Consider the following 235,893-nt stretch of genomic DNA (forward strand, 5'->3'; position numbering starts at 1 on the left):
TTTGCTCGGGGGCGTATTGATCAGGGAGGAGAGGATTTTTTTTGTCTGATGAGAGGACTCGGGGCTGTGATGTCCAGATCTGCAGATAAAAGACACTATAGCATGTGGTGTTTACACTCTCTGTATCTTGTTCCATCAGCTCGTACTGATCTGATACGACATTGAGGACACATGCTCCCTGGTATACAGTGTTTACTGTCAGTCTCCGTCTGTGGCTCTTTCTGATAGGACTCGTTTTTAGAGCTAATTATTCTATTTTCTACTACTTTGGTGTTAACGTGTTTGGTTTTGTTAATTCATAAAGTGAATTTTGCCCTGGTGAATGTTAAATGGTTAAAATATTTTCAAGTAAATATTTTGACATCAGACGCACCTTATTCCTGGTGGAGGAAATAGACGTATAAAAAGAAGAATCCCAAACAAACTCGGTAGAAATGTTTTACAAAAGAAACACTGAGGACAAATCATCATTTAAGTGCTTTTGAAGGCCTGCAGGACATTTCAATGCAACTGGAATGTTTTTAAAAAAAAAAAGTTCAAGACCAGTTTAGACAGGGCCATTAGTTATGAGTATTTGGAAATGGTAAAAACTCGACCTTTTTGAAAACCAGCAGACTGAGAATAAAGGGATGTTAAAGGCGTATTTTGAATTTTAAAAGTTTTGGGGCTCACAAATTGGAGAGATGTGACTTTCACTCACTTGTGGGTCAGTTCCCACCAAGCGCTAACAAGCAGTGACATCATTGGTCGTTGTGAATCCTCCAGTTCAGATTCTGTCCGTCACCATCTTTGATAGTTCGGAGCGGTTTGGAGCAGGAAGTGACCATATTTGGACAAGCTGGGGGAGGAGCTAGCGGTGGATCTGGAACTCATGCGATACTACGTCCCGCCCACCGATAGCTGTAACCTGACTGCACCACAGGCCTGTCAATCAAACAGACACGCCCCCAAAAACAGGTGTTCCTGAATCTTCTTTTCTAATGAATGAGGGATTATTTTCAGATGGACCTCCAGAAAACTAAGAAGTTGAATTAACAAAATCTGAGAGAAATAAACCTTTTGTGTTCTTAAAAGAAGTCTTAAATCTTTTACTTTAATTCATGAAAAATGAAAAAAAAAAAAAAAAATGGTGTTGCGTTTATATATTTATGTTGTGCGTACATGTGTTAAAAATCATGTAAGAATCTATTAAAATGTAGGAATTTATACACTAGCTAAAGGAAAATTATTAAATAATGTTAATAAAAATCTATGTTTTTAGCTTTTGCATTGGTTAAATTTAAATGAATCACTTGACTTTCTCTTATTTTGAATTTTGGATAAATGAATGAAAGGATGGGACTCAAACAGCAGCTGAGAAAACCAAATAATTTTTTTTTAAAAGTCTTCAATTCGATGACAACTGCTCAATCTTCAACTGCTGATGAAGATCACGTGACATGTTGAAAATCCAGAGCAGCTGCTCAACAAACCTGAAGATGAAATATGAAAAGTTGACAGTACAAACTGATCAATTATTATCATTTTTTTTCAACACAATCCACTCGTGAATACTTTGATATTGGATCGATAGCGAACGGCAGCCGGCAGCAACGCGGGCTTCATACAAACATGGCAGAGATGCGCATTTACCACTGCGACTGTAAAAGCCTTTCCTTGTACCTGGTCCAAAAGAGCTTTTACTCACCCACTCGTTCTCCTGTTACGACACCCCTCCCCCCCCCCCCCTCTCTCTCACCAATGATGGGCATGAATATGAAACTGATTGATTATTGTTTAAGGGTGCGACAGCCGCTCTCAGACTCTTGCTGTCCACCCGTGTTTAACCTCCCACATGTGCTCCTCCTTCACATATCGGATCAGACAGGAGATCTAATGGTACCGATGGACTCCTCACTAATGCCAACATGCTGACACCGACAGCTGTTTTTAAAAATTTTATTTTATAGCAGATACTTTCGTAGTTTAAAAAAAAAAAAAAAAAAAAAAAAAACTTTTATGCATGTTAATATTTTCAAATTACAAATTTACCCAAAGTACTCTTGAGGCGGTTTACTTACTAAAACACAGCACTGGGAACTTGAGATGTGGAAAGTAGTCGTAAAAACAAAAAATGTCAACCTCAGTGAGGTAATGGATGCTGACAAAACGGCCACCAATGCTAACAACCAGCTAACAACGCTAACAGACAGCTAATTTTGCTGAAAAAAAACTAAACAGCAAAACTCAAGGCAAGGCAAGTTTATTTGTAGAGCACATTTCAACAAAGTGCTTCACATAAAACCACTAAAAGCATCAAAACACAAGGCAAAAGAATAGGACATTTCAAAACAATTAAGAACAAGTGATTAAAACATTAAGCAAGCTAAAAAAAAAAAATAGGATAAAAGTTACACTGCAGTTCAAAACATCCTCAAATCTGGTTCAGTGAAAAGCAGAAAACAGAAAAGTCTTCAGTCTGGATTTAAAGGAGCTGAAGGTTTCTGGGAGTTTGTTCCAGAGATGTGGAGCACAAACAACAGCGGAGAGGAACAAGGTCCTCGATGCTTTTCCTGGGGTTTGTTTACATTAAAACACAGAACGTCACCAATCGTATCCTTCAATCTCAGCTTTTATTGATTTATTGATTTATTTAATTGATTTTTTTTAAAAATTTTTTGTGAGGCTGTTTTCCAAGCTGCTGGCGGGCTGATAGAGAGAGAGGACGCATAGCTGAGATATGGTGGGTAAAACGTGGTTAAGTCTATAGAACGGGATGAAATAGAGACTGTGTGTGTGTGTGTGTGTGTGTGTGTGTGTGTGTGTGTGTGTGTGTGTGTGTGTGTGTGTGTGTGTGTGTGTGTGTGTGTGTGTGTGTGTGTGAGACCTAATCAGTGTATTTATCTTTGACGTGACGGGGGAGATTGATTCAAAAGCCAAGTGTTGCAATTAACCCTTTCTGTGACTATCAATCACCATGATGCATAAAACCAGTAATCTAATTAAATACCCAGAGAAAAATGAGACCATTATTATCTCTCTAATGTCCACTAGTTTCACATGATGTGAGGTTGAAAAGCGCCGTATGGCTCGTATAGGAAATTAGATTGTCTTTTAAATTATTGGTGGTGGATTGTAGTTACGGAGACGGACAGACAGCAATTAGCGTGATGTTGTAAACTGGAGCCACATTTTAAATAGGCAAAAAAATCGTCTGAAAATCAGAAGACAAAAGGCTGAAATACAAGTTTTTCTCCCCCGAAACATAAAAGGTTGGAAGAATAGCAGACGCAGTCTGCTGTGATTTATTGTTTTTGAATAAAACTTTTCATATTGTGTGTCGTGTTCGTCTTTTGTTTCGAACAACACAAAATTCAATGGATGTTCTCCTCTAACTTTCAATTTATAGACTTGATGAGGACCTCGATGATGTGTGCGGTGCGGCGGATGTAAATTAGCTTGATTAGTTATTGTTTTATCGCCACGTAAAGTGTTTCCCATCTGAACGGAGGACAGCTGGTTTCTTTCTTCCCGTACTTCGCTCGCATTGGGATGCAAGACAGCCGTCGTTATTGTTGTAAATTCTGGAGGGGAACAAGATGAATATTACAATAGTGCACAAAGTAGTGATGATAGCGTGAGCAAAAGTTCTTCAACAAATGAAAAAAGCTCAATAGATGTGTTTTGGGGTAAATCGGCATGTCAGCAGGGCTTAAGTCTGGATTTCACCACGACGCAGCCGCCGGTGTTCAGAGTGGTTTGGAGCAGGAAGTGACCATATTTGGACGAGCTGGGGGAGGAGCCAGCGGTGGATCTGACCGATCTGATCGGAAACCTGACGATACTACGTCCCGCCCACCGATAGCTGTAACCTGACTGCACCACAGGCCTGTCAATCAAACAGACGGTTATTCCTGTCTTCTTCAAGAGAAAACATCCTTGTTGAGATTTGTTTTACATTATACACAGAGGATTCATAAACTTTTAGAGTGAAACACGATAATCACGCTGGAGAAGTTCAAGCGCCTAGACTCGTAACATTTAAAATGAAATCACTTCACATGCTGAAGGCGTAGCAAAACCGGGACAATTCCAGGAAGCGGCTGTGAGAACATAAATACGCTCTGATGAATAATGTACATGTGATGCTCGTAGAAACCTGCTTACATGATCTCATTTGCATGTGTTTGTTCTGTATGATATGTTGCATGCTCCCAGGTAATGCTTCCCATTGCTGCTGAGCTTTCAGACCCGTTCCCCGTGAATAAGCGTCTTGTCCCCTCGACTATCTGCTGAGCTAAAACCAAGAAACAAAATGGGCGTAAAAGGAAGAGTCATTAAATCAGAGAGAATCCTGATGACAGCAGCAAAAAATGGCTTTTCAGTTTATGGCCAGTGATTGTGGTCGGGACACTATGACCTTGCTCGTGTGCAGAGTGACTAAAAGGAATGGGGGTGGGGCGCAGTATCGGTCCCATGGGGGGGAACCGGCTCCGCTCATGTAAAGATCATATCTGTGATGGACATCCCAGGGTCCCTGCAGCAGGTTAATGTTGGCAGCTATAGGATTAGAGGCGTGTCAGTGATGGTATGCAGTTTACAATTTTTAGCTTCTCAAACGTGACGATTTGACGCTTTTTCTCTGTTTTCAAGAGAGTTGTGTCGATTCAAAAAAACGATTGAAACTGACAACTGTAATGCAATGTAATAAAGTTAGGTAAGCATGTAATACACCTGTGAGTCCACTGACAACTGTAATGTCACATGTAATAAAAGTAAGATGCCTTAGGTAAGCTTAACATGTAATACACCTGTGAGTCCACATATGTTACATTATGTAAGTGACATGTCGTAGCTTCCAGCTCTGAAAAATGAGGCTGAAGCAAAAGTGCCTTAAGATGCAATACCACCGAGTGCCACTAGAGGCAAAAAGCCTCCGGCTCCATAGACTCCCATTCAACTTCTGTCATCAAATCCTAAGTGAATAAAATGTGTCCATCAGTTATCTCGGTGTTGTTAGCTAAAGTCACTCCTTCTTATTAGTTTTCTGGAGGTCCATCTGAAAATAATCCCTCATTCATTAGAAAAGAAGATTCAAGAAGACCTGTTTTTGGGGGCGTGTCTGTTTGATTGACAGGCCTGTGGTGCAGTCAGGTTACAGCTATCGGTGGGCGGGACGTAGTATCGTCAGGTTTCCAATCAGATTCACCAGCTGGCTCCTCGATTGAGTTTGCTACTGGTTTTACTGGCTTACTGATTGATGACCTTTGAGTCACGATGATAAGGTGCTTGTTTGTCAAAGCTTACCCAATGAGCCAAATGCACATTACGTGGAGCTTTGTGGGAGTTAACAACCCTGTAAATGTTCCAGGAATGAAAAAAAAAAACAACAACATAAAACAAACAAACACACCCAGAGAACCTGTAGTCCTTCGCTTTTCTTGCCAATCATTACATCCTGTCGAGAGTTCATACTGTTGGGAAAAACACAGCTATATTTGCGAAAGGCGTGTGGCCCCTCTCGTCCAACATTTTCACAGCCATTAAACTCATCGCTGACCTCCCCAAGTGTCAACAATCATCAGCTTTCCACCAATCACCGCAACACACAGACATACACCCCCCCCCCCACACACACACACACACACACACACCCGTTCTGGCTTTCTGAGGTGTCTGGTGACTCCGGCCCACTGTTAACATTGCTCCTCCCTTCATCGTGGAGGGAGAGAGAGGGAGGGAGAGAGAGAGGCTGCAGCCCACCACGACCAGGTCCCCAGGGGCCCCTTCGCCTGCCTGCCTGCCCGCCCCTCCTGCTGCTCAGTACAGCTGTGGCTCAGCACCAGACCCCGACCAGCTGGGATCTCATAACCCTGCGGAGAGAGAGCCGAGGGAAGAGTGTCCGCCACTCTTTTGTTTACTCTTCATCAGGTGAACCAACCAGACACTGACTCCCAACTGCAGCTTGGCAAAAAAAAACCACCAACCCCTCTTCCCCCCGCGGTGGTGCTGAGGAGAGACGCTCTTGTTTTGAGATGGCACCGCAGGCCCCGGCGCTTGTCCTGTCCACGGCGCTCGCCCTGCTCAGCCTGGCGCCGGCGCCCGCCTCGGGAGGATGCCCGTCGGCGTGCCGGTGCTCCTTCGCCATGCTGCAGTGCCTGGAGCCCAACGGCATCGCCGGCATCCCGCCGCTGGCGATGCAGGAGAGCGAGAACGTCACGGAGATGTGAGTACGACGTGACACCTGCTCCGGTCCGACGGTGTTGACGCTCTGCCAAGACCGATGCTCTGTGTTGGTGTTCGCCGTTTTTCTGGGTTTTTTAATGGAGCGTTTGGAACAGCTTTCAGATCTGGTGTGAATTTTCAGCTCAGGGAAATGCTTGTTCGGGTTTTCATGAAGTTTAGAGGGGCATGTTCATCTGGTCCCAGAGGGTAAATAGCTCTACAGTCATTGGAAAAGTTGTCCAGATGTACGATGCGGAGTAATAGAAGTCATGCTTCCCTCCATGCCCGTAAGCTTCCTTTAAGTTGGATTTACAGATATGCTTCAGTTTACTTGTCATAGTTTGTCTCTTTGAACTCACCGTGATCTCTGGTCTGTTTTATCACGTCGAGGGTAAAGTGTCGTCCGGTTGTTTTAACCGTGAAATAATGTTTGACGTCCAAAGTACTGGAGAGAGAATTGCAAGTAGTCTGCAAGGCTGTCGTTTGCTTCGGCGCAGAGATTTTAGCATAAATCGAGATGCTGTTAGATGTAAAGCGAAGCTACTGCGACCTGAGATGCATTAAGATGGCGCTAATTTAGACACTATTGGGAATCAATACTGGATTTGATACTGACAATAACTGGCATGTGAGTCAAAGCGTGGCCTCGGGGTTTTCAAAGGATCTCCAGTTTTCAGAGTACACCGTTTTCATGTTGGGGTTTTGCTGTTTCTTTGGAGAACTCTTTACTTTTACAAAGAGTTTAACACCCAAGAACACTTAATACAGACTGTGCGGCTGTGTCATTATCAGATTTAAGTCTTGAAATTTCACAGAAAATACAAAATTATCGTCAAATTGCATAAACTCAGTGACTTTAAACTTGGCTTTTTAGTGGCAAAGATGAAGCACTTTGAGCATCTGCCTCCTCCCACTTTTATAAACCACCAAGTTTTATATTTTTTGGTGTCATCGTTAAGAAGAAAAAAAAAACCCACATGCTGTAATCTGAAATGAACGTGGACGGAGGAAGTATTTTTCAATTTGTGTGACTGAAATGTGAATTCCACTCCTGATGAGCGATGCGCTGACCTGCCTGCCGAGGTTGGTCCGACCCAACTCGTGTTCCTCTACCGCGGTGGGCTCGGCGCTCGGACTAGAAGATGGCTGCTGATTCTGCTGGAGTTCTTTACAGCACGTCATACTTCTGCTGATGGACAGGCGGTCCCTGAGGGAATGTTTTTTTCGAATAAAACCCGTGCAGCTCAGATGAAGAGAGACTTGTCTGCTGCTGATGACTGTGATTTAACGTTGGCTTTTTAAAACTTTCCTCGGGGGGGAAATAAAATATAAGTAGAAAGTGACCACCTGTGATTTAAAAAAAGAGCTGCTGCATTATTATGCAACCCACCATCAACTCCAACACGGAAAAGTAAATGTCAGTCTCTGCACCGCCACGCTGTTCTCTCTTTGTTCCTGTCCCTGGATATGAGCAATTAGCACTTGTTAAGGAGGGAATCACGTTTGTGAAGCGCTGTTTTTTTGGTGGAGCAAGTCATTTTACTGCCACTTTTCTACCTCTATTCACCTCCACTCATGCTTCTCCTCCTTCCTCTCTTACCTCAGAGATATGTCCTTGTGTCCGCAGCTCGACACGTGTCGTACAGCTCGGGGTGAGGCTTGACATTCTCTCTCTGGAACGTCCAATCGATAAGCGAGGGGGCTCCTGTTTACCGCGCCGGCAAACAACAACACTTCGCCGTGTTGGCAGCGCAGCCGATGCATGGAAGCAAACAAGGGGCCATTAACTGTGGGACAGGTGGAGGGGTAGGAGGGGGGCCCCGAAATTCATCATAAGCTGAGTTATGAATTCAATTTTGTGAATTGCCAGTCAATGCCCCCACCCCGGGAACAATAGATGATATACAACCCACTTGACTCAATCCAATAAGCGAGGGTGATGGGTGATCCTGGGCCCACCTGTCCACCTAATCACATTATTGCTGTGTGGGAATAAAAAAACAAAAAACAAACAGGGTTTGTGTGCTGCAGCTGACTAAAAGGGAGCTGCGAAGTTGAAACAATGCCACATTCTGAAAGTGGCTGTCATTTAATCACTGCAGGTATGTTTAATTTAACAGAGTTTCTACACATTGAGATTCAAACAATCTACTTATCATACACAGCGGATGGTGGGGGCGGGGGGAGGGGGCACTTTTAGCTCTAGTACATTTATTGCACAGCTGAAGTATGATATGTGGTTACAGATTAAACTACAAAGCCAATATGCAAGTAGGTGCAACTTTACAATGCTGCTTACATAATGCATTTATTATAATATCACCATCTTCCGCTTCTTTCTTTCTTTCCTTCCTAAATTTTTATATTCATAACCTGGACTATTGAGGCAGGTATCCTTATTGTTTTTCAATCTTTAAGCGATAAACAACAACGTAAACTTCTCTCAGGCCATAAATGGTCACGTGATCTACTGGAAAACACTTCAGCTCATCCCTGTCCAGTCAGCTGTTGTCTCAATGAAAGTTAATTAATGAATACTTTCAGAACCACGAAGATGTGTAAATAAGGATTGACGTTTTATTTCTACATCAGCGGGTGAAAACTCATCTGCCAGTTAACTGTAGTTGAAGCAAAAAGTTGAACATTTAATGTGAAAGACCCACTACAGTAGAGCAACAGGCTGATTGAGGAAACTTGTTTTAATTGCCTTGAAGATGAACTTTAAATGTTTAATCTCATGTAATAAGGAAATTAATGTAGTGAAGGAATAAACTATGGAGTCAAATTTCAGTTTATTGGTGATAAACTGTTGTACAGTGGCCCCGGCCTGGAGGATACGCTTTATCAGTTGTCTAATTCTCCTCTCCTCCACGCAGGTTTTCTTTATTGTTACCTCTTTGATATTTGAGCTTTTTTTTCGTTTGACACAAGGAGACTATTTTCTGAATTATCTGCAAATTTTCTCGGTGTTAAATCTGACTTTAAGACATGTCAGTCACGGTCCAATATGCAAATGAATATGCAGTTGATTTATGTTTATAGTATGTTACGCCGTAAGTTTGATGTCTTGAAACCTGATAAAGAGGCACATTTAGACAGCTGCAGAAAGATACATAAAGAGGTAAAAGCACGAACTGCAGGAGAAAGAAGGTGAAAAGACTTCATTCTCCTCACGGGAGTGAAAGCTGGGAGGAAAAAAACTCAGACGGAGCCGGAGGTGGGCGAACATCTGCCTCGACCTGTTGGAATGAGGGGAGAGGAGGAGAGAAAAGAACAGCATAGACGATGAGCTGTCGGTGGGGCCGGTAACTGCAGACCGGAGACATCCACCAAAATAAAAGCACAAAACTATGCAAGCGAAGGGGAACTGCATCGTTTAGACAGTTTCCCTGTTTCTGCTGATCACTTCTGATCATTTTCGAGAGTCCAACAACATTATCAAAGGACAAACTAGTCGTGCATTCGAATTTCAAAATAAAAGCTTGAAAATAGTTTGAGTTTTCTACAACTCGTCCTTTTTTTTTTTTTTTTTTTTTTAAACTTTTCCATTGTGGTTGCTTCAAGGCACTCCTGAAAATAACATACATTTTAAAAAAATTAAAAAAAATTATAATGGTTATTTGGTTCACCCCCCCCCTTCCCCTCAAGGATGCTATGATATATTGTAGAGGGGGGTGTGGGTGGATGAAGAGGTGCACATAAACAAAAGTCCTTCAATATTTGGATCTTTTCAGAAAAAGCCCATTACAGAAGTGTCCTCCTGAGCGGAAAGGACAACATTCGTACATAACACAGGAGAGGGTTGAGTGAGAGGTGGAGGAGGGCAGAGAATGAGGTGGACAGATCCTTGGAAGGTCCGACCGAGCCTCCTATTGAAGCGTCTCCTGAAAAGAACCGGCCGTCCTTGCGTTGAGTAACACATTGATCTGCAGCGCACTAGTTATTCTGAGGTTCGGCAGGAAAATTGGAAAATTACTCATTCCCATCAGCCCTCGTCTTTTTTCCACGAGCAGCAGATTAAGTTCTGGGTCCCTGGACATCTCGTCTGGGTTCGTTTATCTGCTGCTGGACGTCAGACGCGAGTCAGTAGTCGTTGAATTTTAACCCCCTTTTCTTTTCTTTTTTTACTCACATCATTGTGATTTTTGATTTTTCCATTCAAGCCCACGGCTGCAAGTAATTTTTGTTTTGTTTTGTTTGCATTGTCCCCCCAACTCTGAATAATGAAGCCTTTTAAAAAAGCGGGTTAATGGTTCAAGTAATTAGCGGCTTGCTGTTGACTGTTAAGGTTAGCAGGTGACTCTGACTCAATTCAGGCTCTTCTGTTGCTGTCAGTGTTTAGTGTGAATTGTTGATACGCCCGACTCATTCTGCTCAACTCTGTCTGGAAAAAAAAATGGACAACCTTGTGTCTTTTGTCCTCCTCATCGGTGTCGTCTCGTCTTGGGCAAAAATAACCCTTTTTTTTAAGTGATAAACACAAAACTCCTCTATTTGATTCATTTGTGCATCCTCAATCAAGGAATTTCATTTGTCTTTGGTGTCTTTTCTTTGAACTGTGGGATGACATCTATAAAACAAAAGGCTGAAGGTCACAGCAGAACGCATGTTTACCTTAATCTAACTCTGTTTCTCTGTCTACTAGTTATATAGAAAACCAAGCAGGCCTGGAGAACATAACAGAAATCGACCTCGCCTACTACAGAGAGCTGAAGAACCTGTAAGTAACGCTCATCTCACTCACTGTAACACGGCATCTCATCGGCACAAAAAAACGACGCTAAAATAACCACTCGAACGATGTTTTTGCATTAAGTTACTGCTTCCTTAAAGTGTTGCAACCACAGACCGTATATAAAAGTGAACGTAGCTTAAGTCCCGATGCGGAAGTGCCTTAAACTGCAATACCACCGAGTGCCACTAAAGGTTGGCTCCAAAGAAACGCCGGTTTCCATAGACTCCCATTCAACTTTGATCGGCCAATAAAATTTCTCCACGTTTTCTGTATGTCATTCGCTACATTCACTCTTCCAGTTTAGTTTTCTGGAAGTCCATCTGAAAATAATACCGTCAGATCGAGTCAGTTCCACCGCTCGCCCAAATATGGTCACTTCCTGCTCCAAAACGCTCCAAACTAGCAAAGATGGCGCCGGACAAATTCCGAACTCGAGGCTTCATAACGGCCGTTCACAAACGTCACTGCTGCTTGCCGCTTGGCTGTAACCTTCGTCGGCGTGGCAACAGTAAACGTGATTTGAACGTGGTTGGAAACGGGAAGCGAATGACGCTCTCCTGCGACCACAGTCTGTTGCTCGGGATCACATAGAAAGTTTTATTGTCCGGTTTCACAAATGTTTCCTTGTTAGAAAACGAAGGGTTTCTCATAACTGAAACACGAGATGGCTTTTAATTTGAAACAAAACCCAGTTAGTTCAACAGGGCAAACGGCAGCGGATCAAAACGAGGCTTTGAAAGTGACGTCGTGACCCAATCGACGCCCTTTAAATATTTTTCATGACATTTCAGTCGACACCAAACGGCGCTTTGCTTTGAGCTTTCTTCTGCTTTCTCACCCTCTCCAGGACGGTCACGTTGTGTAAGCTGAGGTTCATCTCTGCCAACGCCTTTCAACACAACGTCAGGCTCCAGTATGTGTAAGTGTCCTTGTCCATACGAAAGGATTGTCTCCCTGCGTGTTGTGTTTTGACACGCGTGTGGGTCAACCTATTTGTCGCTGTCAGTCACAATCAACCCTCAGATCTGCTCAGTTTGTGAGCTCGTTTAAAGATAATGAAACCTCAAATTATTGTTATTGGATGAAGCTCTTCTGGGCTACATATGATGTATGTAGGTTTACACGGTTAGTACGCTTCAGTATTGGTTCCAGTTTCTCTTCTATGAGCATTTAAAAACTAAACTATCAATAATTAGCAGAAAATGTACAATCATAGTAATCAATATTGGAGATATTATGTAGTTACCGCCATAAAATCCGGTAATTCTGTCTTGGCATACGCTGCAGCAGAGAAACATACAACTTTTTAAGCAGTCCTCTCGAAAACAAATTTTTCTGTGACATCACATCAGCTCTTCAGTCTTTATATCTCCTGACAATAAATAACCAAACCGTCAAATGTGTCCTTGCATCAGCAGCTGATCATTATCGACACCATCTTGTCTTCATCGTTTTACTGAGCGTGTGCAACATGTCCAATGTTGTTTCTCTAAAAGAGGTTTGGAGACGGGAGGGGGTGGGGGGGCGAAGGGGAGGGTGAAGGGGGGTGACGGTAGCAGGGTGAGCTGAAGAAATCGGAGAAGACGTCCACCAGTCACCTTTTACTCGCTCACTTTGGCGGATTATCGACAACTGATGCATAATAAATACACTCCACTAAGGGTCCATTATCACTTAATCAATATTTCACTGTGGAGGGAGGAGGGAGACGGGGGAGAGGGAGTCGGGAGGGAGGAGGGGAGGAGGGAGGGAGGAGGGGAGTCGGGGTGGAGCTCAGGGGGCTTCTGTGTGACAGATGTATTTTTTAGATTAATTTTTATTTATTTATTTTTTATACACTTTATTAATCCCCGAGGGGAAATGTCTTCGCTACAGCAGGGGGGCTCTCAGGGGGGGCTCTCAGGGGGGAGCTGCTGCAGCAGGCTGCCACTAGTGCGGCGCCAGGTAACCTGACCTGAGGTGCATGTTTTTGGATGATGGGAGGAAGCCGGAGAACCCGGAGAGAACCCACGCAAGTACAGGGAGAACATGCAAACTCACACAGAAAGGCCCAGGACCGGATTTGAACCCCGAACCTTTTTTTGCTGTGAGGTGACGATGCTAACCACTGCACCACCGTGACGCCCTAATTGGGTCTGAATATATTCACACTAAGCAACGAGCAGGGAGGCGACGTCAGCTCGTACCTCCTCCTCCTCCTTCTCCTCCTCCTGCTCTCACCTTAACATCAGCTCGTACCTCCTCCTCCTCCTCCTCCTCTCACCTTGACATCAGCTCGTACCGCCTCCTCCTCCTCCTGCTCTCACCTTAACATCAGATCGTACCTCCTTCTCCTCCTCCTGCTCTCACCTTAACATCAGCCTGTACCTCCTCCTCTTGCTCTCACTTTAACATCAGCTCGTACCTCCTCCTCCTCCTGCTCTCATTTTAGCATCAGCTCATACCTCCTCCTCCTCCTCCTGCTCTCATTTTAACATCAGCTCGTACTTCCTCCTCCTCCTGCTCTCACTTTAACATCAGCTCGTACCTCCTCCTCCTCCTGCTCTCATTTTAACATCAGCTCGTACCTCCTCCTCCTCCTCCTCCTGCTCTCATTTTAACATCAGCTCGTACTTCCTCCTCCTCCTGCTCTCACTTTAACATCAGCTCGTACCTCCTCCTCCTCCTGCTCTCATTTTAACATCAGCTCGTACCTCCTCCTCCTCCTCCTGCTCTCAGCTTCACACATGTGCCTCTTATATTTTGGAAAAATTTGCCGCTGTACCCGGCTCCCCCTCCTCCTCCCCTCCTCCTCCTCCTCCTCCTCCTCCTTGTGGACCCGAGGAGGAATCGAGCCGGTAATGGATAAGCCCCAATGGCTAACCCATCTGACATGAACTTTTGGGACCAAGGAAAACAAATAATTGAACCTTGGCCTGTCGGAGTGATTCCGTATTGGTTTCCATGTGCTGCGCTCCCCAGTGTGGCTTCATGTCATCTTCTGAGGGAGGTTTACTTACAGCCCAAGTCTGAGGTCCACTGCAGATCCGCCGTGATGATATTTAAGAGGCCTGAGAGGATTGACTAAAGGATATGTAGCGTTCTATCACCGTATTATTATTGCCCGCCTGACATGCACAATAATAGAAGTTCAGCAGGATTGGCTTTAACTTCTTTGAGATTTTTCACAAAGTAACCGAGACAAAAATGTTAAACAGTTACTGTGTTTACCATCTTAATTTAATAAGGTAGTCTTTCCACAATTTTGCTGTTTTTTTTGTTGTTGTTTTTTTTTTTTTTTTTTGGGGGGGGGGGTGTCACAATCGTAAATGTTCGATTTTTCTTTTTTTTCAGTGGCTTTGCTTAAAAAAAATTGCAACGTAATTTGTGAAGTTTTAAGTGATAAAAAGTAAAACTTAATCTCTTCCTGTTATAATAAGCACGCTGCAGAGAACATGAATATTTTAGTCTAAATGTTGTTTTCTTTTTTAATAATTTTTTTAGGCTCAAAGTTACAAACAGATCATAAAAGTGATTGCGATTTCCTGGCGGCGCTGATAGCAGCATGCTAACATATGACGTGACGTCCGATAGTTGAACAGACTTGACGTAGAGAAATCAGGATCACCAAACTCTGAGGGATTGATCCTCTGAGGACTGTAAATGTTAATGTTCACATTTCATGACAGTCCATGTGGTAGTTTTTGAGATATTTTGTAGTTTTTGAACTGCTGGACTGAAAAACAAACACAGCCAGAGCCAATTCAACTAGTGTGACTAAAAAACCATTAAAAAAAAAACTATTTGGTTTCCCAGTTTTCATGATAGAAAAGCGACTTTTTTTAAATTTATTTATTTTTTATAAATAGATAACTTTTTTTCCCCCCCAGCTTCTCTTCTTTGGAGTATTTGAATCTGTGAACTTTAGCTGAGCAGCTGTGTACTTCCCACCAAGAACTGTTTGTGACTCTGGACTAACCACCTAATGCACCGAACACCAAGCAAGCTCTGAGGTGTGCCCGGGGTTGTTTGCGAATGTGGCTCCCGGGTCGGTGTGAAATACTTGCCACGGTAATTGATCAGAACCCATTTGGATGCATTAACGTTTTCCACTGAGTGTAATTCAAAGCAGGTACACATTGTTCTGGAAGTGAGCAATCAAATCGCAGCATGACTCATCCGCAGAACAGTACTCAATTACAACGATGAAAAAAAATACCGTGTTCGCTTGAATTTTTTTCCTTTTATTTTAGGCCGATTCGTTTTTTTTTTGTTTTTCGGAAACGTCCGTCACCTTCTCAAAGCAGCGTCTGAGCACGTTGCAAGACTGGAAAACACATTTTAAAGCCACTTCAAAGGCACTCTCACCTTATTGTGTACATATGGTGGTAAATCAACAAGTTTCTGCAGATTTGTTTTGATCTGTTGTGATACTTCTTTCTTGTTATAATATGAAGAAATTGCCATTTGTTCCACTGGAAATATGCAATGCAGGCAAAACAGAGGTACCACATGTAAAAATCTTTCACAAAGTGGGTATCAAATAGTTGAATCTTCTGTATATCAATGGAGAATATAGCAATGAGGGGGAAGCAAAATAAATGTTGATAATGTCTCGTGTCTTCTCACTTTGTTTCACAGGAACCTGGCGTCGAACTCTCTAGAACACATCAGCTGGAGGGTGTTTCATTTTCTACCTCTGCTCAACCTGTGAGTCCCTTTAGATCCAGAATGAGGATACGCTCTGTTATTCCAATGATTTTAAATTATTGTGAGGTCGAGGTGGCTTTAAAGGAGAAACTGATCTTATGAGCCACATAAAAAAAGGAAGAATAGGATCATTTTCAATAGTATAAGTTAGCTAAGTGACCGTCACTTAGCGAACTGGAGATCTGTCGATGTCCATTAGTGCCGACTTTATATAAAAGTGTTCGTAGCTTACGGCTCCAAAAAATGAGGCCGATGCAGAAGTGTCTTCAGCTGCAATACCAGCGAGTGCCACTAGAGGTCGGCTCCAAAAAGCCTCCGGCTCCATAGACTCCCATTCAACTTCTCTCATCAAATCCAAAGTGAATAAAATGTGTCCATCAGTTATCTCGGTGTTGTTAGCTAAAGTCACTCCTTCTTCTTAGTTTTCTGGAGGTCCATCTGAAAATAATCCCTCATTCATTAGAAAAGAAGATTCAAGAAGACCTGTTTTTGGGGGCGTGTCTGTTTGATTGACAGGCCTGTGGTGCAGTCAGGTTACAGCTATCGGTGGGCGGGACGTAGTATCGTCAGGTTTCCGATCAGATCGGTCAGATCCACCGCTGGCTCCTCCCCCAGCTCGTCCAAATATGGTCACTTCCTGCTCCAATCCGCTCCAAACTAGCGAGAGGGCGAAGGACAAAATCTGAACTGGAGATATTAAAAAAAAAACTATTCGTTAGCTTCTCTTTGGAAATGGTATTAATAATATTTACTGGTTAGAGCTCTTGTCTCTCGACTCAAAAAGAGTTAAAAACTGAATTTAACACCCACAGGATGCTGATGATGTTCCTCCTTTTTCCTTCTTTCCAGGGTTTTACGGGACAACCCTCTGGTTTGCTCGTGTGACCTCCACTGGCTGCAGCAGTGGGAGAGTCACGACCGCGGCGACCTGGACGGCCAAATGTTGTTCTGTTTGTCCAATGATGAGGAATTACCCCTCAACTCTCTGGTGATAGATAACTGCCGTGAGTTTGGTTTTTACACATTTTTACTTTGTGGTACTTCACTTGTAGATTTACTGTAGAGAAAGATGTATGTGCAGAGTTGTAACACGTGTGTGTGTATATACATATACTGTATATATGAGCATTTAAGGTAAAAACTACAATCCTCTTGTGCACATTCACTGCAAATGTCCAGCAGTTAAAAGACATTTGAAATGAATATATTCAGATTAGCAAATGTCATTTTTGTTTATTATTTTTCTGAACAAATATATTCCCATGAACATCACACACACACACACACACACACACACACACACACACACACACACACACACACACACACACACACACACACACACACATTTACATGTTTGTGCAGATATTAGTAAGATAACATAGATTAACTTTTTTTTTTTTAAAACAACATCAACAACAACAAGGAAAAGGACAAAGAAAGGAAGGTAGAAAGGGTGGTGGATGTCTGACTCAGTTTCTTATCGTATCACCTTTCCTTCACTTGCATGTTAAGTCTGGAGAGACTGGTTTAAGATTTGTAAAAGCCTTTGACGTAGTTGAAATAGTCTATAAAGGCTCACAAAAATTTATAAAACTTGTCTTCTTTTTTTTTTTTTCCAGAGAGAATTTAATTTTCTCTAGTTTCAAGTGTTTCATTACACCATTCATTAAGATAAAATAAGATTTTATTAATCCCGCAGTGGGAAATTGAGTCGTCACAGCAGCATAGGAATACCGTTAGGAAAAAAAAAGGTAAACACACAATAAGAAAAAAATGACAAAACACGGAGTTAAAAAAATAAGAGATAAAAAGATATATTATTTTTTAGAAAAGTATTTAAAAAAAACAACGTATAAATACACATACACAAACTATATACAGAAAAATAAATATTATACTATGATATTATTATATATATTATATTAGATTTGAATGTGCTGGTGCAGTTTTCTGTTTCTAGTTGAGACCAACCTTGCCGAATAATATCATATTATGTTCCAGGTTATTTTCACCAGTCTTAGAAATCTATAATTCCAAGAAATCTATCGACCTTTCCTGAATTATTTTTTTAATATAATCTGGAAAATATTGCCAATTTTTTGATATCTTAAAAACAAATCCAGAGGTGATCCTTAAATGTTTGAATGTAAAGTGCATGACATTTTTTTTTTACCTTCATCATGTTGTGTATTCAATATTTTTAAGATGACACCCCTTCAACTGGGTTTGGGCTTGAAAAATAATAACCATCTGTTATCCAAGCATATGAAAGCCTGCAACAAGCAGGTGCAGGGAAATGCGGGGAAGAAATTGGTCCAACATTGTTGCTTTAATCACATACAGCAGGAACATCTTGTTGCCAGGAAACATATGAGAGAGTTTGGCTCTGTGCTGTTTTTCTCATCTGCTAAAGAAAAAAAAAAATACACGACAAAAAAGGTTTGGTCCCATGCTTTAGCTCGACCATCACAACAACAACAACAACAACAACAACAACCACCTGTGCTCAGTGCCGTGTCTTCTGCTGCTCTCAGGTCTGCCGGAGGTGACCATCGTGGCCTCCGAATACAAGATTCAAGAAGGAGGCAACCTCACGTTGGAGTGTCACGTGACAGGAAGTCCGACTCCCGACGTGAGGTGGCGAACCAATGAACTCGCCTCTCACTCCTTCACCCAGGTAGCCAAGAATTTTCTGTTTGTCTTCAGTATCAATCAAACTTTTTTTTATATAGACAGGCCAATAGTAAGACAGGCAGTTATAGACCAGAGAATTAACATTATTTACTGTGTGCTTTGCAAAGGTTTTAGGCAGTAAAAGTAGTCTTTGATATTTGATCATTTAATTTCATGCAAACTGCAGCAAAGAGAAAACATTTTTTAATTGATGTCTCTTGTGACGGGTTGCCTGTAAAGCAGCATCAGTCCTCTGAGGTATATTTCATGTAATCCCAGACGGACTCTGTGGGGCCCTCGACCATCTGTTGCACCACCCCTTGTTTATCTTCATGCCTCTTGCTGTACGCTTTGGGTCGTCTTCATGTCGCAGAATGAATTTCAGATGACGGATAGAAATCTAAACATCGAAAGAGACAAAACCTTTTTCCATTTTCTGTCACCCTCGAGTGTAATACGGCGATTGTACAAGTTACCAATTAAACAAAGTATGGAATTAAAATATTTTCATATTGTGCGGCAATTTGCTCTCAAAATATAAAACTTTTTGTTTCCACGGCAACACACCGGGTCTGACTAACACTCCAGGAAGTAGTCCGACCCTTAGCAACCACCTAGCAACAGAGAGGATTTCTAGTCTCCAACTGAATAAATACAGAACATAGAAACACTAAACTGATCAGCTAGCTCAGTCTGGTCAGAACAAAGATATCTGATGAACAAAGATATCTGATGATCAAAGATATCCATGGACTCATGTGTTTTTAACATTTTAGCACCGTGTCATATGTTAAAACCAAACTCGTCCAGCTAGCCGCCGCTAGGATTTTCGCTCGGAGCGACCGAAAAGGACCGAAAAAAGACCCGATTTCACCAAACGAGTCACAATTACTAGACCTATAACAAGTAAAAACTACATTATATTACATATTATATGAAATTCAATTCCAATTATATATTCCCATTGAGAAGGTGGAGTGATATTACCAGTGATGTCATGCTGATTTGTTACAAATGTACAGTTGACAATCAGATCTCTGGGTCGCAACTACTTGTTGTATAATGGATCACATTTCATCCCTCTAACCTGTATTATCTACATTATTGTGTGTGTGTGTGTGTGTGTGTGTGTGTGTGTGTGTGTGTGTGTGTGTGTGTGTGTGTGTGTGTGTGTGTGTGTGTGTGTGTGTGTGTGTGTGTGTGTGTGTGTGTTTAGGAGAGAATCTGGGGCTCCACACTAGAGCTGGTCCTTCACCTCACCAACGTTTCCTCCAAGGACAACCTGCACAATCTGACTTGCGAGGCCGAGAACCAAGCTGGGCCCAGGGAGGGGATGGTGCAATTGGACATTGAGTGTAAGTGCCTGCAAAATATATATAATATATATATATATATAAATAAAAAAAATTAAATAAAAAAACGCACTCCTGAAAGCTCACAGGCTCAATACGAGTCGCCGGGCTTAATGGAGGTCAGGGCGAGAGCACACTGGGGCCACTTTCTAGTGCAGGCAAGGTGGACAGCCAGAGTAAAGAAAAATGCACTGCACTGATTTCTTCTAAATGCCCCTTCTACAAATACGAGCATGTACCCACCATGCTTCTAATGGAGCTCTCTGTCATCTGCCACTCTCGCGGGCGACCGGTGAGAAGTGTTAAAATAATACGAGCGAAGTGCTGCAGGTATGCCTCGCCATTTAATGCAGGGATACAATAGGGAGGACAAAGGAAAGGGGGCGTCGGGGACTCGCCTCACCTCGCTCTGAAAAGACCTCCACCTCACTCACGTACGGCCGTACTTTTTCTGAATTGCAGCTGCAGCTTGACCCGGGAGGTTCCCTGTTGTTTTTGCTCCTTTTCGGATGCATTAGCTCACGTGGAAGTTGGAAGAAACACGGAGGAGTGACGGCACCCGGCGGTCCCACTGAAGAGACGAGGAGTCAGATGCATTAGCGATACATTACTGGGGAAAAAATAAATAAATACTACCCCAAACAATATCGTATATCACCAAGTCAGTGACACTCATTACAAGAATAAAGCCTCCCCCCTCACTCCCCTTCTCCCATCAAAAATAAAAGAGCGGGGGCGCCAATCAGCTGAGGCCAAATGTACGAGCATCAAGGGACAGATAATGAACAAGAGGAAAAATGGGGGCTGATAACTCGTGCTAAGATCTGATTTGAGCCCCGTGCTAATGGACTTCTCCCTCCTACTCCGGAAAACCGCTTCATCCGCAGTGATTGGCGTTCTGTAAATGCGTTAGTGCAGCTAATTTATCAGCCCCCCTCCCCCGGTGGACGGACACTCGTTAACCGCCAGGCCTTTAATTACTCTTAATTACCTCCCAGAACAGTCGGTGTTTACAGCTGAGTGGCTCTCCGCACCATCGATTCACGGCACTCACGCTTCTTCCCTTTCATAACAGAGCGTTTCTAAATCAGGTTTTTTTTTTTTTTTTTGTTTTTTTTTGTCTTTTAAAAAAAAAAAAAACATCAAATGTGAAAAGGTGCGATCAAAGCAGGAGTTTTTATTTTAATCGATATCCCGTCAGCACAAAAAGTTTCTGTTTGTGCATGCAAAGCTTCCATCTCTGCCTGGACTGCAGCCAGGAGTCATTTAGTGTATTTGTCACCTTTTCAAAATGCTCATTGTCTAATTCTGCGAGCTGGCAGGCTCATTAAACATAATTCTAGCCTTCCTTTTAACCCATGCGGAGAAATAGCTCGTGTAAGATTAGCCGAGGTCGCTAATGGATGATTAGTTAAATACGATAAATTGCGCTAATTTTCTCTCGGTGTATAGGACCTCGGCGAGTCCCGGAGTAACGAGCTAAATGCCTCGGTATCCCCTGAGCGCAGCACTTTCTGGGGGCTGGGTCACTGGGTTAAGAGCAGCAGAGAGTCGGCCGGTGCTCCATGAAAAGGGGTCTCGTGTTCGAGCTGAACGAGGCCATTTCCTGTAACTTTCCAGCTTCCAAGTAGCGTTTGTGGTCAGTGGCACGACTACGACCAGGATTCATTATTCAGAGCAGGTCAGCGCAGGTTCAGCGGTGCAGATGGAGAAACATCGATTCATGGAAACTCAGTGGGGAGGGGGTGGGAGGTGTAACGGGGGGGCTTTATGTTCTGTACCATCGAGGTGCACATTCAGCAAGAAATCACACATCTACAAAGTTACTATTTGACTTATTGGTAATTACGAGTTAAAAAGTTGATTGTTTACAGTCAGGTTACAGCTATCGGTTTGACTGACAGGCCTGTCAATCAAACAGACACGCCCGCAAAAACACAACATTTTGTAATTAATGACAGATTATTATTATTATTATATTCAGATAGACCGCCAGAAAACTAATAAGAAGGAGGGACTTTAGCTAACAGTGACTTTGAATTTCATGACAGAAGTTGAATGGGAGTCTATGGAGCCGGAGGTTTTTCGGAGCCGACCTCTAGTAATGAAATTAATCATTATTTTTTTCTACAAGGACTTTAAAAAAGAGAAGTCCTTTAAGTCTTTGTTTTCTCAGAGGTTAAAACTCAGGTAAATACAACAGACCAGGACCAGACTATCAGCATTTGTTGGCGAGGAAAGAAAGTCACTCCTTTACTTTCCCACTCTCCTGATCTCTCCGACAGTTGCCGTCAAAATCCTCTTCCTGAAGGACGCCGTGCCGCAGCACAACTGGTGCTTCCCCTTCGCCGTGGACGGCAACCCCGAACCGACCTTCACCTGGCTGTACAACGGCATCAATCTCAAGCAGAACAGATACGCATACATGCAGATGATCCAGGACTCGGACGACGGCTCGGTCAAACACGGCTGTTTGTTCCTCAACAAGCCGACCCACCTGAACAACGGCAACTACAGTCTGATTGTGCAGAACAAGCTGGGACGGGACGAAGCCACGGCCGTCGGGATGTTTATGGACAACCCCTTCGACCCGCTCGATCCCGAGGGCATCATCCCAGGTGAGTTCCTGCAACTGATTTGGAGCTGAAGGATGTTTTTTTTCCGAGCAGAGGAGGCCATTAGAGAGGCTGAGAGACCAATTTGTGTTGCATCTTTAATAACTCCGACGCTCCGAGGATTGAAGTGGGTAATGAAACGTTTACGAAGTACAAAGTAGAGACAGCAGGCTTCTCAAAAATATTTTTTTTTTCATCATGTTTAGAGTACACATAAAACGAGGTGCAATCAAAACATTCCTTCTGCACATGAATGGAGCAGCAGGAAGCAACAACCTTCATGAGGAAATATTCAGAGTGTCGTCTTGTCATCAACACACGTTAACGAGACCGCTGGTAGCGTTAACATTTGTGATTTCACCACGGACGAGTGACTGGAGCAGAGAAACATCAGATTTTGGAGGGAAAAAAACACTTACAGCCAAGTGTTCCTGAGCCCATGCAGTGATTTCCACTACAGTATCGTGGCTGTTTTTAATGCAGTGCCACCTGAGGCACTGGAAGCTCTGGAAATGGTCAACAGAGACCCTTGAAATGCTTCATAAAGTCTACGGCAATGAAGCGACAAGCCGGGCGACGTGTTCTGAGTGATGTTCATGTTTCAAGAGGGGGCGGAGCTTCACTGTCCGAGACTGAAGAAGAAGGCGCGTCAGGTCAGGAGACACCAGCTGGGTTTTCTTTGGTTGTGTCACCGTGAATTCGTCCCCCAGAGTCAGACCGTCAACACCGAGTTCTACCGGGACCTTCTGAGGCGTCTGAGGGGAAAACATTCGCTGCGAACCACCTGAACTGTGGCGCCATGGCAACAGGGCTCTTTAAAAATTTAATCACCGCATTGGCTCAGGAACACTTGGCTGTCAGCGGGCGTGTTGAAGATTTTCTGTCCCCCAAAAATTTGACCCAAAAAATCAGATGTTTCTCTTCTCCGGTTTCAAGTTTCACAGTTGAAATCACAAATGTTCACGTTACCAGCGGTCACGTTAACGCGTGGAACTCGGTGACGATGTTGATCAAGAGACGCAACCTTGAATATTCACTTTCATGTGCAACAGGAAAAGCGTCCATAACGCCTCCGCGCTGCATCGGGAATCACCAGGTTTCACCTGTGGCGTCAGGATTTCCTCATAGATTTCTAATCATATTAACGTGCACATCATCTTCGTTTTTTGTTGTTGTTGTTGTTGTTGTTTTTTCATTGCCCACAACCGAGCACAATGAAAGTGCTTTAAATAAAAAGTTTCCTTGGTTACACAGCTGCAGTTGCAGGTGATTTTATCTGGAAATACATACATCAACATCATTATTATAATATATCATTAATATATCAGCAGCTGAGTTGAATTCCCAAAACCAAAAACATTATTTTTTAAAAAGCAATTATATATAGATATACTGTACTAGATATACACAAATTACATTTAAAAAAAACTACCTGAAAATTATAATTATTAAATTACATATAAAACAACAAACAAGGAAATGATCTGAACTCCAATAGAAGTCGAAAATACATTTTAGAAAATAGTGCAGATAAAACAGCTACAGGCTGCCGAAGGTGTCGTTGGCCTTGAATATTAAAGGACGCGTGTACGAGTGAAGTGTAATACATATCGGACGCTAAGTGGCACTTATGTCACATTGTGTATTCAGATTGTTCAAGTCCTCATCAGACAGTGGTCACTGCTAAACGATGAAGAGGGAAGTAGGTTGTGTGTGGACGGTTGTAATAAGTGGTCCTGAATGTGTTTTCTGTTCTCACCCAACACGCCAGTCGCTGTGGATCCAAGTAAGTCTCACGATTGATTTTTTTTTTTGTGTTTGTTTTGAGTCTCTTAAAAAAAGCTCTGCATGTCACTGCTGCACTCACTGGGCTTGATGTGAGATTTTTTTCTTTAACAAAAATTCCTCCCCTTCCCTCTCAGGTCCTACAAACAAATCACACTTGGACGTCACGGAGAACCCGGAGAGTCGAGTGTTTGTGGTACGTGTGTGTGTGTGTGTGTGTGTGTGTGTGTGTGTGTGTGTGTGTGTGTGTGTGTGTGTGTGTGTGTGTGTGTGTGTGTGTGTGTGTGTGTGTGTGTGTGTGTGTGTGTGTGTGTGTGTGTCGTCCCGATTACAAAAAGTAAAGACCGTCTACAGTGTTAAATCTGTTGGTCCGCAGGTGTCGGTGGCCGTCGGTCTCGCCGTGTTCGCCTGCACTTTTCTGCTCATCATGATTCTGGTTATTAACAAGTGCGGCCAGAATTCCAAGTTCGGTATTCACCGTAAGTTATTATTTATTTGTATTTTACTGCATGTGTGACACAGCAGCTGTTTATGATTATGTATTTACTTGGTCCGAGTTAGAAAAGAGGCCTGACACTACGTGTAGCGGTTTGGAGCAGGAAGTGACCATATTTGGACAAGCTGGGGGAGGAGCCAGCGGTGGATCTGACTGATCTGATTGGAAACCTTTACTGTGTCAATTCATCTTGCATTGACCAAAAAAAAAAAAAAACTATACCAATCGAATTTTATAATATATAACTTTCAGCTTCAAAGGGGAAGTCGACATTTATTTCATACATTTAAAGTCTCTTTACAGGTCGGTTGGGTGAAAAAGCTACAGGTTTTCAAAATAAAAGCAATCTGGTGGGTTGGAGTTAAAGAGCAGCAGACCTCATCGCAACAGCGACTGCTAACATAACACACCTGAATCCTCGATCGTGGCGGTCCAATTGCATTGTGGGTAATGTAGGCAGCAGATATTGAGGAGGAAGACGAGTGCGTTATCTCTCGTGCCGATGCCTTGACTTTCATCCTTTCGGTTTCTGCATCGGTCTGTGACGTCCTGCTTATTTCTGGATTGATGAAAGCGAATCGAACACTAAAAATACATACGTGAACCGTAATAAGCCGTTCTGTCAGTCTCGGGGAAGTTAATGCACAGGAGAGACGGACTAATGTGGGATTTCCACTGAGCTGTAACTTAGCGAACGGCCAGCCGCTGTGTCGGCCGGGATAAAGTGCCTTAATTACTGCAGGAGAGCGGCGGCGGCGGCGGCCTCCCCCGGCCACCGCCACGTGGTGAAGGCCATTAAAGAAGATGGATGGATGAAGGAACAGCTAGATGTGATATACAGTAGCTCCACCCTGACCTCCCCTCCTCCCCCACCACCACCACCACCCCCAACACATACACACATCTACCCTTCTCACTCTCAAAGTGCCTAAGTGGGCCTGATTGCCTAAGTGGACCCTGCTCCCCTCCTTCCCTTCCCTCCATCGCTGCTCTTTGTTGTTTCATTTTCCGCCGTGTTGGACTCTGGGGGTTCTTGCGGTTTGCCTTGCTGAGTGGGGTTTTACAATTTGGGCCCCACTTGTTTGGCTTTTAATACGCACTGTAGTCAGGGGTGGCTAAACCATTCAGACTTCCTGTACGGTCGTTTCTCTCCCTTTCAATGTGGCCTGATTGCCGTGTGGCTGATGATGGTGGTTATTAGAGCTCGTCATCGTCCATCGCCATGGCACCAACAAACAACCAAGTTGGTCGGGGCGCGACGTCGATTCCTCGTTTGGGGAGAAATGAGCTCTGAATTGTTTCTTCTTGATGGCCCTGCAATCATAGATGGTCGAGACTGAGTTCGTGTTACATGTCTCTTGAGTTTTGCTTGTGTTTGCCGCCCCCCCCCTCCCCGCCCCCCGGGCTCATTAGGCTCATCGGTTTTGGGCACGGAGGATGATCTGGCCGTATCGCTGCGTTTCATGAACTTCGGTACGAGCCCGCCTTCCTCCGACGAAGACTCCGGTCTGTCCAGCTTCGTGGAGAATCCGCAGTACTTCTGCGGCATCATCAAGGACAAGGACATGTGTGAGTGTTTGTTACTGGAAAACACTTTCCGTAAAGTTTTATTAGAGTTTTATTGTCATATATCCATTATTCTTCTGCTTTCCTATACAAGTAAAGAATAGATATATAAAGATCTAAATATAAAAACAGAGTGCCTTTAATGTGATATGAGTTGGATTTTTAATTTGCTTCATATTTCATTTAAATTGTCCTGGTTGTTTTTTTTAAATTAAAAACAAGTTTTCAGAAACGACATCCAAGTAGACATAAATGCGGAGCGAACTTTCGCCGTCTCCCAGGTATGTTTTCACCCAGATTTTTTTGTGTTTTTTTTTCAAGGCATTTCTCTGCTTCCACTGATCTCAGGTGTGCAGCACATTAAGCGGCAGGACATCGTGTTGAAGTGGGAGCTGGGCGAGGGAGCGTTTGGCAAAGTCTACCTGGCGGAGTGCTCTAACCTCAGCCCCGACAGCAACAAGATGCTGGTTGCCATCAAGGTGAGTAGCTCTCTCTCTCTCTCTCTCTCTCTCTCTCTCTCTCTCTCACACACACACACACACACACACACGCGTGCCGTTTTAAAAGCAATTTACACCCCGTTAATGCGGTTATATCTTCTCGAAACATCGGCAGCAACAGGGAAAATGTCAGCTTGTTAGTGTGAGGTCTAGGTGGACGAGGAGAGAGTGCTGAAAAAGATTAAGTGACAAACTTGCTGCAGATGTAAAAATAACGGGGTTGAAAAAGTTTATCAGCGACAGCAGTGAGGAAAAAGTTACGATAGGCTTTTAAATTTCAGTTTGTTCTGCCTTTTCAATGCATTTTTGTACTTAAACACACCAGCAGTGCTTTAAACCCGCGGTGCAAAACACCTGCTTATGTCATAGCTGCTGTTGTTGTGACTGTGAAATAGCAGATAAATTATGAATAAATGAAATTAAAAAGGAGGCATCACACAACCCCCCCACAAAATGACCCATCTCAGTATCAGAATTTGATCCGTGCAATCTTATAACATTTGGGAAATCGAGAGGAGCGGCGTAATCGAAGGTTAGTGTTGGGCTGAACCGGGCGTTAGCTCTGTGCTGGTCTGTAGCGCACAAAAACTCAATATGCTGCGAAAATCAGAGCGATGATTAGATCTGGGGGTGAACTCGTTTGGTTTGAACGTAACTGAGGTTCATTCGTGTGTAACAATCCCCAAACTGTAGCTTAAAGTTGTAAAATATAACAGTTACATGAAAGTAGCTCCCAGTTACTCTTTTTTTAATTTATTTTTTATAAACAACAGACTGTATATAAAAGTGTTCGTGGCTTCCTAGTCTGAAATGTGAGGAAGTTCCTTAAATTGCAATACCACCGAGGACCACTAGAGGTCGGCTCTAAATAGTCTCATAAAATTCTCAGTCAATAAAATGTCTCCAGCAGTTATCTCGGTGTCGTCAGGTTTCCAATCAGATCAATCAGACCTAATGCTGGCTCCTCCCCCAGCTCGTCCAAATATGGTCACTTCCTGCTACGAACTAGGAAAGACGGTGACGGACAGAATCTGAACTGGAGGCTTCATGAAGTTCACAAACCAACGATGACATCACTGATGGTTGATGACATCACTGATGGTTGCCACCAGGTATAAACTGAAAACATTTAGTTGAAGTTTAAGAGTTTAAGACACGTGTCCGTGTGTAAGTAAAACATCCATCAGTCTCAATGTCTTAATAGATAAAAAAGGAATGAAAGAAGCACCGCACCAACAGGAGTAAAATTAGCCGCACTCACGCTTAAAAGGTCCGTTCACTAAAATTACACCCTGCGGTCTGAGAGTGAGTCATCGCTGTTAACGGACCGTCAGGTGGTTTAATACACGGTTCATGTAAAACCACAGCGAGCACAGAAAAAAAGAAACGGGATGTATCAGCCCATTAATCAGAGGTCTGCTTTTACGACGCATCGCCACTCATCTGAGACTAAGTATGGCAAAGGATTCTGGGTACTGTGAAAAATAATAAGGTCATTCAAAACTTACAAACCATGCTGGTGCTTTTTATTCTGCTCATTTGAAGATTTTTATTTTTATTTTTCAAATCCGATAACATGTTAATTTCTTAAAAAAGATTTACTAAAGTTACATCGTTTTCTCCCTCTGCTCAGAAAACCTGTTTTTAGTATATATGGCATAAATATTTATAAGATACGTGTTTGTTTTTTTTAAAGCTATATATTGGATTTTAGAAGCCTCTTTAAATTTTATTCTCAAGTTCAGGTATTTTACTAAAGTATTTTCTGCAAAATTTACTTCAAGTATCAAAAGTAAGAGTACACACTTTATACAGTAAACGCTCCCCGTCAGTGTGTTAATATGCATTTTACTGCTGTAGTTATTTAACTTAATGTTCTGTTGGTTAGTTTAATTTTTTTTTTAAAGTCCTTAAGCTCAGAAAAACAAGTAATTTTCCAGAAAGTCCAAGTGGGTTTTTAAAATAGTTAATTTAGCATAAAATGTAAGGGAAGGTTTTAGGAAGTTTATCAGAAAAATGTAAATCACATTCGGAGATTTGTGTTTTTTTCACTGGACTGAAAGAGTCCAGAGAGAAATTTACCTCTGAGATTTAATGCAGTAGAAGTTTAAAGTTGCATAAAATAAAGTACAAATACCTCAAATTTGTTATTAAGTACAATACTTGGAGCAAATGTACGTTCTGTCAATTCACGTTTAATTCACTTTGTCTAATTAGTTCTTAACAATGTAAATATATATAATGTTTATATTGGAATCTTTTTACAGAATATTTATATGATGTTTTCTAAATGTTCTTATATTTATTTTCATTTTTTTTAAACTGACGTCTGCTGTTTTAGCCAATAACTTCTTGACCTATTTAAGACATCCTGAAAGATGACCCGACACGTTAAGGCTCTGTAGTCGAGGCCACGATTTCTATTCGAGCTCTTATCACGTCAAAATGTGTCTAAATTCTACTATAAAAGGTACAAACTTGATGTCGTTGAGTTAAAATGTAAACGTTCGGATCCTCGTACGCTCACAGACTCTGAAGGACGCCAACGAGTCGACGCGGCAGGACTTCCAGAGGGAGGCGGAGCTTCTGACGGTGCTGCAGCACCAGCACATCGTGCGGTTCTACGGCGTGTGCACGGACGGCGAGCCGCTGGCCATGGTGTTCGAGTACATGAGGCACGGAGACCTCAACCGCTTTCTACGGTACGTACGAGGAGAACCGCCTCCATCCTGACAGCAGCTCACAAACGACAAAATACTGAAATTATTAACTTCGATCAATGTGAGCGAAATAAGTGAAATAGATTCATTATGCCGCCATAAAACGGAACATTTATGCCCTCAAATATTCATTAAAAATTGAACAAATAAATGATCTTTCAGTTCTGTAGTTTGTAAACAACAGAAACGTAAAGTGAGATTCAGATGCTGTTAACATAAACATATCTCGTGCACACTAATTAATTAATGCGTGGCCGTAAATAAGATCTTTTTATGGTAACTCTTTCAATGTAAAGCGTCTAGGAACTAATTAATAAATGGTTTACGACACTAAAATGTAGTTTTAATCACATCTGAAATTAATTTAGTCTCCATTAACAGTTACAGACATCATTTCTATTATCATACTTGTTCTGTGCCACAATGTGATTTATGATCGTTTTATCCCTCATCTCTTATCTGTTCAAATGAAATACCGCTTTTACAAACGCGTTTCACTTGAGGACAATTAGAACTCCTGCAGCTCGTCAAAAGCTTTTTTTCCTCATTAAACCTGTGGACGGCGCCGCAGAGGTCGCGGAGGTCACCGAGACCGCGTCGGCCAATCAGAGCTCAGTCATCACCTGGAAAACCAATCGGAGCAGACGCGGTCGGTGCTGCCTGCCAGGTGTCCTCCTCAGGAGACAGACTGGGAATGAAAACACACACACACAGACACACACACACACACACACACACACACACACACACACTGAAATATATGTTCACCGACGGATGGAAATCACATTTCCAGCAGACAGGACGGACATCTCCCACAATGCAGCTGCTTTCCCACCCTGCCACCTGCCTTTTAAACTAATAGTGATTGTATAGACAACTTCCTTTGTGAGGAGGGGACAAAGTGGAGAGGAGACATATTAGGATGGATGGAGACACATCAGCTGGGCTGGTGCTCATTTGGGCCGGAGTTGGATGTGAGAGTGGGTGTTTATGATCCACAACAACAACTTACAGTCAATGTGCTCTGCAGCTCTGAATTGCATTATTGCAAATCAATTGTAGACGTATTACGAGCCTTATGTTTTCTATTAACCGGCATTGTTAAATGGCTTTATTGTGGCTCTCAGGAGCTCGTATGTATACATGAGAAAATCTGCAGATTGCACGCTGAGGTCACCGTCCTTCAGGTCAGCCAAGGTTGGTTCCATAGTTACCGACGCGCCGAAGGGAGCCAATCCCGGTGTTCGATTCATCCGAGCAGCCAATAGAAGCAGAGAAGAGCAGCAGAGGAACAGCAGGTTCTGCTCTTTACAAGTGGAAATACGGGATTTTATACAATCCGGTTTAAGATTCAAAGCGGTAGTGGGGTTCAACTCCGAAAGCAGAAAACAGAATCAGTTATCTGATTTCAATCCCGAACAATTATTTCTATGAATGAGGAAAATATTGAGTTAAAATAATATAACTGTTTGTCATTAAAAGTACTTAATACAAGCAACAAAACGAAAAGAAAGTACAAAAAGTTTTGTTTTTCACTTATTTTTTTTAAAGATTCAAATGTTATTTTTTTTAACCTTATCTAGATTTGTATATCTAAATATAAGCTTACATATAGAGATGTGTGTCAATGAGACCTTTAACAAATTCAACTAAAACAAAACATACCAGCAGATTTTATTTGGAAACAAAATTGTATTATCAACTCCAGGTGATGCTTGACAATATCTTTTAATTTATTTGAATAATAATAAGAATTTCTTGACATTTTTTCAGTTGTGGTGCAAAATAACTAAACATTTTGCTCAAATATTGCACTTCAGTTCAGTTTATAAATACTTGTATTGTGCATTTTCATGTATTTTCATTTGATGCTCTATTTCTTTTACCTTTATTAAGAGCTGTAATTACTTGTAAACACATTTCCCCTCTGAACACTCCAGATGTTTCATTTAAATAACTCTTAGAGGCCAAAATCTGTAACATCCAAAACCTTTACCAAAAAACAAAGATAAAAGTCTCAAAAACAATGAATCGACATTTGAATGAATGAACACAGAACTTTGTTTTCCCTTCGATCCAAACTCATTAATCATGTCACGACCCCTCAGCTGCATCATGTGACCCTTCGAGGGGGCACTCGACCCCTAGATTGGGAACCGCCGGACTAAACTGTGTAGTTAAAAAAAAAAAAAAACAGCAGCTACGACGATAAGAAGCTTTACGTGGAGGTTTTAACACCGAACCACGTTCTCTTTCAACGTGTTTCCAGAAGTGTCCATTAAAGCCGAGATGTTCAAGTCCCCATTTTGTCTCCTGCAGAGCTCACGGCCCCGACGCTCGGATCCTGGAGGAGTCCAAGATGCCCCTGCTGGGTCAGCTCACTCTGCCGCAGATGCTGCACATCGCCGCCCAGATCGCCTCGGGCATGGTCTACCTGGCGTCGCTGCACTTCGTCCACCGCGACCTGGCCACCCGCAACTGCCTGGTGGGGGAGGCTCTGGTGGTGAAAATCGGCGACTTCGGGATGTCCCGCGACATCTACAGCACGGACTACTATCGGGTGAGCGGCCGGAAACCACGAGATCTTAAAAGAAGTGCATTTGTCTTCATGGCCTTTCCAGAAACAAAGCCTCGGTTTCCTCCACAGACTCGACGCTGAACTCTTTGCCGTAAAATCGTTTTGTTCTCATTGAATCACGTTAATTGCTCTAAAATGACCTTTCAAGACCGTAATTCACAGCTCCAAACGATCTCCTGAGGAGCCCTCGGGGACGTTAAGAATTTGAGCGCAAAGAACTAATTTGATCCAAAGACCACTTCGAAAAAAATTAATCTTTCATGTTCAGTCAGCATCAGCTGATCATATGAAGAAAACAATGTCAAGGCTGTAAGAAACGGAGCACTTTGACTTTCTTCTTTTTGATATTCAAAGGTTTTCTGGCTTATTAGATGCCATTGCATTTAAATTTTCAATTAAAATCAATGTTTTGAATTTGTATCCTGTAGTTTAAGGACTCGTATCAAGTAGTTTCTCGTATCTGTGTGGAGAAATGGTTCCGCTTCGGGGTGGTGGGGAAACAATGAAAGATTCCTGTGTTCCCTGACAGAGTTTTTCATGAACTCTACTCATTGAGGCTGTTGGGAACTTCCCAAATTTATCAAAAAGTATTAAACAAAGAGACTACCTGGTCCGTTTCCGAGAAAGTTCAGAATGAAAATCTTCATCGACAAACTGAGATTTCCAAATATGAATGTTTTGGAGTTGAGGTCTGAACATACGTTTCTCTGTCTTCAGGTGGGTGGACGTACGATGCTGCCGATCCGCTGGATGCCCCCGGAGAGCATCATGTACAGGAAGTTCACGACTGAGAGCGACATCTGGAGCTTCGGCGTGGTCCTCTGGGAGATCTTCACCTACGGCAAACAGCCCTGGTACCAGCTGTCCAACAGCGAGGTGGGTTGGGACGGACGCGGGGAGAAGTTCAGGCTTGTTTGCTTGTGCAACACACCCGTTAGTCCACTAGAGGGCACCGTGTCAGGGTCATGTTTTGCTTTGAACAGACGTAAGTAAGATGCATTTGCAGGCACCAAAAACCACGTGGTTAGGTTTTCTTAACGGTCATGGTTTGGCCTAAAATAAGTCATTTTGAATAACTAAGGTTATGTACGTTATGAGAGTTACTTAACGTACGTTACGCAAGTTAACGACTTTATTCCTGTTTTGTGGACCAGGATGCATTTTAGTGAAACGTTTTTTTTTGAAAAAACTTTTATTATTTGCATTAAACTTCATGGATCCGCCTAGTTTTATGCCAAAAACTGTAATACACCCGTTAGTCCACAAGAGGGCACCATGTCAGGGTCACGTTTTGCCTCACCGAAGCATGAAAAGTACACGCATGTATTAAGAAGGAGGTCATGTGATAAAGTACAAAGATTTGACGTGTGGATGGATGGAACAGAAACAGGACTTTCACCTGGGCAACTCTGCAGAAGCAAAAGTTAACATAATTCCTTTTGTGTAACGTAAGTAAAGTACATAACATCGTTAACTTAAGTACAATGTACGTATTGTTGCTTAATTCAAATGATTCATTTTAGCCCAAAACACTAAAGTTTTTGGTGCCGAAACCTGAAGCATCTTATCTTTCACGCTTGGTCGAGGTGAAACGTGACACGGCGTCCTCTAGTGGCCTGACGGGTGTATTACACACACTTTATTGGGTTGAGTAGAGAGCGACATCTATCAAGTTAATTGTTAAATTCGCTCACTTACAGATCTTTAATTCAAATATGTTAAATTAACTTGAATAAACTATTTTTTTTATTAGCTTTGTGTAAATAGCAGCCTAAGATGTTTCGGTGCTTCCACATCATTTAAACCTGCAGAACAGCATTTTCTCCGCAGTCTCAGATACTTTACTCCGCACTCTTAAGCTGATCAATAAGTTCCTAGTAATTAAGGGCGGTCCCGTCTAGCCTTTTCAGCTCCAGCACCAAGACGTGGGACTCCATGGTGACCACAGCGGTGCTATTACAGGCCGTAATACTCTCTCCTTTCAAGAGAAGGGTGGATCGCTTTCCCTTTGCACTCGATCCTAATCTCATCAGCTCTCATTTTTACCCCCGAGCCAATGAGCTGTAACCTCGTTAACCGAATCTGTCTCGGTCAATGAGGGACAGGTGAAATTATCATGTTGCCTAAATACTCAGGGACGGAGGTAAATCTTTCCAAAACAGTGAGATGGCACGCCGCGGTGGCTGAGCGTTCAGCTTCGGGGGGGGGGGATTTATTTTTATTTTTTTTGGGGGTGTGAAGTGGATCCGCGGTGACCCGGACCCGCTTCTGTTGGCCGGATCGGGCCGAGGTTAACGACGGGGAAGAGATGGAGTCAGTGAAGCGTTCAGATGGAGAGCTCAGTGAAATCCTCTCAGTGCTCCTCGACAGTGATTTATTCACTGAAGCAGCGAGAGCGTGTGAACCGAATCAGTCACCGGCGCCATTAGTGTCGGAGCCGGAGGTTATTCATATTTTGGCTGCTGTCGTTTGTCCCTGAGGTCGTCCCTAATGGACACCGAGCTGTAAAAGAAAAGATTGTCCTTGATGCGGCAGATATCAGTGATTCAAAAAGTCTGTGAATGGACTTTTGCATATTTTGCCGGCTTTATAAGTTCAGTTAAAAAAAAAAAAAAAAAAAAAAAAAATTAAATGTCTCTCACATTTAATGACATCTCAGATAGTTTTGATCTTTTTTTTTTTTACTGCAGTGCTGAACAACAGCTCCATTATGTTTCTGAAAACGTATTACTACTTACAAGTTCAAATTACTATCAATGTCAACAAAAAGAAAATACTATTAATTGAAATAATCATTATTTTGATAATAATAAGTTAAATTTTTCTAACATTGTTGCAAACTACTAAAGACACGAGCACAGGAAATACAATTAAATTAAGATTAATAAAAAAGACAATAAAATGGAATTATTAAATAAATAGTGATGACAACTTCATTTTTCAGCTGTAAAAATCTCCTGCTCACAGTTTTCAAACCCCCCCCCCCCCCCAAAAAAAAATACTATTTTATCTATTCTCACTGAAGCACTGAAGACAAGACTAAAAGCTTCTCGTTTCAACAGGCCATCGAATGCATCACGCAGGGACGGGAGCTGGAGAGGCCGCGCACCTGTCCCAAGGAGGTGTACCTGCTGATGCAGGGCTGCTGGCAGAGGGAGCCCCAGCAGAGGATGGTCATCAAGGACATCCACAGCCGTCTGCTGGCCCTCGTCAAGAACCCGCCGGTCTACCTGGACATCCTGGGCTGAGAGGGGCCCGAGAGCCAATCAGGGAGCGGCGAGCGGAGGCCGAGGGGAGGAGGGGGGCAGAGGTTGGACTTTTGATTTGAGACTTTTGGTTTAAAGTCCGTTTTTGTTTTTTTGTTTTTCTCGTATCCATTAAAAAAATCCAGTAAACAAGTAATTTCCCAGTTCTACGACTTGCTGCTCGACGGCCGGTGCAAACAATCCGCAGCCACATTTTTCCGCTTCAATTTTTTTGATCCCCTCGTTTCCAGCTTCGACCTCGACTCCCCTCGTTTAACGCCGCCGCTCTCTGGAAACCCGTCAAATGTTTACCAAAGTGTTTTTAATGTTCATCTGAGGTGGGATGGGGCCTGACGGAGGGATCGTGCATGGATAAGTGTTCAGGTGACCGTATTATGGGGCTTTTACGTTGCTGGTTGGTGAGCTGGATGACTTATTTTCTACGACTCTGCAGCCAATTAGAAAATAAATCGACAGATTAGAAGATTTTACAGATTTGAGGGAAGTCATTTGTAAAGTAACGTTTTTGATATGTGGGCTTATTTAAAGGCTTTCAGTAACTGTACATAAGATCATCTCAAGGAAAGCTTGTTTGTTTCTCAGTGTACCATATGAATATTTTTCAAAAAGAAGAACAAAAACGTCGACTAGCAGCGGTGAAAGTGTTTCCTTTATATCAACTGTTTACATGAATGAATAAAAACCCCGTTTTCCACCTCGCATCGACAGGTGTCACGGCGAGATTGGATCACAAGGTTCAAGATGCAGAAAGCAGAACTCGCAGCTTTAAAGCAGCTTTTTACTGATTTAAAACACAAGCTGATGATTATGAATCCTCCAGTTCAGATTCTGTCCGTCACCATCTTTGCTAGTTCGGAGCGGTTTGTAGCAGGAAGTGACCATATTTGGACGAGCTGGGGGAGGAGCCAGCAGTATATCTGACCGATCTGATCGGAAACCTGACGATACTACGTCCCGCCCACCGATAGCTGTAACCTGACTGCACCGCAGGCCTGTCAATCAAACAGACACGCCCCCAAAAACAGGTCTTCTTGAATCTTCTTTTCTAATGAATGAGGGATTATTTTCAGATGGACCTCCAGAAAACTAAGAAGAAGGAGTGACTTTAGCTAACAACACCGAGATAACTGATGGACACATTTTATTCACTTTGGATTTGATGAGAGAAGTTGAATGGGAGTCTATGGAGCCGGAGGCTTTTTGGAGCCGACCTCTAGTGGCACTCGCTGGTATTGCAGCTGAAGACACTTCATTTTTCAGACCCAGTCTAAGCGGGAAGTGAGATCTGATGTCAAGTGGTCACATATGTGGAGACGCATGAAAAAATGTCAGGTGGAAACAGCTTCAGCGAGATTCGGTTCGACCTGCGACGCACTCGGTAAAGTGTTTGTATAAATTGTGCGATGTTGAACTGTAATGACCTTTGAAATCAAAGCACTGCAGTGAAATGTGGTAAGAGGGTGTGTGTGTGTGTGTGTGTGTGTGTGTGTGTGTGTGTGTGTGTGTGTGTGTGTGGGGGGGGGGGTAACAGATGGATTCAAACTCCAGGCGGAGGCGGACAGATGGCTGAAAGTGAAACTGGAGGTGAGGCCGCCACCATGATGGAGATAAAAAAGAAGTTTAAATTCAGAGGAGTCCTACAAACGGCTTCGAGTGTAAAATACCGAATGTACATACTCTGTATCAAAAAGTATATCTTCATGTATTGTTTACTCCAGCACTTTGTATATTGTCTGCCCTTACAAATAAACAAACTTGATTTAAAACAACAACAACATCCCTCCGCATCGGTCCATCCGCCGGTAACGGAGGGAACGACGGACATCTTTAACGAGGCCGTTTTTCTCCGTTCACGAACTAATCGGCGACCTGCGACGTCTCGCCGGGAAGCTCAGCAGACGCTTATTGAAAAGGAATAATTAAGTTTTCATATTGCCTCACTGCCGGACAAACACCCTCCAAAATAAAGGCCTGCCTCCCCCCACCACCACCACCTCCCTCCCTCCCCCGCTCCATCACTCTGCATGCAGAGCGTCTCTCTGGGGAGTGGTAATGGGTTGTGAGTAATGCTATCATCCCCTTTTCTCCTGGCTCTTTCTTCCCCCCTTCATCTCCTCCGGTGTACCGGGGATGGGAGGCGGGGGAGGGGGACCACGCGGGCGACTTGTGTCTGGCGCTCATTGTTTCTTCTAGTGTCTTACAAGCAGATTGGGGCCAGATAGGATTAGTAGCACCGTGTCGTGTTTGTCCCCCCTTTAAGGGCTCCATTTGTGTGTTTTTTTTAATAAGCACTCGAGGCCCCTCCCCGGTTGGATATGAAATATGTCTTATAATAAGAGCTGGGGAAATGAGGCCAGGTTTTTTGTTTTTTGTTTTTAAATGGAAGAGCTTTGCAGCGTGAAACTTTTTCCTTTTCAGTCCTCCACCTCGTCACATAATGCACGGCGTATTGATTTCTCCTGGTAATTATTCCTTCTATTCACTTTGGGGGTCCGCGTGTAGCTGATAATAATAATAATAATCCACTCTGTGCTTTACGGAGTCAAACAGAAGCAGGAAATAAAAACTCTCCACAACCTGACGAAGAAACGAGAAGTTTATATCAGAGCTAAAATCGTGACTCAATCTGCATCTTCATATTTCTCATAATTCTTACAAACTGCTCAATAATGTCACATTAGAGTCTTAAACTTTCCTGCAGTCCTGTGCCTTTTTGTTTCAACTCAAGATATTAACCTAAATTTCCTTTTAAAAGATCAGGTTTGAGGGGGGGAATACTGGACAAAATGTATTGTTTTCTTGTTTGTTTGTTTGTTTTTGCACATTTTTCCCCTGAAGTGGCCCAACAGCTGTTTTTTTTCTGTAGCTAAAACTTCACACACTGAAGCAACACTTATAAAATGAAGGCAGACAGGGAGCAATACACACTTGTCGTCCTGCGCTGCCCTCTGCTGGTCACTCGCGCAACTGCAAAGATTCTGACCGGTGCTAAACAGACATGAGACATCATGTAGGACATCATGTAGGACAACATCCAGGAAGGTAAAACACGTGACATTTTGGCCTCTTTAATGTTGTATTTTTCTCCTCACCTTGTATTGTTTTGTGTTTTTTTCTCTCACACTTTTTGTTTTTTTGATTAGTTGTGCACCACAACTCCCAAGACAAATTTCTTGGATGTGAAAACTGGTTTGAAAGTAAATCATTTATTTTTTTTGGAGGCACTTAAAAGTTCAGAGATTTGTATAATCCGGCAGCAACGTGGTGACCCGACACCGTACTAAAGCGCTTCATGTCGTTTTTTTTCTTAAATTTTGTCAGTGGATGTGAGTTACTTGCCAACTGTCAACATCCGACAGCGTCTTTGCTCCTTTTATGTACTCACGTCGCTTCGGTTTAGCAATTTGGTCATAAAGAACTAAACGTAACTTTTTATTTAATGGCAAAAAAAGAAAACATGTTATCTTGAAGTTTAGAAAATACAATACAGAAAAGAACATTTTGAAGGATGAGATTGATGAGTTCGGATGAGGATGGAGTGCTGCAGGGCTCTATTCAGCTTTCTTTAAGAAACACGATTATATATATATATATATATATATAATATGTCATAGTTATTTATTTTATTTTTTTTGTAATTATCCTTAAAGCTATTTATTTATCTTTTAAAATGAGGATTATTTAAGGCACTGTCGCCCTGAGCCTCCACCCTCCGGGTCGGTAGGTGGCGCTGTGCGCACCTCGAGTTGGTTTACCAATAAAGTCAGAAACGAAGAAGACGAAGAAGAAGAAGCATCGACGGAGACATCATGGCGGACGTGTTGGACCTTCATGAAGCGGGAGGCGAGGACTTTCCTATGGATGAGGATGGTGACGGTAACCATTACATTTCTCTCGGAAGCGGCAGGTGCTGCTCGAGCCCGGCGTCCGCGTTAATGTGTAAATGTTGAGGCCTCGTATCTCGACGCGACGCGGCCGAGAAACGCAGCAGGAGGTCGGACTGCGTGGTCGCAGGCCCGAGGGATGCTAACAAGCTAAGCTAACGGCGTCCTGTTCGTTCATTCAATCAATCGACCGGTGGACGTTAGCCGGACGTTGGCCGGACGTTGGCCGGACCACGGCTGTCGTTCACACGCAGACTTCCAGCGGGAAGGACGTTTCTTCACGAGTGTGTTTAAGATCACACCGACTGAACGTTGAAGGCGTGCTATTAGCCGCTAGCACGCTAATAGCTAAAAAGCTAATTGTGTTGTTTTTTTTAACCGGCAAAACTACCGAGGAGCGCATGCGCAACATCTGTTTACTCCAGCTTCGTGTTCATGTGGATGCGAAGTTTAACTGAGTCCGGCGGCTCTAAACAATGAGTTTAGTTCAATAATAATAAATAAATACATAATAAAAGTTGACTAAAATATTAGACGGTTGAACCTGCGGACTTCCGGCCGCATGAAGAGCCTCTGACCGGCTGATGTTTGTCTCCTCAGAGAGCATCCACAAGCTGAAGGAGAAGGCCAAGAAGAGGAAGGGACGAGGCTTCGGATCAGGTGAGCGTCCACAGCGGTCATATTTATTCATACAGTCTTTGTCAGGCTACTCAGGAGTGTTTTTATATATATATATATATGTGTATGTGTATGTGTATATATATGTGTATGTTTGTGGTGTGTTTCCAGAGGAAGGAGCTCGGTCCAGAATCAAAGAGAACTACGACACTGTGGAACAAGACGGGGACGAGCCGGGCCCTCAGAGATGTAAGTGCTGCGGTGCATATTTCATCATTTAATTAAATGCAAGCCAATAATACAGCTTTAAACTTCCTGTTCATTAAAGTTGTTAAAGTCAGAGATATTTTTAGGAGGTCTTGCATGCAGAGCAACCTACACATTTTCAGTGATGGTCCGCATGACCATTTGGTTGCAAATAAAAAAATCGTTAGTTGCAAGATGGAAAAACATTTCGATCCAAGTTGTGACTGTATTTTATTTTCGTATGTAATAGCATGTTTGTGGTGTTCTACTTCTTCGTTGTCCTCCTGCAGCCGTGGAGGGTTGGATCCTGTTCGTGACAGGCGTCCACGAGGAGGCCACCGAGGAGGACATCCACGACAAGTTCTCCGAGTTTGGAGAAATCAAGAACCTGCACCTCAACCTGGACCGTAGAACCGGTTACCTCAAGGTGAGACCGAGAACCGCCGGCCGGTAGCGAGTTTGTGAGTTTCACTGTGTCCCTTTAATTTTACATCACATTTCATTTAGCTGACGCTTTTATCCAAAGCGACTTACAATAAGTTCATTTCAACCATGAGGGTTCAAAACCAGAACAACAAGAATCAAGAAAATACAATTTTCTTCCAGAAAGTCAAACTACAAAGTTCTATCAGTAAGTTCTATTTTAAGGTACTAAAGTTCTACTGTGAAGGAGGAAGAGGAGGAGGAGGAAGAGGAGGTGTGTTTTTAGTTTGTGGTGGAAGATGTTCAGTGTTTCTGCTGTCCTGATGTCTTCAAGCTCATTCTGGAGAGCTTCTGTGTTATTGGTACAATAAAAGAAATGTAATCCGTTCTATTTTTATTTTGTTTACTGTGTTGTGAGTTAGAAAAGCCTTTAACGGTAAATAATATTGCAGCATCAACATTGCAAGTACACGTGAGCAGTGTAGTAGATTCCCTTCAAAACACGGCGTGCAGTAAAAGCTTTTTCTGACAAATTATAAAGAAATCTGATAAATACTTTTGACTGGTTTGATTTATATTTTGGTTGGTCAACAGTCTGATGTAAGTTATAGTGTATCTGTTATTCTGTGATTTAAGAAGCAAAAAAAAAGTATTTTCTAATACGTAGTTAGATGCACAAACAGGCACTGATGTTCTGCAGCAGTTTACGCAACACTCAGCAGCGTTACATATTAATAACGGCACCACAAAGTCAGCCATGTATGATGCGTTCAAGGCCCAGAATAGAATCAGAACCGTCCATATCTACAAGTCATTTTTAGCCTGAATAAAGACAGACTTGGTTTTATGGGCACAAATCTTACTGAAGTCCGTTTCTTTCTTCTTCTTTTTTTTTTACCTGTGATGTTGGTAAAATTTCAGAAGATACTGACATGCCAAGAAAAACAGAATAAAAGTTATCAAACTGTTTGGTTGTCTGTACATCTGCCGTATGTTTTACACATGTTGGTCCATCGTGGATTTTCTGCTGCAGAAACGCCTTCCCTTCTTTCAGCCACAAGGTGGCAGCATTGTTTTAGTTCTGAAGTGAGAACGACGCAGCGTTGACCTGAAACTCTTCAGTCTGTGTGGAAAACCAACATGACTCATGCAGATAACTGGGTTTTTTTCTTTTACGCTTCAGAGACATGAAAGGTTCAAGTGTTTGTGCCTTCAGACGGGTCATCACACCAGTCAGACAGAGTAATATACGTTTTCTGGGCTCGGCTGGAGGCATTTTTTGTTTTGTTTTGTTTGTTTGTTTGTAAAGACCCTCCTGATGCCTGTCCACAGGGCTACGCGCTGGTGGAGTATGAGACGTACAAAGAGGCCCAGGCAGCCATGGAGGGGCTCAACGGTCAGGACATGATGGGCCAGCCTATCAGCGTGGACTGGGGCTTCGTCAGAGGGCCTCCCAAGAACAAGAGGAGGTGAGGCTGGTCCAAGTTTGTCATATTTTTCAGATATTTATTGGCAACTCAGCCCTTTTATGTTTTGTCATCTTAATGGTTAAAAGCTATAGAAATTGTGGCGCTAAAACTACGTGTTCTGGATTTACGTGATTTTTCGACGTCGTCGAACGCACCACTTTGACATGTGTTTTGCCTGCAGGGCCGGCGGACGGAGACGCAGCAGGAGTCCCGACAGGAGGCGCCGTTGAACGGAGGAGGAGGCTGGCAGTTCATCGACTTCTCATCCTCTCATAAGGAGCTAATTTCTCTTAATTTGTACGATATTTTTCAGCAACACCTTGTACGCCATATACTTGTGTATTTTTTCAAATGTAGAGAACACCAGAAGAATAAATTGGCTCAGCAGCATGTGGCTGCTACAGAAGTATATTTTGGATCTGTTAACAAAAACTGTTTTGTTTTTTTTAAGCTTTCAACACCAACTTGTAATACATGTTTAATGGTTTTTCATGATTCCTTAAAAATATTGTTTCAGTTTGCTCCGTGCATTTGTTTTTTATTCTGCTGTTGTCTTTTTTTGTTTTACATCACTTGTGGGGGGTGGGGGGGAATAAAACTTTTTAAAAGAGTAAAACCTGTGCCCTGTTTGTGTTTTATTTAGCATTGTTAATGACGTGGGGTTTACGTCATCTTGGATGACCTCACCCTGGCATTGGTGACGCCCCGGCTATTTTGTCAACTCCAAAGCACCTGTCACTCCGGGGCCTCTGTGACGCGCTCATAGGCTGCTCGGACAAAACCTCTGGCCCCTCGTTCCTCCGCGGCCAATCGGGGGGGGTGGCCGTTTGCTACTCCGTCGCTCTCATTGGGTGGTTTACTCTGCTGGGGAACGTCAGTCAAAGTCACCGCGCGTGCTCATTGGCTCGCGTAAACGTCGATTCCGTAAACTCCCCTCTCTGATTGGTCAGGTGTTCCTGGAAGGGGAGAGGGAGTGGGGGAGGGGGCGGGTCCCAAAACCCCCTTCGGTTGACGTTGTTGTTGTAAGTGGTGGAGAATTTAGTTTGTCGGTGTCGGTCCGGTTCGGGGCTTCACGCTCAACTTCTGCGCGTGAAGATGCTAAAAAGTTAAAAACCGTTGGCGTTGGAAACGGACGCGCCGTTCAGGAGTCGGTACTCGCCGGGAAACTAAATGGGGGCGATGAGAAGAACATCTGCGAGGCCGCTGAAGGTAAGCGGTACCGGGGGGAGGGGAGGGGGGGGGGGGAGGGGAGGGGGGGGGGACTCCGTTTAGCTAACGTTAGCTTACTGATTAGCCAGGCTTGAAGTAGCCACTTGCTAACCCACAAAAAAAAAACCCGTTCCGGTTCCGTCTCCGGAACAAAATACACGACCCTTCTCGGTGGGGAGCGTTCATGCAACCGGGCTCCAAACGGGACCATTAGATTTTCCTACTACGTGCGAGATAAAGTTGTGTGTAAAAACCGTGCCTGCCCCCCCCCCCCCCTCCCCCCCCCCCCCCCCCCCACCACCACCACCACCACCTCGCATGCGTTTGAACGCCTCATACGCGTTTATGTAAGCGTGTGTATTGTTCGTTGATATTCTGCTTCGTATCTGCTTCGGAGTCCACAACACGTCTCTGAGGGACGATCAGCTGCTCGTGTCCGCCTCGGACAGAGACCGAGTCGGTGTTAGCTTCACGAGCTGTCAGCTACATAACACCACTTCTTTTTATTTTCCTCCATCACTTCATGCATTTTTTTATTATTATTATTTTTTTTTGGGGGGGGGGGGGGGCAGATGAGCAGTCACGATCCAGATTACACAAAGCCCGGTTGTTGTTTTCTTTTAAAAAAAACAAAAACAATTCATTTCAGGTGCGTGTGTGATGTAACGTTTCCTTAAAGTGTTTACACGCACTCACGTGTTCTTAACTCGGCGTGTAATCACCACGTTTCGTTAAAGCGGACGTGGATGAATCAAGTCGGGTCCGTTCACTTGTTCTGGTGGTACAGATGCATGTTGAAACCAGGACTCTGGATATTTTCAGTCATTTCCAACATCAACCACGATGAGGGAAGAAAAAAAAAAAGGATTGCGTTACGGCTTCTCCTTGAATTATTAATTATTGTGGACTCTTTTGTTGTTTGCTGGGACACCAGGACAGACAGTCAACGTAGGAAACCAAAAACAAGTAATAATAAACTTTATTTGCAATACAAAGAAATGCAGCTCAAGGTGCTTCACAGCACGACACATTACAGGCAGTGTTTGATGTAAAGGAACATTTAGAAATATAGAAAAGACATGAGATGCATAAGAAACATAAAAAAAGTAAGGACACAGGTAGAAGTTTTATGTTGTTAAAGGACCTGAAGTTTTATGTTGTTAAAGGACCTGCTGGAAGATCGTCTTATAAGGTTGATGGAAGTTCATATTTGGAGCTCTTTAATGGAGCTGTTAACAACTCGGATATCTGACCCGTAAAAATAAATGTTGCAGAGTAGAAAGAAAGTCGAATATTTCCCTTCAGAAAAACAGAGAAGTGGAAATATTAAGTCGAATCAAACGGAAATACTCCTGTAAAGTACTTCGAAACGTGTATTTAAGTACAGCACTTGGATTAGTAGTGTTACTTGGTTTGTCTGTTCTCAGCGAGCCGTGATAATGATTGTGTTAACGCTGCCTGTCAGTTGTGGGATTTGACTTTCACTGTGGCGAGAAGCTGAGTTTCATACAGACGCTGTGGAGGCTGTGATGCTAAAGCCGGGTGTAGCATCCTTCCCTCTGCAGCTCAGACCCACCCCCACCTCCCCCTCCCCGCCCACCCAAAAAATATCATGACATAATTTCAACGTAACAAAAACAGTAATTCTACATTTTTTTATAGATGATCAGTCTGGTCAGAGCCGACCGCAATATTGTACTGCTTTTGTTTGTTTAGTTAATGCAATTGGATTTTTTTTCTTTTCAACCATTTGAATGTTGCTGATCCAAATGTAAATTTGTGGCCTGTAATTTTCCGACGGTATTCAAATGTGCGGCTGGAAGCAGTTCGCTGTAGCCTCAGTTCATAGTGACTCGATTCTTTCCCTCCCCAAAAGGATGAATAAAGAATATTTCTATCTGAATAGTCAGTTTAAGTTTGTAGTTTCACCACAGACTGAATCTTAAAAGTGTTCGTAGCTTCCGGGTTTAAAAAAACGGTTCCGATGCAAAAGTGTCTTCAGCTGCAATACCAGCGAGTGCCACTAGAGGTCGGCTCCAAAAAGCCTCCGGCTCCATAGACTCCCATTCAACTTCTCTCATCAAATCCAAAGTGAATAAAATGTGTCCATCAGTTATCTCGGTGTTGTTAGCTAAAGTCACTCCTTCTTCTTAGTTTTCTGGAGGTCCATCTGAAAATAATCCCTCATTCATTAGAAAAGAAGATTCAAGAAGACCTGTTTTTGGGGGCGTGTCTGTTAGTTTTACTTTGCTTGTCTCTCTGGTGGGGAACACGTTTGGTCTCTCAAAGTTTCTGTCTCGTCGTTACTATAAATGTCCTTTAACATGTCCAGTTGTTTTTTTTTTTTTTTTTTTTTTTGTGCCGGACATCTGCGTCTGTTGAGAGTGTCTTCGGTGAATATCGCGTTTCACGAGATAACTGTGCTGCTTCAGGGTATGAAAATTTAAATTCCTCTCGTGCTGGGTTCCCCCAAAACAGCTGCTCTCTAGCTCTGTGTGTGTGTGTGTGTGTGTGTGTGTGTGTGTGTGTGTGTGTGTGTGTGTGTGTGTGTGTGTGTGTGTGTGTGTGTGTGTGTGTGATCCAGTGTCGGTTACAGAGCCCGGCCCATTTGGCCGAAGAAGCTATTCCCATCAGGATCCTCTGAAACATGGAGAGATTAATAAGTAAGTAGCTGAGTGCTTCTTCAGGTTAGTGGGACAAACGCAAGCGTGTTCGTTCCACTCAATTTTGCAGCCGATAAGACGCGAGCTGATCCTCCTGACCGGTTCCTCTCGGCGGGAGGGGGGGCGGGGGTTATTATCAAGACATATCATAAATGCAACACGGACACACGTCTGTGTCTTCATCCGTCACGGCTCGTAAAAGACAGGAACAGATGTGGAACGAGAGAGGAAACGAGCCGACGCCGCCACAGCGAGACGGTGATCAATAGGTGGCTTGTCTCCGAGAAGGTCTCCGCGTTCTCGTAAAACTCTCCGCGAGCCCCCCCCCCCCCCACCTTCCCCCCCACCTTCCCCCCGACCCCCTCTGCAACGAGCTGGTTGCCTGCCAGTCTTGTGACACAGCAATCAGCCGGTTGTTTTTGTGACGTCCACCTTCGGGTGCCAGCGAGACTCCAGCAGGTCGTACAGGCCGGATCACGGTCGCGTATAAATACAGTCACGTTGTCCGATCCGAAGCGTCTGCAGGGGAGCGTTAATACGAGGGGAAGATGGAGCCGTACGGATACCGGCTGAGCAGCTATGATCATCCAACGCAGAGCGCGAGAGAAGCCGCGGTAATGAGATCTCGTGGTATCGGTTACTTTCTGCATTTTCACCGTTTCATCCCTCCGCACACGCACAGATAATAATTCTACTTACCAGCAGCAGGAACCTGCGTTTTATCTGCTGTACATTATAATAACAAATCCAGGTAGTTAAAAAAAGCATGAAAGGACACGTCAACATCCTCACAGCCCGACTTAGGATGTTTGTTTTATAGTATGTTGTCATAAATCTAAAGAGTTTTTTTTTTCCGATTATGTCGGTAATAATTTTTTGATCAATGCACCTGCAGCAAAGGTGGCCGATTTGGTTCTATGAAAAAAATGTCTTGCTGTAAATCACAGCAGCATTAAAGAGACATAAAAATCACGTCGGCTACAACTTGAATAAATCTGACATAAATTCATTTTATTTTTTGGTTCAAATATCTGCAGTAACGTTACATCGTACATCGAGCGATAGCTTCCGAGTGAGGCGTTTAGGGCACGTCTGTAAATTGTACCGCCGAAGGATACAACTTGCATGTGAGACGTTTAGGGGACGTCTGTTAACCGCAGCTGCGTTACACTCTCCCCCTCTAACACGCATGAAAACTCTTATTGTGGAATCTTAAAAGAGATTTAATAAGATGATGATGATGATGATGATACCCAAACTAATATCACCATCTTCTCTGATAAAGTTTCTTCAGATTTGATGGTCGAGACTCCAGAAAACATCAGGGGGGAGTTTTTAATTGGATGTGTGGGCAGTCGTTAAATCAGCCAGCATTTGGTAAAAGTTTTACTTCAGAGCGTCGTAGCGGGTGAATAATGAGATTTTGGGAATCTGGGGGGGGGGGGGGGGGAGCCTGGAGCTTCCTGTTGAGACCGGTGGCCGTCGGTCACCGCCGCCCCGTTGATCCGGCGCAGCAGGAGTAATCCCACACGGCCCCTAACGAGGAGCCTGTCGCCCGCGGTGACGTCACACCAGCTTCAGCGCTCGTTGAGCCGCCGGCTGCAGATCTGGCCGAAGCTCGGTCGGCTTCACATTCAGGCTGACTTAGCAGCACTCGATCTCCAACGCTTAAAAAAAAAACCATGTAAGTCTCGTAACGTGGCACTCGCCAAAAGCCATACATGTGTTCTTTTTTTCTTTTCTTTTTTATATATTCCAGCAGTTTTTTTTTTTTTAAAGCAGTCTTCTTGCAGTGGAAGCAATAATTCTCAAACCTCAAGATCAAGTTGGCGTCTTCAGAAAATGTCCCAGATTCCTCGAGGGGTTGATATGCAAATTAAAAGCAGTAGTCATTTCCTCTTTGCCTTTTTAAATGTGAGTTATGTAATAATCAACGCATTGTTTATATACCAAACAAAACGGGCTATTTTGGCATCATGGCCGACCTGCCTGTGACATTAAGAGTCACGTGTGTTTGGGAGAATATACGGAGACACGGAGGGATTTAGATTTAACTGTTTAGCACAAAACTGACAAAAAAATACAACAAAGATTCATTTTATTTTCTTGTGTTTATGATCAAAAGTGTTCAGCGATCAAAACTGTTTGAAAAAATGGGATGTAATTTGTTTTAAGCGAGTTTTTTTTGTGCTAAAATAGAGGGAATTAGGAAAAAGTGCAAGTGGATAAAAATTGTATTTGATTTTTTTCCTTAAGCCAAACATGATAAAGATGGATATGTAATCAACTCCTGTGATAATGATCATGATGCACATCAAAGAAATAAAACAGTGCTGCAGCTTTCCAGCACAGACACTCTGAGACTTTCAAAATAAGAGCGTTAGATGCTGTTTAATTCATCTTAATTCAACACACAGACCTTCTGTCACACAAACAGAGAGACGTCTCTGACGACTGGACGTGTTTAAAACTTTAACATAGTGATGTCATCACTTCCTTTGATAATAAGCATTTCATTGGGCAGTTTTAATTCCTGCAGAAACTATACAAATTTATATACTTTTCTTGTTTTAAGCTTTTTATTTTTGGGACTGTGAAACAATATTTTCATCTCTGTATGTCTAAAGTTGACTTTATTAGAAAAAGCACAGCTTCTGCTGACGACCTTGTTTTTTTTAGTTTTTATGGAAAAATCGAGGGAATAAAAAAAACAAAAACAATTGCAAGCTCCTGTAAATATTGCAGAAATTGCTTCGATTCGTATTAATTATCGCCACCGCAAAACTTCCTGGAAGCATCGCTGCAGTTTTTGGTCATTCGTGGCCCCACGTGGAGAATCCTGCAGTCTTTAGCTTAATCTTCTTAATTATATCTGTTCAGTCGTGACGTCGCTGAGTTTCACCCTTTTGTGACCTGTAATAATAATAATAATAATAATAATAATAATAAGCTGGACGTTTCTTTTGCATTGCATTTCTTCACAAAGGCAAAAAAAAAAAAAAAAATCAATAACATCGTCTGAACGACACCGTCGACCCTTCACGTCTTGTTGTGGGTTTTTTCTAAGTGAAACAGTGATGCATTGATGGCAGATTAGCCCCCCCCCCCCCCCCCTCGCCTCGGGGATCAAATAGCCTCATTACATTTTCTGCTGTTTCAGTCACACTGAGCACAATGTGCTGAGGTCTCTGTGGGGAATGTAGGAATGCCACTTACGTTCCCCTGAAGCCCCCCCGCCCCCCACCACCGCTTCATGTGGTGGTTAATTAGCACTCCTTGACTGGTGGTTGCCCCCCCGTCCCCCCCAGCACCAGCCTAGAGGCTCTGAGGCCCGGTAACAAATAAATGTACAACTTTCCAGCTCTCGATCTGAAACTGCAGGATGATTTATGACATCAACTCTCTCCTGTTATAATATGTATTTATGTTATTTAACATATTTGTAGGGCGTTACTCGTTATTTTTGTAGTTGATTAAATGAATTGTTTGGTCAGGATTTTTTTTTTTCTCTTAAAACGTTGAGTTTGTAGTTTCGTGTTTTAAAGGGACGGTGCTGTCGGCCCCACGATGACATCATCACTTTGATAACACGGTTTCAGCTGCTCGGACTCGGCTGTCATCAACTGGTGAACCAGTGAAGGAGACTACAGATGTTACATCGCTCCATCAACATCTGCACCTGTTTCACCTCCTTGTGACCACTGAAGGTTTCTGATTTCAGCCGTTGGACCTGAAACTGGAGCAAAGAAACTTCAGATTTTAGCATCGTTAGCTGTTTGTTAGCTATTTAATAACTGACGATTTCCTGTTTTTTAGCCAAATTAGTTGTTTTTTAGCTTCATTAGCTGGTTCTTAGCGTTGCTAGCTGGTTCTTAGCTTGAGTTTAGCTGTTTTTTTTAGTGAAACTAGATATTTGTTAGCCGGCCATCAGACTGTCAACACCGAGTTCTACCGGGACGTTTTGAGGCGTCTTGAGGTGAAAACACCTGAACTGTGGCGCCATGGCAACAGGGTCCCCAACAACACCAATCGTAGCTCCTCACAACTCTGGACTTCACCGGTCTCGTCCCCCTCGACTTCCTCCCGTTCCTTTTAAAAATGCCGTCCTGAGTTCAGACGTGGCCTCTTTCACACGGAAAATACTTCTCTTTTCTGTTAACGAACATAACGAGGAGGGAGGGGCGGAGGGGGTGGAGGAGGGGGGCGGGGGAGTCATGGATCTGTCAGACAGCAGATGACATCACCGACACACGAGCGTCTCTGATGGAGCCGTCGGGCGTTCCCTGAGTCGCTGATGTCGGCCGTCAGCTGCTGGTGAACTCAGAGTTTCTATGTTTAAACTGTGATTACGGCTGAAGTATTTTTAGACTGCATGAAACGGGAGGTCGCTCTGATTCAGCTGGTCGTTAGACGTACGGATCGACGTCCAGAGACCTGAAACAGCCCTCGACGTCTTTCCTTCCTTTCGTCGCTCCTGTTTTCCAGGGTTTTCTTTTTCCTCTGAAACTATTTTTAGACCAAAATGAACTTCAGAGATTCAGTTCGGATCCGTCGTCTCTCTGTGTAACAAACAATGAAGCAGCGGGTCGAACCGTCCGTGAGCAGTATGGGGGAGGGGGGGGGGTTGGAGGGAGGGAAGTCAGACTTGGCAAATTTTTGTTTGATGACTGGACAGCTTTAGGACGAGACCGGCTCCAGCGGCCTCGGAGAGGGCAGGCATGGTGTGGAATCTCTGACATCAGCTGTGTGTGTGTGTGTGTGTGTGTGTGGGGGGGGGGGCTGGTGGTGTTGTCTTACCGTTACGCACACACACACACACACACACACACACAGCTGGTGGTTTAAGCCTTCATCAGGGCTGAAAATGTATTTTAATTTTCCTCGCAGGGGAGGCTGATCTCGCCCTTTTCCTTTTTTCTTTTTTTTGTTTGCTTCGTAGATTCCTGACTTGTTTGCAGACTTGACACTTCTTGCCGTGTGGGCCGAGTGGTGAGAAATAATGAATGCCCTTATTTGGGAGGAAGATAACTGCAGCTACATCGGTGGGTGGGGTGGGGAGGAAGGGGGGGGGTGTTCAATGTTCCCACTTAGAGACGAAAAGCTTCCTCTGGATTCTTTCTTCAACTAATGGACCCGAAACGGTCCGGCGGTTCCTGTAACTCACGTCGGCACCGGCTCGCTGGACGTTCTGTGTTTCAGTGGGGCGTTATTGATTTCTCTCCAATGAACCAGCTTACTAGTATATTTCCTTTTTCGACCCGGGAAATGATCACGCTCCAATTTGCCGTATTGATTCATGAGACGTGAACCCATAGCGACAGAAAGAAAACAAAAGGAGAACAGCGTCATAAATATTCCTGTTGTTTGCTCTTTTTCTTTTCTTTTATTATTTACTTGTAAATCTATGTTGTTGTTTTTTCCCCTCCTTTAAAAGTGCTTCATAAATGAGGTAGATGGAGAGCAGAATGGGACGCGGCCTTTTGTCTGCAGCGGCCGAACATTAGCTGGAGGGCGGGTCTCTGCAATGCAAAGCTTCATCGTATGCCGTGGTGTTACGCAATCCCCCTCGGAAAGTGATGTGCCTTACGCTATCCCCGCGATGCGTTCACTTGCCCCCCGGAAGAGAAAACCGATGGTGCAGAAAATGACACAAATTTTGTGAGATGTCTTCTGCTTCTTTTTTTTCTTTCTTCTCTCTTTGAGCCGTATAGTTATGTATTATTCTGAGAAACCTCCTGAACGGAGGAGCTATACGCTGAGAGGATCGCTCTCCGCTCTGCGGTTTTTCTTCCTCTGCAGGGTCCGCTGATAAGCCCTTTCTTTTTTTTTTTAACCTGTTTGCGTGTTTTGTCGGGGCAGCGAAGCAGCTCTTCCTGCAGCTGAGATTTACGCCGCCGGGTTCCAGAAGCAGCGACGGCCCGTTGATATGAGAGTATAAGTTGTGGAAGGACCGGTTAAAGGTCCGGGGGGGGGGGTTAAACTCTGATCAGCCTGCTTCTCCCAGCTGCAGCGCTGCTGTTATGTAATGAGGCCGACCGGCCCTCCGTCAGTAACCAGATTACTGCACTCCCACGGATGAAGACGGGCAGAAAAAGAAACCACACCTTTGTTGTTGTTCCTCTGGTTTATTCAGCGGTCAGGTGTTCGCTGCGATCGATCGTTCGCTCTGAACTCCTTCCTCTATTTCTGGAGCAGTTAAAAACAGACACTGACTCACCGAGAGGAGGAATTAACAAGGAAGCGACTGCTCTGCTTCGGGCTTTTCTGCAGTTGTTTTGGGGGATTTTTTTCCTTTTTTTTTTTGGGGGGGGACGATATGCTGCAAATTAGATTTATAACTGAGACATGAACAGAGCTGATGGAGAACTACGTCTGACAGTATCCCTCCAAAATCCTTATTAGTGTCAGTGGGGCAATCAAGATATTCGAGACTTTAATGAGCTTTTCCAATTTTATTTCTTTATATACAATCTTAAAGACTTTAACTTTTCCATGCTCTATGAAGTTATGGGGTCGGGGGTGGGGGCATATCTATTAGACTAGATATCATCTTCAAAGGCTGCATTACAGTAAAAATGATCCAATTCCTTGAACTTACTTGCGCTGTTCGGTACCGAACTTCAATATTTTAATGAATCTGTTCAGTTCTAACAAGTACCAAAAAAAAAAAAAATCTGTAAATTGTAGCGTCCACTGACAATCTGCATGTGAGGCGTTTAGGGACCTTTGGTAAATTGTAAGCAATCTAGCTGACAGCTTCCGTGTGAGGCTTTCGGAGGTCATCTGTAAATCGGTAAAAAAACAACCTGGGTTACACTCTCCCCCTCTAAACAAAAGATTTGTACCGTGATGTCATTTTCTTGCTAAAACAGATTCTATAATTAGTATTAAAAAAGGAACGAGTGCTGGTATCAAACATTCTGGATTTTCAGTCTAAAATATGGTAATCTGTGGTTTTTATTCTTCTCATCCAGCCTTGTATCAACTATCATTTCTGCACCAGCATTTCAAGCTATTTACCGTCCCACATTTACATGAGCTGTCTGATTTATCGCTCCAGTTCGAGCTGCTTTTTTTCTTCTTCTGCTTACCTTTGTGGCCTTTTTATCTCATTACTCACCCACTTCTTGCGAGGCCGAGAGGGTGCGTTTGCATCCCCTGAGATCACAGGGGAAGCTTTATGCGATCGGACTGAAATAGAAGTGACACATTTACCGACGTGGTCATCCATCATGTGTTAACCGTTAAAGAGGAAGTCGCCCTCATTTCGATAAAGTTTCATCGCAGGGTCTCGGGTGAGGTCACTGTCAGGTGTGTCATACTCCTTTTATTCTCTGACCTCGGCTCCTTTTACCTCCTTAAATGTGAAGGAAAGCTCGCGTTGCACACCATGAATGAAACCTCGGTGACCGGAGACGGTGCGTGACCCCGTTTCCCTCTTTTAACGGGAGACCTACTGATGGTGCTCTGATCAACAGACATGTGGAGAAGCAGGTTGTTGAGAAAAGGCCCGGCCCGTCATCTAAATCACTCCACGATAATTGGCAGGTGTTTCAGTGCCAAGATGACATCATTGTTTGTCTGCACTTCAAAGTAAATCCAAGTTGTCTACATGTGCTGTTCCCGTAAATAAAGTTGCAATTTTTTGGCAGACAAACAAATTCAATAAATCATCTTTGGTTCCCATCGTTTACTTTATTACATCTTTATTTGGCATTTTTATAAGTCACTTCTGCTCCTGTCACGTTGAGCGAAGATATTTTTATAAGTTGTGGTTTGCAAACAAAGAGTTTCCAGAGAACCCGATGAACCCATTGCAAATTAATAGCAAGGAGGGCAGCCAGCTGATTTTGTTTGTTGTTGTCAACAGACTGGATATAAAAGTGTTCGTACCTTCCGGGTCTGAAAAATGAAGTGTCTTGAAAGCTGCAATACCAGCGAGTGCCACTAGAGGTCGGCTCCAAAAAGCCTCCGGCTCCATAGACTCCCATTCAACTTCTCTCATCAAATCCAAAGTGAATAAAATGTGTCCATCAGTTATCTCGGTGTTGTTAGCTAAAGTCACTCCTTCTTATTAGTTTTCTGGAGGTCCATCTGAAAATAATCCCTCATTCATTAGAAAAGAAGATTCAAGAAGACCTGTTTTTGGGGGCGTGTCTGTTTGATTGACAGGCCTGTGGTGCAGTCAGGTTACAGCTATCGGTGGGCGGGACGTAGTATCGTCAGGTTTCCAATCAGATCGGTCAGATCCACCGCTGGCTCCTCCCCCAGCTTGTCCAAATATGGTCACTTCCTGCTCCGAACCGCTCCGAACTAGCAAAGATGGTGACGGACAGAATCTGAACTGGAGGCTTCATAACGTTCACAAACCGTCATCACTGGTTGCACTTGGTCCTGCCACAGTAAGAAGCCACGCCCAAAAAAAATGGATGTATGAATATGCTAACTGTTGAACTCGCGAACGAATTTCAGAAAAAGCTCTTAATTCACCCAGAGTTCACGGTAATGAAATCCTCGTTACGCCGGTGAAGACCAGTCCAAGTGAAACTAACGCTCCTCCAACGTCTCCTCATCGGTCAGCTGTGTCTGTAGGTAACAACCGTGAATGTGAAAGCACGGGTTCCATAACAGCAGCATTATAACAAAAAAAAATTTTTTTAAACGTTTTCCTCCATAAATAAGCCGAGGAGGATCAGAACAAACTTGTGTCCCCAGTCGCAGCAGTGAAGCGACCCTCCCGGCCCAGCGAGGGCTGACGCAGTGGGCAGCGCTGACCTCTCCGTCTCCCTGCCTTGATCCGGGCCGTTCTCCCGGCCCTCGGCTCAGCACCCACGTGTTGTCAGCAGCTCCCGTTACGTAAGCCCCCCCTGCCAGACAAAAGCTCAGCCATCCCAGATACAAATCACCGAGCGGCCCACGTTGGCAGCAGCCCTGTTAACGGTGGCCAGTAAACCACACTGGGGCTTTCTTCTCCCTTTTTTTTTTTGTTGGCTCACAGAATTTTTAATTTGGCCACCAAATATAAATGTCAGATTTTAAAATCCTTTATGAAGATGTTCATGTTTTTTTATTCTTCTGTTTGACAGCCTTGACCTTAAGAGGTGGACATTCGCCTCACTGTAATTTCCTGGTAACCATTAATAATAATAATAATAATAATAATAATAAACTTAGCTCAAAGTGCTTTACAGGAGAAGACAAAAGCAAAAACATAAAATACGATAATGCAGTTATTAAAACAAGCTTGGGATAAAACAGTTAACAAGGTAAAAATACTTTTATATTCTTGAGCTGTTAATTAAACTGTCAACAGAAGTTGCTGATCTAATTTGCAAAGAAATGTAAGGTAGATTATTAGACTTATTTTGTTATTCAGAAAGTTTAGTGTTCAAATTGGAGATGTGAGGAAAGAGCAGGAGAATTAAAGGCCCAGCCGGCCGGGAGTCAAACCGACGACCCACTGTGGACGCCGTTGACGCCCCATGTGGTGTCCACATATTTTTTACCAAAATAGATGTAGTCTTTGGGTCCAAAAAGGTGCAATACCACTGAGGGCCACTAGGGGCTGGCTCCAATAGACTCCCATTCAAAAAGCCTGGTTCTATAATCAATCAGGTATCAGGCCTCAAAGAGAGCTATGTTTGGGGTATCAGTGGGTGGGGCTTAATCAGTCACATCCACCCTTGACTCCTCCCCAACTCATCCAAATATGGTCACTTCCTGTTCCAACCACCCCCTCCCCCCCACCCGACCAAAATGCCAAACTGGAGGCTTCAAAACGGCAGCTCACAAAGCGGTTGGAAAAGATACACTTTCTACATCTCGTACAATACACAAACAAAACGTGCTTTTAACTGAGACGAACACAAAGAAAATAACAAAGAGTTGCTGCGACTGCAATCAACCAGATAAATACCATCATAAAAATAGAATATAAAATATGAAACCACCTCAGTTTATCTTTTAATAATGAGCATTTTCCCTGTTGTTGCTTGTGATAAACATTCGTTCCTGTTGTGGCTTTAATGACAGCAGGTTCTGACTCATCCTCTGTTCTTTAAGTCCATCTTATGTCTTTTTGTTTTGTTATATAGCGCCATTAAAAAAAACAAATTAAAAAAAAAAACTGATTACAATACAGGAAGCAGCTATATAATCAAGACCGATCGCAGCACCCTCCCTTCGTAATGGCTGACTCACTGCTCATCTTTATTTCTAATATGCATAAAAATAATCTGATCCGGTAAATAATGAGAGATGTTTTCCGATATGATGGTGTAACACCAGAAGGTCTTCTGGGACACAAGTCTGGGACTGTACGGACTCCTTCCTTCAAAAAATAGATGAAAAAATAAATAAAAAGAGCGTTTGAAGGCGGGCCCTGTGACATCACATCAGAGCGGGCTCACGGGAGCGGCTGATGTTTCGGCCCGGAGTGACAACAGCCGGGCTTTTGTTGGTGTCTCGGTACACGCTGTCCTCAGATCGGCACTTTCAACGCCCCTTTCTGCAATTTGTTTTCCTGCCATCAGTTCCAGAATGAATGTTTGTAGTCTGCAGAGTTTCTGAGGATAATCGAACCGATAAATTACTTTAACGTGATGCTGTATCGTGGGTGGGGTGGGGGGCTAGGGGGGCAGGGCGGGCATGGGTTGCTTACTTCACAGAATACGTTTTTTTAAATGTTTAAATTTATATCAGATATCAATAATCCCCCACATCTGTCCACCGGAGGCCTCCGTTCACATTTGAGAATCTCGAACCAGAAAAATGCTTCATTTATGGAAACAGCTGCTGATGAATTGTTTTGTAATGAACTAATGAACCGAGTGGACGGATCCTCACCGCGTTCGTGTTTTCTGTTTACCGACGCTGACGAGAAAATAACGGCTGCTCTTGATAACTTTGAACTATAAAACTTCAGGCTCAGAGGGGAACAAACTGCAGTGCAGCTTCTTCTTTTTTTTACTGTTTATTATTTTTTTGGAGGGTGGGGGGGTCTGATAACAAGCTGGACTTCCTGGACTGGTTTGTGTTACGTTTTCTTTCTTCCTGGTACCTATAGCAACACGCTCCCTCCAGCACCGCCCCTGCTGTTGGTTTTTTTTTTTTTTTTCTTTCATGCAGTGTTATGGTCGGTCAGAATCCAGTCCGATCTGCAGTTCTGTGTCAGTCTGAATGGGACGCGAGTCGGTTTTTGTTCCACTGGTGTGTGTGTGTGTGTGTGTGTGTGTGTGTGTGTGTGTGTGTGTGTGTGTGTGTGTGTGTGTGTGTGTGTGTGTGCGATCAGTAGACCTGAACGTCACAGAGCTGACGAGCTGCAGAGAGCGTTCACCGAGTTTGCTGCAGAAACACTGACGGACAAAATGTGTGAAGGAGTCTGTTCCTTCGCTGCGTGCCGACACGGCTTTAAAAAAAAAGAATAAAGATAAAGAAACCGAGGGAGGCAGAGAGAGAGAGAGAGAGAGAGAGGTGTAAGAAGAGTAAACTCGTGACTCATCAGGCGCAGTGGAAAAGGGTTCACTGAGTCAGAGCTGAGGCAGGAACATCGGGTGGTGGATGAGCCATGGGACGGATGGGAATAGATGACTGTAGGTAGATACAAAAATCACAAGATAAAATAAAACATATCGGTCCAAACTGGATGAAGCTGTTTCTAAACTTCAAGGTAGCATAATGGCTGCGTGGTTTTTTTTTGTCATTAAAAAAGTAGTTTTCATGATTCATTTGCTGATTCTGTTTGTTTGGGATGTGCAAAGTCAGCGAAAATTATTACACGTGAACTAGACTGTTTAAATCCAAACAGCAGATGGAAGCAGAGGTTTAAATAGAATGAAATAAAAGATTTCATTAGTTTATTGATCAGTAAAGTTTATTATTTACCAGGTGTTTGAGAGTGATTCTAATCCGGCTCTAACGAGAACTGAAACAGTCAGTCGGTAAATCGAGAAGAAAATTAATGTGCAACTGTTTAAACAAAAAAAACAAAAAATCTATTAATTGTTTAAAGAATTTTTCAAGCAAACGCAACAAAACACGTTCGTGCTCCTCCGGCGTCAGATTTACTCAGATCGAACAAAAACAAACAAAATATTGGACGTGTATAAAAAAAATATGATGGATGAAGGAAAAACAGCCGATTAGTCTAAAATAAAAAATACTCATGAGCTGCAGCCCTTTTTTTGGAAAGTGGTGCGAACGTGCTGCAGAATAATGTTCCCCGAAAAGTAAAAGCTTTTTTTTTTTTTTTTTTTTTTTTGGTCCTTTCAGCCGACCGCTGTGATTCAGGCCTTTTGTCTGCTTCGGCATCGATCGCCCTCTGCATCCTTTGTGTCAACCGCCCGTTGATGCTGACTCTCTTTCTTCCAGTCTTGATAATGTTTCTGTATTGATTTCACCCCCTCCCCCCCTTCCTCCCCCTCCCCTCATCTCCTCCTCCCTCCCCCCTCCCTGTGGACTCCTCAGGTTCAGCTTCTGAAATCCGACGAGTAAAACTGTCTGAATTGATTTCAAAAGGAGCCGTTTCATCAGCTCGCGTCACTCAAACACATCTTTAAAAAAAATATGCACATCTGAGTCTAAAGTCATTATTAGTTGTTATGAAATGAACAATAACAGCTAATTATTAACATTTAATGTCTCCATGCTGATAAGCGTTGATTTCAGGCTCTTATAAGGTGTGTTTCCGAACGGTTCAAACGGATTAGACCTGGTTAATCGAAGGTGTGTTTGGGCGTAACGTTGTCCACAATAATAATCTTTCTTATTATTAGATTATATAATAGGTCCTGCTATAATTATATTATAATCTTTTTGCATGTTTGCATGCACATGCGTCGTTGCAGCCATGTGCATATTCCTGTATTATTAATGCACCTTTGTAATGACTGTGAAACGCTGCACCACCAACTTAACACCAGCTTTTGTTCATTAAAGTAGCGACGCACCAACAAAACATTTCACTTCTCTGTCTGACATCGTGGTTTTAGTTTTATATGGTTTCTGTGCAGACGTTTATTAATCCCTGAACATTTCTGTGCATTCACACATCAGGTCGGATCGCTGGTCCAGATATTTTTTAAATGATCACGAGTCACGACTTTAGTCGACGGACCCCTGACAGCTTCTCTGAATTCATAACAGCTGATTTCAGAGCAAACAGTTTGTGTCACAGCTTGTTACGGGTGGAACAAGTTCCCGGGCAGCCGGGCCGCCATTGAGGCGTTCATTTATTAAAACAGGCTTTGAGTGAGGTCATTAATTCAACAATTCTCTTCATCTCCTGTCAGCATCTTTTTTTAAATGCAGACTTTTAAACCTGTGATGAGTTTCTACCTGCAGCTTCATGCTTCCTGTCCGTGCTCTTCTGTGCAGGTGTGGCTGGTCGAGTAGCTGCAGGTCGCCGCACCTCCTCCCGTCCCTCGCTGTCCTGTCGGGGAGCGCCGTCGCCGTCTTTCTTTTATCTTTTTTGTTTTTCTTCATTTTTTTTTTTTTTATGCTCGGACACAACCCGCCAACTTGTGAATTCATGATCACATGACCGTGGATATGGACGCAGTCCTGTCCGACTTTGTCCGTTCCACTGGAGCCGAACCGGGATTGGCCAGAGATCTGCTGGAGGGTGAGTTGTTTCTTTCTCTGTCAAACTTTGAAGAGAAAACTTTGTCCAATCAGGTTTACCTTTAATGATCTTTGATCCTCATGCAGCTCAGCTTAAAAGAAAAAAAAAAAAAGAGGAGTGGATGTGTTGGTTGTACAAAGTTGACTGCTGCTGATGTTCCAGGCGGCGGTTCTCTTGCCAGCGCTTCGGGCTTGTTGCTGTTAATTAAACACTTAACAGAAGGAAGGTATAGCGAGAGTCAACAGCGCTCCTGTTGCCTAGCAGCAGCAGCACGAGTTGCAGATAAAGAATATGGGTTAAAAATGCAACGCGATGCAGCAGCGAGCAGAAACGTGCTCCAATCCTGATATATCCCTGAGTGGAGGAATGCGCCGGCGGTCTTTGCATAAGATAAGAGCGACTCCGTTGTGTTGACTCACGGTAAATATTTAAACTCGTGAAAGGACGTGTCGTTTGTGCTCGACACAGATCGAAGGTTGTCACGCCGGACCGGTTTCTGAGGTTGTTTTTGTCCGTGTAGGCAAGAACTGGGATTTCACCGCCGCCCTCAGTGACTTTGAGCAGCTGCGACAGGTGCATGCTGGGAACCTGACGTACTCCTTCGCAGAAGACAAGACGTATCTGCCTGCCGATAAGGAGATGGCCCGGGTAGGACGGCCATTACTCCACCGCCAGGACGAGGTGGTGCAAGGTGAGGAGGGTTAATTTTACGTTGCGGGACAGACGCTCGTTGATATTCGAGTTTATGGGCAAGAAATAAATAGAAGCAGCACTTTTAAAGCACTTTAGTTCGACAGCACCACAAGCTGCAGACATTAAAATGACCGCAGAGTAGAAATAACACTTTATTTTCTGTTGCACCTTTCATACAAAGAAGTGCAGCTCAAAGTGCTTTTACAGCAAGAAAATGACGAGCAGTGTTTTGCATATGAAGGAGCATTTAGAAACGTAGACACAAATAGAGAAAAAGAAATAAAGCAACATGGATGTTAAAGGTGGACTCTTTAAAACCTTTAACTTTATCACCTTTATAAACTAATGCAGTTTACTTTTGGCCTAATAAATAAAAGTGTAATTCCATTTGTAGATTTACACCATTTTTAAATGCTACGCTCATTAATTGGTCCGAGATTATTCAGTAATCTGCTAACTAGTCCCCCCCCCCCACCACCACCACCTTCCCTCCCCCTCCTCCACCCCACCTCACCCGTCACGGTGATTCAGCGGCCACGGAGAAGCGTCTGTCGAGGGGCATCTCTCACGCCAGCTCCACCATCGTGTCTCTGGCCCGCTCTCACGTCTCCAGCACCGGCAGCAGTGAGCCGCTTCTGGACACGCCCCTCTGCACTTTCCAACTACCGGACCTCACCGTGTACCGGGACGACTTCCGTGGCTTCATCGAGAGGGACCTCATCGAGCAGTCGATGATGGTGGCCCTGGAGCATGCTGGTTAGTAAAACTGACACGCCATTCCAGCTTTTACATTCAGGGTTTTTACAGGTTTACAGATGTTCCCTGAACGCCTCACATGCAGACTGTCAATAGATGCTATAATTTACAGATGTTCCCTGAACGCCTCATGCAGGATATCAGTTGACACTACAATTTTGAGATGTTCCCTAAACACCTCACATGCAAACTACCAGTGGACGCTGCAATTTACAGACATTCCCTAAACACCTCACATGCAGAGTATCAGTAGACGCTACAATTTACAGATGTTCCCTAAACACCTCACGTGTTATCAGTCGATGCTACAATTTACAGATGTTCCCTAAACGCCTCACATGTAGAGTATCAGTCGATGCTACAATTTACAGATGTTCCCTAAACGCCTCACATGTAGAGTATCAGTCGACGCTACAATTTACAGATGTTCCCTAAACAAGTATTTTTAGGTTTATATGTCAAACATTTTGCTGATTTGTATGATTCTAAAACAAAATAACCTATTAAATAAAATAAAATGTGAAATAATACAGTCATAAGACATCCTTTGAAATTCTAGGGTTGATACATTTCTAATTATCCATCTGGGTTGTTCTGGATCAACATCTCTCCGTATTTGTAGTTCAAACACTTCATTTTTCCTTCTTGGCCTGCAGGTCGACTGAACTGGTGGACGAAAGTGGTTTCAAACTGTCAGAGTCTGTTGCCGCTGGCAACCAGCGGAGACGGAAACTGCCTGTTACACGCCGCCTCACTCGGTGAGTATCACCGGCCTTTCAAAGCGGGACCCCGAACGCAGCAGCAGGTTCACACTCCATTAGCGTTCATTAAGAGCGCTTTATTGTTCGCTCGAGGACTAATTGGCTTTTACAACGTCGCGGCACCACATTCACTTTTAGCCTTTATGGCCCACTCAGGAGTCCCAGTCCGGAAAATTAATAGTGCCGGAACTAATGTGCAGGCGTCGTTCCAGACCGCGTCGTAGATGACGGGGAGATATTCAGAGGATTTACCTGCTCTCTTCCTAAGATATTCAGATTTAACACCAAAAAAATGTCAAATTTGACAGTTTATTTGAATTTGTGTCTTTTTAAACACCGTAAAAATACAAAGAAGCATATATCCATTTTTTTGCTTGATTTTTTCTTTTCTAACGCAGGTATGTGGGGTTTCCACGACCGAGACCTGATGCTGCGTAAGTCTCTGTATGCGCTGATGGACCACGGGCTGGAGAGGGAGGCACTGAAACGCCGGTGGAGGTGGCAGCAGACGCAGCAGAACAAAGAGGTGCGTTCCAGCTTCTTAGCACTTATTCTGATTGCCGTGTTCGGACGGTGTGATCGACACGCGGGAAAAAATAGAATAAAAATCAGGGCCTTTACATGCTTTCTATACCCAATAAAACATGTGAAACGTACACAGCTTTGTATTTATTACCATCAAACCAGCCGATACTCAGTTTTTGTCCCTTTGTGCAGCCTTAGAAACAAACTGATGACCGCATCCAGACAGTCCTTTTAAGAGTTTTTAAAGTTTTATTATTACCCCAAGGTTTGACTTTATTATCTGTAAGCGCTGGTGTCTCCACCACAGCCTCAGTCTGGAAACCCTCTTCGGATTAAGGTTTAGCCTTTAACTAGCACTTTGAACTACCGCGCCTTTAAAATGCATATTGCTTTATTTTATATTTGAACTCTATTTGTGTTGAATTTTCTGCATTTTATTTATTTTCTATATTTCTAAATGTTCCTTTATATGTGAAACACTGCATGTAATTTTTGCTCAAAAGCACTTAGAGCTGCATTTCTTGTTTAAAAGGTGCTATATAACTAAAGTTTATTTTTATTATCGTCATTATTATTATATAATATATAAATTGTATATTATTAAAACCTTTTAAACAAGAAATGCAGCTCTAATTGCTTTATTACATTATTATTATTAAATTACCTGCAGTGTTTCACATTAAAAAAAAATATAAAGGAACATTGGAAAATTTGGAAAATGAATGAGATGCATAAGAACAGATAAAATGCATAAAATCAAACTTATTATTATTATTATTATTATTCTTTAGCCACGCTGAAGGGCAGACCAAGTCCAATGCCGCTGAAGTATTTCCAGCAGCGGTCGTCGGGTTCAGACCGTTGGATGGTGGTCAAGGCTGATTCCTTAAAGGCTGCTCTAATAGTTTCAAAATAACCCCGAGGCTCACGTCCATTAGGACGCAACGACTGGAAACCATCTCCGGTGGAGCATGACCAGACCTAGATACTCACACTGTGAATAATAGCAGCTTCCAGACCGAGTTTTATGCTCTGTACTTTACTACAAAAGGCAAAAACAAACATCTTTAGCCCCTTTTTTTTTCTTTTTTTTTACAGTGTCAGCATTAAAACACAGAGTACGGTGCAGCCAGCATGCAAGCATGCATCACACGAATGGCTCAGACATGAACCGCTGGTGGTGCTGGATTCTGAGAAATACATATTAACAGCCTCCCTTCCTTCTGACCATATATGGAACAGGATGTTGATGAGAGTTTTGTTTTGCTACTGCATGAACAACACGGGGTTTTGTAAAGGCTGGAGTATGTAACCTTGTGGAGAGACGCCATAACGTCAGTGCATGCTTTTGTGACATTTGACACTCCCTGTCTAAATGGCAAGTGTGTGTGTGTGTGTGTGTGTGTGTGTGTGTGTGTGTGTGTGTGTGTGTGTGTGTGTGTGTGTGTGTGTGTGTGTGTGTGTGTGTGTGTGTGTGTGTGTGTGTGTGTGTGTGTGTGTGTGTGTGTGTGTCCTTCCTCTCTCCTCAGTCCGGGCTGGTGTACACAGAGGAGGAGTGGCAGAAAGAGTGGAATGAACTGTTGAAGCTGGCCTCCAGCGAGCCCAGAATCCACTACAGCACCAACGGCACCAACGGGTAAGGGCCGGGCCCGGACAATGCTGCGACTGTCGACCCGCCGCGCTGAGTCACCGCCACGTTGTTGTTGTTTTTTTTTAATTTCATGAACAAACAAGCTCGCTGACGGTCAGAAGTGAGGCTGTTCACTCAGTCTGCTCATTCACTGCGACGATCGACTGAATGTGAAGCCATAAAAACATACAATTTAAAATCTTTTAAACACAGATTCCTCTTAATAATAACTTTTTACAATCCACATTTTTTTTTAATTTTTTTTTTATTAATCATAAGGAATCCTGTAACAAAACTTTCTGCTGATTTTTATATGAAGATAAATAAATAGATGAACCTATTACTGCTCTGTAAATGTCTGTGTGTCTGGTGAGACGTTCCCGCGTACTGAGCGTGCTCTATGGGCAGCAGAGGCCGGCTAACTTCCTGTTTAGCCCCACGCTACCTTAAGAGGGGATAAAATAGTTCAATTGGGCGGTTTTCTCGAGACTTTAAAAATTTTGAAAAGTGAGTCATTTTGCAGTCGTTGGCGAAACTCACATTTTCAAATATTCGAATAGTTGAATACGTTTTAAAATTCTGAAATTCAAATAGTATGTTTTTTTTTAGATGGCCATCCCTACCAGCCAATCACAGGCGGAGGAGGGCGGGTCTTCACGAGGAAGGGAAAAAACTAAACTAGTTATTTCTATGATGTAAACGCGTGCGGACAGTGTTGTTGTAGTTTCTCTCCCCGCCAGAAGTGGGCGACACCGCGCATTTCTTTTTTATTTTCTTCTTCTTTTTTTAACGTTGCTGCTCCTCTTGTTGTCGTCCTCAGGGCCGAGTCCTCAGACGAACCCGTTTACGAGAGTCTAGAGGAGTTCCACGTCTTCGTCCTGGCTCACGTCCTCAGGAGGCCCATCGTGGTGGTGGCCGACACCATGCTGAGGGACTCAGGAGGAGAGGGTAAACACCCCCCCGCCCACATATACACACACACACACACACACACACACACACACACACACACACACACACACACACACACACACACACACCCAGGGGCCGCGCCTGTGCTGTTTCATCGTATTTTCCATAATTTCATCATCCCTCTGATAGACGACAGTTTTATTACAACACGCAGGATTGAAAGCATGAAAATATGAGGAATGATTTGGAAAAGTTTAAAAAAAAAAGGTTGTGATGTAAGTTTATTGATGACTTCGTCTGTGTTGGCGCTCACGAAGTAAACGCCACCCATCTGGTGTCTGAAGGAGGTTAAAACAAACGGGGGGCAATGACTGCCAAGTACTGGGTGACCCATTTTTTTTGTTTGTTTTTGTTGTTGCATGAAACAAATGTGCAGCGATATAAATCCTCCTCTCTCCCCTCCCCTCCTCCCCCCACCCCCACAGCCTTTGCTCCCATCCCGTTCGGAGGCATCTACCTACCGCTGGAAGTGCCAGCTGCCAAGTGCCATCGCTCTCCTCTGGTCCTGGCGTACGACCAGGCGCACTTCTCCGCCCTGGTCTCCATGGAGCAGAAGGACAATGCCAAAGAGCAAGGTGATGCTCCGCCGCCTCTCGTCGTCATGGAAACATTGATTTTTTTTTTGTTTTGGGGGTGATGTGAAGTCTCTTAAAGCAAATAAACCAGAGTTCATCAATCATGTGCTGGAAATAAGTTTTATGATGAGCACTGGGAGCTACTTTTCCCCTTCACAGCCTTTTTAAAAAAAAATTATTTAGGATCCTGCCGAACTTTTATACCTTTATGACACCGACCAAATTGCTTCCTAACTATCTATTGAAAAAGATAGTTTAAACTCAAATAATATCTTCATAAAAGTTATAGTTACACATTTTAAGATAAAGATATATTATACATATATTCCTCATCTCAGTCTAAATACTTGTGCTCACACTACAGTTTGTCCACAAGTCTAAAAGAAATATCAGATTAAAATACCCAGAAACACTTTTCAGAGCTTTAAATGTAAAAAATAAAGTGACAGAAGTCTCTCTGTTTTATTCGGACATGTTTGTCTTATTTGTTTGTTTCTACTGTCTTTCCGTGTCGGCCAGCAGTCGTGATCCCTCTCACCGACTCGGAGCACAAAATGCTGCCTCTGCACTTCGCCGTGGACCCCGGGAAGGACTGGGAGTGGGGGAAGGACGACACGGACAACGTCATGCTGGCGAGGTACAAAAAAACAACAACAACACCAGTGAAACATTCAGGTGCTTTTATTTTTTTGTTTTTTACCAACCGATTTCCAGCTTGCGTGGAGCAGACAGATGTCCTCCGCTGCACCGAAGTGTCGACACGCAGGGATTTACCTCTGACTTCAGATTAGTGACACTCACTGCCAGCCACAATGAGATTAGCTCTAAATACCTTCCATGAATGAAGCTGCAGCTCCCAAAATAGCGGCGCGGTAAAAATAACCTTCCCGCCCTTCTTGTTTTACGTCACCGGATGACACGGGATGTCTCCTTTGGATGAATCGCAGCCGACGTCACCGTCAATGTTATTTCTGAAAAGGTCGGCGAGTTAAAAGGACACAAGGATGCGTGACGGGAAGATGCTATTTATTCTCCCGAGTCATCGTTATCTGACTTCTTTTATAACAGTAATGTTCAATATGCTGCCGCCTTCGTTTTACCTCCGTTATCAGTGGAGTCCAGCTGATCCCACCGTCACATACTCAAACAACAACTACAGTAATGAGGTTTCCTTTGGCAGGGAGTCTCTCCTCACGCTGACCTTTGACCTTCTCTCTCTCTCTCTCCTCCCTCCCTCAGTGTGGCTCTCTCGTTGGAGGCGAAGCTCCAGATGCTGCACAGCTACATGACGGTGGCCTGGCTGCCGCTGCCCTGTGAGGTAAAGAGTTTTCTTTTTTGCAACGACAGGAAAGACGGTGCGACAAAGCAGCTCCTGTGTGCCGGCAGGTTTTTATGGTGAACGGTGGCGCTACGGCAGCCCGCGGTGGTCAGATACAGTTTTAGTGGAACCGTTGTGTTCTCGAATGCTGCAGGATGCCAACTCGCCGTTGACGGTCATTAGTGCCGGAAGCGTTGTCGACTCCGAACGCAGCATCCTGTGTTTTACTGCTTCTTGAAGGTGTTTGTAGAAATGATGCTGAGTCATTTTTGTTTTTCTGCATCGGCGGGCAAAAAAACCAAATCAGACTTTCAGCACATTAAAACTACAACTGAAGTTCATTTTAGCTGTTTATTTTGTATATTTAGGGGTCCAAGCACCAATTGGATTATTATTATTATTATTATTATTATTATTATTATTATGTCCAAAGAAACAGTTGGGGAGCAAAGATGCAAGATACTACGTCCCGCCCACCGATAGCTGTAACCTGACTGCACCACAGGCCTGTCAATCAAACAGACACGCCCCCAAAAACAGGTCTTCTTGAATCTTCTTTTCTAATGAATGAGGGATTATTTTCAGATGGACCTCCAGAAAACTAAGAAGAAGGAGTGACTTTAGCTAACAACACCGAGATAACTGATGGACACATTTTATTCACTTTGGATTTGATGAGAGAAGTTGAATGGGAGTCTATGGAGCCGGAGGCTTTTTGGAGCCGACCTCTAGTGGCACTCACTGGTATTGCAGCTGAATAAACGTCCACTTTTCTATACACTCAAATGCTGTAGATCCACATGTTTCTTTCATACAACTGTATTTCCTGTTATAAGCCCCGCCCATGTCCGTCTTCAATTTTTTTGCAAAATCCACTTTTTCAAACTATTTCCAGGTTTTTTTTCATTCAGTGACAAAAAGAGTCAAAGAACTCTCATGATGCCGCTGGTCCATAGTTTAGTTTTTCTTTTTAGTAATATTTTGGTCTGATGTGAAGTTGTTAGTGTTTTCTTTACCAGCTTGTTGTTTGTGCTTTGTTTCCTTACAGCAGGCCCCGCTGGCCCAGCCGGAGTCTCCCACAGCGTCGGCAGGAGAGGACGCCCGAACGCCTCCTGACTCGGGGGAGTCGGACAAGGAGTCGGTCAGCAGCAGCTCCAACGGCAACGGAGACACCACCACGGGATCGACGGTCAACGGGAACGGGTCTTTGGCCAAGAACAGCTGCTCTTCGTCGTCCAGCTCGTCCAGCAGCGGGTCGGCGGGGAAGGACAAAACCAAGAAGGAGAAGGACAAAGAGAAAGACAAGAAGAGGGCGGACTCGGTGGCCAACAAGCTCGGCAGCTTCGGCAAGAGCCTGGGCAGCAAGCTGAAGAAGAACGTAGGCGGGTTGATGACGGGGAAGAACGCCGGAGTCGGAGGCGCCAAGCAGGAGGGCGGGGAGAAGAAGAAGGGCTCGTTTAGGGGGAGGAAGGGCAGCAAGGACAGCTCGCCTTCGGCCCACGCCTCGGAGGACTCCGGGAAGGGCTCGCCCTCCTCAGGCAGCGAGCGCCTCAACGGCACCGGGAGCAGCATGAGCAGCAGCGGCGGCAGCAGCACCGAGAGCGAGACCTACAAGTACAGCGCCGACGTCAAGGTGAGCCTCGGCATCCTGCGCGCCGCCATGCAGGGCGAGAGGAAGTTCATCTTCGCCAGCCTCCTCACCACCAGCAACCGCCAGCCCTTCCAGGAGGAGATGATCCAGCGCTACCTCGCCGACGCCGAGGAGCGCTTCCGGGCCGAGCAGGACCAACAGCGGCGCGACGCCGAGAGGAAAGGCGTCACCAACGGCGTCCAGCCGGCCAAGAAGGAGGCGGCCGGCGGCGCCGAGCTGAGCTACCGGCCGTACGAAGCCAAAGAGGAGCCGACGGAGAACTCGCCTCCGTCCTTCAACCAGCTGAAGCCGTCTCCTCTGAGTCCCTCCATGTACTCCGGCGTGGTGCCCATCCCCCGGCCCTCCTTCATCGACCATCCTCCCGCCGCGCCGTCCCCGACTCAGCATCTCCACATGCACGGCTACATGGACACCCGGCGCCAGCTGGCCGGCGGCTCCCCGGCGACCTCGTACCCCGGCCTGCCGTCGTACGCGACCCTCCCCCGGCACTGTCCGGCGGCGCAGGGCTCCCCCCACCCCCAGTACAATAACTCCCAGGGCCCCTACTCCCTAAGCCCCTCCCGCCTCACGCCCTCGTACCCGCCCGAGTTCGACCCGCCGGACTACCCCGGGGCCGAGCCCGCCGGCGGGACCTACGCCAACGACTTCCGGGACACGAGCTCCAACCTGGACTCTCGGAGCGGGCAGCCCCCGGTCAGACACTACTCGCTGGGCAGCGCCGGCGGCCTGGCCGGCCTGCAGTCCAGCCGCTGTCGGACGCCCAGCTGCACCTACTACGGACACCCCGAGACGGGCCACTACTGCTCCTACTGTTACCGGGAGGAGCTGAAGAAGAGGGAGACGGAACCGGCCATCCACCGGTTCTGAACAGGACCCGGCTGTGGCTTGAATCTGATGAGTGGCCTTTTTCAGTTACAAAAAAAACCAACAAAAAACGTACCGGAGCAGATCAGCCTCTGAGTGGACTGTTTTTGTTTTTTTTAGCCGTGTCATTTCCTGTTGACAGTGACGAGAGTAAACAGGCTGCTGGGGGGGGGGGGGGGTCACACGTCAGACCGTAGAATAACCTAACTGCACTTCTGTTACATTTTTGCTGTGGCTCTTATGCAGGCGTTGGTGAGTGTGTGTGTGTGTGTGTGTGTGTGTGTGTGTGTGTGTGTGTGTGTGTGTGTGTGTGTGTGTGTGTGTGTGTGTGTGTGTGTGTGTGTGTGTGTGTGTGTGTGTGTGTGTGTGTGTGTGTGTGTGTGTGTGTGTGTGTGTGTGTGTGTGTGTGTGTGTGTGTGTGTGTGTGTGTGTGTGTGTGTGTGTGTGTGTGTGTGTGTGTGTGTGTGTGTGTGTGTGTATGAGTGTGAACTACAGGCTCTCCTGCTCGCTACTGTCTCCTCCTGGTGGAGAGAATGTAATATGGCGGGCACCATAACGTGACACTCATGGACAGACACATGCAGCATAACCAAGTCAGACTTTCACACTACGACACACACACACACACACACACACACACACACACACACACACACACACACACACACACACACACACACACACACACACACACACACACACCCAGCGATGCAAGCACAAACAGACGTTCGTGGTCAGCGATACTGTTTCCGATTGGTTCTTTACGGGACGTCTGAGCGTCACATCTCGTCCGTGTTATACACATATTTACACCACCGTTACTGGCTGCTTGCGTCCTACGTACCTCGGGAAACGGCACAATTAATCCTCGTCGAATCGCTTTTTTGTTTTTGTTAATCGTCAGTCACCATTTTGCAAACTGAAAGTGCGGTGCAACGGTAACGACGAAGCGCTCTGTGGGCTGCTGTGGTGCTAACGTTACAGAATGCAAAACACGCGTCCGCGTCCACAGCTGCTCAGCACCGTTCAAAAAACAAACAAACAAAAACACAAACACAAATGAACATATTCTGTCCAGTTCTTCGATATCTGCAAATATGGAGCGGCTGACGTTACTGACCAGGTGTGTTGTTTTGTTTTTTAGAACAACAACAACAACAACAACGACGACAAAGCTGTTCCCGGAGCCTCATTCATAACGTTTCTCTTTCTTCGTTTTGGTCTTCCTGTTTCCGTAGCAACGGTTGTTGTTAGTTACACACTACGATAGTCCAGCGCCGTGTTCCAGATGTCGTACTCGTCGACTAACACTCAAACATGCACAAGTACCAGGATGATGCACTCAAATAATAGAAGTGTGAAACGCCGGACGCTTTCCACCCGCTGAACGGTCGCCATCTTGGCTACGTAGAGGAAGGGGGCGGGGCCACGCCTTTCAAATTAAAGCGTCTGAGGAAGCTGCGGCACGAAAGTGTTTATTTTTTTCACTGCTGCTGCTGGACAGAAGAATCAGTGTTCGTTTATTGAGACAGAAAACACGTTGACTTGTGGGTAAAATAATTAAAGCTGCAGATATTTTGGAGGGTGATGCGTTCAAATGCTGCAGGTTATTTCCGGTCAGTGAAGAACAGCAGTGTGTGATTTGAAACAACACTACTTCCTGCACTACACAAATAAAGAGTCCTCGCATGTAAGAGGAGTATTTATTAGTGTACTAATTGAAGTGTCTGTTTTGGAAAACAATATTAGACGATAACTCAATTTTGCGTATTTTCCATTTGTACACTTGCTTGTGTCGTACTTGAATTTCAACAGCGTAGTTTAGAAATAACCGTAACATTTGAACGCATCACCTGCCAACATATTCTCCAGCTTTAATTTAGTTATTTATGTGGACGTGTTTTTTCGTGCCCTTTATTCCGTTCAGTGTGTTAAACAGAACAAAAACACTTTGCTTTCTGGGTAAAATAATTCAAAGCTGCAGATATTTTTGGGGCGGGCGATGCGTTCAGGTGCTGCGGGTCATTTCCGGCCGGCGCAGAACACTAACAAGTACTAACTACGTGAGTGAGAGTCCTGACGTGTATTTGTCGGCGTACTGAAGTAGGTCATCTGGACTCGGTGGATCGTGAGCGTCGATGGATTCGTCACCAAACCGAGCGGCTCGAAAGTGACGGTTTGCAAATTCTGCTGAAATGTTTATAAACGAGTGTGAAAGTCAACAGTTTTTTTTTTTGTTGTTTTTTTTGTTTGTTTGTTTTTTTTGTTTGTTTTTTTAAATGACGAACCCTTTCGTCGTCTTTCTGGAAAATGTAAAAAAAAAAAAATGCACGTTTCACACACTCGGAGCTGAATCCTCGTTGTCCTGGTTACCGGGGACGTCTCAGTACTTTACTGGTTTTGGGTCCTTCACTGCAAATCCAGACATTTCTACTGAAGGCGGGTTTTTTTTATTTTTTATTATTATTTAATTTAATTTTTTTTTTCTTCATTTCTGGTATTCGTTCCGCCAAAAAAAAAAAAAAAATCCAGTCGCTTTTTGCACAAATTCAAGCACTTTCCTGAAGTCGGTGGATGCAGGACGTTTTACTGTTTTTGAAGCACGTCCCTCGATCGTCTCTGCAGACACTGCCACCTCTGTTTCTGGAGAAAATCGGTGGGGGGAGGAGGGAGGAGGGAGGAGGGCGCAAGCCAGACGGTTCCTCTCGATTTAAAAAGCATTCAGTTACTGTAGAACTGCAGCATTTTTTTGGTGCCAGTGTTTCATACAGTCTGTATCTCAGTGTCCTAGTTGCCTTTTTCAGCATTTGTCCTCGTACGATGTGAACGACCGACATCGAGTATGCACTGCTTGCTTTACTGCCCCGCAGGAGATCCCCGAAATAATAACCAATAATTGTTTATTTCTTTTGAAGTCATGGTAAAGCTTTTGAGATGATGCCGTTAAAATGAGTTCATGTTCTGTTTGAGTCCCTTATTTTAAAACTTAATGCTGTTTTAAGTTCAACTGATGACTACTAAATCACTTAAAGGTGTGATTGTCTCCCCTATAATAAGCCATGGTGAGGAATTTATTTGACTCTAGTTGCTCCTTTCTCGTTAATTCTATATTTTTTGTTTTGGCATTAAAGTCTATTAGAAAAGGAAAAAAAAAAGAAGCACAATTTAGTATGCAATTCACTGCCTTGCCCACTTGAGGGCGCCCTTGTTCTGTTTTTCGTGCCCTCTGTCCTGTAAACCCAAAATCACAACCAAAATGTTTTCATTATCGCTGATTTAACACTATGAAACGTGAAATATTTCCAATATTTCCAACTATTGCCGGTCGAGGAAGGCGGGAATCTCTTTGCTGCTCATTTAAAGTGACACTAGAGTTTAAACGACATTAAGAAAACACTTAAGTCTCGCTAGTTCCCAAAAAACAAACTAAACATTTGCTGTGTTTCCGTGTGCTGACGCGTGTTCATGCACCCGGATTTGAACTCCGACCCGTCGAAGGTCGGCTTCGTGCGAGAAAGGTTGATGCCTGTTTTTAAAATAATGTGTATGTGTGCAAAACTCTTCCCCTTCCCCTCCCCCCTCTCTTCCCCTCCAAAGTAATAATTAGCTCACAGACCATCTCTTTTATTTTTATTTTGCAATGATGCCTCAGAAACATGTAAAAAAAAAAAAAAAAAAAATCAGACTTTACAGGCTACGAACACTTTTTTTGTATTTAAGAAGAAAAAAAAACAATGAGAGGTTGTATAAATATGTTCCGAGTTATTTTTGTAAGCCCAAAGTTTTACAGTGTTTTTAAAAGGGTAAGAATGTATATTGTTGGATACTCAACCAGGTGTGGATGATGAGCTTGTCTGGAGAATTGGGGGGGGGGGGGGGGGGGGGGTTGACAGGAAGTGTCGCTTTGGCTGTCGAAGGGCGAAACCCCCACGTGGGCCTTTTGATACTTGAGGCTCTCTCATTTGCAAACTAATTTCCTCAATGCTGACCTAATAATTTGAGAATATATATTTATAGTGAGATTTTTTTAATAGGTTTCCTTGTGGAATGTTTAGTTGAGATGATTCTAGGATGTTCTTTCTCACGCGGCTAATTGTCTCGCAGTCTGGCTTTTATTTGTTTGTTGCTTTTTCTTTTTTTTCTTTGTACATTTTGTTTACTTTGTATTTTCTACAGCCACCGATCTGTGCTGTGCTAAAAAAAAACAACAACAAACAAACAAACAAACACACGACAGAAACGTTCTCGTTGACCAGAAGAAGAAATGGCTCAGAATGATTTATTTTTTTTGCGACACAACCGACCCGATATATATTTTTATATCTTGTACAACGCTGTCATTTCTGTGCGAACAGAAAACTCATCATCAGAAACATTAACATGGAATATTTCGAGTTGCATGAGACTGGAACTGTTGCACGTAAATGGAAAAAACACTTTACCAAATTTGTGCATTATTTTGGTTCTGTCTTTATTTTTTATGCTTTTAATGTTTTTGTTTTGTTTTCTGGAGAGGAGAGCCCTAAGGCTGTGTGACAGTGCAATCTGGATAGAAAGAACATCAGATTTTATGTTAGGTTATTATTATTATTATCATTTTTGTTTTTGTTTTTTGCACCGTTTGAATAAATTCTCATTGTATTTCAAGAACGTTTCCTTTCTCTATTTGTCATCAACAAACTTTTTGTTATCTGCAGCCATAAAATCAGGTTTAAGGAATACCTTACTATATTTTTTTTTTTTTTAACAAAAAGGCTTTTACACATTTTATTATGAGCACATAAATAATATCCGAGCGCTGTCTGCAATAGTAGAAATAGCTTTGAATTATGGTCAGTCGACAGAAAACTTTTTCAAGTAAAAACTAGTTTAAAGTGACATTTTTCACACTTTCCTGCCATTTTATGGACTAAACACAAAATATCTGACATAATACGATCATTAGAATAATCATCAGTGGCGATCCCTCTTAAAATGTGCATTTTTTTTGTAGTTTGCTCCTTAAACTGGACTCATTTTATGCATTCATGTGGAGGTTGTTCCTGTAACTGGACAGAAAACATCTGTCATGCAGGAGTGTCCTAAAAATAAATCCCTCTTAACTCCGTGTAAAGCGAGAGAGAAAGAGAATTTCCTTTAATTATTATTAAAGCGGCACCACGGAGACATAAAAAAACATGGAAACATCTAACTGGAAGGGAAATAAACTGGATGAATAAAGAGGAAGAGAGATGGATTATGTTCTTCGTACTTCTTTTTTTTTTGTGTCGCTCTGTATTACATTAACCTTGTTGCATTATACATCGTTGAATAACTGCAGCTCGGATGATGCAAGGTTCCTGTGTCTGCGACTGTTTTATGTATCAGAGAAATCGGAGACCCTTATGTAATATTGAACAGTTTCCCAGGTGGTCAAAAATCCAGACCTTTCTCTTTTATAGTTCACTAGGACAGCGTCTCCCCACCTGCTCGGCAGGGCAAACTACCACTCGGGACTGTTCAAACATTTTCCCTGATCTCGCTGGGAAGGAATTTTCCTTCTGAATCAACCTCCTGTGTTTGTCTGAAGAAAAAAAAAAAAAAGTTACCGCTGGTTTTTTTCTTTTCCACAAGTTTGGATGAGAGAGGCGAGGCGTCTGTCGCCGCACGGATCTGCTGAAGGATCAGAGAAAGGTAGAAGCTGGAGGTGGTCGACCGGCGGGATCGATTTCTTCTTCCTTTGTGTTTTTGCAGGTTTGAGACACCAGCCGGTCGAGAGTTGACGGGTTTTTATAGCTGTCGTCTCTCTGGCTCAGCTTCAGGAGCACTCGTTCATTTTATGAACTGATGTGTGCATCACAGAAGCTGCTGCGTTCCTCGCACGTCATTTAAGCCCCAAACAAGTCATGTGAGAAACAACCACTGAGTTTAAGTTTACTCTACTCTGTATGTCAAGCACTTTAAAAGAAACTAAATTGGCACATGTACAAAAGAAGGACAGATACAGAACAAATTTACGCTCATCTACATGACCTTATCTAAATTTGTATTCCTGTATGTTTATTTCAAAGGTATAGTTAACAATTTGCATATTTATTCATGCATCTTGTCTATTTTTTTTTCATCTTACAGTCAGGCACCATGTAGATCCATTGTTACACACAGCATCTGTCTTAAACTCATTTAAAATTTAAGTTTAAAATCGGAATTAAAAACAGCAGCGGCGGGACTAATTTAAACAGATTGTGTGTGCGGGACGTCTGATGAATTTAAACAATGTGATGCACTAAAGATAACAGCATTACAAAGTAAATGAAATCAGCTTTACAACAGACAGATCAGCAACAATCCATTCATATAATAATATTATAACATAACTAGTACTTTTCCTGTCTTTTTGTAGTCTTGATGCATGTTGCAGATAGTACATCTGTGTTTTTACTTCTTTAAATGCAGTATTCTTACTTGTAATGGAGTATAATGTTTTTTTTTTTTACTATTCAACTGTATTGAGTGGTGGTGAGTTCAAGGGACCTGAGTAAAATCAGGGAAAACTGAATTCCAGCTTTGGGCTTCAAACTGTTGTCGGTGTGGGCGGTCCCAGAGGTACTGTCTCTTTAAGAGCCCCGCCCCCCCTCCCCCCATGCCACACACACACACACACACACACACACACACACACACACCGCTGCACTTTTCCACCAGTGTGTGTTTCACTATGGCAGAAGGGATAAACAAACAGACGGCGACGGGCAGCGGAGCGGCGGTTAACGGCGTCTCTCCGGTTTAGTGAGTGACTGAAAAACACCGGAGGGAGCGAGGAGGGTTCCCCTGAAAACGGAGTGGACACACACACACACACACACACACACACACACACACACACACACACACACACACACACACACACACACACACACACACACACACACACAGATGCCTGTCAGCGCCATGAAAGCAGTTCGGGTCGTTCCGTGAACACCTCAGCTGGATCAGCCGGTGACACCGAGACGAACCGAGACGAACCGTTACTCGGTTATTTATTTATTTGTATTTATTTTTTTGTGTGGTTTTAACGGTTTTCCGAGGACACCTCTAACCCCTCGCGCGGCCGGTCGGGTAAAACGACACCGTTATTAATTATTTCGTCTTCTACATTTTCGGGTTTTTTTGTTGTTGTTTTTTTTTTGTTTTTTTTTAAGTCGAGTTGGAAGAAGAAGAAAAAACCCGTAAAGATGTTGACGGGATCTAAAACCACGTTCAAAGTGAGACAGATGCTCCCCGACATCAAGGTAAGAACTGACGCTAACCAGCACCGCTGACACTGTTTCACACTACAAACCCGGTCTCACCCATTTTAATCATTTATTATTATTATTTTAATCTTCTCATAAACACCTGGTTTTTTTGAGGGGAAACGTGGTTCTGCATAGTTTTGCTTTTTCTGTCTTTTTATTATTATTTTTTAAATAATATCTTCATGTGTTTGTGGTTTTGCCACTCTGATAAGAAAGAGCACGTAGTTGAATGATGGTTTGAGATAATAATCAACTTTATTTGTCAAGCAGCTTTCCGACAAAGAAATGCGGCTCGAAGTGCTTCAAGGAACATTTAAACAATAGATAGAAAACAAGACCAGATGCTGTGAGATGTTTGTTTCATCTTTTCTCGGCGCTGGAACTCATCAGAACTTCTTAGAGGTTTTGATTTAAGAAAAAAATAAACACAGGAAGCAGTCATGATCGCAGGAAACAGGGCCATCGTTCACCGGGCCATCGTTCACCGGACCATCGTTCACCGGGCCGGGCCATCGTTCACCGGGCCATCGTTCACCGGGTCATCGTTCACCGGGCCATCGTTCACCGGGCCATCGTTCACCGGACCATCGTTCACCGGGCCGGGCCATCGTTCACCGGGTCATCGTTCACCGGGCCATCGTTCACCGGGCCATCGTTCACCGGGCCATCGTTCACCGGGTCATCGTTCACCGGGTCATCGTTCACCGGGCCATCGTTCACCGGGTCATCGTTCACCGGGTCATCGTTCACCGGGCCATCGTTCACCGGGTCATCGTTCACCGGGTCATCGTTCACCGGGCCATCGTTCACCGGGCCATCGTTCACCGGACCATCGTTCACCGGGTCATCGTTTAATGGGCCACAGGACCATCGTTCACCGGGTCATCGTTTAATGGGCCACAGGGCCATCGTTCACCGGGTCATCGTTCACCGGGCCATCGTTCACCGGGCCGGGCCATCGTTCACCGGGCTATCGTTCACCGGGCCATCGTTCACCGGGTCATCGTTCACCGGGCCATCGTTCACCGGGTCATCGTTCACCGGGTCATCGTTCACCGGGTCATCGTTCACCGGACCATCGTTCACCGGGCCATCGTTCACCGGGTCATCGTTCACCGGACCATCGTTCACCGGGTTATCGTTCACCGGGCTGCCGGGCCGGGCCATCGTTCACCGGGCCATCGTTCACCGGGTTATCGTTCACCGGGCTGCCGGGCCGGGCCATCGTTCACCGGGCCATCGTTCACCGGCCGGGCCATCGTTCACCGGGCCATCGTTCACCAGGCCGGGCCATCGTTCACCGGGCCATCGTTCACCGGGCCAGGCCATCGTTCACCGGGCCATCGTTCACCGTGCCATCGTTCACCGGGCCAGGCCATCGTTCACCGGGCTGCCGGGCCGGGCCGTCGTTCACCGGGCCATCGTTCACCGGGCCGGGATATTAAAACATCAGCCAGGTCGTCTCCATCTGCAGCGCCACCAAGAGGAACCTTTAGTGTACAGCTGCCGTTTCCTTCAGTGTGGGTTAAACAGGGAAGCTGCATAATTACAGGAGATGTCCAATCTCTGGTTCCGGCCTGATTAAAGGTCAGTGAGTCAGAGTTTCATTTTGGGATTAAATGATGCTCTTTTTTTAGTCCGTCCCGTCGCTACAACGAAGTTCCTCGACACGCCGAAGCTTAAATCCTCCTGCTGCTGCGTTTCAGATGATCGATGAGGAGGCTCGGCCTTTAATCGGCCCCCCGGGAGGACTGAGGGCTGGAAGGACTCGGGACGGGGCGATGTCCTGAATATGTCCAGAACCAGAACCGACTCTCCGTCTTTGTGTTGCCTGACTTTTTCTTTTTTTTCTCTGTCTGGTTGTTTTCAGCAGCCGCAGGGGAAAATGGTAACAGATGCTTCTTTGCTTCACCCTCGGGGGCGAGGCTTACAATGTGTAGATTGGGGGGGGGGTGCTGCTGCTGCTGTGCTACTGCACAACATCTGGCATCTGGCTGTCGCCATGGAGACAACGGTTGGATGGGTCCAGGACTTTCTTTTGAATTTGATTTCCTCAGATTCAGATTCTCATGTGAAGGCTGTGAGCTTGAGATATGATGGAGTCGTAGTGGGACGGGTGGAGGAGACCAGGGGGGAGGAGGCCAGGGGGGATGATATGAGATAGGGTGGAGGAGACGAGGTCAGGTGGAGGAGACGAGGGGGAAGGAGACGAGGTCAGGTGGAGGAGACGAGGGGGAGGAGACGAGGCCGCCCACTCACTCCTCTGGTTCCCCTCCACCAGCATGTGTTGAGACTGAATCCAGTCCAGCGCTCATTTCTGACCAGATGGTTTTGCAGTTTTTAGTTTTTTTCTCCAATTGATTCTTCTTCTTCTTCTTCTTCTTCTTCTTCTTCTTCTTCTTCTTCTTCTTCTTCTTCTTCTTCTTCTTCTTCTTCTATCTTCAATCTTCAATCTTCAGTTTCTCAAATCTGAAATCTTCAAGTTGCTTTTGTTTGCACGCCCAAAAAACAAATCCAAAGAGAGATAGTTTATAATCACACGAGGTCACGAAGCAGCAAATCCTCACATTACAGAAGCTTTGAAACGTTCTGGATTTCTGCCCCCCCCCCCCCCCCCCCCCCGGCCCAGTTCACTATATCTGCATCTCCCGGCCTTTGAAGCATGAAAGGAGCGAGCAGCACAAAGCTGAACAGAAGCAGAAATGCCAGCGGAGGTTTCGTCTGAGCGCCATTCAGACGGGGCTGAAGATCCGAGGCCGATATCACCCGACCCGCCCCCCGCCCCCCAGGACCGGGACGTACCCGTCCACCACACCCGCCCCCCCGGGAGCGGGACGTCCCCGTCCACCACCCGGACAACAAAAGGCTCTCTTCTTAACACCGGGGCAGATTTATGGTCTCTGCCGGGAGGCTGCATCGACATGGCGTTCGCTGATAATTAAACCAGCAGCGCGTGGGGGGGGTGGGGGTGTGTGTGGGGGGGTGGGGGGTTAGTGTGTGCTTTTGGTCATTTCACTGTAACATGGTTTTGTAGCGTCTCTTTCACACTCGGCGAACATACCGGTTCCTTCTTTCCAACACGGGTACGACGGTAAAATAAAAGCTGTTTTTCCACAACGCTCCGCTTCGTAGCCGCGACGGCGACCGTTGAGGTTTCGAAGTGTCTAATTAGTGGACTGATGTAATTCCTCCATTTTATTACTCATTTTATTACTCATTTTATTACTCATTTTGTTTCCGTGTAAATACAGTGATTGAGGCTAAAGTCCTTCTATGGAAAACAAACAGTTTCATTTGGCTTCATTTGACCTTTGAACCCTCCTGCTATAAACATGACGTGAGGTTTCACGATGAAACGTCACAACAGGCTGCAGCAGAGAAATTAGGTTAAAAGATGGATATTCGTGGCGATGCAGCACATTTCACATTAAATATTAACCAGAAGAATTCCCAATTCATGAAACATTGATTTATTACTTTATTCTCTATTTCACAACCGGTTACTGTGATTCCTGTTCGTTCTCTTGTTTTTCTTTGCGCAGTATTTTGGTTCACTTCCACCGCTGATCACTACTGAAGGCAGGTTTTTGTTCTTTTTTGTTTTGCCTTGTTTTCTCTCTCGGTGTATAAATATATTTAAATGTCGGGTCTCATGTTTCATGTGAGGAAATGAAACGCACAACACGAACGAAGCGTCGGCAGCGAAACGCTAGAAGCTGATGTGGATCTTCAGAGCGCCGAGCTCAGCATTATTCAGGAGGAGCAGCTTCCACTGAACACTCGGATCGGTTCGTGTTAAGAAGAGATGCAAACATTTACATTTGGGTTTTTTGGGATGTGGCAAAGATATCAGTTATTCAGTAACTCTGAACATCATGTTCTGGGGTCTCGTCTCTGCAGATGTTTGAGGTGGCAGCGTTTAGAGAGGTAGAAACAAGATCTTATCACACCATAAAGGGTTTAATTTAGTCTAAGGGGTTTAATTTAGTCTAAAGGGTTTAATTTAGTCTAAAGGGTTTTAATTTAGTCTAAAGAGTTTTAATTTAGTCTAAAGGGGTTTTAATTTAGTCTAAGGGGTTTAATTTAGTCTAAAGGGGTTTTAATTTAGTCTAAGGGGTTTTAATTTAGTCTAAGGGGTTTTAATTTAGTCTAAAGGGGTTTAATTTAGTCTAAAGGGTTTTAATTTAGTCTAAAGAGTTTTAATTTAGTCTAAAGGGGTTTTAATTTAGTCTAAAGGGTTTTAATTTAGTCTAAAGGGGTTTAATTTAGTCTGGAGGGTTTTAATTTAGTCTAAAGGGGTTTTAATTTAGTCTAAGGGGTTTTAATTTAGTCTAAAGGGGTTTAATTTAGTCTGGAGGGGTTTTAATTTAGTCTAAAGGGTTTAATTTAGTCTAAGGGGTTTAATTTAGTCTAAAGGGGTTTAATTTAGTCTAAAGGGTTTTAATTTAGTCTAAAGGGTTTAATTTAGTCTAAGGGGTTTAATTTACTCTAAAGGGTTTTAATTTAGTCTAAAGAGTTTTAATTTAGTCTAAAGGGTTTTATTTAGTCTAAAGGGGTAGTGGTATAGTGGTATAGTGATAGTGGTTTAGTGAGATAGTGGTATAGTGAGATAGTGATATAATGATATAGTGAGATAGTGGTATAGTGAGATAGTGATATGATATAGTGGTATAGTGATAGTGGTTTAGTGAGATAGTGGTTTAGTGATAAAGTGGTATAGTGAGATAGTGATATAATGAGATAGTGGTATAGTGGGTTAGTGAGATAGTGAGATAGTGGGTTAGTGATATAGTGAGATAGTGGTATAATGATATAGTGAGATAGTGGTATAATGATATAATGAGATAGTGGTATAGTGAGATAGTGATATGATATAGTGGTATAGTGGTATAGTGAGATAGTGGGTTAGTGAGATAGTGGTATAGTGATATAGTGATAGTGGTTTAGTGATATTGTGAGATAGTGGGTTAGTGAGATAGTGATATAATGATATAGTGAGATAGTGGTATAACGATATAATGAGATAGTGGTATAGTGATATAGTGATATGATACAGTGGTATAGTGGTATAGTGATAGTGGTTTAGTGAGATAGTGGTTTAGTGATATAGTGATATGATACAGTGGTATAGTGGTATAGTGATAGTGGTTTAGTGAGATAGTGGTTTAGTGATATAGTGGTATAGTGAGATAGTGGGTTAGTGAGATAGTGGGTTAGTGATATAGTGAGATAGTGGGTTAGTGAGATAGTGAGATAGTGATATAATGATATAGTGAGATAGTGGTATAATGATATAGTGAGATAGTGGTATAGTGATATAGTGATATGATATAGTGGTATAGTGATAGTGATTTAGTGATATAGTGGTATAGTGAGATAGTGGGTTAGTGATATTGTGAGATAGTGGGTTAGTGAGATAGTGAGATAGTGAGATAGTGGGTTAGTGAGATAGTGAGATAGTGGGTTAGTGAGATAGTGAGATAGTGGTGGGGACTCAGCAGCCACACAATGAAATCAGAAGTGAACAGTCAGCAGAAACACGGCCCTGGAAATGTGGTTTCTGAGTGCTGTGTGACTCAGAGACTCGAGGCTCCGCCCACTCCGGTCCGCTGGGTCTTTAAGTTTGTGCCTCGACGTGATCTGATGCTCCTTTTCCTCATCTTACTTCTGAAGTGAAGGTGAACTTCCTGCAATTCACATTTTAGTTTTTGCTTTATGGTCTGTTATTTTCAGTTGTTTGCCAGTTGAAGCGAGAGCCTGCAGCTCAGACGCACATTTATGACTTATGAAATGAATAACTAAACTAGATTTGAGTCTCTTTTGTCGGACTTGAGAGGAATTCAGCTGCGGCTTGTCTGAGAGACAGCACGGCAGCACCGACCATGTTAAAGCCAGATGGAGAAAAAAAAGAAGAAATTAAACAATGCTCTGGCTGAAACTCAGACTTGTAAAATATTTTAGTGTCCTGCCTCATAATCCAAAAAAAACTTGTTTTTCTCAGTGGGTTTGCGAACAGAAATCTTTCTGCCTCTTAATTTGGTCTCTAAAAGTGCTGAAACTGTGATCTTGTTTTGGAATAAACACAGCAGAAAAAAAAAATCCCTCCAGGCTTATTTCAGACTTTATTGTTTTTATAATCATTTTTAAAGCAACAGCTTTTTTTCCTTGGTTTTTATTTCGTTTTTAAAGACTTTAAAAAGTCACATATCTAGATATTTCCCAGATATCTCACTGCTGGAACAACCAGACTATGAAGAAGTGTGATTTTACAACCTTTTCAGGGAGCAAAGCTTCTCTTTGTTAAATGTTTTTTTTAAAGAGCTCCGGCTTCTCTAACGTGGCGTTCTCTCAGACATCGTTAACTTAAAGGCCTTTTCTTTTCTTTTTTCTCTGTTTCTCCACTATTTTAAAGCTGGTTTTCCACCTGTGTAATCACACCGCTGCAGACCTCGGCATATTATGGGATTTCAAGCCGATAAATGTAAATGGACTTCACAGAGGGGGGGGGGGGATTCAGTAGTAGAGTTAAGTGGAAGCATATGTGCTGGAGAGCCCTGTTGTAGAAAACCTCTGCAGCGTTGAATCATGACTGAAGTTTGATTATCAGACAGAAAGTAAAGAAGGAGGAGGAAACCCAAACGGAGACGTGGAAACCAAGAATCCCAGAAGAACCGGCGCGATCGTTTTTCTCGGCGTTTGTTTCTCGGTCTTTTGTAAACGAGTCAAGAGTTTGATGAGAGAAGAAGGCGTGGCCGTAATCTGAATATAACGAAGCTGTTTAGTTGGCATGTGGACGGCCGGCGTTACACAGGACACGGTTACTCTTTACTCACTACAACACAACTTTACATTCTCAAACACAAAGTTATTTCTCATTTGCTTTCTAAAGGGAATTAGATGAAGAGATGGATTCAGGTCAGGAGCTGCTAACTGACCACAAAAGATCAGAAATCAGGGTTTCTGTCCAAAAGTAAAATCACTAAATACACAAGATATAACACGGTGGTGTTTTGATATTTGATAACTTTCTGCTGACGATGAACGAGTGACGATGTCTGCTGTGTTTCTGTTGAAGGAGAGGATGCTGAGTCAGACCGGGGTGAACGCACGGAGTCGAGACGTGTTCGGGCTGCGCTGTCTGCCAGGTGAGATTATCAGGTCGTGTGTGTGTGTGTGTGTGTGTGTGTGTGTGTGTGTGTGTGTGTGTGTGTGTGTGTGTGTGTGTGTGTGTGTAAAGATGTCTGAATACATAAAAGATATCGTAGTTGTTAACAAATCAACACATTTTCTTGCTTTAAGCAGTGATTCAAGCTGATATAACAAAAACAAGTTGGAACTGAACATCGTGAATAACAAACTCTCAATTCAGATCAGATTTATTTGGCCTGATAACTCTGAAAAAGAACCTGCAGCGTATTTCCTCCTCCATCATATCGTAACGACGTCGTCGTACCCGGAGAGAAGACGTCCCTCACTTCTGGTTCCTGCAGTTTCTAACAGCCTCCAAAGTTTGGGTTCGGGAGGCTTCTCTTGCTTTCAGGATTTGGCCTTAAACTTAATATTTTTATTAAGTTAGAGGTCTCTGAATGAGTCTCTGTGTGCCGATTTCACACTTAAGATTCAATTTGAACCAAAATCCAAAGCAGACGACGGTGCTGTGCGTCGTCAGGTGTTGTTATTCATCGTGTACCTTCTTGATTACACTTTATTTAATAAAAAATTTTAAAAAAAAAGACTATTGTAGTAAAAAAAAAAGCTGAGATTCTGCAGGATGAAGCATCACCGGCACTTTGATTAAGCTGCGACTCCGTTTGTTTATATATCAGCTGTTTTTACAAGATTAGGATCCTCCAGGTGTGAATCCTCTTCTACATGCTGGCATCACACAATTCAGCCCGACGGCACACAAGAGGGGAAGAGTGGCAGCAGACAGGAGATAACACTCACTACACAGCAGATTAAATGTGTGTGTGTGTGTGTGTGTGTGTGTGTGTGTGTGTGTGTGTGTGTGTGTGTGTGTGTGTGTGTGTGTGTGTGTGTGTGTGTGTGTGTGTGTGTGTGTGTGTGTGTGAGGATGCTTCCTGTACCGTTTGAAGGTTTTTCATTTTTTAATCTTCTTCGTGATGAATCTGGAGTTTTATTGAGATGCAGTTAGTAGGAGACTGTTCTTCCACTGACTTTACACACACACACACACACACACACACACACACACACACACACACACACACACACACACACACACACACTTCCTTCCTTATGTTCCTTCAGTTAGTCGGTCCTAATTTGTTTTCCAGCAGTGTGTTTTCATCAAATACTTTCCAGACTCTGCAAGTGGCCCACAACAGTCACACACACACACACACACACACACACACACACACACACACACACACACACACACACACACACACACACACACACACACACACACACACACACACACACACACAGACTTCTATTCTTAGCGGTCCACATTTCTCTGTAAAGTGTTTACGGCACATTGTTCCCTCCCTGCTGGCGTTGAGCGTCCTCCTCATCTCACTGTTCTCTGAACCTTCATTCCAGCCAGATTAGAAACACAGCTGGTCACAAGAAGCCGTCTTACATTAAGACAGATGTGCACCAGCAGCACCGTCCTGTTCACGATCCTCCTTCTCTTCTTCTTCTCTTTTTTGTTTTGCTTTCTCCCGTGTGCTGAAATGATTGTAAATGTCTCGCGTCTTTCACGAGCGGCTTCAGATTTCAGTCGGAGAGAATCGTTCGCTCTCCGCGGAGGACGTGTTGAGACAATTTGTGAGAACAAGTTCACTTTCAGACACAAAGGAGGCGAGTCGGTGTGAAAGGGCTCACGTTGCACCTGCAAACTCTCTCTTCTCCACCCCCTCCCTCCCTCCGCCCTCCCTCCCTCCCTCCTCCGCCCCATCCAGGTAGACACTCTGCAGGAGGACGGCTCATTGATCAGTGATGCTGTCAAAAAAAGTGCCTGAAACGTTTGCGGTCTGAAACGCCGACGAGCGTTCTGGGTCAAAGAATCAGAAATATGCGTGCAGCAGTCGTCCCGTCCCGTCAGTAGTTAACGGGAGCGCCGGCGCTCTCACGTGACACCGGGGGACACAGGACCTCAGAAACCGAGCCGGGCCGCGGGAGGGCGAACGGGTCAGGACGGCTCCAGCAGCCATAGGGTGGATCATGTCCCGTTTCAATGCTTGCGAGTGGGAGGGGGGGGGGGGGGGGAGTTATACTGTCCAGTCACACACAATGCCAAGAGGCCAGGACCCCCTTCAGAGCCACTTCACAGTCCCCCTTTCTCTCCACGGTCTAATGTTACCGAGGGATTTACGGCCTGTCAATCAGCCTCATGCCTCGCTGAGTGATGGACAAGAGACCGCCGCCTCCATATTTGTAGACTTGGGTTTCCATCTTGACACCGAAAACGGTTTTAAATTCTCTCGTTACTTCGGGTGGATGTTTTAAAGGTCCCACGTTTGACACTTTGCTGGTGTTTTTTTATTTGCAGTCTCAATACCAAACGGCCTCCGTTTAGTTTTACACCTCTGTTGTTGTTAAAATGAATATTATATCACATGGAGGTCTGAGAGGTCTTTGTGGGGAAGACTCCCGACATTGAGGACTTTATTTATTTATTTTTTTCTCCCTCTCGCTCATGGGGATATTTTCTTCTCGGTCAGTACAATGCTTCTGTTTCCATAGATTGAAACTATTCCTGGTGCTTCCTCTTCCTCCCTGCGAGCCGAGGAGGGCAGGAACCTTTTGGCTCCGCACGCGTCTGCAGCTGAAAACGAGGAACAAATGTGGATGAAAACAAATAAAAAGTGGAGGCTGAGAGCGTTCGGCTCGGATGTCCGTCAGCCGTGTTTTCTCAGGCCGAGCCTTCGTATCTCCATGTGGAGGAAAAGTCCTGCGTATGTTGATCCCGGTTCTGCCGGGCGGTCGGGTTCCTGAGATCTTATTGTTCAAAGATAACGCTGCTTTTTTTCCCCTTTTGCTCCTCCGCTGGTCAAAAACTCCAACCGAGCGTTTTATTTGTTGAGCTGCTGTCAGATGCTGATTTAGCTGCAATCTGAGGAAACAGAAAATGCAGAATAATATTTGTCTGCTTCATGACACGTTTACTCGGGATGGGGCATGAATTTTAAATAGTCAAATAGTCATTATGATATAAATAAATCCATTAGGGCGTGCGACTATCGTTCTTCCGTATTTATTTTACCGGCGCCTGGTTGTAATGTGTTCCTCCTTTCAGAAGGTGGCGGTAAAGAGCTGTCTGACAGCCGCCATTGAACAACATAAGGAGAAGAAGAACGCGTTGCTTTCAGGCTTTGCAGGTTCAGGGCGAATATCGGATTAATAATCTAATAGTTACCAATTTCAAATAGTCCTTTTGCTTAATATGCCCATCACCAACCTGTAATGTGTCTTTTCGTTAGTTTGAAGTGGCTGACTCAGCAAATACCCCCAAACCTCTAATAACGACAGTCTAATTTGTTATTTTCATGAGTTAGAGGAGCTGCAGGTGCAGTACTACTGTTTTCCAGCGTAGCTGCAGGGAGAACATAAAAGACTTTACTGGATTACAGACCATAAACACCTTCGTCCATCCGGCTGACCCACGCTGCGATGAATCACCTGCTTTCACAACGTGTTTAAACCTCCAGACGGAGAGTGCGAACAGGACGGCGGGCTCTTCCTTCCTCCTGTCGGCTCTGCAGGAATGTTTTTTTGGGCTCGGCTGCACCCGGGGCGACGCTAACGACGAGGCACGCTAAACCACAGCTCCTCTTTAACAGACGCCTAACAAAGGCTCCCTTGTGTTGCCGAGTGTCCTAAATCTCTGTCGCCGCCTCGTGTGCTCAGGTTTAATCCATTCAAGTCCGGCCTTGTTTTTTTTTTAAATTATTATTTATTTTTTTTAACGTGTGGTTTTTAAATGCGTGAGTATATTCATTAAAACCTGCTCGAAGGTTTTAAACTCCTCCGGTGAAATCAGAGAAATGATCTGCTTCTCCCTCACGGAGTAAACATGTGGAGAAATGGCCCGTTTCCTGTTTGTGCGTCGTTACATCCCCCAAAACATCCATTGAGCTGAGGGCGAGCAGCTGAGAAAGACTGCTGTCATCTTTAATTTAAGGGCCGTGCTCGTTCCTTCCACATGTTCACTGGAGGAATTCTGCCGTTTCCTCACTGTTTATTTTTATTTCTTTTCTTTTTTTTTTCTTTTTTTTACCAGAGGAACCAGAAAGTCTTTTTTTTTGTTTGTTTGTTTTTTTTTGTGCCCTTTATTTTTATTTTTATTTTTAAACATTTGCCTCGTCATGTGTCCGCCCAAACACTCCCGTTGTCGCGGACAAAAAAAGACCATTTTCCACCACGTCCAACCCAAATCCTGGACTCTGTTGCCATGGAAACCCACAGTCTAGCTGGCAGAGGCTTTTGTATTCCAGCGGGAGACTGTTATAAATGTGCTGCCTCACTGCTCTCTGTGTGTGTGTGTGTGTGTGTGTGTGTGTGTGTGTGTGTGTGTGTGTGTGTGTGTGTGTGTGTGTGTGTGTGTGTGTGTGTGTGAAATAGTTGTTCCCTTTTTTTTCTCTGAGAGTGTTTGTGCACATCTGTGTTTGTGTGTTAAGAGATTATTTTGGGGGAAAGTTTTGTTTTTGGAAGCCTTGTGCTGGAATTTCAGAAGCTTCTTCAACTCTCCCTCCAACCAAAGATGAAGATCCATCACGGCTTCACAAATAACGTACATGTTTCATCAGATATCACCAACGTTGAAGGAATGCTTCATTTTCTCTGAAGTTATTTCTGAAAATGCAGAAATAAAGAGATTTAATCTACATTAGATCATGTGAATTATCACCTCCTGCCCGTTACTGAATGAACAGCGCTATTAGCTCGGCTCTCATTGGTCTTTGATTATAATATAGATGACAGGTTATTAAATGATTCCCAAATAATCCAAAGGGATTAGATTTCTAAATCTTTGCTCCTGAGCAAACAGCTGGATTGATTATGAATCCTCAATTTAGAACAGATTTGAATCTACTCGTCAGTTCAATGTTCATATTTTCTAATTTATTATTATTTATGTATTTTTCCCAATAACTTTTATTTATGTGTATTATCTACACTGTGTACTTTTAAGTTATTTTACTTTATATTTTTCCCTTTTCACCCTTGTTAAAATGGGAACATCATGTCAACTTTAATTTGGTCATTTATTTAGTATTTAGTTAAAAAAACAAATCTGTCTGATGTAACTCGGGACAAACGGAGTCGCCTCCATCTTTAAAGTTTCTTTGTTGACTCGCAACAATTCGAGGACATGCGTTGTTGTTTGAGGATGTTGTCACGCCCACGTGCAGCCGCCTGCTCTCTGTCATGCTGCTGTTGGTCTGTCTCTGCACTTCCTGTTATGTGTCCTCTCCAGAAACACACACACACACACACACACACACACACACACACACACACACACACACACACACACACACACACACACACACACTCACACTCACACTCACACACACTCACTCTGTCAGTCACTGCTTACTCAAGTCACTCTCAGTGGTCTGAAGCTTGTTTAAAACGGTGTATCACCCACGGAAACTTGTGTAATCTGTTGTCCCCCCCCCCCCCTGTCCTCTCCAGGTGAGTGTGTCCTCCAGAGAGCTGTGATGGTGAGGAAGAAGCTCACCGCCAGGGAAGGGAGAGGTTGGCTGTCCGGGACCCTCTTCTGCACCCACTTCAGAGTGGCCTTCGTGCCCCAGGACAGTCCCAAACTGGACGTGAGTCTCTTTTCTCTCTCTCTCTCTCTCTCTCTCTCTCTCTCTCTCTCTCTCTCTCTCTCTCTCTCTCTCTCTCTCTCTCTCTCTCTCTCACACACATTTTTTTTTTTACAAACATAAATAATGCAAAATAAATTGGGAATATTTATTGAATGACCTTGGTGATGCAGGACAACGCCGACCCGGTGCTTCTAGGAGATCACGACGTGGCTTTGGCGTCGATAGAGAAGGTTGTCGTTGGTAAGTGAAACCTCGCGCTCACCTTTTTACTCAGAGATCAGCATAAGTATTTTTAAATTAATGCCATGAATTAACCGATGTCATTTTTCTTCATACTAATGATGCCACAGCTGGTACAGTGATCTGATCCCTAGTAACCCAAACTTCACACTAAGTTCTGGTTTTAACATTAAATTGGATTCAAAAGGGGCTTTAAAAGTGAATATATGAACGCAAACATGCTGCATGTACAAAATAAGAAGTTTAAAATCTTCTTTTTTTACAATGTGCAGGTTAATTAACACCAAAATACTTCTGCTAGTCTGTGCTTTGTCTGTTTAATATTTAATTCTGTTGCAGTGGGCCCGAACAGGACCAAGCTGGTGACCCCGAACTCATCGCTGAAGTTCACCCCAGAGGAGCTGGTGCTTTACTGTCGGGACATGCGAGTCATCTGCTTCCTGTTCGACCGCCTCACCCCGGACGCGCAGGTCATAGAGGTGCGTCCCATCGTTTCATTGGCTGCTCTGACTCTGCGGTGCCTCGGCGCTGAAAGCAGACGATCATGTTCACTGTGGTTTTCCCGTCTCAGATGACCTACACCATCGCCAAGACCTACCAGCCTCCCAAGCCGGGCTCCGTCCTCTCCTTCCAGAACGCTGCTCTCGGGAGCGTCGGTGAGTCGGTGAACGTGTTCGACCGTCTTCTGACTTCCTGTCAGTCGGGTCCGAAGCTCTGTGGCTCTCTGAGGACGCACGAGGACAGTTTATTAAAGCTCGTGTTTTACATTTATATGTATATATAACGTCATTAATTGGCACACCCTCAAGTATTATTGCGATGATGCAACAAGTTGCCAACTATATAGAATATGTTTTCATATTATGGAGCAATTCACTCTCAAAATATAAAACCTTTTTGTTAGCATGATCTCTGTTTCCATGGCAACACACGGGGTATGACTAACAACTGGAAAACAATCCGTCACGTCAGTAGTCTCATACGTATGTCATGTTTACCACTCCAGGAAGTAGTCCGACCCTTAGCAACCACCCTAGCAACAGAGAGGATTTCTAGTCTCCAACTGAATAAATACAGAACATAGAAACACTAAACTGATCAGCTAGCTCAGTCTGGTTGGAACAAAGATATCTGGTGAACAAAGATATCTGATGAACAAAGATATCTGATGAACAAAGATATCTGATGAACAAAGATATCTGATGAAGAAAGATATCTGATGAACAAAGATATCTGATGAACTAAGATATCTGATGAACTAAGATATCTGATGAACAAAGATATCTGATGAACAAAGATATCTGATGAACAAAGATATCTGAAGAACAAAGATATCTGATGAAGAAAGATATCTGTGATGTCATGATGATTTGACCACGTTTCAAATGTACAGTTGACCAATCAGATCTCTGAGTTCATACTTGTTGTATAATCAGTAATCTAAAGTGTTCATCACAATCTGTCCATCATCCTGTTTTGTTTTTTTCATGCATATTTTAACTAATGAATATTCATGAACATCACAGCTCAGTTAAAGTGAGAAAAAAAAAACGAGTCTGAAACACGGATGTGTTAGTCATGTGCTGCACTTCAAAGTTTCCTCCTCTCATCTCCAGAGACAAAATGTACCCAGAACCGTGATCACAGTTTGTCATCTTTGCCACAACTTCAGCTCAAAGTCGGTCCTTTATCTTTGTTCCTGTCTATTTTGTCGTAGCATCCGAATGTGATGCAGCAACTCTTAAAACACGATGACTTCTGTGCAGGATGTTAATGTCAAACAAAGCTCACATCCTCTCTGATTGGCCAGATTAGAAACATCCTCTTCTGTGATGATGCAATAAAAATAACTGTCTTTGAAACTGTAAGTGAGAAAATCTCTGCCGTCTGTGACGTCGCCCACTTTTTTCATTGACTGCCGTTCTGAGGTCTCGAGTCGCCATCTTGTTTTAGTTTTTTCGAGCCAGAAGTAACCATATTTGGAAAAGAGGGTGGAGCTAGTGAAGGGTGAATCTGACCTCAAGACACTATGTCCCGCCCACTTTGACCTGATCGCACACCAGGCATGTCAATCAAACCAGACACGCCCCCAAACATACCTCACTTTGAGGACTAATATTAAAAACAAATTATTGACTTTGTATTTCATGACAGTTGATGCTTTTTCGAATGGGAGTCTATTGGAGTCAGAATTTTTTTGGGCGCCAGCCCCTAGTGGCCATCAGTGGTGTTGCACTTTAAGGCTCTTATGCATTGGCTTCACTTTTCAGACCCGGAGACGACGTCCACTTTTATACACAGTCAATGTTTCAAACAGACGCTCACAAAAGGTTTCATCTTCACAGTGATTGAAAGGCTCAGTTTGGGAAAGATGAAACTTCCTAAATTAAATGTATAATTGAACTATCAGAGTAGCAATCCGTTTTTGTATTTTTATGGCAACTCTTCAGCTATAAAAGCAAATAAACCACAATTCACATCACTGACAAAACAATGATGCCCCGTTTACAGTTATTCCCTCTCCATTCACGCAACCATATAGAGAAACATGAGCCTGTGTGTACGATACGTTATGTTAAAGCTATGCCAGGCCGACCAGGCTGCAGATGATTGTCAGCTCTTGGATAAATAATGCAAGGCCCCCCTCCTCCCCCCCCGAAACAAGTCGTTAGGTGACCTCCGGTTCAACTCTGCCCCGGGGGTCAAGTGTGTCCGGTGTGCGGTCAGTGCTGTCTGCTCTGAGTATCCGACAATTTCACAGCGAAAAAAATCAATAGAATAACACGTCACAGTCAGTCAGTTATTCTCTCTCTGGCTGCATCTATAGAATATCATTAAATGAGGTTGCAGTGTTTATTACAAGCCTTTTAAATTCAGTGTCACATCTTTAAATGGTTTGTTTTGTCCAGTCAGCCATCCAGATCTTAAATATATGGAGTTAGCAATAATATCAAAGAGAGACAACATCAGAAAAGCTGGAAACAGAATTTTTCAAATTTTTATAATCATCTTTGCTGCAAAATGATCTCAACAGTTCAATCATTCCTCCACAGTAGCTGCTTTAAATACCACAGCTGAATGCATTCTGTAATGATCCAAACTTTCATTTGAAGTGCTTGAATCACTTTCCACCTCCAGAGATGAAGCAGTTTCTAAGCAACCGTCGCCGAGACGCCCACATGAACTGGTTCGAGTCGGCCTCGGACTGGGAGCAGGAGCTGGAGAGGTGCGGAGCCGCGAGCTGGAGGGTGAGCTCCGTCAACGACCGCTTCGAAATGTCCACCAGGTAAACTCAGCAGGTTGCGTTGGATCGGTTCCTCCTCGCCCGCAGCGTCCATAATCAATGAAATGTTGCTGTGCCATATTAAATCAGCAGAAACACACATTTCAGGAGTTCTTGAATACATTTCCTCGCGAGTCTTTGACAAAAAGAATGTTATTCGAGAAGCAAATCCAAGGATGAAATCATATAAAAGACCCAGAGAATCGCACTCTGAAAGCTCCATGGATGTGTTGTGTATGTTCTTATTATGAAATGATTAACTATTTGTACTCAGGTCAATAAAACCTTCTTCTCTGGTTCCTTTCAGCCTGTCGAGGTTCATCGTGGTTCCACAGAAGGTTTTAGACACCGAGCTGAAAAAAAGTTTCGCCCACTTCAACGAAGGTCGAATCCCTGTGAGTGTTCTCGGTGCTTTCATTTAAATCACCAGCGTTCATATTCAGACTGATTCATCTATTCAAAGGGAAACTCAGAGCCTCGATTTACTGCGTTCGTAATCTCTGATGGCGTTTGCTTTAAAGCGCCGCTGCTTCAGAATAAACTACATTTATGTGTAAATATTTCAGAAAACACTCTTTTCTTCCTTCGTGTTTACTTTCGAAACAATTGTAAAAAAGAAAAAGAAAAGGCCTCCTTCTTCCCTGATTGTACATTATGTAGCACGACAGAAGGACCTCTCAGCTACAGCCATGTATTATATGTGCGTTCTCCCTGCTTATTAACATTCCTCTGACGCAGATCAGAAGATGAACACAGACCACAGCCAGCTTCTTCTTTTCCAGCGTGGAACGTGTTATTAAAGAGGATGAAACTGTGTTTGGTGTGTTGCAGCGCTGGTGTTGGCGACATCCCCGAGGCAGCGATCTGCTGCGGATGGCCAGCTTCCAGAACAACATCTACCACGAGAAGGACGACATCAGGTGTGTGTGTGTGTGTGTGTGTGTGTGTGTGTGTGTGTGTGTGTGTGTGTGTGTGTGTGTGTGTGTGTGTGTGTGTGTGTGTGTGTGTGTGTGTGTGCGTGTGTACACATTAGCATTTGACCACCCATACTTCAGTCTGGGCTGCAGGGTGTCACGGTCGCTCTCTCACGCGGCAAATCACGGCTTCCAGTTAACTAATAACAGGTTGGTTGTTCAGATTTAAAGCTTTTCATGTGTAAACAAATCTCTAAATCGAGAGTCTGTTTCTGGGAACTCGGCGTCCCTTTAACAGAAAATAGACTTGATGTGCACATAGTTTATTAAATCAGTTACATTTCAGGATCATATTTTTCAAACTATTTACCTTTTCTTTTAGCTGAGCTACAAAGGTAACTATTTTTACCGCCGACCTCCTCTCTGAGTCTGAGTCACCTTTTGGCTTCAGTCGATTTTCCTCCTCCTGCAGAGAACACACACATCGGAGTGTTTTGAAGTTGTCTGAACACAGGAAGCAAATCAGACCAGCAGCAGCCCACAGGATTAAAACTGCAGCTTCTTACAGAAACAGAATCATGCAGCAATAATCAGCTTTTACCTTTTTTATATTGAATGAGAAACTTCGATCATCACCATCGACGGGTCGTTTGCTGCTCTGTCTTTTATTTTCCTCCCATGTAAAACATTTGATCTTCACTGTGGGGAAATATTAGTCTGCTATAACTGTTCTCAGAGAAGTGACCATATTTGGACGATCTGGGGGCGGAGCCAGCGGTGGAAACCTGACAATACTACGTCCCGCCCACCGATAGCTGTAACCTGACTGCACCACAGGCCTGTCAATCAAACAGACACGCCCCCCAAAACCAGGTCTTCTTGAATCTTCTTTTCTAATGAATGAGGGATTATTTTCAGATGGACCTCCAGAAAACTAATAAGAAGGAGTGACTTTAGCTAACAACACCGAGATAACTGATGGACACATTTTATTCACTTTGGATTTGATGAGAGAAGTTGAATGGGAGTCTATGGAGCCTCAAGGCACTTTGAGTTTATATACCTGGAAGCTCCGAACACTTTTTATCCGCAGTCTGTGATCCGTCCACGTTTATCAGCGTGCTAACAGCAGCATGCGGTGCTCTGCAGGAACCTGGAGATGGTCCTGTTCGGCTGCCAGTCCTCTCTGTGTGTGGTGGTGGAGCTGGGCGAGGAGCTGCCCTCGCCGGCCGACATCCAGCTGGCTCACAGCCGCCTGCGCGCCCTTTGTTTAGGAGGTGAGAGAAGACACGAACACACATCCACACCTCCGCAAATATGTATTCACACAGCACGCACAAAAAAAACAAGAGCACGCAGAGGGTTGTGACGAAAGGAGCGTCCACATCTGAGGGTTAAAGTTACAGCATGTGTTGACATCATGTTTCCTCACATCATAAATGTGCCGCTGATCCAAACGGGCTTCGTGAGACTCTTTATCGAGGTTTTTTGTCGTGTGAGCGCAGGCAGCACATTCCTCGGCTGAGACGACAAAACCTGCGGTCGTCCGCGGCTGAAACGCTGACCTATCTCACACGCACACACACGCACACACACACACACACACACGCACACACGCACACACACGCACACGCACACCCACACACACACACGCGCGCGCACACACAAACAAACACAAACAATGTGTAGAGGTCACTGGTTATCGCGGTTCACACAGTCATCAGCTGTGTTTTGTCTCCTGTGAGAGTTTCACAGCTCGTCTCATAAAAAACACTCGTGTTTGGTTTGTTGAGTTTGTGGTTTTTACTCATTTCAGATTTATATGGATGATTCATTTGTTTCGTGTTTTTTCTTTTGACATTAAAATGGTTTGTAAATGTGGAACTTTGCTCCGTTTTATTGTTTGCTTTGCAGATATCTCCACATCTGTGTCAGTGCCTGATGACAAATGGTTGTCCACCCTGGAAGGGACCCACTGGCTCGACTACACCAGGTAACATGACGTCCTGTCGGACGTCCTGTCGGAGCGTCACGTTCTTCCTACTCGTGACTTCTGTTATTTCTAAACTTGTGTCTGCTCAGCAATTCAAAGAACTGCGATCAGTGTCCTTAAAAAAACTGTGTGTGTGTGTGTGTGTGTGTGTGTGTGTGTGTGTGTGTGTGTGTGTGTGTGTGTGTGTGTGTGTGCAGGTCGTGCCTGAGGAAAGCCTGTGAGGTCGCCTGCCTGCTCCGCGGCGGTCACCTGACCGTGGCGCTGCAAGGTGAGTCACGTGACGCCCGACCCCGGCTCGTATTATTGGATCCATCCATTATTCACAGCGCCTCCGTCTCATTAATGCCACATTAGGGCTTTTACCTTGAAGGAGTCGGACCGACGACACCGCCACACTCCACCGAGCCTACAAGCACAATAGAGCCTCCGTCCTAACACGCTTTTAAAGGACACGATTACAATATCTCAGTAGGTCAGAGGTCAGCTGTTGGTTTGTTCTACGTCAGATGTGTTATTCTATGATGACGTGGTGTCAGCGTGTTGTTGTGCGATTCTCTTCTTAAAAACGAGAGCTTCACCTCCGCCCACCTGCGCGCTCGCGGGAGGAAAGTGCCGAGTGGTTGTTTTTGTCGCGGACTCTTGAGGTGTCAGCTGATCACCAGCTGGCCGTGAGTCGGATCAGGTGACGGATGTGTAAACCCAAACACGCTCGCGAGGGTGACCTCGGCGTCTGTCTGGGATCTCCTGTTTGTCTCGAGTCTTTCACGTCACCTCCAGAGGTCTCTGAAGCTTCGTTAGCCTCCAGCGAGCCGCGTCTCTAAAAGTGATTAAAGTGACTCGTTTCCCAGACAGTCGGCCGCTGTTGATTTCTGATTATCTGGTTTAGCGACACGCCGTCACTCAAACTGCTCGTTTGAGGTTTCACTTCGCTGCTGCTGTTTGACTTTCTCCGGCAAACTTCTCTGACGTCATCGGTTTTGGCTCAAAGACGCCGCTGCAGATCTGAGACCGACTCCATCAGCAGAAAAACGACCCGCTGCAGAAAAGAGTCGCAGCACGAAGACTTTCGAGGTTTCTCTCTGCTGTTCTCTCATTGGCGGTTTCTTCCTCTCTGTTTTGTATTCAGAGGAATAAGAGAGAAATTAAATGTTGGTTGTTCATAAAAGATTTGTGTTTCCCTCCAGTGCTCTAAAACTCACAAGTCTGGGGTGTGGTAATGAAAATGAAGTGACTCGTCATATATTATAAGAGATGTCAAACTCTCAGTCAGATTTAACACTCGCTGCAAACAGGCAGCATGAATTTATGAATATTATTCATGAGTTGAAAGAACTACAGAGTTGGTTCACTGAACATCTGATGTGGTGTGAACATTCAAACAGTCAAACTTTATTTGTTCCAGTTCAGGATTAACAAAAGGAGCGATGGATGAAAGAAAGAAAGAAGACAAAATAAATACATTAAATCAAAAGTCAGCATTAACAAGTCGCTGAATGAGGAAGTAAATAAGTAAACATCAGGGTCTGACGTCAGAATACAGACACGTAGGAAACATAAAGCACACGTGGAATATTAAACAAATAAAATGAAACAACAGGTGGAATTAAAGGTTCATTGTTTGTTTGGAGGGAAAAGAGGCCGTGCAGGCTAAAAGGGGCGGAGTCATATAGCGCCCACGTGTCAGGTGAGGTTCTTTTAGTGTATGAATTATGAAACTAAATGCCGGCAGTAACGAGCTCTTTATTTGTGTTTCGCCGCCACAGAGGTGGAGGACCGGGACCTGAGCTGCGTGGTGTCCAGCCTGGTGCAGGTGATGTGTGACCCCCACTGCCGGACCCAGCCGGGCTTCCAGGGCCTGGTGCAGAAGGAGTGGGTGATGGCCGGCCACCGCTTCTGCAGCCGCGTCAACTACCACCGCGACAACGACAAGGAGGAGGTGAGAGGTCAAAGGTCATGAGTTTGACACCGGAGCGGCAGGCTGGTGTCTGATGGCCGGCGACGGTGTCCTCCTCCTCCTCCTCCTCCTCCTCCTCCGACACTTCACTGAATACCGAACCGACAACAAAATGTCACTGCAGCATGTTGCAGTTTAAAGTGTCAATCAGGACTTATTTCATTTCATGTTTTATTTATTCCGCTCATTATAATGCAACAAAATTCTCCAGAAAAATATTAACAAAACAAAAAAAAGCGATTCACAATCTTCTTCACACATCCGGTGACTGAAAACGGTTGCTCCATCCATTTTCCACCGCTCCTCCGGGGTCGGGTCGCCATGGCAGCAGGTTAAATCAAAGTCAGCCCAGATGTCTCTCTCTCCTCCAACGTTTCCCGACTCCTCCCGGGGGATCCCGAGGCCCTCCCAGATCAGACCAATGTTTCACCCCTCCAGCATGTTGTGGGTCTGCTCTCCGGTCTCCCACCAGCTGGACGTGTCCACAAAAAACCCTCCAAAGGAAGACAGCCGGGAGGAATCCTGATCAGATGAAGACATGAGGCAGCAGCATCTCCGAGCTCCCTCCAGGAATCTCATTTCAGCCGCTCGTATCCTCCATCTCAGATGAAGGTCAGAACGAAGGTCGACCGGTCGATCGAAGGTTCTGCTTCCTGGCCCCGCCCCCTTTTCACAGAAACGCCTCACAAATCCACCTTTAAAATCAACTTGTCAGCAGTTGACCTCATAACCGCCTGAAACCGATGATCCAACAATCACACGCAGGTCGTGCAGTGATTGGTCGAATGTTTGGAGGAGACATGAAGGACGATTTGTTTTAACTTCTATCTCAAACTTTTCTTTATTTGTACCAAAGAAGTCGATGCTGTTATTCACATTTTAATGTTTCAGCTCCTTCGCTGTGATACGACCGTCTTCATTCTTTCTCCTCCACCTCTCCCTCCACCTCCACCTGTCCTCCACCTCTCCCTCCACCTGTCCCTCCACCTGTCCTCCACCTCTCCCTCCACCTGTCCTCCACCTCTCCCTCCACCTGTCCTCCACCTCTCCCTCCACCTCCACCTCCACCTGTCCTCCACCTCTCCCTCCACCTCCACCTCCACCTGTCCTCCACCTCTCCCTCCCTCCAGGCTCCGATCTTCCTGCTCTTCCTGGACTGCGTCTGGCAGCTGTGGTCTCAGTATCCGTCTCGCTTCCAGCTGACGGAGGACTTCCTGTTGGCGCTCCACGACAGCATCCACCTGCCGCTCTTCTCCAGCTTCCTGGCGAACTGCCAGCGAGAGCGATGCAAACGCTCGCAGGTACCGAACACGAGGAACAGCTGAGAGGAACCTTCATCACACTCTACAGTCACTAACTGTTCACCTGTTTCTGGATCCGTGCATGAAAACAAGACTTCAGAACAGAAGTTTCTGACCCGGTTTCTTCCTCCACCCAGAACCTCGGCCAGTCCTACACCCCCGTCAACGGCTGGAGAGACACGCTGCATCCCGACTCTTCCTCGGATCCCTCCGACCCCCCTCTGCCCGCCGTGTGGGACTGGGCCCTGCAGTACAGCAAACCCAAACAGGACCGCTTCACCCAGCCCGTCCCCCCGACCCCCCCGCTGCAACCGCTGCTCAACGGCAACCTCAACACCAACCCGGACACACACCGGGTAGGTGGTGCGGCTTCCTTCACGTGGTGCAACACGCCCTCTGGTGGCCAACACGGGACGTCTCGTCAGCTGATACCTGAAAGTCTCAGTAGAGCTGAAAAACAATGGTGCGTTCAGGGCAGCTGGGACGTGGGAAAGTTCTGATTTGGGAACGTCTGACTTCCCAGTTGAGAGTGTTTATATGACAACAACAAAGGCAACATCTGGGAAATGTCACCGTCGTTGTCTCTCAGTTTAGTAATTAGTATTGTTTATTAAAATGACCTAAATTATCCACAAGGTGACTTATATTTGAGTTGAACGTTTGTATTTCTACTTTTCACCACAAACGTGTCGACCGACTTCTCTGAGCTCTCAAAAACGTTCCCAGTTCAACAGACGTTCTGGTGTTTTTTTTTTTCCCAGTCTGAGCTGTGAACTTTCCCACTTTCACAGCTGCTCATGAACGCACCAAAAAGCTGGTGTTTGCAGCTTCTGGCTGGTCAGTTAATTATAATTATATCATCAAGCGACAGAGATGATCAGAGACAGATATCAGATTGGATTCTAGAATGCAGCTGATTTTTCACACATATATCTATATATATCTATATATAAGTATATAGATATATATAGATATATAGGTACAGATTAACAGTTTAATGAGCGTCAGCATCAGTTTGTTGCTAGTAAATTGTCTGATCTCAGTAAACTGTCATCCTTCAGTGCACAGCGCCCCCTCGTGGTCATAAAACACATTGAATTCACTCTGACCTCTTTGCATCCCGTTGACCATCAGCTGACGTGTTTCTCCTCTTTGGTAGATGAGTGCAAATCAGAGACATAAACAAGTGAAGTCAATATGTTTGAACAAAAACCTGCAGAACCACCATCAAGTTATTCTGAGTTATTCTGCTCCTCCTGAAAGTGTTTTTGTCCGACTGGATCTTCACCTTTGTGCCCCCTCAGCTGACCGACACCATCCCCGGCTCCGTGTTCCTGCTCTCTCGCGGCACCTTCTCCTGTCCGGCCAACCTGCTGCCGTGGCGCAGCGGCAGCGGCAGCTCGGGCGTCTACAAGAAGAGCCACCGGAGGGCGCCGTCCTCCGAGAACGTGCCGGGCCTGGAGAGGCTGCTGAAGGCCTGGGCGCTGAGCGAGTTCCCCCAGAGCCTCACCTCCACCTCTGGACCTCAAGGACCGCTGGACCCCTACGAGCCCTTACTGCCCCTCCTGATGGGGCCCTGCATGGGCCTGTGGAGGGAGTGCTACCTGCGGGGGGCGCTGCACGCTCAGGTATGTGGAGCTTCCTGTACGATTAGTTAGAGCTTGTTATGAATTTCAGGATATCTTCTTTCACTTGAAGCAGTTTTTTTTTCTAACTTAAATATCCACAAATGTAAAAGGAAAGTTTTCACTTAAATCTGAGAGCCATTTAAAGGGGAAATGAGTTTACATTTAAAGTAACGGAAAATACTCTACGTTAAGGGTGCATGAATTATGATGAATTCATGCATTAATACCTCATAAATCATCAGCAAGTAGCACGAGTTCAAAGTCTAAAGAACAACAGGTGAATTGAAGCATTAACTGAGGTGATTACATCATCGTTGATTATGATTTATCCAACGTGATCGATGTTTGGGCCAGTTTTTGCGCCGGCTCATTTTCATGCAGGTTACTATGGTTACGATGAATAGGACACAAACATAATAACTCAGACATCATAGTAGTTAAAAAAAAAACATGTCTTCTAACGCTTCGTTAGTGATGACGTCATGATGTGATCTCTGTTGCAGACTTTGGTGCAGAGGTCCAAAATGGAGTCATGTTTAATAAATCCTAATCAATGATGATGTAATCGCCTCAGTTAGTGATGTAATTCACGTGTTCATTGAGACTTTGAACTCGTGTGACTCCCCGATGAATCCTTAATGATTAATTCACCCTGACAATAACTTGGGTATGATTGACTGAAGCAGACGTACGAATATGAAGTATTAAAATCGAGAAGCGTCGGAGGTCTCGTCTGAATATTTCCGGCGTCTAAATGTCACCTTCATGAATGTTTTGTGAAACTCGATAGTTTCCGTCCCGTCGCGGCTGCAGCTTCGGCAGACGACCTCTGTGATGTGCAGATTCACAAGTCGATCGATAACGTCCCGATACGGACGCGGTGCAGCTTCCGTGATGTCCGTCCCACAGCGTTACCATGGAGACGTTAAGAGTAGATGGGGGCCGTGTGGGCGGGCGCAGTCGTCTATTTTCAGGAAGCTGTAGAGGAAATCAGATCTAACCGTTTATAGATCTCCTCTTCGTGTTTCACCTTCTTCTCCTCTGATGTGATCTGTTCGTTCAGAACGTCAGTTATTAAAACCTTTAGGATAAAAAAGTAAATCTGAGTTGACACCGAGACCTTTAATATGTCCGTCCTCAGGCCTTCTCCCACCCGTTCTCCGCCAACCACCCCCACCCGGTGGAGCGGCTCGCCCGCGAGGTGCTGCAGCTCCGGGACAAGCTGGCGCAGGCGTCCACCGCCGGCGAGAGTTCCACGCCACCCGCCGTGACGGCGGAGCCGCGGCGGCCCGACGCCAACCTGAACCAGAACACCAACAACGGCGGCACCTTCCTCTTCCCGGCGGCGCCGAGGTCTCAGGGGACGGCGGCGCCCAAAGCGGCCCCGCCTCCTACCTCCACCAACCAGCACACCTCCCGGGCCCCGCCCCCTGGCTCCGCCCCACCGTCCAGGCCCGCCCACAAGGACGCCGGCGGCAGCAACAAGCACACCTTCCTGTTCGGGCACTCGTCGGCGAGCGAGGCTCGACCCGAGCAGCGCTACTACCCTCCGCCCAACAACGCCAAGCTGCCCAAGAGCAACGGGCCCTCGCTGCCTTCCTGAGGCTCCGCCCCCCCCTCCTCCTTACTGTTCCCATCAGCCCCCACGACCAGGTACCGCATCGCCCGCCACGGCGAGACACGTACGTATCCTTCGGCGGTGTCACGACCCGAGGACGTAACCACGTGACATGAAACGATCGGCGCAAGAGATGCCGACTCGGCATCTTATCGTCTGTACTGTATTTAAAACACAATGTGACAACCGCTTTTGTATATTTGTTTAAATCCTCCAGTTTAATTATCTAACAGCAAAGAAAAAAAAGACACAAAAGGGCTGAAGATGCTGGACAATGACAGCACACCTCGTCGTCCTTCCAGGAAGAGAGGACGCTTTGTATTCTTAGCTTCTTCTCCACAGACACCGGACCGGGTGGAGATAACGCTGTCGGGAGGCGCCGGTACCGACCTCTGACCTGTGTGACGAGCTTTTTATATTTTATCTTTATTTTCTCCTGCCGACGTCCAAAAACACATCTTACATCATCGTTGAGCATCTTTTCTTGTTCGTGGTGATCCGCTGCGACCGCCGACTCCAGCGAGGAATTTAGGACACGGATCTATTTGTGGCGCCGCTCTGCTCTCGTATCTCGAGCGCTCGTAATCACGCAGCAGCTCCAGGCCTCCGGAGGCCGACGGCGTTCCCACCGTTTTATCAGATCAGTGAGATTCTTCTGACCAAAGTATTATCTGAAAGTGTTTCCGCCGTGTTTAAAGCTTCCTTCCACCCGTTGTGTTTTCATTAATATGCAGCCAGCGTTCAGGTGGAGGACTCGGACGTGTTCACAAGTATTCTGCTCTGCACCTTTAAATCCAAACGGGTTGTCGTCGGCACGCCGTTGGATGAATCCACCAGAAAAGGTTTCCTCTTTTCTTTTTTTTTTCGGTGTGTCAGACGTCGACCTTCTCTCATGTCAAAAAGGTACCTCACTTGATAGCACTATGAATTATTAAACTCTTGTAAATATTCATATCAGCTACCGTTTCAGAGCTTTTCCAGGTGTGATGCCAACGTCCGCTCGTCTTCCGTGGAATAAACAATCACGTCTCGTGGAAAAATAATAACCGACCCCGAGCTCACACCTGCCGCTCCGCATCCTCGTAGGCTTCTTTTTTTGGTACGAATGTCACTTACAATTTTGCCAGATGTACATATATTGTGTTTTTTTTTTTGTATTAGCATGTTTTGATCCTGATAAATAAATAAAACTAAAAAAAATGTCTTTCACATCTCACAAACTTTATTTTTTAAACAAAATAAATATTTACAATATGATCTGGAACACTTGGACGTCGCACCGTTACAGCAGAAGTCAACTTTGAGAAGCTGCATGTCGGGATAAAACCATGTTTTAGGATCGTTTGCAAAAAAAAACGCTCGACGCTTTCACATTAAAATGTGCAAAGTAAGAAGAGGAAATGTGGAATATATCAAATGTCTGCTGCGGTCGGCGCGTCTGAAAACCGGCATGCTGCTCGCAAAAAATACCAACGAGGAGTTTCACTTGAAGGACGGGCGATCTGTCGATGGAGATGCACGTCGGCGTCACGCGTTCTCACGTCTCACCTGGTTACCGCGGACGACAGAGCGATGGAGAGGGAAGTCGTGGAGTCAGCAGGTCGTCGTCGTCGTGGCAGCGGCGGTGCTTCAAAACTGAAGAAAAACCAGACGATTTAAAAGTCCGGCGTCGGAGGACGAAGGAGCCGTTTTCCTTTCAGCTCCACCGGCTGCCGTGCTCCTGCAGGAGGCCGTACGGCCCGCAGAAGTACCCGGAGGACGAGGGGCCCAGACCCCCCAGCTGCCGGACGGACTTGCACATGGGGCAGGGGTAGTCGGAGAGGCCTTCGATGTCCTCGAAGGCCAGGTTGACGATCTGGTCGCAGCACAGGTCGCAGTAGAGGTGGCCGCAGGAGAGGCGCTTCAGACGCACCTCGTAGGAGATGCAGCACTGGCAGTGAGGCACGTCGGGGCCCAGAGACAGGGAGCCCGTCAGGGAGCTGCTCTCCAGGCTGCCCGCCGGGCTGCAGCTCAGCTTGGCGGGAGACCTGAGGAGGAGGAGGAGGAGGAGAGGCAGGGTGTGAAGGAGGTCTGAAGGGATGGAAACGACGCAGAGCTGACCGACCGACTCCCCTCGTCAGATGATTGAAGGGCGATCGTGGTTCAGTGGTCACAAAAAAACAAAAACAAATATTCAGCAGCTTCTTGAATGTTTCTCTATTTAAAACTAAATTGACCAGAAATCTACAAGCAAACCACATTTTATCCAAAAACACAGAGCTGTGAATCTGAATCATTTTGTTCTTAAACCTTCTTTAGCTGCAGAAATCGACGTGATTTTTAAAAACATCCTGATGCGTTAAGGAGGCGCATTTGTTTGTTTTCTGACATTTTACAGACGAAATCTGCCGGAAAAAAAGCTGCAGCGTGAAAGAAATCTGTTTTTTCTGCTGCTGTGATTCTTTCCAGCGAAAAAACTGGTGAAAGAGGACCTGAAGAGATCCCAGGATGTGAATATTGTGCAGTGATTTAAAGAGTGTGTGTGTGTGTGTGTGTGTGTGTGTGTGTGTGTGTGTGTGTGTGTGTGTGTGTGTGTGTGTGTGTGTGTGTGTGTGTGTGTGTGTGTTGGCTGCAGTGGAAACCTGTTGACGCAGATCACGGAGCCTCGTTCTGATCAGATGTGGCTGCATGTGAATGTTAAAGAGCTGCAGGTTCACCAACGTGATTAAAATCAGACATTTCTGGATGGAGACGCAATAAAAAATAAATTAAAAAAAAAATCATTTCTAAGTTGTGTAACGTAAAAGATGGAGAACAGCAAAATGCAATGAGTCAGGAAATCTGTTGTCATAACAACAGGGAAGTGAAGGACGAGTGTTTAAAAGGCGTCTCTGCTGTGATTTGACAGTAGTCCTCAAATCATGGTTATGGCGCGTGACCACACAATAAAGGATTCCACTGATTTCTAATTCTACCAAACAGGGAGGACAAACACGCGCGTCATTAACATATCTCAGTGGTTGTAAAGCAGGACACCTTTCAGAGATTTTATTCTGAGGATTTGGGTCGGTACCGAAAAAACAAGCACAGCCAGGTGGATGAACGCGCGCGAGCTCACCTGGACGGCGACGAGTCTTTGAAGCAGTCGAAGCTGAGAGCCGCGAGGATCCTCCAGAGCAGGTCCATGCCGGTTCCTCTCATCGTAACATCCACAGCTCCGCGACCTGCTTTCTGGAGCGCGTCATCATGTGGAAAAATCGCGACAGCACACGAGCTCTGCCTCCACCCCCCCCCCCCCCCCCACCCCCCCCCCACAAATATTACATCCAAATCTCCCACGATGCGGTTTTTAAATTTTTAATTTTATTTTACATAGACGACAGCATCATCATCATAATCATCATCATCATCCTCCTCCGCAGGAATGTGAATGGAGGTAAACAAAGCGCCTCTGAGTGTCCTGCGGTTCCCCTCTTCCTCCTCCCCCTCCTCTTCCTCCCCCTCCTCCTCCTCCTCAGCAGTGGAAATAGGACGCACAGAGGCGCAGCTGAGGTGTTTGATTTGCATCAATCAGAGAGAAACACGGCGGACCAATGAGGTCCAAGTGGAGCAGCAGACCGAGTTGGCCTCAAAAGACTGCAAGTTTATTGATAATGATAAAAAATAAATAAATTAAAAAAGCATACTATCCCTTTAATTGTATTATTGCTATATCATTGAAATATGCAGTTAAAATAAAATGATTCTGCTTGTGTCATCCGTTTTCATTAAAAAGTTAAGAACAATCTGTATTACAATTAGAATATATTAGAAAATATAAATACATATTTTGTTTGAATATAGTTTCATACCGTAAGGTTGGATTCAACCCTCCGTTTCAACGACAGGAAAGGAGATGTTTTTACATTTTGAGATCATAAAAGAATATTTTTATTTATATTTCTTTTTAAAATATGTGCAACTTTTAGCACACTGTGGAAAGAAAGCAAACTCCTAAAAAGTACATAGCATCTCTCAACAATACAATACTTAACCAATTCTAAAACGGCTTAAACCATGATAAGAACAAAATTAACAAAAGGCACGAGAAAAATATAAGGAATAGACCGACATTCAGAAATACACTTATTTGCTTTCTCACCCAGTTTTAAATTAAAAGCTCAATACAGCTTGTGTTTGCACTGATCCGATCTGAGATGGGTTTTTAATGAGCAGGAGTTGTGTTTGAAGGATTTAATGTAGGTGCTCAATGAACGTTTCCTGTGACAGTTACCTGATCTGACCACCAGATGGCGACAAGTATTCACCCTAAAATTCAAAACCAAAATTCATGAAGAGCCTCGAACATGATGATCATCCATCATTTCAGGAAAACTAGACTGAATTTAAATGCTTCATGAATCTTAATGAGAAATGCAGAAACAAAACACAGTTGCAGTTTGTTAGTCTTTTTTGTTGTTGTTGGTGTTTTACATTGTTTTTTTGTTGAGTGATTGAAAGTTGCTTTGTTGACAGTTAGAATCAATGATTCACCAGAAAAAGTCAGATTCATGTTAAGAAAATGAAACAAATATGAAAAGAAAATGTTTGGTGCTGAACTTTGAACTTTAACCTGAACCAGCTGATATTTCTGGTTTCAGCAGAAACAAACTGACTTCACGAACAGATTCAAAGATTTCTTTCTCCCTTTGTGTTGAACAATGTATTTAAAAAAAAACACATTTCAGATAAATTAAACTTCCCTTTTTTTCTTTCTTTCTTTCTTTCTTTCTTTCTTTCTTTCTTTCTTTCTTTCTTTCTTTCTTTCTTTCTTTCTTTCTTTCTTTCTTTCTTTCTATTTTTGGGGTGTTAGTATTCCGTGCCACTAGGGGGCAGTAACGTGTCACACCACACGGTCAGGTAATAAATGAACACAGGTGTGTGTGACCGGAAGTTGTGATGTTTGTACAGCAAAACGGTTTAATAAATACTAACACCAGGAAGTTACACATGAAATATCGGTTTTATTGTAAATATTTCACATCTGAGGAAACTAAAATGTACAACTGCAGCAGGAAAAGAAGCACACAGGACAAACTACAGTTGGCTATGAAGAAGGTTTTTATTCTCCACGGGACTTCCGGTTTTTGGCCAATTAGTCACAACAAACATCAAACATGCAGATTAAAGCTGTCAGCTCAGAAGATATTTGGACAGATTTGCGTTTTCGACCTGAAGAAGATGTGAAATACGTTTCTGAGGAATAAGTGTGAATTCTTTTGACAATCCATCCAGTCGGTGTTTCATCAAATGTGAACAGTTGTTTGGGGGAATGTGATGAAGATAATTTCTCTTTCTAAGGTTCCCGCTGCTTCGTCGCTCTCCGCTATCAGATGGAGGCGCTGATAGCAGCTCTTCACTCAGCTGATCAATAGATGAACCCGACAGACAGCAGCTGGAAGGACTCATCTGATGGAGCTGCTGCCGACGACAATCACACGACAATCACACGACAGCTGCAGCGTCAGAGGGAATCTGATTGGAGGTCAGAAGTACTGAAGACACACACACACACACACACACACACACACACACACACACACACACACACACACACACACACACACACACACACACACACACACACACACACACACACACACAGTAGATGGCTGTGAATGAGCTCATCTGATTTTAGACCAATCAGAGGACAGAAGTAAGCTTTTTTTTTAGGACATATTAATTACGGTTTCTCATTTAATTCATTTTCATGTCCATATTTCTTTCACTCTGCTTTAACTCTCATGTGACTAAAACCACATGACCATGAACTCATCATGGTTACATACAGGAGGTCTACATGTAAACGTCTCTCACCCCCCCCCCATCATATTTACATTAAAGCTACTTTAATATAATAATATTTTATCTTTGACCAACACAATCGTATCACTTCATCGTTGGTACCACGTGAAGGTTTTTGCCAAATTTAAAGAAATTCCCTCAAACTGTTTTTGTGATGTCGCGTTCACGACAACGGGACAGACGGGTGTGAGGGTGGGGGCTTGAGGTTGCTGTGACCTTGAACTTTGACCTTCGGCTACCAAACTTTAATCGGTTCATCCTGGAGGCCGAGTGAACGACTGTGTCACATTTAAAGGAAATTATATCCAGGCGTTCCTGAGATATCATGTTCACGTGTATGTGTAAAACCGTGACCTTGACCTTTGACCTTTGCACCCCAATATTAAATCAGTTCATCCTTGGTATCAAGTGAATGTTTTTGGCAAGTTTGAAGAAATTCCCACAAGGTGTTATTGAAATATTTAATTCACAAGAAGCTGTTGAATTGTGAAAATGTGTATGTTGACCACAGACTGGATATAAAAGTGGACGTAGCTTCTTAGTTCCTGAAGCTGCAATACCATCGAGTGCCACTAGAGGTCGGCTCCAAAAAGCCTCCGGCTCCATAGACTCCCATTCAACTTCTCTCATCAAATCCAAAGTGAATAAAATGTGTCCATCAGTTATCTCAGTGTTGTTAGCTAAAGTCACTCCTTCTTATTAGTTTTCTGGAGGTCCATCTGAAAATAATCCCTCATTCAAGCTGTTATTGTTTAATTTTGTCAAAGTAGTTCTCAGAGGAGAAAAATGTTTTCTTGTTCATCCAGCTGCAGAAAGAACATGCTGAGCCATGGTTAACCGGATCAAATGATTTAATGTTAATGATTTAATCTTCCTCTATCACTGCAGTATCATATGTATCCCATCCAAACATTAATAGGATTTCAGCTGATCTCCACCAGGGGCATCCTTGTCATCTCTGGTTTTTTTTTTCTCTCCTATCGCGGCCAATTACAGGCACGAGCTCGAACACGTGCAAAGGAGAGGCTCGTCTTGCACACTTCATTGCACCAACCGTTTGGGGCATATGGACCAAAAAAAAAAAAAAAGACAAGTCCAACCGGAGACGCACCGAGCAGGAGAAGGTGCAGGGCGCGCGCTCCCACCTGTGTTGATTGCTTCCTGTATAAAAGTGAGACTCTTTTAAATATTCATCAGTGGTGGAGTCAGAGAAAAGGAATCACCTTCAGAGCTTCTAATTACCCCCCCCCCCCCCCCCTGTTTGTGAGAGGAATGGTGTCTGCTGGAGGAGGAGGAGGAGGAGGAGGAGGGGGCGGTGTCTCCATGCAAGGAGGATGCTGTGTAGTAAGACACGGGGGAGGGGGAAAAGGGGGGGGGAAGGAGGAGGAGAGTGCAGCGCTGTGCTACTACGTCAGTGTACATCACAGGAGCGCACAGGACCTTTCTGCTCCCAGTCCTCGGGGTGACTCCCTGCACGAACCGAACCCCGGTCACCCTCAAAAAAACAACCCACCTTCCTCCTATCAAAGGTAAGAAAATAATCCTTTTCATTAGACGTTTCTTTAAATCCTTTTTATACCATTAAAATCCTCTAATTTACGCATCTGCTGCCGCTTTCCGAGCGCGCATCCACGAGCAGGAGCACGTTCAGGGATGTTTCGGAGTGTTTTTTAATACGCAAATTTGACGTTTATTGATCAGAAAGAGGAGTTTAAAGGCCTCTACTGCGCAGCACGATGACCCCTAAATCTGCTCTCAAAAGGGGGAGCCGATGGCACGAGGCGAAATATGCAAAGAAATAAAATATATTTAATAAGAAACAGAACTACGAGACACGATTTGAAGGCTTCTGACTGCTGTGTTTTTTTTTTTTTTTAGAAATGCGCCCTCCGTGCTGGTTCTTGTTCTTGTTCTTGCGGGGAGGTCTCGTGCGTTAAGAGCCATTATCATCATCATCATCATCATGTCTCCATCCATCCCAGCTCAGGGACAGAAGGGCAGGAGGTTACATGAAGGGATTTAATGTTTTTAAAACATCACAAACCTCCAGCTTCAAACCATCGATGCGTAATTACCGCTGTTTTGTTTGGCACCGATGCCCTTGTCTCTCTCCCTTCCGCCTTCTCTCACCACCACACGGTCATAAATCAGCCTCAGTTTTCCCCTCAGATAGAATATATATAAAAAAAGTTTCCCTGCTTGTGTGTTGTTATATTTAATCTATGAGGTCTGTGCAGGCCGAAAGGTGCCGCTGTATCCGGGGTGTCCTGTCTTGCGTCGTGCGCCAGAATGACCTTGTAGAGCCCCATCGGGGAGAATGTGACGGAGAGAAGAGTGATGAGCAGGGTTTTTTTTATCCTGCTGTGGTTTTTGCTTTGTGGTGGTCTTTCTGTAAAAGCTGCTGAGACGCATCTCTGGATGCTGATTGGTTGTGAAGGTGCAACATGGAGCCTCGTGGCTGTTTGGAAAACAGATTTGTGGATGTTTCTCTTCTTTTTTTTCTTCTTTTTTTGAACAACTTTGCATGTGTTGCTGTCTCCTCGTGGCAGCCATCACTGCAGCTTCGGAGCTATTTCTGCATGCAGCCTACAGGAGGGGTTTCAGTGAGGGGAGCAGCTCTAACCTGCAGCTTTACTGAACATATCATTTATATAGTGTGTGTGTGTGTGTGTGTGTGTGTGTGTGTGTGTGTGTGTGTGTGTGTGTGTGTGTGTGTGTGTGTGTGTGTGTGTGTGTGTGTGTGTGTGTGTGTGTTTTTGCTTCTGTTGTTACTGGAGCTTAAATTTGAAACCCAGAGAGCAGCAGTGCATTTATGAGGAAACCTTTTGTCTGTGTTTGCGTGTCTGGTTGTTGTTCATGCAGCTCTGTTCACCTGCAGCTTGTGTGTGTTTCCTCTGAAGCACCTGCAGGAGAACACGCCCACACCGACTTCTGGCCTCACACACCTGCTAACTGCTATAATTACGGGTGAGAAATATTCAGCACATTCCCAGTTGAACTGTTGTTAAACACCACATGATGTGTTCCCCAACGACTCCGGCGAGTTTAAAACCATAATCGGCTTCAATTTATAGACAGAAAATGTTTTCTGTGTCATATCTGATAATACTCAGTTGAGTAAAACAAACTAACTGCGGACGTGTTTTACTATTTTCTGCCACAAAACGATTGATTAAGAGAATAATTGGCGGTTTGAAAGATGAAATAATCCCTGGTTCCTTTATGATGATGATGTCACTGATTGTCTACAGATTTGTTTACTCATTTGTTAAGACGGTCTCTGAACACATCACTCAGGACAAACAGAGTGTCTTCTGCAGGTGATGCCGACGCTCCCTCTTTAAAGGGCCGCTCCTTCTTTAAAGGGCCGCTCCCTCTTTAAAGTGCCGCTCCTTCTTTAAAGGGCCGCTCCCTCTTTAAAGGGCCGCTCCTTCTTTAAAGGGCTGCTCCTTCTTTAAAGGGCCGCTCCCTCTTTAAAGGGCCGCTCCTTCTTTAAAGGGCCGCTCCTTGTTTAAAGGGCCGCTCCTTCTTTAAAGGGCCGCTCCCTCTTTAAAGTGCCGCTCCCTCTTTAAAGGGCCGCTCCTTCTTTAAAGTGCCGCTCCCTCTTTAAAGTGCCGCTCCTTCTTTAAAGGGCCGCTCCCTCTTTAAAGGGCCGCTCCTTCTTTAAAGGGCCGCTCCTTCTTTAAAGTGCCGCTCCCTCTTTAAAGTGCCGCTCCCTCTTTAAAGGGCCGCTCCTTCTTTAAAGGGCCGCTCCTTCTTTAAGGGCCGTTTGCTTTCCCTGCTGCTCAGGAGTAGCTGAGGGAGTTGCTGTTTGCTGTTCTCATTTTCTGCCTGCTGCCCCCGCTGATTGGGCCACGCTCCGGTCCGTCCTCTGAGATTAAACCCCCCCTAACCCCGTCACAAGTTACAACTCGCCTCTCTCCGGAGCTGGGAGCAAATGGAGCCGGGTGTATTCGCATAACGGATGTCAGATTCAACAATTAGCAGAGCTGCTCCACCGTTCAGACGCTGAAGAGCTTCGTTGGTGCCGCCTCGTTTTTTTGTGTGTTTTTTTTCCAGATCGGTCGGTTTTCAGCTCCAGATTTTGCTGCTGAAATGTTCTGCTGAAGATTTACTGTGAAGCTGACGGAGACCAATCGATGGCCTTCTCCCTCGTCTGCAGATGTGTGTGTGTGTGTGTGTGTGTGTGTGTGTGTGTGTGTGTGTGTGTGTGTGTGTGTGTGTGTGTGTGTGTGTGTGTTTTTGGGTGTCGAAGCAATGATAAGTATCAAGCACATAACTCTCCATTAACAAGTGAGAGCTTTTGTTTCTTATCTGCAGGAGAGCTGTTCGTCCAGAAGCTGCTGCTTTCAGGAGAAAATACCAATGAAATGTTCCTTTTTATATTTGTGACATGTGATATTTAAATAGTACTACAGCTGTCAAACAAACCACAGACCAAAGAACATTTCATGGAGCTTATATTTAACTATAATTTCTAAGGAACTTTAGATTTTTGGGGAATTATTTCCTTTGCTTTCTTACAAATTTAAAGCCGAAAGCTGTCAAGTATGTCGAGGGCAGTTCTGTATGAAAACAACAGTCTTCATTTGAATTATGTAATTTAACAGTATTTCTGCAACAATTAAAAAAAAATTGAGTGCAGATTTATACATTTAACATATTAGATATGAAATCTAGTTAAATTGGACCATAAAAATGCAGCGAATGTTGAGACGACTGATCTCACATTTGTGTGTTAAGTTAGAAAACAGTCGGCTTAAAACTGAGAAGAGCGTGCTGAAACCTCCTTAAAACCACCGTCTGTCACGTTTATGTTTCTCTTCCAGTGTGAATGAAGCAGGTAAAATGTGAATTAGTGAACAGAGCCAATCAGCTCCTCACTTTAAGCCACAGGAACTTCCTCGTGGTACCGATCGACCCGTCAAACTCTGTAGAAGGTGTTGCAACCTAAAGATATTTGGACGTTATGAAGTTCACCTAAACATTATGAGTTGTGACAGAAATATGTATTTTTATTTCTGTACATTGTTTAACATTTTCTCTTTAGTTGAATCTTGTTTTCGTTTGAAGAGACAAAATGTGTATTCTCGTTCAGAGCGACAGCGTTTCATCAGTCGGCGTGCAGCTCTGATGCAATCATTGAGACAGTTGTTTGGAGCAGGAAGTGACCATATTTGGATGAGCTGGGGGAGGAGCCAGCGGTGGATCTGACCTATCTGATTGGAAACCTGACGATACTACGTCCCGCCCACCGATAGCTGTAACCTGTCAATCAAACAGACACGCCCCCAAAACCAGGTCTTCTTGAATCTTCTTTTCTAATGAATGAGGGATTATTTTCAGATGGACCTCCAGAAAACTAATAAGAAGGAGTGACTTTAGCTAACAACACCGAGATAACTGATGGACACATTTTATTCACTTTGGATTTGATGAGAGAAGTTGAATGGGAGTCTATGGAGCCGGAGGCTTTTTGGAGCCGACCTCTAGTGGCACTCGCTGGTATTGCAGCTGAAGACCTCATTTTTCAGACCCGGAAGCTACGAACACTTTTATATCCAGTTTGTGGGTGCAACATAAATTATTTCAATAGATAATAAATAAATATTTGAAGCTGTCATATAGCATCTCCTCTCTTCTCCCCTTTAAAGCCTGTTTAGTTGACTGAACTCTGTAATGAGACAAAACACTGCAGCTACAACGCAAACAGCTTCGATGCAGCAGCGGACGCTCGTAGTGGCGACGATCGAATTCACATGAACGTGAAAGAACATTTGAGCCGTCGTGGAGTGGGAGAGAAGAGCTGCAGCAGAGTGTCTGCAGAGTGAGTTGGGCCTCCAGCAGCTCTATAATCTCCTCCTGTAATCCCTGCAGCACATTTCGGGGGTGTTCGCAAGAATTCGGCTCGACACGATTCACCGTAGTTACACAGAGCGTGACGGGTCATCACATCGGACCTCTTTGTTTTTGGTCCTGAGTGAAACATCTCAACATCTTACAGGACGGATTGGCAAATATTCACGTTCCTCTGAGGAGAAATCTGCAGACCCAAGTTCAAACATCTGTGCCAATAATGGCCTTCCTGTTTAGTGCTAATTAGCACATGCTAACATGCAGATGCGTCACCATAAGATGGTGAACATTATGCATGTTAATGTTCTCATTAACTCTTAATACCCTCTTCATTTTCTTCCTTTTAAAACGGATGAAATGACCTGAAGTCTTAATTGTTTGTTTTCTAGCTGACTTGTTTACCTGAGCTTATTGTGGCAGTGACTCCTAATTTTCCATGTTTTTAACTCATGAATTTTGTCAGCTTCATGTTTGTAGTTTGCAGCTCTGTTGTGGAGGCTTCACACACTGGTGGTGAATGCTAATGAGCCCAAATGATAAGATGACACTGATGTGACACACAGTGTTTTTCTGCTGTTTTTTTTGGCGCTGCAGGTTTTGAGCAGCTGCCCTCAGTCTGACTCCTCTTCAGTCCATTTTGCACCGAGCGGAGCCAAAATGGATGCAGAGCGCTGACGTCACGGGGTTTGACATGGTGTTGCTAGCCGCCTCGGTGCCAACGGGGTGACGGTGCATCGCTGAGCAGTGATGTGATTCATGTTAGCGCTGCAGACTCTCACCCACAGGGGACTCGTGCATGTACAGCCAAAGCGTCGGGGGGGGGTGGGCGGAGCCTACGACCCAGTAGGCTACTAACAACCAATCATCACGCCCTGCTGTTGTCTCTTCAGCCCGGAGGCCACACGGGAACGCGGTGCAGCTTGACTGAGTGTCACTTCCTGTGCGGTCGGTGCAGATGAGAGTCGGTACGGCGGAGAGGAGAGTTTTATGGCACCGATACATCACCGCTGAGGGCCGAGCCGACGCCGGCGCCTCCGTCCTCGTGGCCGCGAAACAAGACATGAATAATGGAGGATTTATTCACACGGTCTCAGCAGGAGTTCCCAGAATGATCCGACCAGAGAATCTGATGATGGATGAAATTCAGAGCAGCCAGGAGAAGTGTGTGTGTGTGTGTGTGTGTGTGTGTGTGTGTGTGTGTGTGTGTGTGTGTGTGTGTGTGTGTGTGTGTGTGTGTGTGTGTGTGTGTCCACCTCTCCCTGCTTCAGGCTGGAGGGCATTTCAATGACTTTACCACCGAAGGTACCAGCAGCAAACAAACAGGGAGTCCATGTTGTTTTGATTAGCTTCAGAGGATGATATTGATTCAACCTTTGACCCCTCAGACTCACAGGGTGATTATTAGAAATGAGCCAATAGAAATCACTTTAAAAACAGAAGAGTATTTATTTAGTGGGTGCGTAGTTGTGACTCAAATGTACGTTACGAATCCTCCACTTCAGATTCTGTCCGTCACCATCTTTGCTAGTTCGGAGCAGGAAGTGACCATATTTGGACGAGCTGGGGGAGGAGCCAGCGGTGGATCTGACCGATCTGATTGGAAACCTGACGATACTACGTCCCGCCCACCGATAGCTGTAACCTGACTGCACCACAGGCCTGTCAATCAAACAGACACGCCCCCCAAAACAGGTCTTCTTGATGCACATGACAGTAATACCAGACTTCATCATGAGGTTTTAGAACTTTGAATATCTGCACAAATTTGGTGCCAATCCAATTTTGTTTGTATAAATGAACAGTTTAGAGCTCTTGTTTCCTGCGTCGTCCTCCAGGTCATGTTACATCCATGTAGACGATCAGCTGACTCGTCTGTCGTCTCTCTTCTCTGGCGAGCCGACATGAACCGAACATACGTCTGAATCTGAACTCCTCCGGTGGCCTGAGCCCGTGGTGGCGCGCTTTAGTTTGTTGACTGAGTCTTTGTGGGGAGGAAACGTTCACACAGGACAGGCGGGTGGGCCGAGCCGACCCGACCCACAATGCAACGCTCCTGATGCGCCCAGGAGAGCAGAAAGACTCTGTGTGTAACCGAGACGTCGGTGAGCAACTGAGAACGAACACAGACAGAGTTTATCGACGTCTGTTCATCTCAGAGAGCTGCAGGGAATAATTCGATGAATACACCAGTATAACCTCGTTTTAAAGAAAAAACACGTGACAGCACTGCTGTTAAGCAATTATGATGCCAGAGTCCCACTGATGCTGCTCAAGAGCTCCAGTCGGACTTTAAATCGACTTCGGAAAGGTCTTTTTTTCTGACTGCAACTTTTTCTGTTCTCCATCAGCGCTGCAGTTTTTGGTGTTGCTAAGAAACTATGAGATTTGTGCCAAAATGGCAGATTAAAAATGAGTCTGACAGAAACAACATTACACACCCACTCAGTCCATGAAAATCACGGATGGAGAATTTAAACAGTAATTCGAAGACGGATGTGTGTCTGAAAAATTGAAAATACCCTCAAATATACTGAATATTCCCCAAATCTTAAGATTTTTTGATCAAAATGTTTATTTCTATACATACATGTATATCTGCATGTGAGCTTGATCAGGATGCCGCTGAGCCTCCGGGACGATCTTTCAGAGGAGAAAAATTCAGCGCACACGTCACAGCGAGAAATCGGAGATGTCAGGAGAAATGAATTCTGCGCCGCATGACATTACCAGCCATCTGCAGCTCGGAGGAATCACCACCGGTCCACACACACACACACACACACACACACACACACACACACACACACACACACACACACACACACACACACACACACACACACACACACACACACACACACACACACACACACACACACACACACACACACACACACACACACACACACTGCCTGTCATCACTCCCGCCCATCTCTGCGACGCCTGCTCGCTGCAGCGTCTGTGCCGTCAAATGAGCATCAACATGTAACTCGGTGTGTAAATAGGAGCGGACGAGAGAAGCCGGGTGATAATTCATATTTTTGGCTTCACGAACAGTCTGCAAAAGGAAAATGTACTTTTGATATAATGCTGTAACAGCTGACCACAGTTCATTAATTTATTATTTTTATTTAGTTTACACTCTACTTGCCTTTAGGTAGTTTATGAAATTGTTTATTCCGTTAAACAAAAGGAATATTTGTTCATTTCTTCATAAAACATGAGTAGAGTAAGAGCTAACGAGATCTGTTGATATTTTTTTAAGTGCTGGGCAGTGATTGGACGACTGAATGTCCAGACTCGGTTTTATTGGAGCTTGTTTGTTTCGTCTAGAAACCTGAATTCACTCCGGCCTGTCCATCTAACCAGTTGAGTGCAATACCACTGAGGGTTAGGGTTAGTTATTCAGACGATGTGTGGAGATGATCGTCGGTTTCCTCCGAGCCCGTAAAACCCGCTCGTCTCGTTTCTCTGCCAGAAAACTGCCCGCTTGCTGAACGGCTCTCATGTTACCACAAAATTAAAAGCTCCTGTCGGTGAGTGCCAAGACCCGACGGAGGAGAGGAAACCTATTAAGAGCCTGGTTTAGGCAGACTATCGACAGATGAATTCTAAAGAGTGCCAGTGTGCTCCTCTGCTTCATATTAAAACACCTCCAATTGAACCACAATCACAAATAAGATGAAACGGTTACGACAATCACATCTTTATAGGCTTTATTTTAAAAAGCTCCCCACGGACCTGAAACGTCCAGTTTCACAACGACAACGTATACGACAACGTATATACCTAAACTTTTTATTTTGGGGAACAGAAAATAAGCTTTGTGTCGATTGTGTTGTCGAGGGCGAGAAAGTCGCGGTCGTCAAGTTGGAGAAACCTGTTGTGGTGTGCAGCGAATGTTTTCCCCTCAGACGTCCTTCAACATGACAGCTAGCTGCTAACAAAGCAAAAAAAAAAGAAGCTTTTATCGCTAAAAACCAGCTGTTTTTTAAACAAGATTAACAAAGTGTCTTCAGTGGATTGTAGTTTTTTTGTTTGGACTACACAACATGGACGAATCATTCCCTTATCGTGTTTTTACGGAGACTGTGTTGGCAAACAGCTGCTGGTGCAACGGTCGTGTCCGTGGATTGATGTTTTCTGGCTGCACGGCCAACATACAGTAAGTCCAACATCAGCCCTCCTTCCAGCTTCGTTTTGGTCTCCACCAGCTGCAGGAGGAACATTTCTTTTCAAATTTGGATGAGTTCATCCTTCTTAGAAGAAAATAAATTGAAACTGTTGACAGAGCGAACGAGATGTTTTAGTGTTTTCTGAGACGATATCTTCGTCCCGGTCGATCCGTTAAAAACAGTTTGATTAGTCGGCGCGGCGTCGACTGCAGCGACGCGTCGGCCATTCGGCTCCTTCAGTCTTTTGTTAGCGAGCTTTCAGTCCTCCTCATTGTATGTTGTACGTATACGAGGTCGTGGTCTGCGTCCCTCTGCCGTTTCCTCTGCTCACTGGAAGCAAATGGGATTACGTAATTAAAGTCTTTCATCAGCGGCTGACGAACGCCCCCCCCCCCCCCCCCACCTCGCTCGACTGTTAATTTATCGTCTATTTACACTTCATTAAAGATGCCAGAACAGTTTGGAAAACGCTTTTTGTTTTCACAATATCTCATCACATGACTCCAAGCAGCGGTAAACGCCAGCTGCATACAAAAGACGCGTAACACAGAAACTGTGTACTTGTTGGAAATCAGTTGCCAGAGTGATGTTTTTTCTTTTTTTCTGTGCTCTGGGAGCCACAGCTGCACGGTGAGCCGACATATTCACACGAGGAGAGTGTTTGTTATTCATAGGCAGAGAGACTCGCTCTCCTCTCCGTATCTCCGGCTGGTGAAAGGCTAATCGGGACGTGACGGGCCGCTTCGCCGCGTTCACATCGGCCCCGAGAGCCCTCACCGGTACAAAGGTCGTAACCATGGCGACCAATCGAGGGTCAATCAGCCTCAGAGAGAAATAGAAAATTGATCGCGGTGCAGAGATAGATGGAGCAGATCGCTTTATAACGGCTCAGAGACAGAAAATAGAGACGGCGGGCCGACTGACACGGGACTGAATGAAAAGCCTGGAGTTGACTCCTCGCAGCACAAACCTCTCGGGAAATCAATAGTTCGCGTTTTGTCCGTCGGCGCAGCCTCCGCTGAGCTCTGACCTCCGACGGAGGTGTTAGATGTTATGAAATGAGCTCGGTTCACTTCAGGGAGACGTGATGGGATGCAGACAAACTGTGATGCTTTAATATGCACGTCGACATCATTTCTGAATATTTTTTATATCTGAACGGAACGACATTATATGGAAACCAGTATTATACAACAAGTAGCTCCGCCCACAGAGATCTGATTGGTCGACTACATCACACCCTGCTCATCGCTAGAAATATAACTCCGCCTCCTTCATAAGAATATATAATTAGCGCAGTTTTGCCGGCAGCTCACAGTGTTGACAGATGACAACAAAGATCAATAATGATAATACATCTCTTTTTAAGCACAGTGACGCATGTTGATTGATTATTTCGGCCGGCGGCCGGCGTTTCCGGAGAGTTAATTCTCCCCCTGAAAGGATTTCTGTGGAGTCTCAACGAGGATGAATCAGGTGTTCGACACGTCTGAAACCCGTCGCTGCACTCTTTCCCTTCTCGTGTCGTTTCCTTGTTTCCTTTTTGTCCTGCACAGATTGTATCTTTGGATGCTGCAGGTTTTACTGCAACACAACACAGACGGCGATAAACGTCCGATTGGATTCTTTATCGCTCGCTGCTCTCGTGGCAGTTTGTTTTTCAGCTGTGAAATCCAATTTCCCCGCAGCAGGACGGAGCCGAGTGGCGTTAGGGAGCGCCGCCGTCACGGCCGACGTGGCCGACGTGGCCTTTAATGTATTCTTAATGGAGTCAATCACTTCCAATGCTGCTTTCAAGACACAGATTAGAGGAGGCCAAGTTTGACTCTTAAAGGTGGGAAATGGTGTTTCCAATGATAGCGGCTCGATGCAGAAGTGTCTTCAGCTGCAGTACCAGCGAGTGCCACTAGAGGTCGGCTCCAAAAAGCCTCCGGCTCCATAGACTCCCATTCAACTTCTCTCATCAAATCCAAAGTGAATAAAATGTGTCCATCAGTTATCTCGGTGTTGTTAGCTAAAGTCACTCCTTCTTCTTAGTTTTCTGGAGGTCCATCTGAAAATAATCCCTCATTCATTAGAAAAGAAGATTCAAGAAGACCTGTTTTTGGGGGCGTGTCTGTTTGATTGACAGGCCTGTGGTGCAGTCAGGTTACAGCTATCGGTGGGCGGGACGTAGTATCGTCAGGTTTCCGATCAGATCGGTCAGATCCACCACTGGCTCCTCCCCCAGCTCATCCAAATATGGTCACTTCCTGAGTCTCCGGACTGCAGCTTCGTGAGTCGCTCGCTGATTTCTCACAAACGCACAACGAGTGAAAACTGAAGTGAGCATTTCACAGGAGGAGATCTCGACACACCAAATGTCTTTCACAGCGTTCGCTCACGACATCCTTCGGAGTGAGAAAACGTTTTAACGGGAGATCTGCAGCGTTTTAAAGACGAAACACAAAATGAAGGCTGATCGATCGATGGAATAAACTATAAGAGATCTTTACTGATCCAAAGATTAACTCCGTTATTCAGCTAAAAAAACGAAAACAATTTGTTCACAGAAGCTGGTTTGAAGTGAGAAATTGTCTCCGAAGGCCGAAGCAGTGAAATCGATTCCACCTCGTCGCTGCAGTTCGTCCTCGAGTGTTTGTGCGTTTGACCCCCAACACGTCGCTCACTGATGCTGTGACCTGTAATCTGGACTAATAATCTATAAACATGAAGAGAAAACGTCTCTACCGACAGCTTTATGACGAGAGGAAGGAACTTCTGTACGTGTGCCACATTTGAAATGTCTTCCTGTCCTTCGGCCCATTAGTTTGATCCGACTGCTCCTAAATTTAGACATTAATAATGTTTAATAATCTTTGATGATTTCCGGACTTTTCTTTTAACATGACAGTGAAGTGAACATCCAACGTCAAGAGTTAAATAATGTGATTATTGTGTTTTATTATGTTGTTTTGATCATTTTAACCTGTAAAGTGTCTTTGAGTACTTGTGCTAACACGGTAATGTAGGGTGCTGAACATGGCTAACATCGTAGCATCAGCCCCTTAGCGTTATTAGCATGTAGCTAAGAGTCCTACAGAAAAACACCCAAAGCTTTTATCATAACTTCTTTATTTTTTAATGTATAAATCTGAGTATTTATGTATTTAAATTGTTTAAATAATCTGAAATCTAATCCCTGAAAAAAAATCTGAAAAAATTAGATCAACCTCTTGAGAGAAAGTCGATTTCTCACAACGGATCCTTTAATGCCAAAATATTCCACGTGACCAGCTGATGGGGATATTTTATGGTATTTTTTGTATTCATCGTGTGCAGAGAATGAAACAGGATCTCACTGATGAACGTTTCTTGCCGTCTTCTCGGGTTTTACTTTCACCGAGCCCGTTCTTAGAAACTCAGGCGTCCCGGCAGACCTTCGGGTCGTATGATGTTGGCTCGGCACTAATCTTGTCGGCTCGACATCCCCGAGGCCGCACAGGAAGCTTTCAAAGATTCCCTCCCTCCTGCTGCCTCCCTCCTCCCCTCTTCTTCCTCCTGCCCTCCTCTTCCTCCCCTCCTCCTCCTCCTCCTCCTCCTCTAGTTACATCTGCCGCTCTTCCTCCCATAGCACTTTTACAAATAGGTTAAATATGTTTTAATGAGCAGCCATAATAAGTCTGGAGTAAGTTACGACCGCCCTCCTTTGTGCCGCTATTAATCACATGGCTCATTGATTTATTGACTGTCGAGGCTGATCACCTCCTGTAATACCGAGCAATGTGTCCTTTTACATTTGATCTCAACAGCACACGAGGTTTGCTTTTAGGAACACGTTAAAGTGGACCTGTGTCGCAGCAGGCTCAGGTTGTATGTTAGCGCTGCTCTGCTGTATATGCCACACTGTGATTTGCGTTGGACGTCGAGATATCTGCTGTTCGCTCCACGCAGGCCGCTGAGCTCCTGGACTCAGATGTCAGCTCCTTAAAGCCGTCATGTCCTCTTTGTTTTTTTGTTTTTTTTCAGCCGGCAGTGCCGAGTCAGATAAATGTGTCAACGCCATGTGATCACTATTAACTACCTTTAATCTGGACTGTTTAAAAATGTGCTTACGATGGCTGTTTCTTCCTGACATGCATGGTGACTCACTAAGACGTCGTCTCTTCCACAGGACGTGTGAGCGCGCTCAGAGTCGTGCAGCGGAGCGGGGAGCTGTCCGCGGTGCTGAAGTTAGCAGCTCACAGAACATCCCCCCCCCCCGGGGCACACTCATGTGCTTGGGCCGCTCCTGATACCTCCCACTCCTCGCAGCAGCTGACCACCACCTCTACACATCCACGATGGAGGACGACGGGCGCTACAGGGACGGCCGCTCGGACTTCATCCGCGGCGCCAAGGACATCGCCAAGGTCGCCAAGAAGCAGGTCGGCAAGAAGGTGGGGCGCGGTGTGGACAAGATGACTGACGAGTACACCAAGCGCTCCTACAAGCGCTTCGAGGAGGACGACGACGACGAAGACTACGGCGGCGCGCCGGGCAACGACGGTGGATATTACCGCAACGACAGCCGGGCCAACGACGACGAGGGCCACAGCGACTCCACCGAAGGACACGACGAGGACGACGAGATCTACGAGGGCGAGTACCAGGGCATCCCGAGGGGCGAGTCGGGCAAGGCGGCCGGCGTGGAAGGCGAGGACGCCGTGGACGGCTTGGCGGCCGCCCAGGCGCGGCAGTTCAGGGACCGCTCGGCGTACGAGGCCGAGCGGAGGAAAGACCAGGAGGAGCTGGCGGAGCAGTACGAAGCCATCCTGCAGGAGTGCGGCCACGGGAAGTTCCAGTGGACGCTCTACTTCATCCTGGGCCTGGCGCTGATGGCGGACGGCGTGGAGATCTTCGTGGTCGGCTTCGTGCTGCCCAGTGCAGAGAAGGACATGTGTCTATCGGAGCCCAACAAAGGCATGCTGGGTAAGACGTCCAAATATCACTCTTCTTGTTCCCCCAAAAAATAAGCTGCTGAAAACACACAGGAGGACGGATCTTCTGGTGTTTCTGTCCATTCAGCAGCTTTTGTTTCAGCTCGTCTTCTCTCTGTTTATCGCCACCACTTCACATTTTATCACTTCACCTTTTTGCATCTCTCTCCCGTGTAATTGCTTCTCAACACCTTGTCAGCGGTGGAACTACAGCTATTTAAGATTCAACTGGCCGTGCAGCAGCCTTTTAAATCGAAGCCTCAGCCAATCAAAACAGCTCGTTCTCCGCTTCACTTGAGCTGTTTCCTGGCTGGACTGTGTGTGTGTGTGTGTGTGTGTGTGTGTGTGTGTGTGTGTGTGTGTGTGTGTGTGTGTGTGTGTGTGTGTGTGTGTGTGTGTGTGTGTGTGTGTGTGTGTGTGCGCGCGTGTGTGTGTATAAAAAAGCAGGCGAAGAACCGGCGATCGTTTTCCACTCCCGAGGCTAACGGGGTCCAATCAGAGTCCAGCGCCTGCCTCGCCATCTGTCATTGGCTGCCCAGCCAGGACACCGCGAACGGGGCCGGAGGTCTCCTGAGGAAAAGTGCTGTTTAGTTCACGCACAGATATAAAGTGTGTATTTCATCGGAGGTGTGAGGAGACACGACTTCAAATCCAGCCTGAACTTCCCGATATCAAATGTCCAGTTACATAATTCAACGTCGATGATTTCGACGATCTCTGCTGAGATAATTATCCACTCAGAGGGTCGTGACCATTTTTCGCATATTTACTTCGATTTGAGGTCAAAGCTGAAATGTTGTTTAACCCTCAAAGATTTTTTTTTTACCCCTAATTTTTAGCATCTTAGCATTTCAAGCTACTGGTTTCCCGTCTTGCATCTTTTTTCCAGTTTTGTTTAAGTCTCCCAGCTCGTTGTTTTGTTCAGCCACGGCAGCCAGCTGTTTCTTCGGAGTAAAAACCTCCGAGCGACTCGCTCAGTGGCCGCCACGCCGTTAGCAACAAGCCGGCGAACACACCGGAGCGTTGAGCAGCTGAAGAGCCAGACGTTTCCCTCAGGGAGCCGAGCCGAGAGGTAATAGAGACGTAAATATTGAACGTACATTCAGCCGGGACAGAAACAGGAAAAGATCATGTTGCTGTAAATCCACAGATAGTTGCTCAGCAGTTTTCACGATCAAAGCAATTATTGTAACGAAGATGAGCATTTTTTTTTTCACAGTTTTACAAAAAGAGGAAATGAACAAAGAACGATGCACAAAAGTAATAAAGGAAGAAAATAAAAGAGACCGAAGGTTGTAAGAAAAAGAAAAATAGACCAAAAAAATATACAAAAAGGAGAATTATGATGAGAAATTGCCATCAGAAGGTAAAAAGCACAGAAGGACGACAAATCATTTTCCAGAATAAACATTTAAAATAAATCTGAACTTCCATAAAAAGAGTGGAGATAAAAAAAAGAAGCAGAAAGTAGTAGTACTCGATTAAAGCCCCTCCACCCCCCTCCGCCCCTCCGGCTGGTTTATGTGTTATGTTGGGGGGGCGGAGCCAGTAGGGAGACCCGTCAGGCCTCCGTTGCCACCCCCCTCCCCCCTTTGTTACACAACATGCCTGACTCATGCTAGAGCGCCTCATACCTCTCCGCATCCCATCATGCCTCAGTGTCCTCCCCTCCCTACACCCCCCCTCCCCTCTCATCACGCTCCATCTGAGCACCTCCTTTAAACTCATGCTCTCTTGGTTTTCACATCATCATGGATCCTGTGGTTATGTCGGGTTTTTAAACAAAATAAGAGAATTAAAAACCAGCGTGAGTCTTTCACACGAGAGTCTGCTGCAGCGGGTTTTTTCTTTTTTTGAGGAGACGATGTGATGCTCAGAGCGGTCGTCACTGGTTTGTCCTTGTTGTGACGCTGCAGAGGTTGCAGCTGCAGCACGCTGTTTGTCGTCATGGAAAGAAGAAGAAGAAGAAGAGTTGTTCCATTCAGCTGTCTTTGTGACTGTGTTCATTAAATGCTCCTAAATGTTCCTGAATGTTCCTGAATGCTCCTGAATGCTCCTGAATGTTCCTGAATGTTCCTGAATGCTCCTGAATGCTCCTGAATGTTCCTAAATGTTCCTGAATGTTCCTGAATGCTCCTGAATGCTGCTGAATGTTCCTAAATGTTCCTGAATGTTCCTGAATGCTCCTGAATGCTCCTGAATGTTCCTGAATGTTCCTGAATGCTCCTGAATGCTGCTGAATGCTCCTGAATGCTCCTGAATGCTCCTGAATGTTCCTGAATGTTCCTGAATGCTGCTGAATGCTCCTGAATGCTCCTGAATGTTCCTGAATGCTCCTGAATGCTGCTGAATGCTCCTGAATGCTCCTGAATGCTCCTGAATGCTCATGAATGCTCCTGAATGCTCCTGAATGCTCCTGAATGTTCCTGAATGTTCCTGAATGCTCCTGAATGTTCCTTGAATGTTCCTGAATGTTCCTGAATGCTCCTGAATGCTCCTGAATGCTGCTGAATGCTGCTGAATGCTCCTGAATGTTCCTGAATGTTCCTGAATGCTCCTGAATGCTCCTGAATGCTCCTGAATGTTCTTGAATGTTCCTGAATGCTCCTGAATGTTCCTTGAATGTTCCTGAATGTTCCTGAATGCTCCTGAATGCTCCTGAATGCTGCTGAATGCTGCTGAATGCTCCTGAATGTTCCTGAATGTTCCTGAATGCTCCTGAATGCTCCTGAATGCTCCTGAATGTTCCTGAATGTTCCTGAATGCTCCTGAATGCTGCTGAATGCTGCTGAATGCTCCTGAATGCTCCTGAATGCTGCTGAATGCTGCTGAATGCTCCTGAATGTTCCTGAATGTTCCTGAATTCCTGAATGTTCCTGAATGTTCCTGAATGTTCCTGAATGCTCCTGAATGTTCCTGAATGTTCCTGAATGCTCCTGAATGCTCCTGAATGCTGCAGCCTGCTGGATGTAATTAGCAACACATTTTGATGCACATTATTTTAAATGGAAATTAAATTCAGCCTGCAAATTAATATTCAACTAACGTTGGAGAATAAATATGCGAGCGAGCAGGTGACAGATTCATGTTTTTATTCTGTCGTCTGGCAGAAATGTTTAAACATGATGGAGCTGTTATTCATGTAGATGTGGAGGAAAAAATCAGCACGTTTTACGTTCTTGTAAATGTCAAGAACACCTCGAGGGAATTTCTTCAAACTTGGCAAAACAGCTGATTTGATATCAAGGACGAACTGATTTGATTATGTGGGTGGGGGTGGGGGGGTCAAAGGTCAAGGCCACTGCGACCTCAATTCGACACATTCACGTGAACGCGACATCTCAGGAACGCCCGGGAATTTCTTAAAATCCGACACAGTTGTTCACTCGGTTTCAAGGATGTTTGGTGGTTTAAAGGTCAAAGTTCAAGGTCACCGCGACCCCATGTCCCTCTCGTCCGTCTGTCCTGTTTTCGTGAGCGCGATATCTCAAGAACGCTTTGAGGGAATTTCTTTAAACTTGACAAAAACATTCACTTGGTACCAACTGAGAAGTGATAACATTTTGGTGGGCAAAGGTCAAAGGTGAAGGTCATTGTCCCATCACATTGTCCTATGCTCATGCGATGCTTCAGGAACGTCTGAAGGGATTTTGTTCAAATTTGTTGCAAATTTAACTCACTCGTGCTTTCTAGTATTTTCTAGTATTTCATTTGCAAGTTATCGGTGGTTTGCTGCTACTTATAATCCAAAGTAAACTCAACAATAAAGCCCGTCAGTAGAGGACGGTGCTGGAGTATCTATGTACAGATCCTGCATCCAATAAGCACCTTTATAACGGATGCTTTGAAATACCTTAAAAACACACAACCTTTTTTAGAAGTCAGTGCTTCCACAAGGTGCCGAAAATAAAGCTGCATGTAACCAACCAACCGGATTATTTCATGAGTTATTTCCCTCCTTTTTTGGGGGGGGGTGAGGGGGGGATCCTGTATTCACATCGCAGTACTAAGTGATTCTGCTGCGGTTGAAAAGCGTTTATGTCCTCGTCATCTCTCAGCGGTCAGCAGTGAGCAGCGTGATGGCGCCCGGCGGAGTCAGCTGATGAGAAGCTGCAGCTCCACTGGCGGCGCGTTCAGAAAGGCCTGCGCGCTCTGGCAGAAAGGGGAAAACCAGCTATTAATAGTGGCCCTCCTCACACACACACACACACACACACACACACACACACACACACACACACACACACACACACACACACACACACACACACACACACACACACACACACACACACACACAGAAACACAGCCCTGCAGTGACACACACTTTTTTCCCCCATGTTCGTGCACACTCAGTTTCCCCTGGAGCCTTTGGGAGCTCTGCCACAGTGCCGACTGGCCACCCCCCCCCCTCTCGCCTCCCCCCTCGCCTCCCCTCTCTCTCTCTTTATTTTTGCCCTCTCTCCATCTCTCCCCCCCCCCCCACTTCCTCTCCAGTGTACCGAGGTGCTCAGCTGTCTGGAGACTCCTGCCTCTCCTCTTTCTCGTCCTTTCGCACCTCGTCCCGCTCGTCTCTGTCACATGACTTATTAAAGTATAGCATGGAAAATAAAGGTTATTTGAGATGTTACTGCCCAGTGTAGAAAGTCAGTGGAAATAAATATGTAACAAATCCCCAAGGGAATTAAAAAACAACCAAAAAAAACAACCAAAAAACAGCCAGTAAAATAATTTAACAGAACAAAATGTATTATTTAAGACTCGCTGTGTTAAATAGATATAACATGAAGAACTGGTTGGCCTGAACACTAGCTGTAAACACAACTCGACATATCATCACTTTTTTGTTTTTGTTTTTTAAGAGTCCTTTTGGCAAATAATTGTTCATTTAAACATCCAGCATCTGGAAGATCATTTGGAGTCGTGGTTTTGGCCACCAGGTCGATATTAACGCTCTCGTAGCTCCACTTTTGTTCTCCACCTGCTGCTGAGTAACATATCTGCTTCCTTAGCAGCCAAACGTTGCGTAATGTTCACCAGTTCGCTGCTGCTATCTCCTGCTGAGGTCCAGATCAACGAGATGAGAGCAGAGAGGGAAATATTCAGGGCTGCACTCCATTCAAGATTCTGCTCATAAACGTTTCTGTCCGTCTCTCTGTCCGTCCGTCCGTCCGTCCATCCGTCCACCTTGATGCTGCTGCATTGCGGTTGCTGAGCCCATTTATCATCCTCATCCTCATCCATCATCATCATCATCATCATCATCCTCCGCTTGTAGTCGCTGCTCTGAGCCGTGTTGTCAGGAGAGGAGGCTCACAGCTGGGGCTCTACACACACACACACACACACACACACACACACACACACACACACACACACACACACACACACACACACACACACACACACACACACACACACACACACACACACACACACTATGAGTCACGTTTCCATCCCTTCAGGTGACATTGCACCGACTGAATGTACATTTCCACAGCCACTACTTGCACAAACCTAAATCTAACAAAGTCTTAGGATTTATATTCTGGAGGCTTCTTCCTCATAAAGAAAACTTTGTGCATCGTCAGGGCATGAATCTGCTTACAAAGACACACACACACACACACACACACACACACACACACACACACACACACACACACACACACACACACTATGGACATGTGCCAACATAAACACAGAAATTCTTTCTGCAATCGATCAAACGTGGGAGTGAAAGTCACCTTCTTCCCCAATTCAGCACTTCAGTGTTTACATGGAAATACACAGAGGACAGAACACACACACACACACACACACACACACACACACACACACACACACACACACACACACACACACACACACACACACACACACACACACACACACACACACACACACACACACACACACACACAAACCTTTCTCTCCTACCTCAGCATCACGAGTCCAACATCTTCATCTTCATCTTCTTCACTGATCCATCAGATCCCTTTAAAGCCCACCAGGCTGCTTCTTCTTCTTCTTCAATGTTTTCCTAATTGACCCCTCAGCAGCTCGTCTGTCGGCCTCGTTCACGCCACAAAACCAACAAACAGTATTAGATGTTGTGCTGTGATCCCACTTGTTGTTGTTGTTGTTGTTGTTGTTATTATTGCTGCTCGTGCTTTGAGGTGAGGAGCAGCTGTCATACCTGTTACATCTCACTCCAACGCCACCGTCTCAGGCCTTAAAAATAAAAGAGACGATACAATCGTTAAGTGGAATTATCTGCCTCATATTTTCCTTCTTAATCTGGCTCCACTCTGGAGGTTGATCGGGATGATTTTAGATCCATTTCTTCCCTCCGGACAGTCGAGGAGTTCCTCATTAGAGGTCGAGCTGAGCCGATTATGATCCCGCAGAGTGACGAGTTCACGGACAAACTCTTCACTTTCCCTGATGAGTCTTCTTGGTTTGGACTTTAAATCTTGTCGTGTTTTTCAAGACTGTTATTGAACTGCAGGTGTTTGAACTTTGCTTTATTCTGAACACTTTAAAGGACTTCTTATTAATATTTGTGTCAAAGATAAAGCTGCAAAGTTCCTATTAGACCCTTAAAACCTTTTTTGTTTTTAAACACAAAACAACACATCTCCACAAAACACAACAAATGCAGTAATACAATTAATAAACAGAAACCGTAACATCACGCACACACAAATATACAATAATACAACATAATAGATCAAATTAAATGCTGCAGCTTATAGCAAACAACTGAAAACAAATATGAACATGGTTTCATAGGGGTCATAAATATGTATAACTCAGGGTCCCAAGTCTTTGATATTTTCCATTTATTTAAACTTGAGTTCTTTGTTTACCTTTCATAATTCATTTTTCCTGAATGTTTAAGATATATAAACTTTTCCAAGTAACACAACCTTGTTCAATAATAGACGACAAAATGACCTCAACGTGTTTCAGATGTGTTTGAACGTTCTGGAACAAGCGGACCGTTTCGTTGAAATTGTTCTGCCGTGTGTTTTTCAGTTTCGCCTCTTCGGCTTGAGATTTTATCACTTCAATTGATCAAAAAATCGAGGATATCGACTCGCTTGTGTTCACTGATTATTGACTTTAAACGTACAGAAAATAGTGATGATGAGGTTGAACTACAGATGTCACCAGCAGGCTCCGCCTCCTCCCTCCTGATTCATTCAGTGTGATCCCACCAATAAGTTCTGTCACTGGAAGCTCGGCAGGCGTGAAGACTGCTGACAGGACGTGTGTGTGTGTGTGTGTGTGTGTGTGTGTGTGTGTGTGTGTGTGTGTGTGTGTGTGTGTGTGTGTGTGTGTGTGTGTGTGTGTGTGTGTGTGTGTCTCCAATGAGTCATGTACACACTTAGACTGACACGGCCGCATTGACTGAGATGCTGTTTGTTTCCGTTATCGACCTGTCTCCTCCCGGCCGAGACGTCCTGACGGATAAAACCTGTTTTTTTTTTCCTGAGATATTCACCGTGTTACTGTTTCGGCATAATACATAATAATGTTGTCGGTACAAAAAAAACCACAATGCAGAAGTTGTAAGATGTTCTGTGCACAAAGTATGAAGTTATAAAGCTATAAGTATATCGTATAAATCTGGTGCACTTTAATTATGCTCACTTCCTGAATCTCCTCATTTCTGAGATCGTCACCGGACCTCCAGACCTCAGATTGATATTCATCTTCTGATCTAACTCGAACTTTTTCTCTCAATCAGAAGTTGTAAGATGATTGATTCCAGTCGTTCTTTTGATTATCGTCTTCATAAAGTAGTTCAGTCCTGCTGTTTATTATTATTACCGTATCGTGTGTATGTTTTTAAAGATTTTTAAAGATCATTTTTCTTCATTTTTGTTTATTTTCTTAATGCTATTCTTTCCAGATCAGAGAAAATCATAAGTTTTACTTTTGAGATGGAGTTGTTATTGTTTGAGTGAGTTTTATTCTCTCTTAAATTGTGATTTTTGTAGATTTAAGAACTTTTGTTTGGTAATTGTGATTCATATCTAATGAGATAATTATGTGCCTGCTGTCAGGGACCTCTTCAAACACCTGTTGGTTTACATCCCTTTTCATTTCTTTGTCGCTTTCTCTACTAAAATACAATTTAAACGGTTTTACGGTTTCTGTTTAATGCGCTTTTAATTATGTTTTAATTTTTTTGGCTGAAATCTAAATTGTTCCTGTTGTTGTGATTTCTCTCTGTGAGGTTCAGGTGATTAAATCTCTCGCTCCGTGTTGTGCTTCATGCAAACTGCTCATTTATGGATCATTGGGAATCTAATGAGTGGAAGTGAAGGCTCGAAGTAATATCACTGTTTACTGATGAATAATAACTCATTACCATGTTCGCTGTTTCTTTTCTCCTCATCCTCCCTCCTCCTCCCTCCTCCTCCGTCCTCCTCCGTCCTCCTCCATCCTCTGACCTCCTCCTCCGTCCTCCTTCCTCCTCCTCCCCCGTCCTCCTCCGTCCTCCTCCCTTCTCCTCCATCCTCCTCCCTTCTCTTCCATCCTCCGTCCTCCTCCTCCGTCCTCCTCCCTCCTTCGTCCTCTTCCCTCCTCCCTCCTCCTCCGTCCTCCGTCCTCCTCCTCCGTCCTCCTCCCTCCTTCGTCCTCTTCCCTCCTCCCTCCTCCTCCGTCCTCCTCCCTCCTCCTCCGTCCTCCTCCCTCCTCCTCCGTCCTCCGCAGGTCTCATCGTGTACCTGGGGATGATGGTCGGCGCCTTCGTGTGGGGCGGCCTGGCCGACCGGATCGGTCGACGGCAGACGCTCCTCATCTCCCTCTCCATCAACAGCGTGTTCGCCTTCTTCTCGTCCTTCGTCCAGGGCTACGTCTCCTTCCTCTTCTGCCGCCTGGCATCCGGTGTCGGGTGAGGAGACCGATGAGTCGCGGAAGTGAGACGACCGCTGTGGACTTTAATAGGAAACAAACCTCATCCTGAGATGTCGCTGCATTTATTGCAGTCAACAACTTCCAAACAATAGATCCAAATGAGTTCTTAACAACTGAAGCTGGGAGTACAGACATGTAGCTATGGCAACGAGACAACTCGCTTGTGGAGAAAGGGTGATTGTGCTTTACTGCAGGGCAAAGATGGTTCTTCTTCAGCACCACGGACAGCGACTGCTGCTGGTAGTGGTGGCTGAAATGACAAATGTATTACCGTTAATCTAACTTCCTGCCTCGTGCTCACGCTGCCACAACTCTAATTTCTCCATCTATCGAACATCTGAAACAGCGTTACCTGATGAAGAAGTGTCTTAAGCTGCAATACCAGCGAGTGCCACTAGAGGTCGGCTCCAAAAAGCCTCCGGCTCCATAGACTCCCATTCAACTTCTGTCATCAAATCCAAAGTGAATAAAATGTGTCCATCAGTTATCTCGGTGTTGTTAGCTAAAGTCACTCCTTCTTCTTAGTTTTCTGGAGGTCCATCTGAAAATAATCCCTCATTCATTAGAAAAGAAGATTCAAGAAGACCTGTTTTAGATCAAATGAGTAAATGTTATTTTAGCTTCAGCCACACTGGAAATATTTCTATGACATCATGCTGTTGAGGTTTTGACGGTGACGCAGAGGAAAAAAAAAAAAAAACATTCCCCCAACACAAAGTGCACTGAAGACACAGCGCTCCTCTTCAGCTGGATTTATCTCTAAATTTAGATAAAACCTCCGGGGAATACTTGTTTCATTTGACTGGTGGATCGGATATACAAAATTATATAAATACTGTAGGATACAACCAAGTATGTTACTGTAACCACATGATATAAATGGTTAAAAAAACAAAAACAACTGCAGACTGTAGGTTTCTATTATTCTTCCCCAGCGCTTGCTTCTCCTTCATGTGGATTCCTCCTCTTGTTCCTCCTTTAATTCTCCTCCTCTGCCCCCCCCCCTCTCTCTCTCTCTCTGTGACTCGGCAGCATCGGCGGCTCCATCCCGATCGTCTTCTCCTACTACTCTGAGTTCTTGGCCCAGGAGAAGCGAGGGGAGCATCTGAGCTGGCTCTGCATGTTCTGGATGATCGGCGGCATCTACGCCTCCGCCATGGCCTGGGCCATCATCCCGCACTACGGTGAGGACAACATCCCTGTCGGTTAACGAGACGACTTCATCAGTGGTGTTTGAGCCGGGTGTAATTAGATCAGTGATTTCATTGACTCGGTCGTTCTCAGGCGATGCAGCTGCACACACGACACAAATCCCCGCATTACAAACAGGCACCGAGCTCCACGGCATCAGCAGAGGAAGCTGCTCGCAGGCAGAATTAACGTCTGTCCGCGGCCTCCGTGCTCACGTGTTCCTCTTCCTGTGCAGGCTGGAGCTTCCAGATGGGTTCGGCCTACCAGTTCCACAGCTGGCGCGTCTTCGTGTTGGTGTGTGCCTTCCCGGCCGTGGCGGCCATCTCCGCCCTCACCACCATGCCCGAGAGCCCCCGCTTCTTCCTGGAGGTCGGCCCCGTCGCCTCGCACCACACTCGCTGTATCGTCTGCATTAATTCTGACTCTGAATGCATAAACGGCCCCTGAAGTGCACGACACGCTGCTGCAGACAAAGTGCTGCTCGCACACTTTTCCAGGAGATTTTGAATGACTAAATAAATACGTGCGTATTGTGCGTTCACCCTGGAGCAGGCTGAGCATCACCACACTGTAACGTACTGGACATAAAGATGCTTTGAAGTGCTTTTAAAGGTGATTGACATTTAAAATGCCTGTTTATGTGCTGATGAGGCACTTTCAGCTCCTGTAAACAGCAGGACTTTGATTTGGATGCTGGTTTATGCAAACAGAGGTTCTTTTCTTTAGTTGTCGTTCACTCACTTCTTCCTGCAGGAACTTTGATGTTTCAAGACACACACACGCACACGCACACACACACACACACACACACACACACACACACACACACACACACACACACACACACACACACACACACACACACACACACACACACACACACGCACAGCCACAAACACACACTTTTCACTGACATCAGCAGATATCACTCAAACATGGGAGTAAATAAAGATCAAACATTCTTGATCTTGTGGTAATATTTCCTTTTACTCGCTGTTGAATTTAAAAGTTCAAAAGCTTTAATATCGGAGGAAACCCTTTTTCTAAATATCCGTCAGATCGTTTTTACCCTGATTTCTGGTTTTCATCACGACGTCTTACGGAGCTGCTGCAGAAACTCTCCACAAGCTCGCTAACGTACGACGTTGTATTTGTGACTTTTCCTCCTCCAGAACGGGAAACACGACGAGGCGTGGATGATCCTGAAGCAGGTCCACGACACCAACATGAGGGCCAAAGGTTACCCAGAGAGGGTCTTCTCCGTGAGTCATGAAGGATTTATAAATGATGCATATATAAGCAGAATATTTACCATCAGAGGGTCGATCCAGTGCAGCAGGTTTACAGCTCTGTGCTGCATAATTCTGCATGTTAATAAGTTTCAACAGATGTGCTTTAAACTTCTGTGATCTCTTAATGCCTCGAGCTGCTCAGCGCACATTAACACTTAAATGAAACAAGCACATATTTCATAAACTCTTCTTATCATTGACTCAAATCAATTATAATAAAGGGCATGTTTGAAATATTATTGGAATAAATGTGAGACATTTAGAAAATAAAATGATAAAAACACTCAAATGTTTGCAGATTAAATGAAAACTGTACATTTAATTTTTTAACAACATCTAATTTGGATGTCGATGAATATTTGAGAAACTTTCTGTCCAACGTGTTTTGAAGAAGAATCGGCAACTTTGCAGTTTTCTGCTCCTCACAGGTGACCACCATCAAAACGGTGAAGCAGATGGACGACATGGTGACCATCAGCGAGAACGCCTCCTGGCACGCCAAGTGGAGGCTGAAGCTCACGTCCATCTTCCATCAGGTGACCGAGCCCTTTTTAAAAAAAAAAATGTACTCATTTTTTTTTTTAGCAAAATGACCTGTTTAGATAAATAAAGAGAAACAAGGCAAAACATCTGGGAAAATTACGACAAAAAACAAATCTACTAATAAATGAGAATACAAGTGAGAATTTGTGAGATGATGAGCAGGAAATGTGTGATATAACCAGGAACCTGTCTTTCTTTATATTTTCTTCATATTAATGAGAGCCAGATGAAATGTGAACCTCCTCTTTCGGTCTTTAAACTTTACGAGATCTTCTTATTTTCTATTTTCTATATTTTCTATTTCTATTATTATATTATTCTATTCTATTTTATTATTTTATTCTATTGTTTCTATTATTGTCTTATTGCTTCTGTATGTATGCTGCTGTAGCGAAAAAATGTCCCCTCGGGGATTAATAAAGTAAATACCTACCTACCTACCTACCTACCTATTTAACTCTGCAAGTGAGGGAACCGTACGGTGGCCCTGAGGGTCAAACGCAAAACAAATTTCACAGAACACGCAAACATTTCATCAACGCAAAAACATTTAACAAAACGCTACGACATTTCACAAAAAACAAAAACCATTTCCCAGCGTGAGCCCGGAGAGTCGCTGCGATCGCGGCTGATGATGATGTGACACTTCAACTATCTAAAACAGGAAGTGTGAAATAAAGCGACCAATTCAACTCTTCTGTGTGACGTGCTCTGGTTTTATCGGCCTGCCAGATACTGTGAGGAAACTCAAACCTTTAAACCGTCACAGATTTCCTCATAATCAACATAGTCTGTGTTATTGTATTCAGCTGCAGATAAAATGTTGTTTATAGCAGTAATTTATTTCAGAGAGGAAAACAACCTGCAGTCACAACTGAGATGAGGTTTTCCTTCAGCCACGGCTCTGTTTTTGTTGTTGTTATTGTTGTTGTCTCTGTGGACGGTGTGTATTTGGTGCCAGTGTGTGTTTGTGGTTTGTTTACTCGGCGCCTTGAAGCGGATTCTGGGACTTGGTGTTTACGTCCTGCACTTAATGAAAAGAAACTTGAGCTCCGAGACGTCTGCTTGCTGCCGTGTTGACTTTTTATGAGTGTATCTGATATTTATTGTTTTTTCTCCGTGTGTTTCCACTGTGTGTTTGTGTGTTTGTGTGTTTACGTGTGTGTTCCTGCAGGTGTGGAGTAACTTCCTGACCATTTTCTCCCCCGAGTACCGCCGCACCACCTACATGATGATGGCCGTGTGGTTCTCCATGTCCTTCAGGTACCATCAGCTTCCAGAAAGACGCTTTAATGCAGGAATTCACTTGGCTGCTAGTCGAAAAGATCTGTCGGTGATCAGAGTTCAGACTGACGCCCAGAATTTACTAAAACAAAATAACATAAAGGTTAAAACTAATGATGTCATGTCTTCTTGCATCAGTGCTGCTTGTCCCCAAACTTTTTTATATCTGTGACTAAATAAACAGCAGAGATGCAGCAGCAGAGAGTGAGAAAGCGTCGGTGCAGACGGGCTAAGAGAATGTTTTTACATTCATTGTATTTACTTCATTTATCAAACGTGCACAACGACGTCCTGAAGATGACAACATGTTTAATATTCTGTGAGAAGAACGATGATCAGAGACCGACTGCACCGGAAGATGAAATCACGTCCGTCTTCAAAAGAAGCGTCATCTTTAATCTGCAGGTCTCCTCCTCTTCCTCCCTCTCCTCCTCCTCCTCCTCCTCCTCCTCCTCCTCTAGCTACTACGGTCTGACCGTGTGGTTCCCCGACATGATCAAGTACCTGCAGAAGCAGGAGTACTCGTCGCGCACCAGGACGTTCCTGAAGGAGAAGGTGGAACACGTCACCTTCAACTTCACGCTGGAGAACCAAGTCCACAAGCAGGGCGAGTACTTCAACGACAAGTGAGTCCAGACCTCCTTCACAGGACATGAAGTTTATTCATTAATACTTTGTGCTGGACGAGCTACAAATCAGATGGAAATATGAATGTTTTATTCTGATCGCTGCTCTGATTGGACGAAAGCCCCGCAGGCTCCTTCATGTTCAACCAGCCGCTCTGTGATGTTTCCTTTGACTTTGGCTTTTCAACCTGAAACTCTGCATCTGATCCGAGATGTTAAAACTCGCAGTAATATGCTCATAGAATATCTAAGTTCAACGCTTGTGATACGACTCGTCTCTCTTTGCACCCCCTCCCCCCTCCCCCGCCCGCCTGCAGGTTCATGAACCTGAGGATGAGGTCCATGGTGTTCGAGGACTCGCTGTTTGAGGAGTGTTACTTTGAAGACATCACCTCCAGCAACACCTTCTTCAAGAACTGCACCTTCATCGCCACGCTCTTCTATAACACGGGTAGGCATCACACACACACACACACACACACACACACACACACACACACACACACACACACACACACACACACACACACACACACACACACACACACACACACACACACACACACACACACACACACACACACACACACACACACACACACACACACACACACACACACACACACACACACACACACACACACACACCTGAATGCTGTTAATAATAAGATGGGAAACTGTCGCATTAAATATGTGTTGCGCGAATCCATCGACGAAATAGAAGAGGAGACATGTGCCTCCGTACAGCCCTCATCTTCGCCTTGCAGGCACCTGCAGGGAGAGGTCATGCAGTTTGGAAAGTTTGTTACATTTTCAGGAAAGAAAGAGTTTATTTAAATGTATTTTCAAAAACGTACATCATTTTAAAAGCCGAGCAATCCCTGAAAAAAAAAAAAAGATAATAAAATCCACTCTGATGACAGAAATGCGGTTGTGTTGCGATGGCGTCTGTGTGCCCTTCTTCTCTCCTTTCTATTTATAGTAGCTCCAAAGATCTCCTTGTGAATACCTTCTTTCTAAGCAGAGCTGGTGGCACACTTTCACCCTTTTTGTGTTTGCCGTGTAGAAGTGAATCTAACGAGGCCGTTCATCACATCGTTCTCGTAAAAACAGGCTTTTATAATGTGCACAGTCTCTTAACAACAGCTCTGTTTGTAGAAAATACCTCGATTAATTCCTTTTTTTTGCTCCTCCGCTGACTGACCGGCTGACTGGCACTTCACCAAATGCAGTGTTTCAGAGCTGCAGAGTCTCCTAGCAACCCCCCGGTGACTCATCCATTATGTTAAAATTACAGAGCCGTCCCTCATCTCCAACTATCACGCTGTTTCATCCACTGAAACGATGTCACATGACTTCTAATGAGGTCTGCAGCATATGTTGTACATTTCAGCAGCTGTGTCCACACACACGAAGACAATAGACGCGCCGGCAGCAGAAACCGTCTCCGTCTTTGTTGTCTGTCTGCGGTCGCTGACGGCTGCTATCAGCGCTCGCCAGGAGCTGCTCGTCGCAGCGGGAATTAGAAACTTGTTTTTCTTATTAAGGCTTAACGTTGCTGCGAGGAACTTAACGCAGAGTGATAGTTTCCATAGTGCACCTTATTTTTTTATACGCTGCTGCATGATGGGAATAAAACGCAGTAATTGGTAGGATGATTATACGGATGTTTACTGCAGTAAAGTCTTCACTAATTACACTGAGATTCCTATTTCATTAAATAACTTGTAGATTCGCCCTACTACCACATTTCCCCCAAAAAAGTTTGGCCTCTGTGTAAAATATGTATAAAAACAGAATGCAATGATTTGCAAATCACACAAACTCATTTAATTAAAATGCTCATTTTGAGTTTGATGCCAGCAACACTTCTCCAAAAAAGTGATGCCAGCATCTTTTTTCTTCCCTCATGGCAATAGCTTTACTGATCAGTCCCTTTCTGTCCCCCCTCCCTTCCCCCCTCCTATCCCTCCCCCCCTGTCAGATCTCTTCAAGTACAGGCTGGTCAACTGCAAGCTCATCAACAGCACCTTCCTGCACAACAAAGAGGGCTGCCTGCTCAGCGACATCAGCGACGACAACAATGCCTACATGGTCTACTTCGTCAGCTTCCTGGGCACGTTGGCCGTGTTGCCAGGCAACATTGTCTCCGCGCTGCTCATGGACAAGATCGGACGGTTGAGGATGCTAGGTAGAGCGGGCCACATTACTTAGAATATGAAACTCTCCCTCGTTTCCTCGTAAACCACCGGGAGCATCTTCAAGGCACTTTTTCCAGTAGATTTAATAGAAAGCAGGATGAGTTCCAGATTTCCTGCTGAGACTTGAGGATTAATAAAATGGTAATCTCTTTAGGAGAACCTTAAAAAATAAACATCAAGGATCGTCGAGGAAAGCCCTCGTAAAACGTGCAGCTCAAGGTGTGAAATGAAATCTGCAGGATTCAGAGAGGTTGAACAATGTCTTCCACGACTTCATACTTGCAGGGCGAGAAAAACGAGAGCTTCAATTTCAATTCATTAGAAATGTATATGTTCTTTAAGGGTTTCACATTGTTTCATGTGCCCAAGTATTTCTATTATTTGAATAAATGCTCCATTAAAGAGTGAAAATTATGATAATGAAATGTTGTAGACAATAAAATGATCCAGTTTGCATAATTTTGATTTAATTGTTCGTCTGGTGTAATATTTATTGGCTTCCCGTTGAATTAAGTGTGATTTCCTGTCTCTCTCTTTGCCTCTGCAGCGGGCTCCAGCGTGATCTCCTGCATCAGCTGTTTCTTCCTGTCTTTCGGCAACAGCGAGTCGGCCATGATCGCTCTGCTCTGCCTGTTCGGGGGGATCAGCATCGCCTCCTGGAACGCCCTGGACGTGCTGACCGTGGAGCTCTACCCCTCCGACAAGAGGTGGGTCACTCAGGCGAGCCCTGAAATCTCCCTGACGCCGCCGAGGCAGAGTGAGCGCCGCCGGACGACACGTTGAATGATGTCACAGAGAGCTGCTCCGCCGCGATTGGTCGGCTCGCGGCGGTGGATGACATTGTGGGGTGAAATTGCTCTCGGTGCCTGTGATGTAAAGCAGACAGCTTCCCTTGTTGCCGCCTCATGGCTTTAACAGGATCTTAATTCTTATTATAGTAAAGATTTTTTTTCATCTTAATTCAAAACTTATATCAAATCAAATTAGACTGCTTATGTGGAAGATCATTAAACAATCTTACCAAAGCAGGAAAATGTATTTTTTGTGTTTTCAGTTAGAGGAGAGCTTTGCAGAATTTAGTTTTAGTATATTTAGCACCATCTTGTGGTTATATAGAGTCCCTGCAGACTGCAAACAGGGCAAGAAAATGGTTGTACCAGGGTGCAAAGGAAAGCTGAATATACTATTCTATTATTTTATGCATAAACATTTTCCATGTTTCAAATACAGAATGCAAAAAGGAAAAAAACGAAAGAGAAACCATGAACAACAACAAAATAGAAAAAGATAAATGAGGTCATCAGTAAATAAAGGCAAATTCGCCCAATTAGTAAAATAATAGTAATAGAAGTAAAACATCGTACATGGTAAATCCAGGAATTATGAAACATCTGTCTAATTGGCTTAAATCAAAATGTTTTCCTCGTATCGAATAGTTCATCTGTTCTAAAAGATGGAAGTGTTTCACAATATTGAGTCAAACACTGGGACAGTTTTCTGAAGCCAGTTTTTTGTAAATGCTTTTTTTTTTTTTTTACTCGCTGCAGTTAAAATCTGTAAGAGACATTTATCTTACAAAAGAAACATATTTGCTGCACACGGTTTTGCATTCTGGCAAATCTGCAGCTGAAAAAAAAAAAAAAAGGAATAACACTCATTTGTTTTCCATAAAGTCAGACAGACGTTTGTCACAAACCTAACTTGCTTTTGAAAATATGCAAATCTTGCTGCAACGTGTCCAAATATTAATCTCAACTGTTTACCAGAAACCTCGTATTTTCTAAAACGAAGGGATGTGAATGTCGAACTGATACTAAGAAGATCAGGTGATTGTTTTTACGTCCTTCCAGAACGTCTCCACCGGTTTTGTTGCATTATTATTGTTATTATTATCGTTGTTATTCCGATGGTCAAAGTGACTGTGCTCTCCGTCTCCTCTGCAGAACCACGGCGTTCGGCTTCCTGAACGCTCTCTGTAAGCTGGCGGCCGTGTTGGGTATCAGCATCTTCACGTCGTTCGTAGGTATCACCAAGGCCGTGCCCATCATGTTCGCCTCGGGGGCTCTGGCGGTCGGCAGCTTCCTCGCCCTCAAACTACCGGAGACGCGGGGTCAGGTGCTGCAATAGTGCGGCGCTGAGGGCTTTTTTGGAGGGGGGGGAGGGGGGGCAGGAAGGTGGGGAGGTAAGGGGGGGAGGGGGAGGGGAGTCAGGCGGAAGAGTTTCAGCTGCACTGTGAACGGACAGCTCAAGAGCCCTCCAGATCCTGCCCTCGCCACACACACACACACACACACACACACACACACACACACACACACACACACACACACACACACACACACACACACACACACACACACACACACACATCCAGATGATTGAGACAAATTATTGATGATCCCTCAGAATTGGAGCAGATTGAAAGACACGAGACATATTTCATCACACACACACACACACACACACACACACACACACACACACACACACACACACACACACACACACACCCGTGTGGGGTCGGAGGTCAGGGGACGGGGGGGCTCTTGATAACGAGCCATGCAAAACAGACTCATAGAAATATGACCACTATCCATTGTTGCAGAGTTCTCCGTAGTCACCTCCATCCTTCCTCAGAAAAACTTCTTTTCCATTGTCGGACTCAAAAATGCAACATTTTCTGCCTCGATTTGAAGCATTTTTGACTTTGCTGGGGGGTCAAACCAAGACGCTCCTCTTCTTCTTGGCTCCCTCTGTCCTCTCATCCTTTTGTCTCCTATGTGTTGGTGTACAGACTTTACTGCCATTTTATAGATTATAGCACATTCCAGGTTTTCTTTGTTTCGTTAGCGTTGCGATAAGGAGCTCGATCCTTCTCCTCCCTTTACGATATCGTTTTGTTTAAAAAACAAAAACAAATCGGAGCAGCGGACACGTGTGCCGTCGTTTCATCGCACTGATGAAGCTGTTTTTTGTTGTTGTTGTTGTTGTTCAAATGTAAAGCACAACCACACGTCGGCGTGAACGTCCCCGAACATTTTCTCCATGAAAATGTGTGGAAGCTCACAGTCGATCATCGGTCTTCAATCACGCTGTAAATCCCTTTGTGAGAAAAAAAAATGCCTTTTTTTTTAATTTCATTTAATTTTTTTTAGTACTTCTCCTCGCAGTATGTTTGTCTCTCGCGTTTCGGAGGGTGTTATGCATGTCACAACGTACGTATGTAACTTTACGAACAGTACAACATGTAAACAGCAGGGTTTTTGGGACATCTTACATTTCTTCCTCATCGACGAGTTTTCCGAGACCGAGAAAAGACGACGTTTAATCTGCCGTCTTGTGACGTTGATGAGCCGCACACACACACACACACACACACACACACACACACACACACACACACACACACACACACACACACACACACACACACACACACACACACACACACACACACACACACACCAAACACACACACACACACACACACACACACACACACACACACGCACCAAACACACACACACACACACACACACCAAACACACACACACGCACCAAACACACACACACACACACACACACACACACACACACACACACACACACACACACACACACACACACACACCACAGGAAGGTCTCTGATTTCAAACTCTCACAACATGTCGGAGGAAAAGAAAATAATCTTAAAAGTCTTAAAAACATTTCTAAATGGTTTCAGACTCGACTTGTGTTCGGTGCGCGAGCTAAAACCTAAATACGTATAATCGAAGTAACTGTGTGAACTGAATGTTTATATTAACGTGAGTGTGCTTCTGTGCAATATTGAACCTCTGCAATATTGAGATTTTTTTTAATTTTTTTTAAATTTATTTCTCACCATTTCATAAATGCGTTTGTTTGTTTGTTTGTTTGTTTGTTTGTTTGTTTGTTTGTTTTGTTGATGGATGTGAGGTAGCCGTCTTATATAGATACTGTAACTGAACATGGTGTGATGTCATAGAGGACGTGCTCAACCCAACGTCAGGAGAGCACAAAATATAAGTGATGGAAAAAAATGACTGTACTCAAAGTAAGAGAGAGAAAAAAAAAAGATTTGCTGTAGAGTTTGTTATACTTTATATTTTCTTAATTTGGGGGTCACGTAACATGTTGCAGGATTAGTTGCATTCGAGCGGGATTATTGTGCCGTACGCGCCGGGGACCTCGTGTGCACTCGTGCTTTATGACACAAACGTGTAACATGAAATTCACCGTAGAGAACTCACTGCCAAGGGCTGACTGTCATACATGTTCCACACCGGTAACAACACGGAGAGACAAATCTCACATTCCCCCGATCGAGAAAAACTGACACTGATATGTTCACAATTGCATGATTTAAAAAAACAAACAATAAAAAAAAAAAATTAAAAAAAATCAACAAACAACGTGTCAGATTAACAAAACAAAAAAAACCTTTCGTGCCCAAACTGCCATTTTTTTTTGTAGGATAGCAGCCATAACGTAGACTCCCGACCGCAGGATTTAAAAACAACCTAAAACGGACGACCCGTTTTGCACAATGATGAACGCCTTCAGTTCTTCGCTGGGAAACAAGGTTTTTAACAAAAGAGCACAACGACTTCAAATCTACCAAATCACCACTTTTGTGAAAAACACGAGTGCAATTGTGAACATCGGTGCTTTTGAGATACCCCTCCCCCCCCTCCCCTCCCCCTCCCCCACCGCCCGCCCCCCTTCCACCGTCTCGCCATCATCGCACCAGTCCCCGACCCGTTAGGAGTTGCCACGACGACCGCCTCTCGTTAATTATTGCCAAATATTTTGTAAGGCCTGAGTTTACACATCATACCATCGATTCTCTGTTATACATATGAATATATGTAAATAAAAAATACCTATAATGTAACTAATAAGCTAGCTTTTTTTCGAGCCTTTTGCCCCCCCCCCACCCGCTCCCCCCACTCGTGGATGTACTCGCTGCCACTATATCAGCACCTTGGACCCACGAACTGGATGTGGTGGTGAAGAACTCACCGAACAGCCGGCCGGCAAAGTCACACGGTCGAATAATTCAGATCCCCTCTTTAAAAAAAAAAAAAAAAAGAAAAAAAAGAAAAGCACCTGGATAATCTAACAAATGCACATGAACTGTACAAATATAAAAGCTAAGCGTTAGCGGTCCTTTTTCCTCCGTGTGTCGTCCTGTATCACCGACGAAAAGTAAGAACAACGACGTCGAGGTTAACTGTCGTATTTGTTCGGCGTCGTCTCCGCGACTCTTAGCTTCTGTTACAGGGTTTTTTGTTTTGTATGAAAATTAAAACTCGTTGCCCGGGCAACAGTCCAATCATGAGTGCAAAAAGTTAACAAAGCAATAAGTGTTTCGGGGGGTATTTTGTCTCTTATTCTCTCCTTTCGAAGCTATCGGGAGTCGGAGGACGTCACTACGTGTTGGCTTGACGATGACACGGGACTTAAAACAGCTGATATTCGCGTACTCTCTAAAAACGAACCCCCCACTAGGTCTTTGAGGCTTTTGTCGATAAGAATTGCATCGCCATTAATTAAATGTAACAAAGAATTTATCACCTTTGTCACTGTGCCGTGCTGTAGAAACTGTAGTTGTTTGTTTGTAAGTATAGAAACTGTGGAATCATAAATATATTAAAAAAAAAAAAGTTTAAAAAAAAGAAGAAAGAAGTGTAAATGAACAATGCTGTATGTTGTCTTTGATTTTGTGTATTTTGTAAATGAGAATGAAATATAAGTAAATACATCAATGTTAAATACCGGTAATGAATCATAGCTAGACTAAATGTTGGCGACATCAGTTCTGTTTAAAAGGTGTGTGAGATTTTTTCTTATATTTTTTTCTCATTGTTGATTTTTAATTGGGTTCGCACTTCGTTGTGACCCTCTGGAATCACAATGGATAACAGAGAACCATGAAGAATAAATAAAGGGGAAAACAATCACTGCAAGCCTGCTCCTGTTGTTTCTTTTTGTCTGATGGAATTATTATATAATATTATCATATTAAACAAGGTACAAGAAGTTGTGATTATTGTGGTCAACAAGAGTAATTAGGAGAACCAGATGAGCTTAAAGAATATGCTTTTGAATCAAGTTTGATTCAAAATGGCAATTAATGTTATCTAATTGATTAATATCTACTAGACAGTAGATATATAATTAATTCAAGTCAAGGAAAGGTGGGAAAATGCAGATTTAGTAACTGCAGAAAATACATACACAGAGGATGTACAAGTGTTTACGGATTGATCAAAAGACCCAAATAACAGACAACACATATTGAGACGATGTCCCACATTGTGATTAGTTTTTAATCATCAACACGTTTTTTTTTTCTGTCGAAAGACTGAAGAAAGCGAGGAGGGAAACCATCCGGGACGCTGTGGGAGTTCATGGCTCCTGTAGAGGGCGGTAGTGCGCCACCGCGGGTTGCGAGCGGCCGTTACACACCAACGAAGAAGAAGAAACAACAACAACAGCAAAGCAGCAAACGAAGAAGACGCAGCTGATTTTACTTGAACAAGGTGAGCAGCTAAATTACAATTAATCATACTCTCCCTTCATTAATCATTATTTATATGTTGAGTTAAACACAGGCGGAAGTTTGTGTTTAACGGAGCAGCTCGGTCTCAGGTCCGCTTCTCACGTGCTCAAATGTTTGTTACGGAAGCTAGCAAACAGCTCGTGCTAGTAAACAAACAGCGAATTAACGGAAGTTTAACTGCAATCATTGAACTTTAGAAACGTGTTCAAGTGTATGTTGTTTTTAATGTGGCGTTGTACATTATGTCGAGAGTTTATTTGTATATTTATTTGAAAGGTTTACTGTATTATTATTATTATTATTATAATTATTATTGATATCAGGTTGAGGTACAGCTGAGACCGACTGAATGTAAAAACATTGGAGAGCATCAAAACTAACAAATAAAAAGACTTTGTAAAGGTTGTAGTTTCCTCTTCTCTTTCTCTTTAATGAATTAAATCACAGAAAAGGCCGGAGCACCCCATTAAATATCTCCCCATCATGTTTGTACCCTCCTGGTTCTTCTAGGTGGTCTCCTGCCTCCGTCCCCCCCGATGCTTCCCAGCGTCCTCCGCTGTGCCCGGCCCGCCTCCACCCGCCTCGCCTCCACCCGACCTCTGGTCCACTTCAGACCCCACATGGCCCCGGACCCCAGCCGGCCCGTCGAGACGGCCATCAGAACCAAACTGAGCGACGCGCTCACGCCGGACCACCTGGAGGTCCACAACGAAAGCCACATGCACGCCGTGCCCGCCGGGTCCGAGTCCCACTTCCGCGTCCTGGTGGTCAGCTCCCAGTTCGAGGGCCTGCCGCTGATTCAGCGCCACCGGCTGGTCAACGGGGCTCTGAAGGAGGAGCTGAGCAGCTGCGTTCACGCGCTGGCCATCCAGGCGAAGACCCCCGAGCAGTGGGGCGGCGACCCGACGCTGGCCAAGAGTCCCGCCTGCCTGGGGGGGTCCGGAGGAGATCGCACGGTGGAGGAGAAGCTGAAGGCCGGACGGGAGTGAAGTGTTGGGACTGAAATGTGGAAGAAAGCAGGTGAATCCTTCAAGACACAACGGTTTTCCCTCTTTAACCTCACACAGCGGTGACGTTTGGATTATTTCTGATTCCTTTAACTGCTTGAATTCAGTACAAAAAAATGTGTTGCTATGGTTTTATCATCATGAGAAACTACTGCACGATGTAAGTACAGATGATGACGGGTGTTTTTACCACACAGGGAGGTTTCGCTGGAAATCCATAACATACCATAATAAGAGTTCCTGCTGTTTAGCTCACTGATTTCAGATCGGTGAAAAGAAATATTGGTCAGAAAAAGCCTCTGTTGCCTCAAGATTTACTGTCACCGAGGTCGAGGCTGAAAGTCTGAATGTGAATCATAATAAGCAGTATTCTTTAAATTCTACTTCTTAGATTGAAGATTGAGAGCTTGAATAATATACGAGTAAAAGTGGATCAAATCGATGCTAATAATAACATCGATAAATGTTGCATAAACTATAACGCCACTCAAAAGTCTCTATCTCCTGGTTCCAAAAGACCCTGAAGCTTAATAAATAACTAAATAAGTAAACAAAACAACAAACGCTGTCAGCTGACTCACTGTTTCAGAAGCGTTTCAACTTCCCGATCTGGTCGATCTCGTGAGTTAATGTCGAAATTTTTTTAATTTTCTTCTTAATTTTTTTGCCAACACGCGCCGCCGTCTTCCTGGTTGAGTAAACAAGCATCGCCTGGCTGTTATATTCTATCATGTTATTCTCAAAGCAGATTTAACAGATTGAGATGACAACTTCCTGTCATTTTACAAGTGTAGAATAGTGAACGTGTTGTTGTTTTTTATCAGAAGTTAAAGGTACAACAGCACTTTACATTTAATTGCACAGTTGTTTATGACAGCTGCCTTCTTTAGTGTTGCACTCTGAGGATGCAGCCCAAAGAAAAACTCATAAATAAAAACATTAATAAAATAAATCACATTACAAAAAGCACTTTATTTCTAGTAACTTCTTTTCTCGTTGCCACAAGAGGGCGCCACTTACAAGTAATTTACTAATAAAACTGCAGTTCTAATTATGATGTGTTCAAATCTATTTTAGTAAAAGTCTGGCTGATTCTTCCTTTATAATATATGAAGGCCTTGTGTGTGCTGGTGAGGACCGTCGCAGTGCTGCTGGCTCAACACATGAGGGCAGCATGTCCACAAATCATATGACAAACTGAATCGAGCCCATGAAAAGAAAAAGATGTCTTCATTATTTTCCCTTAAAGTCACACATCAAGTATTAAAAAAAAAAATACTAGAACTTAACGGCACGACTAAACTGTAAGAAGCTGATATATAGTTTAAAATGGTATTACAAATTCAATACCGAAAGCAAAACTAAAGGATAAAAGAAAAAAAGAAAAAAGTCTGAATATGAAGGTAGTTATAGTTTTTGGAGTTAACCTGTAATTCTTATCTTGAGTTTTACAGCGAGTGGTTGAACACATACCATGAGACAAAAGTACAAAACATCCTATAGTTCTCGTGTGTGTGTGTGTGTGTGTGTGTGTGTGTGTGTGTGTGTGTGTGTGTACGTGGGTGGGCGTCTATTTCAGTCTCGTCTCGTACGTGTCACCGTGAAGGTCTCGTTCTGCTCTCGACCCCGACGATGGCCAAAAATCACTCATTAGGTCTGAGAGAACAAGATAAGACGTCAAAAAAATTCATAAATAAATAAAAATTCACTGGTGGGAGTCTTGAGTCGACATCACGCTTACCCTCCTGTTTCCACTCATCTGCTGTGTGTCATTTATAAAGACTTTTTTTTTTTTATCCGGATTTGATGCAACGCGACGGCGCCGAACCGCACGTTACAAGAACTTTCAATCTTGTTTTCTTTCTTTTTTTTTGCTGCGAAGCTATTTGAAAGTTATTGTCGTGCTCATAAAGAAACCGGCCTCGGAGAGGAATGCGGTGTCACCTCAAGGTAACGCGCGTCGTCTTCTACGACCAACCTCCGCCTGCAACTGACGAGCCTGTCAAGGCCTCACAAAAGGCTGCCGGTGAGGAGGGAGAACAACTGGTGTCACTGGTTTGGAAAGAGGAAAACACTAACACAACCACTTTATGACCCCCGCTCACCCTTTTAAAGGGCCGGGCCTGAGGTGGAGGTGTGTGTGTGTGTGTGTGTGTGTGTGTGTGTGTGTGTGTGTGTGTGTGTGGAGAGAGGGGGGGGGGAGCTGCCCCAGGGACCTGCAGACTGTCTCTGCCCCACCAGATTTATGTGTCACGACTCCAGGTGCTGCTGTGAGAGGGACGAGGAGCCGGAGTGCACCGACTCGTCTCGTTTTACATGAAGTGAGCAGAACATCAGCTGTTCAGTCGTGGCAGGTAAACGGCCAAATAACCGGTTCGCCCGAATGGATCGTGACCCGTTGTAGCCGGAGGTGGAAGTCTTCTAATGAGCTGCTTCTCGTGGTGCTTGTCTTGTTTTCTGGAGCATTATTCAGTCATTTCTCATTTGGCGAGTTGCTGACGAGGCGAAGCTGTGATTTAGATGAAGTACTCATCCGAGTACACGAACAAAGTAGTGTTGTTTCAGAGGCATCGGCCTCCGATAACATCTGCAGCTTCGATTATTTTACCTACAAATCAGCGTATTTTCTGTCTCAATAAACAAACACTGATTCTTCCTCAGACGCTTTTCATTTGGAAATTCTGTACGTCGGTGGCCCCGCCCCCTTCCTCTGCTCTGAGTGCATCATCCTGGTACTTGTGGCGCCCTCAGAATAGCGAGTGTTAGTACGCGAATACGACATCTGGAACACAGCGGGAGTCTGTTCTCAACCCGACTGGACAGCGTCTGAGAAAACCTCCGTATAAACCACAGGTGGTCACTTCTGCATCACCGTGAGACAGCTTGGGGACTCATTGACGATCAGGACGCCACGCTGACCTCTGACCTTTTCTATTTCTAATCGAGTAGCTTTTTCACAAGTCACCTTCTACTTTTAGCTGCACGTATAGTTGACGTACTTTCTGAGGACGTTGTAGTCGTCTTCTACAGACCAAGAGAGAAAGTTGAGATGTTGCACAGGTGTGAAGTTCGTAGCGCAGCGGGACCGTGCAGGTATGTTTATGATCTATGATCAAATCCTTTTAAATTTCCAATTAAAAACCCAAATTAAAGCTGTGAAGTATTTTATTTTATATTATTAAACAAAAAAACATGTATGTTTGCAAAAACATTAAGTTTGAAATAAGCATTATATTCTAAAAAATAAACAAAAATTAGGTGATGTCGAGGTAATTTACAGATTATTGACCAAAAAAAAAGTGATTAAAATAGCTGTGTGGAAAATATTAATATTAATTTATATTTTCCAATTTTTGTAGACGCAGTGCTGGCAGACCAATTCTGAATTTGCCTTTGACTTTGTTTGTGTTGAGTTAGTTTTACCAGCTGACTCAGAGCTGAGCTACTGTACGGAGGAGGCCTCCGTCATGGCCAGACTGCAGCCTTGATGGATCTGTCGTCGGTCCCAGGTTTCGGTCCGGGGGCCCACGGATGTCCCGGAGGGTGCAGCAGGTCGGTGGGAACCCACCTTGGTGGCGCTGCTCCTGCGTCAGAGCCCTCCGGGACAGATGGTGCCAGGCCCGGGCTGGGACTTCGGGCAGGGCAGGGTTCCCGCGATGAGCAGCCGCTGATTTATACCGCGGCTCCGGACCGAGGGCCCGGAGAGCAGGGGGCTCCTTCTGCACAGATGACCCCTGCTGGTTGCAGGGTCATCCATTGGTAGAGGTGGGGGGGGGATTTTGCTATATGACAAATGGGTGTCTGAGAAAGGGTGGTTTGGCCGTCCCAGGGGACTGGCGTCGTCTTCGCCACCCCCCCCCCCCCTCGCACCCCTCTCCGGGCAGCTGCAGGGTCTGTGCAGCATGTGTGTCGTCGAGCAGCCTGTTAAACACATTTTCACCAAAAACAACACTCATTACATTTATTTAGTCTTTAATGTTAAAACCTGTAAAAGTTTTGTCTGTCGTGAAGAAAAAAAAACGGCACAAGCGGGGCGGCTCGCTTCTGTTAATGTGCGTCGTTAAGTGGAGCGGCGCTTTTATGTCGCACACTGTATTAGCAAAACCCATTTCAAGAAGCTGCTCAGAAACCATCAGTCCTCATTTACAGTTTAATAATCACAGCACGGCGTTTAAAAGCTCCCACGCTGCTCCGCTGATTAATCTTTAGCTGGTTTCATGTTGTAAAACAAAACAGAGGTGAAGTTAAGGTGATGGTAATAGGCTATTAAGGCTCTTTAATTGGAAAGCTACCCCCCCACCCCCCTACACACACACACACACACACACACACACACACACACACACACACACACACACACACACACACACACACACACACACACACCCCTCCCTTCCCCTCCAACTCTCTCTCTCACACACACACACCGCTGACTAATGAAATCAGTGAATGGCTGCCTTGAAAGAGACGGACAAAAGCAGAGATAGGGAGAAGACAATATCCTTGTGTGGTAGAATTAGTTACACTCAGTAGTCTAAGTATTCAAAGCAAAAAAAAAAAAAAAAGATAGGAGGGGGGGGGGGTGTAGGTGGGGGGGGATTGAAGGGGGATTAAGAGAAAAGTCCACACAGGTGGGCTGCTGGGAGGGGGAGGGGGGGGGGTCACATGACAGGACGTTACCTCGTTTGATAAACAACAGTTCGGGGCCCACAGGAAGGAGGAAGGGAGTTATTTTATAGGCGGAATTAACCGCTTCACCACATCAGGTATTCATTATGGTAAATCTCCCAGGTGTGCTGTACATGAGCACGAACCGGGGGGGGGGGGGGGGGAATGCTAAACAACACTGGCCTGATCGGTGTTCACTGTGGACGGTAACCAGCCAGTTGTAAAGTGTTATCATTGAAAATGATATTTCAAATGGGATTAAAAAAGAAGTCTTAATTGCATAATAACGACCCTCAATAATGCAAAAAAGTTATGATTTGCCCGAACTGTTGATGATTTGCAGGAAGAATGACAAAAATTATTCTCTTTTTTTATGTAGAAGACTAATTTATTTAATTTACCTTTAGACTGATAAACTACTAAAGAGGCTGATCTTTTCAATGCAGAGAAATAAAACTGTGTTTGGTAAAATAGTCATTTATCTGCAGCATATTTTCCACACGTTCAAGAATCTTTAAATTATCTCATATCTCGTCACCTTACTTGCATTTAATGAAGTCCAAAAAAAAAAGTTGTTAGTTTACGGAGTAAAGAAAAGAAATTTTCAGGCATTACGTGCTTTTTTTCTTTGTTTTTAGATCCGTAACAAAATAACCGGTGGAAATTAGGCGACATCAGGTTTTTTGTTTACTTTTTACGATTTTACAACTGGGTAAATTGCCCTGATACTCGTGTGGTCGTCGGACGGCTGATCTGGTAACACCCTCCACCCCCACCCCCACCCCGTCCGTCTCCGAACGAGCAAATAAATAACATAAAACCCGAGATAGCACTGACGAGAATTTGTGACAAATCAGCTGACAGCGGAGATGAAAAGTAAATTGTCAGAGAGTAACATCTGTATCTTCACTGATGTGTGACAGCCTTTTTGTTAATGCGTTTGTTTTTTTTGTTCCCCCGGTGCAGCTCAGTCTATCACATGATCCTGGCAGTAAGTCATGGGAGTTTTTCCTGGGGGTGTTGAGGCATGGGGCTGGTTAGGCTGGTTTTTTTGGGCCAGAGTGCACAGGCCAAGGCCTTAGCCCTAAGCCCTGCGCACTCGGTTACTGACACGCATGCAGCTCCCTCCCCTCCCTCCCCCCTTCTCGCCCCCTCCCCTCCGGGGCACTCACCAGGAGGAGTGTGCATGTCAAGACAGATGGGTCACAGATAAGGCTGTTTTTTTTTTTTCTTTTATAAAGGCCTCTCGACTCCCCCTCAACCTTTTTCGCTCGCCCTCTGTGATCTTCCCACTCCCCGCACACCAGCTTTGAACCTGTGCCTCATTCCTGCCCCCCTCCGTTCACCCCCCCCACACACACACACACACACACCTTCATCTCCTCGTGCTGTCAATCAAATCCTTTTCTGTGCAAGTCGTGACCCGGTTTGCACACTTAGCCTTTTGCCTAAAATGTGCGATTATTGAAGATTTTTAAAATCCCACCTTGTAATACCACTTTGTACGTTAAGTGGCGCTAGCGAGTCGCTGTCTGATTCGGGTTTGAGTTTTGTGTATTCTTGCCTTTTATTTAACAACTAATTACTGTAAAGTTCGATCATTTCGATCCAGTAGTTTCTTGGACCTTTATGCTGCTCTTTTCTCTCTCTGCTCTCCCCTCACACCAACCAATCGAGGCAGAGGCTCCGCCCACCTCTGAGCCTGCTTCTGTCGGAGGTTTCTTCCTGCCGGTCACGTGAGAAAATGTTTTAATTGTTGTGTTTCCTTTGTTTAATGTTGTAAAGTTCTGTTGAAAGAACCCAGAAATAAACTTGTGTTGTGATTTGGTGCTTTATGAATAAAGGTGGATCGCTAGATGACGAAGCTAATTCTGCTTCAGTCACGTACGGCTCGGTATCAACCAACGGCTAACCTCACATATTAACAGTCAGTAATCTCATCCAGTTAGTTACCATTATGAGCTACGTAGCCAATGTTAGCATTAACATCTGTTTACCCGCGTCGTGAGTTCGGCATCAAACTTCACTCCTTTAGTTTCCACGAGTTATTTCCAGCAGCAACGCCAATGCTAACTCTGACTTCTAAGAGTTTTAGTCATCGTTTTGTTTACTGGTTGATTTACAATACGACACGTCTTCTTCCACTAATGTTGAACCGGTCGCTACAGTGACTCACGAGCGCCTCTTGAGGCGGCGGGCGGTATCACGAGACAGGACAGGCCGGGGGCACAAAGCAGAGACATATTTTATATAATGCCCAAACTTTTTTCTTTTTTGTTTACATTTTAAACTAAGAAAATCGTACATATTGCACCTTTTAAATTGCTTTCACTTGGTAAACTTCTCCCGACCTCTTTTTTTTTTATTAACTTTCATCGAGGACTTTTTGAACAGGAAATCTTGCTGAGCTCAACGTGCTCCATGTTCTGCATAATTCCCCCCAAATCTTCCCTCGGCCTCTCCGGGGTTCCCAGTTACTCATGGCTGAACCCTGACACATGATTTTCTCTGCACCCCCCTTTCCCTCCCCCCCACTCCTGCTATTATTCAGCACCGCGTCTCAAGGAGGATTACATTCACTTAACCGGAGTACTCAACGCCCTATATGATCATGTTTATATCTCACGCGCAGCCTGAGGCTATTTTCATATCACCGTATTATGTTATTGCTTCCTCCCCCTGGGTATCACTCAGTGCTGATGTTTTTAGTCGTAGAGGTTGTAAGTTATTCAAACACCAGTGTTTAGAATATTTTGTGGGATTTGACTGACGGCCAGCCGTTGAGGAACGAGCAGCTGAACCCCCACGCGGAAAAGCACACCATATTCTCAGAGCTGCGTTTACGGTCGCTGCAGAAAGACTCGGTCACGCCAGTAAATCCTCCACTCAGATATGTTTATCATCGTCAAACAAAACCAGAGTGAGCGTTAACAGAGATTGATCGCATTTATGGCTTCAGATGTCATAAAAAAAAGAATTGATTAGCTTCAGGTTTGCTCATGAGGTCAGCGGTGTCACTTTGCAGCTGCTCTTCTACGGTTTTATATCGCATGCATAAATATTTGTCATAAATGGGAGTTAGCTGCGCTAACCAATGGAATATTTTAACAACTGTTGGTCAGATTGACATTAAATTTGACATCAGTTTTAGTTTTTAACTCTGCTAATTGGAAAATGTCCAAATATGTGCTAGTTTGTGTTTGTTATCGTTCGTCTTCGTTCTACGATGATTAACATGGACGTAGTGTCGTTGTGCTTTGACTGCTGTTGGACCAAAGTTGGTAAAGTTTCAGTGGAGTTTTAGGAAAAGGTTTTTTTCATTGTTATAAGGATGTTAATTACTCTTTTATTTAGTTTTGATTAGGTGGAAATAAAAGTGTTTATTTCAGATTTTCAACTCCCACTCTGTCCTGGTAATAAATTAAAAGAGACTCGTTGTATTTTAATACTGTTATTATCCATGAGCCCATGTTGTTCATTTTAGAGTTGTTGACTTGTTAATAACTGAATTTGGGAACGTTATTTTGAAAATAGATGAGGATTTCAGAGGTTTTCTGCACATTTTCAGTCTCACTGTTAAAAAACAGAAGCCACACATCCTTTCTCACATTTTTCCAGCAAGTCAATCAAGATGTAAAAAACAACTTTGGCTTGTCAAAGTCAGAAATTGCCGGCCGCGGCCTCCTAAATCTTCTGTCAAGCGGTTTTGCTGAAGTATACTAACAGCTTAAGTGCAGCCTCGAGGCTAATTCATGCTTCCTCTGTCTAAGTGTCCACGAGGGTCCGTGTGATGTAGATTGTGTCAAGAGGAGTCCACACAAACCGAGAGGACTCTCGGCACCGCAAACCTGTCAACTGTGAATACGCCTGAAAACTCGTTTCTCGTTGTGTTTGGGACGGGAAGGCAACAATCAGTCAGGAATCCGTGACTCGGGCCTTTAGAGAACCGCTGGCGTGAATCTTCCTTTCCTCCTCCCATCCCCCCAAATGGAAAACGGCCGGTTGTTTGTAATCTCCCAACAGCACGCAACACTTTTTGTATCGCTTGTATCCCATTCGCGTCTGAGAGCACGATTCTGTCGGCCATCTTTGATAAGTGAAATTGTTACGGCCGCGGTTTCGGGTCGGACGGGTCGGCCGTACGCGAGGCCGGTAAACGCAGGGTTAATCTTTCCTCTCCCAGATGTAGTCGCCAACCTCAAAGGACCCGCGAGGGCTCCTCTCGGACTTCCACAGAACGTGATCTATTGTTCGTCTGTCAGCGGCGCGGTGATATATTCTATCCTCCTCTCGTGGACAAAACGTACCCCCGCCGATTATAGAAGCGGGGCCATCGGCCCGTCAGCAGCGCCGGCCCGGTGACTGTGGACACCAGGCAGCTTGACCCGGGGTCTCGCACTCCTTTTGTTTCCACTGACCTCTGTTTCTTTTACCCCCCTCTGAACCTAAAACCTCCGTCCCCTCCAGCCCCCCCTCCCCCACTCCATTCCCCTTGCCTTCGTCTCCCACACACTCGTCACACACATACAAATAAAGAAATGGGGCCCCCTTCAGTTTATTTTATTAGCACTTTGAAACCCAGGCTTTTTACAGGGGAAAAATAATAGGAAAGAGCTTTAATTAGGAGAGTTATTAGGGCTCACATAGAACAACAGGGTCAGGGGGAAGCGCTGGGTCAACTGGGAGTGTTGTGGGCTTTGATATGAGGACTTTGTCATCTTTGGGTTTGACCCTCACATCCACAGAATAAGACCCGGCTCAGGGTAACGCCGGCGAGCTCACGGGCTCGTCGTTGAGGAACGGGCACACTTTCTCTGGAGTGTGTTTGTAGTGTCGGCGGAGCGAAGCCCCTGAATGGTGGACGAAGGAGTCCTGGGTGTTGCAATGCGGTATCACGGCAAAACGTGAGATAGCCACGCTTTGGGCCGTCCAGGAAAAATGTACTTTTTGCAAAAAACACATGGTTGCGGTTAAGAAACAACAAAACAACTCAAGAATAACATTGTCACCTCCTAGATTAGAGTCTCATCGCCCTGCATGCTGACTAATGCCAACAAGACACCCCCCTCCCTCCAAAAACCTCCCAAAAAATGTCCTTTGTACTTTGTCTTAAAACCTGGACCTTGGTCACATGATCCTGCGTCTCATGACATTTTTGTATGTGTACGTTTTCACGCTTACAAAACTTGTAACTTCCCCACCTCGACAGGCCAAAGCGTGACTATCTCACGTTTGTTTCCGTCCTGGACGGGCGTGTCTTTTTCACGCTTTGCCGTGATGCTTTGGTTTGGTGTGTTGTGTACCTCTGATGCGATAGAGCGGTGCGTACGGTTCCAGCTGTGTGTTTGTATACATGTTTGCTCGGTGCCAGGTGTGATCGTCCCATCTGTGGATGGTGACGTGGAAGTCCTCTGCAATTTCCTCTCACTCGACTCTTCACCGGCTTCCGACTCCCTCCTGTCCCCTCGTCTCACGTTCCCTCTCCTCCACTTCCCCTTCCCCTCTTCCTCTCCTCCCGAGTGGCCGCTCCCTTCGGCTTTCTCACTGTTTACCAAACACACTAGCACCCCCCCTCCTCTCCCCCCCCCCCACCCCCGCCCCTCCTTTCCGCCTCCCATCTTCCCTCGCTCCTGCACATGCATGTCTTTGTTTGCGCTCATCTGAGTAGAAAATGGTTCCCAACTACCGGCGGGGCTGCAGTGAGACAGGAGGCCTTAAGTGGTGCTCGGCATGGGGGGAAGAAAACGGGGGACTCTGGATGCTGCTGAGTGCTGCAGACGCTCCGTGCACCTCCTCTAGGGGAGGAGGCGGGAGGGGGGGGGAGATGAGGGGAATCCCCAGAGCTTGGCACAAAGAGACGGCCGCACTGTGATCGGCGGAGGCAGCCGAAGCTCATGATGAATAAACCGTCACGCTTCGGGCTGATTTACTGTAAATTTTCTGAAACAACAAATTATCGGATGATAAGCGTGACTTCCTCCCGGTTACCACCGCAGACCAAACAGTCCCAATATCTCCAAGGGAAGAAAAGCAGCTCATGTTTTTTGTTTTTTTAAAGGAAAATCCTCTCTGTTTAACTTGATGTGAGTTTTGTAGCCTTCCTCAGATCACCGGAGATTCGGATGTTAAAACATAACTAAAGGTTTGCAGGTTGTAAAATGCATTTTTTTCCCCCCAATTTTTTTTTTGTTGTAAGCGGTTCAAAACCATATTTGGCACATGAAGGGATTAAAGCTTTATCCCTGAACTATTACATCAGATGCTAAAGAGCCACGCAGATGGAGAAAGAGACAGTCAGATGTGTGAGACAGATGTGTACGAGGGGGGGGGGCTCGCTGGATGAGATGTAGGTATTATAAGTGGCTTGCTCCGGGATGACCAAGTAGGTCAAGAGAATCAAGGCGGGAGTGAAGGGGCTCACAAAGCTGTGAGGGGAAGGTCAAGCGTGAAATCCCTCCCTCCATCCCTCCATGCCACGGTGACCCCCCCAGGGAGGAGCTCTGGACGGGCAGTGAGGCGTGTGTGTGTGTGTGTGTGTGTGTGTGTGTGTGTGTGTGTGTGGCAGCAGTGCCAGCCACGTACAGTAAATACAAATCCATGATGGACACATAATCGCACCTGTAAGACCGATTTTAGGGGTAAAAAAACCCGGACTGCGTGTATCAAACACATCATAATTGAAGTGTTTTAATGTAAAACTCGCCAACGGAAAGATTTATTTTCCAACTACATTCGTCTGCAAACGAGCGCTTTGATAAACCGTCCGACCTCAGCGACGAAGTGTTGAATATTAGTGAGAATATCTCTGTGAACTCAGAATATTCTCGAGGAGGAAATCCATCAGACCGACGGCTTGTTGAGGCAGAAATGTATTCGGTGCAGCTGGTTCCTGTAACGGAGGTAGTCTGCTGCAGGTCGTCGCAAGAGGCCCAAAGTCCTGCTTTCATTTGATCCTCTTTGAAACAGTGTCAATTAACAAAAGTTAAGCTGTATTTATACTTAAATTAATTCTAAAAGTAAATTAGTTGCATTTAATAATAATGATAATAATCTTTATTTGTATAGCACCTTTCATACAAAAAAATGCAGCTCAAAGAAAAAAGAAGAAACTGACATGCAGTGCATCACATAAAAACAGATATCAAAGAAAATGTATATAATTTAAAAATGAGAAAAATAAATTAAATGCATACGAATATAAAATTAAACAGAAGACATTAATAAGATAAAATATAGAAAAAGCAACATGCATTTTAAAGTTGCGTTAGAGCGAGAGGACTTTAGGCCTAACTAATTAAAGGTGTGTGTGTGTGTGTGTGTGTGTGTGTGTGTGTGTGTGTGTGTGTGTGTGTGTGTGTGTGTGTGTGTGTGTGTGTGTGTGTGTGTGTGTGTGTGTGAGAGAGAAAGTGAAAGATTCCTACTTGTGTTCCTGCAGTCTGATGGTTCATCCTGTCACACCCTGTCACCCTCACGTCACCATGCCCTTCTCGCCCTCTCCAGCTCAGCGCCCGGCAGCAGAGCCCCACCCCCCACCACTCACTCGCCCGCCGCCACTCACTCACCCGCCCCCCGCCACTCACTCACCCTCCCACTGCCACTCACCCTCCCACCGCCACTCACTCGCCCCCCGCCACTCACTCGCCCGCCGCCACTCACTCGCCCGCCCGCCGCCACTCACTCACCCTCCCACCGCCACTCACTCGCCCACCCCCCCTCACTCACCCTCCCACCGCCACTCACTCGCCCGCCCGCCGCCACTCACTCACCCTCCCACCGCCACTCACTCGCCCACCCCCCCTCACTCACCCTCCCACCGCCACTCACTCGCCCGCCGCCACTCACCCTCCCGCCCCCCGCCACTCACTCACCCTCCCACCGCTACTCACTCGCCCACCCCCCCTCACTCACCCGCCCCCCGCCACTCACTCACCCTCCCACCGCCACTCACTCACCCTCCCGCCCCCCGCCACTCACTCACCCTCCCCCCGCCACTCACTCACCCTCCCCCGCCACTCACTCACCCTCCCACCGCCACTCACTCACCCTCCCACCCCCCTCACTCGCCCACCCCCCTCACTCGCCCGCCCGCCGCCACTCACTCGCCCGCCCGCCGTTCTCCTCTTAAACACTAACAACTATTTATCCGAAGTATTCACCGTGGTGGTGAAAGAAATAAACTTTCCCAGTGAACCGCTTGGACACTGTTGGTGGACGCATTTTTTAAAAGGAGAAATTCACCTTATAAATATGATTTAATTGGACAGGAATCATTCGGCTTCCGGCGTTCCGGTTCCTGTTCTTATTTAATTGTATATTTTTCGTGACGAAGCCTACGTGTTTATTTCCATATTGAGCGGTGAAATGAGGTCCGATGTCAAGCGGTCGTTCAGGACGTGTAGCGGCTCAAAACTTGGCCACTTGTGATCCGATCCCGCCGGGAGACGTGCTGACGCCAGGTTGCCGACGGCAACAGCATCCAGTAAAACCTTTCTCGTTAAAATTCATTGCAGCAGAACGATTCAGCTTCTGTTGGCATCGGAGGGCAGTTTGACCCGTCGCTGTTTTACCTTCGGTGTCTGGATGGACTCGGATAATACCGCCGTTAATTACCTTCAAATCACGTCCACCGCGTCCTCGTCACCGGCTCGAGGTAATCCAGCTCCGACTGCTAAACTAGCCGATATGTGGGGCTTTCTTTGGGTAGCGATACATCATCATCACAGAGACGGACGTTACATAACAGCACGGAGGCTGATTTCCCCTGCGAGGGAAGGTGTTGCGCTGCCTCGGGCTCCGATAATGAATGAGCAGGAAGCTCTTTTTAAACCCGTGAGTGACGACTCATAAGTGGTGACCTAAAGGTTTCCTATAACCTGCTGTCCAGGAGAATAATGCAGCTGTCACGGAGGAATGTCCAGCGGGACATTTCTTTTTTCTGGTGTTTTTCTTTACTTGAATTTAACAGTTTATGTTTGTTTCGTGACCACTTGGGCACGAAGGGAGGAGGAGGGGAGGAGGAGGAGGAGGAGGAGGAGGTGGTTCACATCTGTCAGCGGCCAGAAGCTGAGAGGTTGGATGAGGTGAGTGACAGAAAGTAAAGCTCACAAAGAGGAAGACGTTACACCTGTCGCTTGACAAACTGCTGCTGACAGAGCTTTCTTGCTCCGTGGAGAGTGTTGTGAAGATGTGAAGACGTTAAAGCATCTGCATGGAAAACATCTAACAGCGTGTTTGTAACTGAAAGATGAAATCCCCTTTTCTTTAACATAATTTAACACTTGTGACGACTGTAACATAGTAATGATGCATTAACATGAAAAATATTGTTCAAATATAACAAGTGCCATCCACAGACTGGATATAAAACCACAGACTGGATATAAAAGAGTTCGTAGCTTCAGGTCTGTAAAATGGTTCCAATCCAGAAGTGTCTTCAGCTGCAATACCAGCGAGTGCCACTAGAGGTCGGCTCCAAAAAGCCTCCGGCTCCATAGACTCCCATTCAACTTCTCTCATCAAATCCAAAGTGAATAAAATGTGTCCATCAGTGATCTCGGTGTTGTTAGCTAAAGTCACTCCTTCTTCTTAGTTTTCTGGAGGTCCATCTGAAAATAAGATTCAAGAAGACCTGCTTTTGGGGGCGTGTCTGTTTGATTGACAGGCCTGTGGTGCAGTCAGGTTACAGCTATCGGTGGGCGGGACGTAGTATTGTCAGGTTTCCAATCAGATCGGTCAGATCCACCGCTGGCTCCTCCCCCAGCTCGTCCAAATATGGTCACTTCCTGCTCCAAACCGCTCCGAACTAGCAAAGATGGAGACGGACAAAAATTACGAACTGGAGTTCTTTATTTTCTTGGATATTTCAGAGTGCATTACTTCTCCCAACGTGGCATGTGAGAGTTAACTGGTCACATAGCATGAAGCAAACTGCAAGTACTGTTGCCATGGTTACTTTACAGATTTAGAAGTTGACTATAGATTTTTGTCACGTGTCATGCTTCATCTGTTTTATCGCTGCTGTAGCAGAAGTTGTTTTTTTAAATGAAATAGTCATCCTGGTGTGAGAAGATGGAGAACGAGAGGCAGGAAATAAAAATGCAAAACGAAGGTCTTCAGTCTGATTTGAACCATAAATGCGAACATCTTTAGGTGAGGATGCGCAAACAATATGAGTAAGTGTTTTTTATCATTATGTCTGAAATGTCCAGAAGGATCACGATCACTTGTTGGAGTGCTGATTTTGTAAATATGCTTCATGATTTTTCTTAATGTAAAGTAACTGTGAATCCTTGGCAGTAAAAAGGTGAATGTTTCCGTGAGCTGCTGCCCGTCGCGCCTCCAGAGGCAGAGTGAAAGTGTGTATGTATGTATTAGTGAGCGGGAGGCGGGCCCATCAGCGGGCAGAAAGGCAGTGGGCCAAGCCAGGAGCCGCGGCCCCTCCCCGGGGGGTCGGGGCAAAGAGGATGAAACCTGTCATTAGGGAGGTGAGGGGAAGAAAGCTCCCAGCGGGGGGGGCATTGTCCCGGGGGCGGGCGGGTGGGACGGCTCTTTAGTGCCTCAAATAACACGGCCCCCGGCGGCCATTGTTGCGGAGTGAAAGGGCCCAATGGGAGGGGGGGGGTCAAAGGGGTGAGGGGGCAATCCTGAACACTGGTCAGTGGGAGAAAGGGCTCTATGGGTGAGGAGGGAGGAAGGACGGGAGGGGGGGGGGTTCTATACAGTTGTTTTCCTCTTCTTTGTTGACAGCTCATCCAGATCAGAGCTCCTCTGGTTCATCAAGTGTGTGTGGAGCCACCAGAGAACAACAATGTGCACTTTTCATTTTTTTTTTTTGCATTTATAATTCGTGTTATTTTTGCATTTAGTGCTTCCTCCTGCAGTGGGAGGAGGAGGAGGCAGAGGAGGAGGAGGAGGAGGCAGAGGAGGAGGGAGGGGGAGAGGGAGGGTGTTTATCGGCGTGCAGGTTGAACAGCCGAAAGGTTGACATGTACGCTGCAGCTCGGTGCAGAGTCAGGACCTTTCACTCATTCAGAGTGTTTTAAGGGGACGAGGTCACACAGATAATAGAGGAAGCCCAGAAAAGGAGACCAAAGAGCGAAGCGTTCCTCTTTACTGGAGGTCGCCGACTGCCTGTCACTCCTCTGAACACCGCGCAGCAAACAGGCCTCAATACATCTCCTTGACAGCTCCGCTCGGCAATTTATTTGGCAGCAATTTTCTGTCAGGACCAGGAAATGCTTCTTTTTTTTTTTTTTTTTTTTGAAAAGTGTGTGTGTGGAGTTGTCAGATGATAAATAAATTAAGAATAATTAAAAAATAAATTCGGATTTCTTTTTTTTTTTTATATATATATATATATATATATATATATATTTTTTTTTTTTTTTTTGGACCGCAAACCTAGAAGTTTTCCAACATTTAAAGGTTGAATTTTAAAATTTGTGAAGCAAAACCGAATTTTGACATTTCCTAAAGTCTTTAATTTTAAGATTCCTGACTCCTTGTTTTCCGTTTTCTTAGAATCTCTCCCAAAACCAACAACAAAATATTTCTTAAACATTAGTATTTTCCGAGACAGATCTGCTTCACCCCGAGGAGCCTCGTCTCCGCAAAGATGATGTACGCTTCACTTTATCCGCCAAAGCTGTTCCCACAGCCAGAGCAGCTAATAAACTGATAAACCAAACCAATTACTGACTTCATTAGAGGCCTTTCATCCAATCCCACCACACTGATGACTTTAGAGGGCCAATAAAACTGCTAGGTTGTGACCTTAACGTTAAGGGACCTGAGCAGAACAGAGCTGGGGACAGACGGGGGTCAACGGCGTCTCACACTTGTCACGCCCCGGTGTGAAAGTGTGTTTACGTCTTATTTCTGTTTAGAAGGAAATGAAGCTGTTTAAAAGGGAAAAAGAAAAAAAAGGGGTTTAATTCATTTGATTTGTGGATTATTCATCGGCTTTGTTTGCTGCTTTTTGGAGGGACGTAAAACGTCTTTTACAGCTCTATCAATGTGCCCGCACATCTCTTATCGGAAACTGTTTGAGAACGCTCCTCACTCGTGTTTAAAGACGCTACAAATGTTATGAAAAAGCCGTAAAAGAGAAAAACCCATCAGTTTAAACAAGTGCGGAGAGTTGTTGCCGTGGAGACGTTCCACCGTTTCATCCTGCTGCTTTGATGTAAACTGGGTTTCAAGCTGTTGCAAACTGACGAATTAAAGAGTCGTTTTCAAATCATTGATCTGAAATCATCCTGACGGGTTTTGAGTTTGTTTAATAATTGCAAATTTATGATTATTTGCAACGGCTTGACCAACCAGCAACCAGCAGTGATGTCATCGTTGGTTTGTGAACGTTATGAATCCTCCAGTTCAGATTCTGTCCGTCACCATCTTTGTTAGTTCGGAGCGGTTTGGAGCAGGAAGTGACCATATTTGGACGAGCTGGGGGAGGAGCCAGCGGTGGATCTGACTGATCTGATTGGAAACCTGATGATACTACGTCCCGCCCACAGGCCACAGGCTTGTCAATCAAACAGACACGCCCCCAAAAACAGGTCTTCTTGAATCTTCTTTTCTAATGAATGAGGGATTATTTTCAGATGGACCTCCAGAAAACTAAGAAGAAGGAGTGACTTTAGCTAACAACACCGAGATAACTGATGGACACATTTTATTCACTTTGGATTTGATGAGAGAAGTTGAATGGGAGTCTATGGAGCCGGAGGCTTTTTGGAGACGACCTCTAGTGGCACTCGCTGGTATTGCAGCTGAAGACACTTCTGGATCAACCTGGAAGCTGGAACATTTTTGAGAAAAAAACCCAACCTTATTACCTTGTTTTGTGTGTGTGTGTGTGTGTGTGTGTGTGTGTGTGTGTGTGTGTGTGTGTGTGTGTGTGTGTGTGTGTGTGTGTGTGTGTGTGTGTGTGTGTGTGTGTGTGTGTGTTGGTTCAAAGTGTTTCTCTGTAGGAGGAGATCTGCATCAATCGTACGTTAGGGAGGTGAAGAAATTAGCAGCAGGCGTCACAAAGAAGCTCCGAAACTGTTACAACCTGCTTTAGAGGGGAAAATGGAGGGGAGGAGGAGGAAGATGAGGAAGATGAGGAGGAAGAGGAGGAGTGAGGCAGGGCTAATCACTTTCCCTGCTGACTTCACAGGAGGGAGGTAGGTAAAGATCACAGCTCCAGCAGCACTCTGCAGCCGTCCTCCTCCCCTTCTCCTCTCTCTCTCCTCCCTCTTCCCCTCCCTCCTCCCTTCCCTCCTCTCCTTTTGAAGGAGGCCCGGGGTGCCTGCTCCTCTGCCTCCTCCCACTGGGCCATTGAAGGAGTGATGGATGGCTTCATAAGGAGACTGATCCATCTCTCGGTGACAAAATATGTCCCTCTTCATCTTCTCTGCGTCTCCTTTCAGCATCTGTCTGACGTCCTCTGTTCTTTTTATGAACCTATCAGCTCTTTCTTTCTTTCTTTCTTTCTTTCTTTCTTTCTTTCTTTCTTTCTTTCTTTCTTTCTTTCTTTCTTTCTTTCTTTCTTTCTTTCTTTCTTTCTTTCTTTCTTTCTTTCATCCATCTGTCCTTCCCTCCCTTCCTCCTTCCTTCCCTCCATCCTTCCTCTGTCCTTCCTTCCTTCCTTCCTTCCTTCCTTCCTTCCTTCCTTCCTTCCTTCCTTCCTTCCTTCCTTCCTTCCTTCCTTCCTTCCTTCCTTCCTTCCTTCCTTCCTTCCTTCCTTCCTTCCTTCCTTCCTTCCAACCCACGGATGAAGGAATGTTTCCCTGTCCGTCTCCTTCCTGAAGCTGGGGACAGATGTGGAGGCCTTCTTTTCCCAGCATTCCCTGGGGAGAGCGGGGACAGGTCTTAACACCCTTTAGGAGGGGGGAGGAAGGGGGGGGAGCAGAGGGAAGTTTGTTGTCCGAGGGGTCGTGCATTGGGAGTCCAGTGATGCATAAGTAATGCTTTGTTTGGACTGATCCGGGGGAAAGAATTCACTTCATTTGCTTGTAATTGGGTTATTTTCCTTTGGAGCGGTTTATGAAATAAAGATGGGGGAGGTGAAGAAGGTCAGGGCTTCATGGGAAATGTCACAAAGTCTGCAGAGTGTCAAATATGTCTGATTTTATGATGATTTAATCAGTACAGTACAAAAAAAAAAAAAGTCTTTGAATCCTCCGATGGTGGAACCAACATCCTCCCGGTCCTGTTTGATTTCAACCGCAAAACTCAAACTAAAAGTGTAAAAACATCCGAGATGCTCTCAGTGTTTCATGTTTCCTGCACACGGAGGAGGAATCAGACATGAAGTGTGGGTCAGTAATCAGATTTCTCTCCAACTGCGACCTTATTCGGAACCCAACAGCTGACTTATATAAGCGTGAGTCACACTGCTGCTTCTTGACTCTTTGTTTATTTATTTCTCTTTGAGAAGAAGCTCGGCGGTGACAGACGAATGCTCAGCAGAGAAAACCGTCTTAAAACAAACATGTGGAGATCTCTCCTCCGCTCCGCCGGCGCAGCGCCGATATTTCTGTCTGCAGTCTTTTTCACGCTCACATTCAAAAAGGATTAGAAATGTGATTTAAAACATCTGTATTTTAAAAGACATCTAAAAAAAAACATGACCCTAATTACTGAAAATTGGCTGTAAAGGAATTATTATTGTAATCTAAATGTTTGAAGTATCACACATGATCTCCACTTAAGAAATGCACATTGACATTCCTGTGAAATAACAAAATGCAGATCAGACTCGAGCAAATTATCACCGAACATTTGAGACTAAAATAAAAGAAATGACTACATATTCGATCATATATTATGATTCCGCAGCAGAAACCTCTAACCACTGTTTAAAAATCAAATAATTAATTCATTAACTACTGCATGCACAATATCTTTGTTATATTAATAATATCTTTGTTGTCATTGTGTAAAAAAACACAAAACAGCGAAGCCACTTTCTGAACCACACAGTGCAAAATAACTACTAGTAATAATTAATGTTTTACACCATGAATAGAATACTTAAAACACAATTAATTAATTAAAATCAGCAGGAGGAGGCTCATAGAAACATGTTGGTAGGTAGGTAGGTAGGTAGCTCCTTTACTTTTCATCACTGAAAGGTTTTTATTTTTTTGGACCTTGTAGTAATTTAAATTCAGTTTATCAGATGTGACATCATCCAACGTGTCTTTCACTTCTAAAATATTTAAATATATTTAGAATTTGCACCGTGATGTGAATATATAATAACCGTTGACTAAAAGTTTGAATTAAATGTCTGTTTTTCTTGGACTGGGACCGGGTGGTGTGCAGCCGTGTTGCTGCTCAGTGAGGCTGCAGAAAATAATAACAACGCTGACGCTTCACAGGTATGAAGTCCGTTTATGAGCGCTAACGAGCACTGACGAGCACTAACGAGCACTAACGAGCACTAACGAGCGTCGCACCAATCAAAGTTGGGAGGATTCCCGCTCCTGTGAGCGTCGACTCCATCCGGTAGTTGTTTAAAAAGCCGACTGGACCTCTGAACTGAAGAACGGAGCGTGACGAGACGGCTGAAAAAGCTTCCCCACTTTATAACTCCGCGGTTACTGTGAAGAAGAAGTTTGCAGGAAACGTTTTTGCCGCAGAAAAGTGACCTCAGGTGACCTCCGGCGGTCTGCATGTGGACGGGAGCCTCCCGGGTCTCTAACTAGGACTGTCAGACCTCCGGCTGGCCTCCTGCTCAGCTGTGAGCAGGTCATCATCTCCTTCCTCCTCGAACCGGTGAAGTGGCAGCGCTCTGCGAGGAGCCGCCGAGGCCTCCGAGCCGGAGCGGCACAGGCGTGAAAATCGGCTACATTTAATCAGCCACGGTGGAGGATTTAAAGAAAGGGATCAAGAGAGCTCCGCTCTAATGGATTGGCTACAGTTTAGGGGTCCAGCACACCCTGTTCTACCTACTTAAAGGCACAGCACTCGCTAACAATATAACTCAAACCACATGGTGCTGCCCTCCAACATTCTCGCCGTGTTCCCACATTTGGACACAAGAAAAAAAGAAAAAAAAATTATTTATGGTGTTTTTGGACATTTGAGAGTCAAGAAAATGTGTGCAGTTCAATGCTTTTTGATTGATTGTTTAATTAATCATTTCATCCCCGTTCAAAAAAACAAAAAATTAAACGAAGAAGTCCGCTTTTGTTCATTGGAAGTACATCAAGTGAGTCACGCACACAGTGGGCCGATTCTTTGGTTCCGTCTGTACATTAGAATTTCAAGCTTACGGCCATGGCAATTCTTACCAATACAGTAAGGCCATACAAGACGCAGGCGACATTTAGGAAAAGGGCTCAGTGCAGTCAAACAAAGCAGTAAATCAAGTGGCCTGACACATGCTCACCAGACAGTTTGCCGTTTGTCACAGCGCCTGAATGGAACTAAAAGCAAAGTTGTGGACGCATCGGGGTGATCGGCATGCTCAGATGCTGCACAAGAGGCCTTTTCAGACAGCTGCAACACTGATTACATTGTGTGAAGGCCAATCAAAGGGGAAAATGACGAGAGCAGTCACGCCGGACGCACACAATGCACAAATGGCAGTGGTCAGATGGAGGAGGAGGAGAGAGAGAGGTGGCGCTCCGGGGATTTTAAAGACGCACTTTTCTTTTTTCTTTTTTGGGGGGGATTCAGGGGGTTGGGAAGAAGAGGAAACTCTCAAAACAGCCGACGTATGGAGTCACAGAGTAAACGACTTCATAAGTTTAATGCATTGTGTTTCATTTTATGGTCTTACAATCTGCAGGAAAAAAAAAAACATTTCAACCGTGCAACTCAAAATTTTAGGAGAGAAAAACAACTTCCTCCTCCTCTAAGACAATTACACGTCTTTGTTTGTGTTGTGATTTCTGTTTTTTTTTTCTTTTGGATTCTTCCGTTGCATTCATTAGAAACCGTTTTCTGTGGAACAACTTTTACTAAAAGAAAAAGGGACGTGTTTTCTGCACAGCGACGCTATCGTGGGAAAGTGATATTAAAGGTCCAATATTTGCATTCTGATCTCCATGAGAAGATATTTTTGTGGGTTTTAAGAACCAAAGAAAACATCTCAGTAAACATTTACAGCTTCTCTCTGCAGCTCGACGTAGAACAGACTGTTTTGTGTCTGTGACATTAAGGTGCACTGATATCCTCTGATTTATGACTCTTCTCTCACTACCAGAACCAACATTTCTTTGGTCTTGTAGCTTTCCAGCTCTGGTGTTTTCTTCTTTTGAAAGTTTGGAGACTTTATCACTCAGACCGATCCGTGACCAGTATCGGGGGGTTGGGGGTGGGGTGTGGGGGGGGGATTTGGGGGTTTAAGTGCAAAGACGGTAAAATCTTGCGTTTCTTTTTTATCCACGCAGTAGTAAAGTTTCAGCTGGTTTTCGGTGCATGCTGATTGGTTAAAGCTGCTCCAGTAGTTTCAAAATCAACCTAAAGGTGCAACGACTGGAAACAATCTCAGAGCTGTATGTTCATATGTTCATGTTAAAATGAGCAGTTGTGACATCACAAACTTCTGGAAGTCCAAACAGCATTTTGACACTTTCATAGTCAGTTGCTTGGCAATTGTGATCCTTTGTATGATTTTGTTCTTTTTTTTTTTTTTTTTTTTTTTAAACATCTTTTTTTGAAAATGGAATTTTGTTTGTTTCAGTGCAAAAAAAACAAGAATCTATGTCTCTCTTTTACTTGCTGAGTAAACGGATGTTCGTACGTAGGAACTTCAAAGGTAGCCTACAAACAGCACGTGCTCTAAAAATATATAATCCTGCTGGCACAACTGTTGACAGTATTTATGTACTGGAGCATATAGACCTGCTTTATAATCAATATAAGAAACAGAAATCTGAATTCATACAATATGGGACCTTTAAACTTGCAAGTTTTAAATGTTACTTTTAAAAAACTAAATTTCATTCGACTCCATTGTATTTCAGCGAAAAACAAACAAACAAAAGCAGCACCAGACACCATCAGAGGGAGAAGTGACCCTTTAAAAACGACATAATGACTAATGTCTGTCAGCTGCCGTAAACATCAGACTTCCAAATGAAACCCTTTAACGAACCTCGTCATGCCGTCGCTGTTAGAAACATCTGGAGGCTAAAGTAAAGACGCACGCCGCTAAATATAGAGTTCATTTGGGGAGATGAGGACGTGTGGATTTAAAAATATAAATCAACCTGAAAGGACACTTCAGGTTCGAAGATATTTCCTCACTGACACATTTCAGTCATTTGTGAAGATCAGAAGCAGCTGAGACTCAGAAAAAAACACCCGAAATGTTATTTACAGCGACGCCACACAAACACACTCTTCCTTTCTGTCCATCAGGACACTGAGGACGATTGTGGCGATGATGATGATGACGATCTTGATGATGATGATAATGGTGATGATGGTAATGATAACTTTGTTGTGTTGGAGTCCTTCTCTTCAAACTGAAGCTCTCAAAGCTTCTTACAGCTCGGTGGAGTCTCTGCTATGCGAGCGATGCAGCGACGGGATTTTAGAAGTCAAAAGTTCCTCTCGCACACACACACACACACACACACACACACACACACACACACACACACACACACACACACACACACACACACACACACACACACACACACACACACACACACACACGTATCTGCTACCTACATATCAACAATCATTTTGATCATGTGCCTCACGGGAACCAGAGAGAGTGTTTGGCCTCAAGGCGTCCCAAATGGGAATCCGTGTGTGTGTGTGTGTGTGTGTGTGTGTGTGTGTGTGTGTGTGTGTGTGTGTGTGTGTGTGTGTGTGTGTGTGTGTGTGTGTGTGTGTGTGTGTGTGTGTGCCCGTTCATGTGTGGGAGGGCTGCTAGAACAGGGGATTTTTTTGTGTCGGGGAAGAGAGAGGGCTCGGGCACTTCATCTTCTCTTCTGTGCACTGCCAAAAAGGTCAGAGGTCAAAAGTCAGGGCGATCGGAGAATTCCGCGCTGCATGCCGACAGATCGGGTTTCAGAGGGTTGGGGGATGGAGGGGGGGGGTGTATCCCCCCTCCCCCCCGGGGGGGGGATAGGTGCTTGTGTGTTAGTGAGCTCGTGTGTGTGCATGTGTACATACTATGTGCACGCATGCACACGTGTTTATGTGCGAGCTTGTTCGGGCAGCCTTTTTTAAAACATCTCGGAGCATTTGGAACTTTCTCTTGATGTTTACTGCTTTGTGAGAGCCGTTCGGAGGAGACTCGGCCGTCAGGAGGCAACACCTAAAAGCTCCCCGACCTCCGTGTCTGTTATGAGGTGGAGTTTATCTTTTTCCAGGACCCAAATGCAAGCACACAGACTCGAGGTATCAGTTCCAAAAATACTGTCTTTATTGTCCCAAAAAATAAACAAACAAAAACTACAAACCAAAAGGGTGGCACCGAGCGTGTCCACCTTACGTCCAGTCGGGAGGGCAACTCAACCGACAGCTCCTGCGGGGACACGGGTAACAGGGCAACCGGCAGACCAGCGGAAGGGACGGCGTCAACAATCCTCCTAGCCGGGAGGGCAACTCCACCGACTGAGCGATTTTGACCGGGAATATCCGCAGGAGACACAGAAGCCGGAGGAACGGGAACAGGAACAGGACTGACCGGGAGCTGACGGGGAGCAGACGGAAGACGGACGAGCGGCAGACGGAAGACGGACGGGTGGCTAACAAAAACACACAATGAACCGACAACCAGAGTTGTGCAGGGGCAGGGTACATATAGTCTGGGGAGGTGATCAGGGAGATGATGCAGCACACCTGCAGGTGGTGATCAGGGATGAGTGGCTGCATCTGCTGGGACTGGTGAGGGGCGTGGCCACAGGCAAAGATAGGGGACACAGGAGGAGAGGTGATCGGGGGCAAAATGGAGGACAAAACTGAACTCCTGACAGTGTCACATCGTCTGCAGTTTTTAAATCACGTCTGTTCCAAAAATGCTTCCGATCCATTTCTGGGTCGTTTGTCCGTCGGAGCTGTGAAACCTGTCGCGACAGGTGAAAAACAGAAACGCTCCGCTCGCTGAATATCAGCCATCTTTACTGCGGCGCCGCTTTAGATAACGGATAATTCTCAAAGCGCCTCGGTGGCTCGGACGTTACTTTTTTTATTTCGTGCCTCAAACCTCCAGAGAAAACAGATTTTAGTCGTGTTTGCTGTAATAAAAAAACAAAACCTGTCTGTATTGATTAATGAATAGTTGAAAGATCCCAAAGCTGCACTGTAAACAAAAGCCCTTCAGAGATGTCCGACCGGCTGACTGACGAAGTCTCGAGGCTCTTCGTCGCCAACAGAAACCTTTAAAGCGTCACTCAGTGAGAGTTTAAACTGTCGACTCGGCCGCAATCAATCCAGGCGGACACATCTCGGGTTTAAACATTCAGCAGAAGGTGCGGCCCTTCAGCCGGTTTGATATGCTAAGCGGTACAGACCTCGGCGACCGGCGGCTCCCATTGTGGCCTTTTGTAAGCGATCATTAACGAACATGTGCTCCGGGGGCCTCCGGTGGCTCCCGGGGAGCCCGGACTGATCGCCACAGCTGTGTTTCTATTGTGCTTACCCGCGGTGCCGAAAAATAACACAACACTCCCGGCTCGGGCTATGTGCTGGAATTTATTGTATTTACTTTCCAAGGCGTAAAAAAAAGAAAAAAAAAAAAGAAGCAAAGGTTGAAGGAGGAAGAAAAAAACCCTGCGGCGGTCGCGCATGTAGGAAACGTTAGGAGGGAAGAACCGGAGCGCTTTTATGAAAGTGAAAAACAAGGAGTGATTTATGGTGGCGGGATGCAGGCGTGATTATCTCTCGTTAAGGAGATGCTGAAAAGTTTCACCGTAAAAAAAACAACCTTCACAAGACGCATATTTAATGTTCGCAGGCCGAAACGAGCTCTTGTTAAATCAGGTTTAAAAAAAAAAAGTTGTATTTTCACCTCTAACTTCTTCTGTACTTCACGGAAATTGCTTTGTCAGCTCTTTTATTGTGATGAACCGGGCAAAAAAAAAAGACTGTTTTTGGTGGTTTTTGTGGCGGACAGAGGAAATGTTTTACTTCCACAAAAAGTCGTCTGACTTGTTGAGTTTACAGGGAAATGAAAACAGGGTCAGACAATCAGTTTAATCTCACAAAACTAAAATATGGAGCTGTAATATTGTAGCACAACTTTTTATTTAATTCCCAAACTGTGCAAAGATATTAGATATGATTTATGTCATGATTTATTTAAAGTTATAGACGGGACGTGTGAAACATTTCCATTAGTTGACACGGTAGAGCCCGAAAAACAGACTGCAGGTGAGCAGGGTAAAAGAAATTTAATAGATATAGCCACGACACTTATTTTTTTTCTATTGCAAGTTCACTGAAATGTTATGGTTGAATATGCAAATGAGGCATTGCCTAATTAAACATGCGCTCATTTTAATAACTGTCATCAAAACATTGGCTGAAAACAGGTTCAAAAGTTTCATTTTGTTAACAGATCAGAGCCGAACGTTTCTGCAGAAAGTCGTATTTTTCTTTTATCACTCCGTAAATCAGAGAATACGGTCCGCAGCCATAAAAGATCCATTTTTGCCACATTTTGAGGAATAAAATGTTCAATAAATCAGCTTATGAATGATATATGATGAAATCCCCTGCAGGGAAAACCTTCAGAATATAGACGTGAATAAAACTGCAAAGTTCGGTGAGTGTAAGTGAGAGAAAAAAAAACAGCCTTCAAAGATGCGTGTTGTAAAAATACTGGTTTTTTTCTCCAAATGAGTTTTTATTCCTTCTCCGATCCAAAGATCTTCACTTCAGCAGCATTTACACACCAAACTTTTCAGTTTGATTCCTGTCCACTGGATCTTCTGAAGGGTTTCTACATTCATCATTTATAGATTTACACTTTTATTTTATATGCTAACTTTTTGTGAATTGAAGAGAAATCCACACACGCAAATCCACAAAATGTAGTAAAATAAACCCCTAAATGTGTGTTTTGGAAGTTTTTCTTTCAACTTGTGTGACAAGAAATAAGTTATTCCTGCAAAATAAGCTCCAAAAATCTGTTTTTTTTTTGCCTGCAGAATATAAAACTGTCAGAGAAGCTAGAAGAAACACAAAAGGTGAAAACTGTATTTGAAGTAGCTGATAATTACTTTAACAATTAATTATGGATTCTATGAGTTGACTTGCGACAGGTCAGTCAGGTTCCTTTAAAAAACAAAAACAGGTGTAGAAATAGAAAAGATGTGAACCCGAAGGTTTGGAGGGATTTTACCTTTGTGATGATGTGTTGTGTTAAATAATGAGTTTAAAGGTGCACGGAGGCAGATTCTGTCACTTTTGGTTCCTCGGTTGCATGCCAGCACCTGCACAGCTGTTCACCGCTCACACACTCGACCACACACCTTCTTCTTCGTCTTCTTCTTCTTCGTCTTCTTCTTCTTCGAGCTGTTTTTTTTTTTCTTCCTTGACTGGATCATGAAAGAGTGCAAACGAGTCATTGATGGATCGGACAGAGCAGTCTACACGTGGGATTGAACCCCCACCCACCCCCTCACCCCCTGGTCTGAGTGTTCGGATCAGCACCGGCTCTCAGGCCCTAATGGAGGGCGACTCATTTCAAGGGGTGCTCGTATCTTTTGATGCGGCGCCGCTTAACAAAGCGTCCTTTCTGCGAGCGAGTAAGAATTGGCCAGCAGGGTTCCAGCGAGAGAGGAAAATGTAAACGTGGGATTAGCCGGACTAATGGCCCCCGACTTGTCGTTGATGTTAATTAGCGTTAATTAGGACCCCCCCCACACACACACTACCCCCTCCCTTCATTTTAGCAGGTCGGACTGAAAGGCGGCAGAGTTGCGAGCTTCTGGTGTTTTTGTTTTTTTGCACAAGTTTGTGAAAACTTTGACGCACAACTCGGAGCGACTTCAGGTCGGTCGCAGCGTCTCGGCGACACTCGTACACCGACGACTTCCTTCTGTTTGCTCTCCACCACAATGACTCCCTTTCACTGCGGTTTAGCCATTTAGCCGTCTTCTTTTTCTAGTGGTCAAGAGAAGAAGCCTTAAAGCCCCTCCCTCCCTCCCCCTCCCCCCATGTGTGTGCTTGTGTGTCCACTGAGGGGAAGAACAGCGATCGGATTTGGGTTCTTTCTTTGCTTCCAAGGTTCCTCCGCTGAGACATAATCGGCCACTTTGTTGGGTCGGTTAACCCCGTATTGTCCTGCAGGCCCCTAAGAGCTCCAATGCCATTCAGCTTGCTAGTACTCCCCCCCCCCTCCCCAACACACACACACACACACACACACACACACACACACACACACACACACACACACACACACACACACACACACACACACACACACACACACACACACACACACACACACGCACACACACACACACACACACACACACACACACACACACACACACACACACACACACACACACACACACACACACACACACACACACAACCCTGTGCTTCTGGTGGTAGCTTGTGTGCATGTGCAAACCACAAACTGTATACAAAAGTGTTCGTTAAGCTGCAGTACCAGCGAGTGCCACTAGAGGTCGGCTCCAAAAAGCCTCCGGCTCCATAGACTCCCATTCAACTTCTCTCATCAAATCCAAAGTGAATAAAATGTGTCCATCAGTTATCTCGGTGTTGTTAGCTAAAGTCACTCCTTCTTCTTAGTTTTCTGGAGGTCCATCTGAAAATAATCCCTCATTCATTAGAAAAGAAGATTCAAGAAGACCTGTTTTTGGGGGCGTGTCTGTTTGATTGACAGGCCTGTGGTGCAGTCAGGTTACAGCTATCGGTGGGCGGGACGTAGTATCGTCAGGTTTCCGATCAGATCGGTCAGATCCACCGCTGGCTCCTCCCCCAGCTCGTCCAAATATGGTCACTTCCTGTTCCAAACCGCTCCGAACTAGCAAAGATGGTGACGGACAAAAATTACGAACTGGAGTTCTTTATTTTCTTGGATATTTCAGAGTGCATTACTTCTCCCAACGTGGCATGTGAGAGTTAACTGGTCACATAGCATGAAGCAAACTGCAAGTACTGTTGCCATGGTTACTTTACAGATTTAGAAGTTGACTATAGATTTTTGTCACGTGTCATGCTTCATCTGTTTTATCGCTGCTGTAGCAGAAGTTGTTTTTTTAAATGAAATAGTCATCCTGGTGTGAGAAGATGGAGAACGAGAGGCGGGAAATAAAAATGCCACTCCGAACTAGTAAAGATGGTGACGGACACAGTCTGAACTGGAGGATTCATAACGTTCACGAACCAACGATGACATCACTGCTGGTTGGAAACACACATTCAGGAAGCGGGTGACACAAACGCTACCTAAGGCTTGTTTTTAGTTTGACATGCACGGCCACCTCTTCCAGCGCCGCCTGGACGTCCCAGCAGGATTCGCTGGTGTGAAATAGGGGGGCCCACCGTGTGCTGCTGGTGGGAGTTCAGAAAAGAAGGAGGGGCGGGGAAGGGGTGGGGGGGGGAAACACCTGGTATCACTTTATTAACCCTCGGCTGTCTTGACCCCTGAGAGCCGAGGAACAGTGGGGCCGAAGGGGGCCGCGAGGGAGTGAGAGGCAGGGGGGGCTGGAGGGGGAGGGTGGGGGAGGGTGGGGGGGTGCGTGGGTGAGGGGGAGAGAAGAAGGGGGTGCACGGACGTCACCGCGCGGCCTTTGAAGGGGGAAGCGATGCCCCTGCGTCAGAGGCCCTGCAATGACTTTACCAGTACTCTGACCCCCCTTGACCCTGACACCCCCCCCCACACCCCCTTTAACCCCACAAACTCCGCCCACTCTCCTCGCAGCTGCTGGATCTCATTGGCCCGGCGTTGGCAGAATTGGGGGGTGGGGGGGGGATGGACGGACAGACGGATGGACGGAGAGGGAGGATGGGGAGCGGTGAGAAGGGGGCCGCGCAAAAAAAAAAAAAAGGTCAACTGTTGGTCAGAGGTTTTTATTGGGATGCAGGAGGAGGGAGAACGCGTTAAAGACCACCGTCTGAGATTTTAACTGCAGGGAGGAAATTTGGCCTTTTTCCACCCCTGCACACGTTTAGCCGTGAGAGACAGACTCAGAGGACCTGCGTGCTCGCCGCCGCACGGCTAAGTACAGAGAAGTGAAGTGAAGTGAAGTGACGCCCCCCTTCCTCCCCCCTCCCCCTCCTCTTCCTCCTCCCCCCTCCTCCCCCGGGCACCGCGGGGTCATTTCGACCTTCCTTTTTTTTTCCCGGAGGATTTTTCCGCCGCATGTCGACCGTCGCACGCTTCGCTTGTTCAGGGTACCGTGGATCTCCTGTGGCATGTAATTATACCGTCGGATACGTGTGCCCGGTGGAAATTCCACCACGGGGGGACGTCATACTGGAAGATTAACGCTGATCCAATCACAGGCTACAATCAAGTCCGGTTGCAAGACTGAAAAACCGAGTATGAGCCTGCGATTAGTCGCTGGCACAGTCGATAGGGATTCACGGGCCACAAATAGACCCCTCAGGAACAAGTCGGCTCCGCTGACCTTTCAGGAAAAGTAGCATCAAGATGCAGGCGGACAGTCTCACCTACGTTTCAGACAGCTGATGCACATTTACCAACATTGTTATTGACGACGAGGCTTCAGATTTTACCGATGAAAATAGAGTCCGATGTTTTGCAACAGAGTTTTTCCTCTTTGTTGTTCAACCGTCAGATGAATGTCGATGCAGAAAAGAGGAAAACATACTTTTTGTGTACTTTTTTTGTAACATGAACATCTCACCATGTGTCAAGCGCTTAAAAGTCTTCATATTAAATTCTGGATTTTTTTCAAAGTAATATTTATTTTTTACATATGGAGAGGTGACCTGTTATTTAAAATCATAAATGACATTTATAAGCAGCAAATTCTTCACATGGGAGAAGCTGAAACCAGGAAGCACGCTGCCCTGCAGACTGTAAAATACGACCGGATGCAGTAGGAACATCCTGGTACTTTTGACGTCCTACGTTTAACATACTATGTACTGGGACGTACTAAATGGTTTTCCGGCGTACTAAATAGTTTGGTAGTTTGGATACTGGAACGACTTTTTGAGTGAAATCTTTTGGAGCCAGCCCCTAGTGGCCCTCAGTGGTATTCCACTTTAAGGCACTTCCGCAATGGCTTCACTACGTCCAAGTTTTATACGCAGTCTAATTCTGAGAACCGGAGGACGCTATGCCCCGGCCACCTAAAACTGAACACCAGGCCTGTCAATCAAACCAGACACACCCCCAAACATTTACTGACTTTGTATTTCGGGAGAGAACTTGATGCTTTTTGAATGGGACTCTATTGGAGCCATGTGTTTTTTGATGCCAGCCCCTAGCGGCCCTCAGGGGTACTACAATTTCAGGCACTTTTTCAGACCCGAAAACTACAAACTTATTTAGAAACAATCAATGATGCTTGGCCTTTTTTGCATCAACAAACTGACTAATCGACTTAATTTTTCAGCACTCCATGTAAGAAAATCACCCTGGTTTTAAATTCTTTCATCAAAACACTGTTTTGGTTCCAGATACATTCATCCAGTTCGCTCCAGGCAGATTTTGGAGATCAGGGTCCACAAGATGACTCCTCACTTTCTCCAACCTCTTTGTACTGAACTGACTTATCAAATTTTTACTGGCTTCCTTATCACAACCCGAGAGCACATAAATATGACATCTGTCTAAAGACACGAGTCCTCAGTGGGACGGGGGGCGGGGGAGGGACCGATTACAGAGTTTCTCCGGGTCACGTTGGGCACGCATCCAGACTCTGGTGCTCCATCAGGAAGATACTGTGAAAAACAAGGTTATCTCCCAACTCAACCCCCGTAGTGCAGCGTCAACGCTGTCCGGCTCGGCTCATCTCCACCGGCCGGCTGGAGAGTCACAAGGCTTTCAGACTTCAGACTTCAGCTTTCAGCCTGCAGCCTTCGTTCAGCAGTTCAGCATTCAGCCGGGTCCAGAGGTTAATTTATGGCCAGATCGCGTGACCGCAGTTTGAGAGTAAAGATGGCCGTAAAGGTTGTATTAGGAAGGAGAAAGAGGAGGAAGGAGGGAGAGTCAGAGTCTGCTTAGATAGATAGATAGATAGATAGATAGATAGATAGATAGATAGATAGATAGATAGATAGATAGATAGATAGATAGATAGATAGATAGATAGATAGATAGATAGATAGATAGATAGATAGATAGATAGATAGATAGATAGATAGATAGATAGATAGATAGATAGATAGATAGATAGATAGATAATAGACAGTCAGTCTTTCTTTCCTTCCATCTCTCCATCTCTTTTTCTCTCTGTAGGCATCTTTTTATGGAGCTGACATTCCTGAAGTGTTCGAAACAGAAGCCCTTGTTTAGAGGCGAAACCCCTCCCTCCCTATTCCCCCTTTTTTCATCTTCCTAGTTTTGGAGCCCTGGGGTCAAAGGTCGAGACCCCCTCCAGCTTCAGAGACATGTCAGGTCATGCAAGCCACATAGCATTCCCTGTATAGCCTCCCGCCATCGGCCCACCGCACCGCACCGCTCTGCCCCCCCCCTCACCTCCCACCACCACCACCACCACCTCTTAACACCGACAAACCTGCTTACACAAGAGGTGTGAGTATGTGCGGCCCAGTGAGTGTGTGTGTGACATTTGGAGAGATAGTGAGTACGAGCAATCACTTGAGGGTTTCACATTGTTGAAGGTGAAGCCGCCTGATGGTAAACTTTTAACTAAAGTTCTGTATATGAAACATTTAATGACGAAATATAGTTAAAATCAGTAAAAGAAATAGATTTCTCTCCTCAGAAACTGTTTTTGATGCTCTGACAGTGAAGAATCTGAACGCTAAAGTACATAAACAGAAGATGACATCAGTATTGATGATGTTAAAACCAACTTTTCCTGTGTGAAATGATAAGCTGGAGTTTCTTTTTTTTCTCTCTGCCTTTGTGAAACATACGCACGCACGCACTTTGATGAAATAACACAAAAATAGGAAATAAACGTCCATAAATCAAAGCGCGGCTGAATTAAAACTGTCAGGAAGCAATTAAGAAAACACCATAACTCCTCTGAATGGGGCCAAAGTTGAACAGATAGCAAAATGTGTTAAATGAAAATAACCAATTTTGGGAGTGTGTGTCGCTGCCAGATGTCAAAGGTCACGAGACTCGGCGGGGCCTTCACTCGTGTCCTCTTCGCTTGTTCAGCAAAAAAATGGAACCAGCGCCGAAGTCCCACAAGAAACGGGATGAAAAATGGGTTTGGAGACGCACAAACAGGGCCGAGATGTAGTGCAGCGGAAAAAAAAAAGAGGGGGCGACCCCGTCCAACAGATAAACAAATAACTAAATAAATCCTGGGGACACTGGGGGTGAGGGAAGCTACCCCCGAGGGGTCAGAGCAGGAACAGATAAATCTCCCTTAAAGACGCCATGACTCTCCACAGTTAACCTCTTAATCAACCCCAATCGGCCAAAAGGAAACAGCGCGGACTTTTAAAAAACGCAGCTCCGCAGCGTCTTTGCAGCGAGTAAATAGCCCGTACAGAAAACGAGAAGACGTTCACTCTCATGTTGAACAGTAGGAGACACCAGGGAAGGTCGTAACACCGTGAACACCTCCAATCAGGAACCGGCTACAGACGTCACCGAGTTTACAGACGCTCAAATACACTTCCTGCTCACGAAGAGTGAGCCACGTGAAACTCCCACAGAAAATTACAAGTAAACGTCTTCTTTTTTTTTTTTTTTTTTGATCAGATTTATATTTTTTTGGAAACAATCCTGAGATCAAATGTGTAGAAACTAGAAATATGTAACGTGAAACAACCAATACATTTCATTTAAATTTTAAAAACCCCAAAAGCCTCCACGACACCGAATTACATCCTAAATGAATGTTAATCATAATAATAGTCAGTAGAAACACGTGATCTGGTCGTTGCAACATCGATATGAAGCTATTTGGTCAGAAATATCTGCCTCGTGATTTATGATGTTATCAAACGGTCACTACGATGTACATGATGGATGATGTCTCTCTTTTTTGAAGATTTGATTGAATAATTATGTTTATTTAAATCATCTCAATGGGAGGTCAGTATTTTGAAACCTGTACATATTTCATAAAACCATTGTTGACACGTTAAGGTTCGTAACACAGCAAGTTGGCTGATCCAGTGTAAATGTTTTGGGGGATTTATTGGGAAAATGCTAAAAAGAAAAGTCTTCCAAGTGTCTTTGAACTCAACTCCAACGTGCTCAAACAGTGGAACATGAATTCAGGTCACTCGCCTTGTTTTTTGTGTGTTTTTTTTCCCCCCACCTGACGTCCTTCTGCTTCACACACACTTACTTACTTACATTAAAGTGCGATTCCCCTTCCTCCTCGTCCGTCCGTCAGCGGGCCTCTCCGAAGCACCACGTAAGCAATTAACCTCCCGCGAGCACAAAGCCTCCAGATGCTATCTGAGACCTCCTCGCCAACGTCCACGTCATTCTGGGGCTTTTTCAGTTTCTATTTTCGGTGTTGGCGCTCAGGTTGCATACCTGCTCTCTCTCCTTGACGGCTTCTTTCCTCAATGGGTCATATTTAGCGCCGGGCTGAATGCGGAGCGTTGCATTGTGGGCGCTGGTGTTGTCAGGCCCGTCCATAAATTAACAAGCGAAGCGGTGGCCTCTGCGCTTCCTAGGCCATCCGGTGCGGTCATGTTTACCGTCCCGTGGCCCTCTCGTGTGTCGGAGCCTTCCTGCAGCCAGTTGGTCGAACCGTCCGTCACCTCAGCATCAGATGGACGAGGGGAAACTGTGCTTTCATTTTCAGATACTTTAGGGTTTTATATGGGGAAAGTTTACTATGATGTAACCCGGTAAATCACGGCAAAGCGTGAAATAGACACGCCCGTCCACTTCAGGGAAAAAAAAAAAAAAACGTGAGATAGCCACACTTTGGGCTGTCAAAGCGTGAAAGTTACACGTTTTCCTGCAGTGGATGAAAATGAAATCTACTGCATGCTTAGAGTCATGTGATTTACAGGAAAATGAAACTTAGTAGGTTAGGAAACAAAAAAGAACTTAAGAAAAACAATGTCGGCTCCTGCATTCGAACCTCATCAATCCCACATGGTGACTGATGCCAACAAATCGCCCCGCTTTACCTCCTAATGCTGCCAAAAAAATGTCCTTTGTACTTGGTCTCAAAACCTCTGTTGCTGGACTTTGGTCACATGATCCCGCATCACATGACATTCACGTGTGTAAATTTCACGCTTACAAAATGTGTAGCTTTCACGCCTGGACAGCCCAAAGCGTAGCTATCTCACGTTTTGGCTGAAGTGGACGGGCGTGTCTATTTCACGCTTTGCCGTGATGCCGTGTTGCGACATCAGACGGTTCAGGTGAAATATCGGCCACAGATAAGACAGCCAGCATGTTTTTTTCTCCGTGTTGGATCATGTTGGCTCTGCTTCGTGGCTTTCTGCACCCGGCAAGCCTTCATCACAAAAACATTGCTGCACAAATTGTGATCTTATTTGATCCATGATTTAAAAAAACTAAAATAAATAATTAACAAAAACTCTGAGTGGGTAGAAATGCATTGCACAAGGCTAAACAACATTCACTTGCCTATATTTACACATAAACAAGTGTTTGGTCTCTCATGCTGGCAAAGTGGTGATCCCTTTATCTTTTTTTACAAGATAGGAGACACATCCACAAAAAATCTCAAGTCTGAATTAGACAAATCATGTTTTCCCCTGTTTTTGTTTCCTCTGACAGAGTTTTGTTGCTGAAGGAGAAGAAACTCTGATCTGAAAAAAAGACTGACTTTGGGAAACTTCAGAAAACTTCAAATGACCTGCAGCTGAACTTTAAAATGCAGAAACGGCTCGTTCCTGAGGAGGAGCAGTTCTAGTGTCCGATAACTTTTCCAGCACAAATGTGAGTATTATTAAATAACTGACATTTGTAGCCATTTATCAATGTGTACAGTTATATTTCATTACAGTATGAATGATTTTGTCTCACTCATTAGTTGAAAAACTATGTAAAGTATTAATTTGATCATGGATGCACACATCATCAGCTCATTAATATAGAAGTTTGACATAAAGATTTGACTTTTAACTGCAGTTTTTACAGAATTTAAAAATGACTTTGAAGAAGAGTGACTAAATTCTGCTGGTATTATCTTTATTGGGGGATTAATAAGTGGACATCTCCCACATTACCAGACCTCAGCTTGATCCTCATTTAATTAGCCTGTTTCTAGCTGAAGTCCTGCTCAAATTGATCATAAGCCTCGCTTGTATTGAGTTACACTCTAATTATTAGCCCCCCCCCAAACCCCCGAGGTGCTCTCGGTCACAGGCCCTATAGCTCACGGAGTCTCCTAATAGCGAGGCGCGGGGCTAATTGGGAGACAGGTAAGGTTACATGTGACAGCAATTAAGCCGCGCGCAGGGCCAACTTCGTGGCTCGAGGCGGTCCGCAGCTCGGAGAGAGGGTTGCTCTTTTTTAGCGCTTTATTTCCTTTCAGCAGAAGCAACGTTGACAATGACTGTTCTTCTTTCAGCCCAGAGTTAATCATGTAAGTGGATTATATCCTTGTCTGTTTTGTTGTTAACAGCTTTTGTTGCACTCTCATAAAATAGAGACAAAAAAAACAAACGTTTTTAGTTCACTATTATTATTATTATTATTATTATTATTATTATTATTATTATTATTATTATGATAGGGAGAGTCGACTCTCTGGAATTGCCTTCACATGACAATCAAAACAGCATATCTGGGAGAATAATCAGGTCCCTGCTGCGGCTCTCGGCGAGACCCCCCCCTCCCCCCCCCCACCTCCATTAGAGAACAACACTGTCACTGTTAATTACCGCGACGTCCTTTTGTGCATGCGCTAGCACACACTTTAACTGTAACACAACAAACTCACACAAAAAAAAAAAAAAATCAAAAAGATTTTCTCCGCCGGGACGATTGAGTTCGGTGAGAAGTTTGACCCCTTTTCTTGTTGTTGTTGACTTTGTGGAACCGTTTTAACCCGCAAACACGACTCTGGATGGGAATTATTATTTTGTCAGGGTTGTTGGGTTTGTGCGGTGTTTATCTGTGAAGTGAGGAAACTGTATTTTTTTTAGTTTTAGTTTTTGGAAAACATCATTAATATTTGGTGCTCTCTGGACAGCAGCCCTGAGATTGATTACAAGGCGATGCTGCGTGGGAGATAAAACGGCTGGTAAACGGTGACCTCTGGTCGTTCACCGGAGGGCAAGTCAACACCAAATTATATTTTCAGAATAAACATTTTTTACCTCGTGCCATCAAAACACCAGTCAATCAGTTTAATTCCTTATTTCTTAGAGCGTCCTCATACGTGATTTGGGCTTAAAAAGAACTAATTCGTGTTTCTTATTGTTTGTTTTTCCACTAAAAGTTCAATTTACTGATTTCAAATTTTCTGAAAAATATGTCACCTTTCTCATTAACAAATCATTCATCTATAAAGATTAAAAAACCGGTTTATTTCACAAGTTTAAACGCTGCACAGACAAGATGTCTAATAGAGGTCCAGCTCTGCCGCTGCAGGCTCCACACTTGTGTAAGTTACATAGCAGGAGAGTTTCTAAACAAGTTGTGATGCCACAAAACTATGCACCTCTGAAACTTTAAAGTGCAACAGAGTTTTAAACCCTGTGGGTCAAAAAACAGTCTGCTATAATCCAGGTTAAACATTTAGATAATGAAAAGTCAAACTTGTGTGGAGGAACTTTAAATTCCTCTAATCCTCATGACATAAAAAAAAAAAAAAGTCCATTTAAAAAGATAAACTGGTTCATATTAGTCCATGAAACAGAAATAATACTCAAACTTCATTTTTTAAACTAAATATTTTTTCTTTTATGCCCGAACCACAACATTTCATTTCCAAAGCGGCTCTAATGAAGCCCACTTAAAACTACTTGTATCGCAAACCTTCCCTGTCACTCAAACTCATCCTAATGGACCACCAGCCAATCAGAGAGCTCCTTACTTTTTTTTTTTTTACCAGACTTTTTGGGGACCAATCGCGGCCGGACCTCCGTCTCCCACTTCCCCCGCCGAGGGGAGGGGACACGACCTTATTTGGCATTTATGACCGTATATGGAGAGCCGCCAGGGGGCGGGGGCAGCCGTACGAGGCAGCCAACGAGTGACACTTTCCCCAAACTGGAGCTTTGACTTCTCCGAGACAGGACGGACACGCGAGGAGGGAGGCGAGACGCTCGAGCGTTTTTCTTCTGCGCGTGGGACCCTCTCTCTGTTTGAAACTCTCCGACACGGACGATCATCCGGAGAGCACGGAGGATATTTCTGCCGTGTGTGTGTTTTTTTTTTAGGGGGGTAAAAAAAAGACATCAGCTGACAACAACGCTGTCCAAATCCTCGCCGGGGCGCGCGAGAAGAAGAGCCACCGGGATCGCTACTCTTCCTCGCGAGTTGTTATCAACCGTCTCCACGAGCTGGGACTAAACAAACCGTTTCCAACGATCAGTATTAAAGCCGACGTGTGACTGAAGGATTTATCCAGACTCGGTCCACGGCGGGTTTCGGGGTGTGTGTGAGCACGCGAGCACGAGACGAAATATTGTTCTCTGAAATTCAAGAGACGAGCAGAGAAAGAGATCCGCTTTTCTGTTGACAGCAGAGACGCTGACTTGTTGGACTGATTTGTTCCCCCGAGAGGTTCCACTCGGAGGAACACCGTGTTTATGGATCGCTGCGCAGCGACGAACACCGGGAGTTGTCGGCAGTGCTCGTCGTGTGCATCGATCATGTCGATACCTCTCCGTTAAACTTTGGTAGATGTTTACAGAAAGAATCCAGTAATCCTGACGAACCTCTTCGCGTTGATAAGCTCGCGCTGACCTCCGGGGGAAAGTGGGAAGCGCCTCTTCGCCCTCCCCGGTTGTGTTTTTTTCTCCCGAGACGTCAGGACGGATCTCTATCACGCAGCCTGACTCCTTCTGTGATTTAAACAAAGACCGAGTGTTTGTGGGATAGCATGGCAATGGTAGTAAACCAGTGGCCAGAGAACATTTCTGCAGATCCGGGGTCTCAGCTCCAGATATGCGGCCAGGAGCCCGCCGGGGCACCGGGGACGCCCAACGGCTCCACCCCGGGGAACGACGGACTCTCCGGGGACAAGATCCCCAACGTGGACTGCATGGTGTGCGGGGACAAGTCCAGCGGGAAGCACTACGGTCAGTTCACCTGCGAGGGATGCAAGAGCTTCTTTAAGCGCTCGGTGAGGCGGAACCTCACGTACACCTGCCGGGGGAACCGAGACTGTCCCATCGACCAGCACCACCGGAACCAGTGTCAGTACTGCCGGCTGAAGAAGTGCCTCAAAGTCGGCATGAGGAGAGAAGGTAAGCCCGGGGACTCCGTATTTCTGTGCGTAAAGCTGTGCGTAATATTCTCCACAATATCAACATTAACAGGCCAGAAAGTCTGGAAGTGAACTGTAAACGATTTTATTGGTTTAAAACAAGAACTCTTCACAAGTTTCTTTTGTTTCCAGAACTGTTTCACTTTTTTTGTATGACTTTTCCAAAAACATATTTACAACGAAGAGGTTTATTAATAAGGCAGATTTTCATCTTTGCAACATGAAAAAAAAAAAAAATATTTTTTTTTAAACAATGTGTGATTGGAAGAAGTTATTTAATCTGACAGTTTTTCTTTTAAGTTTAAATATGACATACATTTATGATTTACATGTGTGCGTAAAACTTTGCGCCATGTTCTGCTATGTGCGCCTTATAGGGTTGATGTGGACCGTTGTTAGGGGTAAGTAATCAGCCAGCACCTGCGGCACCACGATGCTGAATTTCACATTCATTTAAGCAGATCTGAAGCATTCATCCCGGTGCCCTGAAATCCTCCCTTTTGTCTCTCCGCCTTAATCACGCTGTTTGCTCACCGACACCCGGAGCCGCTATAAGAGGATGCCGCTACATTTGTTGCATTGTGTTGGATTAACAACGGGTCAGTTGGTGCCGAAGAGGAGCAGTGGAAACGTGTTGGTGGAGAGGAGCAGTGGAAACGTGTTGGTGAAGAGGAGCGCTTCTTCCCTCGTATTAATTATCATCCAGCAGCGTTCACGAGGCATGTGATGGTGCGCGTTCAAACTCAACGGAGTCAAGAAAGCTCTCTGCTCACTGACAGAGATGGGCTCATTTTTAAGTGCTGGTTTTGGATTAAAAAAAAAATGACTCCAGCCTTTCCATCAAAACCATTTGACTCTGATGTAGAGGAGAGGTTGTTTTTTTAGATAGTAGAAACATTTGTTGGGAAACAAAACAAGCAATCACACTTCTTTTGTCGTATGAGTCCATTTATGACGTCAGTTATCCTCTAAAGTCTTTTTTTTTTTTTTTAATTTTAATAATGAGATGTCACACTTCTTCTCGTTTTCCCTCTCAGAGGACAGAATTAGGGTCAGCAGCAAACAGTAGGTGCTGCCCTGCTCATGGACACTCGGTCAGTGGATGTTAAAGTGTCTCCACAACGACCCCGTCGCCCTTTGTTCTTTACAACAGTCCAGATAAATACAAAGACGGTGGAAATACTCAGAAGAGAGGAGCTGATCCCTGAAGGGTTCCCGCGAGTCAACTCGTCTGTGTGTGTGTGTGTGTGTGGGTGTGTGTGTGTGTGTGGACACGGTCTTTACCTCGTGTAAAATACCCGTAAACCACACCGACTCGGTCCTTTCCGACTGAATGAACCGGAGGAAATCGCCTCTGACGCACCACAGCGTGTTTAGTTCAAGAATCCGAGTCAGTCTGACGATGCACACATTTTTTTTTAAAAGAACTAAAAAAAAAAAAAAAAAAGATGTCAGTTCATCTTGTTTTGTTTTGTTTTGTTTGAAGAGTCAAATAGTATAAAAGTTACGTTGTGTGGCAAATAAAAGTATTTTTAAAAGCTACTTTTGGTTAAAACTGCCATTTTTGGACCAGATGATGTCATCTGACTGAAGGAAACTCTTGAAAATTGTCTCTAAATGTTTTAAAACAATAAGTTTGGAGCTATTTGCTTCTTGACTTGCAGTTATAGTCGCGCAAAAAAAGGCTTAAATGTGGAGCAGGTCAACTTACACTCGATGAGCTCATCTGGTGCATTTGAGGTCAGTTGGATTAATGTGTGTCCTTAAATCCTCTTTGTTGGCTGACTTCTGTCCATCAGTGGTCATTAGGACTGTTTTTTTTTTGTTTTTTTTGCAAAGGCCCATTTATTCAGCACATTTTTCAAATGAGGATAATGAGGAGTGAACAGATTAAGTGATGCTCCATAAATAATTATAAATGATATGCTTTTGCACTTCTTTTTTTTAAATCACAGAAATTCAGTTGATTTTGATCATTTAATTTAAAATAGTATTAATTTTACATTATAAAACTGCCCAGACAAATGCTGCAAAATAAATATTAGTAGAAACATGAATATTTAAACAACAAATCCTCACATGATTATTTTATTGTGACATCTACAATAAGTTTCAACACACACACACACACACACACACACACAGGTCATACATAAGTCATGTGTTCTGTATATTATTGAACAGGTTCACCTGAGGTTGTCAAGGCGACGCCATGTTTACTGTTATGTTGGAGGTGAAATATGCATCGGTCGGCTCTTCCGTCTCGCTGGTGTTTAAAAGTTGTTGTTGTTTTTCAGCTCCTCTGAAGCGAAGCTGCAGCAGATCTGACAATTCACATGTGAAGATGGAGTTGTTGGTTTTTTTTAGCTGAATGACTTTGACACGCTGTTAATTATTTACAGGAGTTTTCTTGTTTTTTTTTTTTAACTTCCTTTTTGAAATGTGCTCCATCACCGACATATAGGTCATAACGCGAGTGCTGCTGGTGTTATATAATCGTCATAAGTATTGACTGGTTCCATCCACGCGTGTGAGGATTACGGTTTTAGGATAGGATGTTTCTGTTCTCTCTTTAATCTCCATCATTTCCTCTGCAAAAAAAAAAAAAAAAAGGAACGTTTTCTCGCAGATATGAGAATTAAAGACATTTTTACGACCACTATCCGCCATAAATTCGTGCTCAAAGTTTTGATGAGTGGGTTTTTGTCCTCCCTGAAGGGGACGTGTCTGTCTGCGTTGGACATAATATTATTTGTCGGAGACTGCGGCCGTTTCAGCGCCGGCATCGGTGGGAGTGAATCCCCGTTAGAAACCCTTTAGTGTCATCGTGTGACGGCGCGGCGCCAAACGTCGTCCACTTGTTTCCCCGTCAGAGAGCTTTTCCAGGAAGACAATCCGCCCTGACAGCTCCTTTTTTATCTTTTTTAACGGCGGTGAATGTTTTAATGTTTGAAACGCCGACGCGAGTCGCCGACTTCACCGAGGACACGGAGAGACACCCGCGGTGGGCTGATTAATGCGCCGTGATAAGGTCATCTTTTGCGCGTCTCGTGTCTGCAACACGCGGCGCTCCGTAGAACCAGGAGGAGGTGAGTGATCGTAAACAGACCCAACATGGAGAAATCTGCGCAGCGGGAAAGCTGCCGCCTCCTGCTCTGACCCACATTGCTCTCTCTGACATAAAACCACCTCCAACAGCAGCAGAAAATATAGGTCAACCCAAACTAAAACATTAACAACAGACCGGCTGGAGTCAAAGTCCGAGTGTATGAAGCGTCTCTGGGGGCCTCGGGAGGCGAGTAAAGTCCAATGCGGAGTATCGACCGATCCGCGCTGAGCTCCGAACACACGGCGGAAAAAAAGCTTCACTTCTCCCCGTAGTTCAGCTGTCGAATTCAAAATACTTAAAGACGGTTTCAATCCACGTACACGTGGAGTTTGAAGTGTGATATCACAGAAAGGCTTGCGGCTAAATAAATCGCTGCTTTTCAATGCTTCAGGTTGCCGTGGACAACCTACAGCAAGCGTGACCTTCTCGGCTGCAACAAACCGACTCGGCCGCCTTTTAAGCAGCTCAACCTGTTTTTTATGTGTCACTCGGGTCACTTGTAATAACTCAGGGAACATTTAAAAGGATTTTCTCCTTCAAGCTGACACACACACACACACACACACACACACACACACACACACACACACACACACACACACACACACACACACACACACACTCTCTCTCTCTCTCTCTCTCTCTTTAAAGTGGCACCATGGGGGGGATGATGCCGTGCACATTCATATTTTAGGCATCTAGCTGATGATCTTATTCCTGCTCGTGGGTGGAGGTGTAGAAGAAGTGATTTTAGGAGAGGATGTTGGTCCTGCAGTGTGGTAAATACAGAGGAGAGGGGGGGTAATAAAGTGTAAATAAACAGCGTGAATCAGACTCGCTGGCGTGAATTTGGTTTCACTAATTAATTCAGGAAGTGCCTCATCAAAGTCTGAGAGACGGAGGCGACAGCAGCCCGCCGGCAAAAAGCTCCCAAACTTCCTCACGCAAAGCTCCTCTGCCCTCCATGTCTCTGTCTGTCTCTGTCTGTCTCTGTCTGTGTCACTGCCCCCCCTCCCCTTCCTCCTCCCCTCCCCTCCGGTTCTGTTCGTTTCTTTCCTGTTTGACAGACAGAGTCGGTCGTCCCTCCGCTTTTTATACGATCAAATGAAAGCTTGTGTGCTCTGTTCCTCCTCTGAAACATTCGTTCATCTGACGCCGCTCAGAAAGACTTGGTTGCCCTACAAAGATACACGCCGTACCGGCATCACGGCAAAACGCGTTTGACCTGTCTAGGCGTGACAGTTACACGTTTTCCTTGCAGTGGCGGAAAGGAGGGATTTTATAGGACAATGGCACGTATATCTGAAACACGTCGGTTGGGGTACAAAGCGTGTAACTGTCACGCATAGACGGGCCAAAGTGTGTCTATTTCACGCTTTGGACTGAGGCTGCGATACACACACACACACACACACACACACACACACACACACACACACACACACACACACACACACACACACACACCCCTCTGTTGGAGGTTTTTCTTCCTGTTAAAGGAGAGTTTTTCTTTCCCTCTGTCGGAGGTTTTGCTCCTAGCATCCTCTGTATAATGTTGTAAAGTTCTGTGTTTAGAGCCTTGAAATAACCTCGTTGTGATTTGGCGCTTCATAAATTCCATTTTCCAGGTCTGATTTATATTTCTGGACGTTGCAAAGTAAAACCACCACCGAGCGGTACTTTTCTGCTCAGTAACGCCACATTGTTCCTTCTATCTTTGTCCATCTCATTTTTGTTTTGGTTTTTACCCATCAGCTCCTTGCTGCTCTCTGACTCTCCGGCCTGCAGCGGTGACCTGCAGGTCAGAGTTCAGGGCCAAAATAAAACTACAGGAGCCACAGGGATCTCACCTTCGGTGTCACGTCGCTCGCCGGCCCGGATCACACGTGTACACACAAAATCCTCCTTTTAAAAAAACCCAACTTTGTACACGTATTTATTTTTTTTGTAGGTTTTTACAACAACCACGAGTTGGTTACGTTGTGATTTTGTAAGTTTGACGTCGGTTCGTCGTGTGTTTTATTTCCTGCTCACCGCCGGAAGCTTTTTTTCAAAATGGAAAAAAAAGCTACTTATTAAACGCAACTGCCAGACTGAGCCAAATCTATAATGCGTCTGTGTTGCCCCGGCACCGTGACCTTTTAGTCCAAATGTTGATAGGCCTTAATTGTATTTAGCTGCTGTAATTCCACTAACAGTCTGACCCAGAGGCTAATCCAGGGCAGCCGGGCAGCCGACCGTGCTCTCCGCCGGCTGCCATTTGCTGAAGTGGCATTTTAAAAAAAGTCGCAGCTGAAATGTCCCGTGGTACACTCTCCCTCCTCTCCCTCCTCCCCCTCCTCGCGCTCCTCCCCCTCCTCGCGCTCCTCCCCCTCCTCCCCTTCCTCTCCTCTCCCTCCTCTCCTCTCCCTCCTCTCCCTCCTCTCCCTGCCGCTCGGTCTTCTGCCCTCATTTTGTGCCCTACGCGGGACGCTGTTTTGTTTTGGGGGATTTGTTGGCCCTGAATCAGAATCGTTTTTGTTTTGTAAAATTGACTTCACGCATCTTGAAGTTTTCCAGCTTTTCTCTCCACTTAGTGACTGACGAGCTCAGTAAATTGCATTAAGCAAAGCCACAGTGCACCAATTAAAAAGCAGGAAACGGGGATTATGGCAGACACCCAAATCTGTCCTTCTCCACCCCCTTCCCCGCTTTTCCTCCTTTATCTCTCCGTCTCGTTCCTTGTTTCTTATCCTCGGGCTTCTATCTAATGTCATTTCTGCCTCCTCCATGTCCAGATCCCACATCGTCTCTGTCTCCACATGCAGCGTCTCTTTTTTTTCCCCTCCGTCTGCTCCTCGTGTCGGCCGGCTGCAGGCGAGCAGGAAAACAGAGAGCGATGTGTCTCCGCGACGTACTCGAGTGCTCGCTGCCTCTCGGGCACGAGTGACCCCAACAATGAGGCTTTTGAAAAGTCAAGTGGATGAAGTAGATCCAAGCAGCGTCTGCAGGATTAACCACTAATCAATATGAGAGCCGATTATTCGGGTGTGAATTCACGAATCGGAGACGCGAGCAGCGGCAGAGTGACGGAAACACGTCGGCGAATCCATCGAGGTCAGGGACGCCGTGTTTCTTTACTTCTTCTTCGGTACTTCAGGGAGAAACTTCAAAAGTTGCTGAAAGCAGGTTGTTGAAGCATGCGGAAGATTTTTCAGCAGAAACCAGGACAGAGTGACAGTTTGAGGTCGCGGCGGTGCTCTGATTTAGATGTGGACAGTCAGGGAGGAGTCTGTCGAGACCGTCCTCCCGACCGGGTGGTCAGAACCGGTCAGGTCAGCGGCCGTCGTGCCGCGCTCCGACGTCGGTTCACGCTCATGCGGCAGCGACCTCTAGTGGCATCAGGAATCATGACTCCCTCCAGGGTTTAGCTGAGATTTTGTTTTGTGATTGTTGCGATTAAAAATGATTTTCATGTAATTACTTCGTGGTGACTTTCAGCAGAACGTCTACAGTTTTTTGTGGAAAAAATTGATGGAAAATTACAAGCTCCTGCAATTACTGAAAAGATAACTTGAATTTGCGTTAATTATTGCGTTCACAAGATTTCCTGGACTGAAAAAAAGGAAGTGAGGTGACGATTTTTTTAAAGTTCTGGGTGGGGAGCATAGACTGGATATTAAAGAGTTCGTAGCTTCCAGGTCTGTAACATGGTTCTGATCCAGAAGTGTCTTCAACTGCAATACCAGCGAGTGCCACTAGAGGTCGGCTCCAAAAAGCCTCCGGCTCCATAGACTCCCATTCAACTTCTCTCATCAAATCCAAAGTGAATAAAATGTGTCCATCAGTTATCTCGGTGTTGTTAGCTAAAGTCACTCCTTCTTCTTAGTTTTCTGGAGGTCCATCTGAAAATAATCCCTCATTCATTAGAAAAGAAGATTCAAGAAGACCTGTTTTTGGGGGCGTGTCTGTTTGATTGACAGGCCTGTGGTGCAGTCAGGTTACAGCTATCGGTGGGCGGGACGTAGTATCCTCAGGTTTCCAATCAGATCGGTCAGATCCACCGCTGGCTCCTCCCCAGCTCGTCCAAATATGGTCACTTCCTGCTCCAAACCGCTCTGAACCAACAAAGATGGTGACGACCAACAAAATATTGACTTTTAACAAAGTCAAACTCACACTTTTCAGTTCCTGTGACTCTAAACGCTGCTTACTTTTGAACTAAGACTACAATTGTTTCCTAACTTTTATCACGAGATCATTACCGCAACTACAAAGTCAGCGACGCACTTATTTTAACCTGAACCTGAATGTTTTTACACGTTCTACAAAGCAGCTGCAAACATTTCAGTCAGCAGCACCGTGAGATTCAGCAGTCGTTCCCTTCACACTCAAAGATCGCCCGAAGTGACTGAAAACATGTCGGACCTCCCCTCCGTTTGTGAGCGAGACCCCGCAGAGACGGACACGTGCGGCTAATCCCGACAGCCGTCCCGTGAAGCAAGACGAGAGCCGCCGCCGCGAGACCAGGAATGTCCCGTTGTGCAACGCCGTCTTTTGTGACAGGCAACACCTCCTCGCACACACAGCTCAGCCCCAGCGAGACGCCACTGTTTGCCAAAGGAGGCCGCATTCTTTCCCGGGAACCACGGGTTGACACGAGTTCACGGGGGCAGAAAAAAAAAAAAAGGTTTTAGAATTAAAGGCATTTTTATAACGCTGTGGTTTTTTTGGTGCCACAGCTGCTGGTTGAGGTGACAGGTGATGGAGAGTTGGAAATAAAAAAGCATTTTCCAACCCCCCCTCCCCTCCACCTGTCTCTCTATGTAAACCACTGCTCTCCATCTGCAGCCTCGCATTCAGACACAGTGAACTCTGCCCCCCCTCCCCCTCCCTCAATCTCCCTCTTCTCAACTTTTATCACCTTATCTCGCCATTTCAGCCTTTTACCTCATTTTCCCCCCTCCCTCACTCCCTTCCTCCCTCCCCCCCCCACCACCTCCCCTCTCTTTGCATTTTCATCACCTCCTCTCTCTCCTCTCTCTGCCCTCGCTCGCCCGCTCTGTGTAACAGTAGATGGAGTTATTAGTCAGACAGTGGGGATGACCGAACAGGTGTTTTCCAAATGGGCCTTTTGAGCACTCGCCGCATCATCATCGCTCCAGTGTGTGTGTGTGTGTGTGTGTGTGTGTGTGTGTGTGTGTGTGTGTGTGTGTGTGTGTGTGTGTGTGTGTGTGTGTGTGTGTGTGTGTGTGTGTGTGTGTGTGTGTGTGTGTGTGTGTGTGTGTGTGTGTGTGTGTGTGTGTGTGTGTGTGTGTGTGGCCTCTGCGTGCCCTTTTCGCCTCAGGCTGAGCCATTTGCCAGTACAAGGACTGTAGGAGGAGGAAGGGGGGGTGAGTGTTGGGGGAGGGGAGGGGAGGGGAGAGGAGGGGAAGGGGAGGGGAGGGGGTGTTGCCGTACGTATGCATGACATATGTAGGTGTGAAGACGTGTTATATCTTTACCAGCTGCTGCTCGTCATTACTCATTGATGCGCTGCAGCCGGCCGAGGAGACGAGCCGGCTGACATATTTAAGAGTCGGAGAAATGTTCAGTCTCCACTTTTTTGACCCCATTCTGCAGCCCCCCCCCCCCCCCGCCCCCGCCCCACTCCCACCACCTCCCATCCGACACATTTAACATGCCCAATTTGCTTCTTTCTTCTCGGCCTCCTCTCCGCCGCTGCTCCTGCAGGCTTTTTAGGACTCTCTTCCTCTTTGGACGTCGTCGTGTTATAACGCTTCTTCTAAGGCGTAAAACTTTAATAAGACGGACGGAGAACATGTCACTGATTCGTCGTCTGTCTTGTTCCCAAACAGCTGTGCAACGAGGACGCGCGTCCAACTCCCAGACCAGCCCGGGTCAGTACCTGACCAACGGCACCGACCCGTACAACAGCCAGCCCTACCTGTCCGGCTTCATCTCGCTGCTGCTGCGCGCCGAGCCGTACCCGACGTCCCGCTACGGGGCGCAATGCATGCAGGGAAACAACCTGATGGGCATCGAGAACATCTGCGAGCTGGCGGCGCGGCTGCTGTTCAGCGCCGTCGAGTGGGCCAAGAACATTCCCTTCTTCCCCGACCTGCAGCTCATGGATCAGGTGAGGCGGTCGCCGCGACAACCTGACAGGCCGTAGTAAAAAGAGAGCTGATCCATTGGAGCTGATCTCCTGTTTCCTGTCTTTAAGTTAAGCTAAGATAAACTAAGCTAAGTGGTTTCTGTCTTTTTAATCATCCTGCAGCAGGAAAATAAATATGAGTTTAAGTGTAGCGCCTAAGATCCATTACAGACTTAGAGATGCCGCTAAGAGGTGGAGTTAAGCTCAACAAAAAACATCCTGAAGTCCTCGAGCCTTTTACAAGTTTTATTAATGTTAGCTAAAGTCACTCCTTCTTCTTAGTTTTCTGGAGGTCCATCTGAAAATAATCCCTCATTCATTAGAAAAGAAGATTCAAGAACACCTGTTTTTGGGGGCGTGTCTGTTTGATTGACAGGCCTGTGGTGCAGTCAGGTTACAGCTATCGGTGGGCGGGACGTAGTATTGTCAGGTTTCCAATCAGATCAGTCAGATCCACCGCTGGCTCCTCCCCCAGCTCGTCCAAATATGGTCACTTCCTGCTCCGAACCGCTCTGAACTAGCAAAGATGGTGACGGACAGAATCTGAAGTGGAGGATCCATAACGTTCACAAACCAACGATGACATCACTGCTGGATGATGACATCACTGCTGGTTGATGACATCACTGCTGGTTGACGCTTGAGCTTCACCAACAAACAGATCCAAAGTAAACAAACTTGTTTTGTCTCCAACAGTAAGAATACCTCCAAAATATGAATCCTTTAGTAAATCACAGAGAAAACCAGAAAGCTAATCCGATTCCTGAGGTATAATAATCTCATCCTGTACTTACACTTTGAAAAAGAACCGAGCCAATAAATGAACCATCACTTACTATCACATAAAAAGAAATGTGTGTTGTTGTTCACTGAACAGTCAGTCAGATTTACAGCAGCTGTAAACTCTCAGCTCAGTCATCGCCTGACCTATAAATATTCACCTTTGGCAGTCATCACCAACATGTCCTGCTATATTTGCACCAAATCATTAATATATCATTAATGTCAACATGAAGACTGTCAGCGCTGCTCGTGTGCTTTATTTAAACTCGGTCTGTTCAACATGTCGTCAAAAAGCTGCTTTTAATCGCATCTTTTTCTTATCTTATTTCAGAATGAACAGATTATGATAAATAATCTTCTCTGACCCAGTTTTGTGTTTGTGGTCACCTCCGAGGAAAAAACTCCTTCATAGCATTCTGTCAAACCACGTCATTTTCGAGCTCCGTTTTTCAAAATAAAAGCATATTTCTCCTCTTAACCCTCGTGTTGTCCTTGGATCAAAATAACCCACAGCTGTGTTCAACCAAGTTCTATTTTATTTTCATATTTTTGGGGATCATTGGTGACGAGGAGGCTGTGAGGGTTTCTTTAAAGAATGATGAGCAATGATCCCAAAAAATATAAAAATATAGAAATAAAACAGAACTTGGTTGAACAGAGCTGCGGGTCATTTTGACCCGAGGACAACAAGAGGGTTAAAGTCACGCTCTCATTATTTGATTTGCAACCTTTTAAACTGACTATAAACTCTCATCACATCACTTTCAATCATTTCTGTCAGTGAGGAGCTTTTAAGGTTTCACTTTTTCCTTCCTAATATTTTCCTTGTTGGACTGACTGAAGCTGTTGAGTAGTTTTTTTTGAATGTTTTATTAATTCTTTGATCGATTCTGATGTTCCGGCCCGGTATCACGTCAGGGGCACGAAAAGTACACACGCACACGTATGACCTGGGGTCGAAGAAGGAGGCCATGTCACGCAGTGCAAAGAGAGATAAAGTCAGAGTGAGGGGGAGGAGGAGGAGGAGGAGGAACAAACAGGACTTTCACCAGAACGACTGCTGTTTGAAGCTAAAGTCAACGTGGATTACAAAACGTAACATATTTAACTTGAAAAATGTACATTAAGTAACTTATGTAACATTACTTGTGTAAAATGACATATTTAACCCAAAACATCTTGTTTTTGGTGCCTGAACCACAACTGGACTGTTGTTTACTGGACTCCAGGCTGAATCATCTCTAAATGTGGCTCTGATTGTTGAATATCTAATATATCTTGTGTCCTTTTTTCTGGCAGTATGTTGCTCTGCGGTCACGTGTTCATGCTCGGTGTAAACAACGTCTAAATCCGTCTGAACTGTAACTAAAACACACAGAAAGTGTTTCAGTCTTGAACGATCCCCTGAAGGGCTGTTACAGTTTTATTTTTGGCACCGTTCCTGTCAGACACATTGTAGGGCAAACTCTGCCCTGTAATCAGATTTATGAGTAAAAATAGAAATCTCAAATACAGATCTGTTGATTACATAATCAAATGTATTGTTTTTGAGACAACCTGCTGAAAAACAGACTTGAAAACCATCATGGAGTAATTTCCTCTTCTTTTTTTTTTTAATTTGCAGTTTAGGTGTGTATATGTCTGTTTGTGTTTTATATGTCTATTCATATCTGTTTCTGTGTTTGTACACTGAGAGAGAAGTTACCACCAGAGTCCACCTCTGTGTACCTGTCCAATAAATCTGGTTCTAATCGCTCTCCACTTCCTGTTTCCTCCAGGTGGCGCTGCTGCGCATGTCGTGGAGCGAGCTCTTCGTCCTGAACGCCGCCCAGTGCTCCATGCCGCTGCACGTGGCCCCCCTGCTGGCGGCGGCCGGCCTGCACGCCTCGCCCATGTCGGCGGAGCGCGTCGTGGCCTTCATGGACCACATCCGGGTGTTCCAGGAGCAGGTGGAGAAGCTGAAGGCCCTGCAGGTCGACACGGCCGAGTACTCCTGCCTCAAGTCCATCGTGCTCTTCACGTCCGGTGAGTGGCGACGAAAACACGCACACGTAAAACGGAGGGAAGCGAAGTCCAGCTGTTGTCTTGGTTACGCCTAAGCGGGATGCTGCAGGTGGAAATGATTGACTGGAAAGTTTGGAAACGGTTTGCAGATCATCTCATGATGCAAGAAGTTCTTGTTCTGGTTTCAAGGCAAAACAAACTCCAAACAAACTACCGGGTTTACTCATGAAAACACCTCTTTTCTACTTTCATTCTTAGATTGTTCAGTTGTTTGTTTAGTGAAGCAACAGTTTCTGACCCAAAAACTCAATAACAAGAAAAAAAACAACAACAACAACCGGGAGAAACTTTGGGAGAGAAAATTGAAAGAGATTTTTCCAGATGGGGAAAAAGTTGAATCAAGAAAAATAAGGTTCACACAATTAAAATTCTAATTCTAATAATTGTGATATAATAAATGAAATGAGGTCGATTTCATCACCTTTGAGAGCCGAAACACGTCAGTCCTTCCGTTTGTTTTGTTCACCGCTCAAACACCGAGAGGATTAGCAGCCGAGTCCGATGTCAACCAAAACACCGGCACCTCTCCGCCGTGAGGAACTTCACTGTTGGAGGAATAAGCTGGCGGCTAAGCTGACTCCTGTTGGCACGGAGAACATCCTGGTAATTGGTTTGTTCGTGTACACAGGAACACTTGATAACACAACATATAAACAACTTAACCTGAATCTGAGAAACGGCCAGTTGGAGCTTTGCTCTAATAAACTAATGATAAAACTGAAAACTAGTGAACGCAGTCAGAAAGGGAGCATGTAAACATGTGTTGACGAGTTTTTTAATAAAACGTCATCATTTTTATGATGGAATCAAATAAAAAGCCTCAAATCTTTAACATCTAACTTTGAACTGAACTTTTTTTTAACAACTATTAACATTTCTGTGGGAAAATCTGAAGCGACAGCCGTCAAATTAACGTAAAGGACAAAACAGCACAAAGTAAAACTGACAGATTTAATAATAAGGGTTTAGTTTGTAAAGAAACCCCCTAAAATCACCCCGTCATTGAGCCCATTTTAAGTTGTTTTGGAGATTCTTCTCAGTTTGTAGACCTGAGATTTTATCTTGCTCACAAGACAGGACGATTACGGTTAAAAACAACAAATAAGTGTTTTATTTATGCAAATTACACAACATTTTCTTGAAATAACAGCAGCCGACTTCTCTGAAATGATCAGCGGAGCAGTGAAAGTGCGACGAAACAGACGGCCGCTGTACGTTTAAATGTCAGAGCGCCGAGCAGCAACCTCTTCACCTCGGCCGGCTGCGACCTCCGGACGACCTCTAACGCTGCAGCAGAGATGCTCGCCGGCTCCGTATGGAAATGTCGCTGCTCCGCTCGGTCACGGTCTCTGAATTTCACTGTAGTTTGAAACCGTAAAAAAAAGGCAGCTATTGACTCCACGAGCTGCTTTGTGCATCCATTTTTTAAAAGTGAGATTTTACCTGAACTTCATGTATTGTTCATGTTGGTTTTTTGTGGGGGTAAAGACCGAAGAAGTCATTTATTCATTTATAATGTGCAAAAAAAAACAACAACTTTAAATGGAGACGGATTCAATATTTTCAATGGAACTTACAAATCTGTATTTTTTTCTGCTGCTGACAACGTTCTTGTTTTTCTAATTCTGATCATAATTTGTGAGTAAATATTCGACCGCTTGCATCCCGAGCCCTTTCAAAATAAAAGAACAGGGACTTGAGCCTCATAACCTCAAATGACATGGCAGCGTGTGTGTGTGTGTGTGTGTGTGTGTGTGTGTGTGTGTGTGTGTGTGTGTGTGTGTGTGTGTGTGTGTGTGTGTGTGTGTGTGTGTGTGTGTGTGTGTGTGTGTGTGTGTGTGTGTGTGTGTGTGTGTGTGTGTCCCGCCGAGATGCAGCTCTGTTTTGATTCTGCTGATACACAAACCCCTGTTGAGGTTTATCCCGGCCGTCACTGGGCTCCAGCGCCAGCCAAAATACTGTCACATCTGGGCGGCTTCACCAAGAGATCATGCTTTGTGACCTGGAGGTGGGGACGGGGGGGTGATGAAGCCGACACCGAGATGTCTCTTTTCCCGTGTTTTTTATTTTTATATTTTTATATTTTATATTCCCTCTTTTCTCATCACATCCACTCTGCTGCTGCTGCGGATCCACCTCATCTCTCCTTCCTGATCCCATCTATTATTGAAACCAGTCATCCACCCCTCCTCCCAACGTGCTCTCCCGAAAAAAAAAAAAAAAAAAAAAAAAACGAGCCCCTTTCCACCCCCCAGGACCCCCCCCCCCCCCCCCCACCGTAAGGAAGCTGAATTATGTATAGTGCGTTTTCAGTGAGAAGGAGCATTCGCAGTGACCTACATAACCCCTGCAGCCCTGAGCGTCCCATGTGACTCGGCTGTAGGCTTCAGATACACACATGTACACACACATGTACACACACATGTACACACACATGTACACACACTGGAGAAAAAAACAGGAAAAACCAAACGGCATCTCGCCAGAAGACGATACAGTTAGTGAGAGCGTTGAACTCTGGGATGAACGGACGGGAACACAGACCTGCTAATAAACCTGATTTCTTCCTACCCCCCTTCCACCCCACCACCACCTCTGTGAAGCCCCAGTCCCATCAAGCCACATCAGGGAGTGGGCATCTCATTGCTGCCACCCACCCACCCCCCTCACCCCCGCTGACCCGGTGTGTGTGTGTGTGTGTGTGTGTGTGTGTGTGTGTGTGTGTGTGTGTGTGTGTGTGTGTGTGTGTGTGTGTGCGCGCCCAGGGATCAGACAAAAGAACACTTGGCGTGGAAGGAGGCGCCCACAGAGCTGTCGCTTCGGCACGCGAAGTGGATTCAGCCGCACAGACAGCTTCGCTAATCCTGAGCGGGCAGCGACTGCCTTGTCACGCAGGACCCAAAATGGCTTCCCTGATAAAAAAAAAAAATACCCCCCTCCCCCCAAAAACAACAACAACTGTCCAGCTGCCCCCCCCCCCCCCTCCTCCTCTCTCTCTGTTGAGTGGATGGAAATATAGCCAAAGTGGGAGCAATTATTCACCCAGGATGATGATCAATGGGGGTGGGAGGGGAAGGGGGGGGGCACGTCTGATTAAAATATGAAGTAAATTTTTAAAAAAATGTTGTGTAGCCCAGCAGGGTCGAGTGTTTCCACACAGGACGGATCAAAGCGTGAGATGACAAAAGGGATCTTATGATGCAAGGCGACGGGTTAAAACTCAAACAAAGAGGAAGAAAATTACCCTCACGGAGGAAAAAGAGAAGAAAAGAAAAGCTGTCTTCCAAAGGAAGGTTCACTCAGGGGGCAGAGTCCACAGAGAGAGAGATCCCACACCGGGCGTACGTAGAGTACAGTAAGAAAAATAAGTGTCTTTGTTTGGAGTTCAAACATCTCTGACCTCGTTTGCTAAAATCCCTCTCGCTCGCCCGTCCACGCAGAGGGTGCGAAAAGCACCGCGCCGTGTTACATACTCTCCCGATCGCACGAGACTGTTGCCAAGGTGGCGGGGTGGGGGTGGGGGGGTGGGGGGGAGTGGGGGGAGTGGGAGGCACAACATGACCTCCAACTGGGGGGGGGGGGGGGGACTCTGTAGTGGGCTGTGAACACAGACCGACGTATCTCTGCAGGGACAACCTGGATTTTCTCAAATTTGAGTGTCAAAGGGTAAAAAGAGAATAAAGAAGCTCTGTGTTGCACGTTGTTCCTCTTCTGTAATCACTTTCTTCTCCTCGTTTAAATCCATTACATAACTAACCGGGTCGAGACATCGCTCAAGCTGTCCGTCCGATTACACGATATCATCATGACACGAATAACGCAGGATGATCAGGAGCACAAATAAGGAGATGAATGCTTCACAAGGCCTCCACGGGAAAATGAAGATGACAGAGTCCCGAACATTTAAAAACAATACTGAGAATATTCAGACGCAACAGGACATGACGAAGAAGCACTCAAAGGCTTCGCTAATGGAGACCGATAAATAACAGTAAAAGGTCACAACAATAAATAACCGCCGGCATGAAAAGGAACGATTTATACTAAGAGCCTTAAAAAAAAAAAAAAAACTAAATGGGACTTGCAGCTGTTTCTGTGGCGCTTCGTCTTCAAGACGGGAGACTAAAAAAAGGGAAATTCACCATTTAAAGGGAGAGTCGTCATTTGGAAAGGAAGCCGGTTGTCTTCTGTAGCTGTGACTCATTTAACAAAAGATAAACCACCGACAGGATCCCACAGATACCAAGTCTCAACCATATGAGGCACTAATCCTACATGTGGCCGCCGTAACTCACCTTTTATTTCTCTGTTTCCGGCCGCTTTTCGACGGTCTTCCTCAGATTTATTTGGGTAAAGCTGTTTTCTGTGTTTCCCGCAGACGCCATGGGTCTGTCGGACGTGGCCCACGTGGAGAGCATCCAGGAGAAGTCCCAGTGCGCCCTGGAGGAGTACGTGAGGAACCAGTACCCCAGCCAGCCCAACCGCTTCGGCCGCCTCCTCCTCCGCCTGCCCTCGCTGCGCATCGTCTCCTCTCCGGTCATCGAGCAGCTGTTCTTCGTGCGTCTGGTCGGCAAGACGCCGATCGAGACGCTGCTGCGCGACATGCTTCTGTCGGGCTCCAGCTACAACTGGCCCTACATGCCGGCCGTGCAGCGCGAGCGGCCGCTGTCCCTCCACTACAATGAGAACGGGCCCTGAAGGCCCCGAGCGCTCATCCGTCCGTCGTCCCTCCCTCCTCCCCTCCCCTCCCCTCCTCTCGGCTTTCCCCCGGAGGAAGCACCCTCCCCGCTCTCCCTTCCTCCTCCTCCTCCTCCTCCCCACCATTCCTCTCTGAAGACACGTTACCGTCCCGGTTACGCGAGCCGACCCGTCCTTCCTTCACCGACGCCGACGAGACGGACGGCTCGGTTTGAACGGGCGATTGTTCACCAGCAGGTCTGTTGGACTCACCTCAGATGTCAGATCTCAAAAGAAACAAAACCCACGTGCACGAGACGTCGGCCTCGTGGTCGGTGCCTCCGGACGCCGTGCACGAGCATCTGTGCGTACAAAGCACAGAGGACGCCGAGCAAAGGGCTTTTGCCAACGGGGGACTCTTACAGCCAAGAGCGCGAGGCCCGCTGTACATTCACCGATTTTTGAAAAAAGAAAACCAGAAGCCATTAAAAAAAAAAAAAAAAAAAAAAAAAAAATACAACAAAAAAAAAGACAAACGCCAAAATGTCTTGAACTTTCTTTTTTTGCAGAGGACATGTTTTATTGTGTGTGTTTGTATTAGCACTGTTTATATGGAGAGAAAAACTCATGATTGTGTCCATATGTACAGTATATCATGGATTCATAGGCATCTAAGGCATATTTAGGGTTCAGTGGGGAAAAGCTCAGGTTCGGAGGGCGGGCAGGCAGACAGACAGACAGACAGACAGACAGACAGACAGACCGATATCAGTACGAGACCCGACATCACGTCGTGGCGCGTCACGCCCCCGTCAGGCTACGAGAGGACGTCGTGTCGGTGTCACGTTTTACCTCGCTGAGGTGGGAGGAGTAAGCTGACTCAGGTTTAGGCACCAAAAATATCCTGTGGTTAAAGTTCAGTAAAAAAAGATCCCGGTTTAGGTTGAAATAAGTCATTTTAAGTAAGTAACGCTACAAATGTCGTTACGTGAGCGAAATACGTTACTTCAAAGAAACCCGTGTTGACTTTTAGCCTCCTCGTGGACTTAAAGACGTGCTGCGTTCAAGTGGGAACTCGTTAACGTGGGAAGTTGTGTGCTCGGCGTCTCAGCGGTGAAGTCGTAAAAATACAGTTGCTAGGCAACAGCAACATGGACGGCGTCTAGAAGCCACGAGGCTATCAATGCCGAGCCACAGAGGGAAAAGACGAGGCCGTTGGGAAGATCGACATTTTCCTCAGACGTCGGCTGTGATCTAAGTTACGAAGAAAAACTCGACGTGACTAAAACTACAATAAATTATCTTAACGTCCAGCGAAACATGAACTTCCACGACCTCTGACCTTTCTGTAAAACGTCAGCAAACAGGCAAAACTCGTGAACTCAAAAATGTCGAGTTCCCGACGTCGTGAACACCACAAGAGGGCGCCGTTCGTACGGACGGTAAATACGACCCCATTTGAACGCAGCAACTCTCTCAGGTGTCCCGTCGCTTGCCTTTTATCGATCTTTTTGTACGTCGTCGTTTCAAGGTGTGTCGTTTTCACGCCTAGACAAGGAAAAAACAAAAAAACAAAAACGTGACACTGACACGGTATCTTCTTGCGGACTCGCCGGTCCGTTTACACGCTTTTGGTGTGACATCAGGCTGCAACCAGAACACACGCACACACAAAAAAGACAAAACCCAGCAAATTTTACACTTATCAGCAGCCTGTGCCAAAGCTGAAAAAAATGCATATTGTTTGGAATATTTTTTGTGGTAGTATTGGTGATGAAAAATTGAATGTTTGGTTTGTCTATAATTTGACTATATACTTGTTTTTGAGGGTCTCAGGGGGGAAAGAAGGAGTTTATTAAAAAAGATATAGAAATAAAAAGCTTCTCGGCACTTGCATTGTAAACTAGTCAGAACCGACACTTAATCACAGCACTGGTAGATTCTTTCTACTCGTACCCATCTGATCGACCTGCGTTGATACTTAATTAAAAAGGCCCGTTTATAACTCCTTCAATGATGTCATCACAGCTCATCTTCTTTATAGTTTTTTTTTTTTTTTTTTTCGTAATGATTGTCAATATTGGACCTTTTAGACCGGGGGAGGGATTGGGGGGGGGGGGGGGGGGGATTTTACAAAAACTAGCTGTACTTGCCTTAGAACAAAGATTTTGTCACTGAGCATTTATCTTATGACTGTGCCATAATCTCTCGTTACCTGTTATAACAGGTATTATGTCCTGTCAGGGGTGGAAATGAGCTCGCACGATGTTGAAATAATAACGTGCACAAAGTCGCAGATAATGCAGAGATTTTTTTTCTTCTTTTTTTTTTTTTTTTAATGCAATCGATAAATAAAACTTTGTTTTTTTTTAAAAAGAGAAAACTTCAACATCATCAGCACTTTTTCAGTTTGGAGACCTTGTGCAGGCTCTTTCCCGCCTCCTGGTGATATTGTCGTGTTGGGAAAACCCCCTCAACTCATGTCATTTGAGCTTATCGTACCGATACCATAGAGTAATGTATCACTAACCTCTGAAAACCTCAGTCTATGTTACAATATTATCCCCATTGGACTTATGACTGTGACTTAGTTTAGGACTATTTTTAAGTTTTTTTGTTTTTTTTCTTCCCTTTGGTGGAAGCAAAAGTTTGTTTGACAACCTGTCTCACAATTTTCCAACATGTCACCATGGTTACTGACATCAAGGTTATTGGTATTGGAAAAGCCATCTGGGACCTTTTATAGGAACACTGTCTGTTAAATAAATTCACAGAAAGTTTCTATGAGTTTGTTTTAATCCCCTCTACTTTTGTTTGGAAATATGGATTATCCATAAATTAAAATAAAATTCTTTTGTTCACACTAAAAACTTCGTCTCTTACTGCCATTTGGGGGAAAAAATGAATTCTATAGATGAGGTGCGATCGACAAAAGCTCAGAGACTTTGCAGGACGGCGATGCACACGAGAAATATTCCAGGAGACACCAGGTGGGTTTTCTTAGTGTCACCGTGAATTCGTCCCCCAGAGTCAGACTGTCAACACCGAGTTCCACCGGGACCTTCGGAGGGAAAAACATCCGCTGCAAACCACCTGAACTGTGGCGCCATGGCAACCGGCTTCTCCAACGTGACAACAGCGTGTTGACAACAGCGTGTTGACAACAGCGTGTTGACAACAGCGTGTTGACAACAGCGTGTTGACAACAGCGTGTTGACAACAGCGTGTTGACAACAGCGTGTTGACAACAGGCGAGCTAGAGAACATAGTGCTGTAGCTGGTTCTGCCTTCTAGTTGTTGAGTTTCATGTTTTATTTTGAAATTACTCACCTGTCTAGTTTTACTTCCTGCCATTGTGTGTTTTAAACAACGCTCACATTGAAGCTATCGCTGGATGCAAGCTAACTGTGTCGTTAGCTAAAGTCACTCCTTCTTCTTAGTTTTCTGGAGGTCCATCTGAAAATAATCCCTCATTCATTAGAAAAGAAGATTCAAGAACACCTGTTTTTGGGGGCGGGTCTGTTTGATTGACAGGCCTGAGGTGCAGTCAGGTTACAGCTGTCGGTGGGCGGGACATAATGTCTTCGGGTTTCTGATTGAAACGTGTCAGATCCACCGCTGGCTCCTCCCTCCGGCTCGTACAAATATGGTCACTTCCTGCTCCGAACTAGCAAAGATGGCGCCGGCCAAAAACTGGAAGCTTCATAACATCCGTTCACAAACCGGCGGGTGACGTCACTGCAGGTTTGCCGCTTGGTTTAATATTTTATAAAATATCTCACAGACCACATGTTGAACGATCTTGATGCAAAACAACAATCCTCTGATTGGTGCGGCTTCTTTCTTCTTGTCCAGAGTAGCCGTTCAAATTAAACATCATCGGCCACCTCAGATCATCGAGGAGAAATCCTTCTCCTGCTCGCTTACACATATAAAACACTTTGATTCAATGAGGAGGCGATGGGCCGATCAATACTCTGGATCGATCCATGATTCTAAACCGAAAGAGTGTGTGTGTGTGTGTGTGTGTGTGTGTGTGTGTGTGTGTGTGTGTGTGTGTGTGTGTGTGTGTGTGTGTGTGTGTGTGTGTGTGTGTGTGTGTCTCTCACGCTGAGTTGCAGCCCAGATGTTGAAACAGGCCGGGTTGGTGCGTGACAGAAAGTAAACAAACACCATGACCCAAACAGAGAGAGACAAAGAACACACATGATCTTTGACCTTTGGGTTCAAGGTGTGTCACCAGGTGTGTGTGTGTGTGTGTGTGTGTGTGTGTGTGTGTGTGTGTGTGTGTGTGTGTGTGTGTGTGTGTGTGTGTGTGTGTGTGTGTGTGTGTGTGTGTGTTCAGGTTAGAGTAAATATAGCCGGTTGCTCTCAGTGAACAGTCGGGACCGCCGAACACCGAGGAACAGACGAGGAAAGGTTTCGTACCGTTTAATCTCTCCAACATGATGTTGAGTTTCCCTCCTTCTCACACACACACACACACACACACACACACACACACACACACACACACACACACACACACACACACACACACACACACACACACACACACACACACACACACACACACACACACACACACACACACACACACACACAACACACACTCCCCCACATGGTAACCTTGTGCCCTTTACACCCAGCCTCCCCCCTCCTGCAGCTACCTCCCCCAATCCCTCCGTCCTAACCGCCCACCGTCATCTCGCCTCGTGCTCCAACTCACGTGTGTGTGTGTGTGTGTGTGTGTGTGTGTGTGTGTGTGTGTGTGTGTGTGTGTGTGTGTGTGTGTGTGTGTGTGTGTGTGTGTGTGTGTGTGTGTGTGTGTGTGTGTGTGTGAAGAGCAGCCGATTGACTTATGCCTTCATTTCAGAGCTGTCACTCCTGGCCAAACACCATGACCCTTCAACCTCCATTTTGGAGGCGCACATTTTTTTTCTTTCCCCCACCATATGAATATAAAAAACACATGTGGCCCAAAGGTGTGTGTGTGTGTGTGTGTGTGTGTGTGTGTGTGTGTGTGTGTGTGTGTGTGTGTGTGTGTGTGTGTGTGTGTGTGTGTGTGTGTGTGTGTGTGTGTGTGTGTGTGTGTTTATGTGTACAGGTAAATCAAACTGACACAGCTCCTTTGAATGGCAGGAGCTGAATTACTTTTGCACTTCAATTTTGCACACCTGCCATTTACAGCGAGCGCCGGCCTCAGCATAAACCATAAAAGCAACAAACACGTCGCTGCGAGATACAAAATCAGAGCCAGTAAATACCACGACCTGCAGAGCCAGGTGCAGCAATTACGGGCTATTCCTTTGAAGGTAAATTACTCGGCACGTTGCAGATTTCGAGGGTTTATCGCAGGTTGGTCAACATTGTTGGCTAATGTGTGAGGATTTATTGAAGGTTGTGAACGTTTTGTTTGGAGAATAATCCGAGCGGAAATCACATGTTAAACAAAAATCACAATGACTTCAACCATCTTTTTTTATTTTATTTTGGAGCATTTTTAGACTCTGGTGTAACGGGGGCTCTCTTGGAGTTTTTCATTGATTTTGTATTTGTGGAAACAAATTTATCATATCAATGTGATAATCAGTCTACTTTTGTGGTAAACATTTTTTTTTAAATTTCTTTAAACATATGAAGCCAGAAAATCTGTGTGAAAAAGCATTTTTTAAGTATTTTGACAATTTAAAAACAGTAACACGGTCTAACCAAGCAACAACCAACCAATTGGTTTGTGAACGTTATGAAGCCTCCAGTTCAGATTCTGTCCGTCAACATCTTTGATAGTTCGGAGCAGTTTGGAGCAGGAAGTGACCATATTTGGACGAGCTGGGGGAGGAGCCAACGGTGGATCGGACCGATCTGATTGGAAACCTGACGATACTACGTCCCGCCCACCGATAGCTGTAACCTGACTGCACCCCCCCCCCCCCCCCCCCCCCCCCCCCCCCCCCCCCCCCCCCCCCCCCCCCCCCCCCCCCCCCCCCCCCCCCCCCCCCCCCCCCCCCCCCCCCCCCCCCCCCCCCCCCCCCCCCCCCCCCCCCCCCCCCCCCCCCCCCCCCCCCCCCCCCCCCCCCCCCCCCCCCCCCCCCCCCCCCCCCCCCCCCCCCCCCCCCCCCCCCCCCCCCCCCCCCCCCCCCCCCCCCCCCCCCCCGCAGGCCTGTCAATCAAACAGACACGCCCCCAAAAACAGGTCTTCTTGAATCTTCTTTTCTAATGAATGAGGGATTATTTTCAGATGGACCTCCAGAAAACTAAGAAGAAGGAGTGACTTTAGCTAACAACACCGAGATAACTGATGGACACATTTTATTCACTTTGGATTTGATGAGAGAAGTTGAATGGGAGTCTATGGAGCCGGAGGCTTTTTGGAGCCGACCTCTAGTGGCACTCGCTGGTATTGCAGCTGAAGACACTTCTGGATCAGAACCATTTTTCAGACCTGGAAAGTACGAACACTTTTATATCCCGTCTGTGAGCTCTAATTTAAAAGTAATTAAATGTGCTTTATCTATAAAATTGTCTTACGTTCAAATACACAACATTTTTGCTCCCGATTGTTTTTGAAGTATTAGTATCACATTCGAGTCATTTTGACATCTACGTTTTCCCGTCACGGCACAAGACGACTTCACCTCAAACCGAGTGACAGTCGGTCGGGTCGCGAGCGTAACGCTGCACATTTACATTCACACATGCAGGGACAGAAGGACGCATCCATCCGCATGAAGCGTCTGTCTGCAGGTGGGCGGCCGCAACCAATCAGGTCGGAGCCAGAGGTCGAGATGACAAACGCAATAAGGCAGCAGATACATCACCCCGTGCGCTCTGACAGTGATTGTCCCGGGCCCGTGTCACCGGTCCGCCCTGTTAAAAATACGAGGGACGCTCCTCTGACAGAGACAACATCGGCGGCAGTCACATGCGTTTGAGCCAGACACCTATTTGTTATGACACGCTTTCAATTTAGCAAAAAGGGCCCCGACCGAAGATGAACGGCGTCCTGCGTGGGAGGAGAAAGTGTGTAATTTAGTCGGAGGCGCGAGACATGTGGCCGGGGATTTTTTTGATTAATAAAAAGGCACATTTTGTCTTGTTGCTAAATGCGAGCGTTGGCAGCACAAGGGCAGGCCAGACGTTCGTCTCCGGGGGATACGGCGGCCCAGATCGATAGGTGGGATGTCAGATTGAATTGAGGTCACTCTTTTGTCTCCCCCCTCCAAAGAGGTCCCACTTACCGCTGGGCTCGCCATCCAAATAAAGCCGGGTATTAAGTGAAAGGAGGTGGTGGAGGAGGGGTGAGGTGGTGGTGGGAGGGGGGGGTACTTGACTTGTATCTGTGACCCTTCTCTTGTCGGAGCGGCGAGGCTTTCTGTTCGCCAACATGTTCATTCTCAGCCGTCCTGAGAGGACGTCTGACGCTGACAGACTCACTTCTACGAGCGATCGATAACCTGATGAGACGAGACGAGACGAGAAGAGACGAGACGAGACGAGATGAGACGAGATGAGACGAGACCCCTGCCGCTATCAAAATGTTAAGATGTTGACTCTTTTTTTTTCTGTATGTGTGTGTGTGTGTGTGTGTGTGAGTGTGTGAGTATGTGTGTGTGTGTGTGTGTGTGTGTGTGAGTGTGTGTGTGTGTGTGTGTGTGTGTGTGTGTGTGTGTGTGTGTGTGTGTGTGTGTGTGTGTGTGTGTGTGTGTGTGTGAGTGAACATGGTTGACGGCGTGTGGGATGATTATTATACAACGAGTAGCTCCGCCCCCAGAGATCTGATTGGTCAACGGAACATTTGGAACAAATCATCATGACATCATCACCAGAAATATCGCTCCGCCTTCTCAATGGGAATATTTGACTGGATTTGAATTTCACATAACTTGCAATATAATGTAGTTTCTACTTGTTATAGTTCGATTAAAAGACCCATTTGGTGAAGTCGGGTCTCTTTTGGTCACTCCGAGCACCCGTACCGTAACACCACGAATAGTCACGCACCTACAATCTTTGTTCATCAGATATCTTTGTTCATCAGATATCTTCGTTCATCAGATATCTTCGTTCATCAGATATCTTCGTTCACCAGATATCTTCGTTCATCAGATATCTTAGTTCACCAGATATCTTCGTTCATCAGATATCTTCGTTCATCAGATATCTTCGTTCATCAGATATCTTCGTTCACCAGATATCTTCGTTCATCAGATATCTTTGTTCACCAGATATCTTCGTTCATCAGATATCTTTATTCATCAGATATCTTTGTTCATCAGATATCTCTGTTCACCAGATATCTTTATTCATCAGATATCTTTGTTCATCAGATATCTTTGTTCACCAGATATCTTTGTTCATCAGATATCTTTGTTCATCAGATATCTTTGTTCACCAGATATCTTTATTCATCAGATATCTTTGTTCATCAGATATCTTTGTTCACCAGATATCTTAGTTCATCAGATATCTTTGTTCACCAGATATCTTTGTTCATCAGATATCTTTGTTCATCAGATATCTTTGTTCATCAGATATCTCTGTTCACCAGATATCTTTGTTCATCAGATATCTTTGTTCACCAGATATCTTTGTTCCAACCAGACTGAGCTAGCTGATCAGTTTAGGGTTTCTTTGTTCTGTATTTATTCAGGTGGAGACTGGAAATCCTCTCCGTTGCTAGGGTGGTTGCTAAGGGTCGGACTACTTCCTGGAGTAGTAAACATTTGCGTACGTTACATAAGAGTCTGCTGATTGTTTTCCAGTTGTTAGTCATACCCCGTGTGTTGCCATGGAAACAGAGATCACACTAACAAAAAGTTGCATATTTTGAGAGTGAATTGCTCCACAATATGAACACATATTTTATTTAGTTAACTTGTTGTATAATTGCAATATTAGGCTCTAACGTCATAATTGGAGCCATATGAAGTAATATAAAATGTAATATTGCTTAAGAATCAATCATTTGTTCCTCAGGAAGAATAACTTCTGATAATTGTTTTGCCACTTTTTAAAATGAAGAGTGTTCAAATGTTAAAAAGTTTGTCGTTTCCTTCTGTTCGTTGGGTTTTTACGGTCAGTCGGTCAGTCACAGTGAACAAAAGAACAATCCGCCTCACAATTTCTAAATGGGCTTTAAGGCTTTAGCCATTGTAAGCTGCACTCGACACGGCCTGTTTGAACTCTGCGTGATCACTTCCTGTTTCAGGTCTCTCCACCTTCACTGTTCCTGTGGTCTGTTTTCCATTCGTGGCACCGGCTCATTGTTTTGGCTCCGCCTCCTGTTTCGCTGCCTCTCTCGGCTCCACCGGCTGTCGCTCACAGCTTTAGAGTTCTTCGCTGCAATTATGGTCGATGCTAATTGGTTAAAAGCTGCTCCGATGGTTTCAAAATGAGCCCGTTAGGATGCAGCGTTTCACCGCGCAGCTTTCTGAGCAGACATTCATTAAAAGAGTAAATGTTGGACTTTCCTTTGTGAAACTGGCAGAATCACAGCTTCAAATTAACGCTAACATCTTTTCACATAATAAGGAGTTCAAACCTCCGTTGAAGTTGTCGTTCTCACATTTTTCGCTGCTTCCCGTCTGCGACTGCTTCTTTTAGCTTTTTCGTGGCCTTTTTAAAACTCTTAATATTTCACGTCGCGTGACCAATGCAGCTGGAAACCCCCCTCTCCCTACCCCTCCCTCCCCCCACACACACACACACACACACACACACACACACACACACACACACACACACACACACACACACACACACACACACACACACACACACACACACACACCAATGTGAACTCTGCAAACGGATTATGAGCGACAAGGCGAAAGCCACAGTTCATTTTAGGTTCCATTCATTTCCCCTTTTTATTTATTTTTTTGGTTGTTTCTATGATTTAGACGTGAACGCGTGAAAAGAGGCGGCGGGCCGAGATCACCCTCGGGACACTTGATATATGGAGCCGTTGCATCTCCAAAACTAATATTCTAATGAATTGGATCTGTGTCTCCGTGTGTGGCCCGACGGTGGGATGCTTGTGAAGATGTCCCAGAAGCAATACTCCCCTCTTCCAGAATCAACACTCCCCCATTAGGCATTCCCAGATCCCCTGAAATGAAATGTTCATTTTTATTTTTTTTTCCACAACTATCATCTCCGGCAAAGCATTGCAAGGGGAATTGGATCCGTCTTCACGCAACCCCTCTCCACTCAGATCTCATCAGGCGTGGGTTGAAGCCCCCACCCCGCTCCCCTTTCCTCCACCCCTCTCCCCACCGCCCACCGAAATTGCTCTGAACGGCAGGAAAATGTACATCATTGGAGTTGCTGACCAAAATTGGGGGCCCTTCTTTCGCATACAGCTGCCCCCCCCCCGCCCCCTGCGCTCCTCTTATAAATCCTTAAAAAGGGCCCTGACTCCAATGTATGGCAACACCATCAATATTGATGTGTGAGAAAGTTCCTCTAAAGCCGCCTCAGTCACACAACATTAATATTGATGGTGTTGTGCGCCGGCCCCGGACGCTCGGTGCGACTCCAAAATGGTAATAGCATCTGGACCGGGGGGTTAGAGGCCAATATCATTGCTGAATATGGACATAGCTGTTTAGCCGCGAGCATGACGGGGGGGGGCACATGCCAATCATCGTGTCCTCGTCGTCAACCTGAAGCAGCCCCCGAGAAGGACACGGGGCCACTGAGGAACTTTTGACTCTCACTTCATTTGGTTTTTATTCCAGCAGTGAATTTTCGCTCCCAGGAGGCCCGGCGAGATTAAAGGTGCTTGTTCAACCGAGGTGTTACGTGATCGGTCGTTTCACGCGTGTGGCAGCGATTAATATGTTTAAAAACGAAAAAAGGCAGAATTTAAAGTATATCATTTGTTGCGTTAAAGCAAAGAGTTTATTTTCTAAGTTGGACTCCAGCTTGTTTTCAGGGATGCTCTTGTATTTCGGTGTTGCTTCGCTGGGTGTTTACTGTTCAGCTTTGTTTCCCAGCATGCCTTTGTTATTGTCTTTTGGCCGCCCTCGAGAATAAAATAAAATAAAACCTAAGTGATGGGCAGAAATTATATTTACTTTTGTTAAAACATGCCGTTTTGGGGACATTTCAATGACGAAAAAATGATACATAAAATGGGGTGATAATTCATAAGTGTACAAGGTAGGAATGTGATATTTATACCTGTTACAGTCACACTGCATTTAATTACACTGCATACATTTTATTAAATATAAATTTATGATGAATATGTTGTAATCTGGTGGTTATTTCTATCTAAAACCTTTGAGCAAGGCAAAGTGCTTCACGTGAAACACCAAAACATCAGGCAAAACAAAAAGACGTAAAAAGACATAAAGTACAGAAATAAGCTGCAGTGTCGTTCAAGAAATTGATCAAGATCTTAAAATGTAGTTTAATCTGGATTTACAGGAGCTGAAGGTTTCTGGGAGTTTGTTATATGTGGAGCATAAAAAAATGAACACTGATGTTTAGTTTTGACTCTGGGAACAGAAAAGCCAGTGTGAAGACCTCCGAAAGGGTCTGAATCAGCTGCAGCTTCATAGTTTGAGGAAATTTTAAATCCATGAGCGTCAAATAATACGCTCGTCGTGTTGACTGTTAACACTGTGAAAGAGTTCAAATTAAAACAAAAGTTGAATTTTCTTCTTCGTGGGATTCAGTGTTTTAACTCCCGCTAGAGTTCAGGTTTAACTCCAAGAAAAGAGTTCATTTGAACTCTCATTGAGTTAATATACATCCTGTATATCTGCATTTTCTAACAAAAACAATATACGTCTGAGTCCTCGGGTTCTTTAGCATTTGAATATTGCATTGTGGGAAATGTAGGATCCAGTTTGATCCAGCCGTTCGTGTGTTGTTGTTTTTTTAAATCTTCCTCTTGTGAGTCCAGCTGAATAAAATATCTAATCCCTAGAGTTCCTCTTTCAGAACATCTGATGCCAATTGACCTGATTTAATCTCTTTTAGTGTGATTTTTTCAGTCGTACATAACCGAGACACACACGCTTCATCCGTGCGTTACTTTGATGCATTAACTTGCGACAGACGCTGCAGAAAGTATCCTGCATTTCATCAACGGTATAAAAAAATTCAATAAAAAAACAACAACCCATCAGCCGCAATGATATCATGGCTCCGTCGCCATGGTGTCCTCAGCTTATGCAAACATTAGATTATGCCGCGGTTGTTTTCTGGGTCAGTAAGTTAAATATTTCAGATGGTTTATTTTTAGCGCCGTCTGTTTCCACTTTGTGCATGCTCTGCACGTTCGTGTGTGTGTGTGTGTGTGTGTGTGTGTGTGTGTGTGTGTGTGTGCGTGTGTGCGTGTGTGTGTGTGTGTGCACACTCACATTAGCGCATCTCTTGCACTGTCTGCAGGCTGCGTTTGACCCACTAAGTCATCTTCACGTGGCCGTGGGGTTTATCAATTGAGCGTTGTGTGCAGTCGGGAGGAGGCGGCGTTATAATTGGTTTGCTGACTGACTGTTAACACGACAACATCACAAACCTGCGTCGAGCTTGATTTTGTGTTTACAAATCAGCCAACCGATCAGAAGTCTTAAACCGGATCCTCGGAGAGCCGTTAGCGTGTCAACGAATTCAACGTGAACGCGGACGTGACGCCGTGCGAAAGCGTCCAGCGCGCTTTTGGGAAAACTCGATCACATTAGATCGCTTGTACGTGGCATTGAACTGTCAGGGCGCAAAGAGGGCATTGTAATTGCTGCAGAGCCGAGTGGTCATTGAACTGTAAAAAGCAGACGAGTTTTCCACAGATTATGAGAAACAGAATGATTGGAAACTGCCCAGGGGCAAAGCTCCCATGATAGTTTCTGACCTTACCACATATGTGGAATCAATGCAGGGCTCTGTTGTTGACCTTAGCTGTTCTCTGCAGCGCATACCGCCCGTTTCCTGAAGACGGCAGCTTGTACAGTAGCTCCGCTCAGCCCTCGCTGTTTCACCTCTCTCTGACTTTCTCTGGGGGTTTTTTTTTGGAGCTGCTGTGATGTTCGACCTCACCGCAAACTTTGGGAGTGTCAAGATGGAAGAATCGATATCTCTCAGCAGTATTTTGATATCCTGCATCTGTATCGGTGCTGCTGCATTGTTTGGTATTGCAGTTTTTGTACGGTTGCCCTACAGTGTGTGTGTGTGTGTGTGTGTGTGTGTGTGTGTGTGTGTGTGTGTGTGTGTGTGTGTGTGTGTGTGTGTGTGTGTGTGTGTGTGTGTGTGTGTGTGTGTGTGTGTGTGTTGTTTCAATATAAACCAGATCAGTAACCACGGAGATGGAGGATGAGATGACGCTGACACGAGGCATGTGTGCAACAATCTGTCTCAGATGTTTAGTTGCTCTCGCTGGCTTCTGAACATGAATCATCCTGTCATGTGAGGATTTTTTTTTTTCTTTTGTTGCTTTTTATGAAGCAAAGCAGAAAATGTTACTCCAATAAAACCTCAAACTAAACAAAATCAGTATCATCTGCAGAATTACAGACGCAGGAGATCGGCCAGCGTTTGTGGTAAACAAAAGAGAAAGTAGTGCTTCTTTGGAGTTTTGCTGAATATATTTCAGTTGGCAGTTATAATCCTGAAAAGTCATGAATGTAAACTGAAAATACTGAATATAACTAAAGGTTTTACTCTGTAAAAATACTTTGAAATAACTTTTTTAGACGGCACCAGAAAAAAAGTCTTAATCCCACTCAATAAGAACCATCAGTGATGTCATCAACCATCAGTGATGTCATCGTTGGTTTGTGAACATTATGAATCCTCCAGTTCAGATTCTGTCCGTCACCATCTTTGTTAGTTCGGAGCGGTTCGGAGCAGGAAGTGACCATATTTGGACGAGCTGGGGGAGGAGCCAGAGGTGGATCTAACCGATCTGACCAAGATAACCGATGGACACATTTTATTCACTTTGGATTTGATGAGAGAAGTTGAATGGGAGTCTATGGAGCCGGAGGCTTTTTGGAGCCGACCTCTAGTGGCACTCGCTGGTACTGCAGCTTAAGGCCTCATTTTTCAGACCTGGAAGCTACGTCTACTTTTGTATACAGTCAATGTCCCACTATTGTTCTCGTACTGTCGGCGTGTGAAGACTATTCAAGTTTAAATATCTTTCATAGACCTTTGACAGTGAAATATGTCTTCTGAACAGCCCTGTTTGTAGAGCGGTTCTGGCCGAGCGACCCATCAGCGACTGGGTCCCGCAGCCGCTCCAAGCGATGCCACAGGGGCTCCATTGTGCGTCTGCCAAGCTGTGACGGAGCCCCGTCCAACTTCTCACCTGCAGCATTGTCCGCCCGGAAAGCTCAGTGCGGAGTAATTGGGAGCCGAGATTCCAGGACAAGTTTCTTTTTGTCCATTTTGTGGGACTCAGTGACCCGGACGTGTGAGGTCACAGCTGTGGTAATTGGTGCTGGGTGATGCAGCTGTGTGTATCTGTCTGTGTGTGTGTGTGTGTGTGTGTGGTACAGTCTGAGTACCATTGTTCTTCATCACACAGGTTGTGTGTGTGTGTGTGTGTGTGTGTGTGTGTGTGTGTGTGTGTGTGTGTGTGTGTGGACAGAATTAGCTACGTGCATGCTCTCATTGTCGGCTCCTTTTCTTTTTTTTTAAACTTGAAGTGTTTGCGTGCTTCACATGAAGTGTTTCCAGTCTCTCCCGCTTTCCTCGACTTTCTCTGAGCTACAAAGACAAAAACCGAGCCCCCTTCTGTGTGTGAGACATATTCGATTTTAAATATAAAGAGGGACGAAAACGAGGCACTGAAATGAATTTATTGGAGTATTCAGACGGTGAGAAATGATCGTCATCGAAGTGATTCTGGCTCGTTTCCAACCGCCATCGTCTCCACCTGAGAGTCACCCGGCAGGAGGTCACACTCAGCAGTGAAGGGCGCTCCGGATTAAGGTTAAGGGTATAAATAAACAGGTTAACTGTGGGAGGCACTCATCTACTCGTCACCATGAGGAGGAAATGAAGGACTCTGACAGACACTTTGACTTTCCTGTTGTTAGTTTTGTTTTGCTTGCAAAACATGAATTGCACCTTAAAAACAATTGAGCTTGCAGACAGACCTTTTCTTTGCTTACATGCTGAATGCATTTCCATTCACAAGAAAATCTAATGCACAAAATTTAAATGTTAACATCTACTAATGCTTGCATGCCGTCTTCTTCTCCTCCTTTATTTTTTTTTTTCATATTGTGATATTTATCAGCTCATTGCTGCCACAATCTGTCAGTTTGCAGAATAACACAAATCTGTGTGTACGATACAAACAAAACAGGAATCCAGTTGGAGAAACACAGCTGCATTTCAGTACCAAGAGTCAAAACTTCAACAGGAAACCTTATTCTATTCTATTCTATTCTATTCTATTCTCTATTTTTTTTTATTGCGTGTGTAGTATCTATGTAACACAGTAGATTTCCTGTGTTTTAGTTTAGGACTGTCTTTAGGTCGCTCTGGGAGTGAATGAAACACGGCAAATGTTTGCAGTTTAAAACAAGGAACTGAACTGCAATTTATTATAGATTTTTAACACACAAAATCAAGGGAACAACATAAAAGAAAAATAACAAATTCAAATAATAACCCCAATACCGGTATTTCTCTCACAGTCAGTCAGTTTCAGTCTCTTGTCTTTCAGTCTACTACCCAGGTAGTTTATGTCTGGAGGCTCTCAGAATAACTCTTATCTCAATCTTTTGCTCGTCGGTGCTCCTGCAGGAGAATCCAAGAAGCCCAAATGCAGCTTCACCCACGGAGAAGATGATCAGGGGTCACAGGGTCACTCAGCTCCAGCTCTGTGGAGGTTTCTGGGGATCGTTGTCTCCATCACAGATCCATACAAAACAAAAACAATCTGCATACAGCAGAATTGAATACGATGTCAGTACTATAATTTATAAACTCTATTGTTGGTGTAACAGTAAATGACCAGAAAAATAGTATTACACACACACATATATATATATATACACACAATATTCACTATGGTCAATATTAACATACCAACATATTTCACACACACATGTACTCATGTCTCAGTGACATATATCACTTATACCTAACAGACATTATTTAAACGTCCACCGTTACTAAGCAACACACTCAACAGCTGTTCTCCATCTGACCGTTTACTTCTGGCGCTAAAACAAGAACATGACGTCATCGTTCCCGCTCGGTTCAACAGGTCCCGACGCATTAACCCCCAGCGCTTAGCTAGCGCTTAGCTAGCCCCGTCGGTCACATGTAACTTCACAATCACAGATATCAACCATAAAATAATATTCATCAACAATTTAATATTTATCTCCGACTGGTTTTTTTCTGTTCTCTCCTGATCGGTATCTTTAGCCCAACTAAATAACTGTCCTTCTTTGTAGCTCTACACCAACGGCTAACTCTTAGCAACGCATCCGTCACTCACCGGAGATTCTTCTCAAGACGTAAAGAAACTTCTTCCTCCGGAGTCGGTCTGGTTAACGATCAAATAAATAAACATCCTCAACAGCAGAGAGCAAAAACCAACCGATGAGATTCTTCCTGGTGGAGATCATGACGCTGCTGTTTCATTGAGGCATGAAGGGTCGTCTCCAGGGAGACGGCTTTGATCTCCCGACGTGCACCACAGCGCCCCTCTGGTGAACGTCGGTATTGCATGTTTGAGTTAACCCTTTAGTTGCTGGTAAAACTAATGTGGGTTACACATGCGTATTTGTAATTTACTCTTTCTGTGTGTTTACCTTTTTTCTACCAGCATTCTTAATCTGTTGTGACAACTGAATTTCTCCACAGCGGGATTAATGAAGTTTTATCTTATCTTATCTTCAACTGAATTGACACACCTTGGATTTCATCTTTAAGTGAGATGAACACCAAACGAAAGTTCACAGCCTACAACAAGCAACATTATTTAAAAGAGTGCATCATTGGTTGTTGTTTTTTTTTTTTTCAGGCCAAATCTGATGATTAAAAATAGTCCACATTCATGCATCGAAAACACTCCGGTTGTTTATTAAAAATCTGGAAATCGTAGCACCCTGTTTGGCTTAAAAAGATTTGGCCTTTACAGGAGGAATTAATCAGAAACATTTAGTGATTAGTGAAAGTGTGCTGAACAAAACGATGCAAAGACTCCGTGAAGGTTCTGGCCCGGTCTTCATGCACACGGGACACACCGGGTTTATGGATGCATCCGTGTCTCTGATTATGCAACAGTTCTTGCAGATCTGGACACAGAAACCTCAGAGGTGGGAGGAGTTTGGGGGGGGGGGTGGCACCGAGCAGAGGAGGTGTCAGACTAAAATTACACTCAAGCAATGGAAACTATCTGCAGGCGCAGAAATGTTGCTCAACAATGGAAACTTCTCAGACCTGGAAACGGTGACCTGCATTTGGCCCTGGAGGTGAAACCCCATCCCCAGGTCATGATAGATGGTGCTGACACCGGCCTTGCAACCTGCACGCCCCCCACCCCCACCTCTACCCCCCTCTCTTCAAATGACCACCTGTCAGTCTCCATGCAGCCTGGGTGTCCACAGCAGTTGTCCCGCCGTCACGGCTGCGGGACGCCACCACCTGTCGTGACCTCGGGGAACACACAACTTGTTTTTTTATTTGTTTTTTTTTGTCTCCCTCTACTTCCTTATTTCGCTCTTTAATGGAATATATTCACTAACAGATTGAAGCATCACTCCGGGAGGATTTAGGAGTTTCAATCCTGCAGTGTTGCGCTCGTGCACCATAATGGTTCAAAAAGAGATCCGTCCAAAGTCCTTCATTGAGAGATGGACACATGATTTCCCAGACAGACACTAATCCTTTTTACATTATGGGACCGGGCTTTAACAGGATATTGACGAGGGTTTGACCCGTATCGGGGCCAATTTACTGTGAGCTATCAACAAGGTTCAGACCCGGGTCATCACAGACAACATGAGGGGGCTTTGGAAAGGAAGAAAAAATGTCACATCATCCCAAGAGAATGACATTTTTCCTGGATGATGTAAGATTTCTACTTCCTTTTTTGAGGAATGACGTTTGTCTCGATTTGTAAAAAAAACATTTTTCTCGTATTGCTTTTTGTTGTCCTGATGAATAAAGCGTCTGAACTTTTTCTTTCAGTGACAAAAGGAGGATTCAGTCAGATAATCGTTTATGTCGTCGGCTCTTAAATGAGTCATAACTGCGGTGGAAACAAAAATGGAACCTGATATTAAAATGGCAATAAATTAGGGATTAAAGAAATCATGGTACGATACTTTGATAATAGAAAACAGCTGCCAGACGTTGGAAGGTGTTGATGGAGGACAGTTGTTGTAAACATTGGGGCAGAGATCTTCACAAATTAAGATAACTACCAGGAAAATAACATCTGCTACACAAAGTTATTGTAATTTTCACAAGAAGTGAATTTCTGGGTAAATTTGACAAATAATATTTCAGTTTTTCACAAGTTTTAAATGGAGACAAAGAGCGGTTAAAGTAGATTATACTTAATTTTCAAGATGCTATAAGCCAATAACAGTGGTGAACCAATGACTGTCACCTTTATGGACATATACAGTAACGCAACACAAAACATGTTACTCATGACCGACAGCAAGGAAATAAAAGGTAGACAAAGCAACCAAATGAAAAAAAAAACAAGCTGTGTTTTTAATAGTACGTATTTTTAGTTCGTGATTGATTCAGTTGAAACACGTCCATTATTCATGCAAAACCTTAGAAACACATGTACTTGGTTGTGGCCTGTGGATGTGGGACAACTCAGTCCATGAACGACACAGGGTCTCCCGGCCATTCCTCCAGGGATCGCAGTGTGTGACCTTTTCACATGCAATGTGTGTAGTAGCACAAGTAACACAACTTGTTCTGGCAGAACTCTGTGATGCCCTGCAGGCTGGACACCAGCATGCGGTCCACACACACACACACACACACACACACACACACACACACACACACACACACACACACACGCAGACACGCTGTCACCGCCGCGTCTGGCCGACACACCCTGTGACCTCAGGGGAGCAGTGTTAAAGCAGAGTTATGAAACAACAAGGGATCAATGGGAAATCCTCTTTTCAGCGCGCACGGCCGTCTTAAAAAAACACCAGCATGTGTCTGCGATGCAAAAATCCGTATGTTTATGATCGTCAGTCATGGATTTAACCAGATAAACAACTGCTTCATCAAATGTACGATACAGAGCAGACGAGCCTTCTCAAGGACGCCTGTAAGGAGCTTAGAAATGTTGCTAATAACACTGTTTACTAAGCCATCAGCCACAATTACCTTTTTGTATTTTTGTACATTATTTTTATTTTTTATATATATTTTTTTTCAGAGTAAGGTGTTACAGTTATTATTTGGACAGAACTACTGACGTCTTCCTGTCTTTGTCTGTTACATTTCAAATTAAAAGCCTCATTAATTTGGATTTTCATTTCCTTTATTTATTTTATTACTGCACCATAACTGTTTTCCTCATTTCTATTTCTGTACATGTTTATTCATAACTTTGATGTCAGTTAAAAAAAAAATAGATACAAAAATAAATTGCATTTGATAATTTTACTGTTTTAAAAAAAATCTTTTACCGATTTTAAAAGCGAGTGAGACCACACAAAAGATCTCGCGAGATAAAACGTGACTTCGGAGCAAAACAAACATGGAGGTGCTCCGTCGTCCTCGTCCTTCAGCCTGTCTCCATTTTTTGTTATTTTTCGCGCCGAAAACAACAAAACAGACGTTAAAAATAAACCGTGAAGTCATGTCGGAGAAGAAGGAGTCAGCGCGGATTAAAGGCTTCAGTTTGCAGCTGGAGGTGAGTTGGAAAATAAAGTTCTCTTTGTTTGAGTCTCAAACGGGGCTAGTGCTAGCTAATGCTAACGACAGCTGCAGGTACAAATGTTTTTGTGAAACTTGTGATTATTATAATTTTTTACACATTTTCTATAAATTAGGTGAAATTATAAACTGTTTGGTATCTGCCCGAATATAATGCTTCAAATAAAACTAATCCTCCAACATTTATAACCAACTAAAGTTAAAACAAAAAAAAGTCGCTCATATTTTTCTTTATACCTTTTTATGATCTCGAAAAAGAAAATTAGTTGGAAAAAAACTAACTAAATTAAATAAATATTTGCAGTTGATCGTCTTTTTCTGTTCGTTTTATGCCACTATCATAATATACGCCTAATTATCTTTTAATAATAGACTTTATGAAGAAGAACCTGAAACCATGTTGTTTAAGTCCGTTTGGAAGTTGAGTGTTTTGTTGTTTTTATATATAAACACCAGGTGGCGCTATTATCTCGCTCGTTAAAACAGTAAAGGAGGAAATGAGGTGGAAATATTAATGGGAGGTGAAATATCTGTGAAGTGTGTTTACAGGTACGAACGTAAAATTAATGCGTTTTGCTAAAATCGAGCGGCCGATGATGTAATAGTTGCGACAAGTTTTGTCTCTTAAGCGCTTTTCTTTTCTTTTTCTTTTTTTTTACTAAAACGGATATTTCAAGCAAAACTACTGTTCGAAATTCGCTCTGAACTATTCGATTTTTCTTTGAATATTAGTATTTCATGGCGTCTTTTAGGTGCATTACCGCCACCTTGTGATGGGAGTAACACATTACAACTAGGCGCCTGGTTAAAAAAAATAAATAAAAAAGGACTATTTGAACGATCTGAAATTCGTGACCTTGCCCCTGCTTTCTCACCTCATCGTTGCTTCTTCTGCACTTTTAAGTTTTTAACCGAACGAGGAACATCATCTCCGCCTCCAGAACCGCAGAAAGTGTTTGTAGGATTATTGGATGTCGAATCTGCCCCTCAAACAGCTCCCGTCGAGATGCCCTTGACCTCCAGCTGCTTCGCCTGGAGCCGCTCGGGCAGCCGTAGACGGCGGTTCTTCTGAGCGGAGCTCCCTGGAGTGTGTGTGTGTGTGTGTGTGTGTGTGTGTGTGTGTGTGTGTGTGTGTGTGTGTGTGTGTGTGTGTATGTGTATGTAAAGCTGTGAGGGTGATTGTGCTGCTGGAAATGAGCATGCATGCTCGGGAAAAAGCTGCTCTCTGGGTAAAGGTTAAAAAAAATCTTGCACACTGACTCCTGACTTCCCCGTTTTCCTTTTAAGGTCCATTTGTTGAAATACGGACCTCCGCTTTCTCCCTCCGTGTTGAACCGGTGGGATATAAATAAGTCATCAGAGGAAAGTCTTATTTCGTTCTCTGTGCTGAATGTAAAAGTCGGGCTGCTTCCCATTTCAAAGAGGAAGGTGTCTGGAGGTGGAGGTGGTGTCTGGAGGTGGAGGTGGGGGGTAGTTTTGTCCCATAAGAGGAACCATTTAATGCATCTCTGTTGCCACAAAGCGTTTCTTCTGCTTCATGTGTGAAGTCTGTCAAACAAAAGGAGGAGCGCACGTACCACCGGCCACACTGCAGCATTTCTATCATGAAATATTGATGTTTGCAGATAATTTATGAATTTATTCTGCTACTAGTTTTTATAACTATATATATAGCAGCAGGGTTGCACTTTATTAAGGTGAAAATATTGCCGATCAGGAAGTTGAGTTTAATTAACGGCCTCCTTCTGTCCATTTTAAGCCTTTTTATAGTTGTTTTTTTTTATGGAACTTCAAACAGTGGAAATGGAAAGAAGACATTTCTGTTAGTTTCATCCAGCTGTTTTTTATACCTGCATTTCTATGTGTGCATCTCTAATATTTATGCACAACGACTGCAGCCGGCTAAAAAAAATAGATGATTAAAAAATATTTGTAAACACAGATCTTCTCTCATGTGTGATTACCCAGAAGGCCTGTTTGCATATATTTTCTGGCATTCACCACCGTAGCTGATTAACTGCACCATCAACTTTAATCTGATTATAAAACCTTCCCATACTTCAAGGCAATTTGTGCAACTCTGTGTGTGTATTTGACTAATTAAGATGCAGTAATATTTAATCACTTTTCCATTGACAATCAGCATTAAATTAGCACATTTGTAATGTGAAGACCACATTTCCCACAAACCCCGTCACTTAGTTTTTCAGCTCGTTTCCTCCTCTGAGTTTTTAATTTGGTGAACAGAGAACTTTCTGATCGGAAATTAGTTGGTTTTTTTTTTTTGTCAATAAAACGAGTTTTGTTTGAAAAAATGTACTTTACTTGTGAGCTCCAGAAATATTGCGGACACAGTGGGCGTGGCCTAAGGTGTGTGTGTGTGTGTGGGGGGGGGGGGTTGAGGGTGCAGCTTTTGAAAGATGTCTCAGTTTCCACCCCCGGGGCGACATCTTCTGCTGCAGCTTTGAAAACAAGGAAATTAAATGCTGGCAACAGGTTGTAATGTGGGAAAAGCAGCAATTATTTTTTATTTTATTTTTCTTCTCCTCTTCCTCCTCCTCCTCCTCCTCCTCTCCTTCTTCTTCTTCTTCTTCTGTGTCTGTCTGTCAGCTGAGCACAAGACATACCCGGGATCATTATATGTTGTGGTGACCTGTCCGTGACCCCACAGTACACTCTGCTGGGTGTGCCATGGGGGGGCGGGGGGGGGGACATGTGCTGCAGTGTTACGTTATATGCAACAACTGTGTGTGTGTTTCTTTGTACAGTGTGTGTGCGTGTGTGTGTGTTTTCTTTGTAGTGTGTGTGTGTGTGTGTGTGTGTTTTCTTTGTACAGTGTGTGTGAAACACCTTTAAGGTCCCAGTGTTACTTTGTCTGCATGATTGCAAAGCCCTGTGGATTAGCATGTGGCAGCTAGAGGCATGTAGCGCGAAGGGCAAGGTTAACATGTTCAGGGGATCAATGCGTGTGCGTGTGCGTGTGCGTGCAAATTTCACACCAGTGGAATTGTTTTAAGTCAATTTTTTTACGCTACAATGATGATGATGATGATGGAATTATCTGTGTAGCTTCGTTGATGTGTGTGTGTGTGTGTGTGTGTGTGTGTGTGTGTGTGTGAGCATCGTTCTAGCTGCTGCCGCTCGTAGCTCCCAGGGAGATCCGTGACCGAAGATCCTCAAGTTTAGGGTTCATCTTCAGTTCAGAGGGAGGTTCAACTGGCGGTCAGCGGACCACTGTTAGAGCAGCCTCATTCTCTCTCTCTCTCTCTCTATGCTCTCTGCTCTGATTCTCTAATACCCCCCCTCTGACACACACACACACACACACACACACACACACACACACACACACACACACACACACTCTCTCTTTCTTTACATATAGCTCTGTATTTGATCCCGACTGTGTCTCAGCTGATCTTTTGCCCTCGGTGTGACCCGGGTTGTGGGTCAGTCAGCTGGTATAAACTTAAGTCTACAAAGAGAAGATGCTGCATTCTACGAGGCTCAGAGAAAAACACGCAGAGATAAAAACTTCATCTCACAAGATGATAGAAATTAGTCTTGATGTGGCTCCCAAAAACAAACAAAAATAGTCATTAAATTGAGTAAAAACAAAAACGCCTCTTTGTGTTTATAAAAACCAACATAAAATAGTTCTGAAAGTCCAAATACAGTCGATCCTTCACTGCCAGATTATCAGATGAATTCAATTTGAGCCTGAATATGATTTTCAGCACATAAAACAAAGTGCTTGTTATTGACAGCCAAAGATTTTGATTTTTTGGCCTCGAAGTGACTCGACGTTAATCCTTTATTTTTCAGGTCATTTATCCACGTCGTATAAACGAACCTGAAAGCCTTTGTTTTGGTTTTATGATTGGAATTTTGATGAGGACGTACAGTGCCCCTTTTTTGTTTTTCTGCTTCAGTAGCGTGTGCTGCCGTGAGCCCGATGGCCGTCGCGTCTGCAGAATTTAATCAGAAAAAAACCCTTTGTTTCCCGTCGCAGGAAAAAACACGATGACCTATTTCAGCAGCCGAGAGCGTCGGGACTCCGTCCGAAGGGCCGCGTTCGCCGCGTAAAGTAGCTGACGAGATCAACAAAGGCCCAAATCTTAAAGTCCTTTGAGCTTCAGCAGGAACACGCTGAAGATAAAACTCTGTTCAATTTGCAATTTGTAGTAAAAGTAGTGTTTTTCTTTCAAACAGACCTGTTTTCATTCAACAAGTAAACGTCCTGCAGGAAAAAGTTCTCATTAAGCAAAATTAACATGCAGTTGAAGTATTTGCAGTAAAAAAGTCCTGGTTTGTTTCCACTGGCTGATGTCTGATGATATATGACATCATCAGATTATTAATAGTGCAGCATTAGTTTCTGAGCAGCACGTTACTTTTGGATCATTTGAACTTTTGTTAAAATGAAACCACGTGAGAAGTTTAAAAAAACAACAACCCTGTTTTGTGGAGCCGTTAACGACAGTGGTTTTTTTTTGGAAGACCACTATTTTAATCTTTAACGACGTGTTGTATTTTAAAAGCTCATTATTTTATCCATCGTGTCAAGTCGTCATCTGAAAAAGTATCAAAAGCTGTCAGATAAAAGTAGCATCAACTACAAATATTCAAGTAAAGTACCTCCAACTTGAACGTAAGTACAATACTTGAGGAAATGTACTTCCATGTTTTCCATGTCTGTAAGACATGCTGAACTTATTATGCATAAAAGCCTCATTACAGCGGCTTCCTGTCTGGCCAGACGTACGCGCTGGCTGTCAAAGAATAAAAACAATACAATTAAGGCTTTATGACTATTTTCCTCTAAAATGTCAAAATTATTTTTTAAAAATTGAAAGAACAGGATCCATTTCATTCACTTTAATTGACTCAATGTTTTTAGACATTATGATGAATTTACTTTATTCCTGACATTTAACGTGTCGTCTGGCCAACGAACCTCCAGCGCTGAGTCGACTAATCTCATCTCGAAAACCTGCGACTTTAAAACAAGCCGGTGAAGAGTGATAAGCAACAGTACGTATGAAAGGGAAGGACTTTTTTCAGCTTCACCAAATCACAGCCAATAACACAGCAGGCTTTGCTATAACACCCCCCAACTCCCCCTTTAGAGCCCCATTGGCTTTGATCCAAGAGGGATAATGCCAGATTGCCGGGGTGAGAGACAGGTTAAGAGTTTACCACATGATACACCGGACAAAGCAAACTAGCCAAACATCACGGCCTCAATTAAAGATGAGACGGACAAGTTGCTGCAAACGTGAAGCTGTGAGACTTTTTGTGTATTCAAAAATCTATAACTTCTTGGCAATGTGTCCGCCGTAGACTCTGATTAATGTGAAAAATATGGAGCTAATAATACCAAATTTTAGGCGACTGAATGTGCAAATCTGCTTGTTCAAAACTAACGGATATGTTTGGTGGAGGTTTGAAAGGTTGTACTTCATGTATTTTTAATTCAGAACGGATATACGTTTTGCAAACGGCACACTCGGACAGAAGCATTAGAGTGGTTCATCCGCTGGGGAGACATTAGTGACGTTATTAAAAACGTGGAGTTGGACCAAACTCTGGGCCGGCGTTGAAACCATCTTATCAGAACACGGGGCTCTGCTGCCGCTGCTCTTTGGCTCCCGCCGCGATATCGTATTGCTGAGTCGCACTTTGCATGAGAAATCGAAGCGCCGGCCCGTTCTTTATGGCCGCTGCCCGCGACCTTTGTCAACCCGGCGAATTAACCTGGAGGCGTATCAGCTGCGCTGGCCCTTTTCTCCTGGAGCTGTCCTATTAACTGAGTGAGCGGCGCGCTGAGGGTCACACTTAAGTAACCTTATCTTGTAATTGGGTTCAAGGTTAAGTGACCCTGGAGCACGGAGGTCCCGGGGTTAAGGTCACAGTGTCAGGCAGAAGGGGGAGCTTTTAATCACTGATGGGGCTCCAAATCAAGGCCCGGGCTTCTGCTATCTGGCTAGGCCGGACCTGCCCTCCCCTCCCCCCAGCCCCCCGCCATCACCTTCAGCCTCACTCTCATTCACCCACATCCCACACAAAGCCGTCCGCGTAGGGGGGGGGTGGGGGTGTCGGATTGAGTAGTTGCCAGGCAACCCATATTCAAGCCAAGGTCTCGCAAGCGTTTAACCTCAGCACAAATCGATATGGACGGCAATTGGGCTAATATTCATCGAGCAGATGGGAAACTTAGACGCAAGTCCTGCCTGCAGGAAGTAGAGGGATACGCTGGGGGTGGGGGTGGGGGGGAGGAGGAGCGGTCGCAGCATCACTAACCGCTCTGATTTAATGTATGCATGGGAGCAGGGAAAGGCTGCGACCAGCTTCTTAACAAAGCGACGGCTCTTTCTTCCTCTGCGCTGACATCTTCATCAGGCGTATGACTTTCTCTCCAGTCAGTTTCCTTAGAAAATGATTTTCAGGACGCGCTATCTTCCATTCAAATTTGACCTTTGCACCACCTACGGTTTTCACTCCCCAATACAGAATATTAAGAATAATAATCGGAGCAAAAACAATAAGGGCTCCACCACCGTTGGTGCTTGGACCCCTGAAAAGAAACAGCGGTGTTTAATTTTCCTCTCAGCTGCACAGCCCCCCCCCCCCGCCCCCCTCTCCTCCTCCTCCTCCTGCCTGTCTTTTAGAGAGCGAGATGGATGACCACTGGTGGAGGGGTTCAGGCAGCGTGACCCATAGACCTATCCATTGCCAAGGGCGAGGAAATAGCCCAGATTAAAGAGCTTGTAAATAATGGCCCATAAACATCTGCCTGTTAGTCCGGCCAATCCATCTCCGTCTCCCATCTGGTCCCCCCCCCCCCCTCCCCAACACCCCCCCCCCCCCCCACCCACCTCGCGCTCTCCAGCGTTTTGATTTCCTCATTTTGCGAGCCGGTCCACAGGGTGAATGCATCATCGAACCAAAGTCAGTCATATTCCAACACAAACAAACACCACCACCACACCGCCCCCCCTCCCCCCCCCGGGTCGGGTACAGTTCAAACCCCCAGCAGTCACTGCACCCATGACTCAACCCAAAGACAACACTGCACCGCATTAAGCTTTGTTTTCTTTCCTCGTCTTTTCCTTCCATTTATTAGCATGTCTTGTTTTCTTGCGTTATTCCACGCAGTGAAACGTTGAATTCACGCGCATATTTATGTGCAGCTAATTATTTTGTTGCATGATTGCAGTTGTTTGTCAGCGCAGCCTCGGAGTCCAACTGTCGCCCGTGCTCTCGTTAGCGGGGGCCTCGTTAGAGCCCCGTCCTGATTGGTCATTAGTCGTCGTTAACGTCGGGGCTCCCAAACATCTGCTCCGAGGTCCGACAAAAAAAAAAAACACCTCAGATGTAACGCGGCAAATTCAACCAAACAAAAGCAGCACGCACCGTAAATGTTTGGGAAAAAGTTCTTTTCCCAGGTAAAAAGAAGCTTAAACGATTACTTTTATTAAAACATTATTTAACTCCGGACCAAAGACGTAGACCAACTGTCCAGTAAATATCTGCAGCTCCTGAAATCAAACACGCAGCTGTAGATTAGTGGCGAGAACGTGGGATCAAATTTACATACATAGAGGTACGTAAAAATGTTGTTCCGGCCGTGCTGCCTTCAGGTGCACGCTCACACCTCGTGCAGTCAATGTGCTTACCTCGGCAAAGCAGCTGCTTGGTGTCGGACGTAATTGTTATCTGCAACGCATGCAAAATTTTAAATGAGTGAAACGCGAGCTCGGAGAATCACCGAGGAAAGTATCGATCCCGCTGAACTTATTAATTGTAAAAGTGGCAATCTTCTTTTGATTTTTTTTTTTTTTTCAACAGCTCAGCAGACAGTGAACACAAAGACGTACAGTGTGACTGAATCCCGACTTATTGTTAATTGTTTGGAACATTTATTTTCTTTTACTTGACAGTCCTTCCAGGAAATCTTGCGATCGCAGCAGTTAACGCAAATTCAAGCAAACTGCCATATTTGCAATTTGTTTTTAAATTCTGGCGAGTTTTGTCTTTTCAAACAAAACTCCCAAGAACTCCACATTTACAAGCAGAAAGTCTCTGCTCCTGTTTTCTCATCACCAAATAAAACTCTGGAGGAACCGGAAGTGATGAGGTTTGCATGCTTATTATCAAAGGAAGTGATTCAATAATAATTTGTGTTGAATTGACATTAGCCCCGTGGTTCAATAAATAATTAAAAAGATTCGAACTAAAAGATTTCTGTGATGTGCAGCATGATTATTATCATAAAGAAGTCGTTACATATTTATTCCTCCGTCAGGTAGTGCTTGCAATTTATTGTAATTCTCGCAATTTTACGGAAAAAAAATAACTCCACAAATTACATCACAATTTTTGAGAAGAAAATCCGCCGCAAAAATTTAAAAAAATGTGATCACAACAATCAGCAAAAAAATTACTGCAAGCAGTGATATGCGGACCCATTTTTTGGGGGGGGGCTTTAACATCTTCAAAAACTCATGAAAGTTGGTGCCAAGTTTCATGAGGTTTGAAGCATCATTTCACCTTAAACATCAACTTCCTGTGTCATGACCAAACATCAAACTTAGCCACATCGCCCTGGTTATATATATACAATATACTATATACTGTATACTATATGCTGCACCATTGTCATACTACAGCATGTCGTCCGAAATATGATTAAAAAAAAAAAAAGTCACATTAAAATGTATTAATGTGATTTTAGGGGCTAAAATTTGTGGTAGTTTGGACAGAAATCATTCATGAGTTTTTGAATATGATAAAGCCTCCAAAAATGCAGTTGTTTACGGAGAATAATAATAATGCGGAATAATAATTCCTTGAAGAACAATAAGGCTTTCGCAACCATCGGTGCTCGGGCCCTAAAATAAAACTCCTGGAGTGACTGACTTCAAGTAAAGGATGATAAAAATACGACGCAGGTTCCAGACAAAGTTTCACAAACGGCTCTCGGAGGCGGCCGTCACTCATCATCCTGCTCGCTGACACCCAATGTCACAATAGACGGCGCACACGTGCCTCAACAAGACTTATAAGTTGGAACGAGAGGCTTCTAAGTAGATTTTCCAGACAGGTGAGCTGCGACTAAAGCTTCATGATCTCGCGTCGACTGAGAGGGACACCGGCCTTCACTTCTTAAATGAGCCCTCTAACCTCACGCTGTCAACATGACTGATAAGTCGCCTCGGCTCCGCAGCTCACTCAAGGTAAGGTGTCCGATGATGGCGCCTTATGTGTCTTGCTTCTTAAGCATCTTCCGAAGTGCGTCGTTTTCTGCTCCACATTGTTCTCCTTTATTTTTTTTTTAAGTCATCCAATTTTTCATCATGAACTCCCCTCCCTCCCACCAAAATCCCCGTCGCCTTGCTTTGCTTTTTTAAAGTCATGCTTAGCTTCAATTTATGAGCTGCCATTTTTGACCTAGTGAGTGACCCCAACACCTTAAACACAATCCGATGGAGCCAACAAATTTATTTGGCAGATAAATCATTGCTTACCAAATGCCGCTGGTGTGCAAGGTCACTGTCGTGGAAGAGCATAAAAAAAAATGAAATTGTATAGAGACAGTGGGTCAAGCTGAGTGCCAACGTCAATGTCCTGAGTTGTTGCTTACTGTGTACACAAGTTTAACCAGAGCTTTTGACCCGCTGAGTTCCTCAGTGTTCCTGAGCCCATGCAGTGGTTTCCGTGACAGAATCGCTGTTTTTTTAAAGAACCCTGTTGCCATGGCGCCACAGTTCAGGTGGTTCGCAGCAAATGTTTTCCCCTCAGACGCCGCAGAAGGTCCCGGTGGAACTCGTGTTGACAGTCTGAATTCACGGTGACACAAAGAAAACCCAGCTGGTGTCTCCTGACATGACGATCCTTCTTCTTCTTCGGTCTCGGACGGTGAAGCTCCGCCCCCTCTTGAAACGTGAACATCACTCAGAACACGTCGCTTCATCGCCGTAGACTTTCTGAACATTTCAAGAGTCTCTGTTGACCGTTTACAGAGTTTGACCAACAAAACAATCAGATGTTTCTCTGCTCCAGTTTCAGGTCCACAGTTTAGATCACTAATATTCACGTTAACGTGTGGAAAACCTGCGCAGCAGGAACTTTCTGATGGCGACTCGCATTTCTTTGCTAATTCTCTGATGCCGACGCGATTCTCTCCACCTCCCCGACGTCTTCTCATTGAAGCGGTTGAATTTTTCATCTCGCTTCTACCCCGAAGATTTTGCATTGGCGGTGAATCCCGAGATGCGTCATCGTCTTGGACTTAATTCCTGTTGTTTGGCCGCACATCTGTGTTGCATCACTCCGTAAGATAAAGAAGCAGCTGTGGACTAATAATCAGCTTTAAAAGACGTCTGACAGCATTTCCCTCTGATGTTACTTCAGAAGGACGTCGTTACCTCGAACAGCAGCGCTACTCGCGGTTGCATAATTATTATGCAGTCTGTATATTTCTGTGACGACTGTAATCTTTATTCTGACGTCGGCGAGAATACGTCGTCGTCTCCGGGGGACAGAATGAGCAACGCAGGTGGACGCGGTACAAAACACCTGCGATATCTGAACCACGAGGCGCGTTACCTCCTTCTAATGGATCAAATCCTGCTCGGATGAATCCACCGCGGCTAATTCTTCATGGGTGGCGGTTTTAGCGAGGATCATCTGCCAATGCTAATTTGATTTGTGCGACCAATCGCCTAACAGGGTGGCTTATCCGTGACCTCTGAACCTGGGAGTTTTTCCAGTTGGCTGATCGGGGCGAGAACCTTCACTTGACCCCCCTCACCCACCCTCACACCCCTCCTCAGCCTGCATGGTAATGTCATATACTACGGTGGGGGGCAATATCAGGGAATTTTTAGAACGGTCTTTTCCAGACATAGAAGTAAGGAATTTTATCCTTTTTTTTGGGGGGGGGGGGGTGGATCGTAGACTATCGGAATTTTTTTAAACTATTTTTCCAGATAGGAAAACTCAGGATTTGATAAAAAAAAAAAAAAATTTGGGGCCAAATCCTGAAATATTAGAGAATTTTTCAAACTCTTTTCCAGACAGTTAAAGTCGGAATTTTGGGGAATTTTTTAAAACTTTTGTCCAAACAGGAAAAGTTAAGGGATTTTGTTAGCGTGATAAAATTTTTGTTTATTCAAATATTATAATTTCTATGTAGTATTTTTTTTATTTTTTTTTTTTTTTTAATCACGTGTTTCCAGTTTTGCCTGGTTGGTTTTATTTCCTATCCGTTTGCCAACATGTGGCAGCATTTCAGTAAAGATTTGTCTTTTCTTGTAGCAGCTTAAGAAGGCAAACATGACGGGAAAATATAGATTTCAAGAATTTTGGCTGCTAAATAAAGACTTCAAAGACGTCTCAGTAGGCAACAGAAAAGCTGAATGTGAAGTTTGAGAGCTCTTTGCTGAAAACCGTTTTGTTTATAAGGTTACAACAGGCCTCGTCGTTTGTGATCATAATTGTACAGCAGGTCAAAGCAGTAAAACGTTTTGTACTCAAAATGCCAACGAGCTTGTAAATTGATGGGAATAAAACGATGTGTCTGTTTCTTGTCTGCTCAGCACGACGTCGGCATGTTTTTCTGTTTATTAGAGGCCACGGAGTTTCAGCTGAAAGTTTGCCATTTGATTTTTGAGTGGGAACCCCGTAATAAACCGAAACAAACATTGGTGGATGAGTCCTAATGACTCTGGTGATCACCGGACTTTTATCCAGGTCAAAGTTGAAATAACATCCACTGAACTTTTTCGATGTCGATCTGACACGTCTGGATTGTGTTGTCGTTGCTGCAGACATTCATTGTTATTTGATAATTAAAGAAAGAAAAAAAAACCACTATAATTAACCCACTTTTCCTCAGCCGGGCTGCCAGCAACAGCGTAAATGTTTCGGAGGATATGTGGAAAATCCTGCCGGCAGGTATCGAGAGGATCGTAGGTAGACGGCAAGAAGGGATTTCCTGGTCCGACTCCAAAATCCCTGTGAAAGCATGCAGGGCTTTACATGGAAGTGCTGCGATCAAGAGCACCGGAGCTCAATTAGCTACTGTTGTGGGTGGGTGGGGGTGGGGGGGTGTGGGGGTGAGCAGAGGTCCAAATCCTCACTCGCAGGCCCAGCTGGGGGGATTAAGAATGGTTCCTGTCCCGTGGCTGACCTCTTCAAAGCCTGTGCAGATGTCCTGATTGCCCCCTCCCTCCCCTCCACCTCCCTCTCCCCTCCACCTCCACCTCCACCTCTACCACACACTCACACAAAAAAAAAAAAAAGAGCCTCCCCTCGAACTCTCCTTCGACCTCACAACCAAAACAAAGCACTCGGGTGACGTCTCTTATCACGAGAGCACTCAGCCGCCCTTTTGAGTCGTTATCTGCGGTATCTCATCGCCGCCGCCGTACATCTCCCCCCCTCCGCACCCCCCAGTGTCGACTGTCCTTTGACACCGAGTCCACGGTCGGATTTCTGAACGACCTCAGCATGTAAATGAGTCCGTCACTTTCAATAGTTGGTTGTAGTGGGAAACCCAAGGTCAAGAGGTGCTTTGTGAAGGACGCGTCTCGGTCCTAACAGGAAATCAACACTTTATGTGGAGATGTGCCGGTCGGACCCTCTGAGATCCGAGGTGGTCCTTTTTAAAGGTTGTGACCCCCTTTTTTTTTGTTTTTAGGGCTATAAGTCATGTCTTAGCCAAAATAATGCCCCCCTCCCCTCCCCTATTGGTGCCTTATTTAAGGCCAAGAAGGGACACGATGAACAATGAATGCATTAAATCCCTCTGAGGGGGGCGCAATCCAAGATTGCTTTCAATCAGCAAAGACTCCCTCAGATCTTCTGAGAATAATCCAAACGTTGGGATTAGTTTATTCAGATCATTCATTTTCTGTGTTGGTTCCTTTCGTGACGACTACAAATATTCATCATATATTTAACTGAAATGCAAAGAAAATTGAAAGCAGCTCTGTGACAGGTGGCAGATTGTTTTCTCCGACCTGTTGCGCGAGCGGCCCAACGAGAAACGAGCTCCAGCTGGTGGCTCGGTTCATGCGAAGCCACTCTCTGTTTTCTCATGGTCGTCACGACAACGACGGAGACGAAGGCCGCGTGTTTCGAGAGGACGCGTCCGTTCGACGAAAACGTCCCCTCGTCTTCTCCCGCTCGTCCTCCAATCTGGTCGTCTTCAGTACAGTCGTCGCCTCCGCCGTCCATCCGTTCATCCCTTCGCTCTTCCTCATTCCTTCCGTCCCCCACCCACCCACCCGTCCCTCAACCCCCCACCAACACCACCACCCCTCCACCCCCACCTCAGTGCAAGGCTGTCAGAGTTTTAGGGATTCGGTGAGCTGTGAAATCGCACAAATTGCTGTTGCTTTGCGTCTGGCCCACCAACAGAGGGGGGAAACACAGAGAGAGAGAGAGACAGAGAGAGAGAGAGAGATTTTATGCTTCAACACTTCTGATCCCCC

General features: G+C 44.8%; 7 protein-coding genes across 11 annotated transcripts; all 7 read left to right on the top strand.

Moving 5' to 3' along the window:
* Positions 1–6,014: 6,014 nt before the first annotated feature.
* ntrk1 (neurotrophic tyrosine kinase, receptor, type 1) lies at positions 6,015–36,015 on the top strand. The gene is made up of 17 exons (XM_069715062.1): positions 6,015–6,205; positions 10,850–10,924; positions 11,787–11,858; positions 15,560–15,628; positions 16,478–16,632; positions 18,166–18,308; positions 19,521–19,659; positions 21,942–22,274; positions 24,043–24,057; positions 24,194–24,252; positions 24,433–24,535; positions 25,966–26,121; positions 26,467–26,597; positions 29,148–29,320; positions 31,658–31,898; positions 32,634–32,792; positions 34,979–36,015. Exons 1-17 carry the CDS (start codon positions 6,015–6,017, stop codon positions 35,162–35,164), a joined length of 2,400 nt encoding a protein of 799 aa, XP_069571163.1. The 3' UTR covers positions 35,165–36,015.
* A 2,948-nt stretch (positions 36,016–38,963) lies between these two features.
* On the top strand, positions 38,964–42,438 carry rbm8a (RNA binding motif protein 8A). Of its 2 annotated transcripts, none has more exons than XM_069715008.1 (6): positions 38,964–39,058; positions 39,667–39,726; positions 39,856–39,933; positions 40,221–40,357; positions 41,686–41,822; positions 42,004–42,438. In XM_069715008.1, the coding sequence occupies exons 1-6, from the start codon at positions 38,992–38,994 to the stop codon at positions 42,050–42,052; spliced, it is 528 nt and encodes a 175-aa protein (XP_069571109.1). In that variant the 5' UTR covers positions 38,964–38,991; the 3' UTR covers positions 42,053–42,438. The 2 variants fall into 2 exon arrangements, with proteins under 2 accessions (XP_069571109.1, XP_069571110.1); XM_069715009.1 differs by having other exon boundaries at positions 38,964–39,052.
* Positions 42,439–42,836: 398 nt separating this feature from the next.
* On the top strand, positions 42,837–210,163 carry otud7b (OTU deubiquitinase 7B). Of its 4 annotated transcripts, none has more exons than XM_069715056.1 (13): positions 42,837–43,031; positions 59,069–59,315; positions 59,836–60,006; positions 60,540–60,764; positions 61,421–61,522; positions 61,924–62,051; positions 63,580–63,686; positions 64,501–64,628; positions 65,078–65,227; positions 65,750–65,864; positions 66,467–66,545; positions 67,594–69,318; positions 210,126–210,163. In XM_069715056.1, exons 2-12 carry the CDS (start codon positions 59,231–59,233, stop codon positions 69,061–69,063), a joined length of 2,760 nt encoding a protein of 919 aa, XP_069571157.1. In that variant the 5' UTR covers positions 42,837–43,031; positions 59,069–59,230; the 3' UTR covers positions 69,064–69,318; positions 210,126–210,163. The 4 variants fall into 4 exon arrangements, with proteins under 4 accessions (XP_069571157.1, XP_069571160.1, XP_069571159.1 ...); XM_069715059.1 differs by lacking the exon at positions 42,837–43,031 and adding an exon at positions 43,727–43,997; XM_069715058.1 differs by lacking the exon at positions 42,837–43,031 and adding an exon at positions 45,403–45,694.
* mtmr11 (myotubularin related protein 11) lies at positions 75,740–102,154 on the top strand. Its single transcript, XM_069715061.1, has 17 exons — positions 75,740–76,331; positions 83,413–83,482; positions 89,007–89,143; positions 89,314–89,383; positions 89,723–89,862; positions 89,955–90,039; positions 92,522–92,669; positions 92,974–93,061; positions 93,498–93,586; positions 94,730–94,857; positions 95,495–95,573; positions 95,771–95,841; positions 97,337–97,509; positions 98,658–98,828; positions 98,966–99,184; positions 100,133–100,456; positions 101,598–102,154. The coding sequence occupies exons 1-17, from the start codon at positions 76,275–76,277 to the stop codon at positions 102,057–102,059; spliced, it is 2,511 nt and encodes an 836-aa protein (XP_069571162.1). The 5' UTR covers positions 75,740–76,274; the 3' UTR covers positions 102,060–102,154.
* Positions 109,286–141,121, top strand: sv2a (synaptic vesicle glycoprotein 2A). The gene is made up of 13 exons (XM_069715066.1): positions 109,286–109,426; positions 122,082–122,878; positions 131,614–131,794; positions 132,850–133,001; positions 133,244–133,377; positions 134,181–134,270; positions 134,729–134,836; positions 136,018–136,106; positions 136,589–136,753; positions 137,071–137,204; positions 138,738–138,944; positions 139,502–139,661; positions 140,898–141,121. The coding sequence occupies exons 2-13, from the start codon at positions 122,251–122,253 to the stop codon at positions 141,079–141,081; spliced, it is 2,232 nt and encodes a 743-aa protein (XP_069571167.1). The 5' UTR covers positions 109,286–109,426; positions 122,082–122,250; the 3' UTR covers positions 141,082–141,121.
* bola1 (bolA family member 1) lies at positions 145,417–147,516 on the top strand. Its single transcript, XM_069715086.1, has 2 exons — positions 145,417–145,520; positions 146,051–147,516. The coding sequence occupies exon 2, from the start codon at positions 146,077–146,079 to the stop codon at positions 146,527–146,529; it is 453 nt and encodes a 150-aa protein (XP_069571187.1). The 5' UTR covers positions 145,417–145,520; positions 146,051–146,076; the 3' UTR covers positions 146,530–147,516.
* Positions 185,245–204,583, top strand: nr2f5 (nuclear receptor subfamily 2, group F, member 5). The gene is made up of 4 exons (XM_069715005.1): positions 185,245–185,700; positions 194,667–194,947; positions 197,527–197,773; positions 202,191–204,583. Exons 1-4 carry the CDS (start codon positions 185,334–185,336, stop codon positions 202,508–202,510), a joined length of 1,215 nt encoding a protein of 404 aa, XP_069571106.1. The 5' UTR covers positions 185,245–185,333; the 3' UTR covers positions 202,511–204,583.
* Positions 210,164–235,893: the final 25,730 nt, after the last annotated feature.

The sequence above is a fragment of the Brachyistius frenatus genome, unplaced genomic scaffold (assembly GCF_029030835.1).
Source record: "Brachyistius frenatus isolate BFR_SWC_R1_liver_20210118 unplaced genomic scaffold, ASM2903083v1 Contig_137, whole genome shotgun sequence".
NCBI lineage: Eukaryota > Metazoa > Chordata > Actinopteri > Embiotocidae > Brachyistius > Brachyistius frenatus.

Excerpts from the sequence above, each read along its gene's own strand:
- ntrk1 (XM_069715062.1), top strand. The coding sequence starts at position 6,015 with ATGGCACCGCAGGCCCCGGCGCTTGTCCTGTCCACGGCGCTCGCCCTG. Across the intron at positions 18,309-19,520 it reads CCTCTCACTCCTTCACCCAG|GAGAGAATCTGGGGCTCCAC; the intron begins GTAGCCAAGAAT and ends GTGTGTGTTTAG. Across the intron at positions 31,899-32,633 it reads ACAGCACGGACTACTATCGG|GTGGGTGGACGTACGATGCT; the intron begins GTGAGCGGCCGG and ends CTCTGTCTTCAG.
- rbm8a (XM_069715008.1), top strand. The coding sequence starts at position 38,992 with ATGGCGGACGTGTTGGACCTTCATGAAGCGGGAGGCGAGGACTTTCCT. Across the intron at positions 39,727-39,855 it reads GGGACGAGGCTTCGGATCAG|AGGAAGGAGCTCGGTCCAGA; the intron begins GTGAGCGTCCAC and ends GTGTGTTTCCAG. Across the intron at positions 41,823-42,003 it reads CCTCCCAAGAACAAGAGGAG|GGCCGGCGGACGGAGACGCA; the intron begins GTGAGGCTGGTC and ends TTTTGCCTGCAG.
- otud7b (XM_069715056.1), top strand. The coding sequence starts at position 59,231 with ATGACCGTGGATATGGACGCAGTCCTGTCCGACTTTGTCCGTTCCACT. Across the intron at positions 59,316-59,835 it reads GGCCAGAGATCTGCTGGAGG|GCAAGAACTGGGATTTCACC; the intron begins GTGAGTTGTTTC and ends TTGTCCGTGTAG. Across the intron at positions 62,052-63,579 it reads AGACGCAGCAGAACAAAGAG|TCCGGGCTGGTGTACACAGA; the intron begins GTGCGTTCCAGC and ends CTCTCTCCTCAG.
- mtmr11 (XM_069715061.1), top strand. The coding sequence starts at position 76,275 with ATGTTGACGGGATCTAAAACCACGTTCAAAGTGAGACAGATGCTCCCC. Across the intron at positions 98,829-98,965 it reads AGCGATGCAAACGCTCGCAG|AACCTCGGCCAGTCCTACAC; the intron begins GTACCGAACACG and ends TCCTCCACCCAG. Across the intron at positions 100,457-101,597 it reads GGGGGGCGCTGCACGCTCAG|GCCTTCTCCCACCCGTTCTC; the intron begins GTATGTGGAGCT and ends GTCCGTCCTCAG.
- sv2a (XM_069715066.1), top strand. The coding sequence starts at position 122,251 with ATGGAGGACGACGGGCGCTACAGGGACGGCCGCTCGGACTTCATCCGC. Across the intron at positions 122,879-131,613 it reads GCCCAACAAAGGCATGCTGG|GTCTCATCGTGTACCTGGGG; the intron begins GTAAGACGTCCA and ends CGTCCTCCGCAG. Across the intron at positions 134,837-136,017 it reads TCACGTCCATCTTCCATCAG|GTGTGGAGTAACTTCCTGAC; the intron begins GTGACCGAGCCC and ends GTGTTCCTGCAG.
- bola1 (XM_069715086.1), top strand. The coding sequence starts at position 146,077 with ATGCTTCCCAGCGTCCTCCGCTGTGCCCGGCCCGCCTCCACCCGCCTC.
- nr2f5 (XM_069715005.1), top strand. The coding sequence starts at position 185,334 with ATGGCAATGGTAGTAAACCAGTGGCCAGAGAACATTTCTGCAGATCCG. Across the intron at positions 194,948-197,526 it reads ACCTGCAGCTCATGGATCAG|GTGGCGCTGCTGCGCATGTC; the intron begins GTGAGGCGGTCG and ends TGTTTCCTCCAG. Across the intron at positions 197,774-202,190 it reads CATCGTGCTCTTCACGTCCG|ACGCCATGGGTCTGTCGGAC; the intron begins GTGAGTGGCGAC and ends TGTTTCCCGCAG.